At 43.3% G+C, this 288,358-nt stretch overlaps 2 protein-coding genes and 1 pseudogene across 3 annotated transcripts; 1 reads left to right on the forward strand and 2 right to left on the reverse strand.

The window, feature by feature from the left end:
• Positions 1–45,190: 45,190 nt before the first annotated feature.
• Positions 45,191–194,816, reverse strand: ptpn20 (protein tyrosine phosphatase non-receptor type 20; the record flags this gene model as incomplete). Its single annotated transcript, XM_084153066.1, has 48 exons — positions 45,191–45,386; positions 47,203–47,338; positions 86,649–86,769; positions 90,675–90,737; positions 91,277–91,492; positions 91,808–91,985; positions 92,201–92,357; positions 102,437–102,527; positions 102,655–102,803; positions 103,023–103,159; positions 117,324–117,409; positions 117,535–117,641; positions 118,565–119,024; positions 119,747–119,908; positions 120,496–120,560; positions 121,844–121,881; positions 122,002–122,212; positions 124,858–125,032; positions 125,122–125,292; positions 125,659–126,370; positions 126,552–127,000; positions 127,126–127,224; positions 128,134–128,348; positions 128,790–128,952; positions 129,497–129,582; positions 132,409–132,502; positions 132,951–133,052; positions 144,244–144,452; positions 149,833–149,949; positions 150,900–151,007; positions 151,137–151,214; positions 151,369–151,469; positions 151,833–152,073; positions 152,172–152,334; positions 155,408–155,593; positions 155,965–156,117; positions 164,905–165,043; positions 165,160–165,295; positions 165,681–165,855; positions 166,053–166,124; positions 166,826–166,979; positions 168,298–168,373; positions 176,248–176,334; positions 192,787–192,862; positions 192,969–193,148; positions 193,427–193,492; positions 194,238–194,401; positions 194,693–194,816. The coding sequence occupies 48 exons, from the start codon at positions 194,814–194,816 to the stop codon at positions 45,191–45,193; spliced, it is 7,644 nt and encodes a 2,547-aa protein (XP_084009192.1).
• Positions 194,817–238,367: 43,551 nt separating this feature from the next.
• LOC311111042 (mitogen-activated protein kinase 8-like) lies at positions 238,368–244,820 on the forward strand (the record flags this gene model as incomplete). The annotated part of the gene is made up of 11 exons (XM_084153737.1): positions 238,368–238,540; positions 239,616–239,745; positions 240,145–240,203; positions 240,499–240,637; positions 241,955–242,120; positions 242,312–242,383; positions 243,177–243,359; positions 243,441–243,565; positions 243,721–243,784; positions 244,243–244,327; positions 244,652–244,820. Exons 1-11 carry the CDS (start codon positions 238,413–238,415, stop codon positions 244,818–244,820), a joined length of 1,320 nt encoding a protein of 439 aa, XP_084009863.1. The 5' UTR covers positions 238,368–238,412.
• A 12,761-nt stretch (positions 244,821–257,581) lies between these two features.
• LOC311110965 (rho GTPase-activating protein 22-like) lies at positions 257,582–273,307 on the reverse strand (annotated as a pseudogene). The gene is made up of 8 exons (XR_014615913.1): positions 273,135–273,307; positions 272,162–272,249; positions 261,987–262,537; positions 261,600–261,732; positions 261,401–261,474; positions 260,368–260,489; positions 258,238–259,441; positions 257,582–258,094 (listed from the first exon to the last, which is right to left on the reverse strand). The product of XR_014615913.1 is annotated as a rho GTPase-activating protein 22-like (transcript).
• Between the last annotated feature and the right edge of the window lie 15,051 nt (positions 273,308–288,358).

A 288,358-nucleotide genomic window follows, 5' to 3' on the forward strand; every position in this document is an offset into this window, starting at 1 on the left:
CTCAAATGATGTCAATTAGCCTATCAGAAGCTTCTAAAGCCATGACATCATTTTCTGGAATTTCCCAAGCTGTTTAAAGGCACAGTCAAGTTAGTGTATGTAAACTTCTGACCCACTGGAATTGTGATACAGTGAATTATAAGTGAAATAATCTGTCTGTAAACAATTGTTGGAAAAATTACTTGTGTCATGCACAAAGTAGATGTCCTAACCGACTTGCCAAAACTATAGTTTGTAAAAAAAGAAATTTGTGGAGTTGTTGAAAAACAAGTTTTAATGACTCCAACCTAAGTGTATGTAAACTTCCGACTTCAACTGTATGACAATACAATTTGATTGTATTGATTTGTGCAGGCACGATATCTGCTAAACAGAAGGCTATAATATAATGACTTTGCCTATGCATTGCATGCATAATTTAAGGATGAAGTGACAATGAGTAACAATGGATATCGTCAGATAATTGGCTAAGCATGGATTATACTTGCAAGCCACTAGCAGCAGCATATATGCGCCCTTGTCCCTGCATAGGATAGATTTGGATATACAGTGGGGAGAACAAGTATTTGATACACCGCCAATTTTGCAGGTTTTCCTACTTACAAAGCATGTAGAGGTCTGTAATTTTTTATCATAGGTACACTTCAACTGTGAGAGACGGAATCTAAAACAAAAATCCAGAAAATCACATTGTATGATTTTTAAGTAATTAATTTGCATTTTATTGCATGACATAAGTATTTGATACATCAGAAAAGCAGAACTTAATATTTGGTACAGAAACTTTTGTTTGCAATTACAGAGATCATACGTTTCCTGTAGGTCTTGACCACACACTGCAGCAGGGATTTTGGCCCACTCCTCCACACAGACCTTCTCCAGATCTTTCAGGTTTCGGGGCTGTCGCTAGGTAATACGGACTTTCAGCTCCCTCCAAAGATTTTCTATTGGGTTCAGGTCTGGAGACTGGCTAGGCCACTCCAGGACCTTGAGATGCTTCTTACGGAGCCACTCCTTAGTTGCCCTGGCTGTGTGTTTTGGGTCGTTGTCATGCTGGAAGACCCAGCCACGACCCATCTTCAATGCTCTTACTGAGGGAAGGAGGTTGTTGGCCAATATCTCGCGATACATGGCCCCATCCATTCTCCCCTCAATACGGTGCAGTCGTCCTGTCCCCTTTGCAGAACATCATCCCAAAAGAATGATGTTTCCACCTCCATGCTTCACGGTTGGGATGGTGTTCTTGGGGTTGTACTCATCCTTCTTCTTCCTCCAAACACGGCGAGTGAAGTTTAGACCAAAAAGCTCTATTTTTGTCTCATCAGACCACATGACTTTCTCCCATTCCTCCTCTGGATCATCCAGATGGTCATTGGCAAACTTCAGACAGGCCTGGACATGCACTGGCTTGAGCAGGGGGACCTTGCGTGCGCTGCAGGATTTTAATCCATGACGGCGTAGTGTGTTACTAATGGTTTTCTTTGAGACTGTGGTCCCAGCTCTCTTCAGGTCATTGACCAGGTCCTGCCGTGTAGTTCTGGGCTGATCCCTCACCTTCCTCATGATCATTGATGCCCCACGAGGTGAGATCTTGCATGGAGCACCAGACCGAGGCTGATTGACCGTCATCTTGAACTTCTTCAATTTTCTAATAATTGCGCCAACAGTTGTTCCTTTCTCACCAATCTGCTTGCCTATTGTCCTGTAGCCCATCCCAGCTTTATGCAGGTCTACCATTTTATCCCTGATTTCCTTACACAGCTCTCTGCTCTTGGCCATTGTGGAGAGGTTGGAGTCTGTTTGATTGAGTGTGTGGACAGGTGTCTTTTATACAGGTAACGAGTTCAAACAGGTGCAGTTAATACAGGTAATGAGTGGAGAACAGGAGGGCTTCTTAAAGAAAAACTAACAGGTCTGTGAGAGACGGAATTCTTACTGGTTGGTAGGTGATCAAATACTTATGTCATGCAATAAAATGCAAATTAATTACTTAAAAATTATACAATGTGATTTTCTGGATTTTTGTTTTAGATTCCGTCTCTCACAGTTGAAGAGTACCTATGATAAAGATTACAGACCTCTACATGCTTTGTAAGTAGGAAAACCTGCAAAATCAGCAGTGTATCAAATACTTGTTCTCCCCACTGTATCTCTGTGCACTTACAATGATCCATTTACAATGATCCATCCGGATCTGATAAATTAAATGTATATTAACATGGGATGATGCCTAAACATGGCAGCATGATGGGGGAATCAAAATGCCGCCAGGGACATGCGATGCAGTGATGAGAAACTAAATTAGGCTACAGTGATACTTAACGCTGCAATATGTCTCTTTTTTTTGACGACCCGACCAAATCCACATAGAAATGTGAGATAGATATGTCATTCTCATTGTAAGCAAGTCTAAGAAGTGGTAGATCTGTTCTATGTGCACTATTTCTATGCTACCCATTCTTACATTTCGTTGTTGCGTCTTTTACTTTCGGTTTTGTACAACAGTGTCAAACAGCTGAAAATCCAATATTGTTGTTTATTGAAAATTATATTTCACAGCAGTTTAGACAATGATTCTCTACACAATACATTACTTGTTTTGTCACATGAACTATTAGAATTTTAGCAACCAGGAAATGGCAGAGCGATAAGTGGCTAACGTCGGCTGAGCAAGTAGCCTGTAGCCGTGTACTTGACTGAGCTAGGAGATGAGAGCTATCCCCTGGAAATTGAAATACAGCAGACAATGAAGATCCGTTCGAGTATCCGGGGTCCACCCAATGAAGTATATAAACCCTGATTGCTGATGCTATGTATTGGCCATTGAGAAGCTTTCAAGCCACTGGTCGGCCATATTGGCACTCCCTAATAGGCGCAGTCCTTCATAGGAATGAATGGAATTCTACAGTATTTCAGTTAAATGTTTCAAGGACAAAATTACATGTATTTAAGTATTTTGTTGTTGTAGTGTGGACAGTAACATTAGTACTCTCTAAAAAAACACTTTAAGGAAAATGTTTTATATATTTTTAATTTGTAATTTTAGCTCACATAATATAATTTAAAAGTATGCATTAATGTGTATGTAATAGAATATATGTGTCAAAAACGAATGTAGACATTAAAAACTACATTTCTATTGCTCCCAAAATATTTTTTACAATTGAGGAAAAGTGCAAAGATGGCTGCACGGTGGCTTCAATACAGCGACCCCTGTCAGTCATCCAGGGTTTATACACATCATTGGGTCCACCCCTGGCATCAAATTGCGCAATTAATTCCACTTGTTGAATAGCCTACAGTTATGTTTCACTATATTGGATCACTCCAATATATTGGTATCACTCCGCGGCGGAGGGATACATCCGAGGTGAAGATTTACAGATTTACTCCCGTGTACACCTGTGTCACGGCTGGGGTCCGCCCCTATATATAGACCCCATGGCAGCGATACACGTTCTCTTTCATTTTCTCGGCGGACGTCCGTATGGTTTGATGTACAAACTTTCTGAAGTTCGCTTGGTAAGTCACTGTTAAGTGTAATATCTTGCGTGGAAGTATACTCACTGGCTGTTTGCAGCCTGGAGCAGCTGGCTATATGGCCAGCCCCTCCTCTTGAGTGCTCCACTTGCTGCGCGTGGTTGATCTGTATCTTCTGCCCGTGGTTTGTCGTACTTGTGTTCGTTAGCGTTACACTACGACTCCATGTGCATTCATTAGTATGGCTCTTGCTGCACAAACTGTAATGTACCTTACACAACTTGCCGACTGGTTTTTTCTATGTCTGTGTTGGAAATTGCTTTAACATGCTGCTCCCCGTGCCACAGGCGCGGGTTCTCTGCTAATTACCCTTGGTCTTTCCCCTGCAGAGTATCGTGGTGGGCTTTCCACTATGTTGAGACATTCACTTTGGAGTTCCTTAAGGGAGTTACTCCATCATATTGTGCTGTTTTGCTACTTGGATATTAAACCGTCTACAGTTGGCGAAAAACAAAAAATTAAATAAATCAAATCCAGTTCCTGTTTTTTTGTCTGCCTGTTTTTCCCACATGGGTCTTCTCCGTTTTTGCAGAGGTACTGGGTAGTTTATCCCTCAACGGGTTCCTACTCCTCCAAGCGGGTCACAACATAAGCTCTCCCAGGGCATCGGACCCCTGCTCCGTGGCCTTGTTGGCTTGGCTGAGCTTATGGCTTCCCTTTGTGACAGGTATGATGGTGGCATCCCCTCTGGAGATCCGCATACATTACATTTACATTTTTTCATTTTAGTCATTTAGCAGATGCTCTAATCCAGAGCGACTTACAGTTAGTGAATATTTTTTTATTTTTATACTGGCCCCCCGTGGGAATCGAACCCACAACCCTGGCGTTGTAAACGCCATGCTCTATCAACTGAGCTACATCCCTGCCGGCCATTCCCTCCCCTACCCTGGGCCAATTGTGCACCGCCCATGAGTCTCCCGGTCGCGGCCGGCGGCGACAGAGCCTGGATTCGAACCAGGATCTCTAGTGGCACAGTTAGCACTGCGATGCAGTGCCTTAGACCACTGCGCCACTCAGGAGTACTACCTCGTGTATGCACTGCCTTGGTTTGAGCCATGCGGAGAGGGGGGTGGAGTGCCCCACTGGATGCCTGTTTTGTGTGGTGTTCTCAGAACACCTGCGCCTGGCGCGATTGGAGGCCATGCGCGAGTGGGTCGGCCAGGCTCGGGCTCAGGCTGGGGACAAACTCCCTCCTTCAGGAGTGGTACGCCAGCGAGCTGTTAGTCCCTGTACTGGGCCCAGTACCCCTCCCAGGAAGCATGGCCGGATCCACTGCAGGCAGAGCCCATATGCTGCCAGTCCTGGACGGGGGCAGGAGTCGGACTGCTGGGACCACCGCAGGCCCTGCGTCAGGAGGTTGATGGCTTCGGTGGCAACGACAGCTGTTCCCTGTTGGCCAGTGATAGGCTGTTCCTGGGGGATGATGCTGGCACTGTTCACCACCGTGAGCGAGGCTACCAGGCTGACAGACCATCAGAAGCCGGCAGCGGGGCTTCATCGACCCCAGCGGCTCGAGAGGCTATGAGGAGCCTACTCACTTGGGTAGCCACTGCACTGGACATCAAACTGGTGGACAGTGATGAGTTCCGCGAGGGCTTGCAGGAGAGCTGGGCCTCTAACAGGTGGCGCTTCCAAGTCACAGCAGAGACTGGACCATGGAGTTGTGTTGCGGGCGCAGAGTCACTCGGCCTCCGGGAGTACCCGGCCATGGACACCATGATTGCTGCCATGGTCCTCCCGGACCGGGAGATTATAGGGCGGAACCTGCGACTGCAGCCGGGACCCCTCAGTGTCTTTGATGTGGACTTGAAAGCCATATATGGGTCCCTCTGCTCTCTTGGCCGCCTTGCCAACTCGGCGATGCTGCTGTAGGCCTACCTTCAGACTCTGTTGCCCCAGCTGCAGGAGGGCACAGAGGAGTTCCTCCGGGAAGCGAGGAACGTGTCTCGCCTGCTTTCCCTGCTCCAGAGGGATGTGGCCCACGCCAACAGACAGGCCATGGCGCAGGTGGTTACCTCCCGGCGCCATCTCTGGTTCATGCCACCTCCTCAGGCCCCGGGTCCAAGGCAGATGGACCGTCGCCACCCACCTGCACCCGAATGATGGGGGAGTGCTGAGGGACGACAGCGGGGAGGGGCACAGCGTGCGGTGAAGCAACAACCTGTCAACTGTCACCGCCATAGGGACGTGCCTGGGGGAGCCAGGCGCTCGGGGCTCCAGAGGAGAGGTGGGCCTCCTTGGAGCGGCAGGCACATCAATACACTAGAGCGCCGAGCTGTACTGCTGGCCTTGCGGTCTTTCCTTCCACATCTGAAGGGAAGTCATGTCCTGGTGAGAATGGACAACACCACATTGGTGGCTTACATCAACCATCAGGGTGGACTGAGATCCCACCGTCTCCATCTTATGGCACGGGAGCTCCTTCTCTGGGCTCAGGGACATCTAGTGTCTCTACACGAAGCGCACGTACCTGGCATCCTGAATGTGGCAGCGTATATGCTCTCGAGGGAGGGCCTGCCACCTTGGAAGTACATTCTCAGGTGGTGCTGCATCTGTGGGACAAGTTCAGGAGGACGCAGGTGGACCTGTATGCCTCCCTGGGCAATGTACACTGCCCCCTGTGGTACTCCATGTCAGAGCCACCAGGGCCTCTGGGCTTGGATGCTCTGGCTCACGATTGGCCAGGGCTGGAGCTTTACGCATTCCCCCCTTTTCCCCTGATCCAGGCTGTGCTGGACAGGACCAGGATGGCAGAGCATCGTCTGCTGCTGGTGGCCCCATACTGGCCCAGATGACCGTGGTTCAGCCTTCTCCTGTCCCTGTTGTCTGGGACACCTTGGCAACTGCCCCTCAGACCCAACCTGCTGTCTCAGGCCGGGGTAACTCTGTGGCATCCGAGACCACACCGCCTCAGTCTGTGGGCTTGGCCACTGAACGGCACCAATGGTCCATGTTAGGACTACAGGAGGGCGTAATTAACACCATGTAGAGCGCAAGAGCACCAGCTACAACCACGGCATACCTGTTGCGCTGGCGGTTGTTCTGCTTTTGGTGCACTGGTATTGAGGTTGTGCCCGAGTCATGCGGATTGCAGTATGTCCTCCAATACCTGCAGTCTCGCTTGGATGAGGGCTTGGCAGCCTCTACATTGAGAGGGTATTTGGCCGCTATATTTGCCTGCCATGTGGGGTGGATGGACAGGCCAGTGGGGTGCCATCCCTTGGTCTCCAGGTTTATGAAGAGGGTTTGTCGCCTGCGTCCAGCTAGGAACCGCTCAATGGCGAGCTGGGATCTGGTTGTGGTCTTGGAAGCTTTGGCTGCTTTCGAACCATTGTAGTCTGCCTCCCTGAAACACCTTTCTGTGAAGGTGGTTTTCTTGGTAGCGATTACTTCCATGAAGATGGTGGGTGAGCTCCATGCTTTTTCGGTAAGTTCTGAGTGCTACCGGGTGGACCTCGGTGGGAGGAGTATATCTCTCATCCCCAACCCTTCATTCCTCCCGAAGGTTTTGTCAGACAGGCATGTGAACATCCCTTTTATCCTGTCTGAATATGACCCCCCGGCAGTGGCGGGGGAGTCTGGGCCTCCCTCCGGCATGCTGTGCCCTGTGCTGGCACTGGCAGCCTATGTGGAGCAGACACTGTCAGTGAGAACAACAGACCAGCTCTTTGTCTGCTATGGTGAGAGAGTCCTGGGGGCTGGGCTATCAAAGCAGAGGCTCTCTCAATGGATCGTAGACACGATTACGACAGCATACCGTCTGGCTGGCAGGCCAGTGCTGGGATCTGTGGTGGCACATTCAACACGAGGTGTGGCTGCGTCCTGAGCTCTACTGAGAGGAGTGCCCCTCGCTGATATCTGGGCTGCGGCCAGCTGGGCTTCCTCTTGCACCTTTGCTAAGTACTATCGGGTCAATGTGACACCTCCCTCTGCAGTTGGTTCAGCGGTCCTGGGCGTCGCCTCCCCTTCCGGGGACTGTGCCAGGAACCCCCCCTTCCACATTGACGGCCCCTGTGTCTTGGTTCCGGGCTGGGACTTCGCCACTGGCTGGCCAGGTCCCTCTAGCACCGACTAAATCTGGTACGGGTATACCAATATATTGGAGTGATCCAATATAGTGAAACATAACGAAGGTTACGTATGTAACCACGGTTATATGAGCTATATGGATCACTCCAATCCTCTACGGTGCTAGAGGCATCTCAAAAATGATGTAAAGTACATGTGTGGCGGCTATGGGGTCTATATATAGGGGTGGACCCCAGCCGTGACACAGGTGTACACGGGAGTAAATCTGTAAATCCTCACCTCGGATGTATTCGTCCGCCGCGGAGTGATACCAATATATTGGAGTGATCCATATAGCTCACATAACCGTGGTTACATACGTAACCTTCGTTACCTGCTCAGCAACCATGAATTCTAAAATACGACATGGATAGTGAAATGAGCTGATCGAAATGAGCAACAACTCCCATGCAGAAAAGTAATCCTCAGCACCTTTGATGGTTTGCCATCTCCAGGAGCGGCAGGCTGAAGCCTGAGGTAGCCTACACAATTGCCACGAAGGCAAAGCATGACGCTGTAAATTGTGGATGAGTTGTCAAAGACTGTTGCTGCAAAACCACAAGTGGGAGACACAAGGTAACATTACAGACACTAGCATATAAATACCTGTTATGCTCATGAGTGAGATAGGAAGCGATGTGAATTATGAGTTTAATAGATGACTGAAAAGTGAAAATCCATTCAAACCAGCCTTACTGATTGAACTTTCGTAACTACTATACATTTCACGCCCTCTGTCCCTTTATAACCTGTGGTCGGGGTTGAGGACCTCTGTCAGGGCAGTGCGGGGGGGGGGGGGGGGGGGGGAGCAGGAGCGAGTCCATGGCACAGGAGTACAAGAAACAAGTGGTCGGTCCAAACTGCGAAGGTCTGAGCTGCGGAGCTATGGTTGGAGCTAGCTCGTAGTGTTGCGTCCATCCTAAACATAGTTCGCGCTGCGTTCAGGGTTGTCGGGTATCGTTTGTTTTTTGTGGTTGGAGCTAGCTCGTAGTGTTGTGTCCATTCTAAACATAGTTTGTGCTGCGTTCAGGGTTGTCTGCTATCGTTTGTTTTTGTAGTTCTTGCTCCAAGGGCTACTCCCCATGCTTCCCCATGCTCAGGGTATGGTGGCTTGGCCAGGTATTTAATACGATATGATATGCATTGTAATTTATTGCTCTTAAAGTGACAGCGATTAATTTATATTCTAGGTATTTGTGATTGTCTGAGTAGCGTGAGCCACCATCCTGGTATGTATTGAATGACTGTTATTTATATTGCCAAAGCTGAAACAGAATATGGCCAGTTGGTTTTAAATCTTGTAACTGAAAGATCTTTGTAATAAAATTGTATATTTTTGATAGTGTTGTCTGGTCCTTTGCATTGCTCAAGGCCCAATTTAAGAGGTGGCCTGTCACAAACTAGTCACCAGGCATTACAAAAATCACAAACGCGTGATGTTTGAATTTCATAAATACTGATCCTACAACCACACAACCCCTTAGCTATTTGTAGAATGTTTGCGTGTTTTCAGACGGATCAGTGCAGACGGCCGACCTAATGGGTGTAATCGGTCTCCAGGAGACCAGGACAGTAACCCAGTGACCAATCATAATCGCTATTTCATCCCTCTCGCTCTATCCCGCTCTGTCGCTCGCCTTCCCCACCAGGGAACTCTTATATTCTCTTTATTAACATCTTCTCTTGCAGAGGGCTTTTGTAGTGAGGAGCTGGGATACTACGATCTAATTCCCATGGGAACTGTTGAGCGGCCCACCTCTCATAAGGTGGTGTAGTTTAGTTCAGCTTGATACTCCCCATTCTTACTTTAGTTAAGCTACTTTATTTGCTAGTCTCTATTCATACTTTAATTCAGTTACTCTATTTACTACTCTCTATTCTTACCTCAGTCCCTCCTGCGACACTTTCATTACAGTACCATTAGGAGAGGGAGAGAGAGAGACTACAGTAATACAAATACTTCTGTCATGCCAATAAAGCATTTCTGAATGGAATTGACTAGGGAAGAGAGAAACTCATATGACCCTTAGTTAATTTGAATTACTCCAAACCCAGTGGAGTTCTCTCGCTCTCTCTCTCCCTCCTCCTCCCCCTCCCTTGTGAAGAAGCAGGCTTTGTGGATGAGAGGAGGACATGCTGGGCATGATCTAAACACACCCACTGGGCGTTGGGGTGAGCTGGGAATTGAACAGCAGAGAGAGGCCAAACCTGGAGGACTACAGCCAGCACTACACTCCAACCTTACGAGAACCTTATCCAAGAGACACCCCCTCAGAACAGTGGGCTATAGTTAGTTATAGAGAGGTTGAGGGGTTTGACAGACTTATATAACATGGGTTCTCTTCCACATCCCAAAAGCAAAGCCAAATAAACTGAGTCCGCCGAGCCAAATGTGAGACTGTTTTAAGAAAGGCCTTCATACGTTATCCACAGATAAAAGAACACATAACATGTCAGAGCAGAAAGCATAATAAACTCACTGCAGGAGGACTGCGCTGGGGAGAACACAGCATGTACACCCGCGCGCACGCACACACACACAGAGACACACACTTTGACATGTGTATTGTGCATGAGTGTGTGCTTTCTCACCAGTTCCCTCTCCACCCACTGTGTCAGAGTATCGACAGACAGGAGACAGCAGAAGATTGATGAGTCCTGGTCGACTTTGGTGGGATTACTGTTGTGGTTGCGGTAGCGATGGTAATGGTAGGGAGCTTTGAACTGGGGTATAATTGTTGTCAGATGTGGAGGCTTTACCACAGGTGTGACAATCTGACTCAGACCCAGTGTGTCCTCAATGGCACCCTATTCCCTATGTAGTGCACTTTTGACCAGGGCTCATAGGGCTCTGGTCAAAAGTAGTGCACTTTACAGGGAATAGGGTGCCATTTGGGACGCAGCCGCAGTGTCTTGGTCCAATTCCCCTTACGCAAACCCCTGTATTTCAAGTGTGACAAACAAACATGTTCACATCCTACTGGGCACAAACAGGTTGAATCAACGTTGTTCCAACATAATTTGTCAATGTATTGTGACGTGGTAAACTGTTGTTTTGAGGGTAATATTTCAACCACGGGATTATGTCATCATTGTAACTAATTTTCAACGTAGTCAATCCTTGCATAAAATAGTATGTTTGAATTTGTACCTTTGAAACAACGTCAGATGTTCAACGTTATATCCACTATTTAAAAAAACAGCAATAGGCTGGGAAGCACCTCCTACTGGAGAGTTGCTCGACAGCTATTCATTTGGTCTCCTATATAGGGTTTTAAAAGCCCAGCCCTGCTTAGCTTTTATATTAATCACTGACTATGACCAATATGCTATCGTGAGAATAATTATTGAAAGACCTCTTAATAACTAAATATATTCACTGTTGCTATCGAAGTCATTCCAAAGGGTAGGTTTAACAGAGCAAATTATTAGGGATCCCCATTAACTCCTGCCATTGCAGCAGCTACTCTTCCTGGGGTCCAAACACATTAAGGCACTTACATTACTCAAAAAAACAAAGATAACACAGTACATCATATAACATTATTTCACCAATACATATCTACAAAACAAAATGCATAACACCAACATAAAACAATATTACAATGTACGTGTGTGTAGAGTGTGTGCTAGCGTGTGTGTGCGTATGCGTGTGTCTGTACCTGTGTATGTGTCTCTTCACAGTCCCCGCTGTTCCATAAGGTGTATACACATCTGTTTTTTAAATCAAATTTTACTGTTTGCATAAGTTACTTGATGTGGAATAGAGTTCCACGTAGTCATGGCTCTATGTAGTACTGTGCGCCTCCCATAGTCTGTTCTGGACTTGGGGAATGTGAAGAGACCTCTGGTGGCATTTCTTATGGGGTATGCATGGGTGTCCGAGCTCTGTGCTAGTAGTTTAAACAGACAGCTCGGTGCATTCAACTTGTCAACACTTCTTACAAAAACAAGTAGTGATGAAGTCAATCTCTCCTTCACATTGAACCATGAGAGATTGACATGCATATCATTAATGTCAGCTCCCCGTACATTTAAGGGCCAGCTGTGCTGCCCTGTTCCCTCTTTGTGGCACCTGGCCACACGGCTGAACAGTAGTCCAGGTGCAACAAAACTAGGGCCTGTAGGACCTGCCTTGTTGATAGTGTTGTTAAGAAGGCAGAGTAACACTTTATTATGGACATACTTCCTCCCTTCTTAGCTACTGTTGTATCAATATGTTTTGACCATGACAGTTTGCAATCCAGGGTTACTCCAAGCAGTTTAGTCACCTTAACTTGCTCAATTTCCACATTATTCATAACACGATTTAGTGGAGGTTTATGGATTGGTGAATGATTTTAGTAAAAAAATATTTATGCCCCTTTTTCCTCCAAACATAACAATGGTCATTATGGCCAAACAGTTCTATTTTTGTTTCATCAGACCAGAGGACATTTCTCCAAAAAGTATGATCTTTCTCCCCATGTGCAGTTGCAAACCGTAGTCTGGCTTTTTAATGGCGGTTTTGGAGCAGTGGCTTCTTCCTTGCTGAGCGGCCTTTCAGGTTATGTCGATATAGGACTTGTTTTACTGTGGATATAGATACTTTTGTACCTGTTTCCTCCAGCATCTTCACAAGGTCCTTTGCTGTTGTCCTGGGATTGATTTGCACTTTTCGCACCAAAGTACGTTCATCTCTAGGAGACAGAACGCGTCTCCTTCCTGAGCGGTATGACGGCTGCATGGTCCCATGGTGTTTATACTTGCATACTATTGTTTGTACAGATGAACATGGTACCTTCAGGCATTTGGAAATTGCTCCCAAGGATGAACCAGACTTGTGGAGCTCTACAAAAAAAAAAGAGGTCTTGGCTGATTTCTTTTCATTTTCCCATAATGTCAAGCAAAGAAGCACTGAGTTTGAAGGTAGGCATTGAAATACATCCACAGGTACCCCTCCAATTGACTCAAATGATGTCAATTAGCCTATCAGAAGCTTCTAAAGCCATGACATCATTTTTTGGAATTTTCCAAGCTGTTTAAAGGCACAGTCAAGTTAGTGTATGTAAACTTCTGACCCATTGGAATTGTGATACAGTGAATTATATGTGAAATAATCTGTCTGTAAACAATTGTTGGAAGAATTACTTGTGTCATCCACAAAGTAGATGTCCGAACCGACTTGCCAAAACTATAGTTTGTTAACAAGAAATTGGTGGAGTGGTTGAAAAACGAGTTTTAATGACTCCAACCTAAGTGTATGTAAACTTCCGATTTCAACTGTACCTTTGACGATACAGTGGGAGCAATACATGGTTATAAGATCTACAGAAAATACAGAAATGCCAAAGGTGGAGGTGTGGCCATTTATATTCAGAACCACATTCCTGTAAAGCTTAGAGAGGATCTTATGTTAAATACTGTTGAAGTAATATGGCTACAGGTTCATCTGCCTCACCTGAAGCCCATTCTGGTGGGAAGCTGCTATAGATGACCAAGTGCTAACAGTCAGTATCTGGATAACATGTGTGAAATCCTTGATAATGTATGTGATATCAACAGAGAGGTATATTTTCTGGGTGATTTAAATATTGACTGGCTTTCATCAGGCTGCCCACTCAAGAGAAAGATTCTAACTGTAACTAGTGCCTGCAACTTAGTTCAGGTTATCAGTCAACCTACCAGGGTAGTTAAAAAACAGCACAGGAATGAAATCATCAACATGTATTGATCACATCTTGCGTAATGCTGCAGACATTTGCTTTAAAGCAGTATCCAAATCCATCGGATGTAGTGATCACAATATAGTAGCCATATAATAATAAGCCATTTAGCAGACGCTCTAGGAAAACCAAAGTTCCAAAGGCTGGGCCTAATATAGTGTATAAGAGGTCATTGAATACGTTTTGTAGTGATTCCTATTGTCACGATTTAAACTGAATATGAACCCAAAAGCAGACAACTACACCGAGCCAGAGAAGGTTTAACAGGTTTATTTCAAAGTTAAATTGTCCAGGTTTCCAAAAATAGGGGAAGAGCAAGTCCAGGTCTACAGGGAGGGTAACAGATCCAGGGTTCTGAGCAGGAGTGGTACCGTAACGTCCTAGTGTCCGTGGTGAGTCCAAATGTGAGGTCCAGTAGTGGAAAGCAGGATGGTGGTGGCAGGAGTGAAGCGGAGGCAGGAGTCAGGTTCCAATGATCTGTGGCACAGGAGAAATATAAATAGAACAGGCCAAAAACACAAAGAGCGAAAACAAGCAGGTTGAGTCAGCAGCGAGACTAACATGGTCGTCTTGACTATGATCTGACGATGAGTGGCAAGTTTGACCGGGTCTTTAAGGCTGAGGTGATTATGGTGAATGAGCTGCAGCTGGAACCCTGACTCCCGCACACCAGACTTCACTCCTGCAATTAAGAACAGACAGAGGGGAGGGGGAGAGCAGAGAGAGAGAGCTACCTAGCAGCAGTAGGCCTAACACCTATGTTGTTGATGTAAATAGTATATGTTGGTCCATGGTGTGTCATGAATAGCAACCAGACACTGCATGTGACACATTTATGAAATTGCTTGTCCCAGTTACTAAAAGCATGCACCCATTAAAAAAATTACTGTAAAAACTGTTAAATCCCCATGGATTGATGAGGAATTTAGCAATTGTATGGTTGAGAGGGATGAGGCAAAAGGAATGACAAATAAGTCTGGCTGCAAAACAGATTGGCAAACATACTGCAAATTGAGAAATCATGAGACTAAGATGAATAAAAAGAAGAAGAAACGACACTATGAAATGAAGATAAATGACAAATATATGATAGTAAAAACCTTTGGAGCACCTTAAATGAAATGTTGGTCAAAAAGGCAAAACTCCGCTCCATCATTCATTGAATCAGATGGCTCATTCATCACAAAACCCACTGATATTACCAACTAATTTAATACTTTTTTTAATTGGCAAGATTAGCGAACTTAGGCAGGAAATGCCTGCAACAAACGCTGACACTACACATCCAAGTACATATGAACAAATTATGAAAGACAAGCATTGTAATTTTGAATTCAGTAAAGTGAGTGTGGAAGAGGTGAAAAAATTATTGTTGTCTATCAACAATGACAAGCCACCAGGGTCTGACAACTTGGATGGAAAATTGCTGAGGATAATAGCAGACGATATTGCCACTCCTATTTGCCATATCTTTAATTTAAGCCTACTAGAAAGTGTGTGCCCTCAGGCCTGAAGGGATGCAAAATTCATTCCGCTACCTAAGAATAGCAAAGCCCCTTTTACTGGCTCAAATAGCCGACAAAAACATCTAGTTACCAACCCTTAGTAAACTTTTTGAAAAAATTATGTTTGACTAGATACAATGCTATTTTACAGTAAACAAATTGACAACAGACTTTCAGCACACTTATAGGGACGGACATTCCTCAAGGACAGCACTTACACAAAAGACTGATGATTGGCTGAGAGATATTGATGAAAAAAATATTGTGGGGGCTGTTTTGTTAGACTTCAGTGCGGCTTTTGACATTATCGATCATAGTCTGCTGCTGGAAAAACTTGTGTTATTGTTTTTCAACCCCTGCTATATTGTGGGTAAAGAGTTACCTGTCTAACACAACTCAGAGGGTGTTCTTTAATGGAACCCTCTCCAACAAAATCCAGGTATAATCAGGAATTCTCCAGGGCAGCTGTCTAGGCCCCTTACTTTTTTCAATCTTTACTAAAGTAAAGCCAGTGTGTCTATGTATGCTGATGACTCAACACTATACACGTCAGATACTACAGCGGCTGACATGACTGCAACACTTAACAAAGAGCAGCAGTTAGTTTCAGAATGGGTGCCAAGGAATAAGTTAGTCCTAAATATTTCAAAACTAAAAGCAATGTATTTGGGACAAATCATTTACTAAACCCTAAATCTCAACTATATCTTGTAATTAATAAATGTGGAAATGTAGCAAGTTGAGGTGAATAAACTGCTTGGAGTAACCCTGGATTGTAAACTGTCATGGTTAACATATTGATAAAACGGTAGCTAAGATGGGGAGAAGTCTGTCCATAATAAATCGCTGCACTTCCTTCTTAACAGCACTATCAACAAGGCAGGTCCTACAGGCCCTAGTTTTGTCGCACCTGGACTACTGATCAGTCGTGTGGTCAGGTGCCAGAAAGACTTCCTAAGGACTTAGGAAAATTGCAATTGGCTCAGAACAGGGCAGCACGGCTGGCCCTTGGATGTACACAGAGAGCTAACATTCATAAAATGCATGTCAATCTCTCCTGGCTCAAAATGGAGGAGAGATTGACTTCATCACTACTTGTATTTGTGAGAGGTATTGACATGTTGAATGCACAGAGATGTCTGTTTGAACTACTGGCACACAACTCGGACACCCATTTATACCCCACAAGACATGCCACCAGAGGTCTTTTCACAGTCCCCAATTCCAGAACAGACTATGGGAGGACCACAGCACTACATAGAGCCATGACGACATGGAACTCTATTCCAAATCAAGTAACTCATGCAAGCAGGAAAATGATATGTATAAAACAGATACAAATACACCTTATTGAACAGCGGGGACTGTGAAGCAACACAAACATAGGCACAGGCACATGCATACACACACACGATGACATACTTACTATACACACGTACACATGGATTTTGTGTTGTAGATATGTGGTAGTAGAGTAGGGGCCTGAGGGTACACACTTAATATGGTGTGAAATCCGTTGTGAATGTATTGTAATGTTTGAAAAAATGTATAACTACCCCATGAAGAGTAGCTTCTGCCTTGGCAGCAGCTAATGGGGATCCATAATAAATACAAATACAAAAATACAGTGAAGAAATAAAACATGGTTTACAAAGAATTTGCAGGTGAGGTGAAAAATCCTGTGAAATTAATATTAAAACAATTGTTTACTTTTACACTTTTTACAACCAGGACGAGAGGGTAGACAAGAGACAGCAACAGAAGAGGGCAGACAAGAGAGATAGCAATAGACAACACAGAGAAAGCGATGGATAGAGGCAGAGTGAGCACACAGTAGACTGTATCACTTAAAGCTGCTCTATGGATTCTTTTTTTGTTCGTTTATGACACACCCTGGAATCGAACCACAGGCTGTAGTGACTCCGCAACACTGCGATGCATTGCCCTAGACCGCTGCGCCACTCGGGAGGCCTGCTCTATGGATTGTAATTTTCTGCATGTGTGTTTGAGAGAAAGAGAGAGCGAGCAAGAGAGAGAGAGAGAGAGAGAGAGAGAGAGAGCAAGGGTGTTTGGGTACTGTGGGATTCTTTAATCAGTTTGGCTCATTGGACAGGTCAGAGTCTGTTTGAAGTTGTTGAGTGGTTTTTGGCAATACACTGTAGATGTACAGTATGTGTTCCAGAGTAGAGAGCAGAGAGTGTTCCAGAGTAGAGAGTACCCACAGTAGCAACTGTAGTTGAATACTGGCAGTGTCTGCTATGGCAGGTGGGAAGGTGCAAATTACCTGAAAAAGATCTCTCAATGTTAATCTCAAGCTGCACCAAATTCATGCTTTTAGCTGCTGAAATTCAATGTTTGTTTTATGGCGGAGAATGCCCCAGACTCCCCTACTGGCTTTGGGCTAAGCCCCCAATGTCTTCAAATTCTAGAAACGCCCCTGGATACAGGTTTCCTTTCTTAAAGGAGGCGACTCTGGCCAACTTGAAGTCAGGGGAAAAGAGGTCAAGGCGTAGGGTAGTTCTGTGTGACTGGGATCAGTGGGCTCAGTAGCCTGAGTGAATGAGGAGCGCATGTCGTCAACCAGGAGGGAGGGGGAGGAGGTGAATGATTAAGGAGGGAGGACAAAGTGGAAAATAGTTTCCCAGGGTTGGAGGCAGAAGCTTGAAATTGACAGTGATAGAAAGCGGCTTTAGCTGCGGATACAGAGGAAGAGAAGGTAGAGAGGAGGGAGTGGAAGGATGATGGGTCCTCCGGTAGTTTTCCTCCATTTCCGCTCAGCTGCCCGCAGCCCAGTTCTGTAAGCACTCAGTGAGTCACTCAGCCACGGCCGGGAGGGAAGGGGACAGTGAGAGTCAAAGGATAAAGAAAGGGATGAGAGAAGGGTCGAAGAGACAGGAGGGAGATGGATTTAGCAGAAGGGAGAGAGGATAGCATAGAACAGGAGAGTAGTGGGAGCGAGAGCGAAGATTGCGGCAGCGCATCTGAGTAGGGGCTGAGTGGTTTTGGGTTGAAGGAGAGATGGAGAGAAAAGGAAACAATATAGTGATCAGAGACATGGAGGAGGTTGCAGTGAGATTAGTAGGTGAACAGCATCTAGTGAAGATGAGGTCAAGCATATTGCCTTGTGATTGGGAGGTGAGGTCAAAAGAGGAATGGAGTGGATAGAAAGAGGTGGAAAGAAATTAATGGAAGTCAGGTGTCGGGAGGTTAAAGTCGCCCACTACGATGAGTGGTGAGCCATCGTCGGGAAATGAGTTTATCAAGGAGTCAAGCTCATTGAGGAACTCTAAGGGTACCTGGTAGGCGATAGATGACAACAATGTTAAGCTTGAGTGGAAAAGTGACAGTGACTGCATGGAATAAACAGGTGAGAGAGGGTGGAAAGAGAAAATGTCCACTTAGGAGAAATGAGTAGCCCTGTGCCACCACCGCGACAACCACACACACACACACACAGTGTGGGATCCCGTTTGAAAATGTCAAATTTCACTCGTTCAATGACCTCATCCCTACCTGTCAGGTGGGTGACTGAGATTGGTGAGAGTGTTGTCATAGCATGTGACATCATGGAAACATATAAGGAAACAGATGACATACTCGGCTGTAATGTCAACAGCTTTCAATTTGGCCTCATTCTCTAACCCCTCCATCGCTCTGTTTCACCAGTTATACTACTGGCTGTGACGTTTAAAGTCACAGTCAGGTAGACTGTTCACTGAGTGGGTCTGACAGTAGCCTACTGTTATCTATAAGTAAGTTTGGAAGTAGCCAGCTATTTGATTGATTTCAAAATGACTAACTGTAATGTGTCTCTTCTATTCTTACTGCCACCTCCAGTCTCTCTCCCTCGCTCCTAAAACCAGCTATATTTGCCATGAAGTGAAATCAAATTGCAAGGGTTGTTTTTCTCTCGTTAAAACGCCCACACTCGTTTACATTTCCATCCCTCATTCTCTGGGGTCTCTACCTGGTAAACAGCATAACCATGTAAATCAGTGGAACATTTTCAACATGTTGTCACAGGGGATCACTAGGCTCACACCGCAGGTACAGCAAAGACATTAAACATAACAATACGCATGCACGCACACACACACACACGTGCAGTAATTAGTGACATCAGGTTACAAACCGGATAATTCAATAATGGTTGTAGTTCAAAGCAGTAGCTGTCTCCTTAGTCCATAACCTCAGTGAGTCAGATAATAGCTAAACAAATACACGGACAACTGTGTGTGTGTGTGTCTGTGTGTGTGTGTGTGTATGCATCAAATCAAATGTATTTATCATATACACAGTTTAGAGCTGGTATAAAAGGTGCAGCAAAATGCTTGTGTGCTCCCTCAACAATGCAGTACATTAGTCAATCAATATCAATCAATAATAATAAAAGAGTCAAGTAAAAAATAACAAGTAATACAAGTAATAGGAGAGGTAAGATGCATAGTAATAGTGGACTGTATTCACACTGTATTATACTGTACAAATATAAAGTGGGTAGTGACTAGGTCACACATTGGAATAAAAAGTATATACAGTGCCTTCGAAAAGTATTCAGACCCCTTGACTTTTTCCACATTTTGTTAGGTTACAGCCTTATTCAAACATTTATTAAATTGTTTTCATCCCTTCATCAATCTACACACAATACCCCATAATGACAAAGCAAAAACAGGTTTATAGAAATGTGTGCAAATGTATCAAAAATACAAAACTTAAATATCACATTTACTTAAGTATTCAGAACCTTTACTCAGTACTTTGTTGAAGCACCTTTGGCAGCAATAACAGCCTTGAGTCTCCTAGAGTATGACGCTACAAGAATGTCCCGAAGACACTCCTGCATTGTCTTGGCTGTGTGCTTAGGGTTGTTGTCCTGTTGGAAGGTGAACCATCGCCACAGTCTGAGGTCCTGAGCGATATGGAACAGGTTTTCATCAAGAATCTCTCTGTACTTTGCTCCGTTCATCTTTGCCTCGATCCTGACTAGTCTCCCAGTCCCTGCTGCTGAAAAAGATCCCCACAGTATAATGCTGCCACCACCATGCTTCACCGTAGGGATGATGTCAGGTTTCCTCCAGACGTGACGCTTGGCATTCAGGCCGAAGAGTTCAAATTTGGTTTCATCAGACCAGAGAATCTTTATTCTCATGGTCTGAGAGTCCTTTAGGTGCCTTTTGGCAAACTCCAAGCGGGCTGTCATGTGCCTTTTACCGAGGAGTGGCTTCCGTCTGGCCACTCTACCAGAAAGGCCTGATTGGTGGAGTGCTTCAGAGATGGCTGTCCTTCTGGAAGGTTCTCCCATCTCCACAGAGGAACTCTAGAGCTCTGTCAGAGTGTCCTCCGGGTTCTTGGTCACCTCCCTGACCAAGGCCCTTCTCCACTGATTGCTCAGTTTGGCCGGGTGGCCAGCTCTAGGAAGAGTCTTGGTGGTTCCAAACCTCTTCCATTTAAGAATGATGGAGGCCGCTGTGTTCTTGGCGACCTTCAATGCTGCAGAAATGATTTAGTAGATCTGTGCCTCAACACAATCCTGTCTAAGAACTCTACAGACAATTCCTTCGACCTCATGGCTTGGTTTTTTCTCTGACATGCGCTGTCAACTGTGGGACCTTATATAGACGGGTGTGTGCATTACTAAATCATGTCCAAACAATTGAATTTACCACAGGCGGACTCCAATCAAGTTGTGGAAACATCAAGGATGATCAATGGAAACAGGATGCACCTGACCTCAATTTCGTGTCTTATAGCAAAGCGTCTGAATATTTAGGTAAATAAGTTATTTAAGATAATAGTTTTTACATGTGCAAAAATTTCTAAAAACCGGTTTTCGCTTTGTCATTATGGGGTATTGTGTGTAGATTGCTAAGGATTTGTATTTATTTAATCCATTTTTGAATAAGGCTGTAACGTAACAAAATGTGGGAAAAGTCAAGGGGTCTGAATACTTTCCGAAGGCACTGTATCATAGAACAGCAGCGTTGACTGTGTGTGTGTGTATGTATGTTTGTGTGTGTGAGTTCTGAGTGCATGTGGGTTTTTGTGTGTGTTTATGGGTGTTTGTGTGTGTAAGGTTTGGATGTGTCAGTAGTTATAATCTCTAAAGTGCAGATAGTCTCTGAGGTGCAAATAGTTTCCAAGGTGCAGGTCTCTGCAAGGAGACAGCTGGGTCATTCCTACTGTCCGGTGCGTTTTGGACCTCATATCGTTTTTTTGGGAAAAAAGTATATATATATATATATATATAGTGGGGAGAACAATTATTTGATACACTGCCGATTTTGCAGGTTTTCCTACTTACAAAGCATGTAGAGGTCTGTAATTTTTATCATAGGTACACTTCAACTGTGAGAGACAGAATCTAAAACAAAAATCCTGAAAATCACATTGTATGATTTAAGTAATTCATTTGCATTTTATTGCATGACATTAGTATTTGATACATCAGAAAAGCAGAATTTTATATTTGGTACAGAAACCTTTGTTTGCAATTACAGAGATCACACGTTTCCTGTAGGTCTTGACCAGGTTTGCACACACTGCAGCAGGGATTTTGGCCCACTCCTCCATTCAGACCTTCTCCAGATCCTTCAGGTTTTGGGGCTGTCGCTGGGCAATACGGACTTTCAGCTCCCTCCAAAGATTTTCTTTTGGGTTCAGGTCTGGAGACTGGCTAGGCCACTCCAGGACCTTGAGATGCTTCTTACGGAGCCACTCCTTAGTTGCCCTGGCTGTGTGTTTCGGGTCGTTGTCATGCTGGAAGACCCAGCCACGACCCATCTTCAATGCTCTTACTGAGGGAAGGAGGTTGTTGGCCAAGATCTCGCGATACATGGCCCCATCCATCCTTCCCTCAATACGGTGCAGTCGTCCTGATCCCTTTGCAGCAAAACAGCCCCAAAGCATGATGTTTCCACCCCCATGCTTCACGGTAGGTATGGTGTTCTTTGGATGCAACTCAGCATTCTTTGTCCTCCAAACACGACGAGTTGAGTTTTTACCAAAAAGTTCTATTTTGGTTTCATCTGACCATATGACATTCTCCCAATCCTCTTCTGGATCATCGAAATGCACTCTAGCAAACTTCAGACGGGCCTGGACATGTACTGGCTTAAGCAGGGGGACACGTCTGGCACTGCAGGATTTGAGTCCCTGGCGGCGTAGTGTGTTACTGATGGTAGGCTTTGTTACTTTGGTCCCAGCTCTCTGCAGGTCATTCACTAGGTCCCCCCGTGTGGTTCTGGGATTTTTGCTCACTGTTCTTGTGATCATTTTGACCCCACGGGGTGAGATCTTGCGTGGAGCCCCAGATCGAGGGAGATTATCAGTGGTCTTGTATGTCTTCCATTTCCTAATAATTGCTCCCACAGTTGATTTCTTCAAACCAAGCTGCTTACCTATTGCAGATTCAGTCTTCCCAGCCTGGTGCAGGTCTACAATTTTGTTTCTGGTGTCCTTTGACAGCTCTTTGGTCTTGGCCATAGTGGAGTTTGGAGTGTGGCTGTTTGAGGTTGTGGACAGGTGTCTTTTATACAGATAACAAGTTCAAACAGGTGCCATTAATACAGGTAACGAGTGGAGGACAGAGGAGCCTCTTAAAGAAGAAGTTACAGTTCTGTGAGAGCCAGAAATCTTGCTTGTTTGTAGGTGACCAAATACTTATTTTCCACCATAATTTGCAAATAAATTCATTAAAAATCCTACAATGTGATTTTCTGGATTTTTATTCCTCAATTTGTCTGTCATAGTTGACGTGTACCTATGATGAAAATTACAGGCCTCTCTCATTTTTTTAAGTGGGAGAACTTGCACAATTGGTGGCTGACTAAATACTTTCCCCCCCCCACTGTATATCAGAAAAATGACATTTTTGAAAAATGACATTTTTGACATATAAGCTCAGGCACTTAAATCCACATTTTCCACCCATGTTAGGTGCATAGTCCTATAAGGTGGAACGTAAAAGGGTGGACATTTGGAACCTATATTATCCATAGCGCTGTAGGTGATTGCGATTGAGCTAGCATAATGGTAAACACTTGAAGAGGCTTTAAACTTCTATATCAAACTTATTTTAAAATGTAAATATAACATAATATGTAATGAAGCCTAACAGAGTGGAAATGTATGAGTGAGACAAGCAGACTAACATCATAAAATCTGGCAAAATGTATTTATCTTGGCACCGTTGTTTTCCCACCCAAAAAAATGTCATTGTGGGAAGGGGCGGCTTTCTTAAAAGATAATTACTGCAAACTAACATGGTGGAAAATGATTTCAGGGACACACAGAAAATGTTAAATACAATAATAATAAATACATTCTCCCCCTGTTTCCTCCCCCTGTTTTCTGTAGGCCTAGTCCACGATCAGCTCCTTGGTTTTGCTGATGTTGAGGGACAGGCTGTTTTCCTGGCACCATTCTTCCAGGGCTCTAACCTCCTCTCTAACTGTCTCGTCGCCTTCGGCTATCATTCCCACCACCGTCGTGTCGTCTGCAAACGTAATGATCATGTTGGAGTCATGCGTGGCCACACAGTTGGGGGTGTACAGGGAGTACAGGAGGGGGCTGAGCACACATCCCTGGGGGGCCCCCTTGTTGAGAGTCAGTGTGGCAGAGGTGTTGTTGCCTACCCTCACCACCTAGGGTCTGCCTGTCAGGAAGTCCTAGATCCAGTTGCAGAGGGAGGTGTTCATTCCCAGGTCCTTAAGCTTAGTGTCGAGCTTGGAGGGGACTATGGTGTTGAACGCTAAGCTGTAGTCGATGAACAGCATTCTCACATAGGTGTTTCTCTTGTCCAGGTGGGATAGGGCAGTGTGTAGAGCAATGGCGATTGCGTCAACCGTGGAGCTGTTGGGGCGGTATTCAAATTGGAGTGGGTCCTGGGTGTCAGGTAAGGTGGAGCTGATGTGGTCGCTTGTGCGCTTGCTTGTTTGTGTCTGCCTCAGATACAGGGCTCCTTCAGAAGGCTTCAGATCAAACACATGTAGAGAACTTAGCAAAAGCACAGTTGTTTTTCTTTACTCTCCTTGTATTTGATGTCAAAACATAATTCATGCATAACTACCCACTGTTTGTCTTTGTCCAAGACAAGCAAAAACTAGCAAGTAACTGTGTGTGTGTGTGAGGGTTTGTGTGTGTTGCATAGGTGTAGGAACAAACTAGATGTCGAGGAAAGCCCTATGAGGTGTTTGCACACATGGAATCCCCCTACATCTGCTGCCAGCTTGTTAGATTTTCCAGGGGTGTAAAATAAACCCTGTTTTTGCTTGAGTCTGTACAAAACTGTTGGAAGGATTTAAAACGGATGGCAGCCTGTGTCTAAGGGACTACAGTAGGGATACTAAAATCAGCGAGAAAAAAAATGGCAACTTACCATCATCAATGAGAGAGAGAGACAGAGAGAGATACAGAGAGAAAGATACAGAGAGAGAGATACAAACAGAAGTGCACATAGACAATAGGGCAGAGGTGAATCCCACTGTCAGGAATTAAGAGAATCCAGAGACTCTGAAAGCTCCAATGTGACTGAGAGTAAATGAAAGCCCCCTGCATGTTTTTTACTGCTACTTTATAAGGTCACAGGGCCTGTGTGTTTTATAAGGCGCTGTGGTCACGGTTGAGTTCAAAGACACAATGATTGATGTGGAGCAACAATGATCTCCCGCCGGACTCCTGTCCTGATCGCTGAAGTTCACTAATTGTTTACTACATTGAAATATTATTTCCCTCTCCTCCCCTCTCCTCCCTTCTCCCCCTCCTCACAAAGAGTAGGACAAGTTTATGAGACCCAGAGGCTGAGGTCTATGTCCTCCTAGATTGAATAACCTGGGGTTGAATGAGTAATATCAAACAATATAGGAATGCTTTAGGTCAGTGGTTCTGAACCTTGTTCCTGGCCTACCCTCATGGGGTACTCCGGAAGACTCAGAAGCACATACAGTAAACGTCATACTTCCGCGTTGTCATGCTGCTGTGCTGTTTGTTGCAACTTGGCTACCTGCCAAACTTTTCGTTTTATTATTTGAATAACTGTTTAATCAAAACTCTGCATTTAACACATTTACCAACGTCTTAAGTTTTTCCTCGCTCAACTTTTTCATTCAACTTTTTCACCCCGGATGCCTTAGTACCTGGATACCAACAACCGAGCCAGGCTACCAAGAGCTCAACTCATAAAACGCTCTATATAGAACCACTAAAGACACGCCTGACACAGCTCTGAGAGGCTACCCCAAACGCTAACACACAGCCGGGCCGGTGCATAGCAAGGAACAGCCGGTGACCTGCCACTGACAACTGACCCAGCCATCACCCACCCCCCTGCGCTTCTCTCGCGCTCTTCACATTCAACGAGAGACAGACAACAACACAGTTGTGCGGGGGGTCCGCGGTCATGGAGGGAGCATCTAAGTCCCCGGCAAAGCCGGGAAATGTTTGTTCCCTTGGATGTCGGCGTTCAGCAGTGAAAACTCCTTTGAATCTGCTGGGGACTCGCGTGCTATTAAGTATATAATCTGCAACATGTTCATAGTTGTCATGGGGAAAGGTCCGATGAATACCTTCATTTGTGAAAAATGTATTAAACTGCAGCTAAAGAAAGGATTATTACTCTTCATGAAGAAATAAAACATTTGACCAAGCGCCTTGAACTGAATAAGGATTCTATGAGACTATCGGCATCTTTAAATGCTTCCTATCAAAACATCCAAGAGGATTATAATGGGACCTTCCTGGACTATGATACATTTCCGCCACTGCACCCGTCTACTAGTAAATGGATGCGTGTCGGAACCAGAAAGAATGAGAAGAATCCTTCTTGGCGCACCTGCCTTCTTCACCCGAGTCCGGACTTAAGACATTCAAATTGCTTTGAGACCCTGAACCAGCTGTATTCTGCGGGGGACTTGGGTGTTCCCTCCATGGCTGTGGATGCCCCTCCAGCTACCTCTCCCTGACCTAGTCAATCAACTGCCTGGGCACAGCCTGGACCACTCCGGCCCACCTCCGCTGGGCCGTGCTCTCTGGATCAGAGCTCTGTCCCTTTGGCTGTTGTGGCCTGGTCATGGTTCATGTGAGGTCTAATTACATTATGAAGGGCAGCTCAGAAAAGCTGAAGATGGATTTTAAAGAACTGATTGGGTCACTACTTGACACCAACAAATGCCCCATAATATCTGGCCCTCTGCCCTCCCTAAATTTACATTTACATTTTAGTCATTTAGCAGACACTCTTATCCAGAGCGACTTACAAATTGTGGCATTGAACGGTTAAGCAGACTTTTAGCCATACATAACTGGCTACGAGACTATTGCAGCTCTGTGGGCGTAACATTTATTGACAATTTTGATACCTTCTGGAAAGCTCGTATTATAAGGAGGATGGGATCCACCCAAATCATTTGGGTTCCTGGATCCTTTCACAGCATTATAAGGCTGCATTGAGACAATGACTTATCAATGACCCAAGTCCAGCTCATGTAATCCCTTTGTTGCTGAGTTGTCATAATGCTTCAGCAAATGTACATTATCCCAGGGGCGTTGGAAGACACAATGTAAGTAATCTAATTGATGTCCCTCTTACAGCCCTTAATGCCTCTGCTAATCTTACAGCTATTGTATGCAGTAATCATGTGCCTATGAACCAGAGTAATACTGTTAGCACTGAGGTGCTGTGCCCTAGCAGGGAGCCCACTGTGTGCAGCTCACCCTGCACTAACATAAATAACATGAGAATGTGTACATCTGCTAAGCTTCCCAGTAAAGCAAGAAAAACAATCAAGCATCCCAGAAAAGTGTTAAAAATAGCCCACGTTAACATATGTAGCTGTCACGATCGTCATAATGATTGGACCAAGGCGCAGCGTGATATGCATACATCTTTTTAATAGTGTACTGGCAACACGATACAAAATACAAAACAACCAAACGAAATGTGAAGTCCTCGGTTAACAACACAAACCAACACGGAACAAGATCCCACAAAACACAAGTGCACAACAGGCTGCCTAAGTATGGTTCCCAATCAGAGACAACAAGCAACAGCTGATTCTCATTGCCTCTGATTGAGAACCACCCCGGCCAACCTAGAAAACACATGAACTAGAAACTGAACATAGAACACAAAACATAGACCCTACACACCCTGGCTCAACATATAAGAGTCCCCAGAGCCAGGGCGTGACAGTAGCTTAAGAAACAATGTTCATGAAATCAATAATTTGCTAGTAACAGATGACATTCATATTCTGACAATCTCTGAAACTCACTTAGATAATACATTTGATGATACAGTGGTAGCAATACATTGTTATAAGATCTACAGAAAATACAGAAATGCCAAAGGTGGAGGTGTGGATGTTTATATTCAGCACCACGTTCCTGTTAAGCTTAGAGAGGATTTCATGTTAAATACTGTTGAAGTAATATGGCTACAGGTTCATCTGCCTCACCTAAAGCCCATTCTGGTGGGAAGCTGCTATGTACCACCAAGTGCTAACCGTCAGTATCTGGATAACATGTGTGAAATGCTTGATAATGTATGTGATATCAATAGAGGTCTATGTCTTGGTGATTTAAGTATTGACTGGCTTTCATCAGGCTGTCCACTCAAGAGAACGCTTCAAATTGTAACTAGTGCCTGCAACCTGTTCAGGTTATCAATCAACCTACCAGAGTAGTTACAAACAGCACAGGAATGAAGTCATCAACATGTATTGATCACATCTTTACTAATGCTGCAGAAATGTGTTTAATGCGCACAATTGGCCCAGCGTCGTCTAGGGTAGGGGAGGGAATGGAATGGCCGGCAGGGATGTAGCTCAGTTGGTAGAGCATGGCGTTTGCAACGCCAGGGTTGTGGGTTCGATTCCCACGGGGGGTATGAAAAAATATATATATGAATGCACTCACTAACTGTAAGTCGCTCTGGATAAGAGCGTCTGCTAAATGACTAAAATGTAATGTAATGTAAATGTGTTTGAAAGCAGTATCCAAATCCATCGGTTGTAGTGATGACATGTCTAGGAAAAGAGGTCATACAATAAGTTTTGTAGTGATTCCTATGTTGTTGATATAAAGAATATTTGTTGGTCTGAGGTGTGTAATGACAAGCAACCAGACACTGCACTTGACACATTTATGAAATTGCTTATCCCAGTTACTAATAAGCATGCACCAATTAAGAAAATGACTGTAAAAACGGTTAACTCCCCTTGGATTGATGAGGAATTTAAAAATGGTATGGTTGAGAGGGATGAGGCAAGAGAAATGACAAATAGGTCTGGCAAATAGGTCTGGTACAACCGATTGGCAAACACACTGCAAATTGAGAAATCATGTGACTAAACTGAATAAAAAGAAGAAGAAACTGCAATATGAAACAAAGATAAATGACATAAATAATAATAATTATTGTAAAAAGCATTGGAGCACCTTAAAATGAAATGTTGGGCAAAAAGGCAAGCTCCGCTCCATCATTCATTGAATCAGATGGCTTATTCATCACAAAACCCACTGATAACGCCAACTACTTTACTCATCTTGCCAATGAAAGAATAATTAAACTTAGGCATTACATGCCAGCAACAAATGCTGACACTACACATCCAAGTATGTCTGACCAAATTATGAAAGACAAGCATTGTAATTTTGAATTCCGTAAAGTAAGTGTGGAAGAGGTGAAAAAATGATTGTCGTCTATCAACAATGACAAGCCACCGGGATCTGACAACTTGGATGGAAAATTACTGAGGATAATAGAGGACGATATTGTCACTCCTATTTGCCATATCTTCAATTTAAGCCTACTAGAAAGTGTGTGCCCTCAGGCCTGGAGGGAAGCAACATTTATTCCCCTACCTAAGAATAGTAAAGCCCCCTTCACTTGCTCAAATAGCCGACTAATCAGCCTGTTACCAACCCTTAGTAAGCTTTTGGAAAAAGTTTGACAAGATGCAATGCTATTTTACAGTGAACAAATTGACAACAGACTTCCAGCACGCTTATAGGGAAGGACATTCTACAAGCAGAGCACTTACACAAATGACTGATGATTGGCTGGGAGAAATTGATGATAAAAATATTGTGGGGGCTGTTTTGTTATACTTCAGTGTGGCTTTTGACATTATCGATCATAGTCTGTTGCTGGAAAAACGTATGTGTTATGGTTTTACACCCCCTGCTATATTGTGGATAAAGAGTTACCTGTCTAACAGAACACAGAGTGTGTTATTTAATGGAAGCCTCTCCAACAAAATCCAGATAGAATCAGGAATTCCCCAGGGCAGATGTCTAGGCACCTTACTTTTTTTCAAACTTTACTAACGACATGCCACTGGCTTTGAGTAAATCCAGTGTGTCTATGTATGCGGATGACTCAACACTATACACATCAGCTACCACAGCGACTGAAATGACTGCAACACTTAACAAAGAGCTGCAGTTAGTTTCAGAATGGGTGGCAAGGAACAAGTTAGTCCTAAATATTTATAAAACTAAAAACATTGTATATGGGACAAATCCTTCACTAAACCCTGAACCTAAACTAAATCTTGTAATGAATAATGTGGAAATTGAGCAAGTTGAGGAGACTAAACTGCTTGGAGTAACCCTGGATTGTAAACTGTCATGATCAAAACACATTGATACAACGGTAGCTAGCATGGGGAGAAGTCTGTCCATAATAAAGTGCTACTCTGCATTCTTAATAGCACTATCAACAAGGCAGGTTCTACACGCTCTAGCACCTTGACTACTGTTCAGTCATGTGGTCAGGTGCCACACGGCTAACACAGAGAGCTAACATGAATAATATGCATGTCAATCTCTCCTGGCTCAAAGTGGAGGAGCGGATGACTTCATCACAAGTTGTATTTGTGAGAAGTATTGACATGTTGAATATACCGAGCTGTCTGTTTGAACTACTGGCACACAGCTCGGACACTATGCATACCCCACAAAACATGCCATCAGAGGTCTCTTCACAGTCCCCAAGTCCAGAACAGACTATGAGAGATGCACAGTACTAAAATAGAGCCATGACTACATGGAACTGTATTCCACATCAAGCAACTCATGCAAGCAGTAAAATTAGATTTTAAAAACATATAAAAATACACCTTATGGAACAGCGAGGACAATGAAGCAACACAAACATAGGCACAGACGCATGCAAACAAACACACGATAACATACGCACTATTCACACACACACATGGATTTTGTGTTGTAGATATGTGGTAGTAGAGTAGGGGCCTGAGGGCACACATGTAATATGGTGTGAAATCTGTTGTGAATGTATTGTAATGTTTTAAAAAATGTATAACTACCTTAATTTTTCTGGATCCCAGGAAGAGTAGCTGCTGCCTTGGCAGCAGCTAATGGGGATCCATAATACATAGAAATACAATTACAAATACAGTAGGCCTAATAATCAGTTGCACTGGGGGTAATACTTCGGGTAGAGCAAAATCTAGAGCAAAATCTAAAGAAGGTTGAGAATCACTGGTCTAGGAGTCTTTTAACCACTAAGGTTGATGTCCGCGCCCCCACTGAAATCTAATTAGCATAATAAAAAAATCCCCATTAAAATCAGTCAGTTTAAGCTAGAGATATTTTTGTTTTTTGCATTGGATGCGTCTCAATCCACCACATCTGCCTATGTTGCACTTCCGCATCTGCGGGGGAAAGGTGACAGAGCTAGAGCAATGTTTGTCAGACCATGAGACATCCCGAAAATCAGTCTTTTCACAAAATCATCTGTAGCATCCAAACGGTTTGGCCTACAAACGTTCTGTTTCTTTCTGCCTGCTTGTCTCAAGGTTCCACAGAGGATATTTGGATTGATGTGATTGGGTAAGACGCAGCCTCTTGTATTTGCATATAACCACGCGATTGGATTAGACGGGGCACTAGTAGAGGTGGGCGTTGCTTCGAGAGAGAGAGAGAGAGGTTGCTGAGTTAAAGAGGCCGCTGCGCCCGGCTGATTTTTTAAAAGCTGTCTAAAAATAATTTATTTACTTTTATATAACAAAATGGGATGTTGTCCGGATTGACCCTGACCGCGGTCCGCCAGCTGAGTTTGGCTGGCTTAGACTCTTATGGGTTAAAATCAACATGGAAAAGTATCTGCCTTTGATCCCACCACAACAAATCCCAATATAATCCCTGGAAGTAATGACTAGACTGACTGCTGGTGAGAACAGCCTCTGTGATAAAGTCACATGCAGGTACACATGGTAAGGCCACATTGTAAGGTCACATGCAGGTACACACGGACGTACGTACATAGATATTTGAGCAAATTTGTTTTTGCCTAAACAAAAGCAGACTTTCGCCAAAGTCCAAATTATTTGAAATTAGCAGAGTAAAACCTGAAAGTTGAGACAAAAACACTTCCGGCAGTGACTGAACTGCACTACAACAACACTTCCCCAAAATTGCCACTGCTGTTTGTTTTTCTAACTCTATTAAATGTGTAATGTTTCCATAATAGGAGTGACTGAGACTGTAGGCAGGTTTCCATTGACCCAGGTTTATTAGACAATAGCAATGTTGCAACAACAAAAAACATTGCGACACGTGTAATGGAAACGGCAGGAGAAATGTTCTAAAGATCGGCAACATTTTTATCTGTTTGACAGGGTCAGTGGTGTAAAGTACTTAAGTAAAAATACTTTAAAGTACTACTTAAGTAGTTTTTTGGGGTATCTATACTTTACTATTTATATTTTTGACAACTTTTACTTTTACTTCACTACATTCCTAAAGAAAATTATGTACTTTTTACTCCATACATTTTCCCTGACACCCAAAAGTACTCGTTACATTTTGAATGCTTAGCAGGACAGAAAATGGTCCAGTTCACACACTTATCAAGAGAACATCCCTGGTCATTCCTGCTGCCTCTGATCTGGCGGAATCACTAAACACAAATACTTTGTTTGTAAATGATGTCTGAATGTTGGAGTGTGACCCTGGCTATACGTAAATGTAAAAAAAATAAGAAAATTGTGCCATCTGATTTGATTAATATAAGGATTTTTTTATTATTCGTACTTTTAATTTTACTTTTGATACTTAAGTATATTTTAGCAACTACATTTATATTTAAAACCAAATACTTTTAGACTTTTACTCAAGCAGTATTTTACTGGGTGACTTTCACTTTTACTTGAGTCATTTTCTAATAATGTATCTTTACTTTTACTCAAGTATGACAATTGGATACTTTTTCCACCTCTGGATAGGGGTGGATTTTTGTTTTGTCTAACTCTCTTTATTAAGAAAAACTATGATGGAAAAAGTGTTTTTCTAATAAATTATGATTGCCGAATAATGTTGAAGGTATGCAGGGCATGTGATGTCATCATGTAACCATAATACTCCACTCCATATTTTATTCTAAATGCCTACTGCTTAAATTTATTTTTCAACTATTTTTCTTTGCAGGACAAGGATTGTCTTGACTTTCAAGAAATGTATGAATTGCTTCCCCTTGCTTTTCTGGTTGGCTGGATGCAAGTTTCACCATCCAAATATTTCAGATTAAAAGGAGTGCAAGTTTCACCATGGCACAGAGCGTGGTGATACGTTTGCAAATGAGAATTATTAGAATATGGCAAATATTAGTCAATTCTTCCATTCTATCCATGCTGGCTTTTGCAGGCTAACTGAGACATGAAACAGATAGGTGGGAAGGCATACAGGCTGTCGGCAATTTGTTAATGCGCAATTTGCCTAAATGGATCATGGAAACACTTCAACCACTTCATTTTTATTGGACACTAGGTTTTTGTGAAAAATAAATACATGTTTTGTAGGTGTGATGTCATTACGTCTAACTGTTTTTATCGACACGACGTTGAATGGAAACGCACCGTAGCAGTCAATTGTCGCATCTATTTTCTATGCAAACTTTCTAAATGTCGACAAAAAAAATCACTGGACAAGTTAATGGTAACATAGCTTATGATAGGGATGACGGGGGCCACAACAATGGCTGTCCCTCTCCCTGCTGCTTTCTCCAGGAGCCTAAACTACTAATGGCCTCCTGATGTATACTCTGCATTAGTCGCATGCACACACACACAGCCAGGTCTATAGGGAGGGCATTTGTCACAGTCTCAGCCCTGGCTGTCAATTGGTAGGCAGTGGAGAAGCAAGGGCAGAGACTCAGGGTCTAAATTCCCTTTCAGTAACAATACATGTCAGAGAGCTCTATTAGGGGCGATTCTCCAGGGGGTTGGACACATTGTTGAAAGAACAAAGTGGCCAGATAGAGAGATGGTAATAGAGACTGGTAAGGATAGAGACATCAATATGTACGGCGTAACATTGAGCTCTGTGTGTGTTTGTTATGTGTGTACGGTGTAACATTGGGTTAGAAGTCCATTAAAGCTCATTGTATTGGGGTGAATGGGGCTAGAGTAAATTGGCTTGCGAAAGTATTCACCACCCTTTGCTTTTTTCATATTTTGTTGCCTTACAACCTGGAATTAAAATAGATTTTTTTGGGGGGTTGTATCATTTGATTTACACAACATGCCTACCACTTTGAAGATGCAAAATATTTGTTATTGTGAAACAAACAAGAAATAAGACAAAAAAACTGAAAACCTGAGCGTGCATAACTATTCACCCCCCCAAAGTCAATACTTTGTAGAGCCACCATTTGCAGCAATTACAGCTGCAAGTCTCTTGGGGTATGTCTTTATAAGCTTGGCGCATCTAGCCACTGGGAGTTTTCCCATTCTTCAAGGAAAAACTGCTCCAGCTCCTTCAAGTTGGATGGGTTCCGCTGGTGTACAGCAATCTTTAATTGAGGTCTGGGCTTTGACTAGGCCATTCCAAGACATTCAAATGTTTCCCCATAAACCACTCGAGTGTTGCTTTAGCAGTATGCGTAGGGTCATTGTCCTGCTGGAAGGTGAACCTCCATCCCAGTCTCAAATCTCTGGAAGACTGAAACAGGTTTCCCTCAAGAATTTCCCTGTATTCAGCGCCATCCATCATTCCTTCAATTCTGACTAGTTTCCCAGTCCCTGCCGATGAAAAACATCCCCACAGCATGATGCTGCCACCACCATCCTTCACTGTGGGGATGGTGTTCTCGGGGTGATGAGAGGTGTTGGGTTTGCGCCAGACATAGCGTTTTCCTTGATGGCCAAAAAGCTCAATTTTTGTGTCATCTGACCAGAGTACCTTCTTCCATATGTTTGGGGAGTCTTCCACATGCCTTTTGGCGAACACCAAACGTGTTTGCTTATTTTCTTCTTTAAGCAATGGCTTTTTTCTGGCCACTCTTCCATAAAGCCCAACTCTGTGGAGTGTACGGCTTAAAGTGGTCCTATGGACAGATACTCCAATCTCCGCTGTGGAGCGTTGCAGCTCCTTCAGGGTTATCTTTGGTCTCTTTGTTGCCTCTCTGATTAATGCTCTCCTTGCCTGGTCTGTGAGTTTTGGTGGGTGGCCCTCTCTTGGCAGGTTTGTTGGGGTGCCATATTCTTTCAATTTTTTAATAATGGATTTAAATGGTGCTCTGTGGGATGTTCAAAGTTTCTGATATTTTTTTATAACCCAACCCTGATCTGCACTTCTCCACAACTTTGTCCCTGACCTGTTTGGAGAGCTCCTTGGTCTTCATGGTGCTGCTTTCTTGGTGGTGCCCCTTGCTTAGTGGTGTTGCAGAGTCTGGGGCCTTTCAGAACAGGTGTATATATACTGAGATCATGTGACAGATCATGTGACACATGGATTGCACACAGGTGGACTTTATTTAACTAATTATGTGACTTCTGAAGGTAATTGGTTGCACCAGATCTTATTTAGGAGCTTCATAGCAAATGGGGTGAATACATATGCACGCACCACTTTTCCGTTATTAATTTTTTAGAATTTTTGGACTATTTTGTCTATGTCCATTACATGAAATCCAATTAAAAATCAATTTAAATTACATGTTGTAATGCAACAAAATAGGAAAAACGCAGAGGGGGATGAATACTTTTGCAAGGCCCTGTATGACGGCTAAAGAAAGACACTAAAATAGTATTAGCGGCCATGTTTGTATTGTATTGTTGTTTGAAATTAAATATATAGAAATTAAAGCGGGAACTTGTTGTGTGGGCAGAGCTAAAAGCATGGGGGACAAAGGCCTCATCTTCACACTTCCACTGACAGCTAGCTAAACATCTTCATTCTCATACTAGGCATGATGTGGCTATGAATGCTAATGAATTACCAAATAATTGCATTAAACTATTGTAATTGCCTATTTTAAAGCATCATTAATCAGATTCACATGTGATGTCTAAACAGATTACTTTGAGGGCGGGAGGGAGTGAAGGAGGGCAGTATAAGAGGAGAGAAAGGTTGTTATGAAAGGTCTGTATTGATGTGATCTACATTATGTGGTTGTGTTAGTGCTGAGCAATTAGTGCTTTTTGAGGTCTGTTCAATTATTTAAAAAAGAATCACGGTTTCCCCCAAAAAAATAGACATTAAATGCACTATGAATTATGTGGGTTGAATGCTGTAACAACTTATTAACCATCATTTATTCACATTACTTTACTTTAATAAAATATTTCAGTTGTTGTGTACAGTGGGGAAAAAAAGTATTTAGTCAGGCACCAATTGTGCAAGTTCTCCCACTTAAAAAGATGAGAGAGGCCTGTAATTTTCATCATAGGTATACGTCAACTATGACAGACAAATTGAGGAAAAAAAATCCAGAAAATCACATTGTAGGATTTTTAATGCATTTATTTGCAAATTATGGTGGAAAATAAGTATTTGGTCACCTACAAACAAGCAAGATTTCTGGCTCTCACAGACCTGTAACTTCTTCTTTAAGAGGCTCCTCTGTCCTCCACTCGTTACCTGTATTAATGGCACCTGTTTGAACTTGTTATCAGTATAAAAGACACCTGTCCACAACCTCAAACAGTCACACTCCAAACTCCACTATGGCCAAGACCAAAGAGCTGTCAAAGGACACCAGAAACAAAATTGTAGACCTGCACCAGGCTGGGAAGACTGAATATGCAATAGGTAAGCAGCTTGGTTTGAAGAAATCAACTGTGGGAGCAATTATTAGGAAATGGAAGACATACAAGACCACTGATAATCTCCCTCGATCTGGGGCTCCACGCAAGATCTCACCCCGTGGGGTCAAAATGATCACAAGAACGGTGAGCAAAAATACCAAAACCACACGGGGGGACCTAGAGAATGACCTGCAGAGAGCTGGGACCAAAAGAACAAAGCCTACCATCAGTAACACACTACGCCGCCAGGGACTCAAATCCTGCAGTGCCAGACGTGTCCCCCTGCTTAAGCCAGGTGTCCAGGCCCGTCTGAAGTTTGCTAGAGTGCATTTGGATGATCCAGAAGAGGATTGGGAGAATGTCATATGGTCAGATGAAACCAAAATATAACTTTTTGGTAAAAACTCAACTCGTCGTGTTTGGAGGACAAAGAATGCTGAGTTGCATCCAAAGAACACCATACCTACTGTGAAGCATGGGGGTGGAAACATCATCCTTTGGGGCTGTTTTTCTGCAAAGGGACCAGGACGACTGATCCATGTAAAGGAAAGAATGAATGGGGCCATGTATCGTGAGATTTTGAGTGAAAACCTCCTTCCATCAGCAAGGGCATTGAAGATGAAACGTGGCTGGGTCTTTCAGCATGACAATGATCCCAAACACACCGCCCGGGCAACGAAGAAGTGGCTTCGTAAGAAGCATTTCAAGGTCCTGGAGTGGCCTAGCCAGTCTCCAGATCTCAACCCCATAGAAAATCTTTGGAGGGAGTTGAAAGTCCGTGTTGCCCAGCGACAGCCCCAAAACATCCCTGCTCTAGAGGAGATCTGCATGGAGGAATGGGCCAAAATACCAGCAACAGTGTGTGAAAACCTTGTGAAGACTTACAGAAAACGTTTGACCTGTGTCATTGCCAACAAAGGGTATATAACAAAGTATTGAGAAACTTTTGTTATTGACCAAATACTTATTTTCCACCATAATTTGCAAATAAATTCATTCAAAATCCTACAATGTGATTTTCTGGAGAAAAAAAATCTAATTTTGTCTGTCATAGTTGACGTGTACCTATGATGAAAATTACAGGCCTCTCTCATCTTTTTAAGTGGGAGAACTTGCACAATTGGTGGCTGACTAAATACTTTTTTTCCCCACTGTATATTACATTTGTTTTAGACCTATTTGATGACTTTATTATTTAATTCCAAGTCATCATCTCATCTCTATAGATCTGCTGCCTATGCTGTCTGACAAAATCGCTATTTTAGTAATTCTTCAAAGGAAATAAGGCATATTTTTATGACTGTTGAATACCAACTATCAATCACTTCGTTCGGGAGCTTCATTAAATGGATTTCCATGGCTGAGCAGCCGCACACAGGCCTAAGATCACCATGCGCAATGCCAAGGGTCGGCTGGAGTGGTGTAAAGCTCGCCGCCATTGGACACCGGAGCAGTGGAAACACGTTCTCCGGAGTGATGAGTCATGCTTCACTATCTGGCAGTCCAACGGAGGAATCTGGGTTTGGCAGATGCCAGGAGAGCGCTACATGTCCCAATGCATAGTGCCAACTGTAAAGTTTGGTGGCGGAGGAATAATGGTCTGGGACTGTTTTTCATGGTTCGGGCTAGGCCCTTAGTTCCAGTGAAGGGAAATCTTAATGCTACAGCATACAATGACAATCTAGATGATTCTGTGCTTCCAACTTTGTGGCAACAGTTTGGGGAAGGCCCTTTCCTGTTTCAGCATGACAATGCCCCCGTGCACAAAATGAGGTGCATACAGAAATGGTTTGTCGAGATTGGTATGGAAGAACTTAACTGACCTGCGCAGAGCCCTGACCTCAACCCCATCGAACACCTTTGGGATGAATTGGAACACCGACTGCGAGCCAGGTCTAATCACCCAACATCAGTTCCCGACCTCACTAATGCTCTTGTGGCTGAATGGAAACAATTCCCTGCAGCAATGTTCCAACATCTAGTGGAAAGCCTTCCCAGAAGAGTGGAGGCTGTTATAGCAGCAAAAGGGGGACCAACTCCATATTAATGCCCTGATTTTGGAATAAGATGTTCGATGAGCAGGTGTCCACATACTTTTGGTCATGTATTGTATCTAGAGAACCCGTTCATTGCGCTCACAGAAGAAAACGGAACGCAATGGAATTCAAATAATTGAATCGACATTTAAAAAACATTTTGGTTAATTGCTCATCACTACGTTGTGTGTGTGTGACTACGTGAGAAGTTGTTACAAAAGGTGTAAAAATACCTCGCTGCTCCAAGATAAACCCTGGAACTGACATTTACAAAGGCCTGAAGAGGTGTATGGGCGAGAGGGTTTTCCTGAGTGTGTATGTCTCCGTGTGTGTGTGTGTCTGTGTGTGTACAGGGGGTTGCCCTCTACCTAGGAGAAAGTCCCATTGATGGTCTCCTGTTTGAAGAAGCTAGCAGCAGGTCAGAAGGAAAATATGGGATTTTCCACAGTTTACTGAATTTAGGCGTGCGAGTGTGTGTGTGCCCGCATGTGTGTGTGTGTGTGTGTGTGTGTGTGTGTGTAAGAGGGGCTACACCTGTTTGCTCAGGGATGTGTGAAGTTTAAAGTGTGCGATTCATACGTAATTGAGAGGGGAACTCTGTTTTTACATGCGGAGGTGGAGGGCGGAGGTGGAGTGTTGACCTAGGGAATGCACACAGAGCCTGTGTAACCTAGAGGTAATAGAGCATGTGTTAGCATAATTGCTGTAGGCAGTTATTGCAGAGGCCTTTTAAAAAACCAATTCACCAAAAGATTCAAGCAGAACGATATAAACAAAAACGTTAAAAAAGAGGTTACCGTTTATTTTTATTTTTCCCAAAGTGCATTGTTGTAGGCTATGTTAGAGCATACAGTAAAATAAATGAGTGTCATGTATTTGGAAGATCATACCAAGAAAATATGAAAAGCTTGAGTTCGGTCACAATTCAAATACATCTAGAAGCCACTTGGGTAGAGCTCTGTATCTGAACAATAGAGAATGATAGAGGCCTCTAGTGGCCAAAAGGCTGCATTAGCATGGGCAACGCCGTTGAGGGCTTCCACCATTTTAATGTAGTCAACTGGGTGGGACTTCCAACTTCATTGGCTGATCCTTCCTGGTGATCCTGTTGGAGTCACGTCCAACCGGGTCATCAGGAGGGATCAGCCAACCGTGAAGAAGAAAATGGACTACTTCAAAATGGAGATTGCCTCAATGGTGCTGCCAATGATGTCACAGATGCTATAATGGAACAGATACAAAGATGAGTCCTCTATCTCTTTGATCTGAACAAGCAGTCATGCTATTCTGCCATAGAAAGGTAGTTGATAGTAGTTGATGACCCAGCAGATACATGTGACTGACAGAAGTTTCCTCTGGGAAAAAGCTGTTACTTGACATTAGAGACGGTGATATCAGTAAGGCCTTTTAGCGCCATCTATTGGTTGGCTCCACTTACTGGCTCATGGGACCAGTATCATATCACACCGCGCCTCTGTGTCAATCAGTATCCACTCACGTCCCAAATCTACACACCGTCTCCCCTCACAACCCTGTACGTCGCTCTTCCCCACCTCTCTCATCTTTGTCTCCCCCTGCACAACAACCACTGACTCCCAACCACAGGCCTTCCCCTCCTTCCTTGCCTATTCACACCCTCTCTCTCCCCCTTTACTCCCACCTACCCCCTCATCCCTCTACTTGGGCCCTATAAAATCTGCCATGCGGAGAACGCAGACAATAAAACGGAACTCAACACTATAAAAAAATGTATTGAACTTAGTAGGGAATCAACTAAATGTATCGATTATGTATTAATTTGCCCAAGTTCATCATAAGAAATTAACATAATGCATCAGTAATTCATATTTCCTGCAACTTTCTGAAGAGGCAACGAGAATTCCCCCCATCTGTGTATGTGTGGTGCACAAGTCTAGCCTTTTTGTGTAGCCATTAGCGACTCTACCATCCTATGTGCCCTACAAAAACACAGCTAATCAACAGCCTCTTACTAAGTGCACATTGGAATTAAAGGGTAACTACACCCAAAACACATTTCTCCCAGACCTCAAAGGTGGTCTCTTGATGTGGTTTAACTTTTTCACGTGTGAGTTCCAAATATCTCAAACGATCCCCCCAGCATTTAATTTTTTTGTGTGCGATGTCAGAATGTATTCACTGTTACAAAATGTGATTTTTACGCAACAGGACAGTTATTCCTTAAGAGTCTATTGACGCACCTACAGTGCATCTGGGAAAGTATTCAGACCCGTTGAATTTTTCAAAATTTTGTTACGTTACAGCCTTATTCTAAAGTGGATTCAACTGTTTTCCCCCCTCATCAGTCTACACACAATACCCCATAATGACAAAGCAAAAACAGCAAATGTATTAAAAATAAAAAACTTAAATATCACATTTAAGTATTCAGTATTAAGTATTCAGACCCTTTACTCAGTACTTTGTTGAAGCACCTTTGGCAGCAATTACAGCCTTGAGTCTTCTTGTGTATGACGCTACAAGCTTGGCACACCTGTATTTGGGGAGTTTCTCCCATTCTTCTCTGCAGATCCTCTCAAGCTCTCAGGTTGGATGGGGAGCATTGCTGCACAGTTATTTTCAGGTCTCTCCAGAGATGCTAAATCTGGTTCAAGTCCGTGCTCTGGCTGGGCCACTCAAGGACATTCAGAGACTTGTCCCAAAGCCACTCCTGCGTTGCCTTGGCTGTGCGCTTAGGGTCGTTGTCCTGTTGGAAGGTGAACCTTTGCCCCAGTCGGAGGTCCTGAGCGCTCTGGAGCAGGTTTTCATCAAGGATCTCTCTGTACTTTGCAAATGTTAATCTTTCCCTCGATCCTGACTAGTCTCCCAGTCCCTGCCGCTAAAAAACATCCCCACAGCATGATGCTGTCACCACCGTGCTTCACCGTAGGGATGGTGCCAGGTTTCCTCCAGACGTGACCCTTGGCATTCAGGCCAAAGAGTTCAATCTTGGTTTCATCAGACTAGAGAATCTTGTTTCTCATGGCCTGAGAGTCCTTTAGCTGCCTTTTGGCAAACACCAAGCGGGCTGTCATGTGCCTTTTACTGAGGAGTGGCTTCCGTCTGGCCACTCTACCATAAAGGCCTGATTGGTGGAGTGCTGCAGAGATGGTTGTCCTTCTGGAAGATTCTCCCATCTCCACAGAGGAACTCTGGAGCTCTGTCATTGTGACTATCGGTTTCTTGGTCACCTCCCTGACCAAGGCCCTTCTCCCCCGATTGCTCAGTTTGGCCGGGCAGCCAGCTCTAGGAAGAGTCTTGGTGGTTCCAAACTTATCTGAGCTCTACTGTCAATTCCTTCAACCTTATGGCTTGGATTTTGCTCTGACATGCACTGTCAACTGTGGGACCTTATATAGACAGAGGTGTGCCTTTCCAAATCACGTCCGATCAATTGAATTTACCACAGGTGGACTCCAATCAAGTTGTAAACATCTCAAGGAATCAATGGAAACAGGATGCACCTGAGCTCAATTTCGAGTCTCAGAGCAAAGGGTCTGAATATATTTGTAATATATTTGCAAAATTGTCTAAAAACCTGTTTTAGCTTTGTCATTATAAGGTATTGTGTGAAGATTGATGAGGAAATGTTTTATTTAATCCATTTTAGAATAAGACTGTAATGTAACAACATTTTGAAAAGTCAAGGGGTCTGAATACTTTCCAAATGCACTGTAACTAACATAATACAAAAATCCCCATCAAAATCAGTCTGTTTAAATTAGAGATATCCGCGTGGGCTGCTTCTCAATCCACCGCATCCACCTATGTCAGTCTTCCGCATCTGCGGTGGAAGCTGGCCGAGCTACAGCGGTGTTTGTCAGACATCCCGAAATTCAGTCTTCTCACGAAAACGTGTGTAGCGTCCAAACCGTTTGGCCTACAAACTATTATGACCACTAAACAGAAAGGAAAGACTCTCTGCTTTGCTCTAGGACCCCCACACGTGTCACGGGACTGGTCTGAAGGTAACCCATACAAACTAATGGTAGTATGGAGGTAGTTTTGTGGAAAGCTCAATAAATTAGAATATTGTGGAAATGTTAAGTAATTTCAATATTTCAATTGGCAAAGTGAAACTCATATCGTGGATTAATTACACAAAAAGTGAAATCGTTCAAGGCTGTATTTGTTTTAATCTTGATGATTACGGCTTACAGCTCATGAAAACCCCAAATTCAGTATCTCAGAAAAATAGAATATGACATAAGACCAGTGAAAAAAGGAAATTTAAATCAGACATGTCGGCCTTCTGAAAAGTATGTTCTTGTACATGCACTCAGTACTTGGTTGGGGCTCCTTTTGCATGAATCACTGCATCTATGCGGCGTGGCATGGAGTCGATCAGCCTGTGGCACTGCTGAGGTGTTATGGAAGCCCAGGTTGCTTCGATAGCGGCCTTCAGCTCGTCTGCATTGTTGGGTCTCGTATCTCTCATCTTCCTCTTGACAATACCCCATAAATTCTGTATGGGGTTCAGATCAGGCGAGTTTGCTGGCCAATCAAGCACAGTAATCCCATGGTCATTGAACCAGGTATTGGTACCTTTGGCAGTGTGGGCAATATTCTAATTTATTGAGCTGCACCTGTATAAATATGTGTATATATATTTCCTGAGCTTTCTTATTTCTCCTAGATATTCAAAACCTTATTCCTTATTATACATTTTTTACAGTCTATTTTGCCATTTAAGAATGTGTTATTTAATGCATGTCTATGGGCTATAGTAGTAAAGGCCAAATTCAATATTTTATCAAATCATGTTTTTATATTTTGGGGGGATTCCTAATGTGATCCTAAAGTTCAAAATCAAATAGTTAAATGATCAATGGTGTGACCATCTTAAAACAATTCCATATGTTAGCTTAGTACCCCCCCCCAACAGCTTAGACTAGAGGTTAACCCACGCTGACCTCAAACCAAGGCACGCTGCCTGCTAATTATCTATGGGCTGTGTTTCAACTTGTCAATTTCTAATTATTTTCTAACAAGTTTTGTTTAACAACAGTTTGAATTTAGGTGTGTTCTGCCTCCTCAATAATTCACATAGAAGTAGCCCATTTCACTGTGGAAGACAATTTATGTTTGAGGCATTATGATGAGCCGGACAAACTTCTCTCTTCGATGAGAGCCCAAGCACTTCCCCAGTGTTTCCCCAGGTCAAATATGCAGACATTAGCACATCTCCAGTCAGAACAGAACCTGCAAGAACTTTTCTCCTCTGGCACATTTTCAAGGCAGCGGCGCCCGCATTGCCTTCATTGTTGTTTTCCTTACTAATAATAACTTTGGAGTTATTACGCTATCATAATCGTTTTCTCTATATCATGTTATGTCATTTCTACTGTAGCACACTGTATGTGTGTATGTATGTATGTATTGTGGCAGATCAGGGGGTTGTGTCAAGACGTTTACACAGATCAGACACGGACAGAGTTTGATTAGCTGGGTTTCAAGGGTGTTTATTAATAAAATAATCAAAAGAAAAGGTTAGGTCTCCCCCATGAGACCCTCTCCAGGATACCGTCTCCAACTACACAGAAGTTACCTTATTCCCCCAGTCCCCCATTCCCCCTGCCCTTCTGGCAGCTTTATGGGCCTTGCACAGCTGGTGAGCAATCCACCCTTAATTACTCACCAGCTCCCAATCAGCCCCAATTAGTCCTGTCCGGGGAGCCCGTCGAGACCTGGCACATCCAGCAGATGGAGCCTCCGCCTCGTGATGTATACTCCATCTGTTACCAGGCCTCGACGAGTCTCCCCCTGGTGGATGACCTGCTGTACGCAGCGTCTGTCTCCCTTCTTGATAGGGCATCTGCGTTTCCATGCTTCGCCCCTGACCTGTGCACAACAGAAAAAGAGAAGCGTTGAAGGGACAAGAACCACCTGGTGACCCGATCATTTGTGTCTTTTCCCCAGACCAGGGGAGCATGGTCCGTGACCGCCAGACACTCTTTCCCAATAATTGAGTATTTGTTTTCTCTCTGGATCACCTTTGGCTGATGTACATGATGGGGTGCTCCTCCCCATCGTGTATCTGGGATAGAACGGCCCCTAGTCCCGTATCACATGCATCTGTCTGGACCATCATCGGCACCTGGAAATCGGGCGTTACGAGAATCGGATGGGAGCACAGCGCTTCCTTCAGACGGCTGAACGCCGCTTCTGTCTCGTCCTTCCATGTTTAGATCGGTAACGGGGGAAGCTATAGCCGCAAAGTAGGGGATAAAACGGCTATAGTATCCTGCCAGTCCCAGGAAGGACTTGACCTGTGTCTTGGTGCGTGGAATGGGCCAGTCACGTGCTGCGTGAACCTTCCTCTCCTGGGGCTTGATGTTCCCCCGTCCGATCAAATACCCCAGGTACTCCACCTCCTCGAACACTAGCTTGCATTTCTTGGGGTTTGCGGTCAACCCGGCTTGTCTGAACGTGTCCAGCACCGCCTGGAGGCGCGTCAGGTGCTCCTCCCAACCTTGGCTGTGGATGATGATATCATCCAGATAGGCTGCTGTGTACTGCTGGTGGGGTCGAAGCACTCTGTTCATCAGTCACTGGAATGTGGGCGGGGCTCCATGGAGACCGAACGGGAGCACCCGGTACTGGTACAGACCGTCTGGTGTCAAGAACGCCGTCTTCTCCCGAGAGGAGGCTGCCAATGCTACCTGCCAATATCCTTTGGTCAGGTCAAGGGTGCTGATGTACCGGGCCTTTCCCAATCGGTCGATTAGCTCGTCCACCCTCGGCATGGGGTAGGGGTCGAATACGCTTATGTCATTCACACCCCGGAAATCATTACAGAAGAGGCGGCTACCATCTGGTTTGGGCACCAATATGATGGGGCGGCACAATGCACTGTGGGACTCTTCAACGACCCCCATCCTCAGCATAGCCTCCACTTCTTGTTTCACGGCCTTCTGTCGGGCCTCCGGAATTCGATACGGCCTCTTTCTTACCATTTCCCCGGGCCGGGTACGGATGTGGTGTTCAATGAGGGTCGTGCGGCCCGGCTTCTCGGAGAACACCGCTGTGTTCCAATCGACAAGCTCCCAGAGCTCTTGCTTCTGGGCCGGGTCGAGGTCCTCACTGCTCGGGACCACCACTGGTACCATTGGCGTCCTGGGTCCCGACCATAACACGGCCAAGGCTGTCCTCTCGTGCCACTTCTTCAACAGGTTCACGTGGTAAATCTGTTGAGGTTTCCGTCTCCCCGGTTGCCGTACGCGATAGTTGACAGGTCCCAGTTTCTCGACCACCTCCTATGGTCAGTGCCATTTTGCCAGGAACTTACTTTGGTAATGGGCCAGGTTGTACATGTAGCGGCTGAGTATCTCCCGTTTGAGTCCGTCGTAGTTAGCCGCCTGTTCGTCGTTCAGGTCCCAATACGCCTTTTGGGCATTCCCAGAGAGGAACGGGGCCAGCAGACTTGCCCACTTCGGCCTTGGCCATCCTTCCATAGCGCTGTCCGTTCAAACATACAGAGGTATGTTTCAATGTCATCGTCTTCCGTTAGCTTGATTAAAAACTGGTTGGGAAGGGTTTCAGGAGACGCTCCTCCTTGTAGCTTCCTGACTTCCTCCACGAGGCAGACGTTTTGTAGTCGCTGTTCCTCCAGCGTTCGTTCCTGAACCGCCTGTTGTGCTTGTTGGGCCCGGACGAACTGAGCTATCAACTCGTCCATGCTGATGCTGTGTAAACGTCAACCCTTATCTGACCACGTTATCAAAGTGCCCGCATTCTCCACCACTTGTGGCAGATCAGGGGGTTGGGTCAAGACGTTTACACAGATCAGACACGGACAGAGTATGATTAGCTGGGTTTCAAGGGTGTTTATTAATAAAATAATCAAAAGAAAAGGTTAGGTCTCCCCCATGAGACCCTCTCCAGGATACCGTCTCCAACTACATGGAAGTTACCTTACTTCCCCCAGTCCTCTCTCATGTGCTGCCCTTCTGGATGCTTTATGGGCCTAGCACAGCTGGTGAGCAATCCGCCCTTAATTACTCACCAGCTCTCAATCAGCCCCAATTAGTCCTGTCCGGGGAGCCCGTCGAGACCTGGCACGTCCAGCAGATGGAGCCACCGCCTCGTGATGTATGCTCCATCTGTTACCAGGCCTCGATGAGTCTCCCCCTGGTGGCTGACCTGCTGTACGCCACAGTATGTATGTATGTATGGAGCATAATGTATTATGTGTGTATTCCTTTATAATCGCAGACAAACAAGGTACTTATTTCGTAACCTTTATGGTGTTATACTCAATTGTGCTTATGTAGCTAGCTACATTATTCTATTAGCTTTGTAAAACAATGCTAATGGTGTCAGAGAAGTATTAGCTTGCGTTGTATATTTGAAGCTGCCCAGCCTTATCATGACCATGACCTGTGTTTTCATTTGGCCCGTTTAGCATAGCTCTGCTCTGCCCTGCCCCCTTGTGGAGCTCTTCAGTTACTGTTCCTTACTGTTATATCATTCATAATTGTGATTTTGTCAATGCAATTTATTATTTTTATAGCAGTGTTATGTTACTTCATTGTAATATTGCTATATCCTGATATTTAATTCTAATTACTAACAATTCCTCTTTATTCTGTACTTTCAGAAACCACACACACACACACACACACACAGTACTGAACATAACTTACCAACATCATAACTGGAACTGTATATTTTTCTTGCAAAAGATTGAGGACAACATACTGTTTGGAGAGGGAGTAGGGGGGATGGGTGAGTGGAGAGGATGATGAGGGAGTCGGGAGGTGGGTGAGATAATTGTATAATGGAACTGTATTTGATTTGTATGTGAACTGTATGTCCAATTACAATAAACCTTGTTCAGTAATAATCTCACTTGTTAGCTGGCGGTGAACTATGTGGCCATTGAGGATAGCAGTGTCGATCAGATGGAAAAAATATCTTCTTATACCACTTAGTGGATTTCCGAAGGCATGCCCCAAAACTGTTTATCATGTCCGCCTTATCCACTGCCTCCATTTTGAGGTTATAGTCAAGCACACAGTCTGGTTTGATCTTTCTGTCTCCCATCAGGTGGTCCACCTTCACTGTGGCTCTCTCTTCTCCTGTAGCTCCAAGGCATAGCGATTGGTCTCCTTCACTATGTCTCTGTCAGAAACAGCTTGAAGCACTCTGCCTCAGAGGGAGATGGCAAGGGGCTTTGCACTACAGACTGGGACTCATCAAAGCCAACAGAAGGGCCAGGAGGGGTGAAATGGCTGGCGGCGTTCCAGCTACTGCAGACCTGTATTTCACCCACTGTTGGTCTAGCTCCATCACCACCAGCATCTTCAGAGGGACCTGGGACTCGGTGGTCATGGGGTCCTCAGATTCATGGTTCTCAATGGCAACAAGGTTGGGGGGCAGCTCCTCACTGTCACTCTCACTGTCAGAATCTGATTCCTCACGGTCTCAGAATCATTGTCAGAATTTACAAAAATCTCCAGGATTTCTGCATTTGTGAGTTTTGAAAGACATTGCTAATGCTACAGCTTAGCTAGATACATACATAAACACCAACACTGAATGGCTCCAAGTGAGTGGCAGTGGTGATGTGATTGGCTGCCGGTGTGGTGATACTGATAATTTGTCTCCACAGATGGTTTGTTTACATAGCAGGTTGGGATAATTAACATGGCAGGTTAGGAGAATGAATGCAGCAGGTTAGGTGAATTAACGTAATTAAGAGAATGAGGTTAAGGTTAGGAAAATGCTACAGTTTTCAATAACAGTTGCCCCTGTCGTGACTACTAGATAGAGCTGTTGTAGGCCTAGCTATTCCATCTAGCCACAACAGTAGAAACTTAAACCATCTGTGGCGACAAAACGTAAACGTCTGTCAGACCAAAGATGTTATAGCAAAACGAGATGAAGGGATGGTTCACTCGTCTTTCAAGTAAACCTCTGGAAGAGAATGGTGGGAAATGAATGATTGTAGACAACATATCCCCTTTGCCTTCAACATGCATACTGCAAATAGACCCAACTCATCTTGTCACCTCTCCTTATCTTTGGTTGACGCAGAAAAACAAACCTGGCGGCGAGCACAAACTACCCTTTGGATTACTTTTGACTTTTAGAAAGTGTTTTACTCAATTATTTATATCACTGGTGAGCGCACCCGTGATGTGATATGATAAATTGTAAATAATCTTTGCTATTAGCTAATTCATATTATGGTTTCTATCACTTGAGAGTTAGCTAAATATGACCGCTTGTGTTAGCTCAGTCTTTACTCAGTTAGCGCTAGGATTTTCCGATTTGGATGAGAATAGTGTTATGCTGTTGCTACTTCTGTGAATGTCTGAACATTGCATCCAAACTACTCACATTGAGGGCATAACGTTGTAAAAACTGTTTGTGCAAAACTTTTTTGTGAAAAAACGGTGTGGCCAGCTCAAACGCTGACTGTTGCGTCAATCGTAACTAGATGTTCTAATGAAGTGTTCTAATCACACCGGTTTGAGTGTATGCTGCAGGGACCATTGTGGAATGAGCACACCTGTGTGTTTGTACGTGTCAAAAGGTTCAGCATTGTTGTGGACTTAGATAAACAACTCAATTGGATGTTCTATGAAAAAAGTTAGATTTTGAGAGCGAAAACCTGAAAGAACTGGGGAAAACGGAAACCTGGGAAAACTAAATGGAGAAAAAAGGATTTTGAAAAAATAACAGAATCAGGCAAAAAATTACAGATTTTATATGGCCCTACTCTACCCTCCCCTATCCACAGAAGCAATCAATCAATCAGATTCCTAAATGGAGAAAAAAGGATTTTGAAAAAATAACAGAATCAGGCAAAAAATAACAGATTTTATATGGCCCTACTCTACCCTCCCCTATTCCCCATATCCTTCTACCCTCCCCTTTCCCCCTCTCCCTCCCGCCTCCCGTCGTAGTCAAGACAGACAGGGACCTGTCTGTCACATATCAGGCCGGTGACAGATGACCTTTGGCGTGGCACATTTGATAAAGTTCCTCTCCTTCCCACTGTGACAGGGCGCTGTGTTATTCCGTAGTGACAGCACGCATTAGCAGTAATTTATGGCACTCCGCTGCTCGCTAAAGGAGCACTCAATAATCCATCCTGCCTATCCATTTAGTGACAGGCGGCCAAGTGGAGGAGCGGTGCAGCCAGTGACGTGCCATGCCTGATGTGTGTCACTGTGACCTACTTATTGTCCCCTTGACTGGGATGTCAAACACGTCACTGTATCAGCGCATCTGGGGATGGACGGTGCTTGTTCATCGTTATCTGTACACGCTTATTTAAAGGGGAACCGCATGCGCTGATTTGGCCTAATTTTTTGCCTTGTTGCTCAAGAAATGTTGGCGGCCATAACAGACGCCAACTGTGAGTTGGCTTGGGGGTGTGGTTTGATGTGGGTGTATCTTGGGTGTGACATTGACAACACCAAGACACACCCATCTGTCAGAACCTTGCACGCAGCCGTTTCCCCTCACTCAATCACAACAAACAAACCTCCTGCAGGTTGACTTCAATAACTACAGGCAGATGTATGGTGAGATGTCGGAGGAAGCTGTCGGTCAGTAGCCTACAGAGTAATATGAGAAGAATGTAATTGCTGAATTTATGTAGATATTCCAAACAGTGTTTTGATAACTTTCAAATGTAGTAACAGGTCCATGTAGAATAAACAACCATTTATATAATACCATAGAAGCAGTGTTCTGCTAATATAGCAATGTTCACCTTTCACCTTTCATTGTCATTCCCAGCCGAAAGAGATACTTTGCCTATCTACATTTTGTCTGGTGGTAATGGGGCTACCTTGGCAAACATGTCAGAGTGGTCATAACTTCCTGTGTGGTATTCGGTACAGTGAGGGAAAAAAGTATTTGATCCCCTGCTGATTTTGTACGTTTGCCCACTGACAAAGAAATGATCAGTCTATCATTTTAATGGTAGGTTTATTTGAACAGTGAGAGACAGAATAACAACAACAAAATCCAGAAAAACACATGTCAAAAATGTTGTAAATTGATTTGCATTTTAATGTGGGAAATAAGTATTTGACCCCCTCTCAAGATGTCTGGCTCCCAGGTGTCTTTTATACAGGTAACGAGTTGAGATTAGGAGCACACTCTTAAAGGGAGTGCTCCTAATCTCAGTTTGTTACCTGTATAAAAGACACCTGTCCACAGAAGCAATCAATCAATCAATCAATCAGATTCCATACTCTCCACCATGGCCAAGACCAAAGAGCTCTCCAAGGATGTCAGGGACAAGATTGGAATGGGCTACAAGACCATTGCCAAGCAGCTTGGTGAGAAGGTGACAACAATTGGTTTGATTATTCACAAATGGAAGAAACACAAAATAACTGTCAATCTCCCTCAGCCTGGGGCTCCATGCAAGATCTAACCTCGTGGAGTTGCAATGATCATGAGAACGGTGAGGAATCAGCCCAGAACTACACGGGAGGATCTTGTCAATGATCTCAAGGCAGCTGGGACCATAGTCACCAAGAAAACAATTGGTAACACACCACGCCGTGAAGGACTGAAATCCTGCAGCGCCCGCAAGGTCCCCCTGCTCAAGAATGCACATATACAGGCCCTTCTGTTGTTTGCCAATGAACATCTGAATGATTCAGAGGAGAACTGGGTGAAAGTGTTGTGGTCAGATGAGACCAAAATCGAGCTCTTTGGCATCAACTCAACTCGCCGTGTTTGGAGGAGGAGGAATGCTGCCTATGACCCCAAGAACACCATCCCCACCGTCAAACATGGAGGTGGAAACATTATGCTTTGGGGATGTTTTTCTGCTAAGGGGACAGGACAACTTCACCGCATCAAAAGGACGATGGACGGGGCCATGTACCGTCAACTCTTGGATGAGAACCTCCTTCCCTCAGCCAGGGCATTGAAAATTGGTCGTGGATGGGTATTCCAGCATGACAATGACCCAAAACACACGGCCAAGGCAACAAAGGAGTGGTTCAAGAAGAAGCACATTAAGGTCCTGGAGTGGCCTAGCCAGTCTCCAGACCTTAATCCCATAGAAAATCTGTGGAGGGAGCTGAAGGTTCGAGTTGCCAAACATCAGCCTCGAAACCTTAATGACTTGGAGAAGATCTGCAAAGAGGAGTAGGACAAAATCCCTCCTGAGATGTGTGCAAACCTGGTGGCCAATTACAAGAAACGTCTGACCTCTGTGATTGCCAACAAGGGTTTTGCCACCAAGTACTAAGTCATGTTTTGCAGAGGGGTCAAATACTTATTTCCCTTATTAAAATACAGTATAACATTTTTGAAATGCTTTTTTTCTGGATTTTTTGTTGTTGTTATTCTGTCTCTCACTGTTCAAATAAACCTACCATAAAATTATACACTGATCATGTCTTTGTCAGTGGGCAAACGTACAAAATCAGCAGGGGATCAAATATTTTTTTCCCCTCACTGTATGTGCTTCTCTGTTTTGGACCAACTGCAATTGTCCTAAGTCCTTCTTTGCTGCACCTGACCACAACTGGACAGTAGTCCAGGTGTGACAAAACTAGGGCCTGTAGGACCAGTCTGGTTGTCTGAGATATCAAGAAAGCAGAGCAATGCCTTATCATGGACAGACCTCTTCCCATTTTAGTAACCATTGAGTCTATATGTTTTGACCATGATAGCTTGCTATCTAGGGGGAAACCCAGCAGTTTAGTGTCTTCAACTTGCTCAATAGCCACATTATTTAATAATAGATCCAGTTGAGGTTTAGGGTTGAGCGAGTGATTTGTCCCAAAAATGATGCTTTTAGTTTTTTTGTTATTTAGCACCAGCCTATTGCTAGTTACTCATTCTAAAACTGATTGGAGCCCTATGTTAAGGGTGTCAGTTATTTATTTTACTGTTTCAGCCGACAGGTATACTGTTGAGTCATCAGCATACATGGACACACAGGCTGTATTCAAGGTCAGTGGAAGGTCATTGGTAAACACAGAAAACAATAATGGTCCAAGCATGCTGCACTGCAGTACACCACAATCAAGCAAATTTGTATTAGAGAGGGTTCCATTAAAAGAAAATCCTCTGTGTTATATTGGATAGATAACTGTCTATCCTTGATAAGGCAGAAGATGTTAATCCATAACACCTACGTTTTTTCAGCAATATGTTATTATCAATGATATCAAAGGCTGCACTGAAGTCTAACAAAACAGTGTGCCCTTCCCTAAAGTTGAAGTCAGAAGTTTACATACACCTTAGCCAAATGCATTTAAACTCAGTTTTTCACAATTCCTGACATTTAATCCTAGTAAAAATTCCCTGTCTTAGGTCAGTTAGGATCACCACTTCATTTAAAGAATGTGAAATGTCAGAATAATAGTAGAGAGAATGATTTATTTCAGCTTTTATTTCTTTCATCACATTCCCAGTGGGTCAGAAGTTTACATACACTCAATTAGTATTTGGTAGCATTGCCTTTAAATTGTTTAACTTGGGTCAAACGTTTCGGGTAGCCTTCCACAAGCTTCCCACAATAAGTTGGGTGAATTTTGGCCCATTCCTCCTGACAGAGCTGGTGTAACTGAGTCAGGTTTGTAGGCCTCCTTGCTCGCACACGCTTTTTCAGTTCTGCCAACAAATGTCTTATAGGATTGAGGTCAGGGCTATGTGATGGCCACTCCAATACCTTGACTTTGTTGTCCTTAAGCCGTTTTGCCACAACTTTGGAAGTATGCTTGGAGTCATTGTCCATTTGGAAGACCCATTTGCGACCAAGCTTTAACTTCCTGACTGATGTCTTGAGATGTTGCTTCAATATATCCACATAATTTTCCTTCGTCATGATGCCATCTATTTTGTGAAGTGCACCTGTCCCTCCTGCAGCAAAGCACCCCACAGCATGATGCTGCCACCCCCGTGCTTCACGGTTGGGATGGTGTTCTTCAGCTTGCAAGCATTCCCCTCCCAAGGATGAACCAGACTTGTGGAGGTCTACAATTTTTTTCTGAGGTCTTGGCTGATTTATTTTCATTTTTCCATGATGTCAAGCAAAGAGGCACTGAGTTTGAAGGTAGGCCTTGAAATACATCCACAGGTACACCTCCAATTGACTCAAATTATGTCAATTAGCCCATCAGAAGCTTCTAAAGCCATGACATCATTTTCTGCAATTTTCCAAGCTGTTTAAAGGCACAGTCAACTTAGTGTATGTAAACTTCTGACCCACTGGAATTGTGATACAGTGAATTATAAGTGAAATAATATGTCTGTAAACAATTGTTGGAAAAATGACTTGTGTCATGCACAAAGTAGATGTCCTAACCGACTTGCCAAAGCTATAGTTTGTTAACAAGACATTTGTGGAGTGGTTGAAAAACGAGTTTTAATGACTCCAACCTAAGTTTATGTAAACTTCCGACTTCAACTGTATAAGTATACTGAAAGTCTGTTGTTAATTAGTTTTCTGTAAAATAACATTGTATTTGGTCGAACACAATTTTTTCCAAAAGTTTGCTCAGCACAGGTAACAGGGTGATTGGTCTGCTGTTTGAACCATTAAAGGGTACTTTGCGGTTTTTGGCCAGCGGAATGACATTTGCCTCCCTCCAGGCCTGAGGGCACCCTCCATCTTCTTGGCTAAGATTGAAGATGTGGCAAATAGGAGTCGCAATGTTTTCTGCTACCAACCTCAGTAATTTACTATCCCGGTTGTCAGTTCCTTCCCCTTATTTATAGATAGCAATCATTTTATCACCATCTACACACTAACTTTGCGGAATTCAAAGTTACAGTGCTTGTCTTTCGTTATTTGGTCCATTATATATGAATATGAAGGCTCAGAATTTGTTGTTTGCATGTCATGCCTCAGTTTGCTAACCTTGTCAACAAAAAAGTTATTAAAGTGGTTGGAATTATCAAATGGTTTTATGAATGAGCCATCAGCCTCAATGAAGAATGGAGCTGTGTTAGCTTTTCTGCCTAGAATTTCATTTAATGTACTCCAGAGCTTTTGACTATTTATCTTTGTTCCTTAGTATAGTTTAGTTACATGATTTCTCAATTTACTCTATGTTTGCCAATCTGCTGTGTTGCCAGACTTACTGTATTTGCCATTCTCTTAGCCTCATCCCTCTCAGCCATACAGTTTTTCAATTCATCATCTATCCATGGGGATTTAGCAGTTATAATAATAATATAATATGCCATTTAGCAGACGCTTTTATCCAAAGCGACTTACAGTCATGCATGCATACATTTTTGTGTATGGGTGGTCCCGGGGATCGAACCCACTACCCTGGCGTTACAAGCGCAGTGCTCTACCAGCTGAGCTACAGAGGACCACACACACAGTTATCAATCAGTTTCTTTATGGGCGCATGCCTGTCAGTAATCGGAATAAGCAATTTCATAAATGCTTCAAGTGCAGCGTCAGGATGTTCCTCATTACACACATCAGACCAACAAATATTTTTCACATCTTCAACATAGCAATCATTGAAAAACCTCTTGTATGATACACTATTTTAGGTCCAGTCTTTGGAACTTTGGCTATTATATTTTAATTACAAATTTCTGCAGCATTAATAAAGATGTGGTCAATACAAGTTCATGATTTAGTTCCTGTTCTGTTTGTAAATACCCTGGTAGCTTGATTGATCACCTGAACCAGGTTGCAGGCACTGGTTACAGTTTGAAGCTTTTTCTTGAGTGGACAGCTTGATGAAAGCCAGTCAATATTAGGTCACCCAGAAAATATACCTCTCTGTTGATATCACATACATTATCAATAATTTCACACATATTATCCAGATACTAACTGGTAGCACTTGGTGGTCTATAGCAACTTCCCACAAGAATAGGCTTTAGGTGAGTCAGGTGAACCTGTAGCCATATTACTTCAACAGCATTTGACATGAGATCCTCACTAAGCTTTACAGGAATATGACTCTGAATATTGGCATTCCTGTCTCTTCTGTAGATGTTATAACCATATATTGCTACCACTGTATCATTAAAGGTATTATCTAAGTGAGTTTTAGAGATAGCCAGTATATAAATGCTTTCTGTGGCTAGCAACTTATCAATTTCATGAATCTTGTTTCTTAGGCTACATATGTTAATATGGGAATTTTTTTGCGCTTTTCTGGAATTCTTGATTGTTTTATTGGTTTACTGGGAGGCTTATCAGAGGGCGACATGACAGTGATATTTGAGCATCGTGCAGGGTGAACTGCTCACAGTGGGCTTCCTACTAGGGAAAAACGTCTCAGTGCTAACAGCATAATTCAGGGTAATAGGCACATGATTACTGCTGACAATAGCTGATGGATTGACAGAGTCATATAGAGGAACATAAATGTGACCGACCGGTTCGATCTTATGTAGCAAAATTTGAAATTGTGTTTTTTACATTGGATAAAAGTAGAGACTCGGAGCTAGCAAATGGTATACAGTGGGGAAAAAAAGTATTTAGTCAGCCAGCAATTGTGCAAGTTCTCCCACTTAAAAAGATGAGAGAGGCCTGTAATTTTCATCATAGGTACACGTCAACTATGACAGACAAATTGAGGAAAAAAAATCCAGAAAATCACATTGTAGGATTTTTTATGAATTTATTTGCAAATTATGGTGGAAAATAAGTATTTGGTCACCTACAAACAAGCAAGATTTCTGGCTCTCACAGACCTGTAACTTCTTCTTTAAGAGGCTCCTCTGTCCTCCACTCGTTACCTGTATTAATGGCACCTGTTTGAACTTGTTATCAGTATAAAAGACACCTGTCCACAACCTCAAACAGTCACACTCCAAACTCCACTATGGTCAACACCAAAGAGCTGTCAACGGACACCAGAAACAAAATTGTAGACCTGCACCAGGCTGGGAAGACTGAATCTGCAATAGGTAAGCAGCTTGGTTTGAAGAAATCAACTGTGGGAGCAATTATTAGGAAATGGAAGACATACAAGACCACTGATAATCTCCCTCGATCTGGGGCTCCACGCAAGATCTCACCCCGTGGGGTCAAAAGGATCACAAAAACGATGAGCAAAAATTCCAGAACCACACAGGGGGACCTAGTGAATGACCTGCAGAGAGCTGGGACCAAAGTAACAAAGCCTACCATCAGTAACACACTACGCCGTCAGGGACTCAAATCCTGCAGTGTCAGACATGTCCCCCTGCTTAAGTCAGTACATGTCCAGGCCCGTCTGAAGTTAGCTAGAGTGCATTTGGATGATCCAGAAGAGGATTGGGAGAATGTCATATGGTCAGATGAAACCAAAATATAACTTTTTGGTAAAAACTCAACTCGTCGTGTTTGGAGGACAAAGAATGCTGAGTTGCCTCCAAAGAACACCATACCTACTGTGAAGCATGGGGGTGGAAACATCATGCTTTGGGGCTGTTTTTCTGCAAAGGGACCAGGACGACTGATCCGTGTAAAGGAAAGAATGAATGGGGCCATGTATCGTGAGATTTTGAGTGAAAACCTCCTTCCATCAGCAAGGGCATTGAAGATGAAACGTGGCTGGGTCTTTCAGCATGACAATGATCCCAAACACACCGCCCGGGCAACGAAGGAGTGGCTTCGTAAGAAGCATTTCAAGGTCCTGGAGTGGCCTAGCCAGTCTCCAGATCTCAACCCCATAGAAAATCTTTGGAGGGAGTTGAAAGTCTGTGTTGCCCAGCGACAGCCCCAAAACATCACTGCTCTAGAGGAGATCTGCATGGAGGAATGGGCCAAAATACCAGCAACAGTGTGTGAAAACCTTGTGAAGACTTACAGAAAACGTTTGACCTGTGTCATTGCCAACAAAGGGTATATAACAAAGTATTGAGAAACTTTTGTTATTGACCAAATACTTATTTTCCACCATAATTTGCAAATAAATTCATTAAAAATCCTACAATGTGATTTTCTGGATTTTTTTTCTTCTCATTTTGTCTGTCATAGTTGACGTGTACCTATGATGAAAATTACAGGCCTCTCTCATCTTTTTAAGTGGGAGAACTTGCACAATTGGTGGCTGACTAAATACTTTTTTTCCCCACTGTATCATACACTACAGTTGAGGAACAATGGGAAAGTAATTCTGCTTTGAATGTTGATAAACCTGTAACCTAACTTTTGAGAAAATGGCCATTGAATGTTTTGGTACACCTACTGGAGAGGTCTTCTTTGTCTACACCCATTCAGCATTGTTCACACCCTCTAAAGCCTTAGACCCACATCTTTAAGGATTCACATGCGAGGCCATGTACCAAACAACCAAAGATTTCAAGACTAAAGGCTGGTTTATACTACGGGTGTGTTCGTACATTTAACCTGGAGTGCCTGAGTGTGCTCAGAGTGCACTCTGGGTGTTCGTAAACTCAGAGCGTTGTCAGATTGTCCGTTCGTAAATTCAGAGTGTTTTGCTCTTGGAGCATTCAGAGCACACACTGGACGCTCTGGCCGAGGAGTAGGGTTGATCCGAGCGTTCTGACCTAACAACAGCAGTCAAGCACCCAAGCTAACTGGCTAACGTTGGCTAGCTTGCTAGCTACTTCCAGACACAAATGAGAGAACAGCTCACTCTGACCATTTTACTCGCCCTAGCAGAGCTGGTTGTGCTGTGTTTAAGTTATCCAGAGCGTTGGTGACTGCAACTATGCTGTTGGCAACAATTTAATTATGCTTTTTTGCCAACGTTTACTGACACTGGTCATATTCAATGGGTGTTGAGCGTTCGTAAATTTGTCAGTTATTCTGCGCTCTGGCACACTCAGATGAGAGTGCTCTGAAATCGGAGTAGATAGCCAGAGTGAATTTACCAGCTACGTCTATCGACAGTTGTCGCAGTGACATCATGAACATTCTATTGAAATGGTTACTTGCATAGTAGTGGAGTCTTTTGTTTAGACATGTAGCAAGACAGCTAGCTAACTAAACCATAATCCCAACTCATAACGTTACTACCCTGCATGAATCTGCAGGTAGCTAACCAACCAGGTTCAATGTCAGCTAGCTAACATTAGGCTATAACTAGCAATGCAAATGGATCTGAGATACGAATAATAGAACTACACACAGATCATACACGTAATGTTAGCTAGCTAACAGTACACTTTAACTTTAAATGCATATTTGCAGTCAAACGGCAGAATTTTCTACATCATCTTAGCTATCATACTCTAATTCCACTGACTTCCAAATTCGGCCCTCCAGAAATTGGAGAGCAACCTTATGTAGTTCTACTAAGTGATATCTTTCAAAAAAGCCATGTTAGAAAGGATCACCTACACATACTGACCAGCTGATGTTATAGACAGAAGGTGCTACATGGCTGACCAATCCAAACTCATCTCTCGGCATGTCCAGCCCACTCATGATCTCAGCCAATCATGGCTAGCGGGAAGGTTGCTGGCATTTTTCCATGGCTAATCCAACTAGGCTCGTAATTTAACAATTTTTATTCGTATTTACAGATGGCATAGAAGTTTGTAATTAAGGCACATGAACGTTCACATGTTTCAGAAGGTATTTCTGCCCAAAAAACGCATTTTGATTTTTAAAAAAAAGTTTACGTTCAAATGGCTCTCCTGTGAAGTAGTGACGCACGACATACGCCTAGTTTCCTGAAACGAGTCACAAATTAGGTTACTTACATTGACTGCCAACACCCCTGGGAAAGTGTAAATTTGCAGCAGCACTGTGGTAGGGGTTATCGGAGCAGGGCTTAGGTCACTGATAAGTCATTGTCTCAATGCGGCCTTGAAATGCTAGGACAGGGCCCAGGCACCAAGATGATTTGGATGGACTCCGTCATTCCTGTAGAGCATCTTCTGTTTCCAAATGGTGTCGAAGTTATCTATAAAAGTTATGCCAACAGAGCTACAGTAGTCTTTTAGCCAGATGTGTAATGCCAGTAGCCTGCTGAATCTTTCACTGCCGTTGCCCAGCGATGGCACAGGGCGTGAAATAATCTGCCTCTTTTTGGAGTATTTCAGAGCTTGAATCTGTTCTTTAAAATCCAGTTTCAGCAGCCTCGAGCCGGCCACAAAACCCATTGTGGCTGACGGAGGAGTCGGTGCATCAGACACCCTCGAGGCCCGTTAAGAGGAGGAGCACAGCAGATCTGATTCGGAGGCAGAGTCCCCCCGGGAACGTGGAGGATCCGAGTCCGAGGGAGAATCCCCCTGGGAAGGAGTCCAGATAGGGGACGATGTCGTAGGGAGCCTCCGCATCCAGGAGGGCAAAGCTGTTTGACAACTGTATTTGGGTCGGGCTTCCCAATGTTAAAGGAGCCCCATTCGCCACAGGCCGCTTCACTCCATTTGGCTTATGGCGGGGACGTGCTTCCATGGTTGGGCAGCAGGAGAGGTGACAGTATCATCAGTTAAATCCACCAGAATCCCCGGTCCTGCTCCATCTTTCAGGGGAGTGGGAGACTTCTTCAGGGAGGGGTCCCTGGAAGGCATTGGCCATTCAGCCAGCGGCGTTCAGCCTTTGGTGTAGAGAAGGTAGGTGGGGGTGCTTTCCCCAGTATATTGTGCTAGTTCTTAATCTGTTTGCTAAGAGAAGCCACTTCTTCCCTATAGTCCTCTGCGTGTAAACAGTTTTTGTATCATAACTCCGGTTGGTCCACATTGTCCCGGGAAAGTGCATAGTAAATATAGCTCCCGCAGTGCATGAAACGCTCACTTTTTCCTCTCAATGGGGAAGCCTCCATGAGAAGAGACATAGCAACTCAATCAGTGTTGCAGAGATAGTGAATTAGAGGCAGAGTAAAAAAAAAATTATAAAAAATAACTGATGTATTTTTCCGGATCTATACAGGCCATCAGTAAATACACACGATACAATAAAAAAAAAAAAAAATTAATAGACTGTTGTTATGATGAGTTTCTGGTATTGAGAAGTTCAGGATGTAAGAGAGCAGTCGACACTCAGCTGGAAGGTTGATTCACATTTATTTCAGTACTGGATCATATGACAAGCTGCACGTGCTTCACCTCTTGTCATATGAATGACTTCCATAGAAAATCTCTCAGTTTATATAATGCCCTTCCAATCTACTTTTAACTTACACAGTTTCTAACCATTATTGATTGTCACTCATCTACCACCATATCATCCACCTCCTTGGTATCATGTGGCACCCTAGCCAGGCCATTCCATCACGCACCCATCCAAAGATTAGCAACAGTGGCCCCCAATCTATCTTGGCACACTGACCTTCTGTTATTTACTCGTGACACCAATAACACATGGTGTGTCCTTGTCCTGTGTCCCTCATCTAGCTTAGGAGTTTACACACATTAATGAATCCTGTTAAATGTAACTTTCTGTGACAAACAATTCACTCAAACAAATTCGGGCAGTCGCTCTCCGTCCAGTCAAAGAGTGGGCATGTCCGGTTAAAACTCCTGTGCCTGTCTGTTGTATACGGTGTCCCGTATCCAACAGGAGTTTCCTGATCCTGGTGCAGAATAAACAGGGTTTCTCCCTCCCATTTTGACTAATACCATTCAATTCAATAATAAAAAAGACAATACAAGTAAAAGTTGTGTCTAGTAAAATGTTTATGCCGAGTGCCAGGTCTCTCTCCATTCCGAGACATCAGTATCAAGCATGTCTATCAGTCATCTTGCAAGTCTCCATCTGCTGGCTCCATACATGTTTTTGTGAACACATAGTCACCGTTTTATTATCAATGGCAGTTAGGGTTGGATTGAAATGTACATAATGGGTACCTGGAGGAAAATGGGGGACAGTCATGCTTTTTCAATTTCAGTCAAGGGGAGGGGTTAGTATTAAAAAAATCTAGTCAAGGTAATTTGTAATTGATGAAATTTCAATATTTCTCAGTGTTTTAGAACAAGTTATATATTGTGTATACACACACACATATACATACATATACACATATATACATACATTGTCACGCCCTGGCTCTGGGGACTCTCGTATGTTGAGCCAGGGTGTTAGGTTCTAGTTTTGTGTTTCTATGTTGGCCAGGGTGGCTCCCAATCAGAGACGGCTGTAGCTCGTTGTCTCTGATTGGTAGCCATACTTAGGTAGCTGTAAGGCATTCGTTTGGTGTGGTTTCTTGTTCCTTTTGATTTGTGTTTGTATCGTAGGACTTCACGTATCGTTTGTTGTTTTGTTCGCTGTGGTGTACAAGAAAATAAATATGTACGCATCTCACGCTGCGCCTTGGCCCGCTTCTTTTCAAGACGATCGTGTCAGAAGAAACCACCACGACTGGGTCAAGCAGCGTGATGAGGAGAGAGGTTGGAATTGGGAGCAGTGGAGTGAGAGTTGGACGAGAACCATGGAGGCCTGGTCCATGGGGGAGAGACAAGCCCAGAAATTTTTTAGGGGGGGGCTCACGACGGGGCAGCAGGAGTACGGGATAGAGTGGTTCAGAGGGTTGGCAGAGGAGGCCGCCAGGTTACGGGAGTTATTGGACACCAGGGGGTAGGAGAATGTAGAGGCACGGCGAGAGGTACTGGGGTGTGTTGCCAGTCCGGTCCGGCCCGTTCCTGATCCCCGCGTAGGGCCAGTGGCGTGTGTCCCCAGTACGGTCCGGCCTGTTCCTGTCTCTCGCACCGAGCCTGTGGTGCGCGTCGCCAGCCCGGTTCGGCCTGTTCCTGCCTCTCGCACCGAGCCTGTGGTGCGCGTCGCCAGCCCGGTCCGGCCTGTTCCTGTCCCTCGCGCCAAGCCTGTGGTGCGCGTCGCCAGCCCGGTTTGGCCTGTTCCTGCTCCCCGCACCAAGCCTATGGTGCGCGTCGCCAGCCCGGCCCGGCCTGCTCCTGCTCCCTGCACCAAGCCAATGGTGCGCGTCGCCAGCCCGGCCCGGCCTGTTCCGGCTCCCTGCACCAAGCCTATGGTGCGCGTCGCCAGCCCGGCCCGGCCTGTTCCTGCTCCCCGCACCAAGCAAATGGTGCGTGTCGTCAGCCCGGTCCGGCCTGTTCCTGCTCCCCGCACCAAGCCAGTGGTGCGCTTCGTCAGCCCGGTTCGGCCCGTCCCTGCTCCCCGCACCAAGCCAGTGGTGCGCTTCATCAGCCCGGTTCGGCCCGTCCCTGCACCCCGCACCAAGCCAATGGTGCGCGTCGTCAACCCGGGCCGGCCCGTCCCTGCTCCCCGCACCAAGCCTATGGTGCGCGTCGCCAGCCCGACCCGGCCTGCTTCTGCTCCCCGCACCAAGCCAATGGTGCGCGTCGCCAGCCCGGCCCGGCCTGTTCCGGCTCCCTGCACCAAGCCTATGGTGCGCGTCGCCAGCCCGGCCCGGCCTGTTCCTGCTCTCCGCACCAAGCAAATGGTGCGTGTCGTCAGCCCGGTCCGGCCTGTTCCTGCTCCCCGCACCAAGCCAGTGGTGCGCTTCGTCAGCCCGGTTCGGCCCGTCCCTGCTCCCTGCACCAAGCCAGTGGTGAGCTTCATCAGCCCGGTTCGGCCCGTCCCTGCTCCCCGCACCAAGTCGGTGGTGCGCTTCATCAGCCCGGCCCGGCCTGTTCCTGCTCTCCGCACCAAGCAAATGGTGCGTGTCGTCAGCCCGGTCCGGCCTGTTCCTGCTCCCCGCACCAAGCCAGTGGTGCGCTTCGTCAGCCCGGATCGGCCCGTCTCTGCTCCCCGCACCAAGCCAGTGGTGCGCTTCATCAGCCCGGTTCGGCCCGTCCCTGCTCCCCGCACCAAGTCGGTGGTGCGCTTCATCAGCCCGGTCCGGCCCGTCCCTGCTCCCCGCACCAAGTCTGTGGTGCGCGTCGTCAGTCCGGCACAGCCCGTGCCTGTTCCACCGGTGCCTGGTCCGGCACCGGTCAGCTGCTCCACTCCGGAGCTAGAGCATTCCGCTCCACCAGTGTTCAGTCCAGCTCCGGCCAGCAGGGCCAGACCGGACCAGGGGCGCTTTGGGGGGTTAGAGAGGGAGTGGGAGTCATGCCCGGAGCCGGATCCGCCGCCGAAGCGGAGTGCCCACCCGGTCCCTCCCCTGTTGTGTTTGGTTGGCGGGTTCGGAGTCCGCGCCTTTGGGGGGGGGGGGGGGTACTGTCACGCCCTGGCTCTGGGGACTCTCGTATGTTGAGCCAGGGTGTTAGGTTCTAGTTTTGTGTTTCTATGTTGGCCAGGGTGGCTCCCAATCGGAGACGGCTGTAGCTCGTTGTCTCTGATTGGGAGCCATACTTAGGTAGCTGTAAGGCATTCGTTTGGTGTGGTTTCTTGTTCCTTTTGATTTGTGTTTGCATCGTAGGACTTCACGTATCGTTTGTTGTTTTGTTCGCTGTGGTGTACAAGAAAATAAATATGTACGCATCTCACACTGCGCCTTGGCCCGCTTCTTTTCAAGATGATCGTGACATACATACATATACACATACATACAGTGGGGAAAAAAAGTATTTAGTCAGCCACCAATTGTGCAAGTTCTCCCACTTAAAAAGATGAGAGAGGCCTGTAATTTTCATCATAGGTACACGTCAACTATGACAGACAAAATGAGAAAAAAATTTCCAGAAAATCACATTGTAGGATTTTTAATGAATTTATTTGCAAATTATGGTGGAAAATAAGTATTTGGTCACCTACAAACAAGCAAGATTTCTGGCTCTCACAGACCTGTAACTTCTTCTTTAAGAGGCTCCTCTGTCCTCCACTCGTTACCTGTATTAATGTCACCTGTTTGAACTTGTTATCAGTATAAAAGACACCTGTCCACAACCTCAAACAGTCACACTCCAAACTCCACTATGGCCAAGACCAAAGAGCTGTCAAAGGACACCAGAAACAAAATTGTAGACCTGCACCAGGCTGGGAAGACTGAATCTGCAATAGGTAAGCAGCTTGGTTTGAAGAAATCAACAGTGGGAGCAATTATTAGGAAATGGAAGACATACAAGACCACTGATAATCTCCCTCGATCTGGGGCTCCACGCAAGATCTCACCCTGTGGGGTCAAAATGATCACAAGAACGGTGAGCAAAAATCCCAGAACCACACGGGGGGACCTAGTGAATGACCTGCAGAGAGCTGGGACCAAAGTAACAAAGCCTACCATCAGTAACACACTACGCTGCCAGGGACTCAAATCCTGCAGTACAAGACGTGTCCCCCTGCTTAAGCCAGTACATGTCCAGGCCCATCTGAAGTTTGCTAGAGTGCATTTGGATGATCCAGAAGAGGATTGGGAGAATGTCAGATGAAACCAAAATAGAACTTTTTGGTAAAAACTCAACTCGTCGTGTTTGGAGGACAAAGAATGCTGAGTTGCATCCAAAGAACACCATACCTACTGTGAAGCATGGGGGTGGAAACATCATGCTTTGGGGCTGTTTTTCTGCAAAGGGACCAGGACGACTGATCCGTGTAAAGGAAAGAATGAATGGGGCCATGTATCATGAGATTTTGAGTGAAAACCTCCTTACATCAGCAAGGCATTGAAGATGAAACGTGGCTGGGTCTTTCAGCATGACAATGATCCCAAACACACCGCCCGGGCAACGAAGGAGTGGCTTCATAAGAAGCATTTCAAGGTCCTGGAGTGGCCTAGCCAGTCTCCAGATCTCAACCCCATAGAAAATCTTTGGCGGGAGTTGAAAGTCCGTATTGCCCAGCGACAGCCCCAAAACATCACTGCTCTAGAGGAGATCTGCATGGAGGAATGGGCCAAAAATACCAGCAACAGTGTGTGAAAACCTTGTGAAGACTTACAGAAAACGTTTGACCTGTGTCATTGCCAACAAAGGGTATATAACAAAGTATTGAGAAACTTTTGTTATTGACCAAATACTTATTTTCCACCATAATTTGCAAATAAATTCATTAAAAATCCTACAATGTGATTTTCTGGATTTTTTTCCCTCATTTTGTCTGTCATAGTTGACGTGTACCTATGATGAAAATTACAGGCCTCTCTCATATTTTTAAGTGGGAGAACTTGCACAATTGGTGGCTGACTAAATACTTTTTTTGATACAGTGGGGAGAACAAGTATTTGATACACTGCCGATTTTGCAGGTTTTCCTACTTACAAAGCATGTAGAGGTCTGTAATTTGTATCATAGGTACACTTCAACTGTGAGAGATGGAATCTAAAAATCCAGAAAATCACATTGTATGATTTTTAAGTAATTAATTTGCATTTTATTGCATGACATAAGTATTTGATACATCAGAAAAGCTGAACTTAATATTTGGTACAGAAACCTTTGTTTGCGATTACAGAGATCATACGTTTCCTGTAGGTCTTGACCAGGTTTGCACACACTGCAGCAGGGATTTTGGCCCACTCCTCCATACAGATCTTCTCCAGATCCTTCAGGTTTCGGGGCTGTCGCTGGGCAATACAGACTTTCAGCTCCCTCCAAAGATTTTCTATTGGGTTCAGGTCTGGAGACTGGCTAGGCCACTCCAGGACCTTGAGATGCTTCTTACGGAGCCACTCCTTAGTTGCCCTGGCTGTGTGTTTCGGGTCGTTGTCATACTGGAAGACCCAGCCACGACCCATCTTCAATGCTCTTACTGAGGGAAGGAAGTTGTTGGCCAAGATCTCGCGAAACATTGCCCCATCCATCCTCCCCTCAATACGGTGCAGTCGTCCTGTCCCCTTTGCAGAAAAGCATCCCCAAAGAATGATGTTTCCACCTCCATGCTTCACGGTTGGGATGGTGTTCTTGGGGTTGTACTCATCCTTCTTCTTCCTCTAAACACGGCGAGTGGAGTTTAGACCAAAAAGCTCTATTTTTGTCTCATCAGACCACATGACCTTCTCCCATTCCTCCTCTGGATCATCCAGATGGTCATTGGCAAACTTCAGACGGGCCTGGACATGCGCTGGATTGAGCAGGGGGACCTTGCGTGCGCTGCAGGATTTTAATCCATGACGGCGTAGTGTGTTACAAATGGTTTTCTTTGAGACTGTGGTCCCAGCTCTCTTCAGGTCATTGACCAGGTCCTGCCGTGTAGTTCTGGGCTGATCCCTCACCTTCCTCATGATCATTGATGCCCCACGAGGTGAGATCTTGCATGGAGCCCCAGACCGAGGGTGATTGACCGTCATCTTGAACTTCTTCCATTTTCTAATAATTGCGCCAACAGTTGTTGCCTTCTCACCAAGCTGCTTGCCTATTGTCCTGTAGCCCATCCTAGCCTTGTGCAGGTCTACAATTTTATCCCTGATGTCCTTACACAGCTCTCTGGTCTTGGCCATTGTGGAGAGGTTGGAGTCTGTTTGATTGAGTGTGTGGACAGGTGTCTTTTATACAGGTAACGAGTTCAAACAGGTGCAGTTAATACAGGTAATGAGTGGAGAACAGGAGGGCTTCTTAAAGAAACACTAACAGGTCTGTGAGAGCCGGAATTCTTACTGGTTGGTAGGTGATCAAATACTTATGTCATGCAATAAAATGCAAATTAATTACTTAAAAATCATACAATGTGATTTTCTGGATTTTTGTTTTAGATTCCGCCTCTCACAGTTGAAGTGTATCTATGATAAAAATTACAGACCTCTACATGCTTTGTAAGAAGGAAAACCTGCAAAATCGGCAGTGTATCAAATACTTGTTCTCCCCACTGTATATATATATATCGATGTGTGCCCGATGCCGCCCGTCATCTCCCGATTCGGCGCTGGGCGCACAATATCAAGGGCTCCTATAGGCTATTTAATGTGGTCTCAATCAAATGATCCATGCATATTGGCTATAGGCTACTAAGTGCATGCTTGGAGAAGCACAGAGCAAAGTTATATTTCTAAGATACATTAGCTGCTGGGATGGTGTAAATAAAACTAGGCTACATTATACACTGCAATGGATATTCCAACCCTGAGCCCTTGCCTGCTCTAATCTTGCTGATCAAAAACTTTGTTGTGTGCTGCCTTACCAATGACTATGCTGTGTAGGCCTACAGTGGCAGTTCAGGAGGAGAGTCAAAGGCTTCTCCCGAAAAATTATTATTTATTAGGCCTAGTCCAGAAAATTCACGATCTTGCTCGCGTACTAGCCTATAGCCTATGTTCTGTTCAGTTTGAGAAGGAAAGCGCGAAGATCAACTTTGATACTGTAGCTTGCTACTACTATAATTGATTTTATTCAAAGCAATATGTTTCTTGCCCATGACGTAGGCCTATTTTTCAGAGTTATTGACCTCAGAATAAGACAGATTCGAGTAACTTACATTGTGGTGCTGAAACTTGAAGCAGCAGCCGCGACATTTTCAATCGGAAATGGAGAGCTTATTGTGCTGAAAGTAGGCAAATTCATGTAGGCATAATTCATTTAAACCGTCTTCATTTTAAATTAGAGTTTACTAACAACAAGAGGGCTTTATGTTGGAGCCTATTTCTTCCTATTAAGAAATAAGAGGTAGGCCTTCCTGTTTGACAGATGAAATTAGGCTATAGGCTGCTCTATCCATAGATTTGTCGGTCAATTCCTCCACCCACCATGCACTCTTTAAATAGCCTACCTCCATGTCAGTGAAGGGCTGTTAAATTCAATCCAAGACTTGAATTGAGAGGGTATGCCATAAGCCTACTTTTTTTAAAGAAAATGGCAAAAGTCACAGGCCTACCCCTTGTTAGCTTTGAAGAAAATAAAACGGATCTGATTATATAAAGTGATCTATAACAGCGCTTTGGCCCGCAATGCTTTATGCTAGAAACAAGCTGTAAAATACCCGGGAAAGACGTGACTGATGCATATGGGGATATCATTGTTTTGTTTCTTTGACATTCAGAGGCTGAGCTACGAACTTCTATAGCCAAGGAGACAAAAAAATTGACTTTGCTTTGGAAGTAATCAATTGAATAACCTATTCACTTTCTGTACAATAGATGTTTAAACCCAGACAGCCTTTAGGGAAGCACCTATCGTTGGGTTAAGCCATGGAAGAAGAGCTTAAATCTTTCTGCGTCGGTAGGCATGCTCTGTCTGGGGTGGAAAGGTAGGCCTAACTTTTGAAAGTACCATGCTCAGATTCCTAATGACATCTCAGATTTATTGTAATTATTTGCAAACTGAGACAGTTTCATTGCAAACAAGACACACTGATTTGGCATTGGAGAAATATGATAAGATGAACACATAGGCCTATGTCTTTGTCCAGTCTTAGCTTGTAATTTGGGTAATTTGTGTGGTATTAAAAAATGTCATGCTAATATGTAAAATGCGCTTTATTTCTATGCTTCCCATTCTTAAGTTTCATTTTTGAATCTTTTACTTGAGGTTTTGTACCCCGGTTTCAAACAGGTGATAATACAATATTTTTGGTTTAATTAAAATATATTTCACAGTGGTTTCGATGGTATTGAGTGGCGCAGTGGTCTAAGGCACTGCATCGCAGTGCTAACTGTGCCACTAGAGATCCTGGTTCGAATCCAGGCTCTGTCGCAGCCGGCCGTGACCAGGAGACTCATGGGCGGCGCACAATTGGCCCAGCGTCATCCAGGGTAGGGGAGGGAATGGCCGGCAGGGATGTAGCTCAGTTGATAGAGCATGGCGTTTGCAACGCCAGGGTTGTGGGTTCGATTCCCACGGGGGAATGACTGTAAGTCGCTCTGGATAAGAGCGTCTGCTAAAATGACTAAAATGTAAAAAATGTACAATGATTCTCTACACTATCCATTGCTTGTTTTGTCACAAACTGAAATTAGGCGAACTATTCGAATTTTAGCAACTAGTAAATGGCGCAGCGATTTCTGCATATTGCACCTTTAAGATAGAGATATGTTTTTTTTTGCATGGGCAGTGTCTCAATCCATTTCCGTGCTACGGCTGTGTCTGTCAGATCCCTAAAATCGGTCTTCTCACAAAAACGTCTGTAGCATCTGAACGGTTTGGCCTAAAAAAAAACGAATATGGCCACTCTATGGAAAGTAGCAGTTAAAAAAAATGAATGGAAGTATATTATGGAAGTAGTTTAGTGAAAAAAAGGGGTTAAATATGTATACAAATAAATAATAGTTTCCTGATCTTTCTTTATCTCTCAGATATAGAACAGACACTTCAAAACAAATCTGTTTTTCCATGTATGAATCTGTTATTCAATACGTGTGTCACGGTCGTTGAGAGACGGGTCAGACCAAGGTGCAGCATGGTATGCGTACATGTTTATTAGAACGAATAAACACTCAACAAAAACAACGTAACCGTGAAGGTCCTAAGGGCTATAACACCACAAGCCTAACAGGAACACAAGATCCCACAACTAGGCAACCAGGCTACCTAAGTATGATCCCCAATCTGAGACAACGAGCGACAGCTGCCTCTGATTGGGAATCATAGATCTCAAACTGAAACTCACACCCTGACCCAACCAACAAGAGTTCTCTAGGTCAGGGCGTGACAACGTGTCTGTGGCCTAATTTCAGTAAGGCCAATGTTTCATCAAATCATTTTTTAAATATATTTTATGGATACCTAAAGGCATCCTAAAATTCAAAATCAAATAGCTAAATGATCCTTGGTACGATCATCTTAAAACAATTCCATATGTTAGATTAGTCTATCCCCCCTTTCACACATACCTCTCATTTAGCAAATTACTGTACTTTATATGGATTATTATTGTAACAAATGCACTGATGTGGTGAAATTACATAGCATGTAAAAAATAAAATGTAAAAAAACAAAGTTACTTTTGTCTTCCGAAGAGGGGTGGTGGTGGATGGGCCAATAAAATTAATAAAGATATGTTGCATGAATTTACAATGGAAATATTATTATTTAATTATTAATTACATTTTCAACATATATTTCACACATTTTCAACATATATTTTCCCCATTCTACGCTTGACAAGCAGTTATCTTATTCCACCACTTTGCACTGTGCTTACGCATGGTCATGGCTGTGCGTGAATTTAACCACACTCAAGCAAATGTTCATATTGATAAATCTCACACTTTGCATGGAAATGATCCCACACATGGTTTAAGCACAGATTTGTGCACACGCGGTTGATAAATGAGGACCCAGGTCTCTCTGCATCTGTGAACACATACACAGTCACTGTTCTATTGCCAATGGCAGTTAGGAGCAGGTGATATCTGACACACAAACATATACTATGGTGAAGTCAGACTAAACCTACCTAATTCTGCTCTCCCCATCGACGACCGTTGAAGAGCAGGCAAGAGGAGAGGTCTTTGCCAGAGCCCGATTGATGGGCATAGCAGCATAGATCAGCTCCTGGCCCCTCATAAAATATACTGGTTTGTCACACACACACAGATTATTTGCCATCATCTGTCTGAGTGTTCCATTAATAGGAATGCTCACAGCGAGTGCATGTCTGCAAGATGCTGATGAGAGCCCCCTTTCTAGGTCTTCTATACTGAACAAAAATATAAACGCAACATGTGAAGTGTTGGGCCCACGTTTCATGAGCTGAAATAAAAGATCCCAGAAATGTTCCATATGCACAAAAAGCGTATTTCTCTCAAATTTTGTGCACAAATTTGATTGCATCCCTGTTTGTGAGCATTTCTCATTTGCCAAGATAATCCATCCACCTGACAGGTGTGGCATATCAAGAAGCTGATTTAACAGCATGATCATTACACAGGTGCACCTTGTGCTGGGGACAATAAAAGGCCACTCTAAAATGTGCAATTGTGTCACACAACCCAATGCCGCAGATGTCAAAAGTTTTGAGGGAGCATGCAATTGGCATGTTGACTGCAGGAATGTCCACCAGAGCTGTTGTCAGAGAATTGAGTGTTCATTTCTCTACCATAAGACACCTCTAGTTGGATCTGCTTGGCTGGGGAATTAGCGTACTAGTTTATCAAGCCGGGTATTTTTAATACAACTTTTCATGTTGTTGATGAAGCCGTCGGTGTCATCAGGGCAGTAACTCGGTTCACTATCAGAGGCCTCATGATGGGGTGTCCTTTTCATAGGAGTCGAGGGAGACTGGCAACAATGAAGGAGGTGTCACAAGGGTACTTGTGTCGCATGACAGACTTTTATTCTGAGGTCTTGCCTGACAAGCTGTGAAAATAGCAGGTGAAGAGTAAATTAAATAATTTTGGGAGGTCGTTAAACCATTGCAATCCCCTTGCTGGACCTTTGCTCCTTCTGGTAGGTCATCCATTAATAAACAGGGGATAATTCTGGCAGCCAACTGTGCACTTTGTCTTACAGAAAAACAGGGTCAACGATTGTCATCATCCCTGAATTATAAACATTGCTTGAGAAATAACGTAATCTTGTTTGGAAGCTAATTATGTGTTTTACAATGTAGACTGACTGGCTCCAGATTGGATTAGATACAGGCCGGTGATGCCGTTACACTATGCAACCAACTGTATGCAACCAATTGCTATAGCCCTGGATTGGTTTGGGTTTATTGCTGCTAGTTAGTACACTGTTGTAGTCAGACATGAGTTAGCTAGTACCACCATAGCTGCATCCAATATATATTTGTGCCCTAGACATGGGTTGCACCTCAGAGGCTAATGTGACTATTTAGTCTAAATTACAGTAATTTGTAGTGGCATGTAAATACAATGACATTGCTAAAGTATGCAAATAATTAGTAGCAAACAACTTTGCCATATTATGACGTCGTCAAATTTAGTTTAAATTTACTTTAGAGAGATGGGAGTGTTGCCATTACTGTTACTAGCAAAGTTTGTCAAAAATAGCTAGCAATGCTAATGTTACCTAGCTAAAATACGGTGGTCCCCTCAGTCTTAGTTAGCTGGCTAAAGTTATAATGCATCTAAAGTCAATCTGGCGACATCACAATCATGACAAAAGGTTTCCTACTAATTATTTGCTTTCTTTTTAAATGTTATTGTGTTTCCAAGCCAAATCCGAGTTGTATTGAGGTAGGCTAACATTAGCCAGTTAGCTAGCTAGCTAACATCAACTATACTAGCGATGATAGTTGATAATGATTATCAAAATATACATAACCAGATACAGTACATAACCAGCAGTTTATGGTCTAGCTACCAGTATACTCACCACCACAGGGGACCAACGAACTCCAACCACCTATTCCGCAGGGTCCTTCGGCAGGACATGCAAACCATAGTTATTGACTGTGCATCCTGCTGGATGCATGCATTGCATGGTCAATCCGTATAGGGCTTTTCAGTCTCAAATGGCCATGATCCTTTGAACGCGTTAGGGACGGTGAAACAACGGAGCCCTCAATGAAGGGAAGCAAAGTGGCCAGGGGGCGATTTGCACATGGAGCTTGGCAAAAGGGGTCATGATTTGTTGACATAATTGTAATCCGAACCCAACCTTCATTTACTCGTTGTGACGCACTGAGGTTCCAAACTCTGTTTTAGACAAGACTGACTTTATTATCAAAATTATCCTATTTACACTATGTAATAAATTTGTCACTAGAATAAATGTTTGACTCATATTGATGCCACATGGTTTTTAGGTGCAGTCACTCATTAATCAATGGATTAATAAGACTACTCTTCAATGGATAATTATCAGGAAATAGGAAATAGAGGTGTTATTATTATTAAAGGGCGAAGTGAAGATGATTTCTAACTAGTCTTTTGGAACGTTGCACAGTGACTTTTATTAAGTATGTTTTTTCTCTCCCTGAATGTGTGTATATGTGCACATGCATGTAGGTCTATTGGCCTATGTCATGTGTATGCATGCATGTGGTTATTTAATTGCTTACCCGGAGCACTCTCCCTATCCCTCCTTTACACAAATGCAGTGTCCATCAGAGCGGATGTCTCAACTGGAAGTAGACACGGATTGATGGTGCTAGCCGGCAGTGAGGACTGTCGTCCTCCTCCTCCACGACGCTCCTGGTTAAGGGCAAATCTCTGAGCCAGTGACCAGAACCAGAGGTCTCATCAGCGGCTGTCTCCGCACCCGGCACCCCGCTGCCTGTTACAGTCACATTTTAATCACAAACCCTAATTAGAATTTACACTAATGAATACAAACGACTCCCAGGACTCCACAAGCTGAGAGTCATCAATTATCATCGCCGCTAAATAACATGGATTCGAAGCGCTGAAGCTGTTTTTCAATTACCTGCTCCTGCCGGAGCCGCTCAAGGATGGTCTGCCATAGATGAAGATAAACGATGTTCCTAACCATGGAGTGTGTGTGTGTAAAATCTTTTCTCATTTGGGGAACATCTTTGATGTGGCGAGCCACAGTTATTTTTTTTAAACAGCAGCTTGACAAAGAGGGTTGGCTAATTGGCAGCAGGTGTTAATCACAATATACTGATGCGGCTGTTGAGGGGTGGGGGAGTTCGGGAGGTGCGTTTGTGTGTGTGTGACAGAGAGAAGACTGTCCTTGACACTCACGTGACATGTTAGTTGTGAGAACAGAAAGTCCTTGAAGTCTCTGTAAGAGAGTAAAGAAAGTGGATAAAAGACTGTTAAGTCTCAGAAGATCATGACCCAAATGATTTGAAGGTCACTTTTTTTCTGGAAAAATGTCTTTCTGATATGATTTATGAAACAGCTTTGAATTTTCTGATGAATATACCACTGACCTATAGGAGTTTAAAGGGACATTACACTTCAAAATCAAAGTTTGACAGATATTTTCATACCTTAAATGTGGTCTTCTGTTGATATACGTTCACGTAGCAAGCCATCGAATGTAAAAGATAAGCACTATGTAATATCCAGATTTGCAGTGTTGATGTTTTCTATACAGTGAGGAGAACAAGTATTTGATACACTGCCGATTTTGCAGGTTTTCCTACTTACAAAGCATGTAGAGGTCTGTAATTTTTATCATGGGTACACTTCAACTGTGAGAGACGGAATCAAAAACAAAAATCCAGAAAATCACATTGTATGATTTTAAAGTTATTCATTTGCATTTTATTGCATGACATAAGTATTTGATCACCTACCAACCATTAAGAATTCCGGCTCTCACAGACCTGTTAGTTTTTCTTTAAGAAGCCCTCCTGTTCTCCACTCATTACCTGTATTAACTGCACCTGTTTGAACTCGTTACCTGTATAAAAGACACCTGTCCACACACTCAATCAAACAGACTCCAACCTCTCCACAATGGCCAAGAGCAGAGAGCTGTGTAAGGACATCAGGGATAAAATTGTAGACCTGCATAAAGCTGGGATTGGCTACAGGACAATAGGCAAGCAGCTTGGTGAGAAGGCAACAACTGTTGGCGCAATTATTAGAAAATGGAAGAAGTTCAAGATGACGGTCAATCACCCTCGGTCTGGGGCTCCATGCAAGATCTCACCTTGTGGGGCATCAATGATCATGAGGAAGGTGAGGGTTCAGCCCAGAACTACACAGCAGGACCTGGTCAATGACCTGAAGAGAGCTGGGACCACAGTCTCAAAGAAAACCATTAGTAACACACTACGCCGTCATGGATTAACATCCTGCAGCGCACAAAAGGTCCCCCTGCTCAAGCCAGCGCATGTCCAGGCCCGTCTGAAGTTTGCCAATGACCATCTGGATGATCCAGAGGAGGAATGTGTGAAGGTCATGTGGTCTGATGAGACAAAAATAGAGCTTTTTGGTCTAAACTCCACTCGCCGTGTTTGGAGGAAGAAGAAGGATGAGTACAACCACAAGAACACCATCCCAACTGTGAAGCATGGAGGTGGAAACATCATTCTTTGGGGATGCTTTTCTGCAAAGGGAACAGGACGACTGCACCGTATTGAGGGGAGGATGGATGGGGCCATGTATCGCGAGATCTTGGCCAACAACCTCCTTCCCTCAGTAAGGGCATTGAAGATGGGTCGTGGCTGGGTCTTCCAGCATGACAACGACCCGAAACACACAGCCAGGGCAACTAAGGAGTGGCTCCGTAAGAAGCATCTCAAGGTCCTGGAGTGGCCTAGCCAGTCTCCAGACCTGAACCCAATAGAAAATCTTTGGAGGGAGCTGAAAGTCCGTATTGCCCAGCGACAGCCCCGAAACCTGAAGGATCTGGAGAAGGTCTGTATGCAGGAGTGGGCCAAAATCCCTGCTGCAGTGTGTGCAAACCTGGTCAAGACCTACAAGAAACGTATGATCTCTGTAATTGCAAACAAAGGTTTCTGTACCAAATATTAAGTTCTGCTTTTCTGATGTATCAAATACTTATGTCATGCAATAAAATGCAACTTCATTACTTAAAAATCATACAATGTGATTTTCTAGATTTTTGTTTTAGATTCCGTCTCTCACAGTTGAAGTGTACCTATGATAAAAAATGACAGACCTCTACATGCTTTGTAAGTAGGAAAACCTGCAAAATCGGCAGTGTATCAAATACTTGTTCTCCCCACTGTAGCTGGATCTACACCACCGATGGGGTGGAATGTTGACTCCTCTTGATATAAGACTACTTTGAGGTCTGAAAACAACTGACACAATGTGATTTAAGTGTAATGTCCCTTTACTCAGTAAAGGTGTTTCTATTCCCAGAGCTGTGGTGGTGAAACCCTCAGTACTGTTGGTGACCGATGCCCATTCACATTTAGTCTGCCTCTCTCCCTGCAGGGAGAAATAATTACAGTAATGGAGTGGAAACAGTGAGTGCGTGTGTGTGTGTGTGCTTGCGTTTGTGTCAGTGTTTCCAGAGCTCTAAAGATGGGCCCTGTCCACCTTGTGATTTACTCTCACCAGAACAAACCTCTTTACAATGATTCCCACTTTTCTGGGAGTGAAGAAAGAGACATGTGTGTATAACAGGAGGATCATAGGATGTGATGTGACTGAGAAGGACTGAAAGTGGAGGTGTGTGTCTATATGATGGGTGTGTGTTGTGTTTTGGGAGAGGCTCGTTGTGTTGGGGGGGGTGCATCTCTCCCTCTCATTCAGACTGTGTAGTCATCAGAGCACAGGGACTGGGAGAATCACAAGAGGGTCTAATCGCCCAGGGCCCGGTTTTTCAAAATCGGATCGGATTCATTCTTAGAATTTGAGATTCTGATTTGGTAATCCAATCCAACCTTTAATCAGAATTATATGTTCTTAAATGAATTCATTAATTATATGATTAGGGTTGTGTTGATGCTGAAAATCTGGATAATCTTGATCCCACTGGAAGGGTAGATTCAGGGTGGATTTTGAGAGTTGAAAAGCCCCAAAACCAATACATTTCAATGTAACTAAACTGGGAAGGTTGAAAAAAAAAAAAAAAATCTTACATCTGAAAACCAAAGGTTCATTATTTTAAATTGACTGCAGTACAGGTATGTGGTCAGTTGTTATATTGAGAAGTCTAGATGGCAAGGTGTAGGCCTAGTCAAAGCACTGGAAATCTGTATTGTGTGATCTTGATATCAGAATGATCCTATCCAATCTTTTTCAGAAAGACTGGCTAAGAATCAGCCAGATTGATCTGACCCTAGATTGGAGAAAAGTTTTGAAAAACTGGGCCCAGAGCTGGGATCAGTAGGCTAATGTGAATTCTTTGAGCTCAAGACAAGAGAGAGAGCGAGATTCCTGTAGAAGACAGACAAAGTCTGAGATATCTGCTCTCACATTGCAGTAGTATGGTTATCCCATCTATTTAACTGGTGATTTTCTCCCTATACACCAAGTCACTTGGCTCTGTCATATCCTCACACGGCCTCTCCTATCATTGCTACGCTGACGATACACAACTAATCTTCTCCTTTCCCCCCTCTGATAACCAGGTGGCGAATCGCATCTCTGCATGTCTGGCAGACATATCAGTATGGATGACGGATCACCACCTCAAGCTGAACCCTGGCAAGACGGAGCTGCTCTTCCTCCCGGGGAAGGACTGCCCGTTCCATGATCTCGCCATCACGGTGGACAACTCCGTTGTGTCCTCCTCCCAGAGTGCGAAGAGCCTTGGCGTGACCCTGGACAACACCCTGTCGTTCTCCGCTAACATCAAGGCGGTGACCCGCTCCTGCAGGTTCATGCTCTACAACATTCGGAGAGTACGACCCTGCCTTACACAGGAAGCGGCACAGGTCCTAATCCAGGCACTTGTCATCTCTCGTCTGGATTACTGCAACTCGCTGTTGGCTGGCCTCCCTGCATGTGCCATTAAACCCCTACAACTCATCCAGAATGCCGCAGCCCGTCTGGTGTTCAACCTTCCCAAGTTCTCTCACGTCACCCCCCTCCTCCGCACACTCCACTGGCTTCCAGTTGAAGCTCGCATCCGTTACAAGACCATGGTGCTTGCCTTTGGAGCAGCGAGGGGAACGGCACCTCTGTACCTTCGGGCTCTGATCAGTCCCTACACCCAAACGAGGGCATTGCGTTCATCCACCTCTGGCCTGCTGGCTCCCCTTCCTCTGCGGAAGCATAGTTCCCGCTCAGCCCAGTCAAAACTGTTCGCTGCTCTGGCACCCCAATGGTGGAACAAGCTCCCTCACGACGCCAGGACAGCGGAGTCACTCACCACCTTCCGGAGACATTTGAAACCCCACCTCTTTAAGGAATACCTGGGATAGGATAAAGCAATCCTTCTACCCCCCCCACACACACAGCGGAGTCGCTCACCACCTTCCGGAGACATTTGAAACCCCACCTCTTTAAGGAATACCTGGGATAGGATAAAGTAATCCTTCTACCCCCCCCCCCCCACCCACCCCTCAGCGGAGTCACTCACCACCTTCCGGAGACATTTGAAACCCCACCTCTTTAAGGAATACCTGGGATAGGATAAAGTAATCCTTCTACCCCCCCCCCCCCCACCCACACACACAGCGGAGTCGCTCACCACCTTCCGGTGACATTTGAAACCCCACCTCTTTAAGGAATACCTGGGATAGGATAAAGTAACCCTTCTACCCCCCCCCCCCCCCCCCCACCCCACAGCGGAGTCACTCACCACCTTCCAGAGACATTTTGAAACCCCACCTCTTTAAGGAATACCTGGGATAGGATAAAGTAATCCTTCTACCCCCCCCCCCACACACACAGCGGAGTCGCTCACCACCTTCCGGAGACATTTGAAACCCCACCTCTTTAAGGAATACCTGGGATAGGATAAAGTAATCCTTCTACCCCCCCCCCAAAATTGTAAAGTGGTCATCCCACTGGCTATAGGGTGAACGCACCAATTGGTGAGTCGCTCTGGATAAGAGCGTCTGCTAAATGACGTAAATGTGCCCTTGAGCAAGGCACTTAACCCTAATTGCTCCTGTAAGTCGCTCTGGATAAGAGCGTCTGCTAAATGACTAAAATGTAAATGTAAATGTGATGGGACCTCTGAGATCCGTAATAGGACTAGCAGTCTACTTGAACAGAGACTGACAGGGTTTACAGTAAAGTTAACCCATCCATGGAGATACTCAGAGCTCCTTAATTAAGACACATAGAAGACCTGGAGGACAGATGTTGGATTCAGTCTGCTTTTCAATCACACACACATACACACGTGCGCAAACACACACACACACTCGCACACACACTACTAATGTCTAGACCATCCTTATACCACCCCTGTCATTACACGGATAGATGGTCTCTGTGCGTTAGGGTTACTGGAAGATGACAAATGCACTGACTGATGAGGTGAATAGCCGGATTCATGGAAATATAATTCTTATTCTATGGATGATTAGGGATTGATGATCATGAATAACCCTATGGGCAGGAATATATTAGATTCATCAGTGTCTGTGAAGAGACCGTGGTAAGGAGAGGTCCGCAATTTGTACATTGTGGAGAATGAGATTAAATTGAATAGTAAACAAGCTCAATTGATATTTTCATCAGCTCAATATTAAGAGTGCAGACCTTTCCTATTTCTCTACATTTTCTCATCATTGAATATTATTCTATTTCAGGGTCAACGCACCACATAGTAACCCAATGAGTGTTTCTACATCATTAGTGTCCGTCATCATCAGTATCCCTGTCCGCTTCAGATACCAGCTATCTAATTATAATCAAGCAGATACAGAATGTCACGGTTTCGGCCGAGGCTGCCTCTCTCCCTTGTTCGGGCAGGCTTCGGCGTTCGTTGTCTCCGGAATACTAGCTGCCACCGTTGTATGTTTCATGTTCGTTTGCTTTTGTCTGAGTGTTGTCACACCTGTTTTCATTTAGTGTCATTAGTGTCCTATTTAGTTCCCGTTGTGTTTGTCAGGTGTTGTGTATTATTGATTGTGTCAGACGTGTTTTCGCTCGGTTGAGCTTCTCTCCACTGCGCTGGAGTTTACGCACCTGTTTGTGCGCTGTTTTGTTTCTTTTTCGCCTTCGTGCGTATTTCGCCTTCGGGCAAGTGTTGTCCGTTTGCCGTGTTTCGGCTTAATACAAGTCTGTTGGATTATCCGTCTGCGTCCTGCGTTTGATTCCGCCACTGCACCTACAGCACGCCTTGACACAGAAGAGCCAATCAGTGGGGCAGGGAGAGCTGAGTCATGCCTAGACCCAGTATGGTTTGTGTAGAAGCATTTTAGGAGCATGTAACAATGCTGGTGGAAACGGATAGCTAGTGGTGTATTTAACCCAGCTAGTGGTGTATTCAGATTCAGTATATTTAGTGTAGATGTTACACAGATCCTACCTGTATGCCTGACCCGGGATTATATCCGTAGGAAAACAGCAGCTTTGGAAGACCGGAAACGACAGACTACTTCAAGTCTCCGGGGAGATGACGTCACAGCACGATGGGACTATCCAACCCTACACTAGCTACTTCACATCTGCTTCTTAGACCTTTCCTTCCATAGTCCCAGGGCTGCATCTCAATAGTCTACAGTGGCGTCCTCTACTTGTCTCCTCTCCTTTATCTGCACTGATCTGGAAACATAATATGGGTGAAAGCAATAAAGTGAATGCCTACTGGTGTAATGCTTTTACCTGTCCATTTCTTTCAACGTTGTGTTTTTGAAGAACTGATGAATTTACCTCAATCTCACAGCAGATTTCAAAGACAGCAATTGTTCTTTGCTAATATAGTAACTCCTGCTTTCACAATACAACAACCACACAATGAGAAAATGCTCTTGCGAAAAACACCAACTGACAGCCTCAAAACACTCACCAATTTAAATAAAGAGGAGCACGCACAGAGAGCAGGAGAGAATGGCGCTGGGATGTATAGCAGCCGTTTTACAGGCTCCTGATCAATTCTGCTATTTTGTGTGGTTTATTGTGCTGATGTTAACTTTTTTTGTACATAATGCCATCGTTTCCTATGACCGAAAAGAGCTTCTGTATATCAGAACAGCAATCATCACTAACCTCGATTTGGCTGAAGAATTCTACTTCAATGACACTGCTGCGCAGGCTCCAAACCAGGCTCTAATCCCTGACACTCGGAAGAGGAAAAGACAGCGATAGAGGCCGACGTGGGGGTACCCTGATGAAACTAAGACTAAACTGAGGAACTAAACTGCCTCTACCCTCTGTTCTATTGGCAAATGTATAATCAGAACAAACTAGACAAGCTCCGTTCGCGACGATCCTATCAATGAGACCTGAACAACTGTAATATTCTATACTTCATTGAGTCGTGGATGAACGAGGACATGGTTAATATAAATCTAGCTGTTTTTCTATGCATCGGAAGGACAGAAAAGCAGTGTGTCGTAAACTCAAGGGCGGGTGTGTGTGTCTCTTGTTAACAACAGCTGGTACGCAATCTCTAATATTAAGGAAGTCTCGAGGTTCTGCTCGCCTGAGTTAGAATACCTCATGATAAGCTGTAAATCATGCCATTTACCATCTGAGTTTTCATCTGTATTTTTCGTAGCTGTCTATTTACCACTACAAACCGATGCTGGCACTAAGACTGCGCTCTAAGAGCTATATAGGGCCATAAACCAATAAGAAAATGCTCAGCCAGAGGCAGCACTCATAGTGGCCAGTGATTTTAATGCAGGATATCTGCAACTAGAGAGAAAAAAACTTTAGATCTCCTTTACTCCACATACAGACGCATACAAAGCTCTCCCTCACGCCTCCACTTGGCAAATCTGACCATAACTCTTTCCTCCTGATTCCTGCTTACAAGCAAAAACTCACAGGAAGCACCAGTGATGCGCTCAATACTGAAGTGGACTGATGAAGTGGATGATAAGCTACAGAATTGTTTCGCTAGCACAGACAGGAGTATGTTCCGTGATTCATCTGATGGCATTTAGAAGTTTCCCACATCAGTCAATGGCTTCTTTAATAAGTGCATCGACGACATCGTCCCCACAGTGATCGTACGTAAATATCCTAACCAGAAGCCATGGATTGCAGGCAACATCCGCACTGAGCCAAAGGCTAGAGCTGCCACTTTCAAGGATTGGGAAACTAGCCTTGACGCTTATAAGAAATCCTGCTACTCCTTCCGATGAACCATCAAACAAGCAAAGTATCAATACAGCACTAAGATCGAATCATACTACACCGGCTCTGATGCTCATCTGATGTGGCAGGGCTTGCAAACTATCACGGATTACAAGGGAAATCCAGCCACGAGCTGCTCAGTGACACAAGCCTACCAGATGAGCTAAAGGCTCAATTCGAGGTAAGCTACACTGAACCATGCGTGAAAGCACCAGCTGTTCCGGACGACTCCGTATTGATGTGAGTAAGACCTTTAAACAGGTTAACATTCACAAGGCCGCAGGGCTTGTGTCTTCACTGACATTTTCAACCTCTCCCTGACCAAGTCTGTAATACCTACATGTTTCAAACAGACCACCATAGTCCCTGTACCCAATAACGCCAATGTAACCAGTCTAAATGACTATCGCCCCGTACTACTCACATCTGTAGCCATGAAATGCTTTGAAAGGCTGGTTATGGCTCACATCAACACCACCATCACCCACCCCAATTTGCATACAGATGACGCAATCTCTATTGCACTCTACACTAGCCTTTCCCACTTGGACAAAAGGAACACCTACCTGAGAATGCTGTTCATTGACTACAGCTCAGCGTTCAACACCATAGTGCCCTTGAAGCTCATCACTAAGCTAAGGTCCCTAGGACTGAACAACTCCCTCTGCAACTGGGTCCTGGACTTTCTGACAGGCCGCCCCCAGGTGGTGAGGGTAGGCAAAAACACATCTTCCACGATGACCCTCAACATGGGGGCTCCTCAGGGGTGCGTGCTTAGTCCCCTCCTGTACTCCCTGTTCACCCATGATTGCGTGGCCGTGCACAACGCCAACACTATCATTTTTTGCCGACGACACGACGGTGGTAGGCCTGATCACCGACGACGATGAGACAACCTATAGGGAGGAGGTCAGAGACCTGGCAATGTGGTGCCAGGACAACAAACTCTCCCTCAACATCAGTAAGACAAAGGAGCTGATCATAGACTACAGGAAACGGAATGCTGAGCACGCCCCCATTCACATCGACGGGACTGTAGTGGAGCTTCAAGTTCCTCGGTGTCCACATCACTATGGAGCTATCATGGTCCAAACACTCCAACACAGTTGTGAAGAGGGCAAGACAATGCCTCTTCCCCCTCAGGAGGCTGAAAAGATTTGGCATGGTCCCTCAGATCCTCAAAGTTCTAAAGCTGCACTATCGAGATCATCTTGACTGGCTGCATCACCCCTTGGTATGGAAACTGCTTGGCATCTGACCACAAGGTGCTACAGAGGGTAGTGCGTACGGCCCAGTACATCACAGGGCCGAATTCCCAGCCATCCAGGGCTTCTATACCAAGCACCAAAAATTGTCAAAGAATCCAGCCACCCAAGCCACAGACTGTTCTCTCTGCTGCCGCACGGCAAGCGGTACCAATGCACCAAGTCTGGAAGCAACAAGACCCATTATTTATTCATCGTGTCACAATTTATGTATTTTTTTTATCTTTTTTTATTATTTTTTTTACACTGCATTGTTTGAAATTTACCTGTAAGTAAACATTTCACTGTTAGTCTACACCTGTTGTCTACGAAGCATGTGACAAATAAAATGGTGTTTTATTTGACAAAGTACTTCTGGCAGTAACTCAAAACCCAACATGACCACAGGACATGAAAGCAGCTACTCCGCTTTAAGTCAACCCTAAGATAATTACAAGTGGACCTACAAGAGGGACTTTTTATAATTAGTTTTCCTTCACTTCCTTGTTTGCCTGTAAAATAAGTGGAGTTTAATTCAGTGATGTCATGAATGGTTGTTCTGTGAGTGTCACTTTGTCTGTCACTCCAGAGACACCAAGGGAGTCTACACACACACACACACACACACACACACACACACACACACACACACACACAGGATGTGAATAACACACACAAACACACATATGCACGCACAGCCACTTACGTGCGCATGCACAAACACAAATGTGTGCACAAACACACACAGCCACCAACTACTTTGCCAGGGGGGCGGGCTTAGTTGTGTTGGTGACAGTGAGGTATGAGCTGACTCGTACTTTACGCTACAAGACGATTGAACCTCCATCATCACCAAGCTTTGGCCCCCCACTCAACACCTGGCTGGTGCCGACAACACACACCTCCACTGAGACAAAAATACACACGTCCACTTACTCAACCCCCCCCCCTCTCACCTCATGCTCCCCTTAAACCCTAGGTCTGATTGAAACTCCAGCTGCTTGCCTTCGAACCTCCAGCACCTTCTGTGTGTGTGTGACAGTTACAGCTCTCTGGTCACTCAGAAAACTCCAGGATATGTGGAAGATGTGTTCTATCCTCCCTGAGTATTTATGTCTGTCTGCTCTTCATATCACTTATTTGACTGTCCATGAGGAGTCCACAGGAGTCATGAGAAAATTCAAATTCCCAGTGTCCCACAGGTCATGAGTCCTAGACTAAACTTCCCATAGAACAGAGCTAGATGCTCTTTAAAGCCCAACAAGATGTGTGTGCAATGAGTAATGGAGCAGCTCGTGTGTGCTAATAAAAAAAAAAAATCGACTTAACAGAAAACATGGTGGGGTGTGTGTGTGTGTTGCTGTGTGAACCCAACAGAGAGAGTGATGATTTACTGGAAGTCAGTGAGTTCATTTCTACACGTTCCCGCGTGGTCTATAAACCACTGTTCTCTCACTGAACACACCACAACTAATTACTTTGCCACCTCCCCATGTCCTCCACACTCTATCTCTATCACCTCTGGATGCCCTCTCCTCCACTCCATCCACTCCTTCTCCATCACCACTGTCTGTCATCTGCTCCACTTCCTTTCCTCCACTCCTTCTCTCTTCTCTTCCACTCCTGTTTATCCTCTCCCGTGTGTCTTATGGTTAGAAAGGAGAAGATGGCAGTATTCACAGTGGTGCGTTAGAACGGTGGCTGGTGATGGATAAGGAGGATGTGAGACTTGATCAGGGAGATCATCTCAATTGCATTTCCTAGATTCCTCGCATCCTCTCTCCTTCTCAAAACCCATTGGATGAGAAGGTCAGAGGTCGCGAGGAATCAAGGCAATGCAATTGAGATTCTCCCAGGGAGGTTCCAGCGCTCACTCAGACCCTGCCCAGGGATAACAAGAATTCATTAATTCACTAATTTCTTCATTCATTTATTCATTCATTCCAGCCAAGACTCCTACGATCACCTTTTATAAAAAAGGAAATAACTATTTATACGAAACTATAAAAGGCAAGTAGGATTTATATAATTCTATACACCTAAAAGTGACTGGACCCTGAATAACCCATGTCATACAATAACTCACAACTATAACAAGGTCTGGGGTAGAGAGTGAAGGAGGGAGAGAGTGCGAGAGAGGGAATGAGGAAGGGACTTTGTGAAGGAGTGAGTGATGGAGTGAGGTATGGAGTCCTAATAGAGAGACAGTGGGAGAGAGGGAGACATTGCTATAGGGCTTTCCCCAGTCTCAGGTTTTAAGACGTGTGTGTGTGTGTGTAGCTAGCTGTTTCCTCTTAGGGTGCGTGCTGTCCCACTCGGCACAGATGTCAATTCAACATCTATTCCATGTTGGTTCAACGTCATTTCATTAAAATGACATGGAAACAATGTTGATTCAACCAGTGTGTGCCCAGTGGGGTTTCCATGCGGTCACAAATGCCCATGTGAGACACACTTATTTATCATGCAGTAAACCTGGAGATAATTTACTCTGTACCAGAGAGGGGCTCCATGTAGCCACAGTTAGGGTTCTCTCTCCCTTCTCTCTTTTCCATGTTCTGTCAGTTTGTAAATATACCTGTTATAGCCAACTGCCTTGTCCTTGTCATATACAATACCTGTGACCTACCAAATAAAGAACATCTGTTTCTAATCATGATCCTGTCTCTTACCACAATGTGAAACAAATCAGTATTTGAGAACAGATTTTATATGACAGTCAGAGGTAATACATAGTGACCAGACCAAGGCTACACTGTTACACACAGTGTATGTTGCAGTGAGTTATATTATCATGCTACTGAAACTGCAGCTACAATGGTGATGTTACTGTACAATGACTCCCAAGTGGCACAGTGGTCTAAGGCACTGCATCGCAGCGTCTAGCTGTACCACTAGAGATCCTGGTTCGAATCCAGGCTCTGTCGCAACCGGGAGACCCATGGGCGGCGCGCAATTGGTCCAAGGTAGGGGAGGGTGTGGCCAGCAGGGATGTGGGTTTGTTTCCCACGGGGAGCCAGTATAAAAATAAATAAATAATTACATTCACTAACTGTAAGTCGCTCTGGATAAGAGTGTCTGCTCAAATGTAATAAGAAATACAGTATGTTTTTGTGCATTTGACTGTCATTACATTTCAAACCCCTAAGCACTTGTTCAGTGGTTGTAGACAGACTGCAAATTGAAGATAGTTTCACTACTATTGTACTGCAGAACTCACATACAGTGATTCCAAGTTGTGGGACAACAAGATATGAACAAAAACCTGTGAAAGTATCAGACAGAGATTCCTTACAGAATCACACAGAGCATGTGTACTCAGGGTCCTGTTCAATCAAACCTGGTTTTCAGGTTTCCGGAGGTGAAACAAACAAAATATGAGTCTCTTCGCACTGCAAGATCGCATGTTTGGATTCACACTACATAACTATTATTAATCAGTGTGACATAAAGCTGCAAGTCTTTCCAAGGCACTTGATTCTATTCACTTCTGGTTTCAGTCATGGACAAAACTCAAATGATTTACATGCACTTATTTCACAATATTTAAACACAATATTTCATAAACTCTATGTATTAGGTACATATTTAAAGATATTCTAATATACATTTTGGTATAATACACCTTACACTGTGATTTGCAATGAGCAGTAACATCATTGGTTAGTGATGTGCTGTGGTGCTATTAAATGTATTTAGGTTATAATTGATATTATGCATGCAGTACAATTGTGAAAATATATATACATTAAGTTACTAAAATAAAATATGGAAAGATTAAATATAACAATTTAAATAGTAATACCCTTCAAAAGTCCCACAACCAAAACACTCCTAACTTAACACAGAAGGCAATCACTAAACCCATAAAGGCTGTCATATCATTGATCTAACTCAAACCAATACTATAATCACAGTATCTCTCATTTCAGTTAAGTTTTTCCATCAGCCACTGTCATCTAGAAAAAAACACAAAAGAACCAACTGTAAAAATGTCTACCTACATCAATAAATTCATAACCCAAATATCAAAACCCTGCAGAAACATACTGTAGCTTGGTCTTCCCATTTATATGTGCTTTAGCCAACTCTGAATAGTCATGTTTGGCATGACATCAAACAAACAAAGGAATTGGCTAAAACATATACATATACAGTGCTCATAACAAAATCAACTGCTAACGGGGGGGGGGGGGGGGGGGGGCAAGTAACTGGTCAAACAAATTGATTATCTTCACAGGGGTTCTCAGGTTGCCATCGGTTACTGTGTGCGCGAGGGCTCATATTAAGTTCGCGGGGGCTCTCTGGTTGCCATTGGTTACCGTGCAGCTGCAGGATGTGATGTAGAACCTCCAACCATACCTTGTAGCAGAACAAGTACTGTTCCTATAACCAGAGACAAAACAGAGATGTTACTACACACATACCCAAATGCTCATGCACTGGTCACACACAAACGCGTACGCACGCACACACACACACGCACACACACACACACAAACACAGTGCAGTAAAGAGCCGACTGTAGTCAGATAATTATAGGATGTTATAATTACTTATGATGTGGTACATTAGTGGTTAGGGGGAAATACAGTTGCAGTCTGAAGTTTACATACACCTTAGCCAAATACATTTAAACTCTGTTTTTCACAATTCCTGACATTTAATCCTAGTACAAATTCCCTGTCTTAGGTCAGTTAGGATCACCACTTCATTTTAAGAATGTGAAATGTCAGAATAATAGTAGAGAGAATTATTTATTTCAGCTTTTATTTCTTTCATCACATTCCCAGTGGGTCAGAAGTTTACATACACTCAATTAGTATTTGGTAGCATTGCCTTTAAATTGTTTAACTTGGGTCAAACGTTTCGGGTAGCCTTCCACAAGCTTCCCACAATAAGTTGGGTGAATTTTGGCCCATTCCTCCTGACAGAGATGGTGTAACTGAATCAGGTTTGTAGGCCTCCTTGCTCGCACATGCTTTTTCAGTTCTGCCCACAAATGTTCTATAGGATTGAGGTCAGGGCTTTGTCATGGCCACTCCAATACCTTGAATTTGTTGTCCTTAAGCCATTTTGCCACAACTTTGGAAGTATGTTTGGGGTCATTGTCCATTTGGAAGACCCATTTGCAACCAAGCTTTAACTTCCTGACTGAGGTCTTGAGATGTTGCTTCAATATATCCACATCATTTTCCTTCCTCATGATGTCATATATTTTGTGAAGTGCACCAGTCCCTCCTGCAGCAAAGCACCCCACAACATGATGCTGCCACCCCCGTGTGTCATGGTTGGGATGGTGTTCTTCGGCTTGCAAGCGACCCCCTTTTTCCTCCAAACATAACGATGGTCATTATGGCCAAACAGTTCTATTTTTGTTTCATCAGAACAGAGGACATTTCTTTGTCCCCATGTGCAGTTGCAAACCGTAGTCTGGCTTTTTTATGGCGGTTTTGGAGCAGCAGCTTCTTCCCTGCTGAGCGGCCTTTCAGGTTATGTCGATATAGGACTCGTTTTACTGTGGATATACAGTGGGGAAAAAAAGTATTTAGTCAGCCACCAATTGTGCAAGTTCTCCCACTTAAAAAGATGAGAGAGGCCTGTAATTTTCATCATAGGTACACGTCAACTATGACAGACTAAATGAGAAAAAAATATCCAGAAAATCACATTGTAGGATTTTTTATGAATTTATTTGCAAATTATGGTGGAAAATAAGTGTTTGGTCAATAACAAAAGTTTCTCAATACTTTGTTATATACCCTTTGTTGGCAATGACACAGGTCAAACGTTTTCTGTAAGTCTTCACAAGGTTTTCACACACTGTTGCTGGTATTTTGGCCCATTCCTCCATGCAGATCTCCTCTAGAGCAGGGATGTTTTGGGGCTGTCGATGGGCAACACAGACTTTCAACTCCCAACAAAGATTTTCTATGGGGTTGAGATCTGGAAACTGGCTAGGCCACTCCAGGACCTTGAAATGCTTCTTACGAAGCCACTCCTTCGTTGCCCGGGCGGTGTGTTTGGGATCATTGTCATGCTGAAAGACCCAGCCACGTTTCATCTTCAATGCCCTTGCTGATGGAAGGAGGTTTTCACTCAAAATCTCACGATACATGGCCCCATTCATTCTTTCCTTTACACGGATCAGTCGTCCTGGTCCCTTTGCAGAAAAACAGCCCCAAAGCATGATGTTTCCACCCCCATGCTTCACAGTAGGTATGGTGTTCTTTGGATGCAACTCAGCATTCTTTGTCCTCCAAACACGACGAGTTGAGTTTTTACCAAAAAGTTCTATTTTGGTTTCATCTGACCATATGACATTCTCCCAATCCTCTTCTGGATCATCCAAATGCACTCTAGCAAACTTCAGACCGGCCTGGACATGCACTGGCTTAAGCAGAGGGACACGTCTGGCACTGCAGGATTTGAGTCCCTGGCGGCGTAGTGTGTTACTGATGGTAGGCTTTGTTACTTTGGTCCCAGCTCTCTGCAGGTCATTCACTAGGTCCCCCCGTGTGGTTCTGGGATTTTTGCTCACCGTTCTTGTGATCATTTTGACCCCACGGGGTGAGATCTTGCGTGGAGCCCCAGATCGGGGGAGATTATCAGTGGTCTTGTATGTCTTCCATTTCCTAATTATTGGTCCCACAGTTGATTTCTTCAAACCAAGCTGCTTACCTATTGCAGATTCAGTCTTCCCAGCCTGGTGCAGGTCTACAATTTTGTTTCTGGTGTCCTTTGAAAGCTCTTTGGTCTTGGCCATAGTGGAGTTTGGAGTGTGACTGTTTGAGGTTGTGGACAGGTGTCTTTTATACTGATAACAGGTGCCATTAATACAGGTAATGAGTGGAGGACAGAGGAGCCTCTTAAAGAAGAAGTTACAGGTCTGTGAGAGTCCGAAATCTTGCTTGTTTGTAGGTGACCAAATACTTATTTTCCACCATAATTTGCAAATAAATTTATTAAAAATCCTACAATGTGATTTTCTGGAATTTTTTTCTCAATTTGTCTGTCATAGTTGACGTGTACCTATGATGAAAATTACAGGCCTCTCTCATCTTTTTAAGTGGGAGAACTTGCACAATTGGTGGCTGACTATATACTTTTTTTTCCCCACTGTAGATGCTTTTGTACCTGTTTCCTCCAGCATCTTCACAAGGTCCTTTGCTGTTGTTCTGGGATTGATTTCCACTTTTCGCACCAAAGTACGTTCATCTCTAGGAGACAGAACGCGTCTCCTTCCTGAGCGGTATTAGGTGTTTATACCTGCGTACTATTGTTTGTACAGATGAACGTGGTACCTTCAGGCGTTTGGAAATTGCTCCCAAGGATGAACCAGACTTGTGGAGGTCTACAATTTTATTTCTGAGGTCTTGGCTGATTTCTTTTGATTTTCCCATGATGTCAAGCAAAGAGGCACTGAGTTTGAAGGTAGGCCTTGAAATACATCCACAGGTACACCTCCAATTGACTCAAATGATGTCAATTAGCCTATCAGAAGCTTCTAAAGCCATGAAATCATTTTCTGGAATTTTCCAAGCTGTTTAAAGGCACAGTCAACTTAGTGTATTTAAACTTCTGACCCACTGGAATTGTGATACAGTGAATTATAAGTGAAATAATCTGTCTGTAAACAGTTGTTGGAAAGATTACTTGTGTTATGCACAAAGTAGATGTCCTAACCGACTTGCCAAAACTATAGTTTGTTAACAAGAAATTTGTGGAGTGGTTGAAAAACAAGTTTTAATTACTCCAACCTAAGTGTATGTAAACTTCCGACTTCAACTGTAGCTTCTGTCTCTCTCTCTAGCGCTGTGAGGGTCCACTAACTCTATTCACACACTGTAATTAACCATGGGGGTGGGTTCCCCGTCAGCTTCGTAGCTAACATACTTTCTTTCGACCATCCAGACTCGCGCCACTCAAACCGCAAAGTGCTTTATTTTACAAATTATATTTGAATCATGCATAGATGATTGACCGTCAAACATAGATTTTTATAATTGTTACTCTTTCAGGGCTCAGTGGCTGGGTGGTTGAGTGACATGAATTTAGCTATGAAGGCTTTGGGAAAACCACCCCAGGTTAGTAGGACTAAAGAACCACTACTCAAACTGGGTTTGTGGAATATGTGTAATTTCATTTCATATCTGATTATGTAGGAAACAATAGTGGATAGGCTTACGGAAGCCATAGACAAAGGATCAATGGTAGCCTGAATGGCTAATCAAATGTTTGACCCGTGACCCCTGACACTAACCTCTGACTGGTGGGCCTACTGTACTGACCTTGGTCTGAATCATGCCGTATCGCTGCAGTCTCATCTCCCTCACAATGTTACTGATGTTGATCTGTGGACAGAGAAAGACAAGGAGTTAGGTACATGGAGGTTAGTACAGGTATCTCTCTGATATACACAAGGACTTTTAAGAACACCAAGTGAAGAGCATAGTTTGTATCCGTATTTGAGGTAAGGAGTGTGTGTGAGCGTGTGCATGCATGCATGTGTTTGTGTCTGGGTGTGCACCAATTATGTATATAAAACACTAGATAACTGACCAGAGGCACTGTTTCGAAAGCCATTGTAAAAAAGGTTTTGAAAAAAATAGAAATGCATTTATTAATTTCTACATAATTGTTTGCTAATATATTATATTACAGACACCGTAATGCATACTTTTAACATCCCCACTACAACAAAGAAATACTTCAATTAAATTGAAACATTAAATTGAAATACTGTAGAATTCTATTAATTCCTATGGAGGACTGCTCCTTCTGAGGAGTACCAATATGGTGGCTTCAAAGCCTCTCACTGGCCAATACATAGCATCAGCAATCTAGTGTTTATACATCATTGGTGCGCACCTGTGTGCTCTATCTAACTCACCGGGAGATCGTTCTCTATGAGACTCAGGATGACATCGGTGCAGATCAGTACTCCTGTTCGTCCTATCCCAGCACTACAGTGAACAGTAACAGGTCCTTTATGGTGGACCGCTCGGAGGTAGCGGATAAATCTGACCAGCTGCTCTGAACACTGCGGCACACCGTGGTCAGGCCAATGGATAAACTTCAGGTGACGGACAAAGTGGGTCTCCCCAGACTGGAACAGGAGGAGGGAACATATATCAATCAACTGATCAATCAAATTCCAAATTGTACAATTTTACAAATGTGTTTTGTCATAAAGGAGACCAGGGCCTAAACCATCTAAGAGACAGCAGAGATGACAGTGGCTGATGAAAAACTGAATTGAAATGAGAGATATTGTATCCTTCAAAACGACTTTCATTGGATTTAGTAGACACAAAAAAATAGACATTGTACTCATGCTAATTTATGCTTTACATTTAAGCTTTTTAGTATCCTCTCCGTCACACCTATGATTAGTCCCCTCTATTTATCATCCCTCCTTCACCTCTTTCTCCACCATGCGGATGATCTTGATGTGGAAGTATTCCATGATCTGCTGGTTCTCCAGGCTGAGCTGGAAGCGTCCCGTGTCTAGGGGACAGCTCACCCTCTCTGGCCAGTAGCGGTGACACTTCACCCTGCCTCTCTCCACCTCCTGGGTCATCATGGCTATCACATCAGACCTGGGGAGTGGGGAAGGAGGGTTGTTAACGATGTTGTACTATTCAGACTATAAGACCTTAGTTACAGGTCAGCGCTGACACACCAGGGTCGTGTTCATTAGGCACCATACAGAAGAAAACGGACTGAAACAGAATTACTCATTTTCCTCTGCAAAACGTTTTCGATCGAAACGATGTCTGTCGGAAACTTTTGTGTATACACTAATGCCACAGACCTGTTCTCCCAGACCATCTGCCAGAAGTCGGGCACGGTGGAGGGCAGAGGACCCTGGCAGGAGATATAGATGAACTCATCACTGCCAACCTCCATATGGATATAACTGGCATTAATATAGTCCTGATTATCACCCACTGGAACACGCGTCTTATCATCTAGAGAGCAGGGGGAGAGAGAAAGGGAGCGAGAGAGAGAGGGAGAAGAGTTAGTTGGACATAACTGGCATTGATATAGTCCTGCTATGTATGTGTGTGTATGTTTCAAGTTTCAAAGTGTATTCGCCACGTGCACAGGATGCATCAGGTGTAAAACAGTACAGTGAAATTCTTATCTTGGGAGCTCTTTCCCAACAATGCAGTAATAATAATAATAATAATAATAATAATAATAGAAAATCTAATAAAAAATTATACAAAAATAAAAACCACGATGTGAGTTAGAAACACGAGAATGCGTCCGTAGATAGATGAGTAGAATAGGAGGACAGCAATATACTCTCTGGTCAGTTTCATGACATTCCCTAACCATGTTTCCTGATTACAGCAGTTAACTCTGCAGACAGAAAGTACTCAGACCCCTTGACTTTTCCCACATTTTGTTACGTTACAGGCTTATTCTAAAATGGATTAAATATAAAGTTGTCCTCAGCAATCCACACACAATACTCCATAATGACAAAGCAAAAACAGTTTTTTTGAAATGTGTGCAAATGTATTAAAAATTAAAAACAGAAATATCTTATTTACATAAGTATTCAGACCCTTTGCTATGAGACTCAGATGCATCCTGATTCCATTGATCATCCTTGAGATGTTTCTACAACTTGATTGGAGTCCACCTGTGGTAAATTCAATTGATTGGACATGATTTGGAAAGGCACACACATGTCTATATAAGGTCCCACAGTTGACAGTGCATGTCAGAGCAAAAACCAAGCCATGAGGTCGAAATAATTGTCCATAGAGCTCAGAGACAGGATCATGTCGAGGCACAGACCTGGGGAAGGGTACCAAAACATTTCTGCAGCATTGAAGGTCCCCAAGAACACAGTGGCCTCCATCATTCTTAAATGAAAGAAGTTTGGAATCACCAAGACTCTTCCTAGAGCTGGTCGCCTGGCCAAACTGAGCAATCAGGGGGAGAAGGGCCTTGGCCAGGGAGGTGACCAAGAACCCGATGGTCACTCTGACAGAGCTCTAGAGTTCCTCTGTGGAGATGGGAGAACCTTCCAGAAGGACAACCATCTCTGCAGCACTCCACCAATCAGGCCTTTATGGTAGAGTGGCCAGACGGAAGCCACTCCTCAATAAAAGGCACATGACAGCCCGCTTGGAGTTTTCCAAAAGGCACCTAAAGACTCTCAGACCATGAGAAACAAGATTCTCTGGTCTGATGAAACCAAATTTGAACTCTTTGGCCTGAATGCCAAGCGTCACATCTGGAGGAAACCTGGCACCATCCCTATGGTGAAGCATGGTGGTGGCAGCATCAGCGGCAGGGACCGGGAGACTAGTCAGTATCGAGGAAAAGATTAACGGAGCAAAGTACAGAGAGATCCTTGATGAAAACCTGCTCCAGAGTGCTCAGGACCTCAGACTGGGGCGAATGTTCACCTTCCAACAGGACAACGACCCTAAGCACACAGCCAAGACAACGCAGGAGTGGCTTCGGGACAAGAATCTGAATGTCCTTGAGTGGCACAGCCAGACTTGAACCCGATCAAACATCTCTGGAGAGACCTGAAAATAGCTGTGCAGCAACACTCCCCATCCAACCTGACAGAGCTTGAGAGGATCTGCAGAGAAGAATGGGAGAAACACCCCAAATACAGGTGTGCCAAGCTTGTAGGGTCATACCCAAGAAGACTCTATGCTGTAATCGCTGCCAAAGGTGCTTCAACAAAGTACTGAGTAAAGGGTCTGAATACTTATGTAAATATTTTTTATATTTTTATAAATTAGTAACAATTTCTAAAAACCAGTTATGGGGTATTGTGTGTAGATTGATGAGGAAAAAAACAATTTAATACATTTTAGAATAAGGCTGTAACGTAACAAAATGTGGAAAAAGTAAAGGGGTCTGAATACTTTCCGAAGGCACTGTACCCATAAACCATTTTAGGAGGTTTAGAACAAACATTATTCTGCTGATTACGGTTGTACACCACATTTTTTCCCCATGGAACGTCCAGTGAAACACACATTCCTCAGTCGTTTTCCAAAATAGAACAATAAAACAGCATTTCCCAGAAAACACATTCAGGTCAGAGATATACAGGTAACTGCCAAAATAATGGAAACACTTCAGTAAATGAGTAGAGATCCAGACACTTGTATGCCAAGGTAAAATATATGCCAAGGTGCATTGAAGCTGTTCTGGCTAGTGGAGGCCCAACACCCTATTAAGCCACTTTATGTTGGTGTTTCCTATATTTTGGCAGTTACTTGCATGCACGCACAAACACACACACTGTTTTATGAGGAGACCAGTGTGTGCCACTGGCCAACAGTGTTGTTAATCTACAGTCTAACAATGCAGTGTTGTTGTTTTCCCAGGAACAGTCCAGTCCAGGGACTAGTAAATACTACAGAGTAAATGACAGAGGAGAAAACACGGAATAAATTAATAGGGCACTGGGGAGTAAATGATGGGTGAGAAGAGAGGAGAGGAGTGATAGATAGAGAGAGAAGAGAAAGAGAGGAATGTTGTGGTCTATCTCACACGGGGTCTTGTTTATGTGTTTGTTGATCAGAGTTTGCTGGCTCATTGAACCTACTTAGTGAAATAAAACTCTGATGATGCTGCCAAAACAAAGCTTGTACTGGTCACGCGCACACACACACACACACACACACACACACACACACTAGCAACAGGCATCGAAATTGTCAAAAGGTTAAAAAAGTATTTGAATAAAGGCAACAGTTGGACAATGGATGAAGATACTCCACACTTTTTGAAAAAAAAGAATCCATCCGATATTGACTGAATTATAGAACATAAAACATTGTACTGCCACACACAAATAATTAATTTTGGTGGGAATTCAGGTATTCCATTTATTGTAATTGTTTATACTTATAAACTCAGCAAAAAAAGAAACGTCCTCTCACTGTCAACTGCGTTTATTTTCAGCAAACTTAACATGTGTAAATATTTGTATGAACATAACAAGATTCAACAACTGAGACATAAACTGAACAAGTTCCTCAGACATGTGACTAACAGAAATGGAATAATGTGTCCCTGAACAAAGGGGGGTCAAAATCAAAAGTAACAGTCAGTATCTGGTGTGGCCACCAGCTGCATTAAGTACTGCAGTGCATCTCCTCCTCATGGACTGCACCAGATTTGCCAGTTCTTGCTGTGAGATGTTACCCCACACTTCCACCAAGGCACCTGCAAGTTCCCTGACATTTCTGGGGGGGAATGGCCCTAGCCCTCACCCTCCGATCCAACAGGTCCCAGACATGCTCAATGGGATTGAGATCCGGGCTCTCCGCTGGCCATGGCAGAACACTGACATTCCTGTCTTTCAGGAAATCATGCGCAGAACGAGCAGTATGGCTGGTGGCATTGTCATGCTGGAGGGTCATGTCAGGATGAGCCTGCAGGAAGGGTACCACATGAGGGAGGAGGATATCTTCCCTGTAACACACAGCGTTGAGATTGCCTGCAATGACAAGCTCAGTCCGATGATGCTGTGACACACTGCCCCAGACCATGACGGACGCTCCACCTCCAAAACGATCCCGCTCCAGAGCACAGGCCTCGGTGTAACGCTCATTCCTTCGACGATAAATGCAAATCCGACCATCACCCCAGGTGAAACAAAACCGCGACTCGTCAGTGAAGAGCACTTTTTGCCAGTCCTGTCTGGTCCAGCGACAGTGGGTTTGTGCCCATAGGCGACGTTGTTGCCGGAGATGTCTGGTGAGGACCTGCCTTACAACAGGCCTACAAGACCTCAGTCCAGCCTCTCAGTCTATTGCGGACAGTCTGAGCACTGATGGAGGGATTGTGTGTTCCTGGTGTAACTCGGGCAGTTGTTGTTGCCATCCTGTACCTGTCCCGCAGGTGTGATGTTCGGATGTGCCGATCCTGTGCAGATGTTGTTACACGTGGTCTGCCACTGCGAGGATGATCAGCTGTCCGTCCTGTCTCCCTGTAGCGCTGTCTTAGGCATCTCACAGCACGGACATTGCAATTTATTGCCCTGGCCACATCTGCAGTCCTTATGCCTCCTTGCAGCATGCCTAAGGCACGTTCACGCAGATGAGCAGGGACCCTGGGCATCTTTCTTTTGGTGTTTTACAGTCAGTAGAAAGGCCTCTTTAGTGTCCTAAGTTTTCATAACTGTGACCTTAATTGCCTACCATCTGTAAGCTGTTAGTGTCTTAACGACCGTTCCACAGGTGCATGTTCATTAATTGTTTATGGTTCATTGAACAAGCATGGGAAACAGTGTTTAAACCCTTTACAATGAAGATCTGTGAAGTTATTTTGAATTTATGTTTATAAAGAAGATTGTATGGGCCTGATTTGGGTGTGTTGCATTACAAAGTGGGATTGAAATAGATTTAATTGTGATTTATTTGTCATTGATCTACACAAAATACTCCATAATGTCAAAATGAAAAGAAAATTCTACACATTTTTACAAATGAATAAAATTGAAATAACTCAAATAAGTATTCACCCCCTTTGTTTAGGCAAGCCTAAATTAGTTCAGGAATAACATTTGGCTTAAAGGTCCAATGCAGCCATTTTGATCTCAATATCAAATTGTTTCTGGGTAACAATGAAGTACCTTACTGTGATTGTTTTAAATTAAAATGGTTAAAAAAAACTTCTTAGCAAAGAGCAATTTCTCAAGCAAGAATTTTGCTAGGACTGTCCGGGATTGGTCTAAGTGGGGAGGGGAAAACGGAAAACTAGCTTTTATTGGCAGAGAGGTCTGCAACTCTCTTTCTTATTGGTCTATTAACTAATTTACCGCCTTGTGATGTCACCAGGCAGGCCAAAACTCAATCATATCAAAACAGGCAGAAATTTCAGGCGGTCTTTTCAAACAGCTCCTACACTAAAAGGGCATTATCATCATTTTCACAATTTCACAGTATTATTCCAACCTCATAGTGTGGAACTATACTGTATATAAAACACAAGAAAATCACATTCTTGACTGCACTGGGCTTTTAACAAATCAAATGCCCCCAGTCCGCCTGGCCTTGCTGCTATTCCAGTTTCAACTGTTCTGCCTGCGGTTATGGAACCCCTACCTGTCCCAGACCTGCTGTTTTCAACTCTTAATGATCGGCTATGAAAAGCCAACTGAGATTTATTCCTGATTATTATTTGACCATGCTTGTCACTTATGAACATTTTTGAACATCTTGGCATGGTTCTGTTATAATCTTCACCCGGCACAGCCAGAAGAGGACTGGCCACCCCTCATAGCCTGGTTCCTCTCTAGGTTTCTTCCTAGGTTTTCGCCTTTCTAGGGAGTTTTTCCTAGCCACCGTGCTTCTACACCTGCATTACTAGCTGTTTGGGGTTTTAGGCTGGGTTTCTGTACAGCACTTCGAGATATTAGCTGATGTAAGAAGGGCTATATAAAATAAAATTGATTGAAAAATTGAAATAGTAAGTTACATGGACACACTCTGTGTGAAATAATATGGGTTTAAATTATTTTCTGAATGACTACCCCTTCCTCTGTCCCCCACACATACAACATCTGTAAGGTCCCGCAGTCAAGTACTGCATTTCAAGCACAGATTCATTCAACTACAAAGACCAGGAACATTTTCGAAAACCTTATAAAGAAATAAAGAAGGGCAGTGATTGGTAGATCGGCAACAATAACAAATCAGACACTGAATATCTCTTTTAGCACGGTCAAGTTAATAATTATGCTGTGGATGATGTATTAAACCACCTAGACACATCAAAGATACAGTCGATCTTCTGAACTGAGCTGAAGGACAGGAAGGAAACTGCTCAGGGATGTCACCATGAGGCTATTGGTGATTTTAAAACAGCTACGGAGTTCGTTGGCTGTGATGGGAGAAAACGGAGGATTGATCAACAACATTGTAGTGACTCCACAATAATGATAAGAAGAAGAAAAATATACAAATGCATCCTGTATGCAACAAGGCACTAAAGTAATATTGCAACAACAAACAAAACACGGCAAAGGAATACACTTTTTAGCCTAAAAGCAAAAGCCTTACAGTGAGGGAAAAAAGTATTTGATCCCCTGCTGATTTTGTACGTTTGCCCACTGACAAAGAAATGATCAGTCTATAATAAAAAAAATATAAATTGATTTGCATTTTAATGAGGGAAATAAGTATTTGACCCCCTCTCAATAAGAACGATTTCTGGCTCCCAGGTGTCTTTTATAGAGGTAACGAGCTGAGATTAGGAGCACACTCTTAAAGGGAGTGCTCCTAATCTCAGTTTGTTACCTGTATAAAAGACACCTGTCCACAGAAGCAATCAATCAATCAGATTCCAAACTATCCACCATGGCCAATACCAAAGAGCTCTCCAAGGATGTCAGGGACAAGATTGTAGACCTACACAAGGCTGGAATGGGCCACAAGACCATCGCCAAGCAGCTTGGTGAGAAGGTGACAACAGTTGGTGCGATTATTCGCAAATGGAAGAAACACAAAATAACTGTCAATCTCCCTCGGCCTGGGGCTCCATGCAAGATCTCACCTCGTGGAGTTGCAATGATCATGAGAACGGTGAGGAATCGGCCCAGAACCACACAGGAGGATCTTGTCAATGATCTCAAGGCAGCTGGGACCATAGTCACCAAGAAAACAATTGGTAACACACTACGCCGTGAAGGACTGAAATCCTGCAGCGCCCGCAAGGTCCCCCTGCTCAAGAAAGCACATATACAGGCCCGTCTGAAGTTTGCCAATGAACATCTGAATGATTCAGAGGAGAACTGGGTGAAAGTGTTGTGGTCAGATGAGACCAAAATGGAGCTCTATAAAATCAACTCAACTCGCCGTGTTTGGAGGAGGAGGAATGCTGCCTATGACCCCAAGAACACCATCCCCACCGTCAAACATGGAGGTGGAAACATTATGCTTTTGGGGTGTTTTTCTGCTAAGGGGACAGGACAACTTCACCGCCTCAAAGGGACGATGGACGGGGCCATGTACCGTCAAATCTTGGGTGAGAACCTCCTTCCCTCAGCCAAGACATTGAAAATTGGTCATGGATGGGTATTACAGCATGACAATGACCCAAAACACACGGCCAAGGCAACAAAGGAGTGGCTCAAGAAGAAGCACATTAACGTCCTGGAGTGGCCTAGCCAGTCTCCAGACCTTAATCCCATAGAAAATCTGTGGAGGGAGCTGAAGGTTCGAGTTGCCAAACGTCAGCCTCGAAACCTTAATGACATGGAGAAGATCTGCAAAGAGGAGTGGGACAAAATCCCTCCCGAGATGTGTGCAAACCTGGTGGCCAACTACAAGAAACGTCTGACCTCTGTGATTGCAAACAAGGGTTTTGCCACCAAGTACTAAGTAATGTTTTGCAGAGGGGTCAAATACTTATTTCCCTCATTAAAATGCAAAACAATTTATAAAAAATTTTACATACGTTTTTCTGGATTTTTTTGTTGTTATTCTGTCTCTCACTGTTCAAATAAATCTACCATTAAAATTATAGACTGATCATGTCTTTGTCAGTGGGCAAATGTACAAAATCAGCAGGGGATCAAATCCCTCACTGTATGTTTGGGCCAAATCCAGCACAATACATCACTGAGTACGGTCACTGTGGAAACGACGTTGTCGATGCAGGAGATATTGTAGAAATACTGTAGAATTCTATTAATTCCTATGGAGGACTGCTCCTTCTGAGGAGTACCAATATGGTGGTTTCAAAGCCTCTCATTGGCCAATACATAGCATCAGCAATCTAACACCTTTCAAATAAGGGTGTTAGATTGTCACCCCAGACTTCAGGAGTAAATATGAAGGAAGTTTGGTACCCAGACCTTTACCTCCTTATTTTCAAGGATGGTGGTGGCTGCATCATGGTATGGGTATGCTTGATATCGGCAAAGACTGGGGAGTTTTTCAGGATAAAAAGACACGGGACGGAGCTAAGCACAGGCAAAATCCTAGAGGAATAGCTGTTTCAGTCTGCTTTACACCAGACACTGGGAGAGGAATTCACCTTTCAGCAGGACAATAACCTACAACATAAGGGTTCTTACCAAGAAGACAGTGAATGTTCCTGAGTTGCCAAGTTCGTTTTAACTTAAATCTGCTTGAAACTGTATGGAAAGACTTGGAAATTGCTGTCTAGCCATGATCCCCAACACCTTGAGCTTGAAGAATTCCGAAAAGAATAATGGGCAAATATTGCACAATCTAGGTGTGCAAAGCTCTTAGAGACTTACCCAAGAAGACTCACAGCTATAATCACTGCCAAATGTGTTTCTAACATGTATTGACTCAGGGGGGTGAACACATATCTAATCAAGGTACAGTATATTAGTGTTTTATTTTTCATTAATAGTATTTTGTGTAGATCATTGATAACAAATGACAATTAAATCAATTTTAATCCCACGTTGTAACACAATAAAATGTGAAGAAATCCAATGAATATTTATGATACCCACTGTATACACTGGATGTCTTTGCATACATTTATAAATTAATATAAAGGGGTGGACCAGGGCTGCAACCACCAGAAACTTGCTCTGTCTTGGCCTACCTGCACTCACCTGCGCATTCTAGTCTGCCTAATGAATTACTGTTGTTGAATTATGCCAGAGAACGTGACAAGTATGTCAAGAGAAGGATGCCCACAGATTTAAAATCTAAACGCTTGACTCTAGATTTCACCTATCTATACATACTTTACATTGTTTGCGAGATCAGACATAATATCACTATAATCCGAGTGTGGATGTTGCTTTCATTTCAGCAAATCTAATTTGTAAACATTTCAACTGTATTAAATCATTACTTTTTTCAATTGCACAAAAGAATCCACACCCACTAAAATAAAGTTAACTTTCTTCTCTTTCTTGTGATGTAAGTCTCGAGACGCTGAGTTAAATCCCCAACGAAGTGGTCGTTATTATAGATGCAACGTTTAACCAATGTATTCCATTGAGCCCATTTCAGCCATAACCGGAGTGTATTTGACAGGTCATTACAAACGTTTCCACAGTCGTTTGTTAACAAGAAAGAAATGAATGGCACAAGCAAGAGTGGGAAAGAGTCACCAGAGTAAAATGAAAGCAATGAATCCAGCGAGTTTAAGTGACAAGTGGATTTTGCATCCCTCAAACACAGGAAATAGATGGCTGAAAAGGAGAGATTCTCAGGTGGGCGGAGCATGCACGTTGCCCCCGACACACACACACACACACACGTAACCAAATGCTCCTCACTAGCAGGGCACACAGATGTAAATTACCACGGAAATCGGAGTTACATGTGTGTATGGGAACTCATAAAATAAGGGATAAGACTTGAGTGACCACTGCCCAGCTAGCAAAACTTTGTATGTCTTTATGTTCAGAGGGGTATACTACAAAGCAGCATAAATTAGTTAGCCAGCTAACTTGACAAAATCTTCTGAAATACGTTGACATTTCTTTTTTAAAGATGGCCTTGAGCTTGAAATGGGCATGGTCTAATTGACTCAAAAAAACAAAACTCATATCTAAGTTTAGCTTTCTCAATGAACCAGAAAATAAATAGTTTTTTCTGGTTGATTATCAAATTTAAAGGAAAATTCCACCCAAAAACTATATTTTGGAATTTGTTTCATTAGTCCATTGTTGATATAGTCCCAAAATGTTTTGCATGTCAACAATAAAGTTTTCAAGATATACAACTTAAAAATACAGAAAAACTAATTGAACCTCCTTTGTAGTATAACCTTCAGGTTGTATAAGGATGTTTTGCTGACATCTTTTAGCCACCATAACTATTATATGACCAGAAAACAACCAAAATATAACGTCTTGATATCGTCATGAAAAAGACGTAATTATCTGGTTGCAACAGGGACCATTAGGTTGTAATCTTACAACCAGAAAATTACGTAATTAACACGTTGTGTGTCAATTTTGCCCGCAGCTGTCCTTTCCAGCCCAGATTAGATGGTTCCAGTGCAGACTACACAGAAGCATGAAAGGGACTGTAGTTAAACCAGTTTAACAGGGACTTACAGGGCAGGATGTCCCGGTAGCGGTTCTTCTCCCGGTTCTCCGGAGCTTTCCCCACCAGACAGTTATCAGACGGCTTTAGATGCTCCAAGGCCTGAAACAAACTGAAAATGTTTTCTGCTGCTATTGAAAAGGCAGACCAAGTTGCATGACATGGTTAACATACTTCATTAGTGTGTGTGTGCATGTGTATGAATGAGGAACACACAGTGTATACCCACCATGAACTCTCGGACCAGTTCTTGCTGGTCTAGTTGATGTTGAAGTATCTGTATGAGGGCTTTCACTCTGGACCCAGCGTATTGACTGGTCTTAGCTGGACTGATCATGGCTAGGCTGACCAACTCTTCTTCTGATACTATAGGTGGACCTGGAGAGAGGAGAGGGAATAAGTTATTCATGATTATAAATATGGGACCTATGCACTGTAGTTAGGTTTTCGAAAACCAACCATTTAACAGTGCTAGAAAAAGAATAACCCATGGTGCAGAGCTCTGGAGCAGTTTAGGGGAAAGTTCCTTGCTCAAAGGCAACACATTTTCCCGTCAGACTTAGGATTTGGACCGGCCGCCCTCCCCTGACCCTGTACCTGAGAAGGGTGACATGGTCTCATGACCATTAGCTTCAAATGTCTCATCATCCTCATCCTCGGTGCTCCAGCCGTCTGATTGGCTGTTTTTGCTGCCCATCATGGTTTCGTCCAATGGCGTCACAGGGATTTGGTTCCTGGGGGGGATCAGGGGGTAGGGATGAGACGATTTCTACTCTTCTGTAGAGGGGCAGACCATTTCTAGTGTTTCGTAAGGGGGTTGAAATCATGCTGAGCCTCCTTTCCCTGCTCCTTTTGCACGTAAGATACAATAGCAGCTTTTCTATACTGTATCTGATATTAAATTATTTTATCAATCATTATATTATGATATATCCTTACTGATATATTAACTATCAAGTCAACGTCTATTCAACCAGGAGATCCCATTGTGATATGGTCATACAGTATCATAGGCAGCACACGTTTTTGTTTCATCAGTGACTCATTGCTGCCTCCTTGTGGTCAAAGTTAGTAGACACGCCAAAAACGTTGAGTAACAGTCTGTGTTATGACACTCCAGATGTACGCAGTGTACTCCGAGGACAACTGAGACATGACTTCAATATTAACACACAGTGCTTACAGTGCAGTTAACGTACCATGAAAACATATTCTATTTTGAGTCTATGGATGTACTGCTCATTCCGGACCAGGCCCTAATCCCAGGGATTTGAAAGCGACGGTGCAAGAGAAGGCAAACGTGCGGGTTCCCTGACGAGACTACATCGGCGAGTAAATAAATCGCCTCTACCCTCCGTTCTAATGGCGAACGTACACTTACGTTCAAAAGTTTGGGGTCACTTAGAAATGTCCTTGTTTTCCAATTTGTTGGTCCATTAAAATAACATCAAATTGATCAGAAATACAGTGTAGCCATTGTTAATGTTATAAATAGCTATTGTAGCTGGAAACGGCAGAGGCCCATTTCCAGCAACCATCAGTCCTGTGTTCCAATGGCAAGTTGTGTTCCAATGGCAAGTTTATCATTTTAAAAGGCTAATTGATCATTAGAAAACCCTTTTGCAATTATGTTAGCACAGCTGAAAACGGTTGTGCTGATTAAATAAGCAATAAAACTGCCCTTCTTGAGACTAGTTGAGTATCTGGAGCATCAGCAGTTCGAATAAAGGATCAAAATGGCCAGAAACAAATAACTTTTCTTCTGAAACTCGTCAGTCTATTCTTGTTCTGAGAAATGAAGGCTATTCCATGCGAGAAATTGCTAAGAAACTGAAGATCTCGTACAACGCTGTGTACTACTCCCTTCACAGAACAGCTCAAACTGTCTCTAACCAGAATAGAAAGAGGAGTGGGAGGCCCCGGTGCACAACTGAGCAAGAGGACAAATACATTAGTGTCTAGTTTGAGAAACAGACGCCTCACAGGTCCTCAAATGGCAGCTTCATTAAATAGTACCCGCAAAACACCAGTCTCAACGTCAACAGGGAAGAGGCAACTCCGGGATGCTGACCTAGGCAGAGTGACCCTAAACTTTTGAACGGTAGTGTACAATCACTAGAGAACAAACTTGACGAGCTTCGATCAAGACTTTCCTATCAACGGGACCTGAAGAACTGTAAAATCCTATGTTTCTCAGAGACGTGGCTGAACAACGACATGGATAATATACATCTAGCTGGTTTTCTATGCATCGTCAAGACCTAACGGCAGCTTCGGGTAAGGTTAAGGGGGAGGTGTGTGTCTCTGTTAACAACAGCTAGTGCACAATCTTTAATGTTAAGGAAGTATCGAGGTTTTGCTCACCTAAGTTAGAATGCCTCATGATAAGCTGCAGACTACACTATTTACCAAGAGAGTCTTAATCTATATTATTCTTAGCTCTCTATTTACCACCACAAACCGATGCTGGCACTAAGATCACACTCAACAAACTGTATAGGGCCATAAGCAAACAAGAAAATGCACATCCAGAGGCGGCACTCCTAGTGGCCGGTGGTTTTAATGCAGGGAAACTGAAATCAGTCTTACCTCATTTTCACCAGCATTTCACCTGTGCAACTAAAGGCGAAAAAACTCTAGACCACCTTTACTCCACACACAGAAATGCATACAAAGCTCTCCCTTGCCCTCCATTTGGCAAATCTGACCATAACGCTATCCTCCGGATTCCTGCTTACAAGCAAAAACCCAAATAGGAAGTACCAGTGAAGAGCTCAATACGGATCGACGACGAGTGCATCGACGATGTTGTTCCCACAGTGACCGTATGTACATATCCCAACCAGAAGCCATGGATAATAGGCAACATCTGCACTGAGCTAAAGGCTAGAGCTGCAGTTTTCAATGATGGGACACTAATCCGGATGCTTATAACAAATCCCACTATGATCTCCATCAAGCCATCTAGCAGTCAAAACATCAACACTGGACTAAGATTGAATCCTACTACGGCGGCTCTGATGCTCATCGGATGTAGCAAGGTTTGCAAACTATCACGGATTACAAAGGGAAACCCAGCCGCCAGCTGCCCAGCGACGCGGGCCTACCAGACGAGCTAAAAAAAATGTATGCACACAGAGGCAAGCAACACTAAACCATGTATGAGAGCACCAGCTATTCCGGACGACTGGATGACCATAGCCGATGTGAGTAAGACCAGGTTAAACAGGTTAACATTCGCAAGGCCGCAGGACCAGACGGATTACCAGGTCACGTACTCAGAGCATGCGCTGACCAGTTGGCAAGTGTCTTCACTGACTTTTTCAAAGCTCCCTGACCCAATCTGTAATACCTACATGTTTCAAGCAGACCACCATAGTCCCTGTGCCCAAGAATGCCAAGGTAACCTGTCTAAATGAATATCGCCCCGTAGCACTCACATCCTCAGCAATGAAACACTTTGAAAGGCTGGTCATGGCTCACATCAACACCATCATCCCAGACACCCTGGACCCACTCCAATTCGCATACCGCCACAACAGATCCACAGATTATGCAATCTACATGAGAATGCTGTTCATTGACTATAGCTCAGCATTCAACACCATAGTGCCCTCCAAGATCATCATTAAGCTCAGGACCTTGGGACTGAAAAACTCCCTCTGCAACTGGATCCTGGACTTCCTGATGGGCCGCCCCCAGGTGGTGAGGGTAGGCAACAACACATCCGCTATACTGATCATCAACACGGAGGCCCCCAGCGGTGCGTGCTTAGTCCCCTCCTGTAGTCCCTTGTTCACTCACGACTGCGCACAACTCAAAAACCATCATTAAGTTTGCTGACGACACAACAGTGGTTGGCCTGACCACCGACGACGTTGAGACAGCCTATAGGGAGGAGGTCAGAGACCTGGCAGTGTGGTGCCAGGACAACAACCTCTCCCTCAACGTCAGCAAGACAAAGGAGATGTTCGTGAACTACAGGAAAAGGAGGGCCGAACACGTCCCCATCCACATCGACGGGGCTGTAGAGGAGCAGGACGAGGAGCTTCAAGTTCCTTGGTGTCCATATAACTAAGGAATTGTCATTGTCCACACACACCAACACAGTCGTGAAGAAGCCACAACAGCGCCTCTTCCCCCTCAGGAGGTTGAAAATATTTGGCATGGGCCCTCAGATCCTCAAAACGTTTTACAGCTGCACCATCGAGAGCATCTTCACTGGCTGCATCACCGCTTGGAATGGCAACTGCTTGGTATCTGACCACAAGGCGCTACAGAGGGTAGTGCGCATGGCCCAGTACATCACTGGGTCCGAGCTCCCTGACATCCAGGACCGCTATACCAGGTGGTGTCAGAGGAAGGCCCAAAAAATTGTCAAAGCCACCCAAGTCATAGACTATTCTCTGTGCTACTGCACAGCAAGCAGTACCGATGCACCAAGCCTGGAACGTTTTACATTAGATTTTAGTCATTTAGCAGATGCTCTTATCCAGAGAGACTTAAAATAGCAATTCGGGTTAATTGCTTTGCTCAAGGTCACAGACAGATTTTTCACCTAGTCGGCTCAGGGATTCAAACCAGCTACCTTTTGGTTAATGGTCCTACAGTTTTAAACGCTAGGCTACCTGCCGCCCAACAGGACCCTGAACATCTTCTACCCCCAAGCCATAAGACTGCTAAATACACTGAACAAAAATATAAAAACACAACATGCAACAATTTCTAAGATTTGACTGAATTGCAGTTCATATAAGGAAATCAGTCAATTGAAATATATTCATTAGGCCCTACTCTATGGATTTCACATGACTTGGAATACAGATATGCATCTGTTGGTCACAGATACCTTTAAAGAAAAGGTAGGGGTGTGGATCAGAAAACCAGTCAGTATCTGGTGTGACCACCATTTGCCTCATGCAGCGTGACACATTTCCCTCTTAGAGTTGATCAGGCTGTTGATTGTGGCCTGTGCTTTCCCACTCCTCTTCAATGGCTGTGCGAAACTGCTGTATATTGGTGGGAACATACACGTCGAACCAGAGCATCCCAAACATGCTCAATGGGTGACATGTCTGGTGAGTATGCAGGCCATGGAAGAACTGGGACATTTTCAGCTTCCTGGAATTGTGTACAGATCCTTGCGAAATGGGGCCGTGCATTATTATGCTGAAACATGAGATGATAACAGTGAATGAATGGCACGACAATGGGCCTCAGGATCTCGACATGGTATCTCAAATTGCCATCGATAAAATGCAATTGTGTTCGTTGTCCGTAGCTCATGCCTTCCCATACCATAACCCCACCATGGGGCACTCTGTTCACAATGTTGACATCAGAATACTGCAAGCCCACACGACGCAATACACGTTGTCTGCAATCTGCCCGGTACAGTTGAAACCGGGATTAATCCGTGAAGAGCATACTTCTCCAGTGTGCCAGTAGCCATCGAAGGTGAGCATTTGCTCACTGAAGTCTGTTACGATGCCGAACTGCAGTCAGCCCAAGACCCTGGTGAGAACGACGAGGACGCAGATGAGCTTCCCTGAGACGGTTTCTGACAGTTTGTGCAAACCCACAGTTTCATCAGCTGTCCAGGTGACTGGTCTCAGACGATCCAGCATGTGAAGAAGCCAGATGTGGAGGTCCTTGGCTGGCGGGGTTACACGTGGTCTGCAATTGAGGCCAGTTGGACGTACTGCCAAATTCTCCAAAACAACGTTGGAGGCGGCTTATGGTAGAGAAATGAACATTCAATTATCTGGCAACAGTTCTGGTGGGCATTCCTGTAATCAGCATGCCAATTGCACGCTCCCTCAAAACTTGAGACATCTGTGGCATTGTGCTGTTTGACAAAACTGCTAATATTAGAGTGGCCTTTTGTCACCAGCACAAGGTGCACCTGTGTAATGATCATGCGGTTTAATCAGCTTCTTGATATGCCACACCTGTCAGGTGGATGGATTATCTAGGCAAAGGAGAAATGCTCACTAACAGGGATGTAAACACATTTGTGCACACAATTTGTGAGATATAAGCTTTTTGTGAGCATGGAACATTTCTAGGATATTTTATTTCAGCTCATGAAACATAAATAATAAATAAATAAATAATAATATGCCATTTAGCAGACGCTTTTATCCAAAGCGACTTACAGTCATGTGTGCATACATTTTTTACGTATGGGACCAACACTTTACATGTTGCATTTATATACAGTATTTTGTCGATATACTTAGTTAAATAGTTAACCAATAGCTACACGGACTATCTGCATTGACCCTTTTTGCACTAACTCTTGACTCATCACATACGCTGCTGCTACTGTTTATTATCTAGTCACTTTTTTCCTACCTATATGTACATATCTACGTCAATGACCTTGTACCCCTGCTCATCGCTCGGTACTGGTACACTGTGTATACTGTATAGCGAATTATCGTTACTCATTGTGTATTTATTCCTCGTGTTATAATTGTTTTTATTATTAATCTTCTTCTCTCTCTGCATTGTTGCAATAAGCATTTCACTGTTAGTCTACACTTATTGTTTATTTTATTTTATTTGAAACTGAAACTTAGCTTTAAGAATCAATATTGTAAGGGAGAGTGGGGTATGTTGAGCCATTTTTTACATTCAGCATCAATATGTCAAGGGAAATATAGTATTCTTTCTAACAAAGATATCTACATATGAAGAGTTTTTTTCCCAAAATGCTATATACAGTACAGCTCGTTCGGAAACTATTCAGACTCCTTGACTTTTTCCACATTTTTTTACGTTACAGACTTATTCTAAAATGGATTAAATAAAAAAAGATCCTCATCAATCTACACACAATACCCCATAATGACAAAGTGAAACAGGTATTGAGACATTTTTGCACATTAATTACAAATAAAAAACAGAAATACCTTATTTACATAAGTATTCAGACCCTTTGATAAGAGAATCCTTGAGATGTTTCTACAACTTGATTGGTCCACCTGTGGTAAAATCAATCGATTGGACATGATTTGGAAAGGCACACACCCGTCTATATAAGGTCCCACAGTTGACAGTACATGTCAGAGCAAAAACCAAGCCATGAGGTCGAAGGAATTGTCCGTAGAGCTCCGAGACAAGATTGTGAAATAACACATATTGAATCAATTAGTAACCAAAAAAGTGTTAAACAAATTATAATATATTTTATATTTAAGATTCTTCAAAATAGCCACCCTTTGCCTTGATGTCAGCTTTGCACACTCTTGGCATTCTCTCAACCAGCTTCATGAGAGGTAGTCACCTGGAATGCATTTCAATTAACAGGTGTGCCTTCTTTAAAAAAAAGTGGCGCAGTGGTCTAAGGCACTGCATCGCAGTGCTAGCTGTGCCACTAGAGATCCTGGTTCGAATCCAGGCTCTGTCGTAGCCGGCCGCGACCGGGAGACCCATGGGGCGGCGCGCAATTGGCCCAGCGTCGTCCAGGGTAGGGGAGGGAATGGCCGGCAGGGATGTAGCTCAGTAGATAGAGCATGGCGTTTGCAACGACTGGGTTGTGGGTTCGTTTCCCACAGGGGGTATGAAAAAAATAATAAAAAATAATAAATAAAATGTATGCGTCTTATGGCAAGAACAGCTCAAATAAGCAAAGAGAAACGACAGTCCATCATTACTTTAAGACATGAAGGTCAGTCAATATGGACAATTTCAAGAACTTTGAACGTTTCTTCAAGTAGAGTCGCAAAAACCATCAAGCCCTATGATGAAACTGGCTCTCATGAGGACCGTCAAAGGAAAGGAAGACCCAGAGCTTTTTCATTAGAGTTACCAGCCTCAGAAATTGCATCCCAAATAAATGCTTCACAGAGTTCAAGAAACAAACACATCTCAACATCAACTGTGTGAATCAGGCCTTCATGGTCAAATTGATGCAAAGAAACCACTACTAAAGGACACCAATAAGAAGAAGAGACTTGCTTGGGCCAAGAAACACGAGCAATGGATATTAGACAGGTGGAAATGTGTCCTTTGGTCTGGAGTCCAAATTGTAGATTTTTACTTCCAACTGCCATGTCTTTGTGAGACGCGGTGTGGGTGAACGGATGATCTCTGCATGTGTGGTTCCCACCGTAAAGCATGGAGGAGGTGGTGTGGGGGTGCCTTGCTGGTGACACTGTCTGTGATTTATTTAGAATTCAAGGCACACTTAACCAGAATGGCTACCACAGCATTCTGCAGCGATATGCCATCCCATCTGGTTTGGGCTTAGTGGGATTATCATTTGTTTTTCAACAGGACAATGACCCAACACACCTCCAGGCTGTGTAAGGCTATTTTACATCAGATGACCTGGCTTCCACAATCCCCCAACCTCAACCCAATTGAGATGGTTTGGGATGAGCCGGACCGCAGTGTGAAGGAAAATCAGCCAACAAGTGCTCAGCATATGCGGGAACTCCTTCAAGACTGTTGGAAAAGTTTTCCAGGTGAAGCTGCTTGAGAGAATGCCAAGAGTGTGCAAAGCTGTCATGAAGGCAAAGGGTGGCTATTTGAAGAATCTCAAATATAAAATATATTTTGAATTGTTTAACAATGTTTTGGTTATTACATGATTCCATATGTGTTATTTCATAGTTTTGATGTCTTCACTATTATTCTACAATGTAGAAAATAGTAAAAATAAAGAAAAACCCTGGAATGAGTAGGTGTGTCCAAACTTTTGACTGTAACTGTATATCCGCCTCACTCTCAGATAAATAAGTATTACTGCTAGCTTTTACACAGTCAAATGTAACAAATAACTACATTTGTAATAAGTAACTGTACAAATATTTGTGACATAAATATGCAGTAATACAGTAATATGAGATATGTATATAAAACATTTACATTTGACATTTTAGTCATTTAGCAGATGCTCTTATCCAGAGTGACTTACGCATTCATCTCAAGATAGCTAGGTGAGACAACCACACATATCACAGTCAAATATACAGGATTCGAAAATTCCATTCCAGCTAAACAATGGATATATAGCAAAAAAATTAATACATTTTAATACACATCTAAAATCTATGAATTAAAAATCTGAGAACAGTAATATTTTACACACAACATAAAAAATAATTTGTGATGACTAAATCAACACAAATGTTAAAAATGTGTGGCTATAGTTTGGATATAAACTCTTCATATATTTCAGGATGTTATGTATCCCTGGAAATAATAGGAATTAATGTAAAGATAACAGGTTTGAAAACATAGTTTGTCCAAAAAAAAGGTGTTCTCTTGGCACAACCCCGGGTATGGGGTAAATTTGGCATAGGGACAGGGTAAGTTGAGTTGCCTTGGGGTAGGTGGGTAATGTTGTCCAGTGACAGTTGGTGAGGGTGCATGGAATGGGGGTGTGGTACACTACAATACCAAAAGTATATGGACACCTTCTCGTCGAACATCGAGTTGGTCCCCCTTTTGCTGCTATAACAGCCTCCACTCTTCTGTGAAGTCTTCCCACTAGATGTTGGAACATTGCTGCGGGGACTTGCTTCCATTCAGCCACAAGAGCATTAGTTAGGTTGGGCACTGATATTGGCCGATTAGGCCTGGCTCGCAGTCGGCGTTCAAATTCATCCCAAAGTTATTCGATGGAGTTGAGGTCAGGGCTCTGTGCAGGCCAGTCAAGTTCATCCACACCGATCTCCACAAACCATTTCTGTTTGGACCTCATTTTGTGCAGGGGGGGCATTGTCATGCTGAAACAGGAAAGGCCTTCCCCAAACTATTGACACAAAGTTGGAAGCACAAAATCGTATAGAATGTCATTGTATGCTGTAGCGTTAAGATTTCCCTTCACTGGAACTAAGGGGCCTAGCCCAAACAGCCCCAGACCATTATTCCTCCTCCACCAAACTTTACAGTTGGCACTATACATTGGGGCAGGTAGCGTTCTCCTGGCATCCGCCAAACCCAAATTAGTTTGTCGGATAGCCAGATGGTGAAGCGTGATTCATCACTCCAGAGGACTTGTTTCCTCTGCTCCAGAGTCCAATGGTGGCAAGCTTTACACCACTCCAGCTGATGCTTGGCATGGTGCATGGTGATCTTACGCTTGTGTGCGGCTGCTCAGCCATGGAAACCCATTTCATGACGCTCCCGATGAACAGTTTTTGTGCTGACGTTGCTTCCAGAGGCAGTTTGGAACTCAGTAGTGAGTGTTGCAACCGAGGACAGACGATTTATATACGTTACGTGCTTCAGCACTTAGCGGTCCCGTTCAGTGAGCTTGTGTGGCCTACCTCTTCACGGCTGAGCAGTTGTTTTCCACTTCACAATAACAGCACTTACACTTACAGACCGGGGCAGCTCTAGCAGGGCAGAAATGTGACAAACTGACTTGGAAAAGGTGGCATCCTATGACGGTGCACTCTATTTTATATACCTGTCAGCAATGGGTGTGGTTGAAATAGCCGAATCAACACATACTTTTGTATATATATAGTGTATATTGCATATCTTAAATGTATGCCTAGATTTAGATATATATCTCTCTGTTTAGGGCTGTGGCGTTCATGACATTTTGTCAGACGGTTATTGTCATGCAAATGACTGCCGGTCTCATGGTAATTGACCCGTAATTAACATGAACATGTTTAGCATCTCCAGGCCTCGAAGAATACAAGCCACTGATGGGGGCCTTTGGAACATCTTCATAATTTTTTTTCTAATAAACCATTTAATATACACCATCACAATAAATACATTTATTTTAGGCAAGTCTAAAGAAACATTATGATATGAAGAAAATATGATGGCATTTTTCCTATTTTGTTGCCTTACAACCTGGAATTAAAATTGATTATTGGGGGGTTGTATCATTTGATTTACACAACATGCCTACCACTTTGAAGATGCAAAATATTTTTTTTTGTGAAACAAACAAGAAATAAGACAAAAAAACAGAAAACTTGAGTGCATAACTATTCACCCCCCCCAAAGTCAATACTTTGTAGAGCCACCTTTTGCAGCAACTACAGCTGCAAGTCTCTTGGGGTATGTCTCTATAAGCTTGACACATCTAGCCACTGGGATTGTTGCCCATTCTTCAAGGCAAAACTGCTCCAGCTCCTTCAAATTGGATAGGTTCCGTTGGTGTACAGCAATCTTTAAGTCATACCACAGATTCTCAATTGGATTGAGGTCTGGGATTTGACTAGGCCATTCCAAGATATTTAAATGTTTCCCTTAAACCACTTTAGCGTTGCTTTAGCAGTATGCTTAGGGTCATTGTCCTGCTGGAAGACTGAAACAGGTTTATATATATATATATATATATATATATATATATATATATATATATATATATATACACACTGAGATCATGTGTCAGATCATGTGACACTTAGACAGGTGGACTTTATTTAACTAATTATGGTGACTTCTGAAGGTAATTGGTTGCACCAGATCTTATTTAGGGGCTTCATAGCAAAGGGAGTGAATACATATGCACTCACCACTTTTCTGTTATTTAATTTTTTGAATTTTTTGAAACAAGTTATTATTCTTATTTCACTTCACCAATTTGGACTATTATGTGTATGTCCATTACATGAAAGCCAAATAAAAATCCATTTAAATTACAGGTTGTAATGCAACAAAATAGGTAAAACGCCAAGGGGGATGACTACTTTTTCAAGGCACTGTAAAGAAAATACCTGTCTTTGTGATCGTCTCCACCCCCCTCCAGGTGTCGCCCATCAACCCCATTATCCCCAGTGTATTTACACCTGTGTTGCCAATTCGTTTTGTTTCGTTAAGCCTACCAGAGTTTTTCCCCTTGCTCCTGTCTTTCTTAAGTTCCTGTTTTCTAGTTTTCCCGGTTTTGCCCATTCTGCCTGCCCCTGCCTGCCGTTCTGCACCTTGTCACACCACCCTGGATTATTGACCACTGCCTGCCATGACCCTGAGACTGCATGCCGTTCTGCACCTTTTGGACTCTGATCTGGATTACTGCGTCTGCCTGCCCTTGACCTGTCGTTTGCCTGCCCCCTGTTTTTGTAATAAACTTTTGTTACTTCGACACTGTCTGCATCTGGGTCTTCTCCTGAATCGTGATAGTACGAACTGGCCGTGACTGACCCAGCCATCTCCTCCCAAGGAGCCACCATTGGAAGGCACGAGGAGTTGCTTGGCGGTCTCATGGAAGGTTTCCAGACCTTGTCCAAACACCATGACCGAGCATTTAACATTGCTGGAGCATTTCCGCGGGTTGTCTGTTAGGCAGCCTACCACGACGGTAACCTCCCAGCCCCTAAGTAACACGGCTGTTAGCAGCGCGGCCTCCCCGGCCAACCTGGTTTCCCGAGATCCCCACTTACCTCCCCCGGAACGCTTCGCTGGAGAGTCGGGAACCTGTCGGGCATTTCTCGCTCAGTGTTCGCTCATCATCGAGCTGCAGCCCTCCTCCTTCCCCTCGGACCACTCTAAGATTGATGGAAGAGGCAGCTTACTCGCTCGCCGTCGGATCCTTACAAGCCCGTTCTGCCACGCTCATTGCCTGAAGTCAGCGCAGCCTGCCCCGTGACGTCCTCCTGGGGGCTTGGAAGTTGCCTCAGACCTCCCACCATTCCCTCGGAGTACCAGGACCTCCGGGAGGTGTTCAGTAAGACCCGGGCCACTTCGCTTCTGCCGCACCGACCCTACGACTGCGGAATCGACCTTCTCCCAGGCACCACTCCGCCCCGGGCCGACTGTACTCACTGTCGGGTCCGGAGACCAAGGCTATGGAGACCTACATTGAGGACTCCCTAGCTGCCAGGTTCATCCGTCCTTCTGCCTCCCCCGCCGGAGCAGGCTCTTCTTTGTGGAGAAGAAGGACAAAACCCAGTGCCCGTGCATTGACTGCCGGGGCCTCAACGACATCACGGTGAAGAACCGCTACCCGCTACCACTCATCTCCTTGGCCTTCGAGCCACTCCAGGGGGCCAACGTGTTCTCCAAGCTGGACCTACGGAATGCTTACCACCTGTTGCGGATACGGGAGGGGGACAAGTGGAAGACTGCCTTCAACATGGCCAGCGGTCACTACGAGTATCTGGTCATGCCATTTGGCCTTACCAATGCTCCAGCTGTGTTCCAGGCCCTGGATAATGATGTTCTCCGTGACATGTTGAACCGGTTCGTCTTCGTCTACCTCGACGACATCCTCGTCTTCTCCCGCTCCGCCCAAGAACACGTGCTCCACGTTCGACAGGTCCTCCAATGCCTCCTGGAGAACTAGCTTTTTGTGAAAGCGGAGAAATGCGAATTCCATCGCTCCACCATCCCCTTCCTGGGCTACATCATCGCAGCAGGGAGTGTACAGATGGATCCCGGGAAGGTGAGAGCGGTGGTGGATTGGCCCCAGTGTGTACGTGTTCGTGAGAGTCTCGCCTTTCCACAGGGGGGTCATATTAGTGTGTAGCCCAAACTGTTCGGACGCTACAGACAGAAGTTGGCAGATCGGCTGTACCAACTTCAGACGAGTCCCAATATGCTTGTGGGGGTCATAGAGAAAAACCGAGAACACCATCGTGTTAGTGAGAGACTCATCTTTCCATAGAGGGGTCATAATAGGCCAAACTGTTCAGACTCTACAGTTGATTTTGTGAGAAGACCGATTTTCAGGATGTCTCATGGTCTGACAAACACCGCTCTAGCTCTGTCACCTTTCACCGCAGATCTCTATCTTAAACAGACGAGGGCGCGGACAACGACTTTAGCTGGTTAAGAGTATATGCATTGCTCTTAATATGTCTCAATTGATCTCAAAACCCATCTCTGCCTCTGCTGGTGATCTTTCTAAAATTTTGGAAAACAGTAAATACACTGAAGCATACAAAGTCCTCTTCTTCCCTGCCTAAGCAAGTTCTGTCTGACTATGGCATCATAACTGAGAAGAATGGGATAAGTGATGCTTTTAATCATAATTGTATCTCGGCAGGCTTTTTATTTGAGATAAACTGTGGTTTAATTGACCCTGGTCAGTCAGTCGATTGGTCTTCCTTCTGCCAGCCTCTAGCTGACAGGACGGTTAACCTGTCAACTTCTAGTGAATCTTTGTATTCATTTCAACAATTTACTAACCTGTGCTGTGCTAGAAAAAAATCCACTGGGGCTGATATGCTTGATCCATTTTTGCTGCAGCTCTCTACCCCTATTGCTGAATCATTAACCCATATTTTTTACCTGACGATTATATCTAGTACTATCCCCAAGGTTTGGAAGGTCTGCATTCTCTACCAGAAAGTTGGTTGGCCCTCTTTGATGTCACGTAGGTTGATACTGTACATTGCTATGTTTTCATGTATAAAGCCCTTTTACAAAAACTACCATAGTACCTAATATCATTACTAAACTTCAGGGATGGCTAACTCTGTAAATTCCTTTGGTCTCTACTGAGTTAGGTAAATCAGTTGTAGAAACATCTCAAGGATGATCAATGGAAACAGGATGCACCTGAGCTCAATTTCAAGTCTCATAGCAAAAGGTCTGAATACTTATGTAAATAAGGCATCTGTTTTTTATTTGTAATAGATTTGCTACAATGTCTAAATACCTGTTTTCGTTTTGTCATTATAGGGTATTGTGTGTAGATCGATGAGGGAAAAATTGCATTTAATCAATTGTAGAATAAGGCTGTAACGTAACAACATGTGGAAAAAAGTAATTGGGGCTGAATACTTTGGCTCAACTTACCCCACTCTCCCCACTTTAAAGGGTGAATGCACCTATTTGTAAGTCGCTCTGGATAAGAGCGTCTGCTAAATGACGTAAATGTAAAATGTAAATGTACTGGCAAAAATGAGTGATTGTTATTGAGAGACACATGGAGAGGATGAGGAAAAGAGGAGAGGAGGATAAGATCAGTCTTACCTGTCCGAGGCTTCATGGAGCAAGTCAGTCATACTCTTGCTGGACAGGCAGCAAGCCAGATGAGAGGGTGTACTGTTACAGCTCTCCTACACACGCACACACACCAGAGAGAGAACGGGAAAGAAAGAGAAAGAGAGGTGACAGGGGAGTGTGGTGGCTCCTATTTTCATGATAGACTGCAATGCTACAGTGGTGTGTGTATGTGTGTTACCTGTCCAGCCATGTCCTCCTCTGTCAGGGCCTGCAGGCAGAGTGAGGGGTGGGGAGAAAGTGGGGTAATGCCCTTCTCTACATCAGGTACTGGATCTGAAGTCTCCTCTGGAATCAAATACACAGGCAAAATTACATACAGTATAACTCAATCATTTAAAGGCCCAGTGCTGTCAAAAATGTGATTTTCCTGTGTTTGATATATATATTTCTACACTATGAGGTTGGAAAAATACTGTGAAAATGTAATGTCCTTTAAAAAATAAATAATAATAATTTATTTTGTGAAGCCAGCATACAAATACACAAAACGATACAATACACAATACACTATCATACATTCAACATGGAAAACACTGGAAAGATAATAATTCATGTACAACATAATTATTCCATCTCTGCAGTCTACTGCCCGACCATGTATTGGGCCTACATTTGTCCTATATACCACTGTTCAGCATCCTGATGGCCATCGGAATGAAACTTACCCTGCTCCTATTCTTTAAAAAAAAAAACATTTTTATTAACCTCCCCTCTTCGGAGGACACATATCTTTTTAGCTTTGAATGCCCTATTAGTGTAAGAGCTGTTTGAAAAGGCTGCCTGAAATTTCAGCCTGTTTTGGTGGGATAGAGTTTTGGCCTGCCTGGTGACATCACCAGATGGTAACTGAGTTAATATACAAATAAGAAAGAGAGTTCCAAATCTCTCTGCCAATAACATCTAGTTTCCAGTTTTACCCTCCCCACTCAGACCACTCCCAGAAAGTCCTAGCAAAATTCTTGCTTGAGAAATTGCTCTTGCTAAGAAGCTATTTTTGTTTCTTTTTGACCATTTTAATTGAAAACGATCACAGTAAGGTACTTAATTGTTATCCAGAAATTATTTGATATTGAGATAAAAATGGCTGCATTGGGCCTTTAAGTACATTTTGTTTAGGATTTAGGCCTGCAGATTGGAATATTTACTTAGCAAAAAATAGTTAAAAATAGCAAATATTACTTTTGGATGAACTATCCCTTAGATCTCACCAGGGGGATGGTCCTCCTGCTGGACATCATTTGAGGAGCAGGCAGAAGGGTTGGAGAAAGGCTTGGCTTTGTCCGCCATATGGGCTTCGATGTAGACTGCCACATTTGATCCAGTGCAGGAGGCCATGTTGTCTCTAGTGCAGGTGGCCATATGTGATCCAGGATACGAGGCCATATTTGTTCCAGTGCTGGTAGCCATGTTGACTTCAGGGCAGGAGGCCATATTTGATCCAGGACAAGGGGCCATCTTTGATCCAGGACAAGAGGCCATATTGGATCCAGGACAGATGGCCATATTGTCTCCAGGGAAGACCATAGAGAAGGATGCATCAGCGCAGGATGCTGTGTTTGCCCGTGGTATGATGTCTCTACAGATGGTGAGCTGGACGTTTCCCTCAGCCTTACGGAGGATATCCACCACCTTACTGTGGCTCAGACCTGATACTATTATACCATTCACCTAGAACACATTGGAATACAACAATGACACATATTTAGTACAAATATATTAAAAGTCATGTTTGGACGCATCATCAGTCATGGATGATGAGTCATCAGTCATTGATAAGTCACATGTGTGCGTTAGTGCTCTGCTACCCGACCCGAGCCCGACGGGCCCCGACATTATACATCATGTTAGGGCCGGGTAGGGCCTGTTTTTTCATCAATAACTAGGGTACAGGCAGGGCTCGGGTATCACTAACATTTTCAAGCTGAACCATTTGTTTGTGCTCTGCTGCACAGTGCAGTCATATCTGACTAAGGTCATAACATGGTGTCAGAAGTGCTTCAACCTCGTCAAATATAAGACAGGAGAGATTATTTCACAGAAAATGTTCCTTGAGTTTTGTCAGTGACAAAAAGTAGATAACAGCTAAATGCTCTCTCATGTCTCTTCATTGAGCAGAGCAGCCCAAGTGGAGCCGTTGCTATGGATACTCACAGACTCAGAGCAGCCATGAGCAAAGCGCATGCAGAGCGAGCTGTGCGCAGGGAGCGAGTGACAGACAGAGAGGAGCAACTAATGGATTTACTAACGGAGGAAGTTATTTCTGATTTCGAGTAGGGCCGGGCCTTAAATTTGGCAGAAGCAATCGGGCCTGAGTAGGGAAGGGCCTGAATGTCGCAGGCATGGGTAGGGCTTAAAATCCATGCCTGTGCAGGGCTCTAGCATGGCCGTACCTCGAGCAGTATGTCTCCCACTCTGAGCCGCCCATCCTGCTGGGCCACGCCTCCAGCGCAGATCTCCTTCACCCTGAGCGTGCTTCCGTTGCATCCTCCAATCAGAGCAAAGCCCAGCCCCCCTCTCTCTGGCTTACACACATCTATCTGCAAGATACAGCTCTGAGAGAGGGAGAGGTGGAAGTTACAAATCCAGTCAGAGGGGTGAATGCTAACTTCCACTTAAGTCAAATTACTGTGAAAATTCAAGTTAGGAAGTTAGGATTCACCCCCTATCCCGAGACACTTGCAATTACAATTTAGCCATTAAGTGGACACTTTTATCCAGACTCTTATAAGTATATTCCCAATTCTCTGCCACAGGCTGAGGTAAGCAGTGTTTGAGCAGTAAAATATTAATGCATGAATCAGGTGAGAATGCCCACGCAGGCCCCAAGCCGAGAGAACAGATGACTCTAGTTTCAACCTGTGTCATCACACACAGAGAGACAGAGAGAGAGAGAGAGAGAGAGAGAGAGAGAGAGAGAGAGAGAGAGAGAGAGAGAGAGAGAGACAGAGAGAGAGAGAGAGACAGAGAGAGAGAGAGAGAGAGAGAGAGAGAGAGAGAGAGAGAGAGAGAGAGAGAGAGAGAGAAAAGATGGAGAACATAAGAGAGAAAAGATAGAGAAAGAGAGATAAAGAGAGACAGCGAAAGAGAGTGAGAGCGATATGTAGATAGAGAGATGGAGAGAGTGAGCGCTAACACTTACGTCTTGATCGGAGGTGAGAGAGAGAGGTGGTCTGAATTTCCCAGTGGTCTCGGGCACGGTTTTAGCTGCAGAACAAACGCAGAGAGACAGAAGAAAATGAGACAACAGAGAGGAGTTTCAGAAAAAAACGTATCTCCGCAAGAACATCTAACTATATTTCCATTTCAATAGACAATAAAGTCTGCTATGTTATGTAAGTCCTATGGTCAACCCAAAGGCCAGTGTGGCAGGTAAGATAAATGATAGCTCCTGCTCAATGTTCCTCAAACCAGCTCAATGTAACTTAATCTACTGAGAGATAAAAACAACTTGCAAGTATTAAAAACATCCATCATTAATAATTCATAAGCAAATGTACCATAACCAATACAGACGTATGATTAAAACAAGATTAATCTAACACATATTAATGCATGTTTGACCTGGGATAATGTTCTACCCCTCCAGTCACAAAACAAAGCCTCTTCAAAAGCTGTCCACTTCAAACAAAAGTAAAACATTCCCCTGGTGACGATATTCAGAACAGGACAGAAACTCACGTTGACCTCCCTCCTCTGTGGCCATTTTGGTGCGTAGGTCTCCTCTCGAACAGGTAGACACCACTAGCCTCTCTTGTCCCTCTACCTCACCCCTCACTGTCACCAAACAACTAGATCGCCCCGTAGAGCGCAAGAGAGCGTGTGTGTGTATGGGTGTCTGTGCCCAGCCATGTGTGTGTATCTGTGTGTTTGTGTGTTTGCATCTATGTGTGTGTGTGTGCTGCATGTGTGTCCATCTATGTGTGCGTGTGTGTGTGTGTGTCTTTTTGTGTGTGGTCTAATACCCCCAGTGGAGGTTTAGATGCTCTGTAATAATTAATCCTGCAGTGGCAGCACAGGCCCTGTCTGTCAACAAACACACACACACACTGTCTGTCAGCACCGGGCTACGGCTACAAACACAGACAAAGAGATGAGAGAGGAGAGAGAGAGAGGTTCCTGAAATACGTCCTTTCCTTCTCCTTCTTCCACTCTCTCAGGTCACTGAGACCTGGACACAGACAGACAGGACACAGAATCATACACTGTAATGTTGAAAGACCAAACTACGACGCTTCTATCTCAGGTAATATGGTTATCTACTCTGGTAATGATTGATCTGAGAATAGCATCTACTTCGTCAATGAGGCATCAACCTGCCTGGTTACAAACTTCTCATTACATCAACTTAACCCATTGCAACATTCCAGTGTTTCAGTTTGTGTCTGTTTCTATGTGAACCAGCAGTCATATACATAGAGATGAGTCCTGAACTGAACATAGGGGTCACCGGGAGGCTAAAGCATCTCCCTACATGATCTGATACGCACCATTCCTCTTGGCTTTGGGAGTCACTGGCTGGTCATCTCTACAACAAGAAAGAAAGGAAACAGATGGTTCATTTAACACAAAAACACATGCATGCATGCATACAAAACACACACACACACACACACACACACACACACACACAGGCAGGCACACACACCTGGTGGCCTTGAGTTTCACTTTGCGTGGAGCGTTCTCGCATGCCTTGACAGCGTCCTCCAGAGTCATTCCCATGGTGCATCGGCCACAGATGTACAGGATCCTGTCGTTTGGTTGGACGCTGCCTTCCTCACAGGCAGGTGAACCAGGAACCACCTCCAGACAGTAGATCCCCTGCCACTTGCTGCCTATACCACCTGTCAGCTTTATACCTGAGAGATGTGTTCATTAGGCACAAAACGGAAGAAAACAGAGTGATAAGAGGAGATACGACCTAAACTAACTGAATGTTTTCCGTTGCAAAGTTTTTGCTACTGTGTGACCTAATGAACACCATCCTGTTATATCAGAAATATATACAGACAGAAAGGTTGAAATTGTAACAGAGTACAACATAGTTCAGATTTTTCCTGCACCTGTGCGTCTGTTACACACAGCAGGTGTGTCTTCTTAAGTATGTGCCTCCTTAATGAGTTTGTACAGCACTGATGAAGGCAGAGAAGCCGAAACGTATGCTCCTTGTTTTGTTCAGCACTTTGCACTAGGACCTTTTGTTATTCTTTTGAGCATGGATTAAATTAAGTATATTCTTGCATCTCGGCCTCCTTGGTTTTTCCTTTTCATGGTTTGAGTGTGAGTACCTACGTAGTTCTACAAATATTGTTTCTCCCACGGACCGGCCACCATACATTGCAGCCTGAGCGCAGACCCTCACACTGGATTTCTATAATATAGAGTTGAAGTCGGAAGTTTACATACACTTGAAACCCCACCTCTTTAAGGATTACCTGGGATAGGATAAAGTAATCCTTCTACCCCCCCCCCAAAAAAAAATAATTGTAAAGTGGTTATCCCACTGGCTATAGGGTGAACGCACCAATTGGTGAGTCATTCTGGATAAGAGCGTCTGCTAAATGACGTAAATGTGCCCTTGAGCAAGGCACTTAACCCTAATTGCTCCTGTAAGTCGCTCTGGATAAGAGCGTCTGCTAAATGACTAAAATGTAAAATGTACTTAGGTTGGAGTCATTAAAACTTGTTTTTCAACCACTCCACACAATTCTTGTTAACAAACTATAGTTTGGCAAGTCGGTTAGGACATCTACTTTGTGCATGACACAAGTAATTTTTCCAACAATTGTTTACAGACATATTATTTCACTTATAATTCACTGTATCACAATTCCAGTGGGTCAGAAGTTTACATACACTAAGTTGACTGTGCCTTTAAACAGCTTGGAAAATTCCAGAAAATTATGTCATGGCTTTATTTTTTAATTTTTTTTTTTACCTTTATTTAACTATGCAAGTCAGTTAAGAACAAATTCTTATTTACAATGACGGCCTACACCGGCCAAACCCGGACGACGCTGGGCCAATTGTGCGCCGCCCTATGGGACTCCCAATCACGGCCGGTTGTGATCCAGCCTGGAATCGAACCAGGGGGTCTGTAGTGACGCCTCAAGCACTGAGATGCAGTGCCTTAGACCACTGCGCCACTCGGGAGCTTTAGAAGCTTCTGATAGGCTACCTCACATAATTTGAGTCAATTGGAGGTGTACCTGTGGATGTATTTCAAGGCCTACCTTCAAACTCAGTGCCTATTTGCTTGACATCATGGGAAAATCAAAAGAAATCAGCCAAGACCACAGAAAATAAATTGTAGACCTCCACAAGTGTGGTTCATCCTTGGGAGCAATTTCCAAACACTTAAAGGTACCATGTTAATCTGTACAAACAGTAGTACGCAAGTATAAACACCATGGGACCACACAGCCATCATACCGCTCAGGAAGGAGACGCGTTCTGTCTCCTAGAGATGAACGTACTTTGGTGCAAAAAGTGCAAATCATTCCCAGAACAACAGCAAAGGACCTTGTGAAGATTCTGGAGGAAACAGGTACAAAAGTATCTATATCCATAGTAAAACGAGTCCTATATCAACATAACCTGAAAGGCCGCTCAGCAAGGAAGATGCCACTGCTCCAAAACCGCCATAAAAAAGCCAGTCTACGTTTTGCAACTGCACATGGGGACAAAGATCGTACTTTTTGGAGAAATGTCCTCTGGTCTGATGAAACAAAAATGGCCATAATGACCATTGTTTGGAGGAAAAAGGGGGCTGCTTGCAAGCCGAAGAACACCATCCCAACCGTGAAGCACGGGGGTGGCAGCATCATGCTATGGGGGTGCTTTGCTGCAGGAGGGACTGGTGCACTTCACAAAATAGATGGCATCATGAGGAAGGAAAAGTATGTGGATATATTGAAGCAACCTCTCAAGACATCAGTCAGGAAGTTAAAGCTTGGTCGCAAATGGGTCTTTCAAATGGACAATGACCCCAAGCATACTTCCAAAGTTGTGGCAAAATGGCTTAAGGGCAAAAAAGTCAATGTATTGGAGTGGCCATCACAAAGCTCTGACCTCAATTTGTTGGCAGAACTGAAAAAGTGTGTGCGAGCAAGGAGGCCTACAAACCTGACTCAGTTACCCCAGTTCTGTCAGGAGGAATGGGCCAAAATCACCCAATTTATTGTGGGAAGCTTGTGGAAGGCTACCCGAAATGTTTGACCCAAGTTAAACAATTTAAAGGCAATGCTACCAAATACTAATTAAGTGTATGTAAACTTCTGACCCTCTGGGAATGTGATGAAAGAAATAAAAGCTGAAATAAATCTCTACTATTATTCTGACATTTCACATTCTTAAAATAAAGTGGTGATCCTAACTGACCTAAGACAGGGAATCTTTACAAGGATTCAATGTATTTTGCTAAGGTGTATGTAAACTTCCGACTTCAACTGTAGTTCCGCCATCCATTAAATCCTAATTGTCCTGCTCCCACTCAGTGTTTTACCAAGCTGTCCAGTGGGTGTCTTGTGCAGTATGATGTCTTGCAGGTTGTCTGGAAAAGGCGGAGCTATCAGGTTGGTCACCGCCCTCCCCAGGATCAAACTCAGTCTCCTAGGAGACGACCTCAGGATCGACATGGCAACCTCATCTGTCACATTCGTCACATCCTGGCCGTTGACCTGGGAGAGGGGAACATGGGAGAGACAGGTAAGGATAATGTGTGCCTGTGTGTATGTGTGTGCATGTGTGTCCATGTATGCGTGTATACCGTGACTAGTCTGTCCCCTGGTCTGAGCCGTCCGTCAGTCTTAGCAGGGTTGTCCAGTATGTCCTGAATGTAGTAGCAGGCATCCAGTTTGCTGCGTGTGATGGTGAACCCAAAACTACCGCTCCACGACTTGGTCAGAACCACACACATCTCAAATTCCTTCATCATGCCCTGGATGGAAAACACAAAGACATATAAATAGAACAAAGGCCTGGACACTCTCTCTGCTGTTTTCTTTAGGGTTTAGAGGCTTGGGTTTTTGTGAACGCAGTTGTGAAAAGTGCTATGAATAAAGTTCAATCTAATTTCATTAGAACAAAAAATTAACCTGCACACTGGTATATCCTCCCAAAGTGTTGTTTAATCGGACAACATTTCATCCCCAAACTAGGGCTGCATCAGGAAAATTATACTGACAGATGTATTTTTTGTTCTACATTATCCTCTTTAATCCAGCACCTAGGAAAGTGATTTTATGGATGTGACTAAACAAAAACCTAATTTTAAAAATGTAATGTCATTAACATGAAGTCTCACTTTTCTGGGATCTTCCTCATCCTCATCTTCATCCTCCTCCCCTTCGGTTTCCTGTCTCCAGGTAGGGTGTGGGAGAGGTGCAGCCTGAATGGGGGGAGAGAGTGAGGACAGGGGAGGCTGGGGAGAGAGGTGGCGTGCGGGGGGTTGCGAGGGGGGAAAGGTGTCAGGGGGCTGGGGATGGTATTGAACGACTGAACTAGTGATGTTGGAGGCATTGGTAGTCTTGAAGGTGATGCTGTGTTTACGATCGGAGGTGATGCTGTGTTTGCGATCAGAGGTCCTGGAGTTGGGGTTGGAGGTATGGAAGGAGAGGCTGGGAGGAGGAGGAGGTGTAGCATGCTGGGGCTGGGGAGGATGCACCGATGGGCTGATGTTGAGGTCAGACATCCTAGAGGAAAGGTTGGATGTAGGCCTAGAGGAGGGCTGAGATGGTGTCTGATGGACAGAGGTGGTTTGCGAGGACAAATTGTGGGGGATGGAAGTACTATTGGGGGAGGTGGATTGGAAACTAGTAGGGGTGGTGGATCTGGTCCTGGGGGTATAAGAGGTAGTGTGTGGAGCCACACTGGGGGTACATGAGGTGTTTGAGGTGAGGCTAGAGGGACTGTCCGAAGTCGAACTGATGGTCAAGTACTCTTTATCAGCCAGAATGGTTATTCCATCACCCATAAGGCAGTATGTCAAACTGCCGTCCGCCTCTTCTCTGATGCCACTGGAAGTATTTACAAGGTTCATTCACAGTTAGGTTGTGTGTTTATTTTCATGTAATTTATCCTTTAATTACACAGGTAAATCGCATTGAAAATAAACATTTATTTTACAAGAGAGACCTGTTTCTAAAAGGCAGCAATCAATAATGTGTTACTGTACATAGAATGTTACATCAGCGTTACCTGGGGTACACGGGACTAGCACTGGTCTTGGACCCGACAGATGCCAAGCTAATTTCTTCGGAGACTTCCTCGTCCACAACCGACAACTCTTCACTGTCTCCTGCGTCACTTCTGCTGGCGAGGGAGATGGGGGAAGGGGGTGAGGAAGGGGTGGGAGAGGGTGAGGAGGGCTGGTTCTCGGCTACGTCCATCTCGCTGTCTTGACTATCCTGACTCTGTTGAGTCTTCGGACCTCCAGAGGGCTCAGGGGATTTGGCTGTTTGGCTGGCCTGCCTGGAGGCTTGGTCCTGGACTTGTGATGGCTGCATTGGCCCCTTCTGGGCCTGGTTTTCCTGGTTGTACTGGTGGTTCTGGTGTGCCTGTAACTTGAGTAGCTGGCTATAATCTTCCCCTAACCTGATGTCTAGAGACTTGGACCTCACCCCACGGTTTGGAGACAAGAAAGGAACCTATTTAAAGAGAGAGATACAACTCAGTGTACAATTCTCAGTGCTCAGTGTGTGTAGGTGTGTCTGTTTGTGTGCGTGTGTCTGTTTTTCTCTGTGTGTATGTCAGTGTGTGTGTGTGTACTCACCAGTGTGTCAGCGTCCAGTTGAGACAGTACTCCAAGAGAAGGTCTGCAGAGCGTCAGGTGGACCTCAGATGGAGGCCCACGGAGCAGGAACAACACCCTCTGTGGATGAGAGGTCAAGGGTCAGTACAAGGAATTTTGGGTATATGTGTGGGTCTGTCTGCTGGGGAGGGCAGTGGCATATTGGTAGGGAGTTCTGCATGCTTTTGCTAACCACAACAAATTATCTGTATCTGCTGCATTTATTTGTCACTGTACTTGGTGCACTAATTAAAAATGTGTGTTTATATTGGGGGGCCACATATGCATAGAGTACCACTTTGCCACCAAGCATTCCATGACAACAACTAATTTGCATGTTAACTACACTGTCCATCTCAGTCCGACCGCTGTGTAATTCATAGTTCAGAGCCATAGGTGAGACATACTAATAGATCTAATTTCTGTTAGATCAGATTAGGGGATTAACTGTGATGTGGCACAGAGAGCGAAGGGGGTAGAGAGAGAATGCTTAATAAAGCACAGAGCTAACATACAGAGAGACACACTGCATTCTAACACTAAATTAACCCTATTTTCAGAAACTAGAACCAAATATTGCATGCACTAGCTAGCTAGCAAGATGACGCTAACAGAACTACCCAAACTTTCTGGTTAAAATCCTCGCCTCCTCTTTAGCACAACCTCCATAAAATCATCACTCGTCAAAATAATCTGTGATGCTGACGCACCAAATCATAATTTGTTAAAAAAAACATACAAAAAGACAAAGAACGTCATTAGTAACGCTCTTGCGCCTCATCGGTAGACCACCCCCCTCCCCCCTCTCAGATTCAGCAAGGTACGCCAACATATGAAAATATTTAACACCGAACCCTAACCTACACAACCTAACCTTAATACAACCCTAACTCTAACCACCCCATTCACACTCACCAACAGGACACAATTCTTCATATCTGGCTTGAAGGACGATGATAAAGAGATTTGTATAAGAAAGACATTGTGTACCTGGTAGCTGAGGCCTTTGACCCACTGTCCATTAACAGCCAATATGACGTCTCCTTCTCTGATCTGTCCTGACTCCTTGGCTGGTTGACCCTGGAAAAGAGTTTTGATCCGCACCACACTGCTGCCCTGGTCAGAACCACTGTTCAACTCACTGATGTAGAAGCTGAACCCCAAACCACACAGACTCTTCTTCAACAGCACCTTCAGAGTGTTGTCTGAGAAGAGCGCAAAGAAAGAGTCATCATTATTTAGGAGTGTTTGAGAGAGGATGAGGGTGTGTGTGTGTCTGTGTTTAATTTAATCCAGCTTCACATCATTATTTGCATGCACCAACAAGCATTTGTTGCTGTTAAAAACAAAAACATGACTCATTTCATTGTACCCCTCCACCAGATTGGAATGTGTACGGACGCATGCATACGCACACGCACACACACACACACACACATTGAGCTATAAGGCATCAGTGTCTGCTCTCAGGGGACTGGGGGGGGGGGGGGGGGGGGGGGGGGGGGGGTGTCAGGGCTGTCTGTGTCTGTGACAGCCAACACAATGTAGCTGTCAGATAAGTCACAGCCAACTCGGGGGAGTCTGTGTGTGTGTGTCTGCCTGGTTGTGTGCCCATGGGTGTGTGTGTGTGTGCCCTCTCCTCTCACCATCAGTGACAAAGCTGTAGTCCTTGGTCTTGCCACTCAAGGTCATCTCCATGGAGCTGTCTCTCCTGAGGCTTCCTGATTGGCTCTGTGAAGCTGAGCGGGGGCGATTTGCTCCCGCCTCCAACACCACCTGGGGCTGCCTCTCTAGAAGCAGACTCACCACCTAACACACACACACAGACATGGGCACACAAGCAGGCAGACACACACACACAGTGAACATACACACAGCGATCATACACACACAACAATCATACACACAGAAACACTTACTGTAATGGCTAAAATCACAGAATTCTGTCCGACAACAGGGATTAAGGGTTAAGAGAGTGCTGTTTAGAGACTCATTATGCCAGTAAAGCCATGTGAGGAAATAGCTAGATTTGTTATGTTATTTGTTATTGTCCTGGAATCTGGGCATTACGTAACCCAGTGTGGGACAGGGGGTGACTGGGCTAAGCTAAGATTTCTGTTAACATTATGTTAGCGATGTGGCCTGGGTGTCAGTGTAGAGCATGCTAACGTCAGCTAACCTAAAGGCTGAGGCTAAAGCTCATTAGCATGGACTAAAATAACAACAACTGTAAACATATGGTTTGCCCTGCCACTGTCAGAGAGAGAGAGAGAGAGAGAGAGAGAGAGAGAGAAGGAAAGAGAGGCTAAATAAAGAGCGAGAGAAAGATGGATGGAGTGTGTATACATCGTACCTCTCCAGTCTTCATCAGGCACTCCACAGCCTGTTTGTGTGTTACATCTCGTAGGTTGGACCCATCAACTTCCAGCAGTCGGTCACCTGTCATACATACGAACATGATTGATTAGTGATGTCTGGTTACCTATTTGAATGTGTGAAGCTAGTCTGGTATTGGTTGATTACTGATGTCTGGTTTCCTATTTGAATGTGTGAAGCTAGTCTGGTATTTTTTATTTTTTTATTTTTTTGGGGGGGGGGATGGATCAGCTTAATATTGCAGATAGATTGTATCTTCTATCAATGTAATTGTCTGCATCACTTCCAATCCCCCATGTTTTTTTTTATTTTTTATATAAATATATTCCCCTTTATTACTTTTCAACCCCACCATCCTTTCCCTACTTGGAGTAAATTAGTGAACAACAACGCCGAGGCCTCTACTTCCGGTCTATACTTACTATCTACACCTTATGGACAGAGTTAATTTTACAATAATTCTATATATATATATATATATTCATTAATTTTTTTGCTCCTGAACCTCTTCTACTCTCAACCTCTCCGATCATTTTCATGATGTCCATCCGGTTTGCTTCTAAATGCCATATCTTTCTAACTGTGCTCTTTCCCAAAAGCTCCCAACATACAACCTATATACTTATTATGGACACAGTATGCTTACATTATTAGCTATCTTTGTTATTATTTGTTGTTATTTGTTATTAGTCCCATCCTTCAACTCTATTCAATACCTCCCATCTATCTCTTAACACCATCCATATAGGATTTCTATTTGCCATATATATTTCAACCGTACTGTGATGTTTTACAAAAGTTCTGAACCTTTCTATTCTCATTGCTTCTACAGATTGTGAATTAAAAATAAACATTTTTGCTAAAAGTATTATTATATTATTGATTGATTGACTATGACTTTTCAGATCACCCAGTAATGCTATCTGCAAGGTTAGTTCCAGGTAAATATTGCAATCCTTTAGCCATTCCTGGACCTGTGTCCAAAAACAAGCTACAAATGGACAGAACCAAAACAAATGATCTAATGATTCTATCTCTTCACAGCAACATCTGCAGAGCTGGGAAGATTGTATCCCCCATATAAATAACATTCTATTGGTAGCAAGAATTTTATATAATAATTTAAATTGAAAGATTCTAATTTTTGAATCCGGTGTCGTTTTGCGTGTCAGTTCATAAACACTATGCCATGGGATCGGTACGTCAAAGATCTCTTCCCAACTATTTTGCAATCTATATGGGACGGCTGTCAATCCTTTGGTCCTTAAGTGAAACTGATATACTTTTTTATTTATCACAGTTTTCCTTAACCAATTATGTTCTCTAATGCAAGGCCGACAGACAAGTTCCTTACTTTCTCCCCCTTCAACTTTCCTCTTCCACTTTTGCGGTAAGGCTGCAATTATTTGGTTGTAATTTTGGATAGAGCAGACATTTCCATATGTTTTTGTTAGCTGCATGTGCGACATAACTCCACCAGTCCTACCGATGATATCATTTACGAAGATTATACCTTTTTTAAACATTCTGTCAGAAAATAAAGGTTTTTTGTCAATTAGTATATTTGAATTTAACCACAATATTTGTTGCATTATTTGTTCTGTCGTTTCTGGAGGATTAAATTGAAATTGCAACCAACTTTCTATGGCTTGTTTTAGAAATAGTGACATTTGGGAGATTATTTCCTTTTCAAATAACTGAAAGTGAGAGGTTGTAATCTGAATAAAGGGAAAAAGGCCTTTCTTGAACAGTGGGTGAGACAATCTTACTAATTTGCTTGAGAACCAGTTCGGATTTAAGTATAACTTTTGGATGACTGAAGATTTTAGTGATAGGTCTAATGCTTTAATATTTAATAATTTCTGTCCTCCGAATTCATATTCATTATATAAATATGCTCTTTTAATTTTGTCTGGCTTGCCGTTCCAAATAAAATTGAATATTTTTTTCTCATATAATTTAAAAAACTGTTTGCTAGGCGTAGGCAAGACCATAAGCAAATAGGTAAACTGGGATAATACTAAAGAGTTAATCAGGGTGATTTTTCCACAAATTGACAGGTATTTTCCTTTCCATGGTAGTAAGATCTTATCTATTTTTGCTAACTTTCTATAAAAATGTATTGAAGTGAGATCATTTATTTCCTTTGGGATATGTATTCCGAGTATATCCATATCACCATCAGACCATTTTATTGGTAAACTACATGGTAATGTAAAAATTGTATTTTTTAGTGATCCAATATGTAATATAGTAAATTTATCATAATTTGGTTTTAGTCCAGAGAGGTTAGAAAATGTATCTAGATCCTCTATGAGGCTGTGGAGGGATTCTAGTTGTGGATCTAAAAGAAAACATGAATCATCTGCGTACAATGACACCTTTGTTTTTAAGCCCTGTATTTCTAATCCTCTGATATTATTATTGGATCTGATTTTAATAGCTAACATCTCGATGGCCACAATAAATAGATATGCCGATAGTGGACAACCTTGTTTCACTCCTCTTGACAGTTTAAAACTTTCTGAGAAATAGCCATTATTTACTATTTTACACCTAGGGTTACTATACATGATTTTGACCCATTTTATAAGAGATTCTCCAAAATTGAAATGCTCCAGGCATTTATATATAAATTCCAGTCGAACCTTATCAAATGCCTTTTCGAAGTCTGCTATGAATAGCAGGCCTGGTTTCCCATATTTTCCATAGTGTTCTATTGTTTCCAATACTTGCCTTATATTATCTCCAATGTATCTTCCATGTAAAAAACCTGTCTGATTAGAATGAATAATATCTAGTCTGGTATTGGTTGATTACTGATGTCTGGTTTCCTATCTGAATGTGTGAAGCTAGTCAGGTATTGGTTGACTAGTGATGTCTGGTTACCTATCTGAATGCGTCCGTCCTGCTCAGCAGCAGCCCCTGGCACCAAACTCTTGATGTATATCCCCCCGTAACGAACACAGGTGTTCACTCCACCCTGTAGAGCACAACACATACCGTATCTCATACTGTACTGTATATATTATATCATAGCTTCTACCCCTGCCCCTAGCCTCGGACCATTGCCTCTGAAACTAACACTGGTGTTGACTCCCCTCTAGAGAACATATAACATACTGCATTAAGTATTGGAGACTACGAGTAGGGGCTAGACAAAGGCATTATGGGTTGTTTTGATCATGACCCCTAAACCTAACCCCTAGCCTGACCCCTAACCTCCACCCTATAGAAGAGTGTGTACTGTAGATTGGTGTGACTGAGACAGTAGTAGTGTTATAGGTGGAAATGAGGAATATAATTACTAGAAGGGACAAAGCATTTTGACTGGAACACTCATGGGTACACATTCTAGTAATTCTGTTTCTATGGGATGGCCAAGGTGTGGGGTTGGGAAACACTACTGTAACATATATAGATTTACTCACAGCTACACTTATGCCCAGGCTGCCGTTAGCCTTCTTCAGCTCCACAACCAGCTGTTCCCCGACTCTCAGACTGCAGATAGAGGGAGACCTGGAACACACATCCTGGAGGGGGAGGGAGAGAAAGAGAAAGAGAAAGAGAAAGAGAAAGAGACAGGGAAATAGAGGGGGAAAAAGTGAGAGGGACAGAGAGGGAGATAGGGAGGTGGTAAGAGGTAGGGGAGAGTGTGAGAGAGAGAAAGGGTGAGAGAAAGAGAGAGAATGAACAAATGCCAAGAATGCTATCACGTCGTGAATTCTACAGCTCGTTTACAATAACGTCATACAAATAAACTAATTCCGAATTCCCTGAACTCCATCCTTAATCCATTTATCCATTAGCCACGAACATGACCTTGATCAGCTAATCTATTATCTCATTAAGTCTCCATCCAAGTCTGTTGAACAAGTAGAATTTTCCAAGAATTTCCCCTCAGTGCTCCACACTCTCATGCTCATAGTTCGTTCTCCAAGAGCGTTCTCTTGAGTACGTTCTTGTGGTGACGAGAGTGTGGAGAACGCATCAAATATTACATTTGATATTGCACTCGCACTCCGGTGCTACCGTATTACCTCACGCTGCAGCTTCCCATTCACTGAACCTGCTTCCAGCCAGGACAATGGCAATAGAGATGAAAAAAGATATACATGTATATAAAGCAAACTTTTAACTTCATAATTATCAGCTAGCTATATGTGAATCGCATTAATCTAGCTAGAAACCTATTTTCCGTGGCTAGCTAGCTAGTTAGCACTATTGACTTAACATGGGCTTTGATAAGCAGGCGATCTATGCACACTACAGTGGGTACTGTAGGCAGTTAAACATGCCAAAATGAACACAGTTCATATTTATAATTGTATCAAGATATAACATTGTAGTCAGGCAACATATGAGATGTGAATGGGCAACATTTAATTATAAAGTCAGAGTTTATTTTCTCTCGCTTCAGCTCAAATAATGTCTGCCATTGTTTTCAAGAAATGTTGCGTCATTTTTTAAGTGGTGGCGTCACTCACCGCCACAATCACCACATCAGGATGAACTCTTAGAACATCTAATATCCTCATCTGACCTGCTCCGTACTAAGTACCCAGACATCGGACAATTCTTGGAGACTTCAACCACCTCAGTGTCCATAGAATCTGCCTTGGACAACAAACTCTGTCTGGTAGTTCAGAACAACACCAGAGGTGAAGCCATCCTGACATGATTGTCACCAACATTAAGACATTGTACTTGATGCCTGAGATCCTCCCTCCCGTCAGCTCAAGGTACCACAACTGTGTCCTCTGGAGCCCAAATGCACAACCAAGACCTTCCCAGTGCACTAAACGGATAGTACGACCTATAAAGGCAGCCTGGCTTAAGAAAGTTTGGCAAGTGGATTACCACTCATCCATGGCTGGAGGTGAATGAAGCAACCAGCACCAATGCTAAAGCTTATGCCTTCGACAACACCCTCCTGCCTGAAATTGATAGACATGTCCCTATGAAGATGGTAAAAACCTATGCATTAGACAAACCATGGATCACCCCCAATATTAAGCACCTTATCCACCAAAGACGATAAGCCTTCAAGACAGGAAAATCATGTGCCTTGGCAAGCTTTTACAGAAACTGGGTCCAAAGGGAAATAAATGTGGCAAAAAAAAAAATATTCCAAAGTAAAAGGCATGGAAAATAGAACCCCAGAGCTGGCACAATAGAGAAAAATCCATGTGCAACACAAGCTGACCGAATCAACTTTCCTGGAATCCATCCCCAGGACTTCTCGGCAATCGCAAACTCCATCAACAAAGTTCGTCAAGGTGTCCTAGTCATTTCCACCCCTCGAACGTTCAGCTCTGCCTCCTTTCCTGCCAGCCCCCTCACTGCCCACCATTTCATTGTGGGATGTGTATAGTAGACTGGCCTCCATCAACTGTCACAAATCCCCTGGCCCAGACATGATTCCAAGAATATTGAAGGAGTTTGTGTGTGGTGTGAGATCAGCGTTCCTCTCTGTGACATCATCAACAGGTCGTTCAAAGAAGGTATCATCCCTGGATAATGGAAAGAGGCTACCGGACCGGACCCCATACCGGAATCTACCCCACAAAACATTAAAGAACTGAGGCCTATCTCCTTAACATCTCAACTGTGAAAAGTTTGCTGCACACTTGATCCTGAGGGACTTCACGCCAAAACTAGATCCTATGCCGTTTGGCAGCCGACAGAACTGTTCCATAGCACACTGTCTGGTCAGTATGATGGACTTGGTAACACTTTACTGTAGGTGTCCTTATGAATGCAGAAAGCCTTTATAAACAGCTATTTAACACATTATAGCATTTGTCATAAGCTGTCATCAGTAGTTTTGAATTGTTATGAGTAACAGCATAAGATGATATAAAACGAGTTATAATGGGTGTTGTAGATGACTGTTTATCCTGTTGTCATATGCTTGAATGTCAACTTTTAATAACAATTACCATTACACAGTCTGCATGACAATAATGTTATTACATGCTACATAAGAGTCTACATACCAGGTGTTATAACACGGTGTTATGTCATTTACCAACATCTGTGTCACAATATTACATTGAAATAAATTATTGGCATCATAACCATGTCAAATGTCACTATAGTGTGCACAGACACTTTAACCTCAAACTCTGATGCCCTCTGGTGGCATTTTCTAAACAACGCATAATATTGTATACTACCCTCATAAAGTACATTTCGGTTGAAAAGGTATAAGTCCTACAAACACATGCTTGCTGTTAGAAAGTTAAGGACTGTGGGAACAATGTGACTACTACACAGCCCGAGAAAAACAACAACACTGAAATGTAAAAAATATATATATAATAACAACATTTCTTCGGGGGCGGTCCCCCCATTTTGGGCAACAAGATATTTGAAAGTTTAGATTTGAAATAAAATATGTCACCAATTATTGTTTCGAAATGTAGTTTATTAAATAGAGAAAAAATATATTTTACCTAATGGTGGCGCTCTAAATTTCCTTAGAAACACAGCCATTTTAAAAGTGCAGGGTTTGTGCAATGTGCCATTCCTTCATTTTTTTGTCTTACAGCAATGATATACATATGAAAAAGCTGAAGTCTCTACCTACAGTGCATTCGTAAAGTATTCAGACCCCTTGACTTTTTCCACATTGTTATGTTACACACTTATTCTAAAATGGATGTACAAAATAAATAAACATCAATCCACACACAATACCCATAATGACAAAGCAAAATCAGGTTGAAACCAGTTGCATCCGCTTGAAACCAGTTGCATCTGGTTTGGGTAGTGAATCACTGTGCAATAATGTCTGAACGGATTTTCAAGCCTGACATCTTAAAATGTCTTAAAATGGGCGGCAGGTAGCTTAGTGGTTAAGAGCGTTGTGCCAGTAACCGAAAGGTCGCTGGTTCTAATCCCCGAGCCGACTAGGTGAAAAATCTGTCGATGTGCCCTTGAGCAAGGCACTTAACCCTAATTGCTCCTGTAAGTCGCTCTGGATAAGAGCGTCTGCTAAATGACCAATTATTATTATTTATTATTATTAAAATGACCTTAGCAATCAGGGCTTTCAAAATATGGAGTAAAAAAAACTTTAAAAAAATGTCCCATTCACTTTTCCTATTGCAAACGAGGAGCTAGAGATTCTAAATGACATTGCCAGCAGAAAGATTTGATTTAAATGTTCTAAAAGACAAATTGTCACTTTCTATAAAAAAAGATATACAGTACCAGTCAAAAGTTTGGACACACCTACTCATTCCAGGGTTTTTCTTTATTTTTACTATTTTCTACATTGTAGAATAATAGTGAAGACATCAAAACTATGAAATAACACATATGAAATCATGTAGTAACCAAAAAAGTGTTCACTTTTTTTATATTTGAGATTCTTCAAAATAGCCACCCTTTGCCTTGATGACAACTTTGCACACTCTTGGCATTCTCTCAACCAGATTCATGAGGTAGTCACGTGGAATGCATTTCAATTAACAGGTGTGCCTTGTTAAAAGTTAATTTGTGTAATTTCTTTCCTTCTTAATACGTTTTAGCCAATCAGTTGTGTTGTGACAAGGTAGGGGTGGTATACAGAAGAAGTCCATATTATGGCAAGTACAGCTCAAATAAGCAAAGAGAAACGACAGTCCATCATTACTTTAAGACATGAAGGTCAGTCAATCTGGAAAATTTCAAGAACTTTGAAAGTTTCATCAAGTGCAGTCGCAAAAACCATCAAGCGCTATGATGAAACTGGCTCTCATGAGGACCGCCATAGGAAAGGAAGACCAAGAGTTACCTCTGCTGCAAAGGATAAGTTCATTAGAGTTAACTGCACCTCAGATTCAAATCAAATCAAATTGTATTTGTCACATGCACCGAATCCAACAGTGAAATGCATGCCTTTAACGGTTTACTTTGTAAGCCCACCAGAAATTGGGCATCAAACAACAATTACTAGCATATGCCTACTGGGTCTTTTGGTATGTCATTTGCAATTTTGTTGATCAAATTTAATTATGATATAATCAAAATGTGTTGTAAACAAAGTAATAAAAAGGGCTGTCTGGTAGCCTCAATAAATACACAAAGATGTAATTCTTGACAGTGGTTCTATCTGCGCAAAATGTGACCCGTTTCAAGAAACTAGGTGTATGTCGCACGTCACTACTTCACAGGAGAGGCACAGGAGATGAGTTCGGATTGGTCTGCCATGTAGCATGCTTCTGTCTATATCGTAACATGAGCTGCTCAGTATGTGTGGATAATCCTGTCTAACACAGCTAGGACTGTGGTGGTCACGAAATGTAGTCAGCTTCCACACATAGCCTACAAGCAACTGACGTAGACCTTTGGGACATCTATATTTTAACAACTCTAATAAATCCATGTAATATAGCCTACACCTTCACAATAAATCCATTATTTATTTTAGACAGGTCTAAAGAAGCATGATATGAAGAAAAATTAGTCTATTTCAGAAGAACAGAATAGCATACTCAGAGTTGTCCTTATGTTAGGTCCTGATCTGGCTATGCCAAATGGCTGTGGGCTACACTAGTTCATTTAGCAGACAAGATTTGCTTAGGATTCCGTGGCATTATTTTATAGTATGAAGAATACAATTGAACAAAGGTGAATGAAATAGAAAGGATATTTTCTCCAAATGATTTGAGGGAGTGCGCACATACGGCTATTCTGTATTGAGTGGTTAACAAAGAAATAGGTATTCCTATATGCTTCATTTAAAGTTATTAATGTAACTTTAGTTGTTCTACAAACGTTGGGCTTTATGTTTAGATTTTTAATACATTGTAAGGCTGCATGATGCAACTCTAATGATGATTTGAAAAAGTCACTTGAAAAGGCACGAGCTCTGCTTTGTTGCATCCCCTTTTTGTGGCCGTAATGCACCCTAAAGAAATCCATGCCTTTTGCGGCCAGTGGCCTTTGTGCCCTTCTCCCTGCATGCTGAGCGCTCCAAATCACCCCCCCACTCACATGGCTCTCCATCAGTTGATCGGGTCTTTCTCACAGGCTACAAGTGAAGACAGACACATCGGGGACGTAACTGCGCTCGTCCTTATCCAATTCCGAGGTGCATATTGAAGATATTGGAAGAACTGTCCATATGTACATTTCGTCAGCCAACAAGATGAGTAGGCCTAACAAACAGCAAAAGCACTAGCCTATGTCAATCTACATTTTTTTAAATATTTTTTTTGTCATTTAGCAGACGCTCTTATCCAGAGCGACTTACAGGAGCAATTAGGGTTAAGTGCCTTGCTCAAGGGCACAGACAGATTTTTCACCTAGTCGGCTCGGGGATTAGAACCAGCGACCTTTCGGTTCCTGGCACAACGCTCTTAACCACTAAGCTATCTACTATCCCCTATAGTACAAAAGTCTACCTATTCTATTCTGTGCGAGAAATAAATATTCCAAACATAGTCTGGGACAGTTGTGGGATGCGATAGATCCCAAATTAATACAACCACTATTATCAAAAAACATTTTTAATGTGTCTGACGCAACAGATGAGAACGTTTAGCTTAAAATGGTGATAAACTATTAGGCTATTTCTTCAAATTATAAGTGCAGCAATGTGCACATGGTAGTAGGCAACAAGCGCGAATGTTCCATTCGTGGAAAACACCATGATCAAAAGTGACCTCAAATGCAATTATGCATGTAATGGTTTAATTATAAAGGTGCATTTTTATGGTGAAGATTATCTTCCCTAACTTGAAACTCACACGTTGTTTATGTACAGTTGAAGTCGGAAGTTTACATACACTTAGGTTGGAGTCATTAAAACTCGTTTTTCAACCACTCCACAAATTTCTTGTTAACAAACTATAGTTTTGGCAAGTCATTTAGGACATCTACTTTGTGCATGACACAAGTAAAAAAATTCCAGACTACGGTTTGCAACTGCACATAGGGACAAATATCGTACTTTTTGGAGAAATGTCCTCTTGTCTGATGAAACAAAAATAGAACTGTTTGGCCATAATGACCATTGTTATGTTTGGAGGAAAAAGGGGGTCGCTTACAAGCCAAAGAACACCATCCCAACCGTGAAGCACAGGGGTGGCAGCATCACGCTGTGGGGATGCTTTGCTGCAGGAGGGACTGGTGCACATCCCAAAATAGATGGCATCATGACGAAGGAAAATGATGTGGATATATTGAAGCAACATCTCAAGACATCAGTCAGGAAGTTAAAGCTTGGGTCACAAATGGGTCTTCCAAATGGACAATCACCCCAAGCATACTTCCAAAGTTGTGGCAAAAGGTCTTAAGGACAACAAAGTCAAGGTATTGGAGTGGCCATCACAAAGCCCTGACCTCAATCCTATAGAACATTTGTGGGCAGAACTGAAAAAGCGTGTGCAAGCAAGGAGGCCTACAAACATGACTCAGTTATTCCAGCTCTGTCAGGAGGAATGGACCAAAATTCACCAAATTTATTGTGGGAAGTTTGTGGAAGGCTACCCGAAATGTTTGACCCAAGTTAAACAACTTAAAGGCAATGCTACCAAATACCAATTGAGTGTATGTAATCTTCTGAACCACTGGGAATGTGATGAAATAAATAAAAGCTGAAATAAATCATTCTCTCTACTATTATTCTGACATTTCACAATCTTAAAATAAAGTAGTGATCCTAACTGACCTAAGACAGGGAATTTTTACTAGGATTAAATGTCAGGAATTGTGAAAAACTGAGTTTAAATGTTTTTGGCTAAAGTGTATGTAAACTTCCGACTTCAACTGTATGTCAGTTAGGCTCTTCACCCCCTGTAAAGCGGAATAATGTGCTTAATTTTAAGAAGTTATTTGGCCACTTTAGTTGTGATACAAACCTTATCAAACATATAGGCCTATGGGCTTGACTACATGAGGTGTGCGACTATGATTCAAAAAAGTAAAAAAATGCTGGGCATCATTCACAAGTGATAATATATAATTCACAAGTGATAGGCTAATATTGTCACCCATCAGACTATTCTTGATTTAAACTTGTCTTTACATATGAAATTTAAAATGGACCATTATCATGCATCTGTATCGAAAGAGGGGCAGCTGGAAAAAAATACATGTAACCAATGCACTTAAATTGTGAATGGAGGACGCTTTTCACGTTCATTTTCATGCCAGCCAGGTAGGAAAGTTGAGAAATAAATATAGTAGGCCTAGCCTATAGAAAGCTGATGGGATCCTCCTCTTTTTAGTAGAGGCCATCAAAACTCTGTTTTCTCGTGCAATTGCATAGCCTATAGAAATGTTGCGCAACATTTGCATTGATGTCAGAGTGATTAGAGCGATAATAGAGTGCTGAGTACCAGGCAGTTAGCAAGTTTGGTAGGCTACTAATGACCAGCAGCAGCATCAGAGCTTAGAGAAGCCTAATTACCGTGACTAAACGGTCATGTGGAATTTGACTGCCTTCATGACTCATGACCGCCGGTGTGGCGGTAATACGATCACCGCAACAGCCCTAACCACAGCTTTTTTTTAAAGATATCATAAAGAACTGAAAGTTTTGCTACTGCTCTCAACATTGCTTAACTGAAGCTAATCAACCCAGTCGCTCATGACAGCGTATGTATACCACGCTGAAATACTTTTGAGTTAATAGCACAATCAACAAAGCTCAGTGGGAAAAAGTTGTGATGGACTACTTTCTGGAGGATGTTCATGCCATGCTGGTTCTCTCTGACTCTGAAAATGAATCAGACAATGAGGAAATCCCTGATTTAGGTAAAAACATGTTAATTGAACTTGACATTGTAGAGTCTTCTAATGAATGGTGTCGTTGTCACAGAAGAAGTTCACAGAGTTTTGAAATCAGTGGAATGCCCGGTGGAAGCCGAGAGATGATTGCCAAATGCGTAGAGTCCAAAAGAGAACACAGCAAGAAGGTTGTTGTATAAAACACCTGTCTCTGGATGACATCTTCAAACTAAGGGCATCCACGACAGACAGGGGGAAGCCTTCATCTATGTACAGTGCATTTGGAAAGTATTCAGACTCCTTGACTTTTTCCACATTTTGTTGCGTTACAGCCTTATTCTAAAATTGTTGTTTTCCCTAATCAATCTACACACAATACACCATAATGACAAAGCAAAAACAGGTTTTGAGATATTTTTGCAAATGTATTACAAATAAAAATGGAAATATCACATTTACGTAAGTGTTCAGACCCTTTACTCAGTACTTTGTTGAAGCACCTTTGACAGCGATTACAGCCTCCAGTCTTCTTGGGTATGACTCTACAAGCTTGGCACACCTGTATTTGGGGAGTTTCTCCCATTCTTCTCTGCAGATCCTCTCAAGCTCTGTCAGGTTGGATGGGGAGCGAAGCTGCACAGCTATTTTCAGGTCTTTCCAGAGATGTTCGATCGGGTTCATGTCCGGGCTCTGGCTGGGCCACTCAAGGACATTGAGACTTGTCCCGAAGCCACTACTGCATTGTCTTGGCTGTGTGCTTAAGGTCATTGTCCTGTTAGAAGGTGAACCTTCGCCCCAGTCTGAGGTCCTGAGCGCTCTGGAGCAGGTTTTCATCAAGGATCTCTCTGTACTTTGCTCCGCTCATCTTTCCCTTGATCCTGACTAGTCTCCCAGTCCCTGCCTCTGGAAAAACATGCCCACAGCATGATGCTGCCACAACTGTGCTTCACCGTAGGGATGGTGCCAGGTTTCCTCCAGATGTGACGCTTTCCAATGTGGAAAAAGTGAAGGGGTGTGAATACTTTCTGAAGGCACTGTATGGGGCGCTCTGGGATTTCACCATGAGGCCAATGGTGTCTTTAAAAGGTTACAGAGATTAATAGTTGTGACAGGAGAAAAAACTGAGGATGGATCAACAACATTGTACTTACTCCGTAATACTAACGTAAATGACAAAATGAACAGACTGTAAAAATATTCCAAAACAAGCATTCTGTTCGCAATAAGGCACTAAAGTAAAACTGCAAAAAATGTGGCAAAGAAATCAACTTCATGTCCTGAATACAAAGAGTTATGTTTGGGGAAAATCCAACACAACACATCAGCAAGGACTAGGGAGTTTTTTTTAGGATAAAAATAAATGGAATAGAGCTAAGCACTGGGAAAATACTAGAGGAAAATCTGGTTCAGTCTGTTTTCCAACAGACACTGGGAGAAAAATTCACCTTTCAGCAGGACAATAACCTAAAACACAAGGCCAAATATAAACTGGAGTTGCTTACCAAGATTACATTGAATGTTCCTGAGTGGCCAAGTTACAATTTTGACTTAAATCAGCTTGAAAATCTATGGCAAGACTTGAAAATGTCTGTCTAGCAATGATCAACAACCAACTTGACAGGGCTTGAAGAATTTGAAAAAGAATATTGTGCAAATATTGTACAATCCAGGTGTGCAAAGCTCTTAGAAACTTATCTAGAAAGACTCACAGCTGTAATTGGTGCCAAAGGTGATTCTAATATGTGAATAAGATACACTACATGGCCAAAGGTATGTGGACACCTGCTCGTTGAACATCAAATTCCAAAATCATGGGCATTAATATGGAGTTGGTCCCCCTTTGCTGCTATAACAATTTTTTTTAATTTAATTTAATATAACAGCCTCCACTCATCTGGGAAGGCTTTCCCAGGGGGGCCTAGCATGAACCATAAAAAACAGTCCCAGACCATTATTCCTCCTCCACCAAACTTTACAGTTAGCACTATGCATTTGGGCAGGTAGCTTTCTCCTGGCATCCACCAAACACAGATTTGTCCGTCAGACTGCCAGATGATGAAGCGTGATTCATTACTCCAGAGAATGCATTTCCACTACTCCAGAGTCAAATGGCAGCGAGCTTTACACTTTGGAACTTGGTAGTGAGTGTTGCAACCAAGGACAGACGATTTTTATGTGCTACGCGCTTCACCACTCGGCAGTCCGGTTCTGTGAGCTTGTGTGGCCTGCCACTTCACGGCTGAGACGTTGTTACTCCTAGACGTTTCCACTTCACAATAACAGCACTTACAGTTGACCAGGGTAGCTCTAGCAGGGCAGAAATGTAACGAACTGACTTGTTGGAAAGGTGGCATCCTATGAAAGTCACCGAGCTCTTCAGTAAGGCCAGTCTACAGCCAATGTTTGTCTATGGAGATTGCATGGCTGTGTGCTCGATTATACACCTGTCAGCATGGGTGTGGCTGAAATAGCCGAATCCACTAATATGAAGGGGTGTCCACATACCTTTTGTATTTATAGTGTATATCTGTATTTCATTTTCAATAAATTTGCTACAATTTCTAAAAACATGTTTTCACTATGTCAATATGGGGTATTGTGTGTAGATGGGCAAAAATGTTTTATGTAATTCATTTTGAATGTGGAATAAATCAAGGGGTATGAATACTTTCTGAAGGCACTGTAAATAGACCAATAACAAAAAAAGGTCCAGACCAATAACAGCTAGTTTTCAGATTGCATATCCCTCCCATTAGGCCCCGCCACCACTTTGGTGCCCCTCCCCAATCAGACCACTCCCAGACAGTCCTAGCAAAATTCTTGCTTGAGAATTTTCTTTGTTGCCAAAAACAATTTTAATGAAAAACTTTTACAATAAAGTACTTAATTGTTACCCAGAAATTATTTTATACTGAGATAAAAACAGCTCCATTGGGCCTTTAACACAATAACAAAAACACAGAAAAATCTTTAAAAAACTGAATAATATACCAGCATTACCTGAGCATCCAGGATCCGGACCACAGGGATGTGGAGTCTCTTGCCATGTTTAGGTGTAGCCATGTTGGACAGAGCCAGTGCTTCCTCCAACTCCTCCATGGCCGGATGGAATTCTGTTCCACTCAGGGTGGTCTGGGACCCAATGCCCCTCTCCAACATCAGATTCAGAGTACTGGGGGCCAGAGAAGTCTTACTGTCCCTCAGAGAATCTGCATGGGAGGGAAGGGACACACTAATGAGCTGTACCAAGCCATGCCAAACAAAGCTGTACTGAGCTGGCCTGGTTGCTGGAAATGTGTGAAAAAGACGATGTGAAAATAAAATGTCCAACCCAGCACAGTTTGGTTCAGTTTGACACTATAGTGTGAAAATGGGAAGATAGCGGTTGTTACTGGTTATACAGCATGATAAAGTAGGTGACTAGTGCTTATTGAACCCCCTTCTCCAACATCATGACCTGTTCTCCCCAAGAACAAAAGTCTTTAATGTCATACTCCAGGTACTAGGAGCCAGCGAGCTCATACTGTCCCTCAGAGATTAGATAGATTAGATAGATAGATAGATTAGATAGATTAGATAGTGTACAGCAATCTTTAAGTCATACCACAGATTCTCAATTGGATTGAGGTCTGGGCTTTGACTAGGCCATTCCAAGACATGTAAATCTTTCCCCTTAAACCACTTGAGTGTTGCTTTAGCAGTATGCTTAGGGTCATTGTCCTGCTGGAAGGTGAACCTCCATCCCAGTCTGAAATCTCTGGAAGACTGAAACAGGTTTCCCTCAAGAATTTCCCTGTATTTAGCGCCATCCATCATTCCTTCAATTCTGACCAGTTTCCCAGTCCCTGCCGATGAAAAACATCCCCACAGCATGATGCTGCCACCACCATGCTTCACTGTGGGGATGGTGTTCTTGGGGTGAGAGGTGTTGGGTTTGCGCCAGACATAGCGTTTTCCTTGATGGCCAAAAAGCTCAATTTTAGTCTCATCTGACCAGAGTATCTTCTTCCATATGTTTGAGGAGTCTCCCACATGCCTTTTGGCAAACACCAAACGTGTTTGTTTATTTTTTTCTTTAAGCAATGGCTTTTTTCTGGCCACTCTTCCGTAAAGCCCATCTCTGTGGAGTGTACGGCTTAAAGTGGTCCTATGGACATATACTCCAATCTCCACTGTGGAGCTTTGCAGTTCCTTCAGGGTTGTCTTTGATCTCTTTGTTGCCTCTCTGATTAATGCCCTCATTGCCTGGTCCGTGAGTTTTGGTGGGCGGCCCGCTCTTGGCAGGTTTGTTGTGGTGCCATATTCTTTCCATTTTTTTATAATGGATTTAATGGTGGGATGTTCAAAGTTTCAGATATTTTTTTATAACCCAACCCTGATCTGTACTTCTCCACAACTTTGTCCCTGACCTGTTTGGTGAGCTCCTTGGTCTTCATGGTGCCGCTTGCTTGGTGGGGCCCATTGATTAGGGGTGTTGCAGACTCTTTCAGAACAGGTGTATATATACACTGAGATCATGTGACAGATCATGTGACACTTAGATTTCACACAGGTGGACTTTATTTAACTAATTATGTGAGTTCTGAAGGTAATTGGATGCACCAGAGCAAAGGAGGTGAATACATATGCACGCACCACTTTTCTGTTATTGATTTTTTAAACAAGTAATTTTTTTTCATTTCACTTCACCAATTTGGACTATTTTGTGTAAGGCCATTACATTAAATCCAAATAAAAATCAATTTAAATTACAGGCTGTAATGCAACAAAATAGGAAAAACGCCAAGGGGGATGAATACTTTTGCAAGGTACATAATTTGACCACATCAGTGCATTTGTTACGATAATAAGCCATATAAAGTAAGTCATTTGTTAAATTAGAGGCATGTGTGAAAGTGAAACCATTGTTGAAATACTATAAAAGACTGAGATAATGGAAATGGAATGAGAGATGACTGATCTTGCTCTGTTGGAAGATTTGTCACACGCTGCATTTCCCAGAGAGCTAGTTTTTAGAGAAAGTTGGGACATTTTGTGCAAAAAGTACAGATTGGCTCATCAGACATTGCTTCCCAAAACCAATCTTATAGGAGTTTTGCAAGGATTTAAGACCTACTTGCATGCCATTCCTGTGCACATCCAAGTGCTATCCACAAAGGGCACTTTCAAGTGAAGCTTGCCGATTGGCATCGCACAACCCTTGATGAGCCAATGTTTTGGATGCAATCATCAGCAAAACAATCTAACATACAATTTCCATACACCACTGCACAACAGGTTGAAGTCAAGAGGGGTTTCTTTGCCATCAATGGGTTCCCAAATACGGACAGAGTAATAGACTGCACCCACATCGCCATAAAAGCACCATCCCAAAACTAGTTCAACTATATGAACAGAGAAGGCTTCCTCTCTTAAATGTGCAGGTGATAGGTTATGTGAGGCGCAAAAGACACTGCTGAATGTGGTGGCAAGTTGGCCAGGTGTACCGCATGACTCGTTCATTCTGCAGATCAGCAATGTTGGCTGATACACCTACAGGAGGGAGCTGTTGGAGGATGGATGGCTTTTTGGTGAGTTTTGCCTACTCATTTGAAGTATATTTGTCATTGCTAAAGCAACTAATTGTCTTAATGGTCCTCTCTTTGTAGCTATGTTTAAATTTTTACTGGTCAAGCAACAACTGAGCGAGCAAAATAAAACATTTTGGTTGTACTCAATCTCTGACACTAGCACCTCTATTTCAGTCTCTGAATTTATGATTTTTAAGCTATTTTGGGTTGCAACGTATTTCATGGTAAGGCTTTAAAGGGATCATTTTGACCATATATGGTTAAATTAGGGGTGTTTCAAAAAACAAATAGCCATGGTCGTGCATGAGCACTGAGGCTAAGAACAATTGGTATTTATCAATGATTATCTCCTACTGGTGTGTGCAGGGGCGGTGTGTTCAATAGGGCGATATGGGCGACGCACTGCCAAACGGGAAAAGGAAGGGATTTTTTTTCTAATCAATTATATCACGGCAACAGTAGTTATCAGTGTTGTAATCTAGACGTCTGATCTGCCACAGTGCCACTAAATGTCCAATCAGGCTAAAGTCGTGCTTCAAATGCCCCCCCCCCCCCCCCCCTTTTGGGGCGATTTCAGTCAGGTTGAAAATTGCCCAGAAGTCTGTCATAGACTCCCATGTAAAATCTATTTTTTTCAAATATCAGAGCTTTCAATACAATCTCTATGGGTTTCTGAGGGCTTGCACTTACGCGCTTTCGTCATACGTAACATAACCATGAACGTAACTAAGAAAAGAGCGGGTAGCAGCGTCAATCAATTCACTATTACTGTCAAAATGGCTAGGCTTCAGTGCAACTCGATTGTGTCTTTGAAAGAAGTTCCTTTTTGTCGGCGAACAAATCAAGATAAATTGGCAACGAAACAATTAGGACCTCCCAGACCAAATTTAATAATTCAACAGGTTTCTACTAAAGGGGGGAAGTCCTACACCCGAGGATTTTCCAAAGATTGGTACGAACGAAAAACCTGGCTAGCAGGCTGCGATGTAGCTAATGCAGTCTTCTGCTACCCCCTGCTTACTCTTTCACCCTGAAGGCGGCACGGCAGACAGCACCGCTTGGACAGCGACTGGTGTGTAACGGACATGCACCATCTTTCAGGAAAGATTAAGAAACATGAGCTGTCAAAGACCCACATGGATACCTGTTTGAGATTGTCTGCTTTGGGGAGAGTGAACATTCCCACTCAACTGGATGAGGGATACAGGCTAGCTGTCCGCCGCCACAACGATGAGGTTAGTGTTGATAATCACAAGTTTACTGGAGAACTGAAACTGACAAGGCTGACAAGATAGGACCCTTTTGTCCATTGTTATTGGATAGGAACAGAACTTATAACCAGCTCCTGACCTAAATAGATCTTAGCACAACATTTTACTCAACATATCATATTCCATATTCACTATAACAAATATATTTACTACGACATTAGCAAGAACCGCCACATCCTCAGCCGGCTAATCCAGTGTGTGAAGTTTTGCGGAGTGTTTGAGTTAGCTTTGCGAGGCAAAGATGAAACTGAGGGCTCCACCAACCCTGGTAAGCCAACACTTTTGAGATCAGTCAATAAATGCTTCTGGTATTGACTTATATGCTGCCCCTGTCTTCATGTTGTTGCTGGACATATCTTTTTTAAAATGTGTGTAGGTCACCTAAATCATCAGAAAAATTGCCCCCCCTGAGAATTTTTTCAGGAGCCGCCACTGGGTGTGTGTATGACGCTCGTAGGATTGTTTGATAAATCACACTTTTTCTATGTGTATGAACATTCTAAATTATGTTCATTAGTAGTATTTTAGAATAGTTTCTATGCAATATTGATAAATGAGGACCCAGGTTTCCTTCCAACCATTTTATGTGAGTAAAGTACATTTTGAAAAAATGGGTGAACGGATGATCTCCGCATGTGTGGTTCCCACCGTAAAGCATGTGATTTATTTAGAATTCAAGGCACACAGCATTCTGCAGCGATACACCATCCTATCTGGTTTGGGCTTAGTGGGACTATCGTTTGTTTTTCAACAGGACAATGACCCAACACACCTCCAGGCTGTGTAAGGGCTATTTTACCAAGAAGAAGAGTGATGGAGCGCTGCATCAGATGACCTGGCCTCCATAATCTCCCGAACCTCAACCAAATTGAGATGGTTTGGGATGAATGTCAGACCGCAGAGTGAAGGAAAAGCAGCCAACAATTGCTCAGCATATGTGGGAACTCCTTCAAGACTGTTGGAAAACCATTCCAGGTGAAGCTGGTTGAGAGAATGCCAAGAGTGTGCAATGCTGTCATCAAGGCAAAGGGTGGCTATTTTAAGAATCTCAAATATAAAATATATTTTGAATTGTTTAACAATGTTTTGGTTACTACATGATTCAATATGTGTTATTTCATAGTTTTGATGTCTTCATTATTATTCTACAATGTAGAAAATAGTACAAATAAAGAAAAACCCTTGACCGGTAGTGTATCTGCGAGCTATTGGCTAGAGCCCACGTGCCAAGACCAGAGTGGGCACATTCGTTATATAACACAACATTATTTTGTGACAAAACCATTAGTACAGTTGAAAATGCGATGGAAACCCATTTCACTTGTATCAATTTGATGGAAACACATCTCTGGTGGGAAAATGCACATTGTTTTCATGTAGATTTTAGAATATTCAAATGAAAATCTGTTGCCAATTGGATAGAAACCTAGCTACAGACACATTCAGAGGGGTTAAATGCGGAAGACACATTTCAGTTGAATACATTCAGTTGTATAACTGACGAGGTATCCCCCTTTCCCTTTACCAGAAATATACACCCAGACGAATGGAAGAGGGTGAAAAAAGCTAATCAACCAGTTAAAAAAAGTATAATCATACTCAGTACCAAAAAAGACGAGTGAGAAAAGCAGCAATCTTCCAGATAAGGTCTAGAAATAAAAATAAATGATAAAGAGAGCTGTGACAATGACAGAGTATGAAGAGTATATTTGGGTGGGTTATATTAGGTTGTAATAGGTTCTACGTACATTTGGGCTGTGAGACGATGAGCTCCACCTCATCAGGGCAGCTCTGGAGGATGGCTGCTGCGTCAGTGAACGTCACGCCCTCCAGACTGATCTTATTTAGAGAGATCAGACAACCACCTGCATAATCAACCAATTAAAGCACAGTATCAGTCTGACAATCAACCAAAGATTTTTAAAAAGACTAAGATTCTTTCCACATTTTGTTGTGTTACAGCCTATATATGGAGTGTGGGAAAGCAATTCACTTTTTGTCCTGAACACAAAGTGTTATGTTTGGGGCAAATCCAATGCAACACATTACTGAGTACCACTCATATTTTCAAGCATAGTGGTAGCTGCATCATGTTATGGGTATGCTTGAAATCGTTAAGGACTGGGGAGTTTTTCAGGATAAAAAATAAACGGAATGGAGCTAAGCACAGGCAAAATCCTAGAGGAAAACCTGGTTCAGTCTGCTTTCCACCAGACACTGGGAGATTAATTCACCTTTCAGCAGGACAATAACCTAAAACACAAGGCCAAATATACACTGAGGTTGCTTACCAAGAAGAGAGTGAATGTTCCTGAGTGGCCATGTTACAGTTTTGACTTAATTCTGCTTGAAAATATATGGCAAGACTGGAAAATGGTTGTCTAGCAATGATCAACAACCAATTTGACAGCACTTTAAGAATTTAGATAAGAATAATGGGCAAATGTTAAGCTCTTAAGAGAATTACCCAGAAAGACGCACAGCTGTAATCGCTGCCAAAGGTGATTCTAACATGTATTGACTCAGGGGGTTGAATACTTATCTAATGAAGATATATTAGTGTTTTATTTTTCATTTTTCATGTTAGAAATTGTCTTCCACTTTGACATTACAGAATATTTTGTGTAGATCGTTGACAAAAAAATTACAATTAAATCCATTTAAATCTCACTTTGTAACACAACAAAATGTGGGAAAAGTCAAGGGGAGTGAATACTTTCTGAAGGCACTGTATGTGTGTGTGTTTGAACTATGTTCACTTGATAAGTAATCTCGTCTGACTCCTGAAGACTTGTTTTATCTCCCTGTTCAGTACCTGGTCTGATTCTGCCATCTCTGTCTGCTGGTCCGTCAGGTACGATGGAGGCTATGAAGATTCCCAGGCCCAGTTTCCCTGTGTTGTTCTCCCCCACTATCACAAACCCTGAGAAATAGAGATAAATAGAGAGAGAGAGAGACAGAGGACCAGAGTCATTGTATTTCTATGACAAAAAAACAAATCTACAAAAATCACCCTTAAATTCCTAATCACCCCTAAAACCCTATTACTCACCAAAGCCCAGTTTAGGGTCTTTCCTTAGGACCAGACAGATGATCTCTCTCTCTGGAGAACCCCTGGTTGGAGTGTCTACTGTAAAATAACCCACAGGTCAAGGGTTAAACACAATACCAAGAGCATTCATAAAAAAGGCTAAGATTTGAGTTAAGTTAATGCAGAGAGTTAAGCATATGCAGTGTTATAGTAAATTATTCAGATAAGAGTATATAGCGTACTCAGTCCTCACCTCGTATGGAGGAGGTTGTGGAGGGGGCATCTGAGAAGCCCTCAGAGTCATGTTTCTGTAGCGAGGGACTGGACATGATTCTGGGGATGGGCTCTGGAGTACTGGAACACAACAACAGTCATGGGTTTACATAGTTTATCATTAAGCTAATAATCTGTACTGTTGGAAATAATTATGGAGTACTAGAACACAACGACACATAGTTTGTCACCATAATGATTGTCATCATTATCAAAAGGATAAAGTCAACGTAAGTAAGCAGAGGGTCTCTCCCTTTGTGGACGAATAAACAAAATTATGTGGATGAGGTGAGTTCCCCGCATAGAATGTAGGACCCTTTGAGCTCAAGTGAAAATAATTGTATTGATGATGAGGTTCATTGTTATGTAGTGTTATGTACAGTATGTAGTGTATGCAGTGTTATGTAGGGTTACATAGTGTTATGTGCTGTTTTGTAGTGTTACCTCCAGGCCTGCTGTTCCTTCATCTCTGACAGTGGGCATGGCTCGGGTAGATCTCTGTTCATCTCCCTCAACTCTCTCTGTTGCCTTAGACGCGCCTCCACCTTCGCCATGATTTCATCACACGACTTACTTAACGACTCGCGGTGGCCGAGGTTGTTCAGGACGACCTCAGAACATGAAAGACGCTTCATACGGGAGTCGCGCGTCCGACAGATAGACTGGTACCTCTCAATGTTCTCATCTGGAAAGACAACAAATAATCATAATGAATAAGCAATTGTGTGTGTTTGTGTGCGTGTGTGTGTGTGCCTGCCCGTGTGTGCTCTAAGAACCCCGTACCTTGAGCAATGCTGTGGCTGAGTTGCCTGGAACTCATCTCGCTGTGGAACTTGTGCTGCCCGGAGCAGAGACTGACGAGGTACTGGGCAATCTTAGAACTCTCTGTCACAAAGATGTGCTTCTTACCACTGGGACCACCACACTCTATGGTCAGTTTACGATGCTGGGGGAGGAGGGGAGAGAGACAACCGTCAGGGGGTTGTCTTTTAAATCCAGAGCATTGGAGCGGTTAATGGCAAACACTTCTGAAAGCACAGTGCACTCTTAGAAAAAAAGGTGCTAAGTAGAACCATATAGGGTTTTTTGGGTTTGTCCCCATAGGCAAACCCTTTTTGATGCTAGGTAGAACCCTCTATGTTGGTTTCTTCATAGAACCCCCTGTAACTGGTTCTTCCTAGAACCCTCTATGAACGGTTCCACCAGGCTTTAAAATTAAACTCTTTATGACAATAGATACATACAATGGTCATACACAAAATAGTCCAAATTGGTGAAGTGAAATGAAAAAAATAACTTTTTTCAAAAAAATTGAAAAAATCAATTACGGAAAAGTGGTGCGTGCATATGTATTCACCCCCTTTGCTATGAAGCCCCTAAATAAGATCTGGTGCAACCAATTACCTTCAGAAGTCACATAATTAGTTAAATATAGTCCACCTGTGTGCAATCTAAGGCCCCAGAGTCTGCAACACCACTAAGCAAGGGGCACCACCAAGCAAGCGGCACCATGAAGACCAAGGAGCTCTCCAAACAGGTCAGGGACAAAGTTGGGGAGAAGTACAGATCAGGGTTGGGTTATAAAAAAATATCTGAAACTTTGTACATCCCACGGAGCACCATTAAATCCATTATAAAAAAAATGGAAAGAATATGGTACCACAACAAACCTGCCAAGAGAGGGCCGCCCACCAAAACTCACGGACCAGGCAAGGAGGGAATTAATCAGAGGCAACAAAGAGACCAAAGATAACCCTGAAGGAGCTGCAAAGCTCCACAGCAGAGATTGGAGTTTCTGTCCATAGGACCACTATAAGCCGTACAAGCCACAGAGCTGGGCTTTACGGAAGAGTGGCCAGAAAAAAAGCCATTGCTTAAAGAAAAAAATAAGCAAACACATTTGGTGTTCGTCAAAAGGAATGTGGGAGACTCCCCAAACATATGGAAGAAGGTACTCTGGTACTCTGAGGCTAAAATTGAGCTTTTTGGCCATCAAGGAAAACGCTGTCTGGCGCAAACCGAACACCTCTCATCACACCAAGAACACCATCCCCACAGTGAAGCATGGTGATGGCAACATCATTCTGTGGGGATGTCAGCATGATGCTGCCACCACCATGCTTCACTGTGGGGATGGTGTCCTTGAGGGAAACCTGTTTCAGACTTCCAGAGATTTCAGACTGGGACGGAGGTTCACCTTCCAGCAGGACAATGACCCTAAGCATACTGCTAAAGCAACACTCAAGTGGTTTAAGGGGAAACATTTGAACCTCCGTCCCAGTCTGAATGAACTAGTCAAAGCCCAGACCTCAATCCAATTGAGAATCTGTGGTATGACTTAAAGATTGCTGTACACCAGCGGAACCCATCCAACTTGAAGGAGCTGGAGCAGTTTTGCCTTGAAGAATGGGCAAAAATCCCAGTGGCTAGATGTTCCAAGCTTATAGAGACATACCCCAAGAGACTTGCAGCTGTAATTGCTGCAAAAGGTGGCTCTACAAAGTATTGACTTTGAGGGGGTGAATAGTTATGCACGCTCAAGTTCTGTTTTTTTGTCTTATTTCTTGTTTGTTTCACAATAAAATATATTTTGCATCTTCAAAGTGGTAGGCATGTTGTGTAAATCAAATGATAGAAACACCCAAAAAATCAATTTTAATTCCAGGTTGTAAGGCAACAAAATAGGAAAAATGCCAAGGTGGGTGAATACATTAACAACCTCCAATTTGAACTTTTAATCACCCGCATTCAGAATGACTGCCATGGTGGGGAAGATTGATAAATGAGACTACCCAAACCATCTAAACAGGAACAACCATCTCTGTAATGGGGACAATAAGTCCAACTACTAACCAATTCGATTAGTTTAGAAACATTTATGCTATTTATCTTTGTGTACCATCAGATCAATCAATCAATCAATCAACCAATGCACATGCAAAAACACAGATATTGAAATAAACATTTTTTTAAAAATCAGCCTACTTTAGAGCATGCTGGGAAATATGATAATGATGGGTGTCGTTTTGAGTGTTTTACCCTACACAAAGTAAAAATGACACAAATCACATTCACCTCTGGTTTTCACACCAACACTGGTGTTAATTTACACCACTGAGTGTTAATTTACCTCTGTTACACTGAAATGTTAAACTGAAAAATCAACACTAGGTAACACTGGTCAATTTGCTGTGAACAAATATTCTCATATAGGTACAATTTAAAACATTCTCACACCTATCTTTTTAAACTTTAGAAGGCTAAAGTTTAACATGTTACTGCAGTGGGCTAAATCAGGGCCATAGAGTGTTTCTTGGTAGTCTTAAACAAATCTACTTTGAAACAAAAGTGTTCACCTTACACACATGGTTATGGTCTTCAAAAAAAACACCTGTACCATGTCAGATATAGAGTTGAAATGTATTATATTTTGAGTTTGCATCCCAATATTACACTTTATATACATCACAGAAGACTGAAAAATAATGAAACCATTTTGACATTGAAACACCAGATTTTCTGCAGTTTTATTTTATTTTAAATAATGTTTATTAATTATGAAAAATTATAATAACATGCCACCCATGAGGCCACTAGCGGGTGATTTGGTCATTTGACTGCAAGAAAGGGCTACACATTGAGGTAAACACTAATGCTCTAGCCAATAAAATTCAATAAAAAAAGGTTATTCAGAGTTCTATGTAAAACCCTTATTCTTGCCTTCCAAAGAATCCTTCTTGTCTTCCAAAGAATCATCAAAGAACTCTTCCTTCAAAAACGGTTCTTAGGATGAAAAAGGTTCTAGGTAGAACCCTTTGCCTTACAAAGAACACTCATCTTCCAAAAAGGGTTCTTCAGATGAAAATGGTTATTGGTAGAACCCTATCCCTCTGCAAGGAACCCTTTTGGAACCCTTTTTTTCTAAGAGTGTGTGGAAAATATGGTATCTGGTCTACAGTGGAACTAGTAATAGTTCTATAGTAGTTATAGTACAACCCTAGTATTCCAGTAGTACTCACGTTGGCGGAGATGGTATCGGTCTCCTTCCAGAGGAATCGCCGTGTGACAGTGCGGAGGTGGTTTTTCAACTCGTAGATGATGATTCCTGTGGCACAGACTCCCAGCACCAGCTCCCCCACCACAGGCTTCTTCTCCCGGCCTACCCGATGGAACACCATCCCATACTCTGGAAGCTGCTGGGCAATCTGAAGAAAAGATAGAACAAGTATGTTTGATCATAGTAAAGGAGAAGAATGCGTTCAACTCAAAATCTTCTTGTGTAGACAAGTCAAAAGAATGCTTGAAACCAACATAGATCAAATAAAAAAGGACGCGCATTCATTTGATTATGATTTGCAATAACAGAAGCTTTGTTTTAATTGTCTTTCATTTCCAAAGCTTATATTATTGCAAATAATAATCAAGTGTGAGAGCTGGCCCTTTTTTCATGTTGAACAAGGTTTGAAAGAGGTTAAACAGTAAATATACTGAGTGTGTGTGTGTGTGCATGCATGCATATGCATGCATACAGTACTGTATATTTGTGTGTGTGTGTGTTGTCTCTCCTCTTGCCTACTTTTAGGTACTCGGTTTCTGCCTCCTCTGGCAGCATCTGGGTATTGTTGGCATGTAATCGTGGCAACTCCTCCTTTAGAGTGGGCAGAGCCATCTTCTCCAGCATCCTCTTAGACACATACTGCTCCGGCTGGTAGTAGTTCTTGCCATACAACTGAACAGAGATAACAGGCCTGTCAATGACATATACTGCCACTAGTGTAGTAGTTTTCACCATATAGATATAACAGGATTGCGTTCCATAGGTACCAAATGGAAGAAAAGTAACTGAAATAGGGACTACCTTGAGTTGTCCAATAAGAAATGTTCATTTTCTGTTTAACTCTTTGGTACGGTGTGCCATACTGAACACTTTTTATTTGTATTCAACCTTTACTTTGACAGGGAGTCATGCTGAGACCAAGGTCTCTTTTACAGATGAGCCCACATCAATACACACTATACACATCAATATTCACATCAACACACGAAAAGCTAAACACAATCATAAAAAACAAACACATGCTTCAGTAAAAAGGTCCTCAACCAGCCTTTTGAATTGCCCTAGACCAATTCATCCAATTTTAGAGAGCCTTGGAGATTATTCCACTTATTCCACAAATAAGGTGCACGGACCCAGTTCCGCGACGGGCAAAAGAGGGCATAGCCCCTTCAGTTGAAACTTGTGCCGCTGCAGTTTTTGTTTTATGCCCCAATATAAAAATAACAAAGCTCAAATGATTGAGTGACAGGTTCGCGTGAAATCTGTATCTCCGCTGCGCTGTATCAGCACCATGGACAGAGCGCGCCGCGGAGTGTGTGTGTTTGTGTGTAGGTGGGCTATGGTAAGCCACTGGGCGGTTAGTTATGACTCCTTTGGGTTTCCATTAAAAGTGGGAAAAACACTGCTCATCTGTGGTAGGTTACGTGAATAACGTTGTACACTACGCCGCCGCCTGTAATATTTGATTTAGATTTATAAGGACGGGTCAAGTTTACAGTTGAAGCTGCTTCACTCAACTCTGCCTCACACCCCACCACAACAGTGTTCAGTTAGCTTCTTAGCTAGCTGTATAAGGCATTAGTGTTGTTAGCCTATTTAGCTCTAACCAGCTAATCTGCCACGATGGATATCAGAAATCAAACCACCGAGGCCGCCGCCAAGCCCGGCAGCGATGATGCTGCCGAGCTCCAGCTAGCACCGTGTGAAGAGCCTAACCCTCCTTCCACAAGCGTCGCCAGGATAATGGCTCCACAGCCCCCTCCACTGACTGTTACTGACGATCTTGGAAAACAGGAGCCAGCCCAGGATAGCCTAGAATCCTAATCTAGCCGCAGGTTTTCTGTCCAAAAACGTTCATTTAATAGTAACTGGTTCATAGGAAGAGAGTGGCTGGAAGCCTCGGTTAGTTTTGGTTCCCATGTCAAAAGTTCTGTATTGGGTCCAATGCTAATGCAGACAAGGCTTTCAACCAAGGCGGGTATTCTAACAGGAAGCATGCTATTGATATAATCAAAGGATTAGCAAGGCACGCATTAAGCAAAGAACATTTGAAATGCACTGCACTGTGGAAAGAAAAACAAGTTTGAAGTGCTATGGGAAATGAGGTGTCAACACTTGTTAATGATAGGCAGCTGGCAAGAACTAATTTTCCACTTTGACAAACGTGTTCAGTCAGCACAGACGAAGCATGCTACACCCAAGGAGAGCTCAACTAATTCAACTGACATTTGAGGGGGATCATACAAAAAGATTTCAGGGAGAATGGAATGATCGATTACTCAGGAAGTTCAGCAAAGCATCAAGGATGCTGCAACTCTTCTGAAAAGGCAAGAAACAATCTTGATTTTGATCCAAATCTTGGCCAGTGGTGCCATTTTCAGCAAAAACCTAGGAAATGGAATTGCAAAATGACATCTTTAGCCAGCCTATATTTTCATTTCCAAAACTTCCTTGCTTAGTGTGTAGGGCGCTGTCCATGGTGCTGATAGAGAAGAACAGAGACTTCGCCAACCTGTCACTTCTTGACCAAAAGCACTCAATGGTCTCGGCATTTTAACTTTTACACTACCAGTCAAAAGTTTGGACACACCTACTCATTCAAGCACAAGTGTGCCTTCTTAAAAGTTAATTTGTGGCATTTCTTTCCTTCTTAATGTGTTTGAGCCAATCAGTTGTGTTTTGACAACGTAGGGGGGGGGGGGGGGGGGGGGGGGGGGGGTATACAGAAGATAGCCCTATTTGGTAAAAGACCAAGTCTATATTATGGCAAGAACAGCTCAAATTAGCAAAGAGAAACAACAGTCCATCATTTCTTTAAGACATTAAGGTCAGAATACGGAAAATTTCAAGAACTTTCAAAGTTTCTTCAAGTGCAACTGCAAAAACCATCAAGTGCTATGATGAAATTGGCTGAGGACCGCCATAGGAATGGAAGACCCAGTTACCTCTGCTGCAGAGGATAAGTTCATTAGAGTTACCAGCCTCAGAAATTGCAGTCCAAATAAATGCTTCACAGAGTTCAAGTCACAGAGACATCTCAGCATCAACTGTTCAGAGGGGACTGTGTGAATCAGGCCTTCATGGTCGAATTGCTGCAAATAAACCACTACTAAAGGACACCAATACGAAGGAGAGACCTGCTTGGGCCAAGAAACACGAGCAATGGACATTAGTCAGGTGGAAATGTGTCCTTTGGTCTAGAGTCCAAATTGGACTCCAGACCAAACTGCCATGTCTTTGTGAGACGCGGTGTGGGTGAACGGATGATCTCCGCATGTGTAGTTCCCACCGTAAAGCATGGAGGAGGAGGTGTTATGGTGTGGGGGTGCCTTGCTGGTGACACTGTCTGTGATTTATTTAGAATTCAAGGCACACTTAACCAGCATGGCTACCACAGCATTCTGCAGCGATATGCCATCCCATCTGGTTTGGGCTTGAGCTTGTTTTTCAACAGGACAATGACCCAACACACCTCCAGGCTGTGTAAGGGCTATTTTACCAAGAAGGAGAGTGATGGAGCGCTGCATCAGATGACCTGGCCTCCACAATCCCCCGACCTCAAGCCAATTGAGATGGTTTGGGATGAGTCGGACGGCAGAGTGAATGAAAAGCATTCCAGGTGAAGCTGGTTGAGAGAATGCAAAGAGTGTGCAAAGCTGTCATCAAGGCAAAGGGTGGCTATTTGAAGAATCTCAAATCTAAAATATATTTTGATTTGTTATACACTTTCTTGGTTACTACATGATTCCATATGTGTTATTTCATAGTTTTGATGTAATCACTATTATTCTACAATATAGAAAATTGTCAAAAAAAAAAAAAAAACCTTGACTGAGTAGGTGTGTCCAAACTTTTTACTGGTACTGTATGTATATTGTGGTATAGCGTGAGATAAGCACAATTCAATATAATTCCAATGCAAGAACCCAAATGACGCCCCTGGGTATAGATACATATCGGTATGTTTCATCATAGAGAAATATAGCCTACATTCTATTTCTATGGTTTTCTTGGTAGCCCATTGCTTTTCGTGGTTGTTAATGGAACTGTACGTATTGGAAACGTGTTTATGTTAGGCCGGCATTGCTTAATTGATTACGTGGGTGGGTCGAGTTTGATCCAGAGAAGTGTATTGTGCCATATCGCAACGTGTTGCGGAAAATCATGTAGCTCATGAGTTCAATGTTTGAAGCGGGCTTATAGGCCTATTTATTTAGCAAGAAAGCTGTGCATGACTGTATCTCACTGTAGTAGGCTGTAGGCTATTTTGGTTATTTGCGTTCGTCTTTTGTTTACTGTGTTTGTTTACTGTTAATGTAACTAGCCTAAATATAGATTGAGTCATGCCTTTATCGATCTGATATCTAGTAGGCCTACCGCTGTTTTGTTCTGTTCGCTTTCATTCCTTCTTTTTGTTTGGCATGATTAACTAGGCTACTACTTTCAGCATTTAGTTTTCATTATTTTGGTAAGACATCTGTGTGTAAGACTGCATTCACATAGGCTGTTCGTAATAGGTGAATTACCTTATCTACAGTATCTTGTAGCCTATATTCATTGCCAAATAGGCCTTGCTTTAGTGTGTAGGGCGCTGTCCATTGTGCTGATACAGCGAAGTGGAGATGGGCTACAGATTTCACGCCAACCTGTCACTTCAAAAGCACTCAATGGTCTCGGAGTCTCTGCATTTTAACTTTATGTTTATTGTTGTACAGCATAGGGTTGAATGGCGGGAACCCGGTTACCAAGAATTACCGGGATTTACCGCCCAAAACCACTCCCTTTTCCATGGATAAATCACTGCGAGAAACCGGTAAATTACAATAAATTATTTATATGAACAGCATGGCGTGAAATGGAACTGTTAATGATATGCGATGTCTAAATCTGGCTTCTCTACAGCCTCTGCATGATGAATCAACGCTCAGGGTGGGGACAGACAACCCATCTCAGTATAGAGCGCAGTTCACAATACATGCAGACCTATCATCTCATCATGGTAACTTTATTTCTTGTGACAGGTAGGCCTACATTTGCTGCAGCACAGCCTATGCTACAGTAATATAAAAACTGATTGCGCGTCTAATTTACCCATCTCCATCTGGCTTTCACCTTGTTTTTTTAATTGCAGCTACAGAGTTTTTAAACAGCCAATCACACGGATATCGTTGCTTTAAATCAGTGCGAGCACTCTCTCGCAGTTTTTCTCTCCATCAACTCCATTCAAATTGCATCCAAAATAGATCATCCTGTTCTAGATTGATATATACCCTACATATAGATGTCCTAGCCTATCTCTTTCAGGTAATAAATTCAATGCAATATTAGCCTTATATTTAGCTAATTAATGATGGGTTATGCATAATAAGCTTCTAAGTTATAGCCTCTGTCTCTTGCGCAATATGCAAGCACCTGTGCTCCGCTGGCCTCTCCTTAAAAAACCCTCCTTAGTTCTTGGAGTCCCATGCAGGAAAAGCTAGACTAGAATAGCTTGTTGGACATCTTTTTTTTAGCATTTCCTATACCAATAGACTAATTGAAGAGGGAAGCGAGCTCTTTTTTGCCGAATGTTAACTACAGCAGCCAATAGAACTCACAGGTATGCTATAGCAATAATTTATTCAGACCCATAACCATTCAATATTCGTGAAGAGAAGTGAAAGCCTTCTGCATCCAATTCTAGTCCTATATTATTCAAGGATGTCGTTAGAATGATGAAGATAACGAAACGTATTTAATTTAACTGTTGAAAACGAGGAAGGAATGACACAACAATAGAGAGAGAAAGAGGAGGTAGGCTAATAACATTAGGGGAAATATTATGAAAGGCATATATGCGTCAGCCTACTAATTAGCCTATACAAATAGGCCCTATTTTATTTCAAAAATTAAATTAAATTCACAAGCCTCTAGCCTACTTGTAACTTTGTAGGCCGCATGTGTTTCACCAGAATCACATGTTGTCTTCTGCTTTATCATGGTTTGAACGATGTGTGTTATTCCAGTCCATAAAATACAGTATAATACAATACAGTACAGTAATACAGTTCACAATCAAAAAGATTAGCTTACTGGAGCTTGTTTCATTTATTTACCCAAGAGAACATCCAGATACAGTGGGGGAAAAAAGTATTTTATTCAGCCACCAATTGTGCAAGTTCTCCCACTTAAAAAGATGAGAGAGGCCTGTAATTTTCATCATAGGTACACGTCAACTATGACAGACAAATTGAGGAAAAAAAATCCAGAAAATCACATTGTAGGATTTTTTATGAATTTATTTGCAAATGATGGTGGAAAATAAGTATTTGGTCACCTACAAACAAGCAAGATTTCTGGCTCTCACAGACCTGTAACTTCTTCTTTAAGAGGCTCCTCTGTCCTCCACTCATTACCTGTATTAATGGCACCTGTTTGAACTTGTTATCAGTATAAAAGACACCTGTCCACAACATCAAACAGTCACACTCCAAACTCCACTATGGCCAAGACCAAAGAGCTGTCAAAGGACACCAGAAACAAAATTGTAGACCTGCACCAGGCTGGGAAGACTGAATCTGCAATAGGTAAGCAGCTTGGTTTGAAGAAATCAACTGTGGGAGCAATTATTAGGAAATGGAAGACATACAAGACCACTGATAATCTCCCTCGATCTGGGGCTCCACGCAAGTTCTCACCCCATGGGGTCAAAATGATCACAAGAACGGTGAGCAAAAATCCCAGAACCACACGGGGGAACCTAGTGAATGACCTGCAGAGAGCTGGGACCAAAGTAACAAAGCCTACCATCAGTAACACACTACGCCGCCAGGGACTCAAATCCTGCAGTGCAGACGTGTCCCCCTGCTTGAGCCAGTACATGTCCAGGCCCGTCTGAAGTTTGCTAGAGTGCATTTGGATGATCCAGAAGAGGATTGGGAGAATGTCATATGGTCAGATGAAACCAAAATATAACTTTTTGGTAAAAACTCAACTTGTCGTGTTTGGAGGACAAAGAATGCTGAGTTGCACCATACCTAGTGTGAAGCATGGGGGTGGAAACATCATGCTATGGGGCTGTTTTTCTGCAAAGGGACCAGGACGACTGATCCGTGTAAAGGAAAGAATGAATGGGGCCATGTATCGTGAGATTTTGAGTGAAAACCTCCTTCCATCAGCAAGGGCATTGAAGATGAAACGTGGCTGGGTCTTTCAGCATGACAATGTTCCCAAACACACCGCCCGGACAACGAAGGAGTGGCTTCGTAAGAAGCATTTCAAGGTCCTGGAGTGGCCTAGCCAGTCTCCAGATCTCAACCCCATAGAAAATCTTTGGAGGGAGTTGAAAGTCCGTGTTGCCCAGCGACAGCCCCAAAACATCACTGCTCTAGAGGAGATCTGCATGGAGGAATGGGCCAAAATACCAGCAACAGTGTGTGAAAACCTTGTGAAGACTTACAGAAAATGTTTGACCTGTGTCATTGCCAACAAAGGGTATATAACAAAGTATTGAGAAACTTTTGTTATTGACCAAATACTTATTTTCCACCATCATTTGCAAATAAATTCATTAAAAATCCTACTATGTGATTTTCTGGAATTTTATTTCTCATTTTGTCTGTCATAGTTGACGTGTACCTATGATGAAAATTACAGGCCTCTCTCATCTTTTTAAGTGGGAGAACTTGCACAATTGGTGGCTGACTAAATACTTTTTTTCCCCACTGTAGCTACATCTATGGGCTTTTCTGTTTTTCTGTTGTGCGTAATGTGCAGTAGCCTATATGATATAGATAATGGAACAATCATTTGGGCTTTTTTGGGTTTGGGCTCATTAAATGTCATTAATGTAGGGCTCATAAAACGTATTCAAATATATGTCTCATCAGGCTCAGGTAGCATCAGGATTGAATTTTCATACTGATCAAAGCTCTAATCAAATCCAGACATATTTATATGCTTTATTATTATGCTTTTGAATGACACGTCCGGTTAATATCGGGTTACCCGGGAGAAAAGTGATTTATTCTCGGGATGAAACATTTGTAAAATGGGGAAAATATTAAACCCTAGTATAGCTTGATATAAGCAGAATTAAATATAATTCCAGTGAGAGAACCCCCTCAAAATTGTGCCCTCTCTAAATTGTGCCCTCTCTAAATTGTGCCCTCTCTAAATTGTGCCCTCTCTAAATTGTGCCCTCTCTAAATTGTGCCCTCTCTAAATTGTGCCCTCTCTAAATTGTGCCCTCTCACTGATTTCAACTGCCCCCTTAGTCACCGGGTTTAAAGGTGCAAAAAAAACTAAAAACAGATTTACCTAACTCAGTGGAGATCGAAGGGATCTCCAGAGTTAGCCATCCCTGAGACCGGGTCTGGTATCGTGTACGTCTGTATGAAGTTAAGGTACGGCAGAAGTTTATGCAGGAGGGCTTTATAAACAAAAAGAGTGCAATGCATCGATCAATGAGAGGGGCCACAGAATGCAGTGATGTGTACTGAACCTATTGTCCGTAATAAAGCGTAGTGCGCTATGATAAACTGCATCCAATGGCAGCTGCATTCATAAGGACAATATCGCAATAGTCTATAACCGGTATGAATGTTGACCGAATGATTTGTTTTCTGCCATTTAATGAAAGGCATGGCCTATTCCTATAAAATAAGCCCATTTTAATGTTTTATTTGTTAACTAACCATTTATAAGCGGGGACGCCATCAATGAGGGAACCATCAAATATGCATATGCATACATCATCAGATACATTTTTACGTGATTTGGAGAATAACATATACTTGGTTTTACCTACTTTAAGTACCAAATTCAGTTCAAAAAAGGCTTTCTGTAAAGCAATGAAGGCAGATTGAAGCTCTGAAAGAGCCTGGTCAACCGCAAGGGCAATAGCATACACAACAGTGTCATCTGCATACAGGTGTATGTTAATATTTTATGCAGATAAACCAACATTGTTTATATAGACAGTAAAATGTACAGGACCTAAAATGTATCCTTGTGGGACACCTTTCGTAATATCAAGGAAACCTGACATAACACCATCAGAAAAAACAGTGTCGTGTATGTCAAGTAATTGTCGAACCAATTACATGACGCCTGATCGATACCGATTGCAGACAATCTTTGAATCAATGAGTGGTCAACAGTATCGAAAGCCTTCGATAAGTTAATAGAGGGCAGCACAGTGCTTCCTCCTATCAATACCCTTTACCACATCATTTAACACCAAGGTTGCAGGTCTGTCAATGAGATATACTGCCATTAATGTAGTACTAGACAGATATAACAGGTCTATCAATGAGATATACTACTTCCTCATAAACATACTGCTCTGGCTGAAAGAATGATTAAGAGCCATACAATCTCTCAGGGTTTTATGGAGAACGTAATCCATTATGTACATCATAAAATAAAATATTTTAAAATAAAAGTTTCTTATCGGAGACAGTGCTTCACTCAGTTCACCTCAGACATGTAGTCCCCAAACTCAGCCTGTAGAGCGAGAGCTGCCAGGAACATGCCTGTCTCCTCGTTGCAGTACAACCTGTCCTCTAGGATATCCTTCCGCAGCTGCAAGTAGTACTGGTGACGAGTCACCCTGTGTCTGGGACACCACAACAAGGTACAGTTCTTTAAAGAGAAAAGTGATAACTGCATTTCACTAACAGTTCATGACATCAAATCTCCAGATACTTTAAATAAAAAGTATTGCAGACTCACAATATGAAAGAGATATCATCAACAAAAAACTTGATCCGTAGAAAAACAAGAAAAGAGGTCGACACCACTTTCTTCCAACTGTCAGGAGCAACTTTAGAGATTTTCGTCTCGTGGTCCAAGAAGAAATATTCATCATCTAAATGAAAGGGAAGATTTATGACATAGTAAATTCAGTATGACTATAATCAATAAATCAACTTTACAGATGTAGGATCTTAATTTGAGCCAGCTTGCTACAGCAGGAAAATAATCCTGCAGCAACAGGAAATGTGAATTATTATGTGGATTATTATTAATAAAAATAATGTTGTAGGGGTTGATACATTTTTAGTTAGGGAAAATCAAGTCTGACATTTTAAAGTGGAAATTACAAACTTTAGAAGCCTTTTTAAACCTTAAATACACTACAAGTTTGCATTTCCTGCTGTGCAGGAAAATAATTCTCAGCAACAAAAGAGTGATCGAATTAAGATCCTACATCTGTATGTTCATGAGACACAAAATTGTTGTCAGTTTCTTACCGTCGATGAAGGCCAGTCCGAAGTAGAAGTGCTCTACCAGGTTAGCGTGAGCCACCACCATGTCGAACACGTCCCTCCCTCTGGACTTTATGTCACATCTGACCAATACAGACTGACCACTGGGCAACACCACACTGACCTCTCTCTGCGACGAACAAGACCTGCCCTTCTTAGACTGGTGGGAAGAGAGAGGGATGAGGTGCAGGAGTGAGAGAAAGAGAGAGAGAGAAATAGAGGGAGAGAGACAGAAAAAGAAACAGACACACACACAGAAAGACAAATTGAGGAGGGTACAAAAAGATAATCAATCTGTAGTCAACAAAAGAATACACTCAAAAACAAAAATATGAATATTGTGGTAAATGTTCTTACCACTATGGATCCGGGTAGCTCCAGAACTACCTGAGGTTCGTCAGCCATCCTGATAAACTCGGGACCAAGAGCCTGACAAGACACAACACGATGCAAACACAGCAATGCGGATACACAATCACACCATGCTAACATTGCTACACACAGAAACAATACTAACACCACAACACACACACACACCCTCACACACATCTGTACACTCTCCAGCAGCAGGATGCACCAGCCCTGATTTTGACCGTCACCATGCTCCAGCAGCACTGCAGTCTGAAGTCAGGACTGATAAACCAGAACTGGGTCGGAGGTGACAGCTACCTCAATCTCACTGGGGCTGTGACATCACAGGCTAAGCTGACTGCACCTAGTTTATTGTATCTTCATTTCATCCCCACAAACACTTTGCTGCATGTATACATCCTCGTTTTCTAAGAACAACTATTTCCCCTGTAAATAACCTTGAATGTTCATTGAGTAACATACAAACTAATCAAATTATCTCATTTGCTTTAGTGTAAGAGACTGGGATTCTAGCTTAAACTGTGTGGGAGTCATATGCCTCAGAGGACAAACAATGAGAATAATAAGAAGTACAGTATATAGAATCTATGACTTAGAGTCATGCATGCTCTTGCATATTATTTGTGTATTATCACCCCCACAGCCCAGCAGATAACTCCACGGGGTCTCAGCCCACATCACAGGGTGTCATAGATAGATCATAGACGGATGGACGTAGGGACGGATGTAGGTACGGATGGACAGACAGACAGACTTACCTTGGCTTTCCTCTGGGTGAGGCTGGCTGAGGAGTCGCTGAAAGTGATGGAAGGGCTGGGGAGTTGGGGTGCGCCCTTTGAGGGGCCGCCAATGTAGGGGCTCTGGCACAGCCAGCTACTGCTACTTTCTCTGTGTCTGAGACCCTGTGGCAGTCTTGAAGGACAGGGGAGAAAGAGTCAGAGAGAGAAGATAGAGAGATTCAAAGAGAGAGATAGCCAGAGAGTCAGAGAGAGAGAGCGAGAGGGAGAAAGAGAGAGAAAGAGGGAGAGTCAGACGGAGATAGGGAAGGAGAGAGAGAGAGAGTGAGAGAGAGAAATAAACAAGGACAACATGCAGAAGGGGACAGGGGAGATGAGTGACACACTCAGACAGTGTCATTGTTGCTCAGAGTCAAAGACAACAGGTAGTGAGAGAGATATATATAAATGTCAGAAAGAGTGTGTGAAGGACATTTTACTTTGTGAAGAAACAGCCTTGAAAATGTTCATATTGACTTTGGTGTCATAAACAATCCTTGGTTCCTGCCTGTGCCTGGTAAAAATATGAGGGGGGGGGGCATCATGACCTCCTCCTTAGGACCATCTGGCAGAACGCCCAGAATATGTTCTATAAGTTAAGATAGGAGACAGTGCCAGACATATGCCGGAACCAACCCTATGAACTATGCCTATGTAACGTGTCTGTAACCAGTACATAATGGAACTAACGGGACTGCCCCGTTAGAGCTCCTGATCGACATGTGTGCTTGGTGCATTGAGTTGGTTGGAACCTCTCCAACACGCTGATAGTAAACAATGATTCATTTAAGATTGACTTCGAGTGTCCCTGTTTAAGAACATCCACTTGGTGCTGCGTGCTCCCTTATTAACACATGTGCATCTTTAACGATTCTCTTGTTGTTACTTGCTTTGATTCTGCCTGCGGAGCTTTCCAGTGGGGGTCTGCGAGGAAAACCGGTGGCGCATTTTATGAAGTGTGAGGGAAAGACAAGATGAACGTTTTCAAGACTTTCTTCAAAGTAAAATGTCCTTTAATCTTGTGCCTTATTCCAAAACAATCAGAACACTTTTTAAAAAACATTTTCTAATACTTTAACAGCATTAGTTGCTCATTATCAAGTTAGTTGTAGACAACATACAATTATTTATTTTTGTCCATTATCGTATACACTCTTAGAAAAAAGGGTTATTCAAACGGTTCTCCAATGGAGAGAGCAGAAGAACCCTTTAAGATTCTAGATAGCACTTTTTTTCCTAAGACTGTAGGATGCAGTAATGTATGTGGGCGTGCATATTTCCCAGAGTCTTACTGGATGTTTAAAGCATGAGGTTACACACAGGTCAGTCCCACAGGTAGGTGTTTGTTTGTGTGTGTGTGTGTGTGTGTGTGTGTGTGTGTGTGTGTGTGTGTGTGTGTGTGTGTGCTCATCTGCTTTGTCAGCCAGGTACGCGACATTTCCAGGTATATATACCGGTCTACGTTCGGTGGGTATGCAGGGGTGGGCGAGCTCCTGGGTTTCTGTCTCCAGGGTTTGTGAGGTAAACTTTCTGTAACACAAATACCAAACGACACTGATAGAACACATTATTTAGGAATAAATAGGCCTAGTACCAACATTTGTTCAGTTCAAAGATACTTAAATATTTTAAACATGTCACACATTATACTGTTACACCTATTGCAAGCAAAGGTTTACACACATTACACATTTACTAAGAAAAGGAACCTTTCCCTCTGGATGCATATCAGCAGCTTCCACATTCCACAGCAACATTTATCTCATTAACTGCAAAGAGCAAACTAACCATTAGGAGTGCATAAGATCATCTGGAACATTCTTCAACAAATGAAACATGGAAATCTCCTTTCTTGTACAGTATTAACAAATATAATGTTTGAAAAACACTGAGCGCCGTCTAGCTACTCCTCTGCAAATCCAGAATGAAGTCACACAATTAACATCCGTTTTTTTTCCAGGAGTCACTAAACGGGAAAAACCAAAACTGTAGCGCTTTAGTTTACAGTGCTGAAATAACAGTAACGTCCAGAAAGTAATAGTAAACAGTAAATAAGATTGCAACGACCAGGTAAGAATGCAGTAATAACTTGTTAAAGATAAACTACATCACCAAAAGTACTCCTGCTTGTCGAACATCTCAATCCAAAATAATGGGCATTAATATGGAGTTGGTCCCTCCTTTGCTGCTATAACAGCCTCCACTCTTCTGGGAAGGCTTTCCACTACATGTTGGAACACACTAGATGTTGGCGTGCTCAGGACCTCAGACTGGGGCGAAGGTTCAACTTCCAACAGGACAACGACCCTAAGCACACAGCCAAGACAACACAGGAGTGGCTTTGGGACAAGTCTCTGAATGTCCTTGAGTGGCCCAGCCAGAGCCCGGACTTGAACCTGATCGAACATCTTTGGAGAACTGAAAATAGCTGTGCCGCAACGCTCCCCATCCAACCTGACAAAGCTTGAGGGGATCTGCAGAGAAGAATGGGAGAAACTCCCCAAATACAGGTGTGCCAAGCTTGTAGCGTCATACCCAATAAGACTCTAGGCTGTAATCGCTGCCAAAAGGTGATTCAACAAAGTACTGAGTAAATGGTCTGAATACTTTTGTAAATAAGGTATTTATATTATTTTTAGCAAAAGTGTCTAAAAACATGTTTTCCCTTTGTCATTATGGGGTATCGTGTGTAGGTTGATGAGGGGAAAACATTTAATCCATTTTAGAATAAGGCTGTAACATAACAAAATGTGGAAAAGTCAAGGGGTCTGAATACTTTCCGAATGCACTGTATGTGTGAAATTTGTTTTGATTTAAAATGGGCCACTATCACGCACCTGTCTCGAAACAGGGGCAGGGGAAAAAAATACATGTAATCTATGCACTTAAATAGCGAATAGCGGATGAGAAGCAATGTTCTTAATATTAGGAAAGTCGAGAAATAAATGTAGTAGGCCTAATCCTTTTTTTCAATTTTCACCTAAAATTACATACCCAAATCTAACCGCCTGTAGCTCAGGACCTGAAGCAAGGATATGCATATCTTGATATCATTTGAAAGGAAACACTTTGAAGTTTGTGGAAATGTGAAATTAATGTAGGAGAATATAACACATTAGATCTGGTAAAAGATAATTCAAACAAAAAAAACATGCCTTTTTTGTTGTTGTTGTTGTTGTTGCATCATCTTTGAAACGCAAGCGAAAGGCCAGAGAGTGATGTAGGATTCTAGATGTAATTTAGATGCTGTCCACCAGATGGCAGCAGTGTGTGTGCAAAGTTTCAGACTGATCCAGTGAAGAATTACATCACTACACAATATTTTGTATCAAGTCTGCCAAGAGTTTTCCCAAATGTGCCGAATTGGTATTCAAGTACATAAATATAGAGAACATACAAAAATGCTATGGTAATACAAAATGTAAGTTTGCACACTCCCAGGAATGTCATAAATGATGGATCATTAGCTTCCCTACAGAAAAGACACTAACCTTCACACATCTAGATGGCCGGGCGAGGTGGGTGTGGAGTCAGAGGTCAAACTGTAGAACCCAGTTCCCACATTTGAATATTGCATATTGAGCAACAACCGTCCCATATAAGGGACACCGATCCCGTAGAGGTTAATAGAGGCCATCAAAACTCTGTTTTCTCACGCAATTGCATAGCCTATAGAAATGTTGCGCAACATGAGCTCATGGGCTGTCATGAAGTGTTTGATTCGATTTTTGATAACATTTGCATTGATGTCAGAGTGATTAGAGGGACAATAGAGTGCTGAGTACCAGGCAGTTAAGCAAGTTTGGTAGGCTACTAATGACCATCAGCAGCATCAGAGCATGGAGAAGCCTAATTACTGTGACTAAACAGTTACGTGGAATTTGACTGCCGTCATGACTTGTGACCGCCGGTGTGGCGGTAATACAGTCACCGTAATAGCCCTAGTTGAGATTCCACATACAGAATTAGTATGTTGTTTCTCAAACGTTTCTGTTAAATAAACAATCTGTCTACGAGAGTTCTAAGTACATTCATCATTATTATATACAGTATATATACAGTGAGGGAAAAAAGTATTTGATCCCCTGCTGATTTTGTACGTTTGCCAACTGACAAAGACATGATCAGTCTATAATTTTAATGGTAGGTTTATTTGAACAGTGAGAGACAGAATAACAACAAATAAATCCAGAAAAACACATGTCAAAAATGTTATAAATTGATTTGCATTTTAATGAGGGAAATAAGTATTTGACCACTCTGCAAAACATGACTTAGTACTTGGTGGCAAAACCCTTGTTGGCAATCACAGAGGTCAGAAGTTTCTTGTAGTTGGCCACCAGGTTTGCACACATCTCAGGAGGGATTTTGTTCCACTCCTCTTTGCAGATCTTCTCCAAGTCATTAAGGTTTCGAGGCTGACGTTTGGCAACTCAAACCTTCAGCTCCCTCACAGATTTTCTATGGGATTAAGGTCTGGCGATTGGCTAGGCCACTCCAGGACCTTAATGTGCTTCTTCTTGAGCCACTCCTTTGTTGCCTTGGCCGTGTGTTTTGGGTCATTGTCATGCTGGAATATCCATCCACGACCCATTTTCAATGCCCTGGCTGAGGGAAGGAGGTTCTCACCCAAGATTTGATGGTACATGGCCCCGTCCATCGTCCCTTTGATGCAGTGAAGTTGTCCTGTCCCCTTAGCAGAAAAACGACTCCAAAGCATAATGTTTCCACCTCCATGTTTGACGGTGGGGATGGTGTTCTCCAAACACGGCGAGTTGAGTTGATGCCAAAGAGCTCCATTTTGGTCTCATCTGACCACAACACTTTCACCCAGTTCTCCTCTGAATCATTCAGATGTTCATTGGCAAACTTCAGACGGCCCTGTATATGTGCTTTCTTGAACAGGGGGACCTTGCGGGCGCTGCAAGATTTCAGTCCTTCACGGCGTAGTGTGTTACCAATTGTTTTCTTGGTGACTATGGTCCCAGCTGCCTTGAGATCATTGACAAGATCCTCCCGTGTAGTTCTGGGCTGATTCCTCACCGTTCTCATGATCATTGCAACTCCACAAGGTGAGATCTTGCATGGAGCCCCAGGCCGAGGGAGATTGACAGTTATTTTGTGTTTTTTCCATTTGCGAATAATCGCACCAACTGTTGTCACCTTCTCACCAAGCTGCTTGGCGATGGTCTTGTAGCCCATTTCAGCCTTGTGTAGGTCTACAATCTTGTCCCTGACATCCTTGGAGAGCTCTTTGGTCTTGGCCATGGTGGAGAGTTTGGAATCTGATTGATTGCTTCTGTGGACAGGTGTCTTTTATACAGGTAACAAGCTGAGATTAGGAGCACTCCCTTTAAGAGTGTGCTCCTAATCTCAGTTCGTTACCTGTATAAAAGACACCTGGGAGCCAGAAATGCTTTCTGATTGAGAGGGGGTCAAATACTTATTTCCCTCATTAAAATGCAAATCAATTTATAACATTTTTGACATGCGTTTTTCTGGATTTTTTTGTTGTTATTCTGTCTCTCACTGTTCAAATAAACCTACCATTAAAATTATAGAGTGATCATTTCTTTGTCAGTGGGCAAACTTACAAAATCAGCAGGGGATCAAATACTTTTTTCCCCTCACTGTATTTTTTTTGTAAGATAAAAAAACACAAATCAAACAATATAAACCATACATACACAAAAGACAACGCATGCTCAGACCCACGTTTCCACCCTTCCATTTTTAGTGCTTGTAAGACTATGTCAGTGATCACCAACCGGTCGACAAGGCATTCCTAGTTGATCAACAAAACATTTCTGTAAAAAATCCAACGATAAAGCTTTGCGTTCCTATTATTCTTTATTTTTCTGATGTTGGCGGTAGGTGCATTTGATTCAGAAGCCCTAGCGCCGGGAAGGCAAAGTGTTCCCATTTTGCACCATTTAATGTGTCTGAAGGTAGAACTCTGCCTAATCGGCAGGCCCAGAGAGCAAATCAAGTGCACTTATAGGCCTACTGTTGGCCAATCAGATAGCTCAGATCACCGTGTCTGCACAGTTTCCTCGCGCCATAGACTAAAAAGAAGCCTTGAACGCACAGCAAAGTTCATAATGTGAGATTTACAAACTTTTAAAACCATGACTAAAGAGAGTCAACGAATACAGCAAAGAGCTGCTGTTTTTATGAGTAAGTTCATGTTCAAGTTGTTATTGAACACTGTCAACACTTTGTTCAACACTTATAAGCCATAAAATGTGTGTTCTCCATACTTCCACTCACACTACAACCAGCACTGCAGCTGCTATGAATGAGTATAGCAAAGTGTTTCGTTAAGCTTGCGTTATTATGAGCAGCTTGTGTCTTTTTTAATATTGAGGAATATTTGGTCTCTGGTCATAGGAGTAACAACATTAATTGGTGCATGAGGCAGAAATAATGCAGTGCAACTTAAGTTTTGCCATCAGCTGGAAGACTGCCTCCCCTTTTCTCAGCGGAGGGAGGGAGAGAGGAGGGGCTGTGAGTTGGGTGAGAGGCAATCTCACCGCTGCTCCCTCCCTCCCCTTAGACTGACCATCAGATGCAGGCCATCAGTCCAGTAAATGTGCAGTAAATGTGCTTCACAATACAACAAACACAACAAACTCTATATTACCAGTGTGATCATATACCTAAAAGTTTGAAATATAATTTCAAAATGATCTGGGAAGAACAACATTGGCAGGGTAATTCAAGCATAGCCAATATGCAGTGATAATGTATTGGGCCTATAGCCTACTGCACAAACCTCATTGCTACAGAGCTGGTTTTAATTAGCTAATGTTGCATAGGCTTACGTTTTTTAAGTCATGTTAAAAATAAAGATCTGAGCGATAGATCTCGGCTTGCATTTTGACTCAGAAAGTTATCTTGACTCAGGAACGGTTGGTGACCACTGCGCTATGCCATATGACCTCCAATTGAGCTATTCTATTTCTCTCTGTTGCCCATATTTTTTCAATATTTAAATAATAATGCATTTGATTCATCCACTGTCTTAATGATGGTCATTTGATTTCCAGTTTTTAAGCAAAATATTTTTTCAAAATGATTGACGAGAAAAGTACAGACCAACCCATTGGGTATCTCACCGTACCATCATATGCCAAGTCTTGAAATATGCAAATAGACAGATTAAAAGTATATTTATATTGTAAAACTTCTGACAGCCAACTTTCAAATCCCGCCCATAACTTTCCAACTTTATAGCATTCCCAGAAAGTATGAATCATTGAGTCACTGTTAGCTTTACACTTAAGACATGACTCTGCCTTGTGCTATAGAATTTGAGAATTTGGTCTCTTGTATAATATTCGTTAGTTATGTTCCAACACTCCCTCCATCTTGTGCCAATACCAGTTCTTTTTAGGTCTTGATTCCAATAGTTTATATATTTTTAAGAGATTGTCAGTTGGATTGGCTTTCTTACCTATCATACGAGTATCCTTTTCTGACTCAAATAAAATTCCCTCAATATTGCTCTGATGTCCAAAAGATATTATGGATTTTTTTAACCCAGTATATTGTTGAGTGTATTTTTGGAGATAAAAATGTAGTCCATTTTGAATAGCTTTTTTTACTTTGAGAAAAAAGTATTTTGTAGTTGGAAATAGCCAATCTCTAGGTGTTCTGTAAAATATTTGTAGAGATGACATTTTTCAGCCTCTTTGGAGGCTCCATGTCTTTAGCAGACATGTCATATGAGGGCGGTGGACATCCCATGGATATGGAAGAGTCATAGTATGAATATATAGTTATTGTACACATTACATATAGAACATGTGAACATGTAGGCGGAGCAAACATTTAACAAAGAACACACAAAAAACAAAGCAAGTACTTCTTTGTACTTTGAGGCACTGGCTTTTTAGGGCTTTTAAGCACCAACTCCTCTCCTAATGTACCAAAAGTCTGTGGATTATGTCATTGTAAATACATTAGAGAAAGACTGCCACTTAAATACTGTGGTCAGTTTATAATACCTTGTGAATTAAATTAAAGTATAGTGGCTGGTGGGGCTCTACTTGGGGAGAGTGGGTCCACCGAAAGACCGAAGTGAGATGAGTGGAGGCACCACACATACTTCAGGGAAGTGTCTGATTCCCTGATTTAACTAGTGATATCAATAAGGAATCATAGCTTTCACCTGAATTCACCTGATCAGTCTATGTCATGCTATATTTCCCCCTTTGAATTGTCTCATCAGTGTCCATGTAGCTCATTGGCATCGGCTACTTTATCATTACTTCATTGAGATTAACAGTTACCTGGGGAAAGTAGAGTATATATTGTGTTGGGTCTTAGGTATCACTGTATGTAGCCTGCGTTAATTGCTTTTTCTCAGTGCAGGGGGCTCCACTCTGTCCATGGAGGTCTCCATTACGCTTAATGTTTGTAGGCCTTCGAGTAGAAAGGTTTGCCGGGAAACTGAGTTGAGAATTGATCCCATTTTCCTCCAGTGACTGTCTCCTCTTTCCTCGTCTTCTGGTAAGGACAATATTCTAATAAAGGGAAATATATTTTTAAAAAAGGATATGTATATGCTTAAATTAAAATAATATATATATTTTTAAAGGACAATATTCTCATGTTGTTAGATCTCATTCTGTTTTCTTGCTGGTCCAATTCCTCTTGTAAAGTTTGCAAGTTTGTTTCCAAAAGGCTATTTTTTCTTGTTTGTTCATGCGCACGTTTTTTGCGTGTCTGACACGATAGCCTCTATAGTCTTCACGAGCGAATCTACTTTTTTAACAACAGATTAAAAAGCAGCTTGTTGGTTTGCGTCTCCAAGCTGCCCTTTGTCTTTTCCTTTTCCTTTGCAGGAGGCCATGTCCTGTTGGATTCGTGTCGCTGAGGTGTTTAACCAACTGTTTGCTTCGCTGTTGTACAAAGCTGATCGCTCACACTCTCCCAGTTGCTTGGGGGTATATTGATTGATCAAGTTTAGAGGCTTGATTTAAACTTTGTTGTCTGGTTTCTACATATAAACCATAGATTTGTCGGTACAAAACGGAGCTACTCACACCCTATGCATCCTATCAGTACATTACAGCCTCGTAATCATTCCAAGTACATTCTTAATAAGTATAGACGGTGCTTATTAGCCTCTATTATTGATAGTTTTCAGTAACAAATAATTGTTTCTACATAACAAGGAAAATGCATCACACTTTCTATCAGTATTTAGCAGCTACATACTGTCTATTAATGGGTTATTACTGCATTCTTAACTGGATGTTTCCATCTTATTTCCCTGTTGTTTACTGTTACTTTCCGGATGTTATCCTGTTATTTCAGCACTGTACATTAAAGTGCTACCAAAAACACTATTTTGTTCCAACCAAACATGATTAAGCATTTTAACCCCTGCACCTTACCTGACTTGGTGGAGTCGTTAGAGTACCGTCTGCTCTCCCCTCCAGCCGCGCTGCCCTCACTGTAGTCAGGATACAGATCACGCTTACCTGGTACAACACCAGGTACAATTCCAGGTTAAATACCAAGCAAAATACTAGGTGAAACCAGGTAGAACATCAGGTAGAACAGCAGATGAAGACACTTCATTAGTGCACACGGTATTAATACATAGCAAAAGGTTATGCAACAGAAGACGAAAACAAGGGTTTCCGTTGGTGCCATGTGAATCAGAGGATGTGAGTGGAGTGGAGCAAGGAGTGGAGCGTGCGTAATTTGGCTAGAGCGTGGAGCGGATTAAAATCATGTTGGAGCGTCGGCCTTCTCTCTCACTCCAGTTGCACTCAGCCACAAGCTCTGAGCATGCTCTGACCAACATTTTTTCATTTCCTACATCAGTGCATTCGGAAAGTATTCAGGCCCCTTGAAATGTGTATTCCCTCGTCAATCTATACACAACACCCCATAATGACAAAGCGAAAACAGGTTTTGGAAATGTTTGCAAATTACAAAATAAATCAAATAAATATCTTATTTACATAAATATTCAGACCCTTTGCTATGAAACACGAAATTGAGCTCAGGTGCATCCTGTTTCATTGATCATCCTTGAGATGTTTCTACAACTTGATTGGAGTTCACCTGTGGTAAATTCAATTGATTGGACATGATTTGGAAAGGCACACACCTGTCTATATAAGGTCCCACAGTTGACAGTGCATGTCAGAGCAAAAACCAAGCCATGAGGTTGAAGGAATTGTCCGTAGAGCTCCGAGAAAGGATTGTGTCGAGGCACAGATCTGGGGAAGGGTACCAAAAATTGTCTGCAGCATTGAAGATCCCCAAGAACACAGCAGCCTCAATCATTCTTAAAATGGAAGTTTGGAACCACCAAGACTCTTCCTAGAGCTGGCGCCGGGCCAAACTGAGCAATCGGGGGAGAAGGGCCTTGGTCAGGGTGGTGACCAAGAACCCGATTGTCACTCTGACAGAGCTCCAGAGTTCCTCTATGGAGAAGGGAGAACCTTCCAGAAGGACAACCATCTCTGCAGCACTCCACCAAATCAGGCCTTTATGGTAGAGTGGCCAGACAGAAGCCACTCCTCAGTAAAAGGCACATGACAGCCCACTTGGAGTTTGCCAAAAGGCACCTAAAGGACTCTCAGACCATGAGAAACAAGATTCTCTGGTCTGATGAAACCAAGATTGAACTCTTTGGCCTGAATGCCAAGCGTCATGTCTGGAGGAAAACTGGCACCATCCCTACGGTGAAGTATGCTGGTGGCAGCATAATGCTGTGGGGATGTTTTTCAGTGGCAGGGACTGGGAGACTAGTCAGGAGAGGGAAAGATGAACAGAGCAAATTACAGAGAGATCCTTGATGAAAACCTTCTCCATAGCGCTCAAGACCTCAGACTGAGGCAAAGGTTCACCTTCCAACAGGACAACTTCCGTAAGCACACAGCCAAGACAAAGCAGGAGTGGCTTCGGGACAAATCTCTGAATGTCCTTGAGTGGCCCAGCCAGAGCCCGGACTTGAACCCGATCTAACATCTCTGGAGAGATGTGTAAATATCTGTGCAGCTTCGCTCCCCATCCAACCTGACAGAGCCTGAGAGGATCTGCAAAGAATAAATGGGAGAAACTCCCCAAATACAGGTGTGCCAAGCTTGTAGAGTCATACCCAAGAAGACTCAAGGCAGTAATCGCTGCCAAAGGTGCTTCAACAAAGTACTGAGTAAAGGGTCTGAATACTTATGTAAATGTGATATTTAAGTTTGTAACATAACAAAATGTGGAAACAGTCAAGGGGTCTGAATACTTTCCGAATGCACTGTTTTATGTATTTAGCCTACCCCATCACTAATGCACAGAGATGCTGATATGAGTCGACCAAGAAATAGGTCACACAGCCTGTGTAATTGACAGCAAGACAACGAATGAGCCCATGCAGCAGCACCAGAGACCTTTGGATTTTTATAGGCTAATGTACAACATTTTAAAAAAAGAGTCCAAGTTTGTAACAGTGGAAAAGTTGTCGATCAACTGTAAAATATGAGCGCAACAGAGCCACAGTTACAACAGAAGTATCTGATCATCAATAGATTAGAGAAAAAGCTAGTTGTTTTTTAACACAGTGGCCACACTTCATCAGGTAGGTCCCTTTTTAATAGCCTACGACATGTTGTTGGCAATGTTGAAGCTTCTTACAATAGCCTTGCTTGACAACTCAAACGGAATTATTCTGCTGCTCTATTGTTTGCTCCATACTGTACTTAAGTCTGAGACTGCCATCATTGAAGTCGTTTGAGGTGATGTCAAAATGAGGGGTGTTGCACAAAACAAAGTCATCAGCAATTGGATAATTTCTAACCAATCTGAGTATCAAAGCACTGCTTTACCCACGTGTGTTCTTGCTCTGGCCCAACCCATCAGTTTCTCGGACCAACCAGAACAGTTAGAATGTCTTTATATTCTAGAAATCGTCGTGGAGGTGCTCAGATCCAGACTCATAGGACTATCTCTCGCGGCGAGGAGAGGGAGAGGGGGAGGGGGGGGTCTAATTGCGGGGGATTTTATTGGAATTACTGTTTCCGGTTTTTCGCTGCTGCACTAATGGCAGCTACTGTACACTACGGAGCTAGATTTTTTTTTTTACGTGACCCCACCCCACATTCTGAAATAGCATGTTAGTCCCCCCGCAATTACTGCAGTTTTAGACCATCCATAGAACGTACTATATGCCAGTGAATATCATGCACACAGAAATATAATTATTCTGCTGGAGGTGTAAAACACAAAAGGGGACATACAGTGAGGGAAAAAAGTATTTGATCCCCTGCTGATTTTGTACGTTTGCCCACTGACAAAGACATGATCAGTCTATAATTTTAATGGTAGGTTTATTTGAACAGTGAGAGACAGAATAACAACAAATAAATCCAGAAAAACGCATGTCAAAAATGTTATAAATTGGTTTGCATTTTAATGAGGGAAATAAGTATTTGACCCCTCTGCAAAACATGACTTAGTACTTGGTGGCAAAACCCTTGTTGGCAATCACAGAGGTCAGACGTTTCTTGTAGTTGGCCACCAGGTTTGCACACATCTCAGGAGGGATTTTGTTCCACTCCTCTTTGCAGATCTTCTCCAAGTCATTAAGGTTTTGAGGCTGACGTTTGGCAACTCAAACCTTCAGCTCCCTCCACATATTTCCTATGGGATTAAGGTCTGGAGACTGGCTAGGTCACTCCAGGACCTTAATGTCCTTCTTCTTGAGCCACTCCTTGTTGCCTTGGCCGTATGTTTTGGGTCATTGTCATGCTGGAATACCCATCCACGACCCATTTTCAATGCCCTGGCTGAGAGAAGGAGGTTCTCACCCAAGATTTGACAGTACATGGCCCCATCCATCGTCCCTTTGATGTGGTGAAGTTGTCCTGTCTCCTTAGCAGAAAAACACCCCCAAAGCATAACGTTTCCACCTCCATGTTTGAAGGTGGGGATGGTGTTCTTGGGGTCATAGGCAGCATTCCTCCTCCTCCAAACACAGCGAGTTGAGTTGATGCCAAAGAGCTCCATTTTGGTCTCATCTGACCACAACACTTTCACCCAGTTCTCCTCTGAATCATTCAGATGTTCATTGGCAAACTTCAGACGGGCATGTACAGTGGGGAAAAAAAGTATTTAGTCAGCCACCAATTGTGCAAGTTCTCCCACTTAAAAAGATGAGAGAGGCCTGTAATTTTCATCATAGGTACACGTCAACTATGACAATCAAATTGAGAAAAAAAAATCCAGAAAATCCCATTGTAGGATTTTTAATGAATTTATTTGCAAATTATGGTGGAAAATAAGTATTTGGTCACCTACAAACAAGCAAGATTTCTGGCTCTCACAGACCTGTAACTTCTTCTTTAAGAGGCTCCTCTGTCCTCCACTCGTTACCTGTATTAATGGCACCTGTTTGAACTTATTATCAGTATAAAAGACACCTGTCCACAACCTCAAACAGTCACACTCCAAACTTCACAATGGCCAAGACCAAAGAGCTGTCAAAGGACACCAAAAACAAAATTGTAGACCTGCACCAGGCTGGGAAGACTGAATCTGCAATAGGTAAGCAGCTTGGTTTGAAGAAATCAACTGTGGGAGCAATTATTAGGAAATGGAAGACATACAAGACCACTGATAATCTCCCTCGATCTGGGGCTCCACGCAAGATCTCACCCCGTGGGGTCAAAATGATCACAAGAACGGTGAGCAAAAATCCCAGAACCACACGGGGGGACCTAGTGAATGACCTGCAGAGAGCTGGGACCAAAGTAACAAAGCCAACCATCAGTAACACACTACGCCGCCAGGGACTCAAATCCTGCAGTGCGAGACGTGTCCCCCTGCTTAAGCCAGTACATGTCCAGGCCCGTCTGAAGTGCATTTGGATGATCCAGAAGAGGATTGGGAGAATGTCATATGGTCAGATGAAACCAAAATATAACTTTTTGGTAAAAACTCAACTCGTCATGTTTGGAGGACAAAGAATGCTGAGTTGCATCCAAAGAACACCATACCTACTGTGAAGCATGGGGTTGGAAACATCATGCTTTGGGGCTGTTTTTCTGCAAAGGGACCAGGACGACTGATCCGTGTAAAGGAAAGAATGAATGGGGCCATGTATCGTGAGATTTTGAGTGAAACCCTCCTTCCATCAGCAAGGGCATTGAAGATGAAACGTGGCTGGGTCTTTCAGCATGACAATGATCCCAAACACACTGCCCGGGCAACGAAGGAGTGGCTTCGTAAGAAGCATTTCAAGGTCCTGGAGTGGCCTAGCCAGTCTCCAGATCTCAACCCCATAGAAAATCTTTGGAGGGAGTTGAAAGTCTGTGTTGCCCAGCGACAGCCCCAAAACATCACTGCTCTAGAGGAGATCTGCATGGAGGAATGGGCCAAAATACCAGCAACAGTGTGTGAAAACCTTGTGAAGACTTACAGAAAACGTTTGACCTGTGTCATTGCCAACAAAGGGTATATAACAAAGTATTGAGAAACTTTTGTTATTGACCAAATACTTATTTTCCACCATCATATGCCAATAAATTCATTAAAAATCCTACAATGTGATTTTCTGGAATTTTTTTTCTCATTTTGTCTGTCATAGTTGACGTGTACCTATGATGAAAATTACAGGCCTCTCTCATCTTTTTAAGTGGGAGAACTTGCACAATTGGTGGCTGACTAAATACTTTTTTTCCCCACTGTATATGTGCTTTCTTGAGCAGGGGGACCTTGCGGGCGCTGCAGGATTTCAGTCCTTCACGGCATAGTGTGTTACCAAATGTTTTCTTGATGACTATGGTCCCAGCTGCCTTGAGATCATTGACTAGATCCTCCCGTGTAGTTCTGGGCTGATTCCTCACCGTTCTCATGATCATTGCAACTCCACGAGGTGAGATCTTGCATGGAGCCCCAGGCAGAGGGAGATTGACAGGTCTTTTTTGTTTCTTCCATTTGCGAATAATTGCACCAACTGTTGTCACCTTCTCACCAAGCTGCTTGGCGATGGTCTTGTAGCCCTTTTTGTGCAAATCAATGATGACGGCACGTGTTTCCTTGCAAGTAACCATGGTTAACAGAGGAAGAACAATGATTTCAAGCACCACCCTCCTTTCAAAGCTTCCAGTCTGTTATCCTAATTCAATCAGCATGACAGAGTGATCTCCAGCCTTGTCCTCGTCAACACTCTCACCTGTGTTAACGAGAGAATCACTGACATGAGGTCAGCTGGTCCTATTGTGGCAGGGCTGAAATGCAGTGGAAATGTTTTGGGGGGATTAAGTTAATTTTCATGGCAAAGAGGGACTTTCCAATTAATTGCAATTCATCTGATCACTCTTCATAACATTCTGGAGTATATGCAAATTGCCATCATAAAAACTGAGGCAGCAGACTTTGTGAAAATTAGTATTTGTGTCATTCTCAAAACATTTGACTTGTACTAGGTAATATGATATGAATTATATGGTGGGTGTTTCTGTATGTTAATAGATTGGCTAGGCGGTCTGACAGAAATGTCATATATAGGATGTCTTAAAGACAATCAAAAGTCTTTGTACTGTATTTGTAAGAGTTGTTCATTTGTTAGGCTATTGGTTAAAGGTGCAACACAATATTGATTATTGAATTATCATTGGTCTAGTTGTCTTATGAATCACTTGGTTCGGTCTTATGTAGCAAAATTTGAAAGTTTTTTTACATGTTTACATGTTTACATTGGATAAAAGTAGAGACTCAGAGCTAGAAAATGGTATATCATACACTGCAGTTGAGGAACAATGGGAAAGTCATTCTGCTTTGAAAGCTGATAAACTTGAAACCCCCTTTTGAGAAAATGGCCCTTGAATGTTTTGGTACACCTACTGGAGAGCTCTTCTTTGTCTACACCCATTCAGCATCGTTCACCCTCTCTTAATCCTTAGCCCCACCCATCTCTTTAAGGATTCACATGAGGCCATTTGGTTAACACACACTATATCAAATAAAATCTAAGTTCATTTGTCACATGCGCAGGATACAGAATGTGTAACTGGTACAGTGAAGTGCGCACATGACTGTAAGTCGCTTTGAATAAAAGCGTCTGCTAAATGGCATATTATTATTATTATTATTATTATTATTATTATAAGTGGTTACTTGCATAGTAGCAATATCAAAAACAGAAAGTGTCCAGATAAAAATATTTCATAAATTTCTATCATTATTAGATGACATTTACCCGACACACTTGTCTAAATTGATGGGTCATGTGAAGGAAATGCTATAACCACCCCCCAGCCACATCTAGCTAAGTGGATGGGTCACTATTGTCTACACATTTTTATGAAATACAATAGATGGCTGTAGTCATCCCCCAGACACACCTGGCTAATTTGATGAGTCATTTAATAATCCGGCCAAAGTGGAATGTTTTATTAGACATGTAGCTAGCTAGGTAGCTAGCTAGCTAAACAATGAACCAGTATAATCCCAACTCATACTACTACCAATACAAACATTGTCATAGCTGTAGTATGAATCTGCAGGTAGCTAAAGCTAACAATGTTAGCTAGGTTACATTAGGCTATAACTACCAATGCAAATGGCTTTCTGATTAAAATAATATTACTACACAGATCATACACGTAACGTTAGCTAGTGAGCCAGCAAGCTAACGTTTCCTAGCTAACGGTATGCTTTAGCTTGCAATAAAAACAACTTTTTTTCTATCACCTACACGTGATGCTAGCTCACTAACTAGCTAGGCTAATGTTTGCAAAGCTAGGTAGCTAAATATTATAGCTAGAAAAGCTTAGCTTGTACTTGTTAAGACTATGTATATAACGTATATACAATCAACTAGATATATGTTATTTCAAAACATTAACAGTAAACATGATGCTTTATAGCTATAATATAGCTAATGTTAGCTAGCTAATGAGAAGCTGATCTCTACTGGATGCTTTCACGTTTAGCTCATCTGGGTTTGTTGCTGTTAGCTAGCACATGGACAAGCAGTAGTCGGACATGACATGAATTACCAACATACTTGGATCCTTCATTTATTTTTGCACTACACATATGTTTATGAGAACAGTCAGCCCCCAAATGCTAGCAAATCAGAGTTGAAACTACAGCTAGATAGCTAACGTGAGCTAGCATGGATTGAAAGCTAGCTAGTTACATCTTATCAAACCTGTTGTTTGGTGTGTTTGGTTAGCCTGCTAGCTAGTAGCCAATGCCAAGGCAAGCAAGGTTAGGAATCAAGCTAGCTAGATAGCCTGTTATGCTAGCGACAACGCTAACCGTTTAGATAGATAGCAAGCTAAACATTTGGCTAGCTGGCGTTGAGAGTATGGGGTAACAGTTACAGCGTGGGGAGGGTAATACAATTCTTTCTTCACCATCTCGCAAACTAGCTAGTTATCTAGCTAGTTGTAGCTAAGAGGACTTTCTACAATTTCTTAGGAACATTAGCGAAGCTAGCTAGCAACATGACAATTTCTATTCTGGAGGAAGTGGAAATGCAATTCGAGCTAGCCCACCAAGGCCAGCCCAACTCAGATTGACTTCAAATTGCGAGGCTTTAGATAGGGGGGTAGAACAGCTTTAATATTGCAGATAGATTGTGGGTTCTATCAATGCAATTGTTTGCATAATTTCTAATCCCCTATTATTAAAAATATTTTTTCCTTCTTTATTATTTTATCCTAAACCTACTACACTTCCCCTAATTGGAGTAAACTAATGGTCAGCAATACTTAGACTTCTACTTCCAGCTTATACATACCACACTGAACAAAAATAAATGCAAAATGAAACAATTTAAAAGACTTTACTTGGTTATAGGTTGGTTCATATCAATCAATTGAAATAAATTCATTAGGCCCTAATCTATGGATTTCACATGACTGGGAATACAGATATGCATCTGTTGGTCAAAGATGCCTTAAACAAAAGGTAGTGGCGTGGGATCAGAAAACCAGTCAGTACTGGTGTAACCACCATTTGCCTCATGCAGCGCTCCTTCGCATAGAGTTGATCATGCTGTTGATTGTGCTCTGTGGAATATTGTCCCACTCCTCTTCCATGGCTGTGCGAAGTTGCTGAATATTGGCGGGAACTGGACACGCTGTCGTACACGTCGATCCAGAGCGTCCCAAACATGCTCAATGGGTGACATGTCTGGTGAGTATGCAGGCCATGGAAGAACTGGGACATTTTCAGTTTCCAGGAATTGTGTACAGATCCTTGCGACATGGGGCTGTGCATTATCATGCTGAAACATGAGTTGATGGCAGCGGATGAATGGAAAGACAATGGGCCTCAGGATCTCGTCATGGTATCTCTGTGCATTCAAATTTCCATCAATAAAATGCAATTGTGTTCGTTGTCCGTAGCTTATGCCTGCCCATACCATAACCCCACCGCCACCATGGGGAACTCTGTTCACAACGTTGACATCAGCAAACCGCTTTCCCAAATGACGCCATACAAGCTGCCTGCCATCTGCCCGGTACAGTTGAAACCGGTATTCATTCGTGAAGCGCACACTTCTTCTCCATCGTGCCAGTGGCTATTGAAGGTGAGCATTTGCCTACTGAAGTCGGTAACGACGCTGAACTGCAGTCAGGTCAAGACAAATGTATATGGGGTGTTTGCTAAATTCGATTTTTAAACAAAATAATGTAATGAATGGAGCTGCATTTTTTTCCCCCTGTGAGCACTAAGCGATTTTTAGCGGAGCGGGAAAAAGGCTGTCGAGCGCCTGAGTGGGATTTCTGACGCTCAACTCCACTCAACCCAGGCAAACAACCACATTCCATAAATCCCATACCCTTTCCATCATTGTGTTGTTTTTTCTGTTCACGTTAGCAGAACGTGTCTTTGTTGGTGGAGTTAAAACCAGCTAGCCCATAGATGCCAAAATAGTATGGTCCACGATTAAAGAGTTTACAGTTTATTTTCTTTATTGCTTCTAGCATAAAGTCTCAGAAATAAGGGGTAAGTATGGCTGCCTGTCTGTTTGACCTGGGTAACTACTCCTTAGAGTCTGTTAGTTTGTGTGTGTGTGTGTGTGTGTGTGTGTGTGTCTACTCTGCATCCACAGATTACTAGTTATCACTGCGGGTCCTAATCCCAGCTGTGCGCTAATATTTTAAAACATTCATCCTGTTTTACCACAGTCTTAACGCAGGAACAATAGAGCTGGCCAACGTTTTTGTGTTGTCAGTAACCCTAAAAAGGTCAAAATGACCTTTTTACGGTTCGCTGATTTTTCATGTGTCATGATACAACAACCTAATCCAAACTACTAGATGGGATTAAAAGGAAGTCTCAGCATTATGACATCAGATTAGATAATTTTTTTTACGACTCTATTATCCCTATTACCCGCTATTAGACGTGTTGTCATGGAAACAAGAGCTCACTGATAGGATGTGATGTATGATGATGTCTTCCCAACAAACCAAAACGTGTTCTGTGAATGTTCTGTGAAGTTGTAGGAAAGGTGTAAGAACATTACCTGCAAAAGTTCTAATAACACAAAATCTGTCCAGTCGTGTTGATGATTAAACAATGTTGCAAGAATGTTACCAGAACATATTTGTTACGTTCTTTTCAAGTTCCCAAAACGTGTAATTATGTTGTGAGAACAGTGCAGTGACATTACATGAGATCGGTTCCCAAACCACAAAATCTGTCCAGTTGTGCTGAAATGCACATTTGTATTAGGGTGCACAAAACATTCCCCTACTGTTGCAAAAATGTTCACCAAACACATTATTTCTGTTATTTAAAAGTTAAAAAAACATGTCATTAAGATTGTAGGAACAGTGTGGGGACATTCCAAGATATAGGTTCCCAAAACACTCTATGTCCAGTTGTGATCACATTCTTACAATGTTTCTATCAGGGTGCACAAAACTTTCCTTTAATGTTCTTAGAATGTTATTCCCATGTTCCTAGAATAATACAATTAAGTTTTGAACAGTCGATTGAGGTTTCTTTCATGTGTTAGTGCTATTTTACTGTTGAGAAATATGTCTGTACAACAATTAATGTAGAAAGACATTTTGCAATTATTTGTAACGTGACAGTTAATTAGACCGTGTATTAGACATTGCTTGTACAAACATAGTTTACAACATGGTAAAATACGTTTTACCATGTTGTTGATAGTCTTAAGCGGGGATCGAACCTGGGAGCTTTGAAGTGTTATCCCTGGAATTAATCCACTACACCACTGGGATGGGACTAACAAAAATGTTAAGCCTGTTCACACCTTTACTCTGACCTCCATGTTGGGGTCTTTGTCTGTGAGAGAGGATAACAAAATCTATAAAAATAAGTTTCCTCTTCTATTTCTTACTCTACCAATCCTCTTTATATACTGTAAAGTTGGGATGTTTTGACTTTTTATTTTCCCTACGAACTTGATTTCAGAAATCATGTAAAATTATTGCCTGACAGATTGTGGTGAGGTGTACATATATGTGCATATGTACTGAGACAGCCATAGTTTGAATCATATTTTAAAGGGAGGCTGAACTCAAAAACCAACTTCTCTGGTTGAAAATGGTCTATGTTGCATCGATATTAGTCAGAAACTTGATTGTAGTATAAATATTGACTACAAAGTGTAAATAGCATAATTTGTGTCATAAAGTCAGTATCTTCAAAAACTGAGATTTGCGAGATTTTGGGAAGCTGTTAAATCCCTAGATTTTTGGATATTTGAGAGTTGGGTTGTGATTTCAATAATGCCCACTTGCCCACTAACACAGGATGGTAACACCTAGGGAGAACTGTCATGCACAGAGAAACAGCTTTGCTGACAGTGAGACAGGCCTGCCCATTAGGCTACGCAGCGCCTCAGACTTGTTTACATAAGACAACACGTCACCAACGTTCTGTTGAAAGAACACTTGGCCCCTAAACCCTTTATGGAGTGGCCACTTGCTGATGTGTTTGATAGTGATCACTTGAGTCTTTCACTGTTTTGGGCAAAATGAGAATTGAGACAATCCGCACTTGCATCCCACGTGCCACTTGTCAGTATTCCAAAATTGAAAACCCATTCGTAAGCATCTTGTGTCCTGCCGCGACCTGTTTTGTAACATGATTCACTATGAAACACTGCCAGACAGACGCACACTCCAGTAATAGATAGTGAGAAAGTTGTAAAAACAAAACGGCACCGAAGCATATACGTCGCCACATGCCAGTGACTTGATAAGCTTATTTAGCTAAAGTGGCCTGCTTGCTCAATGTGCCTGCTAGCTACTAGCTAGCTTAACTGACAAACACAGAGATGGAACTTAGCTAGCTAGCTAGTAGGGCCGGGACAATACAAGTATCGCAATCTTTTTTCCATGTAAAATATTATGTGCTATAGCTTGGAAAATAAATAAATATGACTTTGGATGACAACATAATGATGGGGCTGTTTTCCTAAAGAAGTTAAATCCGCTTCATGTTTTGTTTCCTAGCCACAATACTAACGAGTATCACAATACTGGTATTGTCCCGGCCTTACTAGCTAGTGATTTTGGGCACTGATAAACAGCGTGTAGCTTGTTCTTTATTTACGATAGCAAATATTTTTATAACTAACCCAAGCTAGACCACAGCCTGTCGTTTCCAATGGGAGCAAATTAATCAAACAAGCAAGGAAGAGGGCAGAGCCAAAAACGAGCTAGCGAGATCCTATTGGTGCGTTCTAGCATATATTTGCATATTTCCGTTAGGTAACGCCTATTCTGAAGTGCGCGTGTGCAATAACAAAATTTGCCCTTGCACAAGTTTTTTTTTTTTTTTTTACTTTGGCAAAGGGTAAAGTCTACAAAACTTGGGCCACTCTGTTCGTAACTGATTCTAGTTTTGGGAACAGAAAACTGTATTGAGATCAAATGTTTCATAGATAATTAGCAGAATATCGGCCAAAATCCATCTCGCTCCATCTTTTCCCACTGGGCTTCCTCTCATCACCATATTTGGTGGTGAGTGGAAATGCCAACCGGATGCTTCAGATTTATACATCCGGTGAAAACATCTGGCTAATTTTTCCATCTGTGATGATAGTTTGACAGTTTGCTGATGAAGTTGTAGACATGTTCTCAGAAATATTTCCTGAGCTCAGCAGCAGCTGACTTGACTGTCTGCAGTGCACTGACTAGTTTTCATGCAAAAAAATGTACTTGAGATATACTGCACAAAACACCTTAGCTAGATGTAAAATTGCTCGACTATGATCTTCTCAGAAAATACTTCAAACTACATTTTGAGGGCAAAATGTTGCTACCGTGACTCAAGAGGGACAAACAACAAATATAGCTGCAAGTAGCAATGAATGGGGTTCACAGCATGACAAAAAGGACAAGATAAGTTGGATAACAAAACAAGCACTATCATGTAGGAACTATCTTCCTTTATGTGAAATCAGTGACAGCATTACCATGTTTATCTCTCAATACCACAAGGATGGCACAAGTGAAGTTTAGTCTAATGCTGTAGGTTGGTTATCTTTGAATGCAGCAGGTAATCATTCAGTTGTTAATAGTTTCCTTGTTTTTTCAAACCAAATTCAGTGTGGTTCATCTTAAAGACATCCATGATAGCAATGACAAGTTTCAAGTTGATAGGCCACTGTGGAGTGGATTTACAGTGGTTTAAATGGACATGTAAAATCAGATTTTTGCTAAGACATGTACCATGTGCCTACATATTTGAGCATATTAGTGTATGTGCTAATATGCATCTACTGGTATAGTGTGGCCATCTTTGCATGCATCAATGTTATTTTCTCAAACTCATTAGGGACTATTGTGATGAGTCAAAATACCAAATTTTGAGTGAATCTGACTTGTAGTCTATGAGAAGATTTGTTATGATTATTTTAAGCAATAGAGTTACATAGTCAAAAAAGTGAATAGTTAATAATGTCCTTATTTATAAAGATATCGATGCCAAACTGAACATGGTTCATCATGGTAACATCTTCGATGAACCTAAAAAGTTGCAAGTTGATAGGCCTTTGTGGAGTGGATTTACAAAGGATTTAAATGGACACGTAAAATCGTATTTCCTCTCTTCACCAATCCCTTAGCTTTTCTCAAACTAAGTTAAGAAATGTACCATGGGCCTACATACCGAAGTGTTATTTGGACTTATGGTTCACGAGAATATGTTTTTCAAAGGTTTTCCCAAAAAATCCCTTATGGGTCCTTGAGGAACATTTTAAAACTTCAAGTCTCTAGGTCAAACGGCGCGACGGATATGAGGGTTTAAGTGAGACTGCTTATAACAGCACCCCCTTTAGGCCATTGGTGCCATTATTTTTTGGCAAGCTACTCATGGCATCTAATTTGTGTGTCAAATTAGAAAAAAAGTTACCAATCTTTGCTTGAGTTATTTGACCATGTCAAGGAAAGAAAAAATTATAATTCAGACAATAACAATGGGCTTTCACAGCTTTGCTGTGAACCCCAAATAACTGCCAGGGTACGATATAGCGAACATAACACACCCACATTGAACCACACCCCCAAGATGCAAATCACATTTTTCTTAATGAGCAGCAGAAAAGCCCAGGCAGAATCGGTGAGTTCAGCCCCTCTTTAACGATTTCAGTGTAAAGGGAAATCCACCGGAAATATTACGATCCTGTTGGCGCAGCAGACTAAGCGGCCTAAAGGGCTGGAAGATGTCAGATCGCAGGTTCAAATCTACTTGATTAACTTTCTTTAAAAAAGCAATAACTATGTTTAGACAATAGTCTAATAAATTACCATGATGTAAGAAGATTGAAATGCAAATTGTTTAAACATTTGGCAAATTCCTATAATAATGTTACACAAGTGAGACCATTTTGGTCGAATATGCTCCTAGATATTTTGCTGTGTGACCTGACATTTTATTTTGGGAGCATCACCCAGATAATAATTGTTGTAATGATAGGCTTCCCTGTGCAGTTGTTTCGGAGTGCCTTAGAGAAAAAAGTTAGCGCAGATTAGTTCAATCCAAAGCCTACATGTAAAGAATATTAAAGAATACATCAGTGATTTGTATTTTTTGCAACTTTCTGATGACGTAACAGCATGGGAATGCCTGTGTTCTACCACTTTGTGTAGCCAATTGGCGATGCCGAAACAGTCATTTCTAAAGGCTTTCCCATAAAATGTTCCCAATTAAATATTAACTGCAAAGTAGGCTTAACTGGCAGAATGATAGGATATCATGATGATTTGTATCAATCGGGTGGTATTTTCTTTTGCAAACTGTGCTATTGCGCATGCAGTACAGAAACACAGCCAGACAAACACCAGCCTCTTGATGTGCTCAAATCATGCTAAATTCTCTTCCCTAGACCTCAAAAGTGGTCTCCTGATGTGGTTTAAGCATTGTTGTGGATTTAGAACATCCAATTTTGTTGTTTTTCTATTTAAAAAAAATGTGTGAATAAGAGTGAAAATCTGAGAAAAAAAACGGGGGAATTGCAAAACCTGGAAAAACAAAACCGAGAAATGTTTTTTTTGTGTTATTTTGTGTCATTATGGCAAATAAATGTATTGGCTGGTAAGAATTCTGAGTGGCTCATATACTTATTTCATCTACCTGCTACAGTGGCTGGTGGACCAAAAAGTACATTTTTAGGCACTGTTCATAAACCATGTCGCGGGTCATTCCAAAACCACTCACAGGTATTTGTTTACACATTGTTCAGTCATGTTACCTAGCTAGCTAGCTAGCTAACAACCTGGTTACTTTACCAGCATATCAACATATTTGGGGGCACAGAAAGAAAGGAAAAGGGATAGATTTTTTAGAAAGTCAATGATCATAGCGATGAATGAATGACTGATCTCTTGCTTGATAGGCTTCACTGTCATCACTCACAAACTTGACACTCTTAAAGAGACAGCGTAGAATTTCCAATGTAATGCATCTCAATAGGTCGTGTTTTTACACAATGTAGAAGCCTAATATTCCACAAATGACTAATTTCAATGACAGGTTTTTGTATCAACATTCTAGCTTTTTACATGGTAAAATATTAGTTTCTAGAGCAAAACATGTGCTTCAAAAATGCTATATCTCAGTCAATTAAATATATATACTGTATCTTCTGTTTCGCCAAGATTTTATGTTGGGCTCCTTACTTTTTTAAGTTGGGCACACCAATGCTACCATAGATTTGTATTTATTTATTTTAGAGCCCTAGTTACGCTACAGATTAATATTAGCAGAACATTGAAGCAATGTTTTCATAACTACTTCCATTATCTTTAAAGTACATTTTCAGAACATTAATGGAACATCATGTCATAACATTACAGAATAACTTTATAAGAGTCTTGTGGGAATGTTCCATGCATGTTGTTTTGGATGACGTCTCCATGAACATTAGCAGAACGTTCCTGTAATGTTTTCTCAGAACCAATTAAATTGAATCCAGACATATTTGCTGAAGTATGTTCTGGGAATGTTTTTACAACATCATGTCATAACGTCACACAATAACTTTATGAGACCATTGAAGGAATATTCCCTGCTTGTTGTTATGGGTGTTTCGAATAAGATATCCATCAACATTAGCAGAACTTTCCTGTAATGTTTCCTCAGAACCACTTCTATTGCTCCCACATTTTGTTTTGGCAGTATGTTCTAAGAACATTACCGTAACATTGTGTTATTGCATTCCATGGCAACCTAATAAGATTCTTAGGGGAACGTTCTGTGGTAGTTTTTTCAAATGTTGTGAACAACATTTTAGTGAATGTTAGGAGAACATTCCAAGGATATTTCATTCCAAACATTTTCTTAGAAAAATTATTTGAATGTTTGTGGGACGTTATCATTTTCTTTCATACTAACTACAACTTAATGGGAATGTTGGCTAATGCCCTGGGAATGTTCCTGGTTTGCTGTGAGGGATATAGAGGACGTTTAGAGGCTGTCCTTACCGTGAAGCCTTTCTCTGATCATCTGACTCCTCCCACTCAGCGGGGCAAAGGGCTCTGGCACAGAACCATGGTCCATCTGAGAGAAAAGCACTGGTAAGATCGCAGCATTACACAGACAGACAGACAGCCAGACCGAACGCCACACACTGACACCCCGCCACCCCACCCCGACACACACTCACAGCTTTGTGAAAGACATCCTCCACCAGTTGTCGTATGACCCTGTTGGGCGGAGGCAGGAGAGAAGCTTTGTGCTGAGACTCACACGACTCCAAGATACTGTTCAGATTGACCCTTCGGTGGGCCAGGTCCTCGCACATGCTCAGTAGCAGGCTGTTTAGGTGGTCACTCAACTGGACCGGCTGGGAGAGACAGGAATAAAGATGCAAGACAAGGTATCAATATCTCTCCAGGTATCAATATCAATGGAGAGAATAAGAGAAGTGTGATGGTGTGCCCGGAACCACTGGAGGACAGAACATGCTTGAGAGAAAGACTTGAGAGAACGAGTTCTTGTTCAACATGTTTTATGTTTCTAAATTTTGAAGTCAATTAAATGTTGAGGGTCACAGTAATGTAAGAGAGACACATTTGGTATCACTGCTCTGATAAGTGGTGTTTTGAAAGAAAATTGACCCACCTGATTCTGAGGTAGATGATAATCGACAGACCAGTAGAGAGTCATACCAAGTGAATACACCAGCATCTGGTAGAAGACAGACAGATTAGAGTATGACACTCAATATTAGTCGGACATTAAATCCTTCTGGAAAAAAAACCTGCATGCCAAAACAATTCACATTAACAGTGCAGATGGTGTATCCTTGTGTATTGTGTTTCGGTTTACACAGGCAAAGCACTGTCTACACAAGGGCAGCACTTATGAAAATGTATTTCCTCTCTAGGACCACTAGATGGCGATATGTGCGGGTTATCTTTGCTGCAGGTTACTTGAGGCTCATTGCTGTGTTCGTGCTGCCATCTACTGTATCAGCAGTGCACACACACACACACACACACACACACACACACACACACACACACACACACACACACACACACACACACACACTATGTTAGTGCTTCCCCCTTGTGTATTAGCTTCAGTACAGGGACTTAGCTCACTGCAGCAGTGTAAGTGCTGATAGTGCGATGAATGCTTTTAGTTAGTGGTGCTGGACCAAGGCCATATGAGAGATGAATTACATCATAAATCCTCTCTCTCTCTGTAGTGAACCAATATAACCCACATTCACACCGTTCAACAGCAGAACTGCTACTAATTTCAACATCAGAAACCACATTGTGATAGAGGCAAATCTAATGTCAGGTTTACATTTACACCTGATATATGAGGATAGGATTTGGTGATGGTAAGCTGATCCTAGGACTGTGCCTATGGGTAATGTCTAATTGGAGCTGGGGCTTGGGCACAATGTGTTTGTGCTAACCTTCTCCATAGCAGGTTTGGTTGAGGAGGCACGGCCTTGCAGCATCTCTGGCGCGGTGAACGTGCACGCCTCATCTGATAGGGTGCAGTTCTTAAACGCCAGTGTTCCAGTGGCCGAGAGCAGCAGGGAGGTGGGGCTTATGATGCTACACATACTGTCATGTCCTGAAAAGGGAACAGAAATACAGACTGTGGAAATGACATGCAATACCTGATAAATGTCTCTAAATAAATCATGTTTCTCCACAAATCCATATCCCCATAGTTAGTATGATGTTAGTATTTAATATTAAGAAGTAGTATGTATAGTATAGTATGTATAGTATATTGAGTTACTACATTAGTATTAGTAGTTTTATAGAACAGTACTGTAGTGGGTGCCCAGGAGGAGTATTTAGTATAATTTAGTATTACAGTAAGTAGCACTGAGTAAGTACATCAGTAGTATTACTGTACCTTTGTATGAGACGTCGACCAGGGACTCTGCAGTGCCCAGGAGGAGGGACCACACCTCGTCCTCCAGAAGAGGGCCTCCTCGACACTCCAACACTTCTGCTAGCGTCACAAACGTGCTGCTCATCCTGCACACACACCACACACACACCTGGAGACAGACACATCAATCAATCAAACAAACAATCAATCAGTCTGTCACACACACACACACACACACACACACACACAACTGAACAGCTGATCAACTAGGGATCAGTCTAGAAAACTAATGCCTATAAGACCGATTTGATTTGCACTGCTAAACATATTACTCAGTCTGTTTACTGCATATCCTCCATATAACATTAACAAGTCATTACAGTTAGTATCCTGAGTTTCCGCAGTTCCTCCAGTAAGTTTCAACAGTTAGGTTGCCCTCTATCGGTGTTGATTTTGTCACGGAGGTCTGATGGTGCTAAAGTAAACAAACAAGCCAATAGCAGTGATTCAGCACCAGTGAAGCAGACTTCCGGAGTTCAGCAGCACAGGACAGTGAGGTGCAGCCACCCCACTGAGATAATAAATACATCCAGGGATGGAGATAAAACAAGGAAGAGCGAACCAGGATATCCAATATACATTTTTTTTTACCATTGTAAATAATAGGGAAGAAATTGCAACAAAACAAAAATAGACCTCTCCAATGACTTTTACTGTACGGTCTGACCCTGAGCCAATTCTCAGAAACAGAGCCAGCTCATCCCAGTGCCTGCTCATCCAAACAGCATTTCCAGTACTCTAGTGTTTAGTGAAGTGTGCTGGATTTCATCAGTTAGATGTTGTTTGCTGTTGATATCTGTGACAGATCATCCTCTCAGTGGCCCCCCATCAGTTCCTCTGGACATAATGAGCTTTCCCTTCACAGAACAGCGCAAACTGGCTCTAACCAGAATAGAAAGAGGAGTGGGAGGCCCCGGTGTACAACTGAGCAAGAGGACAAATACATTAGTGTCTAGTTTGAGAAACAGACGCCTCACAGGTCCTCAACTGGAAGCTTCATTAAATAGTACCCGCAAAACACCAGTCTCAATGTCAACAGTGAAGAGGCAACTCGGGGATGCTGACCTAGGCAGAGTTGCAAAGAAAAAGTCCAGTGTCTGTGTTCTTTTGCCCATCTTAATCTTTTATTTTTATTGGCCAGTCTGAGATATGACTTTGTTGTCCTTAAGCCATTTTGCCACAACTTTGGAAGTATGCTTGGGGTCATTGTCCATTTGGAAGACCCATTTGCGACCAAGCTTTAACTTCCTGACTGATGTCTTGAGATGTTGCTTCAATATATCCACATAATTTTCTATTTTGTGAAGTGCACCAGTCCCTCCTGCAGCAAAGCACCTCCACAGCATGCTGCCACCCCCGTGTTTCACGGTTGGGATGGTGTTCTTCGGCTTGCAAGCATCCCCCTTTTTCCTCCAAACATAACGATGGTCATTATGGCCAAACAGTTATATTTTTGTTTCATCAGACCAGAGGACATTTCTCCAAAAAGTACAATCTTTGTCCTCATTTGCAGTTGCAAACTGTAGTCTGGCTTTTTTATGGCGGTTTTGGAGCAGTGGCTTCTTCCTTGCTGAGCGGCCTTTCAGGTTATGTCGATATAGGACTAGTTTTACTGTGGATATAGATACTTTTGTACCGGTTTCCTCCAGCATCTTCACAAGGTCCTTTGCTGTTGTTCTGGGATTGATTTGCACTTTTCGCACCAAAGTACGTTCATCTCTAGGAGACAGAACGCGTCTCCTTCCTGAGCGGTATGACGGTTGCGTGGTCCCATGTTGTTTATACCTGTGTACCATTGTTTGTACAGATGAATGTGGTACCTTCAGGCATTTGGAAATTGCTCCCAAGGATGAACCAGACTTGTGGAGGGCTACTTTTTTCTTTCTGAGGTCTTGGCTAAATTCTTTTGATTTTCCCATGATGTCAAGCAAAGAGGCACAGAGTTTGAAGGTAGGCCTTGAAATACATCCACAGGTACACCTCCAATTGACTCAAATGATGTCAATTAGCCTATCAGAAGCTTCTAAAGCCATGACATCATTTTCTGCAATTTTCCAAGCTGTTTAAAGGCACAGTCAACTTAGTGTATGTAAACTTCTGACCGACTGGAATTGTGATACAGTGAATTATAAGTGAAATAATCTGTCTGTAAGCAATTATTTGAAAAATTACTTGTGTAATGCACAAGGTAGATGTCCTAACCGACTTGCCAAAACTATAGTTTGTTAACAAGACATTTGTGGAGTGTTTGAAAAACAAGTTTTAATGACTCCAACCAGTGTATGTAAACTTCCGACTTCAACTGTATATACACACAGTACCAGTCAAAAGTTTGGACACACCTACTCATTCAAGGGTTGTTCTTTATTTGAACTATTTTCTACATTGTATAATAATAGTGAAGACATCAAAACTATGAAATAACACATATGGAATCATGTAGTAACCAAAAAAGTGTTAAACAAATCAAAATATATTTTATATTTGAGATTTTTCAAATAGCCACCCCTTGCCTCGATGACAGCTTTGCACACTCTTGGCATTCTCTCAACAAGCTTCATGAGGTAGTCACCTGGAAATGCATTTCAATTAACAGGTTTGCCTTGTTAAAAGTTAATTTGTGGAATTTCTTTCCTTCTTAATGCGTTTGAGCTAATCAGTTGTGTTTTGACAAGGTAGGGATGGAATACAGAAGGTGGTCTTTTACCAAAAAGGGCTGTCCATATTAGGGCGGCAGGTAGCTTAGTGGTTAAGAGCGTTGTGCCAGTAACCGAAAGGTCGCTGGTTCTAATCCCCGAGCCGACTAGGTGAAAAATCTGTCGATATGCCCTTAAGCAAGGCACTTAACCCTAATTGCTCCTGTAAGTCGCTCTGGATAAGAGCGTCTGCTAAATGACTAAAATGTAATGGCAAGAAAAGCTCAAATAAGCAAAGAGAAATGCCAGTACATCATTACTTTTAGACATGAAGGTCAGTCAATCAGGAAAATGTCAAGTGCTTTGAAAGTTTCTTCAAGTGCAGTCGGAAAAACCATCAAGCACTATGATGAAACTGGCTCTCATGAGGACCACCACTGGAATAGAAGACCTCTACTGCAGAGGATAAGTTCATTAGAGTTACCAGCCTCAGAAACTGCAGCCCAAATAAATGCTTCAGAGATCAAGTAATAGACACATCTCAACAGTAACTATTCAGACAAGGGGTGGCGGTCTGTGTATATTTGTAAATAACAGCTGGTGCACGAAATCAAATTAATTAAGGAAGTCTCTAGGTTTTGCTCACCTGAGGTAGAGTATCTCATGATAAGCTGTAGACCACACTATTTACCAAGAGAGTTTTCATCTATATTTTTCGTAGCTGTCTATTTACCATCACAAACCGATGCTGGCACTAAGACCGCAGTCAACGAGCTGTATCAGGCCATAAGCAAACAAGAAATGCTCAACCAGAGGCGGCGTTCCTAGTGGCCGGGGACTTTAATGCAAGGAAACTTAAATCCGTTTTACCTAATTTCTACCAACATGTTAAATGTGCAACCAGAGGAAAAAAAACTCTAGACCACCTTTACTACACACACAGAGACGCGTACAAAGCCCTCCCTCGCCCTCCATTTGGAAAATCTGACCATAATTCTATCCTCCTGATTCCTGCTTACAAGCTAAATCAAAAGCAGGAAGTACCAATGACTGGCTCAATACAGAAGTGGTCAGATGACGCAGATGCTAAGCTACAGGACTGTTTTGCTAGAAGAGACTGGAATATGTTCCGGGATTCTTCCGATGGCATTGAGGAGTACACCACATCAGTCACTACCTTCATCAATAAGTGCATCGATGACGTCGTCCCCACAGTGACATACCCCACACTCCGCTGCAACTTGCCCATGCCCCCCCAATGATGTCGCTCTTGCTGCTGGTGACTCTCAGATCCACCTCTACGCAGACGACACCATTTTGTATACATCTGGCCCTTCATTGGACACTGTGTTAACTAACATCCAAACGAGCTTCAATGCCATACAACACTCCTTCAGTAGCCTCCAACTGCTCTTAAAACACTAGTAAAACTAAAATGCATGCTCTTCAATCGAACGCTGCTGGCACCCGCCCACCCGACTAGAATCACTACTCTCGTCGGGTCTGACCTAGAGTATGTGGACAACTACAAATACCTAGGTGTCTGGTTAGACTGTAAACTCTACTTCCAGACTCACATTAAGAATCTCCAATCCAAAGTTAAATCTAGAATCGGCTTCCTATTTCGCAACAAAGCCTCCTTCACTCATGCTGCCAAACATGCCCTCGTAAAACTGACTATCCTACCGATCCTTGACATCAGCGATGTCATTTATAAAATAGCCTCCAACACTCTACTCAGCAAATTGGATATAGTCTATCACAGTGCCATCCGTTTTGTCACCAAAGCCTCATATACTACCCACCACTGTGACCTGTACACTCTTGTTGGCTGGTCCTCACTACATATTTGTCGCCAAACCCACTGGCTCTAGGCCATCTATAAATCACTGCTAGGCAAATCCCTGCCTTATCTTAGCTCATTGGTCACCAGTGGCGGCTCCTGAAAAAATTCTCAGGGGGGGCAATTTTTCTGATGATTTAGGTGACCTACACACATTTAAAAAAATATATGTCCAGCAACAACATGAAGACAGGGGCAGCATATAAGTCAATACCAGAAGCATTTATTGACTGATCTCAAAAGTGTTGGCTTACAAAAGCAAAATAAGTTATCACAGTAAAAATAATCAAGGGTGTTCTTTCACATTCCTCAACACTGCATAAACAATATGCATTTCCATAAAACACCTAATCTAATTGTGCCACAAAGTTGACAAGTCCAAGAAAAATACCAGGGTTGGTGGAGCCCTCAGTTTCATCTTTGCCTCGCAAAGCTAACTCAAACACTCCGCAAAACTTCACACACTGGATTAGCCGGCTGAGGATGTGGCGGTTCTTGCTAACCTCATCGTTGTGGCGGCGGACAGCTAGCCTGTATCCCTCATCCAGTTGAGTGGCAATGTTCACTCTCCCAAAAGCAGACAATCTCAAACAGCTATCCATGTGGGTCTTTGACAGCTCATGTTTCTTAATCTTTTCTGAAAGATGGTGCATATCCGTTACACCAGTCGCTGTCCAAGCGGTGCTGTCTGCCGTGCCGCCTTCAGGGTGAAAGAGTAAGCAGGGGTAGCAGAAGACTGCATTAGCTACATCGCAGCCTGCTAGCCAGGTTTTTCGTTCGTACCAATTTTTGGAAAATCCTCGGGTGTAGGACTTTCCCCCTTTAGTAGAAACCTGTTGAATTATTAAATTTGGTCTGGGAGGTCCTAATTGTTTCGTTGCCAATTTATCTTGATTTGTTCGCCGATAAAAAGGAACTTCTTTCAAAGAGACAATCGAGTTGCACTGAACGCTAGCCATCTTGACAGTAGTACGTGAATTGATTGACGCTGCTACCCGCTCTTTTCTTAGTTACATTCATGGTTATGTTACGTATGACGAAAGCGCGTAAGTGCAAGCCCTCCCGGAACCCATAGAGATTGTATTGAAAGCTCTGATATTTGAAAAAAAAAGATTTTACATGAGAGTCTATGAGAGACTTCTGGGGCCATTTTCAACCTGACTGAAATCGCCCCAAAAGGGACGGGGCCATTTGAAGCACGACTTTAGCCTGATTGGACATTTAGTGGCAGATTAGACGTCTAGATTAGAACACTGATAACTACTGTTGCCGTGATATAATTGATTAGAAAGAAAATCCTTTCCTTTTCCCGTTTGGCAGTGCGTCGCCCATATCGCCCTAATGAACACACCGCCCCTGTTGGTCACCATAGCAACACCCACCCGTAGAATGCGCTCCAGCAGGTATATCTCACTGGTCATCCCCAAAGCCAACACCTCCTTTGGCCGCCATTCCTTCCAGTTCTCTGCTGCCAATGACTGGAACGAATTGCAAAAATCTCTGAAGCTGGAGACTCTTATCTCCCTCACTAACTTTAAGCATCAGTTGTCAGAGCACCTTACCGATCACTGCACCTGTACACAGCCCATCTGAAATTAGCCCAACCAACTACCTCATCCCCATATGTTATTTATTTTGCTCATTTGCACCCCAGTATCTCTATTTGCACATCATCTCTTGCACATCTATCATTCCAGTGTTAATACTAATTGTAATTATTTTGCACTATAGCCTATTTATTGCCTTACCTCCATAACTTGCTACATTTGCACACACTGTATATATATTTTCTGTTGTATTTTTGACTTTATGTTTTGTTTTACCCCATATGTAACTCTGTGTTGTTGTTTTTAAATTGCACTGCTTTGCTTTATCTTGGCCAGGTCGCAGTTTTAAATGAGAACTTGTTCTCAACTGGCTTACCTGGTTAAATAAAGGTGAAATAAATAAATAAGAATTTCAGCGGCAGGGACTGAGAGACTAGTCAGGCTTGAGGGAAAGATGAACAGAGCAAAATACAGAGAGATCCTTGATGAAAACCTGCTCCAGACCACTCAGGACCTCAGACTGGGGCCGAAGGTTCACCTTCCAACAGGACAACGACCCTAAGCACACAGCCAAGACAATGCAGGAGTGGCTTTGGGACAAGTCTCTGAATGTCCTTAAGTGGCCCAGCCAGAACATGATCGAACATCTCAGGAGAGATCTGAAAAAAGCTGTGCAGCGACGCTCCCCATCCAACCTGACAGAGCTTGAGAGGATCTTCAGAGAAGAATGGGAGAAACTCCCCAAATACAGGTGTGCCAAGCTTGTAGTGTAATACCCAAGAATACTCGAGGCTGTAATCACTGCCAAAGGTGCTTCAACAAAGTACTGAGTAAAGGGTCTGAATACTGTAAATGGGATATTTTAGTTTTAAAATAAGGCTGTAACGTAACAAAATTAGGGGGTCTGAATACTTTCCAAATGCACAGCAATAGTTTAGTAGGATGGCATTGACTAGAATATACATATGAAATGAGTAAAACAGTATGTAAACATTATTAAAGTGAACAGTGTTCCATTATTAAAGTAACCAGTGATTCCATGTCTATGTACATAGGGCAGCAGCCTCTAAGCTGCAGGGTTGAGTAACCGGGTGTAGCCGGCTAGTGACAGTGACTAAGTTCAGGGCAGGGTACTGGGTGGAGTCCGGCTAGTGATGGCTATTTAACAGTCTGATGGCCTTGAGATAGAAGCTGTTTTTCAGTCTGCACCTGTACTGACCTCGCCTTCTGGATGATAGCGGTGTTAACAGGCTGTGGTTCGGGTGGTTGATGTTCTTGATGATCTTTTTGGCCTTCCTTTGACATCAGGTGCTGTACCTGTCCTGGAGGGCAGGCACTGTGCCCCCGGTGATGCGGTGGACAGACCGCACCACCCTCTGGAAGCGTTCGTTCCAAAATTATTATTTTCATTCGATCAAGAGTGATTGCATGTTCATTTTTCTTGCTTGGTAAAAATATAATAGTCTAAAACAGTTGATTTGTTGGAAATACTCATTTACTGAAGTAGTTAACCAAGTTAGCAAGCATTTCCTTTTCTTTTCACTGCATGCTGCTGGCTGGTTGCAACCTGATCTCATAGCATTTCATATTATTCAGACACAAAATTCAGTATGAAATGTAACATTTCGTATGGTATGTATTAATTTGTGGTTGTCCATAATCCATTTCACATGCTATTTTACGAATTACAATTCGTATGATACAGTTGAAGTCGGAACTTTAATTACACTTAGGTTGGTCATTAAAACTTGTTTTTCAACCACTCCACACATTTCTTGTTAACAAACTATAGTTTTGGCAAGTCGGTTAGGACATCCACTTTGTGCATGACAAGTAATTTTTCCAACAATTGTTTACAGACAGATTATTTCACTTATAATTCACTGTATCACAATTCCAGTGGGTCAGAAGTTTACATACACTAAGTTGACTGTGCCTTTAAACAGCTTGGAAAGTTCCAGAAAATGATGTCATGGCTTTAGAAGCTTCTGATAGGCTAATTGACATCACTTGAGTCAATTGGAGGTGTACCTGGGGATGTATTTCAAGGCCTACCTTCAAACTCAGTGCCTCTGCTTGACATCATGGAAAAATCAAAAGAAATCAGCCAAGACGTCAGACACAAAATGATAGACCTCCACAAGTCTGGTTCATCCTTGGGAGCAATTTCCAAATGCCTGAAGGTACCACGTTCATCTGTACAAACAATAGTACGCAAGTATAAACACCATGGGACCACGCAGCCGTCATCCCGCTTAGGAAGGAGACGCGTTCTGTCTCCTAGAGATGAACGTACTTTGGTGCGAAAAGTGCAAATCAATCCCAGAACAACAGCAAAGGACCTTGTGAAGATGCTGGAGGAAACAGGTACAAAAGTATCTATATTGACATAACCTGAAAGGCCACTCAGCAAGGAAGAAGCCACTGCTCCAAAACCGCCATTAAAAAGCCAGACTACGGTTTGCAACTGCACATGAGGACAAAGATTGTACTTTTTGGAGAAATGTCCTCTGGTCTGATGAAACAAAAATATAACTGTTTGGCCATAATGACCATCGTTATGTTTGGAGGAAAAAGGGGGATGCTTGCAAGCCGAAGAACACCATCCCAACCGTGAAGCACGGGGGTGGCAGCATCATGCTGTGGGGGTGCTTTGCTGCAGGAGGGACTGGTGCACTTCACAAAATTATGTGGATATATTGAAGCAACATCTCAAGACATCAGTCAGGAAGTTAAAGCTTGGTTGCAAATGGGTCTTCCAAATGGACAATGACCCCAAGCATACTTCCAAAGTTGTGGCAAAATGGCTTAAGGACAACAAAGTCAAGGTATTGGAGTGGCCATCACAAAGCCCTGACCTCAATCCTATAGAACATTTGTGGGCAGAACTGAAAAAGCGTGTGCGAGCGGCAAGGAGGGCTACAAACCTGACTCAGTTACACCAGCTCTGTCAGGAGGAAAGGACCAAAATTCACCCAACTATATGTTATGAATTTCAATTCGTACAATATGTTACAAATTTCCAATACGTATTTGTTACCAATTCCAAATTGTTGTTGCTAACGTTAGCTAGGTGACTAACATTAATGTTAGCTAGGTGGCTAACGTTAGCTAGGCTAGGGGTTAGGGCTATACTCAGCCTTGTCTCAGGGTAGTAGGTAGGTGGTCTGTTGATATCCCTCTGGTGGTGTGGGGTTGTGCTTTGGCAAAGTGGGTGGGGTTATATCCTGCCTGGTTGGCCCTGTCCGGGGGTATCGACGGACGGGGCCACAGTGTCTCCCAACCCCCACTGTCTCAGCCTCCAGTATCTATGCTGCAATAGTCTATGTGCCCGGGGGCCTAGGGTCAGTCTGATATATCTGGTGTTATTCTCCTGTCTTATCCGGTGTCCTGTGTGAATTTAAGTATGCTCCCTCTAATTATCTCTCTCCCTCCCCTCCCAGAGGACCTGAGCCATAGGTTTCTTCCTAGGTTTCTGCCTTTCTAGGGAGTTTTTCCTAGTCACTGTGCTTCTACTTCTGCATTGCTTGCTGTTTGGGGTTTTAGGCTGAGTTTCTGTATAGCACTTTGTGACATCTGCTGATGTAAAAAGCTTTATAAATACATTTGATTGATGTGTTAGGAGTTATATTAAAGGCTTACCTCTATACGCGTATGATCACATTTGTGATCATTATTGAGTAGTCCCTGCAGAGTACCATTGCAAATATGTGATTGGAACAGTATTGTTGTTGAAAAGCATCTAAACAATGTTTTGTACTGATGGGAAATAAAAGGTCTTCACAACTTTATTCCTCAATTTCACCTTTTATTGTAAAAGATAAATGCGAACTTCATTATCCAAGCATCACACGGAATACATCCACAGCCAAACGTATTCTATAAACCATTCTAAATAACAGGGTGCGCTGACAAATAAAACAACCATAAGCGACCTAACAGCTAGACTTGTTTACAATGTACCACATTTCTGGTGAGCACAAGAGATAAATTTAATATTGTTTAGAAAATAAATGCGTGTCAGCTAAACTAACAGCAGCTAAATTCTTTATGATGGCAGCCATGTTTGTTTATGTTTGACAAGTGAAAATTCCCTAATCCCAGAATGCCATTCACTATAAAATGCAAATAATTCCTGGTGATATTGCGGTGCGATTGACCAATCAAGGCTCAGTAATAGCTTCCCGATGTGCTGGATTGGCTGTTGATACCTAGCACTACCTAGCATGCTGTGGGCTTGCTGCTTGGAAAAAAAAACACCAACATGGTGATCAACCGTTTGCGAATCAAGCGTTCACTGGAAATGCTGGCCATGTCCGAATACCCACACTAGTGTACTACATACTTAAACTGCATACTACTTACTCATCGTCACATACTATTTAGCACGTACCGTTTAGTAAAAAGTAGGCCCCTATGCAGTATGCCACGGCCGCAACGTAGTAGTGGCTCTGATTGGCTGAGTAGGTGGGGCGGAGCATTGCATGCATTGCATTAACTAGCCTGATAACAACTCATTTCCAATTTGATTACATTTCTGTAAACTCTGAATAGAATAGGAATGGAGTTCTAGGCCTACTCAGGCTGGTTATAGGCAGACCATCACATTCAACCTATATCATAGTAGACCATATGTATACTGTATATGTTACAGCACTTTGGTTTCACTAATAAATATGTTGAAATGGAACCAAATTATCTGTTTCTGTCTTTTAAGTAGGATCCTATACACACACCACAACTTTTCAAATATTCAAATCAAAACGCTATAGTACAGAAAAACGTGGACAGTGGGGTGCATCGCAAATTCAGAACCGCTGGACAGCAACATAAACTAAAGCACTGATCATTGGGAACGAGCTCAGAATGACCACTAAGGCTTGATCCATAAATGAAGATAGGATAGACTGACACTTGACAGAGAGACGCAGCAGGACAGGAGTACTGGTCTCAGATAAACTCAATTACATTACTTCCATGTCTAAATCCTTCTCTCGTGGTGCTATAAACTGACACTTGCAGTGGAAGCTGATGGGAAGTGAGTTTTGTTACAATGGTCAGTCTGCCTTTGCAGGACAGATTCACCTGTCTGAAGACAACTTTCGGTAATTTGGGTCTCCTTAGACCAGAGGGAAGAGTGCCCTCTACTGGCCCTCTAACACCACTTTCCTCAGAATCTGGTCGTCCATCCAGGGACCAACCAAGCCCAGGTTCAGAGGCATGCATACAGTGAGTGAGATGCAGGGTAGTATGCCCACTAGTCCTCAAAAAAGGGAAAAGCACAGGCATAAGCAAGAAAGTATATGCTATTTAATCCAGCACAAAGACCAAATGTTTCAACTTCTTGCCTTTATCAAGGGTCAGGTTAGGTTACCTTGATACGCAACAGAAGATCAATGGCAATTTGAATGAACAGAGATTCTGTGACGAGATCCTGAGGCCCATTGTCTTGCCATTCATCCGACGCCATCACCTCATGTTTCAGCATGATAATGCACAGCCCCATGTCGCAAGGATCTGTACACAATTCCTGGAAACTGAAAATGTCCCAGTTCTTCCATGGCCTGCATACATTTACTGCATACATTTAAAGAGGTAGGGTTTCAAGTGTCTCCGGAAGGTGGCCAGTGACTCCGCTGTCCTGGCGTCGTGGGGGAGCTTGTTCCACCATTGGGGTGCCAGAGCAGCGAATGGCTTTGACTGGGCTGAGCGGGAACTGTGCTTCCGTAGAGGTAGGGGGCTAGCAGGCCAGAGGTGGATGAACGTAGTGCTCTCGTATGGGTGTAGGGTCTGATCAGAGCCTGAAGGTAAGGAGGTGCCGTTCCCCTCACAGCTCCGTAGGCAAGCACCATGGTTTGTAGTAGATGCGATCTTGAACTGGATGCCAGTGGAGTGTGCGGGGGAGCGGGGTGACATGAGAGAACTTGGGAAGGTTGAACACCAGACGGGCTGCAGCGTTCTGGATTAGTTGTAGAGGTTTAATGGCACAGGCAGGGAGCCCAGCCAACAGCGAGTTGCAGTAATCCAGACGGGAATTGACAAGTGCCTGGATTAGGACCTGTGCCGCTTTCTGTGTAAGGTAGGGTCGTACTCTGCGAATGTTGTAGAGCATGAACCTGCAGGATCGGGTCACCGCTTTGATGTTAGCGGAGAATGACAGCGTGTTGTCCAGGGTCTCGCCAAGGTTCTTTGCACTCTGGGAGGAGGACACAATGGCGTTGTCAACCGTGATGGCAAGATCATGGAGCGGGTAGCTCCATCTTGCCGAGGTACATACTCACCAGATATATCACCCAGTGAGCATGTTTGGGATGCTCTGGATCAACGTGTACAACAGCGTGTTCCAGTTCCCACCAATATCCAGCAACTTCGCACAGCCATTGAAGAGTGGGACAACATTCCACAGGCCACAATAAACAGCCTGATCAACTCTATGCGAAGGAGATGTCGCACTGCATGAGGCAAATGGTGGACACACCAGATACTCACTGGTTTTCTGATCCACGCCCCTAAATAGTTTTTTAAGGTATCTTTGACCAACAGATTCATATCTGTATTCACAGTCATGTGAAATCCATAGATTAGGGCCTAATGAATATTTCAATTGACTGATTTCCTTATATGAACTGTAACTCAGTAAAATCTTTGAAATGGTTGCAGGTTGTGTTTATGTATTTGTTCAGTGTAGGGAATACAGTGAAAGACTGACAGGAAAAGTAGGAGGAGAGGATGTGATGTAATAGCAGTGTGTTGATTCAAACTCACCGTGCACAGGTTGATGTACAGTGCCTTCGGAAAGTATTCAGACCCCTTGACTTTTTCCACATTTTGCTACATTACAGCCTTATTCTAAAATTGATCACATTGTTTTTTCCCCTCATCAGTCTACACACAATACCCCATAATGACAAAGCAGAAACAGGATTTTGGAATTGTTGCTTTTATTTATTTTTAATGGAATTATCACATTTACATAATAATTCAGACCCTTTACTCACTACTTTGTTGAAGCACCTTTGGCAGCGATTACAGCATCGAGTCTTCTTGGGTACAACGCTACAAGCTTGGCACACCTGTATTTGGGGAGTGTCTCCCATTCTTCTCTGCAGATCCTCTCAAGCTCTGTCAGGTTGGATGGGGAGAGTTGCTGCACAGCTATTTTTAGGTCTCTCTAGAGATGTTAGATCGGGTTCAAGTCCGGGCTCTGGCTGGGCCACTCAAGGACATTCAGAGACTTGTCCCGAAGCCACTCCTGCATTGTCTTGGCTCTGTGCTTAGGGTCGTTGTCCTGTTGGAAGGTGAACCTTCACTCCAGTCTGAGGTCATGAGCGCTCTGGAGCAGGTTTTCATCAAGGTTCTCTCTGAACTTTGCTCCATTGATCTTTGCCTCGATCCTGACTAGTCTCCCAGTCCCTGCCACTGAAAAACATCCCCACAGCATGATGCTGCCACCACCATGCTGCCAGGTTTCCTCCAGACGTGACACTTGGCATTCAGGCCAAAGAGTTCAATCTTGGTTTCATCAGACCAGATAATCTTGTTTGTCATGGTCTGAGAGTCCTTTAGGTGCCTTTTGGCAAACTCCAAGCGGGCTGTCATGTGCCTTTTACTGAGGAGTGGCTTCCGTCTGGCCTGATTGGTGGAGTGCTGCAGAGATGGTTGTCCTTCTGGAAGGTTCTCCCATCTCCACAGAGGCATACAAATAAGATACATTTTTGATACATTTGAAACAAGGTCTAGTTGTGGCCGCAACCGGACTAGATTGTTAACAACTTTTGGCAAAATGCATTTCTTGACTGTCGTGAGGGTGGTATGCACTATATAATTTGCGAATTGCAGCTCGAGTTTTTTGACCAGAGGCTGTTTATGTTTTGGTTCTATAAAGCTGTCCATCAAAACATTCAATAATAAATTAGTTGAATTCATTCTTGCACCACGCAATCAATTATCAGTTCTAAGCATGTATTTTTCTTCTTTATGCTGCCTGCAGCATGATCTATTTTACTGCGCGAATGAATATGACAGACTTTTGTTGGTCGGAGCATGTGTCTGGACCCGCTGAGCAGGAGGAGCATGTATCAATCCTGCAGTAGGACTCATTGTGGCCAGCAGGTCAGAACAACATAGTACTGAAATGAACGAGTCACTCAGAAAAATGAATCATGACTCTCGAGTCAGTAAAAGAAGAGTTGTTCAAAAATAACGAATCGTTCCTGAACTGCACATCACTAGTAAGTCTGCAGTTGTAGAGTAGCCTACATAAGCCCACAACTGTAAGCCTACCTTTTTGTATTTTATTTGGCAAGTAGCCTACAGGGACATGGCAACATATAGCCTATAATGTACTTTCATCCAAAACATGTGATACAGTGGGCTTACAACCGGAGATACAGAACAGGCCCTAACTATCCAATTATCTAATTGTATTAGCAGGTGATAGCCCAGTGTTTCCCAAACTCGGTCCTCGGGACCCCAAGGGGTTCACGTTTTGGTTTTTGCCCTAGCACTACACAGCTGATTCAGATAACCAACTCATCATCAAGTTTTGATTATTTTAATCAGCTGTGTAGCTAGGGCAAAAAACAAAATGTGCACCCCTTGGGGTCCCCAGGACTGAGTTTGGGAAATGCTGGACTAGCCCTTAATCATGACTCTCAGTTCCATTACATTACACATGAGTCATTGGGCGAAGGCGTCTTCTGCACAGGGAGTTCTGTTAAGAGCCGTGACGCTCGGTCTTAACATCCACACGCATCGCTTGTGGTGTGGTTTTGGAAGCATAAGAACCTTCCCACTGGGCACAGATGTTAATTCAACATCTATTCCACGTTGGGTCAACGTTTAACTGAAATGACGTGGATTCAACCAGTCTGTGCCCAGTGGGTTTTCTTTCATATCAGCAATAAATAATTTTCAAAAAACTAAAGGTTAGATTTACACACCTTTATAGGGTTAGTGTTCCCACACGGCCATATGTCATGTTCCAGCGCTTGTTTACAGAAAACAGATGGAAGACCGAGTGGACTACCTGTGCTAATTAGCTATATGCATCTCCGAACACCTGTGATCGCATTTTGTATCAAAAAATATAATGGATTCATATTATAGTCCAGTTGGGGGCGGTAATGCAACATATTGGATGCCAACTGCCGTTACACTCCAAAGAAGAAGAACACCTGCGTGTAAATGGAAGACAGACGCTACAAATGTGTCACTGATCAGTACTGTCAGCTGCAACAGTGTTAAACCCGGTTAAAACATTGTACATTTAGTGTGTATTTTGCATTTAATTTTATGTGAAGGTTGAGGGATTTATATTTCTAGAACAATACCGCAATTGAGAATCGATTCACGTTTAGATGGAGTATTTGGCTGTTTTGTCTTCCAGAGCCAGTTAGCCTTTAAACAGAACATGTAAAGTCCTTGGACTATAAGGATTAACGTTAGGTTCATTTAGTCCATTATTGCGATAGTGATAGACCGAATTACAGGAATTAAAATGAAAGAAAAACATTATGTTGATGTGGGCTGCGTATTACCTGGTCGCATTCGATATGTGCAGAACTCGAATCTTTAGTAATATCCTCACCCTCCTCAACAACGCTCCAATATAATCCTCGTGATCATTGGATGTTATTTTGGCGTCCTCTGTAACTAGGAGCTACAGTCCATCAGGCAACGCATGACTGACACCAAACTGTACTTTCTGCCAGTGCCTCAATCCAAAACGGCCAAATACAGTTTCTCCATTACCAGATCCTTCGAATGTTACGTGTTTCGAAACTTTTTTCTTTCTGTAAATTGCCGCTATTATTAGCCCGCCCAGGCGTTAAGAACTCAATTGGATTACACACGCGCAGTTTGACAGGCGACAGGTCAGAAGCACAGCCGCCAATAGGGCGTGATTTTACATTTACATTTTAGTCATTTAGAGTTAGTGAGTGCATACATTTTTCATACCCCCGTGGGAATCGAACACACAACCCTGGCGTTGCAAGCACCATGCACTACCAACTGAGCTACAGGAGGCCTGTGATCACGTCCCAGTGGGAAAATGCTGCGTTCAAGACAACTGGGAACTCGGGAAAAAAAACTAACTCCGACTGGGAAATTATTTTTAATGGTCAAACAACTACCAATTTCTAGTAGGAAACTCGGGCATCTTTCTAGAGCTCTAACTTTCCGACCTGAAGATCACTGATGTCAGGATTTGACCTCGTTTTTTTCAAAGTTCCCAGTTGCCTTGAAAGCACCATAAACCTATGTCAGTGTGTCTTTTTCTGGTCACAAACTGTTTGAAGTTTTTTTTTATGTATTTTGAATATGATGTATTTTGTGTCCTCTATCTGACCAGCTGGTCATAATTTTGACCACTAGGCCATAATGTGCTATATTATGTACTGTCATGGTTAAGACCTAATAATAACCTGCTAATGACCACCTAAATGACAGCTTATTGCCTACTGTAAAAAGTATTGCAGAGGATAAAGTTGAATATTGTAAACATTGTTCATTACATTTCTATTTGTTTCCATAGGCACCAATTAAAGTTTAAATCTGCAACATATTCTTACATTTAAAATAGATCAAGCAGTGGCAAAAACAAATCTAAATCAATTTTTGCACATCTGCTTACAGTAATTGTTTCATAATTCACCCACAGACATTACATGCATAGAAAGACTGGGACACGGAGTATATAAAGGGCCATTGTTTTATTTTGTTAATGATTAGTCCTTCTATAGCCAGAGGAGTCCTGATATCTCCAAGTCTAATTTTGTCTTAATCTGTTGTTGTCTAGTACTTACTGTCTTTTTGCTAATTAGGGCCAGCTACTTTAAGTGCTGCCTGTCTTCCCAGTAGTTTACTTGGTATGTGAACAGCTGACTGCTCATAACTTGCAGATGATTGTTGACACATCAACCAGGATTAAGGGGCAGGGGAATTTGTGACTGTTGTTATTTAGGTAATCAATGGCTGTATTGGAGGGGGAGTGGTTTCACCTCTTTTCTGAGTATATAACCAGCTTCTCAGGCTCCATTTCAGTGTGCTTCATTCTATAATGACCTTCTTGATCCAAACCAGTCAGGTTTCAAGACTGGTCATTCAACTGAGACTGCTCTTCTCTGTGTCACGGAGGCTCTCCGCACTGCTAAAGCTAACTCTCTCTCCTCTGCTCTCATCCTAGATCTATCTGCTGCCTTTGATACTGTGAATCATCAGATCCTCCTCTCCACCCTCTCCGAGTTGGGCATCTCCGACGCGGCTCACTCTTGGATTGCGTCCTACCTGACAGGTCGCTCCTACCAGGTGGCGTGGCGAGAATCTGTCTCCGCACCACATGCTCTCACCACAGGTGTCCCCCAGGGCTCAGTTCTAGGCCCTCTCCTATTCTCTCTATACACCAAGTCTCTTTGCTCTGTCATATCCTCACATGGTCTCTCCAATCATTGCTACGCAGATGACACAATTAATCTTCTCCTTTCCCCCTTCTGATAACCAGGTGGCGAATCGCATCTCTGCATGTCTGGCAGACATATCAGTGTGGATGTCGGATCCCCACCTCAAGCTGAACCTCGGCAAGACGGAGCTGCTCTTCCTCCCGAGGAAGGACTGCCCGCTCCATGATCTCGCCATCACGGTTGACAACTCCGTTGTGTCCTCCTCCCAGAGTGCAAATAACCTTCTCCGTGACGCTCGACAACACCCTGTCGTTCTCCGCTAACATCAAAGCGGTGACCCGATCCTGTAGGTTCATGCTCTACAACATTCACAGAGTACGACCCTACCTTACACAGGAAGCGGCACAGGTCCTAATCCAGGCACTTGTCATCTCCCGTCTGGATTACTGCAACTCGCTGTTGGCTGGGCTCCCTGCCTGTGCCATTAAACCTCTACAACTCATCCAGAACGCTGCAGCCCGTCTGGTGTACAACCTTCCCTGGTCCCCCTACCTCTGCGGAAGCACAGTTCCCGCTCAGCCCAGTCAAAACTGTTCGCTGCTGCACCCCAATGGTGGAACAAGCTCCCTCACGACGCCAGGACAGCGGAGTCACTGACCACCTTCCGGAGACACTTGAAACCCTACCTCTTTAAGGAATACCTGGGATAGTATAAAAGTAATCCTTCTACCCCCCCCTACCCCACCCCAATTTTTATATACAGTGGGGAGAACAAGTTTTTGATACACTGCCGATTTTGCAGGTTTTCCTACTTACAAAGCATGTAGAGGTCTGTACTTTTTATCATAGGTACACTTCAACTGTGAGAGACGTAATCTAAAACAAAAATCCAGAAAATCACATTGTATGATTTTAAAGTAATTAATTTGCATTTTATTGCATGACATAGGTATTTGATCACCTACCAACCAGAAAGAATTCCGGCTCTCACAGACCTGTTAGTTTTTCTTTAAGAAGCACTCGTGTTCTCCACTCATTACCTGTATTAACTGCACCTGTTTGAGCTCGTTACCTGTATAAAAGACACCTGTCCACACACTCAATCAAACAGACTCCAACCTCTCCACAATCGCCAAGACCAGAGAGCTGTGTAAGGACATCAAGGATACAATTGTAGACCTGCACAAGGCTGGGATGGGCTACAGGACAATAGGCAAGCAGCTTGGTGAGAAGGCAACAACTGTTGGCGCAATTATTAGAAAATGGAAGAAGTTCAAGATGGCGGTCAATCACCCTCGGTCTGGGGCTCCATGCAAGATCTCACCTCGTGGGGCATCAATGATCATGAGGAAGGTGAGGGATCAGCCCAGAACTACACGGCAGGACCTGGTCAATGACCTGAAGAGAGCTGGGACCACAGTCTCAAAGAACACCATTAGTAACACACTACGCCGTCATGGATTAAAATCCTGCAGCGCACGCAAGGTCCCCCTGCTCAAGCCAGCGCATGTCCAGGCCCGTCTGAAGTTTGCCAATGACCATCTGGATGATCCAGAGGAGGAATGGGAGAAGGTCATGTGGTCTGATGCGACAAAAATAGAGCTTTTTGGTCTAAACTCCACTCGCCGTGTTTGGAGGAAGAAGAAGGATGAGTACAACCCCAAGAACACCATCCCAACCGTGAAGCATGGAGGTGGAAACATCATTCCTTGGGGATGCTTTTCTGCAAAGGGGACAGGATGACTGCACCGTATTGAGGGGAGGATGGATGGGGCCATGTATCGCGAGATCTTGGCCAACAACCTCCTTCCCTCAGTAAGAGCATTGAAGATGGGTCGTGGCTGGGTCTTCCAGCATGACAACGACCCGAAACACCCAGACAGGGCAACTAAGTAGTGGCTCCGTAAGAAGCATCTCAAGGTCCTGGAGTGGCCTAGCCAGTCTCCAGACCTGAACCCAATAGAAAATCTTTGGAGGGAGCTGAAAGTCCGTATTGCCCAGCGACAGCCCCGAAACCTGAAGGATCTGGAGAAGGTCTGTATTGTGGAGTAGGCCAAAATCCCTGCTGCAGTGTGTGCAAACCTGGTCAAGACCTACAGGAAATGTATGATCTCTGTAATTGCAAACAAAGGTTTCTGTACCAAATATTAAGTTCTGCTTTTCTGATGTATCAAATACTTATGTCATGCAATAAAATGCAAATTAATTACTTAAATATCATACAATGTGATTTTCTGGATTTTTGTTTTAGATTACGTCTCTCACAGTTGAAGTGTACCTATGATAAAAATTACAGACCTCTACATGCTTTGTAAGTAGGAAAACCTGCAAAATTGGCAGTGTATCAAATACTTGTTCTCCCCACTGTATGTATGTGTATATATATATATATATATATATATATATATATATATATATATATATATATATATATATATATATATATATACACACAGTGGGGAAAAAAAGTATTTAGTCAGCCACCAATTATGCAAGTTCTCCCACTTAAAAAGATGAGAGAGGCCTGTAATGTTCATCATAGGTACATGTCAACTATGACAGACAAAATGAGAAAAAAAATTCCAGAAAATCACATTGTAGGATTTTTTATGAATTTATTTGCAAATTATGGTGGAAAATAAGTATTTGGTCAATAACAAACGTTTTTCAATACTTTGTTATATACCCTTTGTTGGCAATGACACAGGTCAAACATTTTCTGTAAGTCTTCACAAGGTTTTCACACACTGTTGCTGGTATTTTGGCCCATTCCTCCATGCAGATCTCCTCTAGAGCAGTGATGTTTTGGGGCTGTCGCTGGGCAACACGGACTTTCAACTTCCTCCAAAGATTTTCTATGGGGTTGCCCGGGCGGTGTGTTTGGGATCATTGTCATGCTGAAAGACCCAGCCACGTTTCATCTTCAATGCCCTTGCTGATGGAAGGAGGTTTTCACTCAAAATCTCACGATACATGGCCCCATTCATTCTTTCCTTTACACGGATCAGTCGTCCTGGTCCCTTTGCAGAAAAACAGCCCCAAAGCATGATGTTTCCACCCCCATGCTTCACAGTAGGTATGGTGTTCTTTGGATGCAACTCAGCATTCCAAACACGACGAGTTGAGTTTTTAACAAAAAGTTATATTTTGGTTTCATCTGACCATATGACATTCTCCCAATCCTCTTCTGGATCATCCAAATGCACTCTAGAAAACTTCAGACGGGCCTGGACATGTACTGGCTTAAGCAGGGGGACACGTCTGGCACTGCAGGATTTGAGTCCCTGGCGGCGTAGTGTGTTACTGATGGTAGGCTTTGTTACTTTGGTCCCAGCTCTCTGCAGGTCATTCACTAGGTCCCCCCGTGTGGTTCTGGGATTTTTGCTCACTGTTCTTGTGATCATTTTGATCCCAGGGGGTGAGATCTTGCGTGGAGCCCCAGATCGAGGGAGATTATCAGTGGTCTTGTATGTCTTCCATTTCCTAATAATTGCTCCCACAGTTGATTTCTTCAAACCAAGCTGCTTACCTATTGCAAATTCAGTCTTCCCAGCCTGGTGCAGGTCTACAATTTTGTTTATGGTGTCTTTGACAGCTCTTTGGTCTTGGCCATAGTGGAGTTTGGAGTGTGACTGTTTGAGGTTGTGGACAGGTGTCTTTTATACTGATAACAAGTTCAAACAGGTGCCATTAATACAGGTAACGAGTGGAGGACAGAGTAGCCTCTTAAAGAAGAAGTTACAGGTCTGTGAGAGCCAGATATCTTGCTTAATTGTAGGTGACCAAATACTTATTTTCCACCATAATTTGCAAATAAATTCATAAAAAATCCTACAATGTGATTTTCTGGATTTTTTTTTCCTCAATTTGTCTGTCATAGTTGACGTGTACCTATGATGAAAGTTACAGGCCTCTCTCATCTTTTTAAGTGGGAGAACTTGCACAATTGGTGGCTGACTAAATACTTTTTTCCCCCACTGTATATATAAAGAAGAAAATAAACAAATTAAAAAAATATATATATATAATATATATATATATATATATATATATATATATATATATAAAACAAATGAAAATGAACAATATGCTAGAAAAATACAAAATTTGAAAAATGTGAAAAAAATACTAAATAAAGTGTAAAGTGGTTGTCCCACTGGCTATCATAAGGTGAATGCACCAATTTGTAAGTCGCTCTGGATAAGCGCGTCTGCTAAATGACATAAATGTAATGTAAACATCATGATATACACGGAGAAAAGAGTCGGCCCAAGAATTGAACCCTCTGGCACCCCCAACGAGACTGCCATAGGTCCAGACAACAGGCCCTCCGATTTGACACATTGAACTCTATCTGAGAAGTAGTTGGTGAACCAGGCGAGGCAGTCATTTGAGAAACCAAGGCTATTTAGTCTGCCAATAAGAATGCGGTGGTTGACAGAGTCGAAAGCCTTGGCCAGGTCGATGAAGACGGCTGCACAGTGCTGTCTATTATCGATCGTGGTTATAATATCGTTTAGGACCTTGAGCGTGGCTGAAGTGCACCCATGACAAGCTCGGAAACCGGATTGCATAGCGGAGAAGGTACGGTGGGATTCGAAATGGTCGGTGATCTGTTTGTTAACTTGGCTTTCAAATACTTTCGAAAGGGCAGGATGGATATAGGTCTGTAACAGTTTGGATCTAGAGTGTCACCCCCTTTGAAGAGGGGGATGACCGCGGCAGCTTTCCAATCTCTGGGGATCTCAGACGTTACGAAAGAGAGGTTGAACAGGCTAGTAATAGGGGTTGCGACAATTTCGGCGGCTAGTTTTAGAAAGAAAGGGTCCAGATTGTATAGCCCAGCTGATTTGTAGGGGTCCAGATTTTGCAGCTCTTTCAGAACATCAGCTGTCTGAATTTGTGTGAAGGAGAAGCGGGGGGGGGGGGGGCATGGGCAAGTTGCAGCGGAGGGTGCAGAGTTGGTGGCCGGGGTAGTGGTAGCCAGGTGGAAAGCATGGCCAGCCGTAGCAAAATGCTTGTTGAAATTCTCGATTATTGTAGATTTATCGGTGGTGATACTGTTTCCTAGCCTCAGTGCAGTGGGCAGCTGGGAGGAAGTGCTCTTATTCTCCATGGACCTAAGCTCATAGTAAGCCTAATACTTTGCCAGAACTGCCGCCCATTTGGTAAGAAGTAATGCATGTATTTATGTGTTTGTCTTCGTCGTCTCTGTTGGACCTAGGCCTTTGTGGGAAGGGTCTATTGGGCCTTCTCTTTTCGGATGGCCTTTTAGATGTAAGGTTCAGATGTAAGGCTCAGATTGTCCACAAGAGGTCACAATGTCCTACTTCTTAGTCGTTTCTTTACTTTCACAAGTTCTGGAAGTGGTCTTCTGAGGACGGCTAATCAGTCCTGTTGATGATCCCCTGTGGGTTGATGAGAGCAGTGTAGTAGACAATGGTTTGAAGAGAGTAACAGGATGGTCCCACTTAAATTCACCTTCTTAGATACAGTACTTAGAACAGCTACTCAGCCGTAACATTGATTGTTAGTGGAGGCAACTTTGTCGTCTTCACCTCGTGTTGATTTTCAGGGTTGGGACCAATATGGACAACAGCTGCAGTTCCGTCTAGTCTAATCTGATCATTCTTATCTCAGTCTTTTATGCACTCTGGTAAAGAGGGCCGTTTCCGTCATACTGACACGCAATCTGAGCTCCCTTGGGCGTGGCTAGTTACGAGGCAAAAGTATTATCATCACCATGATTTTGTTAGAAAGCTAAAATCACATTCCTATCTTCACGAAAAACATTGTCTTCCTCCTTGATATTTTCTACACAACGTATAGGATGTAAACCTGATATACACAGTGTAAAAGCTCTCCAAGTCACAATGTTTTCATTATAACGCCTTTCTATAATTTTTAATGACATCACAAAATATACATACATTTTCCATATTCCATTTCTCATCATTCCCAACATTTGGTTGTAGAAATATATTGTCCCAATGTTCATTGTTGGATGTTGAAGTTTTTGGCGGCAAAAGTCTCTGAAACAAAGGACATTCCTTTCGCCATACTAGAGGGCCAGAGATAGCTTCTCCTATCTCTAATTTATGACAGTATTAAGGTGTCAAGACCGGTACAGCCCCCCACCCCCCCCTCCTGTAGGTAAGAGGGTCTGGTTGTTGTCTGCCATTTACCAAGCTGATATGAGGCCTTTGATCCTCACCCAGGGAGAGTCATGATAGTCCCCCTCTGGTGGTTCAACCTTGGAAGGATTCTGCAAGTTTGCAACCCACCATTAAAATAAATGACCACAGGATTTCCTGGTTGTGGATCATCGTTGCGGGCCCGTCGTCCGGTTGTCCAGGCTGGTAGATCTAGGCAGTAACTTACATGACTTTAACAACGCGCAACACTCAGGCAATACATCATTACATTTCCTCCCCAAAGGGGCAGCGCTGTGGCACTAACTGGTGGTCGTATGGGGAACTTGTTTGTGGCAGTATCACTTCCTTAGTGTCAAAGGAAATAAAAATGTAAAGAATAAAAACACAACAAAAGACATACAAAATATAGTTCCCCCACCTTAATCATCTACTTGGACTCTATTCTATGTACGTCCATGGTCTTGGCTAAATGACTCTATCATGACATTTGTCTAATGTTATATCTAGGGCGATCCTATTTGAAGGTGGTAGTTAAGGCACTCTCTAAAATGGCGCCCTGAATGACAAAGCTTCCATTGGTGGCACTACAGGGCTGACCTTGCGAACTCTGGGGAAGAAGCTGGGGATGCTGTGGATGGGTCACCTGATGGGGTTTCGGAATCTATTGCCAGTTTTCCCGAAAATCGTGATTGCTTCCGTCCCACAGGTGATCCTAGCATAAGATCTCATTAGGTCTTCCATTGCGTGTGTGCGCCTGTGTACATAGTAGGTGCAAACGCCAAGGGCAATAAGACCAAGGACCATGGTAACAGTCAGGATACTGTCCGGCACCGTCCAAGAGCGGGTGACAGACCAATCTTTTGGCTTATAGTCTGATAACCAGGTGGCGAATCGCATCTCTGCATGTCTGGCAGACATATCAGTATGGATGACGGATCACCACCTCAAGCTGAACCCTGGCAAGACGGAGCTGCTCTTCCTCCCGGGGAAGGACTGCCCGTTCCATGATCTCGCCATCACGGTTGACAACTCCGTTGTGTCCTCCTCCCAGAGTGCGAAGAGCCTTGGCGTGACCCTGGACAACACCCTGTCGTTCTCCGCTAACATCAAGGCGGTGACCCGATCCTGCAGGTTCATGCTCTACAACATTCGGAGAGTACGACCCTGCCTTACACAGGAAGCGGCACAGGTCCTAATCCAGGCACTTGTCATCTCCCGTCTGGATTACTGCAACTCGCTGTTGGCTGGCCTCCCTGCCTGTGCCATTAAACCCCTACAACTCATCCAGAATGCCGCAGCCCGTCTGGTGTTCAACCTTCCCAAGTTCTCTCACGTCACCCCCCTCCTCCGCACACTCCACTGGCTTCCAGTTGAAGCTCGCATCCGTTACAAGACCATGGTGCTTGCCTATGGAGCAGTGAGGGGAACGGCACCTCCGTACCTTCGGGCTCTGATCAGTCCCTACACCCAAACGAGGGCATTGCGTTCATCCACCTCTGGCCTGCTGGCTCCCCTTCCTCTGCGGAAGCATAGTTCTTGCTCAGCCCAGTCAAAACTGTTCGCTGCTCTGGCACCCCAATTGTGGAACAAGCTCCCTCACGACGCCAGGACAGCGGAGTCACTCACCACCTTCCGGAGACATTTGAAACCCCACCTCTTTAAGGAACACCTGGGATAGGATAAAGTAATCCTTCTACCCCCCCCCCCCCCCCCCCAAAAAAAAAAAAAAAAAAAAAGTGTAAAGTGGTTATCCCACTGGCTATAGGGTGATTGCACCAATTTGTGCACCCTTGAGCAAGGCACTTAACCCTAATTGCTCCTGTAAGTCGCTCTGGATAAGAGCGTCTGCTAAATGACTAAAATGTAATGTAAAATGTAACTAAAAGTGCCTCATTCAGTAGGCTAAGATCAACAGTCATCGGTCCCTCGTGCTGAATTTGGTTTTGAAAAGCTGGTGGTAGTTCAAGGAAACGTTTAGCAAAAGCGTCTGGCATTTCAAAATCTGTGTCTATCCTGTCGTCAGGAAGTTGGTGAAGGGCTAGATCATCTATGTGGATAATCGCCCCCCTCTGGTACCTTAACAAAAATTGTCTGATTGGGGAGATTCAGTTGGGTGGTTGAGTCATGGCGTTCGTAAGTCATACTGGCGGACGTGAATGGGGTGCTAATCAGCCATTGATTCCCTACCACTTCCACTTGCGTGGTGGTGACTCCACCTCTTGCTGTTAGTTTGGCTCTACAGCGTTCTTCGCTGGTGATAGGCTTAAGGCCACAAAGGCGCTCTGTGTTATCCCTGACAAAGGGTTTGCTAGGACACAAGTAGTGGACGTCTTTGGTTAGAGTACACAGTAACAGGTTAGGGGTGAGATAGAAATCTGGATTGTGTTCCTGATAAGCTATGACTGGAGGTGTGATGATTTTCACATGGGTGTCGTCGTGCCAAAATCCTACGTTTAGAACTGTTTTCAACCTATAGATATTCTCCAGTTCAACAGCGTCAGTAAAAATCCCACTTCATTTCGATTAACATCAACGTGTATTGGAATTGCAGACCCCAGACTATAGGCCAGGTGTGACTGTAATGGCTTTATCATGGTTGTCGTAGCTGAGGTCAATATGTTGTGCACCATTGAGAGGGACACTAGATATGAGGGGATTCTATTCATGGCCAAGTGGTCCATAGAAGAGCTAACTTCACGGAGAAAATCCTCCAACAACAATCGAACCAATTGGACATGGGCATAGTCATGGTTCATGACCTCTACTAGCTTGCCTACCGACAGGAGGGTTTTGTTCAGGAGAGTAGCGTGTGTGTTTACCAGTGTCCTGGAGAGACCTTCCCACATGCTGCAACCTGAGTGCCTGTGATTGCATCTGTTGCTGGATAAGTGGCATCTCTTCAGTAATCTCCCTAACATTTATTTTGACCGTGGCTAGACTGACTGCATTGACGGCAGTGGTACCTAGAGCAAATAGTGACCCTACGGCTGCACCTTTTGAGATTAGCGCCCAGAGCAATCGTTTTTCACTCCTGGTCTCTGCTAGTTCTGACTGGATGACTGTGAACTTTTGGAGTTGGGACAACATGTTGGAAGTGTCTAGCTGATTGTGCTTAACTGCCTGGGTGTTCCAGTCAGCCCCGGCCCAACTCATATGTGCCGCAGGGGAAATGTGTTGGCGGTACACGTTCTCTGCATCTAGGCGGACGTACACCCTCTGCATGTGTACTCTGCTGTTGGTTATAAGGAGTCCTGGATCATCACGGAAAATGATTCCCGTAGGGGTCCACTTGTGAGTACATCTGCTGGATTGGTTTTGACCAGGGCGCAGTGTCAGGATCATCCAAAGAAACTCCTTCCTACAAAAACGATTTGATTATTTCAGTTGTGTTCTTTCTTTTTTTTGAAAGAAAAACGTTATTTAGCTGATTTTCATATTTTGAACAGCACAACGCAGGACAATATCAACAATGACAACGAAATGTGTGTCTTGTAGCTGGGAAAATAAGAAAATATGTTAGGTGCAATGTACTGACCTCCTGGAAGGGATCAGCTGAGGAGACTTTTGTTAGTACCTGTGATTGGCTAGGTTTCTATCTATTCGGGGCTGGCTTGCACCCTTTCTATTCCCATGGGGGGAGTGTACAACATTATCCTGTGTCAAAGCAGATAGCTGGCATTGTAAGAAAGCATGTGTCATTGAATTGGAGTTACTGTACAAGATCTCATGTGGCCCTGTCCAGTGGGGCAGGAACTTTTTCGCAACGCCCACGGGTTTGGTGTATACGTAGCACCACACCGTATCCCCTACCTCAAACTCCTGGTGTGAGGCCTTTTTGTCTTAATGGGTCTTGTCACCTTCCGCACTTCTTTCCAACTTTCCTTGAGCGTACGCAAAGGTAGTCTGGAGGTGGGATCTCAAGTCCGTCATGTATTGATGGGCCGGGTACACGGTGGCCGCGGCAACATCTACCGTTTGTTACAGGAAATGCAGTGGAAGCGTCATTTGCCGGCACGTCATCATCTCAAATGGTGTTATTCCTGTAGACCTGTTGCGTGTGGCTCTGATCGCCATCAACACAGGTGGGAGTTTGAGGTCCCAATCTTTGTGGTTGGCTGCCACATATTTCTTCAAGATTGTGACGATTGTTTGGTTGCTCCTTTCTGCCCTGCCAGAGCTCATAGGGTGGTACGCAATGTGGAGTTTAGCTTTGACTCCCAGGAGCCGCCACAGTTCGGTCATTACAGCAGCCGAAAAATGGGTTCCTCTTTCGCTGTCCATGGTTTCTCCTGGCAGGCCGTGGAGCAAAAAAACGGCCGTGGTTTCCGCTGTGTCATTGGGTGCGGGCAGGCACTCCACCCAATTTGTGAATGCACAAGTCACTGTGAGGAGATATTTGTTGCCTCTTGCCAACCTGGCAATGGGCCGACCCCGTCGATCTGTATCGAGCTCCAAGGGTAAGACAGGGGTTCTCTGTGAAGTGACTTGGAGGGTTGAAACTGGCAGCAAACTAAGATGATTCCCCCGGTGCTACATGGCTACGCATCACTGCAGACACCATGGGCGCCTCTGTGATCAATGCGTCTCGAACATCGAACACCCAAGGCGTGCCTGAATTGCTCCAGATTTCGCCATGTCAGCATGGTCGTTGCCAAGTTTGTCACAACCAGGTGATTTGGAGTGCCTCGTGACTTTTTTTCTAATACACCTGTATGTCGTGTTTGGTTATGAGGTCATCACAAGCTAGAATGAGCTCTTTGTTTTTCACTTCTTTGCCACTTGAAGTAGTCATGTGCTTTTGTTTCCAAAACGGCAAGTGTCATAAGAAGATGAGTCGGTGCAGATTGCCAGTTCTGACAGGTTTGCAGTGTGATAAGTACACCAGCTACTTCTGCGAACTGACTGGCCTTGTTGCCTAGCTGAAATTGAAGAGGTTTGCACGGAATGTCGTTGTGCCATACCAATCCCACACCAGCTTGCAAGTGGTCTAGCTGACGGTAAGAACAGCCATCTACAAATGCCATCGGCATGCCAAGACACACGTTGTCTTCGAAGTAGTGATGGTTTGATGGCAATGGCGGAGCTACGTCACATGGGGCTGGTGCGAAGTCGGTTTCGTCTTCACCGCAGCGTTGATACCACTGCCAAAGCCCCACCCAAAGTAAGGTTTTTCGCTTTTGCGTAGTTGACTACAACATCATGGCTTTACAGCACCCTCACGGATTCTTTGGCTTTTCAGAAAAGTCACCGGCTGGTGACATGTTTCTATGATCACCTTTTATCCGCCGACATAAGAGGTGAAGTGCTTGACCGCCCAGACTATCGACAGCAGAGCTTTTTTGCAGTCTGAGTACTTGTGTTCAGAAGGGTAAGCGTAAGCAACCACACGTCTGTCTTGGTCGTATTTTTGGTACAACCCTGCACTAAGGTAGTGCTCTGAGAAACCTACTTCCAAAAATAATGTATTGTCTTTGTTGGGGTATATCAGGCAGGATGCCGCTCAAAGCAGGTCTTTTAAGGAAGGCACAGCTTAGTCGTGAGTGGCATCCAAAACGAACGGGTTGTCTTTTTGAAGAAGACGGGTCAAAGGTTTTGACAAGTCGTTATAATTTGTGATGAATTGACGGGAGTTATTACATACTCCCAAGAAGCTGCGTACCTCATGAAGTTTTGCAGGCGTTTTGATGTTGCGGACTGCTTGGATTCTGCTAGATTGTGGCAGGATGTCCTCAGCACCCACCAGAAGTCCAACATAGTTGACCTTGGTCCTGCACCATTCTCCTTTCATGATAGCCAGCTTAGCCCCTGCCGTTCCTAGTTGGTTAAGAATGTGGTCCATCTCGTTGAGGTGATGTGACCAAGTCTCGCTCCTCATGAGAACATCGTCCACATAGATTATCGTTCCACTTGTGGCTGCATCTGGCACTGCCTTGTGTAGGAAGATGTTGAACTCTGCGGGGGAGTTCGAATACCCGAACGGGCAACGATTCAACGTGAAGAGCTTGTTCGAGAAAGAGAAAGCCAACTTGTGTTGGTCGCGAGGGTCGACTGTCATGGTCCAGTAAACAACTTTGGCAACTTTTGGTCGAGCTGTGTCACAGACCAACAAGACAACAGAACCAGCTTGTTATGTTGTCTATAGTCAATGGTAAGACGCCATTTACCCGTTGGTTTTAAAACAGGCCACACGGGAGTTCTGTACGTACTGTTACATTCCCTAATTACTGCTTAGCTAATAGGGAGTCGATAATCTCTTGTACCGCTGAGTACACTGCAAGCGGAATTTTGTATTGTCTCACAAACGTAGGAGCTGCTCCGGGTGGCGTAGGAATACTCACCAAATGAATACCCATAACCCTGAAATTCAGCAGATCTGTCAACCAGATCTCTCTGTGTTTGTTAAATAAGTCCCGCAATTGATGTCTTTCAGTGTCATTGACAAGTGCGTCTGCCTCCATTAGTAGCTGTAGTACCTGTGCATGGAAACCAGGATATGGTTCAGCAGCATTGTACAGGTCTTCATCAGGTGGTGACGGCTTGTCAATGGTGGGGGAATCATTAGCTGTTACGTCATCAGTGTGTACTTCACGTGCAGAAGAAGATGCGGTATCATCCTCCGTGACGATGGAGTATATCATTTTCATTACATTTACATTTTAGTCATTTAGCAGATGCTCTAATCCAGAGCAATTTACAGTTTTAGTGAGTGCATACATTTTTCATACTGGCCCTCCGTGGGAATCGAACCCACAACCCTGGCGTTGCAAGCGCCATGCTCTACCAACTGAGCTACAGGAGGCCCTATATATCAACAGGTCGTTGTCAGAATCGACATCCAGCCTGAACGTTGATGTGTCGTCCAGTGGCAACATGGGAGTTACTGCGATTGCCTTTGACGGACAAGTGAAAAGCATCCCTTCCTCACCACATAGGTCTAGGGAGGAAGGAAGAGGCCCAATCACGCGAACAACAAGTTCAAAATCATGGAATGAGTAATCAATCAATGTTCCTAGCTGAGTGTGCCGAGGAATGGAGATATCCGCTTGAGTCAGATTCTGCACCAAGAGGTGAGTGGATCTAGCGTTTAGCTCCAACAGCGGGTTACCATTGATAGTTAGCCCCAATTCGAGTAATTGTAGCGAGGGTTGGAAGAACGCAGTGGTGCCTTCCATCCGGTAGCCAGGTGCCAGGTTCAGTCTTATAGAAACCTCTGTGGTTCTGGCCGGTATCACCACGGCGGACTCAGTTATCATGTTGCAAGCTTCAGGAATAGTCTGCCCGGATGCCATTCGCACAGGGTCGAAAGACAAGGCATGTTGAGCTGGCTGCGCCAAAGACCAAAGAACTTGGTGTATGGTATCGAGTTTAACACCCAATCACACCAAAATATCCGCTCCAACATAGACTGTATGCGGGAGGTTCGCGACAACCAGTAAGTAGTGAAATACTTCCTTGTTTCCAATGCGGATCGATAGCGCACATACCCATAAAGCGGTGAGTGTCGTCTGGGGAGTCGTTCCCAGTGTGAATCTGAACGTTTTCGGAACCAGGGGGTGGCAGTTAGCCACTTTTGAAATGTTGTTGAACATTTCCAAACTGATTGCAAGTTTTTCAGATCAGGTTGCCAGTATGGCATCCTCAACCATTGTGCCGTTTAGGCACATGCTGACTATCAGTGGATGGTGGTATGTATAGGCTGGTGATTCACCCAAGCTACATAGGTAAACCTCATGTTCGGTTAGTTTCTGAGTTGAACTAGTCACCCTGTCATCTGCCACAAATGGCGAACTCATTACCAAGTTCACTGGGGGTATATCAGTTGACGAAGCCGAACCATCGTCGTCGGATAACGTATTGTATGTAGCCTTCGATGAAGGCGGTGGTGTCAGCAGAGTTATTGCGATTTGTGACCAGATTTGGTTGGATTTCCAATCCATCAGTGGTACCAAACGTCTATTAAATCCACCCCAATCAGCATCTGCTTGGTGTCAAGGCTAGTCACTTAGACAGGGTGGACAAGTGACACGCTTTTGAAGTTGAGTTTTAGTAGGATACGCTTGGTAAGAGGCAAGGTAGACTGAGTGAAATCTCTAAGTTTAGTGTCGCATCGCTCTGTATTTAACCAACGTTTTGCTGGGTTCACTGCCCTTATGAGTTCATCCAGCAAAGTTTGAGATATGAGGGAAATAGTCGAACCCAAATCTATCAGTGCATCACAGGTCAAACAGTCCTCTAAGACAGCTTTGAGGTATGGCCTATTCGAGTCGGTTTTTCTTGTCATATCGCCAACAAAGTGGAGTGGGTTGGCAGAACGGAGTGGTGAGTTGTCGATTTTTAAGACAGATTGCTGTACTTCGTGACCCAGTGGGTCCTCTGTCGGAATGGGAGAGGAATCAGCTGTTGTAACGCTGCTTACCTTGTGCGTCGCAACATCTATATCATGGAGCGGGCCCTGGACTGGGATTTGAGTGAGGGCGGGCGGGGTTAAGGTGAACGTTTCCCACCTGGCAAATGGTGTTAATTTCAGGGGACCCTTTCTCCGGCAATTTCACGCCTAGTCATGGTTACTTATCTTTTCCCCCTTTCTCAATTTTTTTGGCGCTGCAGTACATCTCTTCTCAGAGCTTCTAGAAAGCTTTGGGTTATGTCTTGGTCGTCATCGAACCCTTTGTTACTCTTGTTACGCTTGTTAGCCTTGTTCCCTGACCATTTGTGAGTGTTAGATGCAGGAACGTAGGGGCCAGATCGACCTCTGCTGGGCCTGTTTGGTGGGGATGTTATTTGTAGCTATCGTTACTGCGGTAGTCATTGGTGTGGTATGTTCTTGGTAGCCGCACACCTGTTGCATCATCTTTGTTGTTGAATGAGTTACCGTTTCCCAAATTAACTCTAAAGATATCTAGATATCTCTTAACGTTTAACAGTCATTTATTAATAATTTACCTCATATCAGTCTCATTCTGAAAGTTGTAGACTCTTTAAGTCTGCACGAACCCGGGTCTTTACTGATCATTCCGTATCACACAAATTGATTTAATTATTTATTAAATAATTTTAAATGATAACACAAGATACAAATACGTGCACGGTATAGGTAGGGATTATAAACTTAATACAATAAAAACGTGTCCCTAGCGGACTAACACAATATGACACTTCTTACAAAAGATGGCGAGTTAAAGAGAGAGAGAGAAAACACTTGGATTCACATGGACCTACGCTCACAGTAATCCTAGTACTTTGCCCCCAACTGCCGCCCGTTTGGGAAGAAAAGCAATTCATGTATTTACGTGTTGGAGGTCTTCATCGTGTATCTCTGTTGCACCCAGGCTTTCGTGGGAAAGGGTCGATTGGGCCTTCTCTTTCGGATGGCCTTTTAGATGTAAGGCTCAGATTGTCCACAAGAGGTCACAATGTCCTTCTTCTTAGTTGTCTGTTTACTTTCACTCATTCTGGAAATTGTCTTCTGAGGACAGTGTAGTAGACAATGGCTTCAAGAGAGTAACAGGATGGTCCCACTTAAATTCACCTTCTTAGATACAATACTTAGAACAGCTACTCAGCCGTAACATTGATTGTTAGTGGAGACAACTTTGTCGTCTTCACCTCGTGTTGATTTTCAGGGTCGGGACCAATATGGACAAAAGCTGCAGCTTGAGGTCCGTCTAGTCTGATCTGATAATTATTATCTCAATCTTTTATGCACTCTGGTAAAGAGGGGCGTTTCCGTAATACTGACACGCTCTCTGAGCTCCCTCGGGCGTGGCTAGTTACGAGGCAAAAGTATTATCATCACCATGATTTTGTTAGAAAGCTAAAATCACATTCCTATCTTCACGAAAAACATTGTCTTCCTCCTTGATATTTTCTACACAAGGTAAAGGATGTAAGCCTGATATACACAGTGTAAAAGATCTTCAAGTCACAATGTTTTCATTATAACACCTTTATACCATTTTTAATAACATCACGAAATAGACATTTTGCATATTCCATTTCTCATCATTCCCAACTAGAATGCCAGAGATAGATTATCCTCCTCTCTAATTTATGGCAGTATTAAGGTGTCAAGACCAGCACAGCCCCCCTGTGGGTAAGCGGGTCTGGTTGTTGTCAGCCATTTGCCAAGCTGATGTGAGGCCTTTGATCCTCACCCAGGGAGAGTCATGACACGTCAGAGCAAAAACCAAGCCATGAGGTCGAAGGAATTGTTCGTAGAGCTCAGAGATAGGATTGTGTCGAGGCACAGACCTGGGTAAGGGTACGGAAAAAATTCTGCAGAATTGAAGGTCCCCAAGAACACAATGGCCTCCATCATTCTTAAATGGAAGAAGTTTGGAATCACCAAGACTCTTCCTAGAGCTGGCCGCCCGGCCAAACTGAGCAATCAAGGAAGAAGGGCCTTGGTCAGGTAGGTGACCAAGAACCCGATGGTCACTCTGACAGAGCTCCAGAGTTCCTCTGTGGAGATGGGAGATCCTTCCAGAAGGAAAACCATCTCTGCACTACTCCACCAATCAGGCCTTTATGGTACAGTGGCCAGACGGAAGCCACTCCTCAGTAAAAAACACATGACAGTCCGCTTGGAGTTTGCCAAAAGGCATCTAAAGGACTCTCATACCATGAGAAACAAGATTCTCTGGTCTGATGAAACCAAGATTGAACTCTTTGGCCTGAATGCCAAGCGTCACATCTGCAGGAAACCTGGCACCATCCCTACATGAAGCATGGTGTTGGCAGCATCATGCTGTGGGGATGTTTTTCAGCGGCAGGGAGACTAGTCAGGATCGAGGCAATGGTGAAAATGAGCAAAGTTCATAGAGATCCTTGATGAAAACCCAATCTAACATCTCTGGAGAGACCTGAAAATAGCTGTGCAATGACGCTCCCCATCCAACCTGACAGGCTTGAGAGGATCTGCACAGAAGAATGGGACAAACTCCCCATATACAGGTGTGCCAAGCTTGTAGCGTCATACCCAATAAGACTTGAGGCTGTAATCGCTGCCAAAGGTGCTTCAACAAAGTACGTTTTTAATTTTTAATACATTTAAATTTATATTTACAACTTTTTTTTGCTGTGTCATTATGGGGTATTGTGTGTAGATTGATGGGGGGGGGACAATACATTTTACAATAAGGCTGTAAAGTAACAAAATGTGGAAAAAGTCAAGGGATCGGAATACTTTCCGAATGCACTGTATATCGCGTTGTGTTTTAACCTCTTTCTGTCTGACTTCTGACATACTGTCGCTGTGTAAAGAACTACTGGCATGACTCATTAGTGTGCAGGTACTAACTCCTTGGCTGGGTGCTAAAACTGACATTCTTAATCTGCCCATTTCATTATCCCTCAGTTTACTGCCTCTGGCACAACATGGCTGCCATCAGTCTCCAAGCATTCAAAAACAGAGGTGGATGAATAGGCCTGTATAAATATAAGTACAAAGTCTGTGGATCGGCTGTTGTGTGGAAGATAATAATTTGATATGGTACCATCCCAAATAGACAGGCCTAAAACCACCATTCAGCCAAAAGGGTTGAGGTAGGCCGTAATGTGTATGTTTGTGCGTGTGTGAGAGAGATTTGTATAGATTTTTGTATTGATGTTATTCATTAAAGGGAAGAGGGCATTTTTGTATGTATTTATATTCATAAAAGGAGAGGATAGGGCGGTAGCTCCTATCTCACGGATGTGTAGGGCTTGAGTGACGTAGTACGCATGTCTTCTTGCAGTGCGCGCACGGCCTGTCAATGCAGAGAGAGTACAGAATTCCGTGAGGTCATGTTTTGTAGCAGGACAACAGAATAGCCATAATTTATTATCTAAATAAATAAACTTAATTCATCTTCATCTTCGAGGACGCGGACTATTGTGGCGAATCCAGAAGTGACATTCTGTATTTTGTTGACGGAGGTAAGCCTTGTGTTTCTGCGCCGCTGTCCATGGTATTGTTTAGCTGTGGGGGAGGGTCGTTTTCACCGCACCGCACGCAATTTACAGATGCTGTTTGTTGTAAATAGATTATAAAGGTGCAATGTATTCTATCATATTCACCTAATAGGCCACACGTGTCCACGATTTAACGTTACTGTACCACGATATATTCGATTGTTGGATTGGCATAGATAGCGCTCAAAATAAGCGATCCCGTTATGTGTAGCACAATACTGCATCGCATAGGCTAGGCTACATACAGGCTGTAATAATATTACCAAAAAGCTGGCTTTGGAAGTATAGACTCACTTGCTACATTGTAGCGTGGTTGGTTATTGTCATATTGTCAAGGCACCGGTGTTGTGTTTTACCTGGCAGCCACATCTACATATAACGGTAAAGGGTCGGCTGGCCAAGGTTATTATGACTGTATTTACATACCGGGGATTGTCAGGGCCATTAAAGCAATTGATCACTCCTGATTATAAACAATCTGAATGGTCAATATTTAAGCCTGAAGATCTTCCCTCAGCCATTCTTGAAGTCTTGGCAACACGATGTTCAGTGTACAATGTTATGATAAAGACAGCAATGCCTGGGATATATTTAGGGTACAATAACCGTTGGATAGTATAGGCATAGTATTTACATATTGTCTAGTGCCAGAATAGGTCTAAATTATTTTATGGTCTTATCTGTATACCCACCCACTTACACAATAACATGTTCAAGACTGAAGCCTATATAGGTAATGACACTGGTGAACGATGTATTATTTTATATAAAAATACAGAGGGAAATGTAGGAATGAAATCAGATGGTTTATGTGTATGTTCCAGTGTTATTTGTTGCTTAGTTATACTGTATTAAAGGTCCAATGCAGCCGTTTTTATGTCAATATCAAATCATTTCTGGGTAATAATGTACCTTACTCGATTAAAATGGTAAAAAAGAAACAAAAATAGTTCAAAAAGCATTTTCTCAAGCAAGAATTTAGCTAGCACTGTCTGGGAGTGGCCTGATTGAGGGGCCTAATTGGAGGAGCCTAATGGGAGGGACATGAAAATTAGCTGCTATTAACTAGCTGCAATATGTAACTTTTGGGGGCGACCCGACCAGATTCACATAGAAATGTGTGTTATAGATATGTCATTCTCATTGAAAGCAAGTCTATGAAGTGGTAGATTTTTTCTATGTGTGCTATTTCTAGACTTCCCTTAAGTTTAGTTTTTGCGTCTTTTACTTTCTGTTTTGTACACCAGCTTCAAACAGCTGAAAATACAATATTTTTGGTTATGGAAAAGATATTCCACAACAGTTTAGATGGGACAATGCAGGGGCGCAACTTTGGTTTTAGAAGTGGGGGGGACATAATCCGCTCGGAGGCGTCCGCATGGTCCTAAAGCACACCGTTGCCTCGTTTTGTATCACATTACAATGATAAAACTGGGGGAGGCAGAAATGCAATTTCAGAATGTGGGGGGGACATGTCCCCCCGTCCCCTGTCCCCAGTGAAAGTTGCGCCCCTGGTACAATGATTCTCTACACTATACTTGCTTGTTTTGTCACATAAACTGAAATTAAGCGAACTATTAGAATTTTAGCAACCAGGAAATGGAAGTGCGATTTCTGCATAGTGCATCTTAAACAGAGAGAAGGGCAAACTCTCTTTGTTATTGGTCTATTAACTTACACCGCCTGGTGTCGCTAGGTGGTCCAAAAATCCCACCCATGCAAACAAGCAGACATTTTTGGTGGTCTTTTCAAACAGCTCTTACACTAAAAGGGCATTATCATAATTTTCACAATTTAACGGTATGATTAAACTCATATTGTGGAAATATGTGTAAAACACAGGAAAATCACGTTTTTGACTGCATTACCCCTTTAATAGCTTGAGGTGAGATTAATGATTGTGGATGTTTTGTCAGATGTACGCTATAGTTAGTTTTATTTATTTTTTAGTCATTTTAGCAGACGCTCTTATCCAGAGCGACTTACATTATTTTTTATACCCCCCGTGGGAAACGAACCCACAACCCTGGCGTTGCAAACGCCATGCTCTACCAACTGAGCTACATCCCTGCCGGCCATTCCCTCCCCTACCCTGGACAACGCTGGGCCAATTGTGCGCCACCCCATGGGTCTCCCGGTCGCGGCCGGCTACGACAGAGCCTGGATTCGAACCAGGATCTCTAGTGACACAACTAGCACTGCGATGCAGTGCCTTAGACCACTGCGCCACTCCTGTATTGGTGGGGCTCAGGATTGACTGCCAGTGTTGAGGGGCTGTTTATCATGTTAATTATGAAGACAGATCATCAGTCATTAAACTGGAGTGGAGGCTGAAGTGGAGGGTCGCTGACTGTAATTGCACGGCTGTAGATGTGTAGCTGCCGGCCTAACTCACAGGCCCTTGATAGACTTTCCGAATAATGCAGAGTGGAGATGGACAGAGAAAGGAGAGAGAGGAGGACGGAGTGAGAGAAAGGGGGAGAGAGAGGGAGAGAGCAAGAGAGCTGTTGTTGGTGCAGCCAGTCACTGACTGAAGTGGAAAGATAAAATGTAAATGTAATAAGATACTGCAGTTATAGCCAGTATTCATCCATTTGTCGCATAATGATTACACACAATAAACAGTCACTGTAACACATTAACAGATGCTACTGTTCACTGGTAACTTTATCTTACAGTAACTGACATCCAAGAGGTAAGTAGCACTATAGCTCCATTGTATAGCATAATGTTGGCTACATAAGGTTATGCTTTATTCATTAACCATAGTGTGTTTGTAAATCATTATACAGCAATTGTTCATTTATTCTTTCAGACTTACAGTATATAACCTACAATTAAAAGCAGTACGCTAAGCACCACACTCCATCCACCTGAACCATGATCTTATGACTACCTGACTTCTGTCTGATGATTGATATAAATAATTACTATGACACTGTGCGGGTGTGGGAATCTGTGAGTGTTTACTTTGACATGGCGGGGGATGTCTCTGATGTGAAAGTGTGACGTTAGCGGGACAGATGGGATGTCAGAGGAAACAGCATGGGCTGAATCATATTTAGCCCTTATTATTTACGTCACTCTCATCCAGAGCGACTTACAGGAGCAATTAGGGTTAAGTGCCTTGCTCAAGGGCACATCGACAGATTTTTCACCTAGTCAGCTCGGGGATTAGAACAAGCGACCTTTCGGTTACTGGCACAACGCTCTTAACCACTAAGCTACCTGGCGCCCCATTTAAAATCAACATCCCACACCATCCATTGTTTAGATCCAGCTACAGTCCCTAGGGAAAGTCTTCACACCCCTTGCACAGTTGTCACATTTTGCTGCCTTATATTTAAATATAAAAAGGATTACATTCGATTTTTTCCTACTGATTTACACAACCTACTCTACATTTTCAAAGTAGAAAATAAATACAAAATACATTTTTTAAAATTCATATAAAAAATAAAACATTTCTTGATTGTGTATGTCTTCACACCCCAGAGTTAATAATTGTTCAAAGCACCTTGGGAAGCAATAATTACAGCTGTGAATCATAATGAATAATATTTCACCAGCTTTACACAACTCTTGGAGCAGCATATATCCTTTGTGCTTGGCAACATTGCTGAAACTAAGTCAATTTGGTTGGGGATCATTGATGGACAGCAATATTCAAGTCTTATCTCAGCTTTTCAAAAACAGCTTGTCAACACTGTAACTAGACCATTCAGGAACACGCAACACCTATTGAAAAGCCATTCTAGTGTGTCTTAAGTCTTAACATGTGTGTAATGTGTGTAACCCCCCTTGACAGGGCATGTACTCCAACATGTACATTTCCGTCTTGATCTAGTTGGTCACAATCTTTTTATCCGAGATTTCATACATTTTTATTTTGCTTAAAAGTGTTCAAGTTCGACTGATATTTGAAACGAGCTTCCCTTCCAAACCTCATGAATGACAATAATTAAAACAGGTGAAGGTTTTAAGTTTCAGACCATGGAAGTAACATTTCAACATGGTTTTGAGGGTCTTGATTGTACAATTCAAGTTTAACTGCACTCCAGGACTCCTATGGATCAGGTTAGTGTATATGAGGAAGAAGGAGATATGTTTTTTTTATACAACTTTACATAATTGTTATTCTTTATGAGCCAACAAACCTTTCTATAAAAAAATAAGAGTACTACCTATGTTGTGGGATCTTGTTTCTGTTTCGGCTTGTTGCTGTTAGCCTTTAGAACTTCACGTTCAGTTGTTTTTGTTATTTTGTCAAGTGTTTATTTAATAAATTAAACATGTACGTATACCACGCTGCACCTTGGTCTGATCCTTTATACAACGAACGTGACAGAAGATACCACCACCAACGGACCAATCAGTGTGGCCAGGAGGAGCAGACACCCTGGACACAGGTTGGGAAGACATTCTGGACATGGGAGGAGATATTAGCCGGTAAAGGACCCTGGGCGAAGGAAGAAGCCCAGGCAGGAGAGGATCAACGGCGACGCCGACGGTGCCGACCGCGAAGGAAGCACGAGAGGCAGCCTCCCAAAAAATGTTTGGGGGGCCACATGGAGCAGAAGGAGGCCCTGCTGACTGTGGAGGAAGAGGAGGCCGCTAATATAGAGGCCCTCCAAGACATGCAGCTCAGCACTCTGAGAGAGGAGAAAACTACCTTACGGGGGCTGTTAGCTAAGAGAAAGCAGGAGAGCTCCCTTCAGAGGGAGGCGCTGCAGGAGGCCCACAGGGAGAAGGAGTCAGTGGATGCACAGAGAGAGGAGCTGGCCAGACAACAGGAGGAGCTGAGAGAGGAGTTAACCCTGCAGCAGCAGAGAACTCAGTCCTTAGAGCAGAGGCTGGAGGAGCCAGGTTTCAGAAGAGAGCCAACTCTCCGCACTCGCTTTGAGGAGCGTGTGACCGTGCAGGCACCAGGCTATGCACCGGCTTTACGCACTGTGCCGCCAGTGCGCCTTCACAGACCGGTACGGCCCGTGCCTGCTCCTCGCACCAAACCAGTGGTGCGTGTCTCCAGTCCTGTACGGCCCGTACCTGCTCCTCGCACCAAACCAGTGGTGCGTGTCTCCAGTCCTGTACAGCCCGTACCTGCTCCTCGCACTAAACCAGTGGTGCGTGTCTCCAGTCCTGTACGGCCCGTACCTGCTCCTCGCACTAAACCAGTGGTGCGTGTCGCCAGCCCGGTGCGCCCCGTACCTGTTCCTCACACAAAACCAGTGGTGCGTGTCTCCAGTCCTGTACGGCCCGTGCCTGCTCCTTGCACCAAACCAGTGGTGCGTGTCGCCAGCCCGGTGCGCCCCATACCTGCTCCTAGCACTAAACCAGTGGTGCGTGTCGCAGCCTGGTACGCCCCGTACCTGCTCCTCGCACCAAACCAGTGGTGCGTGTCCACAGCCCAGTGTGTCATGGGCCAGCGCCCCGCACTTGCCGGGCTCCAGTGATGATCCATGGCACGAAGCCTCCAGTGATGATCCATGGCACGAAGCCTCCAGTGATGATCCATGGCACGAAGCCTCCAGTGATGATCCATGGCACGAAGCCTCCTGTGATGATCCATGGCACGAAGACTCCATTGATGGTCCATGGCCCGGAGCCTCCTGCGACGGTCAGCTGCTCCACTCCAGTGCCAGAGCAGTCCGCTCCACCGGTGCTTAGTCCAGCTCCAGTCAGCTGCTTCACTCCAGTGCCAGAGCAGTCTGCTCCACCGGTGCCTAGTCCAGCTCCGGTTATCTGCTCCCTACCAGAGCCGGGGCAGGCCACTTCACCGGTGCCCAGTCCGGGCCCGGTCGTCTACTCTTCCCCCATGCCGGAGCCATCTGCTCCACCGGGGTCCGAGCCGGAGCCAGACGTCAACCCCTCTCCAGGGTCGGGGTCTCCCACACCAGGGTCCAGACAGGACTTGGTGCATCGTGGGAGGACTGCTGGGCCGGGACCAGATGTCAGCCCCTCTCCAGGGTCGAGGGCTCCTACACCAGGGTCCAGACAGGACTTGGTGCATCGCGGGAGGACTGCTGGGCCGGGACCAGACGTCAGCCCCTCTCCAGGGTTGAGGGTTCCCACAACAGGGTCCAGACAGGGCTTGGTGCATTGTGGGAGGACTAAGAGGGGGAGCATCACGCTGGGGTCCAGACCGGACCGGGCGTGCAAAGGGGAGGCAGGATGGGAGAAGAGTTTACTGCCTACGTCACGTCCGGAGCCGGAGCCGCCACCGAGGTTAGATGCCCACCCGGACCCTCCCCTAATGAGTCAGGTTTTTGCGGCCGGAGTCCGCACCTTTGGGGGGGGGTACTGTCACGCCCTGACCTTAGAGATCACCTGTATTCTCTGTTTGGTTAGGTCAGGGTGTGATTTGGATACATTCTAGTGTATCTATATCTATGTTGGCCGGGTGTGGTTCCCAATCAGAGGCAGCTGTCGATCGTTGTCTCTGATTGGGGTTCATACTTAGGCAGCCATTTTGCCTACCTATGTTGTGGGATCTTGTTTCTGTTTAGGCTTGTTGCTGTTAGCCTTTAGAACTTCACGTTCAGTTGTTTTTGTTATTTTGTCAAGTGTTTATTTAATAAATTAAACATGTACGCATACCACGCTGCACCTTGGTCCGATCCTTTATACAACGAACGTGACACTGTGATGTGTTGTGTTGGATTTGACCCAAACCTTCGTTTTTCATTTAGGCCAGAAAGTTAAATATGCTGTCTTGAAGTACAGTATATCTTAAGGGCCATGTTGCAAACATTAGTGATTCATTTTTAGCACAGGATTCCTTCTTTTCACTCTGTCAAACAGGCCAGTAATGTAGAGTGAATGCAATGTTGTTGATCCATGCACAGTTTTCTCTCAGCTCAGCCAGTGAACTGTGGCTGTTTTATTTGGCCACAGTAATATCCCTGAACAGATTCCATTCTTTCCTGCAGCTCAGTTAGGAAGGAAGGCCAGATCCTCAGTGCCAGGGTGATATGATACACCACCTACAGATTATTTACCCAATGTGACCAACTCAAAGTGTCTATGAAATATTTTGTAACCTCCCCTGATATGTGCCTGTCTAAAAATGAATCACTGACATATTTTTAAAACTAATTGGTGGGTCTGCGGTCGACTCATTGTTTGAATATCACTGTCTAACAGAGGGACCTTACAAAGACAGGGTAAGTTAATAAATAATGAGAACCACTACTTATGCGAATAGGTGAAAATATTTGCTCTTCACACATCAAGGTGTGTAAAGACTTGCGCAATCAAGGTATCTTTGTTTTCTATTTGTTATTAATTTCAGAATATGTCTACAATTTTCCTTACGCTTTGAAAATGTGGAGTAGTTTATGTAGATCTGTAGGAAAAAATATATTTTAATCCCTTTTTAGATTTTAATTTAAGGCAGCAATATGTGACAACTGTGCAAGGGTGTGAAGACTTTCACTAGGCACTGTAATACAGTACCTCAACCAACAAATTCATTGAAAAGATAAGCACCGCAGATCTGGAAATTGCATGTTGCTTATTCTCCATTCATTTTGGATTGTGGCACATACACATGGCCTGGGACGTGGACTTATCTCACAAGAAAATTGCTTTTGATTTTTGAAAACATCTGATCATCTGATTTTGGAGTGTAATGACCCTTTAGGTTTAAGAAGGAAAACTGTAGCATTGGAGAAGGTTAATAAGAAGAATAGGTTAAAGCTAGAATCGTTAATTCGTGAAACTGCCATGTCCGTTCGGGATATTACTACAATAAAGAAGTTATTGCAAACAACAAACACATGTATTTTTTTCTCTGACATCATTGCACTCACGATAGGACAGCAGAATATGCACCCCAAAAAACTACCACACTGCCGAATGCTCCTCAGTTTTCATCAACAACAAAAAAACTATAACAAAGGCGCTGGGGGGCGAACAGTGGCGCGGTTTCCCTTAATGCGGATTCGATCTTAAAGATAGAAACATATACACTTCAGAACATACCGTAGCTACCTGTGTTCTGTAACCTAGCATATGTTATGCTCTCTCTCTCTTTCTCTTTCTGTGTGTGTGTGTGTGTTTGTGCACACTTGTGTGTGTGTGTGTGGGTCCATAGTACAGCGAGCCTAGTTTGGATGCCCAGAAATCAGCTCCTCCAGGTTTCATCATGAATAAAAACAAGCGAGGAGGAGAGAGGGAGTTCTACAGTTTAGATGTCGGAGATTCCACCTTCAAAGTTCTGAAGCGCTACCAGAATCTAAGGCCCATCGGCTCAGGAGCACAGGGAATCGTCTGGTAAGTGTAATCACTTTGCAATTACTATTTAATTGCTGAGAATAAAAACAATGTGCTGGTGGGCTCAAATGGGTAAAAACTATAAGGCCATGGAGACTTGGTACAAGGTACTCTTTGAAAAGTCTATGACTGGCAGAAAACTAAGGGGATGAAGGACACCCCTTGGTAATTACACATTTTTGGATTGGTATAGTCATTTTTGTCTATATATTTTTGTTATGCTATTATTCTTAATATTTTATATAATTTACTTTATGTTCACACCCCTGTTTCATTTCCTTATGTGGTATTATTTTGTTTATGTGACATGTTTTCTTATTGGTTCTTCTGCAACTCAAACGTGATTTATAGAGCCCCCATGTGGACATTACAAATTTTACGCCCTGATGAAGGCTGACACCCATGCCGAAATGCGTTGGCGTTTGTTTGTTATGTTTTTAACTATTTCTAACGAAATGCCAAGAAAATAAATGCTTTAATCAACAAGTTCATCCCTTCGTTTTCTTCAAGTGCCTTGATGGAAAATGTCAGCTCCACGATACATTTTTCAAAATAAAATATAATTTAGTGGTGGCCTTTATCCCATTAGTTTTTTCTGCCAGTCATATACTACTTCATGAATGTTTTAACAGCGGTTTGTACCAGGTAATTACCAGTAAACAATGGAATGCAAAATAAAGTGTTGCAGTGTATTGTTTTCAAATACTTTTTGTTTTATTTAGCCCCATGAAATACTTTTATTTGAGATTCAATTGGTTTCCAAGGTAACATACAATTTAAAGCTACATACCAAAGTACCCCACAGTTTTAATTTGTCTAAATACTGTGGTGCTGAATCAATGGAGGAAGGCTGATGCCAAAGCTGGTCTATCAATGGCAAAATGGACCATGGAATTCAGTCATTTGGAGAGTGAAGTCCTCTTTTTAGGTTACGTTTCAAGGTCACATGCTTTAAAAGACCCAATGAAAAGAAACACCAATCAGACATTCATTTAAATTCCTATTTTACAGTCTGTATCACACCATTGTTACAGAAGTGTTCATGTATTGCCATGTTCTTGGTCTTGCCTTTTAGCTCAGCGTATGACCACAACCTTGAGAGAAATGTGGCTATTAAGAAGTTGAGTCGGCCGTTCCAGAACCAGACGCATGCCAAGAGAGCGTACAGAGAACTGGTGTTAATGAAATGTGTAAATCACAAAAATGTAAGTCTGCCTACCAACACGAGTCAATGACTTCTTCCTGCTGTTCTATTATGTTCTAGATGAGACTCTATGACAATTATGCTCAATTATGTTTATGAATGGCCTGGCTGGACATAGAGAGGAAAGGAACAGTAGGAATATTCTTTTATGAATGCATAATAATACTTCAGATAGAACAGTAAACAGGCATTTGCCTTGGTAGCTTATATTGTGACTATACAGAGCACTAGAATGCGGTTTCAGTCAGTCAGCATCCAGGACTTTTTATTGTTATATTGCATAATACATTTGAAATTGAATTGATTACAAACGTGTTATGATGGACTGTTTTTCTTATATTGAGGAAACTAATCTAGCAAGCATCCTGTATGACTCGTGTGTTTGTTGTTACCTCTACAGATCATTGGCCTATTAAACGTATTCAGCCCACAAAAATCATTAGAAGAATTTGCAGATGTGTAAGTACATTAATTGGTGTAGAATAACATGATAAACCTTTGACAGTGTAGGTTACATGCTGTTAGGAATTAAGACATAGGAGGATCTTTTGAACTGTCTGTCATCAATGACAGAATGACTCTGCTATTACCAGAATAACTGTGAAATCTCTCTGCCAGCGCATATCCCTCTCTGTTCAAGCCATCCAGCTGGCTCCACAGTTACCTCATGATGTGGGTGTGTGCGCCCGCTTGTGTTTGTGTGTGTGTCTGCGCCTGTGCGGGTATATCCTCATCTCTCTTCCTACCTGTGTAGATACATTGTGATGGAGCTGATGGATGCCAACCTGTGCCAAGTGATTCAGATGGAGCTGGACCATGAGAGGTTGTCCTACCTGCTCTACCAGATGCTGTGTGGCATCAAACATCTCCACAATGCCGGCATCATACACAGGGTAAGGCTCAAACTGGCTCATACACGCTAACGCTAAGCTAACATGTAGACACGGGGTACGGCTCAGGGTAACACTAAGCTAATAATGTAGCGATTATGTAGCTCGTCATTATCATTTGTAGCTCGTCATTACAAATTCTGGGGCATTTTTGTATTTCCAGGAAAAGTAAGCTCAAAGCTCCGAATACAGTAACTCCTCCACAAATAGTAGGTGATAATGTCAGAGCTTTGATGTTGGCTAAATCCACGGGAGATCAAGAGGAACCTGCTAATGATCTAAACACTGCTTTTGCGTCCGAAATGGCACCCTATTCCCGGGCTCCAGTCAAAGTAGTGCGCTTTATAGGGAGGGATAGATAGGGTGCCATTTGGGATACATATTTGGAGCGTGTACACCTTAGACAAGGATGGGAAAAACCCAATAACCACCGAGATCATTATGAGATTCATCTAGATTTGTCACGATCGTCGACAGATGCGGACCAAGGCGCAGCGTGATAGGCGTACATACTTTATTTGTACACAACAAGAACCAAAACAATAAACAATACGTGAAGTCCTAGGTCAAAACACAAACCTTACGGAACAAGATCCCACAATGACTAGTGAAAACAGGCTGCCCAAGTATGGATCCCAATCAGAGACAACGAGCTACAGCTGTCTCTGATTGGGATCCACCCTGGCCAACATAGAAATACACGATCTAGAACGACAAACCTAGAAAACTAAACAAGGAAAAATCCACACCCTGGCTCAACATTTAAGAGTCCCCAGAGCCAGGGCGTGACAAGATTCTAGAACACTGTAACTGGTTTGTATGTCATGCTTCTAAGCTGCTAGCATACAAGCAAATCTGTGAAAGATGACTCACTACACTATTGTAGTTAAAATGGTGTGACTCATTACTGTTGTGAATATGGTGAGGAATATGGATGCTGACGGTTTTATAATATATTATGATGACGACACCAACATAGCTTCACTGATGTCCCCCATCTGTCTCTCTCATTGTTTGGGGAGCATTATGTTCCCTTACTATAATAGCGAAAACATATTGCCAAGACTGCAATGATGCTCTCTGATGGAATTGTCTGCCAGAGTCTTTTAGTCTTTGCGCTGGAACACACTTCCCAGGCTACAGCCCAAAACAAAAGAATGGTGGTGTGCAGCTGACAGTCGCCTAATGACAGTTTTGGGTTGATTGTCCTGTGTAGGTGTCTGGGCCTTAAAGTATGCTGCTGCTATTGATGATGATGATGATGAGGATGATGATGAGGACAACGATGATAATGATGATCTCTCTTTGTCCCTCCTCTAGGATCTGAAGCCCAGTAACATTGTGGTGAAATCAGACTGTACATTGAAGATCTTGGACTTTGGCTTGGCTCGGACAGCGGCTACAGGTTTACTGATGACCCCCTACGTAGTGACCAGATACTACAGAGCACCAGAGGTCATACTGGGGATGGGCTACCAGGCCAACGGTCAGTACCTGTCAATCAAGCAACTAATCAATTGATCAATCAATCAAGCAAATATTCATTCTACCCATAATGATTGTATGCATTAACCACCACTGCAGAAACAATGGTCTCTTTATTAACTGCTAAAATCTAATTAGCTTGTTTCTGTGTCATCCCCCCCCCCCCCCCTCTCTTCTCCATGTTGTAAACAGTGGACATATGGTCTGTGGGGTGTATTCTGGCAGAAATGGTCCGCCACAAAATCCTGTTCCCAGGAAGGGACTGTATCCTTAGTGCTTCTGGCTGTGAATCATCTCCTTAAGTAATAAAACAGTTTGCCAGTTTGCCACCATTAAATAATAAATAAAACAGTTTGCCACCATTTCTCTTCAGTCTCTCAGTTTCCGAGATGGAAAATGAATTTCACATCCTGATTTCCTGCTTTTTCCTTCCCATTTGACAGAGGTCTCCGTCGCTCGAGACTGGCAGATGCTGCATCCATTTTCACTCTCATTTACCCGATTTACTCATTCATGCTTTGCTTTTTCTCCTTCATTCACCAGATTTATCCCTCTTTCCATTTTCTGATTTATTTGTGATATCCATTTTTTGTAATCCATTCACTTTTTACTCTCTAATTTCCTTCCCCTGTTTTTCATTTTTTCTCTCCGTTGTGTTTGCATGTCATCTCTCCATTCATCGGGTAGTGGACGTGTGGTCAGTGGGCTGCATTGTGGCTGAGATGGTCAGAGGTAATGTGTTGTTCCCAGGCACTGACCGTATCCTTTCCTCTTTTACCGTGATATCATTTTATCCTGTCTGTGTGTTTTTACCATCAACCACTTCCCTATGGAGCACTCCTTATGCATGCCACCCACCATCATATCCACCATATCCAAATACAGCCACACTCCCATCCTCCCTCCCCAATAACCACCTCAGCTTCTGCCAGTACACAGAGATAGTTCTAGAAAACAGAGATAGTTCTGGAAAAGTAGTTCACTAACAAAGTAATAGTGTGTGTTTGTGGAGAAGGCTGTATCTGTGTGTACTGTTTCCCTAACTCCACCTGCTCAGACATTGACCAGTGGAACAAGGTGATAGAGCAGCTCGGGACTCCGCCCCAGGAGTTCCTGATGAAGCTCAACCAATCAGTAAGGACGTATGTAGAGAACAGGCCGCTCTACGCAGGATACAGCTTCGACAAACTCTTCCCTGATGTCCTCTTCCCTGCAGACTCAGAACACAACAAATTGAAAGGTACTGGAGGCGTTGTGTGTGTGGGTAGGGTGTGTGTGTATGCTCGTGCTGGTCTGAACTATATTTTCTCTCCATTCCCAGCGAGCCAGGCCAGAGACCTGCTGTCTAAGATGTTGGTGATCGACTCGTCTAAGAGGATCTCGGTGGACGAGGCCCTGAAACACCCCTATATCAACGTGTGGTACGACCCAGCAGAAGTGGAGGCGGTAAGTGTTTAACAAGTGGTACGATCTATTGGAGGGGGAACTTGGAAATTGGACTGAAACGGTTGACACTTTTAGTCAGAAGAGTGAACTACGGTTGATGGTTTGATGTAGGGACCTTCTCTACTCTCTTTCTTTTGCTTTCTTTTTCCTCTCAGCCCCCTCCAAAGATCACAGACAAGCAGCTGGATGAGCGAGAGCATACGGTGGAGGAGTGGAAAGGTTAGAGACGTTACTACAACTATCACTTTTCGCTAGACATGGGTCACATACATATGTCAACTACTTTGAAATACTTGAACGAATTGAACATACAGTATATGCTCGATTTATCTTGGAGTTTGCACTTTTAGGACTTCATTTTGGTTCCATTGTACAAGAGTAGCTTTCACTTTTCACTACAACATTTTCACTGTAATGTTGACATTTGACTTGTTTTACGACTTTTCCATGTTATGTTATGGTGTGAAACGTGATGCTGCAGAGCTGGCCAGGTTTAAAGGCTGGGTGTAAATATCACTGTCACCGGGTTCGCCTGGCTCAGGGTCCAATAGGATGAGGTCACATTGATACTGACCCCCCAATGGGTGTTTATGATCTTCTCCCGGTGGTGATTTCTGTATTTTGTTACTTGTCATGAGGGCAAATCTCTCTCCCTCCCTCCCTTCCCTGTCTTCTAGACCTGATCTGGAAGGAGGTGTATGAGTGGGACGAATGGACCAAGCAGAATGGAGTGATCAGAGGACAACCTCCTCCTTTAGGTTAGTTAACACTGTTTCTGATGTTTTTTTATTTTACGTATGTGAGCTGGTCTCTGCTGTTATTGTATTAAATGTCACTCTGAAAACACCATGAATAAAACGCAGTTACTGAAAGAGAGCATGCAGAGCTGACTCATAGGAGGGAGGTGAATAATGTATTTGGATGCTGTAGGGGGGTTGCTGTACCCCTTACAGACTCAGAGGGGTTCTTCCGGCACTCTATGGTGTGTGCCACACAGGTGTATCTTGCAGGACAGTGTGTGTGTTTGTGCATGTGCGTGCTAGTACCTAGTACAGGTGTATCAGTCATCCTGTGTGTTTCTCGCAGCACAGGTGCAGCAGTGATTGACAGCTCCCCTCAGCCCGCCTCATCCTCCTCCTCGGCCAATGACGTATCCTCCATGTCGACTGAGCCCAGTGACCCCACCATGACCTCTGACACGGATAGCAGCCTGGACAGCCACACCTCCCTGGGAGCACTGGCCTGCTGCAGATAACACACGCACACACGCACACACGCACACACGCACACACACACACACACACACACACACAGCCCCAGCCCTACACATCCGGTAGTTTGAGACACTTAAGGGTCCTTCGTTTCTTTTTGAAATTTAATTTTTTCTTTTTTTAATTTCTCTGTCTCCTATATTCTGTATTGCTGATTGTGTACATGCTGTAAATTATTTATTTATTTTATTGGGTCAGCTTCTGTCCCTCCAAGCTGTGTACAGTATGTCTATGCTGTAAATTATAGTCTTTTGGATCTTACAGTGGATGGAACTTTTTCCCCTTTTCTCTATTAGAAAGTGTTTCCTTACAAACACATATTATTTTATTTTCTAGTATTTAGTGTTCATCTCAATTTATGTGGATCCTAAAAACCATTGAACACATTTCGACACCCTGTTACTCTGCCCACCCCTAGCTGTAGTGTTCTGTAGTCATGGCTACAACATTAATTTCTGCACTAGTAGAACATCTCTTTATTTATTATTTGACTGTAATTGTAACGTTTTTGGGTGTTGGATCTGGAGAGAGCATTGTTATCGAATGTTAATGAACAGATATGGGAAGGCAATAAATAACCTGGCCCAAATACCTTTGACACTTTCCCCTCTTTGTTGCATTACTTATTCAACCAGTTACAATTTTCTCCCTGCCCTTCCTACTTGTGCCTAACCCTTCGATGTTTGCAGATCTGATCATTCTGGATAAGTATAAACACCAGTACAGTTCTGGAAACATTAAATGATTGTGGCCAAGGGTAAGGGACCAATTTGAGACAAATTGGCTGTTATGTTTTATTGGTGGGGCCAGGAGTCTTTCCTCAGGTCACATGACCAGGAAAAACCCCTAGCCCTATTCATTTGATTTGATTTAAGTGCTCTTACAGCTGTCTGTGTTTTTAACCCCTCTCTATCTCGCTCTGCTGTAGAGGCACTCAAGAGTGTTTTGTTAGTTTAGTAAGCCTTAGCTCCTCTCTCTGTTAGAGGACTTGGTTTTTATTAACTACCTCGCCTATATGAGTTTCTGATTGACATAACAGTCCACAGTCTTAAAAAACAGATGTGAATAAAGTTTTAGTTGTATTTATTTGTACCATTATCAATGTTAGGAGACTGCTAGTATTGTAAGTATTCGCTGGGCACAGACGTCAATTCAACGTCTATTCCATGTTGGTTCAACGTAATTTCATTGAAATGACGTGGAAACAACGTTGATTCAACCCGTGTGTACTATGTATATACATTTATTTTTGTTTTATTTTCAGTTGATGTGCAATATCAATGATTTGTAGACTATAGAGTAGGTAGTGAGTGGTTGATTTGTATGCTAGATGGATGTTCTCCAGGGGTTTGAAAAGGTTTGCCGCCAGCCATGTTTTCCTTTTTCTAGATGAAGACGTATTTGATGGCTCGATTCCAAACCGATCTCTCACCCCCCTTCTCGCTGTTCAATCCCTATATGCCCTGTGTATTTTTGGAACTGGGCCCCATCCCTGGCTGTGGTCAGGCCTATCACACACCAGAAACATGGCTGCGTTCAGGAGGGCTCAATGCTTTGGAACGTTCAGATGGAATCTGTGGAATCCGTCTAGTAAGTTTCACCCTCCTGAACGCAACCCAGGTTTCGTGGTGTTTTCTGCGAAGGCCAGTTGTATAAATTTTAGCCTTTTGATCTGGACAAGGCCTCACTACAGACTTAATGTACACACTGGAAACAGTTAGACAATGTCAACCTGCAACTCCTGCAAATAAAGGGTTGAATTTGATTATGTTTGAATTGTTTTTTATTCTCAACGCATACTTCTTGTAAGGACATTCGTTTATGTTGACAAATGAATGGAGGCTTTCACTAGAGTCTGTTCAGTCTTGGGACATGTACCTGATACCACTATGATAAACAAGGCTAATTTTTTAAAATCAGAAACAACAGTCACTAAACTTTTCTGTGGTGTGGTGAAACTGTGGCGTGGTAAAAGTTGTCTGGTTCAGAGGAGTATTCAAGTGCGGGAATAGAGATTCAGCATCTCTCAGACTAGAATATTTGGAACGCCTGAGGTAGATTTTTTAACAGTGTTAGTTCAGTAAGGATCAAATGTAACCATTTAGAGGGCTATCTTTAACGGGATCACTAACAGTCTAGCACACAGGGGCTAGACTGTTAATCCGATCAGCTGTAGATCTGCGTTATAACGTGCTTGACATTTAAAGCTAATTTCCCCACAGTTACTTAGCATGACAATGCATACGGAGTGATAGACAGCCGTAGACATATGGGCTGTATCACAACAATCTTGAGCAACCTCTGAATGAATACTCCAGGGTCCGGTTTCCTGGACACATATTAAGCCCAGTCCTGGACTAAAAAGCACTTTCAATGGAGCTTCTCAATTGAGATTGCATTTTAGTCTAGGACTAGGCTTAATCTGTGTCCAGAAAACGGCCCCCTAATGCACAAGCAGAGAGACACTTAGGTCGTGTTCATTAGAGCACACAGTAGCAAAGCAGCGGATTAGAAACAATAGTATTTCTTATTGGACAAGTTCAGATAGTACCTCTCTGTTTCATTCTTCCATTTTGTGCCTACTGAACATGATCCTGTTGTCACCACTCCTGTGCCCATGTCTGAGGGTAGCAGAATTAAACTCACTTGATGGACAAGCTCGCCTGAGACCTGACCCGTGTTAGCTCCCATAGTGAATGCCTACCCACTGGGCACACCACGTAATTTCAACATTGAACAGTTGGTAATATTTGGTTGAGATGTTGCTCAATGAGATTACAACAATTCACCCACTCAAAAGACAGCCAAAAGTTAGTTGAATTTCCAATGTGTTATCACTATGCTTTCAACCATCTAAAAGCAGAACCAAATTCCAATGAAAAACAATGTCAGATTTTTGGTTTTGTTGTCACCCAAATGCCTATCACTGTGGTTTCAACCATTTAATAGCACAGCAAAGTTAAAATGGGAATACAAAGTCAGATATGTTGTTATTTACTGTATACAACAGATTGTGTTATCACTGTGCTTCATGTAATAGCGGAACCAAATGACCTGGATTGCAGTTGAGATTACATTAAAAGTAGGCCTACATGATGCAAGTGATCAATGCCGTTCGAGATTCTGAGTCATAGGCAAAATTGCCATGGGTTATGGGGGGACATGTCTCCCCGAATATTCCAAACAGTTAGATTCGTCCACACTAATAATTTAGATTCGTCCCCCCCCCCCCCTAAAAAAGGTTGACATAAGCAATGGCAAAATGTGTAGAATTGCAGGAAATTAGCTTTAACGGTCGACTTAAGGTCACAAAAAGGCACACCCCATTTTCAAATAGAAATGGGGTGTGCCTTTGGTGGTTTATTGATGTGTCATTCTGGTCATGTGTGCCGCGACCGACGTAGCTAGTTCGTTAGCTAAGCTAGCCACTTGTAGCTAGCCGGTAACTCCTCCAGTATGTGTTGACATCATTTCAAATGTTTTGTTTTTGGACGGAAGCTGTAGAGATCAGTAAAAAATGGCACTTCTTTAGCCAAACATCTTAATTCATCCCCCCAAAACTTCAAGCATTAAATGACCTGGTATGATGGTGCAATGATCAGTTATACAGTTTAAATCTGTTATTTTTGCATTTTTGCCCAAAGTCGACCTTCAAAGTAACTGTCCAGTGTTGCCAGATTTCTATGAAATATGACCGATAATTAATTACAATATGAGTGAAATGGTCATTAAGAATGTTAATAAGCAGCTTTTCTGTGTTGGAATGGTGTGGGCGTACCCCAACAACAGAAGGGTGTGGGCGTATACCTGTTATTAAAAATATTAATGTAAATAAACCACTGATTGGCCAGCTCATCCTCCTTAGGAGGATGGCGTCATCCTCTATGAGGAAATTGCAAGCATTTTTTAAACAGTCAGTTTGAGATACAAGTTTGAGGTGAGGTTTTTGAAGTGTTTTTCTCCAGTTCATGCTTTGGCCACAAATACGAGTTTAGAATGAGTCAACAACATTATTTGGGTATGAGTTAACAGAATATTACGTTTTAAAAGAGAGATTTTCACTGGACAGTTACTTAAAAATGCAACATTTTCTCTCCACCTCATGGCAAGATGTGTAGAGTTGCAGAAAGTGTACGTTAAAACTGCAACATTTTCTCTCAGCGCGTAAAAATCGTCTGTCCTGGTTGCAACACTCACTACCAAGTTCCAAACTGCCTCTAGAAACAACGTCAGCACAATAACTGTTCGTCGGGAGCTTCATGAGATGGGTTTCCATGGCCAAGCAGCCGCACACAAGCCTAAGATCACTATGCGGAATGCCAAGCGTCGGCGGGAGTGTTGTAAAGCTCGCCGCCATTGGACTCTGGAGCAGTGGAAACGTGTTCTCTGGAGTGATGCATCACGCTTCACCATCTGGCAGTCCAACGGACCAATCTGGGTTTTGCGGATGCCAGGAGAACGCTACCTGCCCCAATGCATAGTGCCAACTTTAAAGTTTGGTGGTGGAGGAATAATGGTCTGGGGCTGTGTTTCATGGTTCGGGCTAGTTCCAGTGAAGGGAAATCATAACGCTGCAGCATACAATGACATTCTAGACAATTCTGTGCTTTCAATTTGGGGAAGGCCCTTTCCTGTTTCAGCATGACAATGCCCCCATGCACAAAGCGAGGTCCATACAGAAATGGTTTGTGGAAATCGGTGTGGAAGAACTTGACTGGCCTCGAACAGTGCCCTGACCTCAACCCCATCGAACACCTTTGGGATGAATTGGAACGCCGATTACGAGCCAGGCCTAATCGCCCAACATCAATGCCCGACCTCACTAATGCTCTTGTGGCTGAATGGAAGCAAGTCCCCGCAGCAATGTCCCAACATCCAGTGGAAAGCCTTCCCAGAAGAGTGGAGGCTGTTATACTGTAGCAGCAAAGACGGGACCAACTTCATATTAATGCCCATGATTTTGGAATGAGATGTTCGATGAGCAGGTGTCCACATGTAGTGTATATAGCTAGATAGCTAGACAGTTGCATACAGGTAGATACCGTAATAGCTTGCTTTGTCCCGCAATGAACCATTGTTTACAGATGGCTCATTGCGGGACGAAGCAACGTTAAGCCAGCTAGCTGAGCTGGCCAGTTGCATTCTGCTGTTAATGTTGATTGCTGATGTGCTCAGGTATGCATAACATGATGATAATGTTTTTAATGTTTGCCAGTATGTCATGTTTAACTAGCTAGCTACCTAAAATAGACACTGTGGTGCGAATGCTAATCAAACTCCATGTTTCGTTGTAGGGACACATGCTAAGTTGTCTAGCTAGTTAGCCACGATGAAATGATAGCTAAATAGCTAGCTAGCTATTCGATTTTAGATTTCAAGGTCACTTTTTTTGCATCTTGAACTAATTGGCTAGCTAGATGAATACCATTTACATCCAGCCAGCTGGTAATTATGAAGCTGAATGTTTGCTAAATCTACCTAGTTATCTTGTATCTGCATTGCCATTGTTGGTCTGGAAGCAGGTTAAGTGTGTCCAGGGCATTTTGGTACAGCTGTAAATCAAATCAAATCAAATTTTATTTGCCACATGCGCCGAATACAACAGGTGTAGACATTACAGTGAAATGCTTACTTCCAAGCCCTTAACCAACAATGCCGTTTTTTAAAGAAAAAGTAAAATAAAAAAAGTGTTAAGTAAATAAATACAAGCAAATAACTAAAGAGCAGCAGTAAAATAAAATAACAGTAGGGAGGCTATATACAGGGGGGTACCGGTACAGAGTCAATGTGCGGGGGCACTGGCTAGTCGAGGTAATTGAGAGAATAGGTACATGTGGGTAGAGTTAAAGTGGCTATGCAATAATAAACAAAGTAGCATCAGCGTAAAAGAGGGGGATGGGGTGGGGTGGAGGGGCAGTTCAAATAGTCCGGTAGCCATGATTAGCTGTTCAGGAGTCTTATGGCTTGGGGGTAGAAGCTGTTGAGAAGCCTTTTGGACCTAGACTTGGCGCTCTGGTACCGCTTGCCGTGTGGTAGCAGAGAGAACAGTCTATGACTAGGGTGGCTGGAGTCTTTGACAATTTTTAGGGCCTTCCTCTGACACCGCCTGGTATAGAGGTCCTGGATGGCAGGAAGCTTGGCCCCAGTGATGTACTGGGCCGTACACACTACCCTCTGTAGTGCCTTGCGGTCGGAGGCCGAGCAGTTGCCATACCAGGCGGTGATGCAACCAGTCAGGACGCTCTCGATGGTGCAGCTGTATAACTTTTTGAGGATCTGAGGACACATGCAAAATCTTTTCAGTCTCCTGAAGGGGAATAGGCTTTGTCGTGCCCTCTTCACGACTGTCTTGGTGTGTTTCGACCATGACAGTTTGTTGGTGATGTGGACACCAAGGAACTTGAAGCGCTCAACCTGTTCCACTATAGCCCCGTCGATGAGAATGGTGGCGTGCTCAGTCAACAGGCAATAACAAGCTTTAGGACATTCATTAATTCATGTTTTAACCTAATTTTCTGAAATTTGTCTTTCAGCATTAATATGCTCTCCACCACCTGTACAAGGAGATGATTGACGGTGAACAAGTAAAACTTCAGATATGTTGTCTTTGTACTTTGAGCTTATTGCTTGAACTTGGGGGTCAATTATTGTTATTGCTGGTATGTAAGGTTTTAATGTCTTGTCTAATTTTGTCTGCTTTCCTCCTTTACAACTTTAATCGTCTGGAGCCTGGTGTTGTTGTGGCCAAGGAGCTTTCACTCAGAAGGAGCCAGGTTTCAGCTGCTGTGCAATGTTGAAGTCCTTCCTCCCAGAGATGTGAAAGCATCTCCCTGACTGGACACAACCCGGCAAACATATATTTTTGAGGAGATCAGGACTTTTGCAATGAAAGGGCTATGGACATTTCATGTCCTGCTCCAAAGGGCAGAACAGAAATATGCTCTCAGGCTAGATTCCTTTGTTCATAACATGACCTGAACCAAAGTTACTCAAAGGATCTTATGATATACAGTGGGGGAAAAAAGTATTTAGTCAGTCACCAATTGTGCAAGTTCTCCCACTTAAAAAGATGAGAGAGGCCTGTAATTTTCATTATAGGTACACGTCAACTATGACAGACAAAATGAGAAAAAAAATTCCAGATATTCACATTGTAGGATTTTTAATGAATTTATTTGCAAATTATGGTGGAAAATAAGTATTTGGTCAATAACAAAAGTTTCTCAATACTTTGTTATATACCCTTTTTTGGCAATGACACAGGTCAAACGTTTTCTGTAAGTCTTCACAAGGTTTTCACACACTGTTGCTGGTATTTTGGCCCATTCCTCCATGCAGATCTCCTCTAGAGCAGTGATGTTTTGGGGCTGTCGCTGGGCAACACAGACTTTCAACTCCCTCCAAAGATGTTCTATGGGGTTGAGATCTGGAGACTGGCTAGGCCACTCCAGGACCTTGAAATGCTTCTTACGAAGCCACTCCTTCGTTGCCCGGGCAGTGTGTTTGAGATCATTGTCATGCTGAAAGACCCAGCCACGTTTCATCTTCAATACCCTTGCTGATGGAAGGAGGTTTTCACTCAAAATCTCACGATACATGGCCCCATTCATTCTTTCCTTTACACGGATCAGTCGTCCTGGTCCCTTTGCAGAAAAACAGCCCCAAAGCATGATGTTTCCATCCCCATGCTTCACAGTAGGTATGGTGTTCTTTGGATGCAACTCAGCATTCTTTGTCCTCCAAACACAACGAGTTGAGTTTTTACCAAAAAGTTCTATTTTGGTTTCATCTGACCATATGACATTCTCCCAATCCTCTTCTGGATTATCCAAATGCACTCTAGCAAACTTCAGACGGGCCTGGACATGTACTGGCTTAAGCAGAGGGACACGTCTGGCACTGCAGGATTTGAGTCCCTGGCGGCGTAGTGTGTTACTGATGGTAGGCTTTGTTACTTTGGTCCCAGCTCTCTGCAGGTCATTTACCAGATCCCCCCCGTGTGGTTCTGGGATTTTTGCTCACCGTTCTTGTGATAATTTTGACCCCACGGGGTGAGATCTTGCGTAGAGCCCCAGATCGAGGGAGATTATCAGTGGTCTTGTATGTCTTCCATTTCCTAATAATTGCTCCCACAGTTGATTTCTTCAAACCAAGCTGCTTACCTATTGCAGATTCAGTCTTCCCAGCCTGGTGCATGTCTACAATTTTGTTTCTGGTGTCCTTTGACAGCTCTTTGGTCTTGGCCATATTGGAGTTTGAAGTGTGACTGTTTGAGGTTGTGGACAGGTGTCTTTTATACTGATAACAAGTTCAAACAGGTGCCATTAATACAGGTAACGAGTAGAGGACAGAGGAGCCTCTTAAAGAAGAAGTTACAGGTCTGTGAGAGCCAGAAATCTTGCTTGTTTGTAGGTGACCAAATACTTATTTTCCACCATAATTTGCAAATAAATTCATAAAAAATCCTACAATGTGATTTTCTGGATTTCTTTTCTCAATTTGTCTGTCATAGTTGACGTATACCTATGATGCAAATTACAGGCCTCTCTCATCTTTTTAAGTGGGAGAACTTGCACATTTGGTGGCTGACTAAATATTTTTTCCCCCACTGTATGTTGGCCGGTGTGGTTCCCAATCAGAGGCAGCTGTAGCTCGTTGTCTCTGATTGGGGACCTTACTTAGGCATCCTATTGGCACTAGTGGGTTGTGGGATCTTTTTCCGTATAAGGTATGTTGTTTGTGTCTACCTTGGACTTCACGTTTCGTTTAGTTTGTTGTTTTGTCGTTGTGTTTATTCTGTATAATAAACATGTATGCATATCACGCTGCGCCTTGGTCCGTCCCGTCCTTTAACGAGCGTGACACAACCCTTAAAAAAAAACATGAAAAAAGCTTGGGTGTCAGGCACACGTGAACAAATCACATATAACATTATAATATATTTCTTTACATGTGAAATGTTCACGAGTCTGACGTGGTTTTCGGACACGTTATTTTTCTCACCACTTCCAGCTACATCTGGTCTCTCATCCAGGGACTGAACAGGACCAATGCTGCTTAGCTTCAGAGGCAAACCAGCAGTGCGATGCAGGGTGCTATGTTGCTAGAATGAATGTGCTAAAACTTGCAACTGGAAAAAAGGCAGCAAAAGCAAAGGCCAGGATAACATAACCAAAGATAGGGAAAATTGCAGGAAAGAGGGAGACGTTTTATTTAATTGCGTTATCATAAAATGTTTCACTGAAAACAATTTTTTTGCATCCATTTACAATTCATTTGCTCTCGCATTACATTTTTTTCCCTTGCAATATTTCACATGGGAATATTTCATGGATTGAACAACTGAATATGGCAACATTCAGGATGAATCAAACTGTATTTTTTTATTCACCAATATTTTGTACATAAAGGCTCTCCAAATCTTTTTTTTTTATATTCATAAATACTTTCCTATCCCTAAATAATACAAGATAAGAGCATTTTTTAATCTACCAATAGATACTGAAAAGGAGACAAATATGTGTGTATTTACATGGCTTTTTTTAATTGATGTCAAATATTCTGAACCGTTCTCTACATACAGTGCCTTCGAAAAGTATTCAGGCCCCGTGACGTCTTCCACAAATTGTTTTACATTAATAAAAAAAAATAAAAAAAATGTATGTATGTATCCTCAGCAATCTACAGTCGTGGTCAAAAGTTTTGAGAATGACACAAGTATTGGTCTTCACAAAGTTTGCTGCTTCAGTGTTTTTAGATATTTTTGTCAGATGTTACTATGGTATACTGAAGTATAATTACAAGCATTCCATAAGTGTCAAAGGCTTTTATTGACAATTACATTAAGTTTATGCAAAGTGTCAATGTTTGCAGTGTTGACCCTTCTTTTTCAAGACCTCTGCAATCCGCCCTGGCATGCTGTCAATTAACTTCTGGGCCACATCCTGACTGATGGCAGCCCATTCTTGCATAATCAATGCTTTTTTGGGATTAAGTTCATTTTCATGGCAAAGAGGGACTTTGCAATTGATTGCAATTCATCTGATCACTCTTCATAACAATCTGGAGTATATGCAAAATGCCATCATAAAAACTGAGGCAGCAGACTTTGTGAAAATTAATATTTGTGTCATTCTCAAAACTTTTGATCACGACTGTACACACAATACCCCATAATGACAAAGCGAAAACAGTTTTTTAGAAATGTGTGCAAATTTATAAAATATAAAAAACAGAAATACCTTATTTACATAAGCATTCAGACCCTTTGCTATGAGACTCAAAATTGAACTCAGATTCATCCTGTTTCCTTTGCTCATCGTTGAGATGTTTCTACAACTTGATTAGAGTCCACCTGTGGTAAATTCAATTGATTGGACATGATTTGGAAAGGCACACACCTGTCTATATAAGGTCCCAAAGTTGACAGTGCATGTCAGAGCAAAAACCAAGCGATGAGGTCGAAGGAATTGTCTGTAGAGCTCCGAGACAGGATTGTGTCGAGGCACAGATCTGGGGAAGGGTACCAAAAAATGTCTGCAGCATTGAAGGTCCCCAATAACACTGTGGCCTCCATCATTCTTAAATGGAAGAAGTGTGGAACCACCAAGACTCTTCCTAGAGCTGGCCGCCTGGCCAAACTGAGCAATTGGGGGAGAAGGGCCTTGGTCAGGGAGGTGACCAAGAACCCGATGGTCACTCTGACAGAGCTCTAGAGCTCCTCTGTGGAGATGGGAGAACCTTCCAGAAGGACAACCATCTCTGCAGCACTCCACCAATTAGGCCTTTATAGCAGCGTGGCCAGACGGAAGCCACTCCTCAGTAAAAAGGCACATGACAGCCTGCTTGGAGTTTGCCAAAAGGCACCTAAAGACTCTCAGACAATGATAAACAAGATTGTCTGGTCTGATGAAACAAAGATTGAACTCTTTGGCCTGAATGCCAAGCGTCACGTCTGGAGAAAACCTGGCACCATCCCTACGGTGAAGCATGGTGGTGGCAGCATCATGCTGTGGGGATGTTTTTCAGCGGCAGGGACTGGGAGACTAGTCAGGATCGAGGCAAAGATAAATGGAACAAAGTACAGAAAGATCCTTGATGAAAACCTGCTCCAGAGTGCTCAGGACCTCAGACTGGGGTGAAGGTTCACCTTCCAACAGGACAATGACCCTAAACCCACATTCAAGACAACGCAGGAAAGGCTTCGGAAAAAGTATCTGAATGTCCCTGATTGGCCCAGCCAGAGCCCGGACTTCTCCGGAGAGACCTGGAAATAGCTGTGCAGCGACGCTCCCCATCCAACCTGACAGAGCTTGAGAGGATCTGCAGAGAAGAATGGGAGAAACTCTCCAAATACATGTTTGCCAAGCTTGTAGCGTCATACCCAAGAAGACTCGATGCTGTAATCGTTGCCAAAGGTGCTTCAACAAAGTACTGAGTAAACGGTCTGAATACGTATTTAAATGTGATATTTTGCTTTTTCATTATGGGATATTGTGTGTAGATTGAGGAGGGGAAAAAACCAATTTAATACATTTTAGTAATAAGGCTGTTACGTAACAAAATGTGGAAAAAGTCAAGGGGTCTGAATACTTTCCAAAGGCAATGTATATTCTAGTGAGTCTGTTGAGAAAATTCAAATTAAAGCTACACCAAATTTAAAGAGATGGCTTTAGATATATGTACTGAAAACCCTCCCACTTGCTGGTTAACATATTTTCTCGTGGAGTTTTCATTGAATAGGGTTTTCAGTACATTTATCTAAAGCCATCTCTTTAAATTTGGTGTAGCTTTAATTAGAATTTTCTCAACCAGCAAGTGGGAGGGTTTTCAGCATTTGAATTATATTTATTCTGAGTGTGCAAGGGAACCACACCTGCAAAGCCTGTTATGCACCTGCATAAGGTAAGTCTGAATAGGAACTACTGAGAAGTGCGTAGGAAAGGCATATATTTCTTACGTCTGAATCGGGCCCATATTGAATTGTGTTTGGTTGACAACACAACCAAATATCAACATTTAGGAGATGTATCTACTTATTGGATAGTTCCATCCGAGCCACTGGCTTAATCCCATTCTTTAACTTTTATTTTTGGTTGATTTGGAGAAGTGAACCAACATATAATTTGTTAACTTGTCGACAAGTTTATAGGCTATTTATAGTATTTCAAAAGTGATATTGAATTGTGTTTGGTTGTCAAAACAACCAAATATCAACATTTGAAGGAGATGTGTCTTCTGCTTGGATAGTTCCATCTGTGCCACTGACTTAGTCTGGCTTTAATTCCTGTTTGTGGAATTAAAGAATAGGACTAAATCAAATCAAACTTTAAATGCACTTTAAATAAAGTTTGATTTGATTTAGTAATATTATTTTTAGGCATTATATAAATGTTTTGTTGAATTCTGGGTTGAATTCAAACCAAAGCTGTTGATGACTTTGCAAATGCTATATAGGCCTAAATACCATCATTGATGATATTTGAGTGATAAAGAATGGTCACATTTAATATGCTCTGTTAAACCTACCTTTTGGAATGACTTCGATAGCAACAGTGATTCTATTTAGTTTTTAAGTGGAGATCTCTCAACAATCATTCTCACGATAGCACATTGGTGATAGTCAGTGACAAATATCATAGCTACGCAGGGCTAGGCTTGGTTAAAACCCTGGTTGGTAGACCAAAGTGTAGCTATAGATAAATTGTCCAGTAGGAGGTGCTGCCCAGCCTATATATTTTTTTTTCTGATAGTGGATATAAGGTTGAAGATCTGTTTTTTTTTAAAGGTACAAATTCAACATATTTTATACAAGGTTTGTCTATGTTGAAATATGGTTACCATGATGACATAATCCTGTGGTTTAAATTTCACCCTCAAAACAACATTTGACGTTGATTACTTTTTTCAAATATAATGTATTTTCTACATAAATTCCATGTCGCTATCCGTTGACATATTATGTTGAAACAACATTGAGTCATACAGTTTGTGCCCAGTGGGTAGGCTTTAGCTCGGTGGGCTAACGCTGTCTGCTCAGGTCTAGCTGGTATCTGTGCCAGTGGTCAGGTTTCTCAGTGTAGCAAATAACTCTTCCATCTCTTTCTGCAGGAGAACATTCCGAGTCTCAGCATCTTGCCTTGCGCGTTCCGAGTTCCCCAGTCGGATCTCCATCATGCGGAACCTCTTCTTCTCCTGGCCTAGATCCTCTTCTAAACGACCAGACTGGAGACGAAGACCTGAACACGACTCCTCCAATCTAGGAACATAGAGAGAGAGGTTAGAGATTACAGCAGACACACACGCGTGGATGTGCACACATGCATGTATGTGCACACACTCACATACACACACAAACACCATAACATTGCCATATCAACAAGAACACAAGTTAGTTCATACTTGTGTATGCGTGTCTCATAGCTGATCCTCTGTTTCCTCAGCTCCTCCTTCAACTCTGTCACCAGGCTGAACAGACCCTCGTTGACCCCTGACCTCTGACCTGAGATGTCATCCCCAGGGTCACCCTCAGTCCAGCCAGCGCTGCTCACAGACAGCTCTAGAGCAGAGCTACTGCCCCCAGCCACCGAGGACCCCGCCACAGCCTGCCCTGACCATAGCCCTGACCCTAACCCAGAGTTCAGTGTGCTGCACTCACTTCCTGTAGATTCAGCCAATGGGATCTCACAAGAGGTCCAGGGGGAGGGGCTGCCACCGGGCATGCTCAGACTGCAGGGAGTGACATTAACGTTGTCATAGGTCGAGAGCCTGTTGGAATGGGGGGAGTTTCTGACAGACAGGGAGGGCTTTATATTGGGATAGGAGGAGCCTATAGTAGAACAGGAGGAGTCTATATGTAAAGGAGATGAGTCTTTTAGTGTGCTTCTTTGGGAGTGTGAAGAGTCTTTTAGCGACAATGAGGAGTCAGTATATGAGTCTAGCAGAGAATCTTTATGTGTCTCTTTCAGGCAAAGCGAGGACTCTTTGAGTCGTTCACCGGTCGAAGCGGTCCGTCGGTGACTGCGGAAGGACGTCAGGCCGTTCATCAGCCAGTTGCCCCCGGTGACTGTCGACACATCAACTGCTGACCCCCCCAACTTCCCCCTCACCCCCGCTGACCCAAACCTGCCCTTCAAGGAGGACCTCCATGAAGACTGGCTTTTGGACTGCTTACTGGGACCGAGGTCTGCGCCACTACAACCCGAGAGCTTTCTTTCGCTCTTTCCTTCACTCTTTCTCTCCACCTTTTCTTCTGTTCCTTCACCATTATTTCCCTTAGAATCCCCCTCTGTTCTTTCCTTGGGGGTTGATCCAGGGTGGTCAGTGTCAAGAGAGGACACTGTGGAGGTCGGGAGGGGTTTAAGTGGTTCCTGACTTGGGGTGTTAAGGGTCTGTCCCAGGGATGGATAGTCCTGAGCGGAGTTGGGGGGCAGGATGTCCTCCTGTGAGAGCCACTCCACCTTGCAGCGCTGAATCGGGGGGACCCGGGGATAGGGAGTTGGAGGAGGGGCAGATTGGTCCTCCCTGGGAGTCTCTGCCTCCCCCTGGTACAGACGAGAGTGTTCACTGATCAGTACGGACATCAGGTGCTGCACCTGGGAACTACCTGCAAGATGGAATAAAAAGCAAACCATTATTTACAGGATTTATATGTAGCCCTTTTCCAGTGTGGGATTCTAGCTTGAAATATACTTTTGTATATTGTATGTTACCATACTAGAACTTATTGATTACTTTACATGTATAAGGAATGTATATTGTTGGGGTCAATGGAGGGGGGATAAGAACGAGGTGTATGGAAAGTTACTGAGTGAGGAGGGGGGAGTGCAGAAAGTTTACATTCTGTCAAAACATTATATTGGCTCCTAAGGAGGGAGGCAAAGGGCAACAGTCTGGTTTCAGTCACTGATAAGGTAGGACAGCCGTGGATTAGGGAGGAGCGAGGAATTTGGCCCGAGGTCAGGTCAGATGAAGTGAGAAGGAACAGTCCTATCCCACACACATATATTTCCACGCCCACAAAGTTTCTAGCATGAGGCAGGGCCATGAATACACCAGTGAGAGGAACCAATTAAGTTCCTGACTAGCAACAGAGATGTATTGGCTGTCTAGATGTGCAAGGAGTTGACTCCTCCTAGTAGTAGGGTATAAATATATGTGCTTGTGTAAACATGTCTTTGTCTTTGCAGCTGTTTGACCCAGTGGGTTAATAAACTTTGTTTGAGCTTTTCCTAGTGGTCCGTTTGAGTTTTTACTCTGTTTGTTCAGAACCTAACACCAGAAAATGAAAATGCTTTCTCCAGCCTCATCCCTCAGATTATAGCAAAAAAGTGGCAGGGCTGTGGTTGGCTGAGAAATAAATTACATATATTGGCTTTAAACTCTGTTTAAACAATGCATCCTTCTCACTGATATTGTAAAATAAAAGTTCAAACTTAAATTGCACTTTACAAATCCCCTCTATGTGAAATGTTACGATTAGTTTGCTCATAGCACGTGTGTCATTAGAGAGACAAATGCGCTGGTATCTACCCTCCATTATGATTTGTGGGTCCTCCATCTTGGGACGGAGGATGTTGGGTCCGAACACAGTGGCCAGGTTCTGAACACTCATCTTGTTCTGACTTGAGTGGGACTGGACCTCATCTAGGAATCTATAGTGCACATACACACATGCACACATGCAAGCACACACGCACATATGCACGCACGCACACACATATAAAGGCTGGTAAGAATAAAACACAGAGGAGAAAAATAAATAGCCCCCTGAAGCAACATTTTATTTCCTCCAAGATTGTCTGAATATCTCAACTCTTGTATGTTCAGTATGATTCAGACTTGAGACAGACACAGTATGAGAAGTGGTGGTGAGTCATGCTGTTGGCACCGCCTGTGTCATCTGACACATTTTGCTGCCTCAGCTGCCTGCTGATGCCATTACACATCTATTTATAGTGTTACACGATGTCATTAACCCTTTAACTGGCACACCAAGAAAAAAATATCTGAACAATTATTGTTCTGCAAAATATGTGTATTTAGCCTCAATATAGGCCAGAAATGAATCATGTTTGTTTGCATGACTTAAACTTTGATAGATAACACATCGCAAACATCTCAACTAGCAGGTTGAGCTGCCCAATTAGAGTAAACTGTATTGGAAAATGTTTTAAGTAATAAAAAAATAATACATTAATTTACATTATGTCTGCTTAATTGACTTATGATGGAAGATAAGTTTAGTTAAATGAGGATATCAAATATTAATAAAATATGCTACATTTGTGTCAAAATATGAATATTCAAATGCATGTAAATGTATGCGTTTACAGTTTATATGCTTAGAATACCAGTAAAATGACATATACTGAATGATATTATGAATCATATTGAAGATAACAGGCATACAGTAAATAATTATATGGATTTGAAAGGTTTTTTGTATTTGCACAGACAAAGAAAATCCCATAACAATATGTCTTTATTGCCCATTATCACTAGCTTTGACTTAATAGCATTCCTTTAATGGGCAACTCAACCGCCTGGTAGTGCATATTTTCACCTGCAGATGTATCTGAGGAGGTTGTAGTTGACCTGAGGAAGAGTCTTCACCTGCCTGCCCAGCTCAAGGATCCCCTTCAAAAAGACAAAGTCCCTATATCATTATTCATTAGGGTTTGAATGAGAACATTACTACTTTGAAAAGGGGCATATGTGTGTCACATGTGCACACACACACAAACGCACACACACACACACACCTCCTCCTGGTCCTTGGCCAGTAGCTGAGCGGTGGAGAGGAACTCTGTGTATTTGTTGAAAGGCACCACAGGCTCTGGCAGCTCTCTGAGGTACAACTTCAGCAGGGACGCCACCGTGTGGACATCAGTGTTACTGCAGGACAGGTCAGGGGTCAGGGTGAGAAGTCACGACAATTCAGGGTCATAAAATGTGTTTTCCTCTTTACATTATAATATTTAGATAATCTGTATCTGTAGATAACCTGTTAAACATAAGAATTATGACTGATTTACAACACAGCCCCTCTACCTGTCTGTGTTCTGTTACAGTATGTTGTGTTTTACATTGTGATATTCTGTGTTACCTTTAAAGGGAAAGTTGATGTAAAGGGAAAGTACTTCTCCTACCTGTCAAACAGTGGTTTCTCCCCGCAGTTAAAGGCGTCCTGCAGCTCTCGTACGTGATTGGTTTGTCCAGGCATTCTGAACAGCCCCTCCTCTGTGAGGCCATTCTGGTGTATAAAACATACACACTGCTGCACCAGCAGAGGCACCAGAGGCTTGCTGCTGCTGCCACACCCACTCTCACACTGCATTGTCTCCTCTAAATGCTGTCCAAAAATACCTAGAGCAAATTCCAAGGACACACACACAGGCACGCAAGCACGCATGCGCACACACACGCAATCAACTGGCTCTTACAGGACGTTTGTGTGTGTGTGTTTTCTGTGTGTGCACGTGTGTGTCTGTGTGTGTATTTGTGTGTGTGTGTGTATGTGTGAGTATGTGTACGAGCATGTGTGTGTTTGTGTGTGCATGTTTGCGTGTGTTACCTCCTCCTAGCGGGGCCCATATAGCTCTTCGTATGGCTCTGACCCATTCCTCCATGTCACTCTGCGACTTAGCCATCAACAGGAAAGACTCGCTCAGACCTGAACGATCCTTCTCTCCACTGCCTCCTGCAAACACACACACACAACCTGTGTGAGCAACCAACATGACGCCAACAGTGTACATTTAAACACTTCATCTTCAGTCTGTGAGGGGATTTAAAAACAACGCATGAACCACTAGCATCAAGTATGGCAGGTGGAAATTGATTCTGTGTGCGTAGTACATTGTCATTGGTAACTATATGCAGAGTGCACTGTTGAGTCTTCATGAGCACAGCGCTTGTCTTTAGCAATGATGCCATCTACATAGTACGTTATTATTGGTATTGTCAGTGTCATCATGCAATGCTCTGTGCTTATGTGCCATACAAAGAGCCTTTAACAGTGGTGCTCATCAATCTTTGTAGACCACTAGATGTTGGTGGTGGAACTATGCCAGTGATATCGTGAACCATCAGATCCTCCTCTCCACCTTCTCAGGGCTGGGCGTCTCAGGCTCTGCACACTCTTGGATTGCATCCTACCTGGCTGGCGTGGAGAGGATCTGTGTCGGCACCACGTACTCTCACTACTGGTGTCTTCCAGCCTCGATTCTAGGCCCTCTCCTCTTCTCTTTATAAACCAAGTCACTCTGCTCCGTCATATCCTCACATGGTCTCTCCTATCATTGCTATGCGGATGACACTCAACTACTTTTCTCCTTCCCCCCTTCTGACATCCAGGTGGCGACACGCATCTCTGCGTGCCTGGCAGATATCTCAACTTGGATGTCGGCCCACCACCTCAAGCTCAACCTCGACAAGACGGAACTGCTCTTCCTCCCGGGGAAGGACTGCCCGCTCAAAGACCTCTCCATCACGGTTGACAACTCCACAGTGTCTCCCTCCCAGAGTGCAAAGAACCTTGGCGTGATCCTGGACAACACCCTGTCGTTCTCTGCAAACATCAAAGCAGTGACCCGCTCCTGCAGGTTCATGCTCTACAACATCTGTAGAGTACGACCCTTCCTCACACATGAAGCGGCGCAGGTCCTAATCCAGGCATTTGTCCTCTACCATCTGGACTACTTCAACTCGCTGTTGGCCGGGCTCCCTGCTTGTGCCATCAAACCTCTACAACTTATCCAGAACACTGCAGCCCGCCTGGTTTTCAACCTTCCCAAGTTCTCTCATGTCACCCCACTCCTCCGCACAGTCCACTGGCTTCCAGTTGAAGCTCGCATCCACTACAAGACCATGGTGCATATCTATGGAACAGTAAGAGGAACTGCCCCTCCCTACCTTCAGGCTATGCTCAAACCCTACACACCAACCCGAGCACTCTGTTCTGCCACCTCAGGTCTCTTGGCCCTCCCACCCCTACGAGAGGGCAGCTCCTGCTCTGCTCAGCCCAGTCCAAGCTCTTCTCTGTCCTGGCACCCCAATGGTGGAACCAGCTTCCCCCTGAAGCTATGACAGCAGAGTCCCTGCCCATCTTCCAAAAACATCTGAAACCCTACCTCTTCAAACTTATTTTAAATAATCCTCCTCCTCACCTCGACCCCCCCCCCACCCCAAAAAAAAATACTTAACCAGCACTTGCACTTGACCCCCCCTAATGCCTGTGATATGGGGTTGTCCCACCTAGCTATCTTAAGATGAATGCACTGTAAGTCGCTCTGGATAAGAGTGTCTGCTAAATGACTAAAATATAAAATGTAAGATATTCTGCTCCTAACATCTATCTATTATTAGATACTACAGGGCATGGTTAGTCCTGTCTGTCTATATGTATGGTGTCAAATCGATCTCTAAAGTCGAGCACGTGCGAGATGGCGCTGTCAAGCAAGATGAAACATTATTGAGCAAGCAAACACTGAGTCGAGAGCGCAGAGGATGTGTTCCACGAGTGCACAGGCAGCAGGGGGCACGCAAATTAAACTTGAGTTGCACTTGCAAGTGTCACTTTGAGTGAGCAGAACATTATTGCAACACGCAAAATATTAATTATAGAGCAGAGATTTTTGTTTTGTTTTGCAGATACTTACTAAACGTCAAGACTCAGAAGTTACGGCGCTCTCACAAATACATCGCATCCCCACATGGATTTCTCATCTCACACCAGAAAATCTACTTTTACTATTATTTTATTACAGGTGAAAATTCTAGACAATGAATATAGCCTGTAGCATTCAACTGAAACGCAATTTGTCAGGTTTCTGGACCAATCACAGCTTGACTGCTCTCTAACCTAATTTTTGACGGTGAAAGGCAAAGTGATGGTGGTGAAGTAGCCTATGCGGAGTCTCCAGAAAACACTAACATCTGGTTTTCAGGGGTACAGTATTTTCAACCTATGTTCCGTTTCCCCTGAAAAATGGGGAAACTCGGCTCAGGCATCTTTCTATGCATGCTACGTTAAGTCAGTGGTGAAGTAGCGTTAGGGACGATGGCCAACGATAAAAATGTAAGCTCTATTGTTTTTCAGTAGAGAAACTAGCTAACCAACCAACTAGCTAATCAACTAGCTATGATTTCAATATTGAAATTTAAGTAGGTTGTTATTTGGTCTTCTGTTATTAAAGCAGGCTATTGATTATGCAAGCTAGGTTAGTGTCAGCTAGCAGCTAGCTAGGAAGCTAACCACATTTAAAAGTTACGGTATCTTCGCTAGCTATGTTAGCGAGGAGTTAGTAGAGAAGGAGAACTTGGAAGACCAGCATGACTGGCAGTGAGTGGCGGAGAAGGGAGAGGCAGGGTGAGAACAGATAGGGAAGGCCCTCACTGGGGAAAAGGCCCTTGATTGAGATGGCGTGAGTAGTCCAAGGGCCACCCATCAAAAATGTGTTGTTCCGTGACCCAAGAAATTAAACTGCAAAATGTCAACAAGATTATGTAAATAATGGTATGAACATGAACACTGTCTGTTTCAAAACTTTTAAAAGTTGCACATTAACTTTTAATCTTCAATCAAAGTTATGATATTTAGCATCGAAATCACAGCGCATCTTGGGTAATTGCCCTTGTAATGTTCCGACGTTGCTATGTTTCACCTTGGTTACTTTTGTTGCACACTGGCGCACAGAACACAGAACTATTTGTGCGTTGGGTGTTCGTCCTTGCATAAGCTCAAGGAACTTCACTGATCCAGATGAACTCCGAAATGGGGAAATATGTTTTAACCATGTATAGTGGTTTTCTCAGTTACTGTAAGAAGTTTTGGCAGCTGTATTTAGCCTACAAGGGCCATCATTTATTTTGCATGCTAACCAAATAAAATTAATTGTTTGTTAAAACATGTCCCGACAGCTACATCCAGCACTGTTCTGGCATAGGAGAAAAATAAATGTAGCACCTTTCAACAGCTTCTTATCTTATATTATCTTATATTAAATGTAGCACCTTTCAACAGCTTCTTATCTTATATTATTTGTATGCACCGGACCTCTGGTCCGGTGCATACATTGCTTTCTGCAAGAATGGACAATGGAACGTGTGTAAAAATTGTAACCAAGGTGTAACATGGCAAGTTGGCAACCTCATAATGTTGCCGGGGTAATTACCCAAAATGCGCTATGATTTCGAAATTGTACCTTTGATTTATAATATTTAATTAATGTGCAACTTTTACAAGTTTTGAACCACAATGTTCATATTCATAAATGTATCTACGTAATGATGTTGAAACTTTGCAGTTTTGCTTCCTGGGTCATGGAATGCCTTTTCTGAACCCTTTTTTGGTGGGTGGCCCTTGGACTAGAGGGGGAGCCAAGAGAGATCAAGCTCTGAACTAAATAGCCAATATTGTAAACCGCTAAATGCATACTTTGAGATAGTCTATTTGAAATACAGATTGGATTACTTTTACTGTGGTAGTTATTGTGCAGTTACAATAAAAGAGATTGACCTCTAACCATCTCTCTCTCTCTCCACACAGGCCTACTTTCACTATGTGGTGGGGAAGTTGTTCTCTGCTTATCTGACAGAGATAGGAGTCACAGGAGTCCATTATTTTCCAAGTACCTTGGCTTTCCTCTATGCACCGCACTCTGGGGACTTCCTGCAGGTAACCATGACTTCTATCAATCACCCCCATAACTTAATCATTAGTGGTACTGAGAGTTCCTCTAATTGCTTTGACACGGTATGGAGGCATTGTTATAGAGGAAGACAGGTTTAAACGTTCGAATCAGTTCTGGCCTTGCGTCCAAGGCAACAGCTTCGGTCCCGCCCACAAAGGGTAAAGAAAAGTGAATCTCTCATTGAAATGCATTCATTTTAGTGCTGCCTTAAATGGCTTAAAATATAAGATTTTTATATAATCATGTATTCCTTCTAAAACCGAGTTAATGCCTGACTTGTGATGTGCAAGCTAGTGATGGGGAAACTAAGCTTCCTGAAGCATTTAGCATTTCCAGACAATTGTGTCAGTTCATTACTCAAGGCTTTGATCAACACAGTGTATTCTAGTGGCACCTGCTGGTCAAAATAATTTAGAACAGCCAAATTATTATAGATGATGTCCCACATGCCGTAGCACGTGCGCAGTGTAGCCTTTTTGTCTTCTACCGAAACCAATACCAAACCAATAAGGTGGTTGTTCGACGAAACAAAGCTTCAGATGTCATTGATTACGTGCTTCTGATAAAGCGATAAAAGCATCGGCACACTGCTTAAAAATAAACTGCTTAGCGATTTCGATGCATACCTCGGAGCTCCGGAATCAAACGTAACATCACTAGTGCGAGCAATCAAGTCGATTCTTTAAAAAAATGTCATTTCTACCACTTATTTAAAGCTACAAAGCCAAGGTGAAGAAATGGCAATTCAATACAGGCTAGAACAACAGCATGCCATGCGGGTGTCCCGTGCTACTGTAAAAAGGCACGAAAAAAGGCATGACATTGGCTTTAATGAGTCATGGTTGAGTATTGCTCTGTTCAAGTAGGCTGTGATTTTGCTGTGGTCTGATAGGGGTGTCAGTGGGCTGACTGTGAACGTTCTGACAGACTCTGGTTTGAGGTCTGTGATAAAGTAGTCTACAGTACTGCTGCCAAAGGATGAGCTGTAGTTGTACCTACTGTAGGAGTTCCCTCGAAGCCTACAATTGACTATGTACAGACCAAGTGTGCAACAGAACTGCAGGAGTTGTGACCCGTCTTTGTTGGTTATATTGTAGTTTTGTGTAGGGGGGCATATGGGGAGGGAATGCTGTCACCTCCAGGTAGGTGTCCCCCCCTGTGTGCTGAGAGTGTCAGGTTCTTGTCCAGTTCTGGCATTTAGGTCACCACAGACTAGTACATGTCCCTGGGCCTGGAAATGGTTGATCTCCCCTCTCTAGGATGGAGAAACTGTCTTCATTAAAGTATGGGGATTTATTTATTTTTTTACATTTTTTTACATTTTTAGTCATTTAGCAGACGCTCTTATCCAGAGCGACTTACAGTTAGTGAATACATATATATATATATTTTTTTTATACTGCCCCCCCCCCCCCCCGTGGGAATCAAACCCACAACCCTGGCGTTGCAAACGCCATGCTCTATCAACTGAGCTACATCCCTGCCGGCCATTCCCTCCCCTACCCTGGACGACGCTGGGCCAATTGTGCGCCGCCCCATGGGTCTCCCGGTCGCGGCCGGCTGCGACAGAGCCTGGATTCGAACCAGGATCTCTAGTGGCACAGTTAGCACTGCGATGCAGTGCCTTAGACCACTGCGCCACTCAGGAGTATACTGGGGATATACACTACATTACCAAAAGTATGTGGACACCTGCTCCTCTGAAGTCTCATTCCAAAATCATGGGCATTAAAATGGAGTTGGTCCCCCCTTTGATGCTATAACAGCCTCCACTCTTCTGGGAAGGCTTTCCACTAGATGTTGGAATATTGCTGCAGGGACTTGCTTCCATTCAGCTACAAGAGTATTAGTGAGGGCGGGCACTGATGTTGGGTGTTCCAATTCATCCCAATAGTGTTCGATGGGGTTGAGGTCAGGGCTTTGTGCAGGCCAGTCAAGTTCTTCCACACCGATCTCGACAAACCATTTCTGTATGGACCTCGCTTTGTGCACGGGTGCATTGTCTTTGTGAAACAGGAAAGGGCCTTCCCCAAATAGTTACCACAAAGTTGGAAGCACAAAATCATCTAGAATGTCATTGTCATACTGTAGCATACATTAAGATTTCCCTTCACTGGAACTAAGGGGCCTTCCCCGAACCATGAAACACAGCCCCAGACCATTATTCCTCCTACACCAAACTTTACAGTTGACACTATGCATTGGGGCAGGTAGCATTCTCATGGCATCCGCCAAACCCAGATTCGTCCGTCAGACTGCCAGATGGTGAAGTGTGATTCATCACTCCAGAGAATGTGTTTCCACTGCTCCAGAGTCCAATGGCAGCGAGCTTTACACCACTCCAGCCGATGCTTGGCATTGCGCATTGTTGATCTTAGGCTTGTGTGCGGCTGCTCGGCCATGGAAATCCATTTCATGAAGCTCCCGACGAACAGTTATTGTGCTGACGTTGCTTCCAGAGGCAGTTTGGAACTCGCTAGTGAGTGTTGCAACCGAGGACAGATTTTTACGCGCTACGAACTTCAGCACTTGGCGGTCCTGTTCTGTGAGCTTGTGAGGCCTACCACTTCGCGTTTGAGCCGTTGTTGCTCCTAGACGTTTCCACTTCACAATAACAGCACTTACAGTTGACCGGGGCAGCTCTAGCAGGGCAGAAATCTGACGAACTGACATGTTGGAAAGATGGCATCCTATGATGGCACCACGTTAAAAGTCACTGAGCTCTTCAGCAAGGCCATTCTACTGACAATGTTTGTCTATAGAGATTGCATGGCTATGTGCTCGATTTTATACACCCATCAACAACGGGTGTGGCTGAAATAGCCGACTCCACTAATTTGGGGTGTCCACATACTTTTGAATATATAGTGTAGGTAGCACACAGGAGGATATTTTTTCTCTGTGGAGATAATTGCCTTATTTATAGATATAAAATGCTCCTGATTTGATTCATTTAATAGAATGGGTTAGATCTGATCTATAACAAATTACCCCCTGAGTCCATTCCCTGTTTCACTCAGGGGTAGTTTGGTGGATGGGACTACCAGCTCTCTGTAACTTAGAGGGCAACCAGTGGGTCCATCTCCTCTATACCATGTTTATTGTAGAATAACAATGTCTGTATTTCTGATTTCTTTAAGTCCGGGTTCCTGCTATAACCATTCGTGAGTTGGGGAAAGTGGAAGTAGCTTTTTTAATCACTCCCTTGAGTGTTGTGGTCACCCTTTCCTGCTGTGCTATCAGGTCATTTGTGCCTGTGAGAATTATTATGCAGCTGGATGACCCTAGTTGGTCCTCAGACAGTAGGTCTAGGGCATGCTGGGTGTTTAGGGGAAAAGTTTATTTGATTATATGTATTTCCCATTTGAGTCCAAAAGGAGTACAATCTGTGGCTTTTGTATGTCCTCAGTGGGTGTGGGGTGGTTGTCAAGAGGGCTATCAATGGGGCTGATAGGGGCGGGTCTCCTGGGTTGATGGTTCTTCATTTATCTGTCCTGCTGTGGTGTCGAGGCTGTGGTCAGGATCTGAGGTGGACTGTTTTTCATTTACATTTTAGTCATTTAGCAGACGCTCTTAGCCCATAGATTTTGTTGTAATGTTTGAGTCACTCAAATATCACATGAATAAACACTAGACATGGCAAAATGTATAGAATTGCAAGAAAATGAGCTTTAAAACTGCAACATTTACTCTGCACCCCAATGACAAAATGTATAGAATTCCAGGAAATAAGCTTTCAACCTGCAAAATGTTCTCTGCACCAACAAGAGGGTTGTGAACAGTTTGTGTCATGAACAGTGCTTGTGCTCATAGAAATAGACGTGGTGCGCGCACACACACAGGGGGGGCCCAGGAGTTTCCCCAATGCTGGAAGGAGGGCCTGAGTGAAACATTTTAGGCACCCCTGAGCTAGAACACACATACACCACAGCCAAATGTCTGAGTGAATACAGTAGCAGAGAAAAGCAACAAGATTCAAGGTAAAAATAACCCAGATTAAAGAGATTGATTTGGATATTCTGTCATGGATTATTTGTGAAATTATCAACATTGTCATAATACTGCATTCCTGAAAGTTCTGTCAGAGACACATGCAACGCCCAGCAGTAAATAGACAAAGGGTGTGATTATGTGTGTGTGTGTATTCGTTTTTTGTATGCATGTGTGGGGTTGTGCGCGTGCGTACATTTGTGTGTGTGTGTACTTCCACCATACCACCATGCCTACCCTGCCATGGTTACAACATAACTAAATAGATTCCTTGTTGGAGTGTCTGTTTGACATCTTGTTCATGTAATGCAAGTTCTGTTTCACTCAACAAAGTATTGAGTGTATTATGCACTGCACAACATATTTTCTGTTCTTTACCCCCTTTTTCTCCCCAATTTCAATTTTGTCTCATCGCTGCAACTCCCCAACAGGCTCGGGAGGCGAAGGTCAAGTCATGCGTCCTCCGAAACATGACCTGCCAAACCGCGCTTCTTAACACCCGCCCGCTTTACCCGGAAGCCAGCCACACCAATGTCTCGGAGGAAACACAGTTCACCTGATGACCGTGGTCAGCCCGCAGGCGCCCGACCCGCCACAAGGGGTCGCTAGAGCACGATGAGCCAAGTAAAGCCCCCCCCGGCCAAACCCTCCCCTAACCCGGATGACGCTGGGCCAATTGTGCGCCGCCCTATGGGACTCCTGATCACGGCCGGTTGTGATACAGCCCGGGATCGAACCTGGGTCTGTAGTGATGCCTCTAGCACTGCGATGCAGTGCCTTAGACCGCTGCGCCACTCGGGAGGCCACTCCTCAACATATTAACCAAGACCGATAGATTTCTAGTCTGAGAACAGCTATGCTATCCAGAGTTCCCTGAAAAACTCTATAATTTCATAAATCAGGCTTTACCTGGGTCATGTTCAGTATAGGGTAACAGTAGCAAGACATTTTGCAACGGCTAACACAAATGAGTCCTTCTTATTCGATAAGTTCAAGAAGTACCTCTCCATTTCACTGTTTAATTTTTTTAAAATCCTGTTTCCTTCCTACGGAACACCACCCAGAGTTCCATTACAACACACAGAAGTTAAACCAATTGAAGTCATAAACTGTTCTCTCTGCTACCCCACGGCAAGCGGTACCAATGCACAAAGTCTAGAACCAACAGGACCCTCAACAGCTTCTAACCCCAAGCCATAAGACTGCTAAATAGTTAGATATATAGTTAATCAAATAGCTACCCGGACTATCTGCATTGACCCTTTTTGCACTAACTTTTTTTATCATCACATACGCTGCTGCTACTCTATATTATCTGTCACTTTATTCCTAGTTTTATGTACATATCTCCCTCAATTACCTCGTACTCCTGCACATCGACTCTGTACTGTTACCCTGTGTATATAGCAAAGTTATCATGACTCGTGTATTTATTGTACTTTTGTTAAGATGCGTTTTAGTTTTCTATTATTTCTCTATTTTCTTTCTCTCTGCATTGTTGGGAAGGGCCCATAAGTAAGCATTTCACTATTAGTTTTCACCTGTTGTTTACGAAGCATGTGATGAATACAATTTGATTTGATGTGAACCAGGAAGTGCATCATCAGAGGGAGGGTTTAGATGTCTCCATGGTTACTTACCTGGAGCAATCTCAAACAGGTGGCGACCAGCTTCATCCTGATTGGCCGACAGCTCACTGACCTGACTGCCCTGGAGAAGGATGCATCCCTGAGAGAGAGAGAGAGAGAGAGAGAGAGAGAGAGAGAGAGAGAGAGAGAGAGAGAGAGAGAGAGAGAGAGAGAGAGAGAGAGAGAGAGAGAGAGAGAGAGAGAGAGAGAGAGAGAGAGAGAGAGAGAGAGAGAGAGAGAGAGACAGAGAGAGACAGAGAGACAGAGAGACAGAGAGACAGAGAAAGGAGAGAACACAGTGTTAAAGGTAAAGCATTGTGTAGTTTGGAATAACCAAACAGAAACATTACTTAACTCTCTGTTTGAAATGGGAATCACTTAGAGCACAGGGAAGGAAGACGTGCTGTGCATGACAAACATTACAGAAATGTTACGAAACATTGTAGACTCCATCGTCTCCTTTAGTCTTGGCAGAAGTCCAACTGAGGGAGTAATGAAGGTAGAGAGATGGATTACTCAGGAAAACATCCCTCAATCCATTTATCCCTCTGCCTCTCTGCCTCCCCTTCCATCTCTCTCCCCGCATTACCATCCCCGCCAGTATGGGCAGGTCCGGGGTCAGATACTGTACTTAACACTCTGACTTACAACCCAACCCACCCAGAGGACAACCAGTTATCGCATTAGCAGTCAAACAGTCAGCAACTATACGGCCCGCAGATCCGGAATGGAGGACCAGTAACCCCATTAACAGTTACATAGCCAGTGTGGCATGGTAACTAGGCACACAGGAGCCAGAAATGAGGAGCCAGAGATCGACTGGCTCGAGAAGAGACTTACATGGAGATCCAACAGAGTGAGTTTCCTGCTTCTGATATTAGATAATATATTATTAACACATTTAAAGAGTATAATACAGTCCTGATATATGTATAATGACTTGAAAGTGTCCTGAATATGTGCATTAAACTATAGTGTAGTATACCTGAGGTTTAGTCTCATCCTGGTCCTTATAGAAGTACAGTGCTTCAGTCTGGAGAACGAACCACTGTAGCTGCCAGTTCCTCATGATGCTCCTCTGTCTCTTCAGCCAGCCGGCCTTCAGCGCCATCTCCTGGCCTAGAGCAGAACTGCAGCGGCCCAGTACCATGCTCTTGGAGCGGGCTGGGGAGTTAGAGATGGGGGGGAGGGGAGAGAAAGAGAGAAACATGAACACAAACACATATAACCTATATACGGACACACACATACGCATGCACAGACAAACACACGCACGGATGCACGCACACACACCATCCCAAATCATTATTCGCTGAGGTCCCTATGAGAACAGTCTGATTCCAGCGTCTGAGCCACGCATGCTGATTTATCCATTACTACCTGGACCAGTCTATTGTCAGGGATGGACAACCATCCTGTAGAGCTACTGGGTGTGCAGGCTTTTGCTGTAGCCCTGCTCTAACACACCTGATACAGCCAATGGAGCAGATGATTATAGGATCAGGTATGTTAACATAAGGTTGAATAGAGGTCCTATGTATCTCTCCAACAGCTCAGAACAACCATAACAGACTGATTAAAGGATAAATTACACTTCAGACACTGGTGTATCGGATAAACCTGTGTCAGGCTGAGAGAGAGAGAGAGAGAGAAAGAGGGAGAGCGAGAGCGAGAGCGAGAGAGAGAGAGAGAGAGAGAGAGAGAGAGAGAGAGAGAGAGAGAGAGAGAGAGAGAGAGAGAGAGAGAGAGACAGAGAGAGAAGAGTGAGAATCAATTATTTCTATTTTTCTTGTTAATTGCGTCCCTGTTTCTGCTGAGGACAGCAGGGGGAACATTGGCTGAGCTCTCTCTCTCTCTCAGCATCTCTCGCTCTCCACCTCTCTCCTGTATTTAGCAGAGTCATGATCGCAGTAGATGACGTGTATTAAGTCCAGTCATTGACAGAGGGGTCTATTGAGCCCATGGGGAAGTAGAGAGACTCCAGAGGGTCTATAAATGCAGAGGTTATGGTCTGGTCTCATATACATATTTTAACTGGAACATACTTGCATAGAGGAGGAACTGACTATTTTGTTTGCTCCTCTAAATGATATACTGGATCAGGTTTGGGCCATTCTTAAATGACAGTATTTCACAACACATTTGGTAGGTCAAATAACCACTGATCACAATCTTTTCAAGTAAAACCTTCTTCAAATAACAGCTATCTGGAAAATCAGTGCTAGTGAGAGTGTGAGTGGATGAACGACAAGTGCAAGAGTTAAGTGGTAGTAGACAATACAGTCTGTGCCTAGTCTCAGTCTTGTGATTTAGCCTCCATATCCATGTCCATCCAGTCATGCATGAGGTATGTCACGCTGAGGGTAGGTCTGCCTGCCCATAGGCCTGGAGCTGTCTACAGTTATTAGTACCGTGTGAGAGGAACTATGTTTATCACTCAGCTGTTGTGATGGACACATTTAGCCCTGACAGTAGTAGTAAGCTGTGATATACAGCAGTAGTAACTACAATTAATCAACGGGAATAAATACAACATCTCAACTTAGTATGTACAGTACACTATGATCAGCGCCATCTTCTATTGAAATATAGAAATATCCTTCTAAGATAAATAAGAGGGCCAAGCAAGCATATCTTTCATTGATCAATAACTATAACTCCCTAGTGTGTAATTGTACACTGTAAGATGCAAATGTACAGTGCCTTGCAAAAGTATTAATCCCCCTTGGCGTTTTACCTATTTTTATGCATTACAATCTGTAATTTAAATGGATTTTTATTTGGATTTCATGTAATGGACATACACAAAATAGTCCAAACTGGTGAAGTGAAATGAAAAAAATAACTTGTTTAAAAAAAAATCTACAAAATTAATAACGGAAAAGTGGTGTGTGCATATGTATTCACCCCCCTTGCTATGAAGCCCCTAAATAAGATCTGGTGCAACCAATTACCTTCAGAAGTCACATAATTAGTTAAATAGTTAAAGAATACGGGGTCCCCTGTAGCTCAGTTGGTAGAGCATGGCGCTTGCAACGCCAGGGTTGTGGGTTCATTTCCCACGGGGGGACAGTATGAAAAATGTATGCACTCACTAACTGTAAGTCGCTCTGGATAAGAGTGTCTGCTAAATGACTAAAATGTAAATAAAGTCCACCTGTGTGCAATCTAAGTGTCACATGATCTCAGTATATATACACCTGTTCTGAAAGGCCCCAGAGTTTACAACACCACTAAGCAAGCGGCACCATGAAGACCAAGGAGCTCTCCAAACAGGTTGAGGGACAAAGTTGTTGAGAAGTACAGATCAGGGTTGGGTTATAAAAAAATAGCTGAAACTTTGAACATCCCACAGAGCACCATTATTAAAAAATGGAAAGCATATGGCACCACAACAAACCTGCCAAGAGAGGGCCGCCCACCAAAACTTACAGACCAGGCAAGGAGGGCATTAATCAGAGAGGCAACAAAGAGACCAAAGATAACCCTGAAGGTGCTGCAAAGTTCCACAGCGGAGATTGGAGTATGTGTCCATAGGACCACTTTAAGCCGTACACTCCACAGAGCTGGGCTTTACGGAAGAGGGGCCAAAAAAAGCCATTGCTTGAAGAAAAAAATAAGCAAACACGTTTGGTGTTCGCCAAAAGGCATGTGGGAGACTCCCCAAACATATGGAAGAAGGTACTCTGGTCAGATGAGACTAAAATTGAGCTTTTTGGCCATCAAGGAAAATGCTATGTCTGGCGCAAACCCAACACCTCTCATCACCCAGAGAACACCATCCCCACAGTGAAGCATGGTGGTGGCAGCATCATGCTGTGGGGATGTTTTTCATCGGCAGGGACTGGGAAACTGGTCAGAATTGAAGGAATTATGGATGGTGCTAAATACAGGGAAATTCTTGAGGGAAACCTGTTTCAGTCTTCCAGAGATTTCAGACTGGGACGGAGGTTCACCTTCCAGCAGGAAAATTACCCTAAGCATACTGCTAAAGCAACACTCGAGTGGTTTAAGGGGAAACATTTAAATGTCTTGTAATGGCCTAGTCAAAGCCTGGACCTCAATCTAATTGAGAATCTGTGGTGTGACTTAAAGATTGCTGTACACCAGCGGAACCCATCCAACTTGAAGGAGCTGGAGCAGTTTTGCCTTGAAGAATGGGCAAAAATCCTAGTGGCTAGATGTGCCAAGCTTATAGAGACATACCCCAAGATACTTGCAGCTGTAATTGCTGCAAAAGGTGTGGGGGGGGGGGGGTGAATAGTTATGCACGCTCAAGTTTTCAGTGTTCCTGTCTTATTTCTTGTTTGTTTCACAATAAAAATATTTTGCATCTTCAAAGTGGTAGAAATGTTGCGTAAATCAAATTATACAAATCCCCAAAATATCAATTTTAATTCCAGGTTGTAAGGCAACAAAATAGGAAAAATTACAAGGGGGGTGTATACTTTCGCAAGCCACTGTATGCACATCCGCAACCAGGGCTCTAAAGTGCGACCATTTTGGTTGCATATGCTCCTAGATATTTTTCTGTGCGCCCTGACATTTTATTTTGGGAGCACCAGTGCGACCAGGAAAGAAAATCACCCAGATAATAACTGTTGTTTCTGAAAATGTGTGTTGATTCCTTGAATTCAAAGGCTAAATGTAAAGAATATTTAAGAATATTAAAGGACCAGTGCTGTCAAAAACGTGATTTTCCTGTGTTATATACATACAGTGCCTTCGGAAATTATTCAAACCCTTTGACTTTTTCCACATTTTGTTACGTTACTGCATTATTCTAAAATGGATTGATTAAAAAAAAAATCTTCATCAATCTACACACAAGACCCCATAATGACAAAGCAAAAAAACTGTTTTTTAGAAATTTTACCAAATGTATTAAAAATAAAAAACAGAAATACCTTATTTACATAAATAAGTATTCAGACCCTTTGCTATGAGACTCGAAATTGAGCTCAGGTGCATTCCGTTTCCATTGATCATCCTTGAGATGTTTCTACAACTTGATTGGAGTCCACCTGTGGTAAATTAAATTGATTGGACATTATTAGGCACACACCTGTCTATATAAGGTCCCACAGTTGACAGTGCATGTCAGAGTAAAAACCAAGCCACGAGGTTGAAGGAATTGTCCATAGAGCTCCGAGACAGGATTGGGGAAGGGTACCAAAAAATGTCTGCAGCATTGAAGGTCCCCAAGAACACAGTGGCCTCCATCATTCTTAAATGGAAGGAGTTTGGAACCACCAAGACTCTACCTAGAGCTGGCCACCCGGCCAAACTGAGCAATCGGGGGAGAAGGGCCTTGGTCAGGGAGGAGACCAAGAAGCCGATGGTCACTCTGACAGAGCTCAAGAGTTCCTCTGTGGAGATCGGATAACCTTTCTGAAGGACAACCATCTCTGCAGCACTCCAACAATCAGGCATTTATGGTGGAGTGGCCAGACGGAAGCCACTCCTCAGTAAAAGGCACATGTTTGCCAAAAGGCACCTAAAGGACTCAGACCATGAGAAACAAGACTCTCTGGTCTGATGAAACCAAGATTGGGCTCTTTTGCCTGAATGCCAAGTGTCACGTCTGGAGGAAACCTGGCACCATCCCTATGGTGAAGCATGCTGGGTGTAGCATCATGTTGTGGGGATGTTTTTCAGTGGCAGGGACTGGGAGACAGGATCGAGGGAAAGATGAATGGAGCAAAGTACAGAGAGATCCTTGATGAAAACCTGCTCCAGAGTGCTCAGGACCTCAGACTGGGGCGAATGTTCACCTTCCAACAGGACAACAACCCTAAGCACACAGCCAAGACAACGCAGGAGTGGTATCGGGACAAGTCTCTGAATGTCCTTGAGTGGCCCAGCCAGAGCCCGGACTTGAACACAATCGAACATCTCTGAAGAGACCTGAATATAGCTGTGCAGCGACGCTCCCCATCCAACCTGACAGAGCTTGAGAGGATCTGCAGAGGAGAATGGGAGAAACTCCCCATATAAATGCATGCCAAGCTTATAGCGTCATACCCAAGAAGACTTGAGGCTGTAATCGCTGCCAAAGGTGCTTCAACAAAGTACTGAGTAAAGGGTCTGAATACTTATGTAAATGTGATATTTCTGGGGCGGGGGGGGGGGTTTGTATACATTTGCAAAAAATTCTAAAAACCTGTTTTTGCTTTGTCATTATGGAGTATTGTGTGTAGATTGATGAGGGGGGAAAAATAATGTAATCAATTTTAAAATAAGGCTGTAACGTAACAAAATGTGGAAAAAGTCAAGGGGTCTGAATACTTTCCGAATGCACTGTATGTACAGTAAATCACCATGGATTCTATACACACTTTAAAAATAAAATCTAAATAGTGCCAAATAAGGGTTCTTTAGCTCATAACAATAGCAGAATTATCTTTGGTGTTAAAATAAACCTTTTTTAAAAGGTTCTACAAATGACCATGCTCAAAATGTGCTATATAGAACATTCATGGTGCTGTAAAGAACCCTTTTCTTAAAGGGGCTATCAGCAGTTGAAACAATAACAAAGTGTACTCCCCCGTTTCGGTAAAAAGCTGAGGGATGGGGCTGGAGAAATGTTATTCACTCTCAAATTCATAGACAGAGCTATGGATGCAAGGACTGACCATCCATGAATTCAATGTTATCGTTTTAACCATGTTTTGAGACTATAAAGTAGTTGTTTACATTTATTTTGTTTACAAACATTGGAGTAAAACAAGCTTATATTTGAGTTCTGATGGGTCTTTGAGTCATTATGGTTCCACATAGAACCATCAACCTTACCAAAGAACCCTTGAAGAACCCTTTTTTCTAAGTGTGTAACAGGAGTCATGCCTTGCATCATAAGACAGTCTAACCACTGATACTAACTATTATCAATTCCATAAACTTCATTGAGTCTAGCAGAGACGGGAAAAGAAAGAGCAGCTCACATCGGATACTGTCTATATCATATCCAAGGAGATGCAATAATCATATCATCCAAATACAGAAGTAAACTATCACACAGCCAAACCACTGAGAGATAAAGTGTGCTGCATGCATTATGGAGACACAGCTACTATCACAGTTGCAGAGAGAGTGAGACAGCAAGACTGGCATGCTGCTGAGATGCTGCAGAGAGAGAAAGAGGGGAGGAGAGGTTGAAAGATTGTTCTTACCCCTGCGTGTCTGTCTGTTCTTAGGGCTAAGCATGGTTGTCATTGCAGTGCTAGTCCCATGTCTGGATCCCTTCGGTCTCTCCACACATGCACACCTACTCTCTCCTCTCACTCTGCTGCCTCGCCCTGTTGCTTATTTTCGAGGCACCACCCTTTCTCTACCCCTCTTTCTCTTCTGCACTGCCACTCACTCTCCTTCCGGGCTCTCTTTCCACTCTCCCTCTCTTTATCTGTCTCCTTTCCAGTTGCACTCTCTCTTCCTTCCTCTTTCTCTCTCCTTCCATCTTTCTCTCCCCCCTTCTGTCTCTGTCTCACTAGCCCAGTGTACTTACAGCCCTGCACACTCTCCTCCTCACTGATAGAGAGAGCGAGAGAGAGAGAGCGCAAGAGAGAGAGCGCGAGAGAGAGAGAGCGCGAGAGAGAGAGAGAGACAGAGAGAGAGACAGAGAGAGAGAGAGAGAGAGAGAGACAGAGAGAGAGAGAGAGAGAGAGAGAGAGACAGAGAGAGAGAGAGAGAGAGAGAGAGAGAGAGAGAGAGAGAGAGAGAGAGAGAGAGAGAGAGAGAGACAGAGAGAGAGAGAGAGAGAGAGAGAGAGAGAGAGAGAGAGAGAGAGAGAGATAGGTGTATATTTTTAGAGGGATACAGAGGTATAGCGAGGGATAGACATCTCCTGCACATGCTCAGTTCTAATATTACTCCTGCTGCATTATTCAGACAGACACAGATGGGCGCACACACACTCAAGCACATGCACACACACACACAATCACAGTTTGCCATAGTCCACTTCAGGTTACTAGCCAGGTATGCAAAACTATTCTACTCTTGTTTTCAGGTAAACCATTCACTAGCCTCCTGCACCAACTTTATTTCCACCAGTCTCCCTCAAAAAGCCAGCAACGCAGACGGGGACCTCAGCATGGAAAGGTACAACAGACACAGACAATTGAAAATACATGCAGTAAAAGGAAGAAAAGACTACCAATGCTGTCCATATCATTTTAGGACAGCAAATTCTGTGGAGACCAAACACTCTAGGTGTTGTTAGAACATAGAGCTGGTCATGTCTCTGTCTGTCCATGGGTAGAGTCCTGGAAAGGTTAATCACAGATACTGATCCATCTGTCTACTGCTCGGTACCACTATCTGGAATGCTGACCGGACACACAAACATTCAGAGTCAACACACACAGTGAGAGAGAGTGTGAGAAAAACTACAACAGAAAGTCAACAACTATCTCACACCATGACCCTCACTTACGGACAACACTGAGATGTATTCAGCAGCCTGAATGCTCAGTCGGTCAGTCATATAATTGATGATTGTAGAGAGAGACAATCAGATGATAATGATAGCGCTAATGCTATATACCCAGAGAGTTGACATCAGCACAACAGAGCAGTGATAGTCTGGAGCTATAGGAGGCTATGCTCAGGACTGATGTTGCTAGGAGACAGAGACTATTACCTGCCATGTCATCTCAGACGGAGAGAGAGACGCCTGTCAGTCCTCAAGAGCTCACTGTGGAGACAGGAGACACACACATCGGCCTACACACATATACACATAGGCATCCACACACACAGAGAGAAACACACAGCTCGGACAGTGGTACAAAATGCAGACACAGGTCTTCACATAGTGGGGGGTCAGAATCATGTGCTGTGTGACCACGCTTCCTCTCTCTCTCAGGAAGTGAGAAGTCAGTATGGAGAAGTGAATGTGCAGACCTCTGGCTAAACACATGCTGGTTCCTCTGGGTATTAATATACAGCCCACAATGACAGTCATAGCATTTATATTCACATTTTCACATTTTAGTCTACGCCAGGGATGGCAAACCCCCATCTCCCTGGGAGAGTTACTGGGTGTGCAGGATTTAGTTCCAAGTCCAACCCTGCTCTTACACCTAATTCTAATCAGCTGCTCATCAGGATCTTGATGAGCTGAATCAGGTGTGTTAAAGCAGGACTGAAAAAAAAGCTTGCACATCCCATCGCTCTACAGGAGGAGGGTTGACCACCCCATGGTCACCATTCTTATAAGCTAAACCTGCAAACATAACAGTTAAGTCTGTTTTGAAAGAGAGGCGGAGTGGTCTGCGGTGATGGAAGCCGCTCAGCCGAGGCAGAGGAAAATAAGAATCTGCTCTGTATTTCAAGAGCCGCCATCGTTGTTGACCAATCACAATAGAAAACATAGCCTGCATGGTGATACGCCAGCACCAGTGGAGGCTCCTCAGAGGAGGAAGGGGAGGACCATCCTCTTCAGTGAATTTCATAAAAATAAAAATATTGAAACATTAAAAAAGTTATCCTTTTTTAGATAAAACTATACTAAATATATTTACGTCACCAAAAAATCACTGTTTTGCAATGAAAGTTTACAGTAGCCTCAACAGCACTCTGTAGGGTAGCACAATGGTGTAGCCGGAGGACATCTAGTTTCCGTCCTCCTCTGGGTACATTTAGCGTACTCAAACACCCGGCTCAAACAGAGGGATGCTATGTTAGCTAGCTGGCTATGACTATCCAACACTGGAACTCTTCCAAGTCAAGGTAAGCTTTTGGTTTTACTAATTTATTGCCACTGGTCCCACCAGTGTAACTGCTAAACTGCTTACTGACTGTACAGTACACTGTACTGCATGATTGTAGTGGGTTTACTAACATTTTACTTCTAATAGCTACAGTATGTTGAGTATGACGTTGTTTAGCTAATATGGTGACAATGATGTAGGCTGTGTGTAGTTGTCAACGGTTATGATATGGTTTGGCTTGGAACCTTTTTTTCGCCTGGTTACAGACAGCTGATGTGTTGTGCATTGAAGTCCACAAGCGAAGGGAAAAGGTGAGAGGAGGAGCGAGCATAGATGTGAGAAGGAATACAAGGTGGCTGCTATGAAAGTGAACTGTGTTTACGTGTGATCAGGGGTGTATTAATTCCGCAGATTCTGTTGAAAAACCTTTCTTAAACGGAAGACAACGGAATGAAATGGGGATAAGCATACATGAATGTGGCCAATAGAAACTCTCGTTTGCAACTGTTGGACTAATGATTACACTCTAGATCAGCTAGATTTTTTTATTTTTTATTTAACCTTTATTTAACCAGGTAAGCCAGTTCTCATTTACAACTGCGACCTGGCCAAGATAAAGCAAAGCAGTGCGATAAAAACAACAACAACACAGAGTTACATATGGGGTAAAACAAAACATAAAGTCAAAATTACAACAGAAAATATATATACAGTGTGTTCAAATGTAGCAAGTTATGGAGGTAAGGCAATAAATAGGCCATAGTGCAAAATAATTACAATTAGTATTAACACTGGAATGATAGATGTGCAAGAGATGATGTGCAAATAGAGATACTGGGGTGCAAATGAGCTAAATAAATAACAATATGGGGATGAGGTAGTTGGGTGGGCTAATTTCAGATGGGCTGTGTACAGGTGCAGTGATCGGTAAGGTGCTCTGACAACTGATACTTAAAGTTAGTGAGGGAGATAAGAGTCTCCAGCTTCAGAGATTTTTGCAATTCGTTCCAGTCATTGGCAGCATAGAACTGGAAGGAATGGCGGCCAAAGGAGGTGTTGGCTTTGGGGATGATCAGTGAGATATACCTGCTGGAGCCCATACTACGGGTGGGTGTTGCTATGGTGACCAATGAGCTAAGATAAGGCGGGGATTTGCCTAGCAGTGATTTATAGATGGCCTGGAGCCAGTGGGTTTGGCGACGAATATGTAGTGAGGACCAGCCAACAAGAGTGTACAGGTCATTTTTTTACAACAACGTCTTTCCAAGTCGGAAATTTCCAAGTTGTCTTGAAAGCTTCATAACTTGCCCACTCTAGCTATAGCTAGCTAGCTGGCTAACACTATCCATTTACAGAGTCAAGTTTACCAATAAAAATCTATTTTTGGATGAATAATTTCTGTTGCATGTAAATACATGTATGCATGCTTACCAGTGGAGGCATCCTACTTAGTGAATTTCAGAATATTTTTAAAACATTTAAAAAGTTATCCTTTAAGATAAAACTATACTAAATATATACTCAATATATTCACGTCACCAAATACATGATTAATTACATGACTTCAATACAAAACCTAGGAGGCTCATACTTCTCACCCCCTTCCATAGACCTACTTGGTAATTATGACGACTTCCAGAGGATGTCCAACCAATCAAAGCTTTTGCAGTATGAACTGACATTTTGTCCATCCAATCATATGAACAGATAATTAATCTAGTGTGGTGTATTGGGGTTGTGTTGCAGAGCATCATGGGTCCTATGTGTGGAGAAGCTTGGTGAGTTGGTGACATTGTTGGATAGATAGAGATTGAGATAGTGATCGTTTTTTGGGGGATATTATTCAGTTCAAATTAGTTTCTTCAAACTACAGGAAACAAAGGAGGTAGATTATATACGCTACCAGTCAAAAGTTTTAGAACACCTACTCATTCAAGGGTTTTTCTTTATTTTTACTATTTTCTACATTGTAGAATAATAGTGAAGACATCAAAACTATGAAATAACACATATGGAATCATGTAGTATACAAAAAAAGTGATAAACAAATCAAAATTGTCACGATCGAGGTAAGGAGTAGACCAAGGCGCAGCGTGATGAACAAACATACTTTAATTAGTTAAAGCATCAAAATACAAAACAAAACACGACTCGTGACGTCCACGGTATCAATGACCGAACACGGAACAAAAACCCACAACCACAAAGGGAAAACATACAGTTAAATATGGCTCCCAATCAGAGACAACCAGCCAACAGCTGACACTCGTTGCCTCTGATTGGGAGTCACTCAGGCAAACATAGAATACAACAAACTAGAATGAACACCAACACAGAAATACACACATAGAAATGAACACACCCTGGCTCAACATAATGAGTCCCAGAGCCAGGGTGTGACAGTACCCCCCCCTAAAGGCGCGGACTGCGACAGCGCCTCAACTAAACAAACCAGGGGAGGGCTGGGCGGGCATACCTCCTCGGCGGCGGTTCTGGCTCCGGCCTTGACCACCACCCTCCAATACACCCCCCATAGTGCCCCTGGTCCAGTCTGGCCCCGCCGGCTGGAGCAGGACTGGACTTAACAGGAGCGATCCTTACCAGGCTGTCGACTCGCACCCCTGGCTTGGTGCGTGGAGGAGGAACGGGCCTTACCAGGCTGACGACGCGCACCCCTGGCTTGGTGCGTGGAGGAGGAACGGGCCTTACCAGGCTGACGACTCGCACCCCTGGCTTGGTGCGTGGAGAAGGAACGGGCCTTACCAGGCTGACTTCTCGCACCCCTGGCTTAGTGCGAGTGGCAGGAACAGGCCGGATCGGGCTGGCGACGCGCACCGTAGGTTTGGTGCGAGTGGCAGGAACAGGCCGGGTCGGGCTGGCGACGCGCACCGTAGACTTGGTGCGGGTGGCAGGAACAGGCCGGACCGGGCTGGCGACGCGCACCGTAGGTTTGGTGCGAGTGGCAGGAACAGGCCGGGTCGGGCTGGCGACACGCACCATAGACTTGGTGCGGGTGGCAGGAACAGGCCGGGTCGGGCTGGCGACGCGCACCGTAGACTTGGTGCGGGTGGCAGGAACAGGACGGACCGGGCTGGCGACGCGCACCGTAGGTTTGGTGCGAGTGGCAGGAACAGGCCGGGTCAGGCTGGCGACGCGCACCGTAGACTTGGTGCGGGTGGCAGGAACAGGCCGGACCGGGCTGGCGACGCGCACCGTAGGTTTGGTGCGAGTGGCAGGAACAGGCCGGGTCGGGCTGGCGACGCACACCGTAGGCTTGGTGCGTGGAGCAGGAACAGGCCGGGCTGGGCTGTCGACGCACACCGTAGGCTTGGTGTGTGGAGCAGGAACAGGCCGGGCTGGGCTGTCGACGCACACCGTAGGCTTGGTGCGTGGAGCAGAGACAGGCCGGGCTGGGCTGGCGACGCACACCGTAGGCTTGGTGCGTGGAGCAGGGACAGGCCGAACCGGGCTGTGGAGACGGATAGGAGGCCTGGAGTGAAGAGCGGCCACCACCCGTCCTGGCTGAATGCCTACCCTCACACACTCTGTGTGAGGCATCCGCACAGGACGTACAGGGCGGTGAACCCCTGGCCTGGTGGCCTTCTGGATCCGTCAGCCCCGTCGTCCATGCCGTGTGCCCCCCCCTAAAAATTTTCTGGGGTTGCCTCACGACCGTCCGACGACGACCCTGATCACGCCGTTGCTCCTCTCTCCGTCGCCTCTCCACTGTCTCACTCCATGGCCGGCGATCCATCCCGGCCAGGATTTCCCCCCAAGTCCAGGACCCTTTACCGTCCAATATCTCCTCCCATGTCCAGGCTGCCTGCTCCTGGACACGCTGCTCCTCTTTCGCCAGGGCCTTTCCCGGCGCTTCCTCCTATGTCCACCCCAAGGGCTGCCCCTGGACACGCTGCTTGGTCGTTGCATGGTGGGTTTTTCTGTCACGATCGAGGTAAGGAGTAGACCAAGGCGCAGCGTGATGAACAAACATACTTTAATTAGTTAAAGCATCAAAATACAAAACAAAACACGACTCGTGACGTCCACGGTATCAATGACCGAACACGGAACAAAAACCCACAACCACAAAGGGAAAACATACAGTTAAATTTGGCTCCCAATCAGAGACAACCAGCCAACAGCTGACACTCGTTGCCTCTGATTGGGAGTCACTCAGGCAAACATAGAATACAACAAACTAGAATGAACACCAACACAGAAATACACACATAGAAATGAACACACCCTGGCTCAACATAATGAGTCCCAGAGCCAGGGTGTGACAAAAATATAGGTGTTCTAAAACTTTTGGCCGGTAGTGTATTGTTTTCTTGGTTTTATAACTTTATTTATTTCAATTTGCTTTGCTAACTTTAGTAGCAAGAAGCTAGCTAGCTCCAGAGTGCAGTTTTCTCCACCAGAATGGCTTGCTAACGCTAACGGCAATTTAGTGCATTTTTTGTTGAAGAACCCCTTTCTTTGCCCAGATCAGATTCAAGCTTCTGTGAAAAAGCTGCATCGATCATGTAATGGACTAAGGTCTGCATATTCAAACTGCGCAACACAATGAGAAGGTAAGAAGAAACTGGGAGGTTCTCAAGCAGCTTATCGACACTACTGTGTTTCTGGGCATGTAAGAGTTGGTTTTTAGGGGGCACGATGAGAGGGAAAGTTCCTCTAACAAGGGCAATTACAAGGAGCTTGCAGAGGAAATTGCACTTTACAATGCTTTACTTGCTGAGCATATGGAATTTTCTACTGTCTTCTCTGGGATGTCGAAAGCAATTCAGAATGATTTGATAGCTTTCATCGCATCATCCATTAAAAGTTAGATTAAAAGAGAGGTTGACTCAGTGCATTTTTTCGCATGGCAAATGGATGAAACCACAGACATCAGCGGTCGCTCGCAATTGGCAGTTATCATCAGGTATGTGGATGATCAGGGCTTTATTCTAGAACATTTCTTGGGCTACCTTGATATGTCAAGAGGGTGAGATGCGCAGTCTGTGTTTGACTTTGTGAATTCTCAGATGTCTGAGTTTAACTTAATGGAGAAACGTGTTGCCCAAACCTATGACGGCGCTGCTGTAATGGAATGTAACTGCTACTTGTATTTACAGCGGAGTAGCCCTGTCGATTTTCTCTCATTACTGTATGTAGAGCGATTTTATTTATTTTTAAATTTAATTTCCCTTCATTACCTTCCAACCCCACCACCCCTTCCCCAATTGGAGTAAACTAGTGAACAACAATGTTTAGGCCTCTACTTCCAGCCCATACATACTATATACATTTTATGGACACAGTCAAATTCTACAATAATTATATTTTGTTTGTTTTTACTCCTGAACTTCCTCCGATCATTTTCATGATGTCCATCTGGTTTGCTTCTATATGCCATATTTTTCTAACTGTGCTCTTTCAATTACAATTATTTGTATTACAGCTAAGTCCCCTCCTGTTCCCTGATTAAGCGATGATGGCCTCTCCACTCCCAGTGTCAACTCTCTCCTGACATGAACTGAAGCCATGTCTCATGTGTCCGGTCATCCATTGGCACATTGAATGCACTGTGAGTAGGCCAGTCAATTTTCTCTCATAACTGTATGTAGTCAATCAGATACACAAACACCATCACACTATTACACATCAATGTGATTTTTATCCTTGCTTGGACTAATTAATTCTTAGCTCTTTTGTCTAACTGTGTTGTGCTATTGATTTATGTCTTCCCAGTCAAATCCTGCCCTGCCCTCAGTGGAAGAGTTGAGCTCTTCTCCAACACCATCCATCCATGATGAGCCTGTCCTGCACTGAAGCCTCTGAACACCTCAAACCCTGTCCTGCACTGAAGTCAAGCCTCCGAACACCTCAACTCATGCCTCATTCAATCACTGCTGTGATATCTTCCCAACACTGTAAGTAGCCATCTCATTCTCATTCCCCATAATATTTTACTATACATGTCTTTAATAAATGTTTTAGGTTAAAATAATGTATCTTTGCTGATTTTTTAAACATGCTTTGTTGCTTCCGTGCGATCTGCATCTGTACCGTGGGTCTCCCATCCTCCTCAATTATTTAAATCACCAGCCTCCACTGATGCTTATAGTGTTATAGCTATTCACTTTTCGCACGTTGATAATGTTTGTTGATTTCGTTGCTATGGTCACCAGCAGCTGTCCAAGACAATAATCACATCATGACACATCCAATCCCCTCTGATCCTGGAAACTCAACCAGAACAACTCACCAATAAGACAGAGATAATTAACATTACATGATTTGATTGGCTAATGGAAAAGGACCAGCTGGAATGGAATGCCAGGAACAGAGGCGATGCCACGTCAGAAAATTGCTGCTGCTAGAATCCATAATCCGATTTAGGGAGTGTGTGTGTGTGTATGTGAGAGAGAGAGAGAGAGAGAGAGAGAGAGAGAGAGAGAGAGAGAGAGAGAGAGAGAGAGAGAGAGAGAGAGAGAGAGAGAGAGAGAGA

Source organism: Coregonus lavaretus (genome assembly GCF_964263955.1).
Source record: "Coregonus lavaretus genome assembly, chromosome: 36".
Lineage (NCBI taxonomy): Eukaryota > Metazoa > Chordata > Actinopteri > Salmoniformes > Salmonidae > Coregonus > Coregonus lavaretus.